The sequence below is a fragment of the Drosophila rhopaloa genome, unplaced genomic scaffold (assembly GCF_018152115.1).
Source record: "Drosophila rhopaloa isolate 14029-0021.01 unplaced genomic scaffold, ASM1815211v1 contig_167, whole genome shotgun sequence".
Taxonomy (NCBI): domain Eukaryota; kingdom Metazoa; phylum Arthropoda; class Insecta; order Diptera; family Drosophilidae; genus Drosophila; species Drosophila rhopaloa.
In genome coordinates, this window is record NW_025335047.1 from 336,096 (window position 1) to 612,203 (window position 276,108).

The 276,108-nt window shown below is 42.5% G+C and overlaps 34 protein-coding genes and 1 pseudogene across 62 annotated transcripts in view; 17 read left to right on the forward strand and 18 right to left on the reverse strand.

Moving 5' to 3' along the window:
• Positions 1–1,206: 1,206 nt before the first annotated feature.
• Positions 1,207–41,722, reverse strand: LOC108045110 (rho GTPase-activating protein 100F). 8 transcript variants are annotated; one of them, XM_017124320.2, is made up of 12 exons: positions 40,501–41,722; positions 35,241–35,562; positions 14,004–14,576; positions 13,672–13,945; positions 12,509–13,608; positions 11,331–12,441; positions 11,182–11,261; positions 10,816–11,125; positions 9,872–10,125; positions 7,909–8,038; positions 6,768–7,805; positions 1,207–1,614 (listed from the first exon to the last, which is right to left on the reverse strand). In XM_017124320.2, the coding sequence occupies exons 2-12, from the start codon at positions 35,325–35,327 to the stop codon at positions 1,607–1,609; spliced, it is 4,965 nt and encodes a 1,654-aa protein (XP_016979809.2). In that variant the 5' UTR covers positions 35,328–35,562; positions 40,501–41,722; the 3' UTR covers positions 1,207–1,606. The 8 variants fall into 8 exon arrangements, with proteins under 8 accessions (XP_016979809.2, XP_016979805.2, XP_016979804.2 ...); XM_017124316.2 differs by having other exon boundaries at positions 1,207–7,805; positions 13,678–13,945; XM_017124315.2 differs by having other exon boundaries at positions 1,207–7,805.
• Positions 41,723–42,176: 454 nt separating this feature from the next.
• Positions 42,177–44,344, forward strand: LOC108045092 (ferrochelatase, mitochondrial). The gene is made up of 5 exons (XM_017124282.1): positions 42,177–42,265; positions 42,327–42,705; positions 43,303–43,404; positions 43,463–43,784; positions 43,846–44,344. Exons 1-5 carry the CDS (start codon positions 42,229–42,231, stop codon positions 44,158–44,160), a joined length of 1,155 nt encoding a protein of 384 aa, XP_016979771.1. The 5' UTR covers positions 42,177–42,228; the 3' UTR covers positions 44,161–44,344.
• Positions 44,345–45,867: 1,523 nt separating this feature from the next.
• On the forward strand, positions 45,868–49,818 carry LOC108045130 (solute carrier family 52, riboflavin transporter, member 3-A). Its single transcript, XM_017124353.2, has 2 exons — positions 45,868–46,435; positions 48,203–49,818. Exons 1-2 carry the CDS (start codon positions 46,320–46,322, stop codon positions 49,548–49,550), a joined length of 1,464 nt encoding a protein of 487 aa, XP_016979842.1. The 5' UTR covers positions 45,868–46,319; the 3' UTR covers positions 49,551–49,818.
• A 120-nt stretch (positions 49,819–49,938) lies between these two features.
• Positions 49,939–51,258, reverse strand: LOC108045131. Its single transcript, XM_017124354.2, has 2 exons — positions 51,077–51,258; positions 49,939–50,993 (listed from the first exon to the last, which is right to left on the reverse strand). Exons 1-2 carry the CDS (start codon positions 51,120–51,122, stop codon positions 50,254–50,256), a joined length of 786 nt encoding a protein of 261 aa, XP_016979843.1. The 5' UTR covers positions 51,123–51,258; the 3' UTR covers positions 49,939–50,253.
• A 444-nt stretch (positions 51,259–51,702) lies between these two features.
• LOC108045119 (DDB1- and CUL4-associated factor 5) lies at positions 51,703–57,514 on the forward strand. The gene is made up of 7 exons (XM_017124337.2): positions 51,703–52,288; positions 52,378–52,561; positions 52,798–53,064; positions 53,121–53,395; positions 53,454–53,584; positions 53,638–54,319; positions 56,550–57,514. Exons 1-7 carry the CDS (start codon positions 52,072–52,074, stop codon positions 57,011–57,013), a joined length of 2,220 nt encoding a protein of 739 aa, XP_016979826.1. The 5' UTR covers positions 51,703–52,071; the 3' UTR covers positions 57,014–57,514.
• On the reverse strand, positions 54,377–56,540 carry LOC108045120. Its single transcript, XM_017124338.2, has one exon. The coding sequence runs from the start codon at positions 56,200–56,202 to the stop codon at positions 54,397–54,399; it is 1,806 nt and encodes a 601-aa protein (XP_016979827.2). The 5' UTR covers positions 56,203–56,540; the 3' UTR covers positions 54,377–54,396.
• LOC108045118 (bromodomain adjacent to zinc finger domain protein 1A) lies at positions 57,510–63,755 on the reverse strand. The gene is made up of 6 exons (XM_017124336.2): positions 63,285–63,755; positions 61,156–62,395; positions 58,702–61,088; positions 58,466–58,641; positions 57,957–58,401; positions 57,510–57,892 (listed from the first exon to the last, which is right to left on the reverse strand). The coding sequence occupies exons 1-6, from the start codon at positions 63,404–63,406 to the stop codon at positions 57,793–57,795; spliced, it is 4,470 nt and encodes a 1,489-aa protein (XP_016979825.1). The 5' UTR covers positions 63,407–63,755; the 3' UTR covers positions 57,510–57,792.
• A 423-nt stretch (positions 63,756–64,178) lies between these two features.
• Positions 64,179–67,005, forward strand: LOC108045106 (methylcrotonoyl-CoA carboxylase subunit alpha, mitochondrial). Its single transcript, XM_017124310.1, has 7 exons — positions 64,179–64,316; positions 64,426–65,191; positions 65,249–65,755; positions 65,816–66,107; positions 66,214–66,401; positions 66,466–66,637; positions 66,690–67,005. The coding sequence occupies exons 1-7, from the start codon at positions 64,276–64,278 to the stop codon at positions 66,818–66,820; spliced, it is 2,097 nt and encodes a 698-aa protein (XP_016979799.1). The 5' UTR covers positions 64,179–64,275; the 3' UTR covers positions 66,821–67,005.
• Positions 67,006–67,270: 265 nt separating this feature from the next.
• On the reverse strand, positions 67,271–81,193 carry LOC108045105 (probable ubiquitin carboxyl-terminal hydrolase FAF). 9 transcript variants are annotated; one of them, XR_001769328.2, is made up of 19 exons: positions 81,029–81,193; positions 79,508–80,075; positions 78,622–78,770; positions 77,350–78,563; positions 75,265–77,178; positions 73,832–75,197; positions 73,344–73,767; positions 72,966–73,281; positions 72,744–72,897; positions 72,500–72,650; positions 72,132–72,440; positions 71,955–72,066; positions 71,791–71,900; positions 71,382–71,733; positions 71,067–71,326; positions 70,374–70,965; positions 69,912–70,313; positions 67,908–68,414; positions 67,271–67,837 (listed from the first exon to the last, which is right to left on the reverse strand). XR_001769328.2 is itself a non-coding variant. In XM_017124308.2 (19 exons), the coding sequence occupies exons 2-18, from the start codon at positions 79,735–79,737 to the stop codon at positions 69,152–69,154; spliced, it is 8,229 nt and encodes a 2,742-aa protein (XP_016979797.2). In that variant the 5' UTR covers positions 79,738–80,075; positions 81,029–81,193; the 3' UTR covers positions 68,305–68,414; positions 69,141–69,151. The 9 variants fall into 9 exon arrangements, 8 of the variants coding, with proteins under 8 accessions (XP_016979795.1, XP_016979790.1, XP_016979794.1 ...); XM_017124308.2 differs by lacking the exon at positions 67,271–67,837 and adding an exon at positions 69,141–69,331 and having other exon boundaries at positions 68,305–68,414; positions 69,912–70,307; XM_017124307.2 differs by lacking the exon at positions 67,271–67,837 and adding an exon at positions 69,141–69,331 and having other exon boundaries at positions 68,305–68,414.
• A 278-nt stretch (positions 81,194–81,471) lies between these two features.
• Positions 81,472–83,145, forward strand: LOC108045129 (JNK1/MAPK8-associated membrane protein). Its single transcript, XM_017124352.2, has 6 exons — positions 81,472–81,640; positions 81,701–81,834; positions 81,894–82,106; positions 82,165–82,337; positions 82,399–82,533; positions 82,590–83,145. The coding sequence occupies exons 1-6, from the start codon at positions 81,533–81,535 to the stop codon at positions 82,739–82,741; spliced, it is 915 nt and encodes a 304-aa protein (XP_016979841.1). The 5' UTR covers positions 81,472–81,532; the 3' UTR covers positions 82,742–83,145.
• Positions 83,056–86,015, reverse strand: LOC108045128 (E3 ubiquitin-protein ligase HRD1). 2 transcript variants are annotated; one of them, XM_017124349.2, is made up of 7 exons: positions 85,962–86,015; positions 85,528–85,901; positions 85,414–85,470; positions 85,171–85,359; positions 84,265–85,114; positions 84,003–84,205; positions 83,056–83,943 (listed from the first exon to the last, which is right to left on the reverse strand). In XM_017124349.2, exons 2-7 carry the CDS (start codon positions 85,651–85,653, stop codon positions 83,497–83,499), a joined length of 1,872 nt encoding a protein of 623 aa, XP_016979838.1. In that variant the 5' UTR covers positions 85,654–85,901; positions 85,962–86,015; the 3' UTR covers positions 83,056–83,496. The 2 variants fall into 2 exon arrangements, with proteins under 2 accessions (XP_016979838.1, XP_016979840.1); XM_017124351.2 differs by having other exon boundaries at positions 85,528–85,880; positions 85,962–86,003.
• Positions 86,016–86,645: 630 nt separating this feature from the next.
• On the forward strand, positions 86,646–89,148 carry LOC108045132 (beta-glucuronidase). Its single transcript, XM_017124355.2, has 5 exons — positions 86,646–87,931; positions 87,986–88,302; positions 88,360–88,621; positions 88,681–88,819; positions 88,878–89,148. The coding sequence occupies exons 1-5, from the start codon at positions 86,768–86,770 to the stop codon at positions 89,051–89,053; spliced, it is 2,058 nt and encodes a 685-aa protein (XP_016979844.1). The 5' UTR covers positions 86,646–86,767; the 3' UTR covers positions 89,054–89,148.
• Positions 89,149–94,559: 5,411 nt separating this feature from the next.
• On the forward strand, positions 94,560–96,160 carry LOC108045096 (glycine-rich protein DOT1). The gene is made up of 2 exons (XM_017124287.2): positions 94,560–94,670; positions 95,211–96,160. The coding sequence occupies exons 1-2, from the start codon at positions 94,653–94,655 to the stop codon at positions 95,775–95,777; spliced, it is 585 nt and encodes a 194-aa protein (XP_016979776.2). The 5' UTR covers positions 94,560–94,652; the 3' UTR covers positions 95,778–96,160.
• Positions 96,161–99,397: 3,237 nt separating this feature from the next.
• LOC108045134 (sodium-coupled monocarboxylate transporter 2) lies at positions 99,398–101,932 on the forward strand. The gene is made up of 7 exons (XM_017124357.2): positions 99,398–99,866; positions 99,929–100,046; positions 100,107–100,174; positions 100,338–100,489; positions 100,543–100,683; positions 100,738–101,221; positions 101,277–101,932. Exons 1-7 carry the CDS (start codon positions 99,474–99,476, stop codon positions 101,697–101,699), a joined length of 1,779 nt encoding a protein of 592 aa, XP_016979846.1. The 5' UTR covers positions 99,398–99,473; the 3' UTR covers positions 101,700–101,932.
• A 1,814-nt stretch (positions 101,933–103,746) lies between these two features.
• Positions 103,747–106,825, forward strand: LOC108045093 (sodium-coupled monocarboxylate transporter 2). The gene is made up of 8 exons (XM_017124283.2): positions 103,747–104,053; positions 104,336–104,495; positions 104,621–104,738; positions 104,795–105,014; positions 105,069–105,209; positions 105,386–105,494; positions 105,721–106,253; positions 106,404–106,825. The coding sequence occupies exons 1-8, from the start codon at positions 103,833–103,835 to the stop codon at positions 106,747–106,749; spliced, it is 1,848 nt and encodes a 615-aa protein (XP_016979772.1). The 5' UTR covers positions 103,747–103,832; the 3' UTR covers positions 106,750–106,825.
• A 1,070-nt stretch (positions 106,826–107,895) lies between these two features.
• Positions 107,896–111,073, forward strand: LOC108045089 (sodium-coupled monocarboxylate transporter 2). Its single transcript, XM_044458783.1, has 7 exons — positions 107,896–108,211; positions 108,606–108,765; positions 109,165–109,282; positions 109,342–109,561; positions 109,681–109,930; positions 109,989–110,521; positions 110,580–111,073. The coding sequence occupies exons 1-7, from the start codon at positions 107,976–107,978 to the stop codon at positions 110,926–110,928; spliced, it is 1,866 nt and encodes a 621-aa protein (XP_044314718.1). The 5' UTR covers positions 107,896–107,975; the 3' UTR covers positions 110,929–111,073.
• A 342-nt stretch (positions 111,074–111,415) lies between these two features.
• LOC108045113 (fibrous sheath CABYR-binding protein) lies at positions 111,416–116,379 on the reverse strand. The gene is made up of 4 exons (XM_017124330.2): positions 115,931–116,379; positions 113,570–113,872; positions 112,563–113,511; positions 111,416–112,504 (listed from the first exon to the last, which is right to left on the reverse strand). Exons 1-4 carry the CDS (start codon positions 116,000–116,002, stop codon positions 112,437–112,439), a joined length of 1,392 nt encoding a protein of 463 aa, XP_016979819.1. The 5' UTR covers positions 116,003–116,379; the 3' UTR covers positions 111,416–112,436.
• Positions 116,380–116,849: 470 nt separating this feature from the next.
• Positions 116,850–118,156, forward strand: LOC108045114 (deoxyhypusine hydroxylase). The gene has a single exon (XM_017124331.1). The coding sequence runs from the start codon at positions 116,944–116,946 to the stop codon at positions 117,850–117,852; it is 909 nt and encodes a 302-aa protein (XP_016979820.1). The 5' UTR covers positions 116,850–116,943; the 3' UTR covers positions 117,853–118,156.
• Positions 118,157–118,528: 372 nt separating this feature from the next.
• LOC108045116 (nucleoside diphosphate kinase) lies at positions 118,529–119,304 on the forward strand. Its single transcript, XM_017124333.1, has 2 exons — positions 118,529–118,717; positions 118,882–119,304. Exons 1-2 carry the CDS (start codon positions 118,532–118,534, stop codon positions 119,212–119,214), a joined length of 519 nt encoding a protein of 172 aa, XP_016979822.1. The 5' UTR covers positions 118,529–118,531; the 3' UTR covers positions 119,215–119,304.
• A 25-nt stretch (positions 119,305–119,329) lies between these two features.
• LOC108045115 lies at positions 119,330–120,273 on the reverse strand. The gene is made up of 2 exons (XM_017124332.1): positions 119,625–120,273; positions 119,330–119,566 (listed from the first exon to the last, which is right to left on the reverse strand). Exons 1-2 carry the CDS (start codon positions 120,245–120,247, stop codon positions 119,449–119,451), a joined length of 741 nt encoding a protein of 246 aa, XP_016979821.1. The 5' UTR covers positions 120,248–120,273; the 3' UTR covers positions 119,330–119,448.
• Positions 120,274–120,424: 151 nt separating this feature from the next.
• LOC108045117 (tubulin-specific chaperone A) lies at positions 120,425–121,183 on the reverse strand. The gene is made up of 2 exons (XM_017124335.2): positions 120,798–121,183; positions 120,425–120,741 (listed from the first exon to the last, which is right to left on the reverse strand). Exons 1-2 carry the CDS (start codon positions 121,004–121,006, stop codon positions 120,618–120,620), a joined length of 333 nt encoding a protein of 110 aa, XP_016979824.1. The 5' UTR covers positions 121,007–121,183; the 3' UTR covers positions 120,425–120,617.
• A 321-nt stretch (positions 121,184–121,504) lies between these two features.
• On the reverse strand, positions 121,505–125,619 carry LOC108045107 (elongation factor 1-alpha 2). The gene is made up of 5 exons (XM_017124312.2): positions 125,599–125,619; positions 125,443–125,527; positions 124,052–124,903; positions 123,101–123,306; positions 121,505–122,918 (listed from the first exon to the last, which is right to left on the reverse strand). Exons 3-5 carry the CDS (start codon positions 124,872–124,874, stop codon positions 122,559–122,561), a joined length of 1,389 nt encoding a protein of 462 aa, XP_016979801.1. The 5' UTR covers positions 124,875–124,903; positions 125,443–125,527; positions 125,599–125,619; the 3' UTR covers positions 121,505–122,558.
• Positions 125,620–127,500: 1,881 nt separating this feature from the next.
• Positions 127,501–128,625, reverse strand: LOC108045109 (nucleolar protein 16). Its single transcript, XM_017124314.2, has 3 exons — positions 128,417–128,625; positions 127,913–128,197; positions 127,501–127,856 (listed from the first exon to the last, which is right to left on the reverse strand). Exons 1-3 carry the CDS (start codon positions 128,512–128,514, stop codon positions 127,616–127,618), a joined length of 624 nt encoding a protein of 207 aa, XP_016979803.1. The 5' UTR covers positions 128,515–128,625; the 3' UTR covers positions 127,501–127,615.
• Positions 128,626–128,687: 62 nt separating this feature from the next.
• On the forward strand, positions 128,688–130,233 carry LOC108045108 (cleavage stimulation factor subunit 1). Its single transcript, XM_017124313.1, has 3 exons — positions 128,688–128,862; positions 128,917–129,781; positions 129,840–130,233. The coding sequence occupies exons 1-3, from the start codon at positions 128,792–128,794 to the stop codon at positions 130,176–130,178; spliced, it is 1,275 nt and encodes a 424-aa protein (XP_016979802.1). The 5' UTR covers positions 128,688–128,791; the 3' UTR covers positions 130,179–130,233.
• Positions 130,234–130,574: 341 nt separating this feature from the next.
• LOC108045112 (protein tramtrack, beta isoform) lies at positions 130,575–154,749 on the reverse strand. 6 transcript variants are annotated; one of them, XM_017124326.2, is made up of 5 exons: positions 154,242–154,749; positions 138,995–139,324; positions 137,990–138,622; positions 137,820–137,907; positions 130,575–133,092 (listed from the first exon to the last, which is right to left on the reverse strand). In XM_017124326.2, exons 2-5 carry the CDS (start codon positions 139,136–139,138, stop codon positions 131,519–131,521), a joined length of 2,439 nt encoding a protein of 812 aa, XP_016979815.1. In that variant the 5' UTR covers positions 139,139–139,324; positions 154,242–154,749; the 3' UTR covers positions 130,575–131,518. The 6 variants fall into 6 exon arrangements, with proteins under 6 accessions (XP_016979815.1, XP_016979817.1, XP_016979812.1 ...); XM_017124328.2 differs by lacking the exon at positions 154,242–154,749 and adding an exon at positions 141,614–141,803; XM_017124323.2 differs by lacking the exon at positions 154,242–154,749 and adding an exon at positions 141,476–141,607.
• A 7,308-nt stretch (positions 154,750–162,057) lies between these two features.
• Positions 162,058–162,541, forward strand: LOC108045090. Its single transcript, XM_017124281.1, has 2 exons — positions 162,058–162,134; positions 162,197–162,541. The coding sequence occupies exons 1-2, from the start codon at positions 162,087–162,089 to the stop codon at positions 162,539–162,541; spliced, it is 393 nt and encodes a 130-aa protein (XP_016979770.1). The 5' UTR covers positions 162,058–162,086.
• A 17,496-nt stretch (positions 162,542–180,037) lies between these two features.
• Positions 180,038–195,042, forward strand: LOC108045094 (alpha-tocopherol transfer protein). 3 transcript variants are annotated; one of them, XM_017124286.2, is made up of 6 exons: positions 180,038–180,125; positions 180,518–181,110; positions 193,556–193,663; positions 194,339–194,483; positions 194,539–194,752; positions 194,817–195,042. In XM_017124286.2, the coding sequence occupies exons 3-6, from the start codon at positions 193,656–193,658 to the stop codon at positions 194,969–194,971; spliced, it is 522 nt and encodes a 173-aa protein (XP_016979775.1). In that variant the 5' UTR covers positions 180,038–180,125; positions 180,518–181,110; positions 193,556–193,655; the 3' UTR covers positions 194,972–195,042. The 3 variants fall into 3 exon arrangements, with proteins under 3 accessions (XP_016979775.1, XP_016979774.1, XP_016979773.1); XM_017124285.2 differs by lacking the exons at positions 180,038–180,125; positions 180,518–181,110 and adding an exon at positions 192,958–193,468; XM_017124284.1 differs by lacking the exons at positions 180,038–180,125; positions 180,518–181,110; positions 193,556–193,663 and adding an exon at positions 194,032–194,132.
• Positions 195,043–195,963: 921 nt separating this feature from the next.
• On the reverse strand, positions 195,964–205,087 carry LOC108045100 (protein kinase C-binding protein 1). Of its 2 annotated transcripts, none has more exons than XM_017124295.2 (8): positions 204,974–205,087; positions 203,181–204,249; positions 202,598–202,764; positions 202,453–202,534; positions 200,558–200,738; positions 197,729–200,250; positions 196,786–197,664; positions 195,964–196,725 (listed from the first exon to the last, which is right to left on the reverse strand). In XM_017124295.2, exons 2-8 carry the CDS (start codon positions 204,234–204,236, stop codon positions 196,522–196,524), a joined length of 5,091 nt encoding a protein of 1,696 aa, XP_016979784.2. In that variant the 5' UTR covers positions 204,237–204,249; positions 204,974–205,087; the 3' UTR covers positions 195,964–196,521. The 2 variants fall into 2 exon arrangements, with proteins under 2 accessions (XP_016979784.2, XP_016979785.2); XM_017124296.2 differs by having other exon boundaries at positions 203,181–204,239; positions 204,974–205,065.
• Positions 205,088–206,689: 1,602 nt separating this feature from the next.
• Positions 206,690–255,403, reverse strand: LOC108045101. Of its 2 annotated transcripts, XR_001769327.2 has the most exons (6): positions 255,295–255,403; positions 254,246–255,158; positions 242,806–242,849; positions 216,622–216,984; positions 213,557–216,309; positions 206,690–207,088 (listed from the first exon to the last, which is right to left on the reverse strand). XR_001769327.2 is itself a non-coding variant. In XM_017124297.2 (5 exons), exons 4-5 carry the CDS (start codon positions 216,671–216,673, stop codon positions 213,848–213,850), a joined length of 2,514 nt encoding a protein of 837 aa, XP_016979786.1. In that variant the 5' UTR covers positions 216,674–216,984; positions 242,806–242,849; positions 254,246–255,158; positions 255,295–255,403; the 3' UTR covers positions 210,801–213,847. The 2 variants fall into 2 exon arrangements, 1 of the variants encoding a protein (XP_016979786.1); XM_017124297.2 differs by lacking the exon at positions 206,690–207,088 and having other exon boundaries at positions 210,801–216,309.
• Positions 220,968–221,442, reverse strand: LOC108045091 (annotated as a pseudogene).
• A 4,569-nt stretch (positions 255,404–259,972) lies between the features above and the next one.
• LOC108045103 (microprocessor complex subunit DGCR8) lies at positions 259,973–263,872 on the reverse strand. Of its 2 annotated transcripts, XM_017124299.2 has the most exons (6): positions 263,596–263,872; positions 263,007–263,251; positions 262,085–262,288; positions 261,079–262,028; positions 260,708–260,962; positions 260,116–260,657 (listed from the first exon to the last, which is right to left on the reverse strand). In XM_017124299.2, the coding sequence occupies exons 2-6, from the start codon at positions 263,236–263,238 to the stop codon at positions 260,370–260,372; spliced, it is 1,929 nt and encodes a 642-aa protein (XP_016979788.1). In that variant the 5' UTR covers positions 263,239–263,251; positions 263,596–263,872; the 3' UTR covers positions 260,116–260,369. The 2 variants fall into 2 exon arrangements, with proteins under 2 accessions (XP_016979787.1, XP_016979788.1); XM_017124298.2 differs by having other exon boundaries at positions 259,973–260,657; positions 263,007–263,871.
• A 121-nt stretch (positions 263,873–263,993) lies between these two features.
• On the reverse strand, positions 263,994–265,815 carry LOC108045104 (transcription factor Ouib). The gene is made up of 4 exons (XM_017124300.2): positions 265,639–265,815; positions 264,794–265,527; positions 264,620–264,730; positions 263,994–264,561 (listed from the first exon to the last, which is right to left on the reverse strand). The coding sequence occupies exons 1-4, from the start codon at positions 265,756–265,758 to the stop codon at positions 264,411–264,413; spliced, it is 1,116 nt and encodes a 371-aa protein (XP_016979789.2). The 5' UTR covers positions 265,759–265,815; the 3' UTR covers positions 263,994–264,410.
• An 843-nt stretch (positions 265,816–266,658) lies between these two features.
• On the forward strand, positions 266,659–267,620 carry LOC108045099 (N-acetyltransferase 9-like protein). Its single transcript, XM_017124294.2, has one exon. It carries the CDS (start codon positions 266,721–266,723, stop codon positions 267,318–267,320), a length of 600 nt encoding a protein of 199 aa, XP_016979783.2. The 5' UTR covers positions 266,659–266,720; the 3' UTR covers positions 267,321–267,620.
• A 1-nt stretch (position 267,621) lies between these two features.
• On the reverse strand, positions 267,622–272,212 carry LOC108045097 (mothers against decapentaplegic homolog 4). The gene is given in 10 exon segments (XM_017124288.2): positions 267,622–268,301; positions 268,366–268,492; positions 268,553–268,721; positions 268,786–269,068; positions 269,125–269,724; positions 269,871–269,973; positions 269,975–270,084; positions 270,326–270,680; positions 270,916–271,187; positions 271,560–272,212. Coding segments are annotated over 10 exon segments (2,295 nt in total). The 5' UTR covers positions 271,624–272,212; the 3' UTR covers positions 267,622–268,089.
• A 52-nt stretch (positions 272,213–272,264) lies between these two features.
• The window catches only part of LOC108045098 (cyclin G), a 15,055-nt gene continuing 11,211 nt past the window's right edge, over positions 272,265–276,108 (forward strand). The window contains exon 1 of one of the 3 annotated variants that reach the window (XM_017124291.2): positions 272,265–272,385. The gene's annotated coding sequence lies outside the window, so the exon portion shown is untranslated. Of the gene's footprint in view, positions 272,386–273,487; positions 274,037–276,108 lie in introns of those variants that run through there. The other 2 variants (XM_017124293.2, XM_017124292.2) reach the window with 2 other exon arrangements.

A 276,108-nucleotide genomic window follows, 5' to 3' on the forward strand; every position in this document is an offset into this window, starting at 1 on the left:
CAGATACAATTTGGCCAGAAAACCAAAAAAGAAAATTTACATATACTAACCCGATCTGCTCCCACCACGACGGCAGCCACGTTTTTAGCCCGCAGCAAAGCAAAGGTGGCAGGGAATTTCTCGTGAACCAGTTCGTAGGCTGTGAGGCGTGCTCCCTGGTTATAAGGAGGCGTCTCCGTGCAGTAAACGTGCTCTAGGACCAGGACAAGTATCATTAGTAAGTATATATTCCAGTTTTCTTGATATTGAATAAAAAAGGTATAAAATGATCAGAAATCCAAAATCTCACCCAGCTTTCCCAGTTCGGCCAGTTGGCGTACCACGCCCAGCGCCTTCCCGTATCCTGCGGTGGCCAGGGAACTGGACCAAAATGAAATTTTTTAGCTGTGAATGCCAATCTATTGAAAATTTTATAACGAATTCAACGAGGTATGGCATTCCATCGTGCGACCATTATTTCCCAAGGTTTTGATCAAAAAACCGAAATAAAAGTTGATTTTTCCGGATCCTCCGGATTTTGCCATTTTTCATAAGGGGTTAGTTCATCTTTTTTGGCGAAAAATGGACCAAAATGAAATTTTTTAGCTGTGAATGCCAATCGATTGGAAATTTTATAACGAATTCAACGAGGTAAGGCATTCCATCGTGCGACCATTATTTCCCATGGTTTTGCTCAAAAAAACTCAATAAAAGTTGATTTTTCCGGATCCTCCGGATTTCGCTATTTTTCATAAGGGGTTAGATCATAATTTTTGTAGAAAACTCGACCAAAATGAAATTTTTTAGCTGTGAATGCCTACCGAATCCTAGGAAACCGGGTACCCTCTTGGAATCGTATGTTGACGACACAGCTTTCATTGGTAACTATCCAGGTCGTACTGTAACGTCTCAAATCACACAAAGTTTTTTAGATTTGTATAGCGAGTTGTCGATCACGTTAAATATATCCATAAACGGAAAAATCTCTGCAGTGCAACTTTCCCCTTAGAAGCCTAATTCTTCCAAGGGTCAGGATCAAGGACATCTTTTATCCCACAATCTCCGCAGGCTCAGTACTTGGAATGACATTCACATTACATTCAGTACGTAAAAAATTAGGCGGCACTATCTACTTACCATGTCAGTTTCTCTTTTTAATTGTTGCTAAGTTATCAGGTTGTAAATAATTCAGCCAAATCACTCCCGTAAAATAATTAATTCAACAAATATTGTATTTATATGTATATATTTTCATTAAATAATGTAACATCGCTTATTCTCACGCAAAGAACGATTTCGTTTTTAATTTTTTTTTTGTTTTTGCTTTCCATAATTATACGATAATTATTGTTGTTATTTGTTTGGAATAAATTATAATGTTAAGTTTACTTGAATAATTGCAATGAATTTTCGCCGTGTTCTTGCCAAATTAGTCATTTTTAAATATATAATTTTACGCTATATGCAAAATATCTCCTTTTTTTTTGTTTGTTTCCTTGTGGCAGTGGTAAATCAGAGTATTATCCGTTTTAACGAATCCTCGCTAATGTCGCCCCGCAATACTCGTTTGTGTCAGTTGGTTGGATTGGGTCTTGCTCCGTGGGTTAGCTTGTCCGCTGCATCTGCGTTATAGGTCTGGGGATCGCAATAATATATCGAGATATATACATATGCTTGTAATTCGTATGGAAAGGACCAAATAAAGAAGAAGGTTAAGCAAACGAAAACGGTTAGATTTACTTTAAGTATAATTTGTTCTTTTCGCTTCCGTTTATGGTGGGTTTGGAAAATGACTTCAAAGTTCTATATATCAGAATTAATTTTGGAAAACGCCCTGGGAAACGTGTGAGTCCTTTGCCGACAATCTATTTGGTAGTGTTTTCCTGCCTACTTGAAAACTCTCCGCCTTCTTTTCGATAAGTTTTGAACTATTTGTTAGACTATTTCTTATTGCTTTTAATTATTAAACTTGCATATTAAGTATGTAGCAAAATGCGGGTGGTAATATTATTATTATTTTCGCTAATATTTTACTATTACTTTAAGATTAATATGTTACTTCGTTAAAGTTCAACGCCGAGCTAGAAAAGGAATCAACTGAAACGTTTAAACTGATTGTAAACACAAGAAAACTCTGAGCCTTTTTATGACTGGGGATCTTCAAAATAGTCGTATATATTTCTGGTTTGATGTCGATTTCTATTAACACTCTTGGTGTCTCTTGTTGTGGGTTAAGTTTTGTTTCGTTCCCTTTTTTGTTTTTATGGTTTTCAGTCTTTTCAACAAATTGATTGCTTGGATTTTGTAAATTTGTTTGCTGGATTGTTCTTGTTGTGCCTGCTGTTGTTGTTGATGTTGGTGCTGCACCCGCCGCTACTGCTGCTGATGACAAGAGCTAAAGTTTAAACTTAAATGCATTGGCCTAACGTTTGATGGAGTATGCTCATGATGTGTTGCACTTAGTTCTTAGTTTGGGTTTTCCCTTGTTTTTGTTTTTTATATTACGCCTACTATAACACGCTAAAGCCCTGAGCATTTGGTCTCCATTTACTTGTTAAGGTTGACAGAAGAAATCTTAGCCTCAATTGCATTCTTTCAAGATCGTTTTAAAAACAAAATAAAATCCCCATAAAGCGTCAAAGGGTTTCAAAGTGGGCCGGAAATAAAAATAACAAGGGCGTGGGCGGAAGGTTTGTCGTGATTCAAAAGTAAACGAAAGTTTAGGCACATTTAATACATACATAAATTCACACTTTCGTTATATATACTTAGGCGTATGCAATATCCAAACTATCCAAACCGTAATACAACTGAGCTCCCTTCCAAACAATCGGAGATTTCCGCCGTGGAATCGGTCGCTTGCAGATCCGACTTCGAGATCGAGTTTTGAACATAACCTAAATGGAATCTGAATCTGCATTCTGCAACCTTCGCCTACGTATCCGATTCTATTTGTATGCGTGTTATTACAACAGGCTTAGTTACTTCGCTAATATTTATAAGTGTTCGATATTGTGCAATACATTTCGGTAAATTAGTTCGTTTCTGTTTCATTTACTGTTAACTAACTTTAACGCCTAATGTGTTAGCATAATTTTCAATTCATTTTCCGTCATCATTCGCCAGCTAACAGTTGGATTGGTTTTTGTATCAGTTATATAGTTATTCTAAATTAAATGCACAATTTGTAGTACTTGGTTGCCTGCCAATCGTGTTAAGGTTTAGTTTGTTATTTCACTATGTATATAATGTAGTTGCTCGTCCGCTATCAATTTAGGTTTGTATACATATTTCAATACGTCAATACTTGCGTTAACAATTTACCCTCTTCTGGCTTCTTCGCCCAGCTCCAGTTTGGTTGCTTTTTTGCTTTAAATGTACGATATGACACAGTGATATATATTCCATAGTGTATGCTTACGAATTCTAAGTACAAGTACAAATACATATCGAACAGGATCGGGCCCAGAAAAGCAGCCCCAAGCGGCAAAAGCCATAACACGCGCCCTCGCAGTCGCAGCCTCCAGTTACTCTAGCCACCACCAACTGACCACCTCCGATTCTTTACCAGCTCCCACATCTTAGGCTAAGCTAACTACGACTAAGAAGCCACAACAACTTGCAAATAAATCAACGTGTTGTCCTATTCATGATATCCTCCGTTTCTTCGCTACTTTTATTTGGTATTTGTAGAATATGTCTCGTATTTGTAACCTTCGGATCGTTCAACGATTAAAGCTTTTAGGGTGAACAAATTAAGAGAACTTTGTTTGAGAGTTACTAGGGGTATAAGAGTTATTCTTGTGTTTAAAAGAAGGCGACAACTGTAGTAACATTGAATATTCTTTGGTATGTACCACGTTAAAATCTTAAAACAGGTTGGGCAGCTAGGGCAGTTCGCGAGTCGCGACCACCACAAATGAAAACTCCTGTCTTGCTCACCTATTTGTGACTTTTATTAAAAACTACTCGCTATATGCAATAATTAACAATTCGCTATATAAAAATCAATTTGCCTCAACTATTTGGTTGCCTTAGTTGGGGTATATAACTCTTTGGTTTAAGAATTATGTTCAACACTTTAAATGCTCTTCATAAGTATTAAATAAATCTGACAAAATTAACTCAATAATTAGCTATTTAAAATCTCAACGCTCCATCGGACTCCTCAATTGATATTCCATATAAATGGCTCAAATCAATTAATACAAAATCTTGGATATAGTTACGCTTACGCTTGGGATTATACAGATTTGGTTAGTTATGAAAAATGTTATATAAACATGAACTTTATTTCAATTGATTTTGTTGAGTTGCTGAAGGAAGTTGTACTCGCATGAAGACGAATGATTTTGCGTTTTGTTTGGTACCTAACATAAATATTTTGGATTTAACTTGGTTTTTCCACTGTTTTTTGTTTTCTGACTAGCTGTTATTTATTTTTGTTTACTATGATTCTTGGCTGCCCCATTTAAATAATACTTTACCCTAGGCTATGTGTGTTTAACGGCGATGCCTATGACTAGTTGGTGTGACCTAGTTTCAACTGACGTTTTTTTGACCAGTAGTTTGATTAATTACTTTCTAGGTATTTACAGTTTCGTATTATTTGTGATTCATAGGGTTTTATGCAGCGTTGTTAATTATAGGCTCATTTAGATGTAATTTTCAATATGATTGGGGTTAAGCACAGTTGGTCGTACGTTATAAAAAGCTTTAAAAACATAACTGCTGTAAAGTTCTACTTAATCGCAAAGTGTTTAAATTGTTATTTTGCAGTATATATTTTTAGCATTCCTTTGTTTCCTTCTTTTTTTTAGTTTTTCATCGCATGTATAATTATGTTTAAATGTTTATAAATATTATACTGTACTGTTGTATATTAGTGTGTATATCAGACTTTGTTTCATACAAAAACTAAGCACATCGATTCGTCAATAAATTCATGTATTTGTATTTTGCATGTTAGTATCCGTGTGGTGTCTGTATATGTGAAATCCGAATCGAGAGTTTTATCTGAAATGATCAGTCGCTTGACCAAGCGAATATAAGATTACTTTTCAGCGCTTTTGTCCTGATCTGATTCTGTTTCTGATCACATAGACACGTGTATATAGAGATATATATAAGAGGCGTAGATAAACATTTTAGGCAAATATATTGCTTCAAAAGTCGTTAAATATTTCATATGGATAGTTTGTCATAGTCATGTATTATACTTTTTTAGATTAGAGAGTTGGTCACATTGAAACACACACATAACAGACGATGTGGATAGATTTAGGGCTAGAAAGTCGTGGAACAGATTCCACTGCGAAACGGGAGTATGCAAAAATATGTCATCGACGTAGTTGCATGTCTATTAGAGGCGCATAGTTTGTGTATAAGTTTTTTGTATGTAAAAATTAAATGCGCGATCAACCTTTTGTTAAACTTTATCTCTGTATGTTATTAATTGTAATTTTTTTGTATACGCTGCTGTTTTAAGTTTATGTTTTAGTTCATTCAAAAATACTGCTCGTAAATGTTATTGAATTCGGATTTATGGTACCCAAATAACTGCCCACTGTCAAGCGTTACAGAAGTGTTGAAGCTGCTATGGCTAAGCTTCCGTTGTTTATGACATAAATACACTGAGCTCAACTACTATATAGTTTCATAATCTGGTTGCTTAAGTGAATTGCTATTGGGGCTTTAGCTGGCTAGGGATTTCTTTTCTTTCGTGTGCTTTACTCGTAGCATATCATTCATTTTAACGGTTTATATTCGTTTTTCGATCGTATTTTGTAAATTTGTAAACTGTAAATACTTCAAAAGAACACGTTCAGCATTGTATGGCAATAATTTTCGTACTTTTTCGTTAAGTAACTACGCTTATACACAGGCACTCCAATAAACAATAAGGACAAAGTTATTTACAGAAAAAGATTATGTAACAAATTAATAGTTTTGGCGGATTCCGGTAGACATTTTTCATTTTAGGTAATGACCTTTTAAATTTATTCGAATTAATTAATAATACAAATTTAAAAAGTTTTAAAAGGGGTTAAGCTTTCGAAATACATTCAGAATTGAAAGTGACCTGCGTATAAACGTAGTTATAGTTTTATACCTTCTTCCTAACCGCATTTAACCCTTCCTCGCACCTCACTTGATATCGTCATACTCATCGCTACCGTTCTTCGAGTCTCCCGACGACTGGAAGGCCGCCATCACCGCCGCCCTATGGTGGCCCTTGTCCGCGCCCAGCTTCTCCTCCCCGTGACTATTGCTGCCTCCGCTGCCGCCCCCATTGCTGCCTGGCTTCTCGTCGAAGGCGTCGAGAAAGGGGTTGGTGGCTGCGTACTGCGCCCTATAGGTGCCTAGAGTGTGGTAGTTGTTGCCCCCGTTGGCGAAGGGCCTTCCACTGGAGCTGCTGCTCGTGTAGAAGTCGTAGCTATTAGTGGAGCCCGTCATGGAGCTCACCCCGCTGCTGCTGGCAGTGCCCGCCCCACTGCCACTTCCGCTGCCCGAGGAGTGGTAGGACGAGCTGTTGGCCGAGCCGCCGAATAGAGCGGCCCCCGTCGAGGTACCGTTCTTGGGCAGAGTGCCGTACAGATGCATGGTGTTGTGTTTGCCATTGCCGTTGGTGGTGGTGAAGGGACTTGGACTGGCGCCAGAGTGGTTGTGACTGCCATTCCCGTTGCCCAGACCGCTGCTCCCGAAAAGCGCGCTGCCGTAGCTTCTGTGCTCGGAGCCTGATCCCGAGCCCGATCCCAACCCAGATACCCCTCCCATTCCCGACTTACTGCTACTGCTGCTGGAGTTTCTAGTATCGTTGGTGTAGGTGGTGGTGTTGGTGGCCCCGCCGGCCGAAGTGGTGCCGCCTATGTAGGTCTTGGTTTCAGTTTCCGAGGATGATGAAGAGGCCAGGCTGTCGAACAGTCGGCGACCAGTGGAAACAAGCGAGGCAGAGGCAGTGGTGCTGCTCACGGCTGCAGTCCTGCTGTCCTTGCCGCTGGACAGGCGCGAGGGCGATGCCAGTTTCTGGCTGTTTGCGTTTGTATTCGAGTCCGCTGAGCTGGTGGTGTATTTGCTTATGGCTCCAGTAGTGGCACCTGGTTTGCTCGATGATCCCGAGGCGGGAGTGACAAGTTGGTAAGTGCCCTTTGGCAGGCCGTCGCCGCCACCCGGAGGCGAGGGCGAGTCAGGGGACTTGATGGGCGTAAACTGCACCCTTGGCTCCCGCTTTAGATACTTGGACATCAGCTGGCTAGTGGTCATGGCCTGCGATTGGGCCAGCAAAGCGTTCGTGGAGGCCGAAGACTTATAGGAGACCAGGTCATCCGAATCGTCCGATGAGGTGGTCGGGGCCGAGGTGGCCGTTGATCCAGCACTCAGTACCGTGGCCTGGGATGAACTCGAGCTGGATGTGGCACTCGACTTGTTCCGCATGGCCTTGTAGTCTTCGCCGGCGGAGATGGTACTCGCCTTGCTGGGCATGTAGCTGCTGCTTCCAAAGCAGCTTTTCTTCGCATCCAAACTGGCGTACTTAGAGCTGTAGCTGGATTCGTCATTCCCCGAACTCTTGGATTGCGCTTTCTGCGGTTCATAGAAGACCACATTTCCCCTACGAGTTGCTGTCCCATTGCTTTCCTTGTCTCTATTGTGGCTTCCCAGGGCTGAGGCTGCCTCCGTTTGGGTAGTGGGCGTAGTGATTTCTACGGGCGCATCCTTCTGCAGCGGCGGCTTCTTCATCACGATGGAGTAGGGGCTAGATGGCTGGTCGACGATCTTGACTTGCTTCACGGAAACAGGCGAAGCACCTCGCTTGATGGTATCCGTGCCTGCAAGAGATTACACGAGCATTAACCACGTAATCTTTTCTCTTTAATAGCATACACCAATGAATTGGCTTCACTGGCAGATAAGAGCATTTATTGTACTTACTTTTACCCGATCCGGATCCGGAGCCCGAGCCCGTTGATGCCGAACTACTGCCGGGGGAGGGTGTGCCTGGAAGTGGCAGTGGCGATTGGTCGGGAATTGCTGAGACCACTGAGCCCCCCAATTGATAGGGCTGCAAGAGATTAGAAAAACGAGAGAGGTGCAGGGAAGAACCCGCCAAGTTGGTCAAATGTTAATCGGCAAGGGCTTTAAGAATTTTTCAAGGGAGTTAAGGGCGCAATACGTGCTAATTCTTTGTTTTGGGTGGTGCGGAGACAATTTTAAATTTTGAATCGGCTTGGGGCTTAGTGTGAGAGTGTTAATGGGTGTTCTCATGTGGGTAAACGTGCGTAAACATACAACGGGCACATTTAGATTTATAGACAAAAGACAATTTCACTTCGTGCGCGATGCGATTCTCATATGGGTGACGGCCAATTCGTTAACCAATTTGATATTGTTATTGGAATTTGGATTGGGAATATAGATTTTGGAGGTGAATGGTGAGGCCAAGACGTGAGTTGGATGACATGCAAACAAGGTAAAACTATTAAAAGCTATTCGCCTTTAAATAAAAAAAATTGTTTGAGTTTAGGAATTAAATAAAATTAGTTTAACATATAACTTTAAGGGAAAACAATTGCGGGTCTATAGAAAACGTTTACTTAAAATCGAACTTTGAGAATAAACGGTGTGCAGGTGAAGTCAGCAGTGAATTAAGCTGCTGGTTAATATTGAAGGTTAATTCTAAAGCCAAAAGTAAAGTTGGAAAACGCACCCTGATGGATAATTGTCAACTAACTAAATAAGAGGACAGAAGAGTCCTCTCCAGACAATAGACTACACTACATCAGCTGTGCTTTCGGGTACTATGTAAATTAATGCGACAGGGTGTCGGGGTTTGGGTTGTGAACTTCAAAAAAGTGACCCAACTAAGATAAACCTATTCCTGGGAGGGGGTGTAACCAATCCAAATGGAACGAAAATATTAATGATTGATGAAGTTTTTACAATGGCACACGAGTTGAATGAAGCATTTACAATGTGTGTTTGTTATTTTGGCATTTCTTGGCATACAAAGCTGTATGGATTAGATATTGGATTGGAGAGGAATATATGTGGTAGAAAAGGTCGTTACGAGTATGATTATTTGTTACCAGTAGTGGGCCAATCATGCTTTATACGCCGTTCAACATTTATCTCATCGCTTAAATCATCATCATTAACGTCGCTTATATCGTACTGATGTTAGAATATATGGATATACATATGTCACAATTAAAACGTCTATCGATCAGGAATCACAGCAAAATATGATTTACTTTACTATATTTCTTTTGCGTTGATATTCTCAAAAAAGCACAAATCAAATTGACAACACATATTGGTTTATATATATATAAAAGTTCAGTGAGTAAATATGTTTGTAATTATCATCTTTTGCATGACGGTCAACAGGAAAAGTTAGAAGATGATGCTGAATTTGTGTACAGTTTTTGTATGGATTTGGTATGATTTGTGAGTTAGTTTAGGCATTATCCCTTAGAGTAAGCAATCAGAAAATAATACTAAAAAAAAAGAAAAAAGGTATTATAATTTTGTGTGCTTATAAGCTTTTATATTGGGCATTCGTATTTTTCAACAGACCAGACCCCTTGAAAACAAATTTCCTTCTTTAAAAATAAAATAATAATTAAAATTAATAAAGACTGTTTATCAATTTAAATAAAACCTTTGTCTTAGAACAAAATCAACAGGTACTTAAAAAAATGCCTTCAATGTCTTGCCCCATCCTAACTGAAGAAGGATGTTAGTAGGAGTGCGATATGTGTTTAATGTGGGTGAGTTAGTTGCATAGAAGTATATCTGGTTAGGTATTCTCTGCGGAAATCATTGTTTCTTATTGTTCGCGACCTCGACTCTGTTCTGTTATATTGACTGTGTGGTGTGGTTACTTTTTGTTTACCTGTTGCACCGCTTGTTGCAAGGCTCGATGCGATTGAGCTAACTGACCCACTACTGATTGATACAGATGACTGTTGGCTGTGGCTGAGAGCTGAGGATGGCCTTGGGAGAGTATGTTGGTTACCGAAGTGGACGAGCGCAGAAGATTGCCCGCCGCCATGAGCTGCGCCTGCTGCTGCAGTAGAAGTTGCTGTCTGTCCGCTGGCAACGCACTGACTTTGCTTCCACGCTGCCCTGTTGACTCGCCGCGCCGACCTGTCTACATAGGACTCTGTATTAATCAATATTAATGTGGACGCGGTTCGGTTCGAGGTGTTGTCGATGGCTGACTGGGTGAGGTGAGTGAGAATTACGGCTGCCACTTGAACGCGAACTGTTCTTCTATACTATAAACATAAAATATTATCGGTTGTACTAACGTTAATGGCTATCCTTATATTAATCGGGCCTGGATTTTAACTTTAAAACTACTGTGGACACATTAATATTTTTTATGAATCACGGAATCACATAGATAATGTGAACTATGTTTGATGTCTACAAAACCTTATTCAAATTGTTATGAGTTTTTTATTATTTGGGTACGTTTGGTGCATGATGATTGATATTGCCCCAAATTAAGCATAACATGGCACCGAAAGTGGCAACCGTTGTGGGTGTGTTTTTAGAGCTGTGTGTATCCATGTCTGAATGTGGGTTGCATAACAGCTAACAGTAAGAACGGTTTTCGTGCCGCACTTGAGGTTAAAAAAGAGGGCGAGCGGGTGGCAGAGATTTGGAATTGGAACTGCTGCTGATGCAGCGATGCATCCGAAGCAGAAACGAAAGAAAGAATCAAACTCTTGCAAGTGTGGTGCCTATATTCGGTGTGAGTCTTTCTGTGTCGGTGGCTTGGGGCTTTTGCGTTACTCTGAGGTGGGGGATCGGACACTGGGAGTACGTTACCTGAAGCAACGCCGGCCATATTGCTCATGCTCCCGGCGGTGGCAAGGCCGCCCATCATCGCCCCAGCAGCGTTGCCCATGTGCTGCGCCAGCTGCTGATGCTGCGCCTGCGGCTGCGGCCAGATCTGCAGCAGATATTTAAGCACCGCGATTGGCTGGGCGTGATCGATGTCAGCGCCCGGCTGCGCACTCGCCGAATGCAGCATCAGCGGTGGGCCCATCACTGTGGCCAGCGCCTGGGCGGACATCTTGTTCCGCTCCGAGTTGGAAACGACCAACGACAGATGGTCGAGCAGGAATACCAGCGTGGCCTATATCGTTATGCGGTAAGGGTCAACATTTTCTTTTATATGCCAGCTTTTCTTACCCTGTTCGCCCGCGGCAGGCAGTCGAGTATGCTTAGCATGAGTTTCGCATTGCCCTCCGGGTCATCCGGCAGGCAAACAGCTGTAAAAACAACAAAATATAATATTATTAAAAGTATACCCACAGAAATATCTGAAATGAAATAATCACCTAGGGCATCCACTGTCATCTGGAAGAGACAGCGCGTGAACAGCGGCTCGGGAAGCTCCCTGAGGTAATCCTTGAGCACGCCGGTAATGACGTTAATGTCAGGAACATGTTCTGGGCTCAATTCCACGGCACGACTATTGCGCTCGAAGGCTTCGCGCAGCAGTCGCTTCTTCGTGGCGGAGCCGCACAGTCGGTACAGCCCGATTATATCGAGCCCACGACGCTCCACCTCTTCCACACAGCGCCTCAAAACGATGGGAACCGGTGCACATCCGGGCGCGTTCTTAGACTCCCTGTTGACCACCGTTTCCAAGTCGGCGCCGAAGAGCGTGGGATAGCCAGCCCGCAAGCTAGGCAGACCCCTCCTCTTGTAGAGAGCCAGGGGATCCGTGTGCCGCATACGAATGTATATCGTGCCCCTGGGCTCAACCTTCAAAGCCAACTGGTGGAGCGGAGACTGTCGGAGGATTGACGATAACGAAATGGCGCCTCGATAGCACAGCTTGTGCCGGTGCTGTGGATCCCAGGAGTAGACCAGTACATCCAATTGCTTATTGCCCACCAAGTCCAACTCGAACGACTCATCCCAGTCGAACTGTAGGTCACCGGAACGCACCACTGTCCGGGCTTTATGCACGCGATCGCACTCGATGACGCAGTAAAGGTCCCTTGTTTGGGACGGTGGCGCTGCTCCTCCCGTTCCTTCAGGAGCCGTCCTTAGACCTCGACCTGCGAGCAAATGAATCCACAACATTCCGGAGATCCCTCCAATATCCACAATGGGCTTATCAAGCTTGTACTTCGCGAACTCCGCCGGATTAATGTCAATCTGGCGGTGGGGGCGGGGCAACGTGGCACTTGGCGTTGGTGCCGGACTCTGGTGACCTCCAGTGCTCAGGATGCTGCCGCTGGGACTGGCAGGACCAGCGGACAGCTCCAACAGCTGCCGCATGCGTCGAATGCTGGGCGATCGAATAGATCCTGCTCCCCCAATGTGCTGCGAGGACATGGAACGCACTGGTAATGCGGAGATGGGCCGGGTAAGGCCCATGTTCCGATCTAGAGTACCGGTACCGAGGATGTGGGTTCTGCTGGAGTAAATGCTCTCCGTCTGGGGGAAAAATAATATATTAATAGGAAAATCGTTACTTCTATTTAATTCTATAAAATATACTAACATTTCGCAGCGCGTCATGGATGTTCTCGGCGCTACAGGAGAATCGCTGGGCACGCGGCTGGGCAAACATGTCCCGAGTCATCCGCATCTGTTCCGCAATTGCAGAGCTGCTAGGAGCCCTTCTCAGCCAGGCGCGGTACTCGTCAGCCGTGAATATCGAGGGGCTGGCGGTAATTCGCTGCCGCAGGTCCCTGCCTCTCCGCGCATCGAACTCAGGTGCCGAAGTGTTGCCATCATTCTCGTCTGCCAAGCGATCTCCCATCCTGGAACGAATGCCCTGCAATCTTACTCCGGGTCGCTCCCTGGGTAGCGAATTGAACTTATTGAGATCAGCGGCTCCGGCCAGCAGGGCAGCTGCTGCAGCGGCACCCACTCCTCCACCGGCACCGCCCGCTCCCCTTGGCATGCTGCCGATGGCGGGTCTGTTGTAGTAGTAGTAACTCGGCCTGGGTCCAATGGTGGCCTCCGTATCGCTGGAGTAGTCCAGATTTGGTCTCGAGCGACGGGTCAGCGATTGAGCCCCGCCAGCTGGGGGGCCGTATTTGGATACACCTCTCTGTTGATCGTAGCGACCATAGCGGCCGAGAGTGCCACCCACTCCCACTGGCATTGGAGCTCCTCCAGCTGTTCCTGGCTTCAAACTCGATCGCAAGAGGGAGTGTCGTCCCAGTGAATTGGAATAGTCCGCATATTCAACGCGAGGTAAATGCTGATCCGAACCGGATCGCGGGAATCTAGCGTGTTGTTGAGCGAGGCTTATGTTTCCAGTGCCGGTGGACATTCTTCTTGAGGGACCCACAGGCGGACCACCCGGCTGTCCCGGATAGAAAGCATGCACCTTCTCCGCTAGACTCTCCAGGGTGCCGGCATTCTGATAGTAAGCATGCGACGGCGCGAAAGCGTGACCCTTCGTGGGCTGCTCCGTGATCACCGAAGACGGTGGCGGTGGAGGCTTGTAGCCCCAATTCGGCGGCTCACCCATTGCTCCTCCTCCACCGCCGCGGGTATTGTAGTACATATCCAGTTGCTCCGATTGCGGGCTGTAGTTGTTAAGGCCCAGACCCAAGCGAGATCGTGATTCCGTCATTTCGCGGCCATCTCCTGGAAGGCAAAGAAGAGAGACGCCCGATTAGCCTGGCGAACACGGCGCCCATTTCAAACTACCTGTACGTCTTTCACGTGATGAGCGCGGCCTCGGCATCCGGTCCGTCTCGTCTAGATCCTCGTCCCGCAGATCACGCTTAATCACAACAACCGGTGGCGGTTTTTGTTCCGGGCGGGACAGCGTCGGCGGTCCGGGGGATCCTGTGCCACGATTGCCACGGCGCTGACGTATCGCCAGCACCAGACGGCGTGGAATTGACATAATGATGACGACATCGTCCAGGGACATGTGGGTCACGTCCACCAGATTCACCGCAAGAATTTCATCGCCCACCTGAAACAGAAGAAAGCATAAAGGAAGAGTTCCAGTGGCAATTTATCAAGAAACTCACCCTCAAGCATCCGCTGTTGTATACTGCCGACTCCAGCGCAATCCGCGAGATGAACACGCCGTCGGTGCGATCCGCCCCGTTGCCCTCGCGGATATACAGGCCCAGCGTCTGGCCCGGCCGCTTGACGATCTCCACCAGCTGCACCGTGTGCCGCCCGTCCGCCTTGTTCATCAGCTTGTGGGCGGCATCCACAGCCTGCTTGCTGCCCATGCAGCGCGGCTCCAGGACGCGCACAATCATCTCCCCACGGCGTTCCACCGCCTCCAGGGCTGCCGCCGTGTTGGGGTCGTGATCATTCTCGACGGCCTCAATCTGGCGGAAGATGTCCGAGCTGATGCCGCTGACCTTGCGGAAGTCGCCTTGCAGCATCACCGGGTCCTTGACCCCCGCGGCGTTGGACAGACCGCTACTCTGGCCGCGGTGATTGCCGTGATGCTGCTGCTGGTTGCCATGATGCTGCTGATTGGTATGGTGCTGCTGGTTGCTCAGCGAGGACAGCTGGTTGGCGGGCAGCGGGCCGGGAGGCGCGCGTCCCGGGCTGGCAGTGACATCAGGAACTGATCTTCCATTCTCCTGCAACGACAAATGGGGAAATAGTTTCTCGTTAGTTTAATTTCCATCCTCGTTGGCTGGACTTAAATGCAAATCTGGAGTGCCACGCGCTGCTGCATAAATTAAACTAATTATTGCATCAGCTGCTGCAGCTTCTGCAGTTGCGGCTGTTCCTGCTCTTAGGCCATGCTAAAAGATTCAACTTTGCATTAATTAAGCTAATTTGGCACAGCTCAGTTTTATAAACGCTTCCTGGGGATATTACAATATCTCTTAGAAGACTGTGGGTCAGTGAAACATGTTTTCTGACTTTAACTGTATTTCAGCTAACTTTTAAAAGAAACATATAATCTTAATGTAAAAAAATTCGATATTCATTTTTTGAAGTTTTCAAGTGTTACAGAACCCCGACTTGTAAGCTCATTAGATGATTACTTTTCTACAGCTTAGCACTATTTCTAGTCACGTTTTAAATTTCCTGGGTAAAGTTTCCCTATGATTTGCCTATCAAAATGACCTCTTATCCCGGTGTCGCCCCAGAAAAAAGGCAATAATTATTTCGTCAGTCATTTTGCCGCGGACTCACGCCAACTGTAATTTCTGTCAGTGCCACAACCGTCGGGCGCAGCGTCATGCAAAGCTTCCAAGACAAAGTGTCCAGGACACTGGCGGGTCGACTATACCCAGCACGTGACGTTCGCCGATGATGTCACATGGTCAGAAGTTGATGAGGAAAACTATCCTCCCCTCCTCTTTCTCACCGGAAAAAGGGCCACAGCAACAATGTGCAACTTTGATTTTCCTGGGGTGTGTGTGGGACGCCCATGAAATTGGTTTTAAATGAAGTTGCCAGGCGCAAGCTAAGGGAAGTTTTTAATGGATTAATACTGGGCAAAGAGTGTGCGGGCGGACACACAAATTGTGGTCGGCAGCAAAGTTGCACTTGCTGGCCAGCGGAAACATACCCTCAAGTGGCCCAGTGCCCGGGTCTGCGGTTGCCAAAAATCATGTTCGCAACTGTCCGCAAAAAAAAAACCGAGGAAGAAGTAATCTTTAATATTGCGAAACTTTGACATGTGTCGGTGACTGTCGGCCCCCAGTTCCCCATTCCCGCGCTCTTCATTGTTGTTGATGCTGTGTAACTTTGACAAACTTGCAACAGCAGCAGCGACAAGAGCAGATGTCGTTGGGACGGAAGTTTTGGACCTCGCGCTTGCCTCATCCATTTGCTGTTAGTCAAATAGGCATTATTATATGCTATGCATATAAATATATTCTGCAAATATATGGGTTCACTGACAGAAGTTTTTCAGTTCTGATTCACTTTTTAGTTTTTGTTATGATTACACAATAAATTATTTAATTTGGAAAACTTAATTATTTAGGTTTTTATCTGGACGGACAGACGGACGGACAGACGGAGATGGCTAAATAGTCTATATACTTTATAGGGTCGGAAAGTTGGTAGTTTTTTCTCACAGTATATTGGCCTTCTAGAGTGGTACTGTAGCCTGTGTATACTTCCTTTGGGTATTTTTCCTTTTAATCTTATGGCCTTTGGAAATTGCTGGAAAAGTTTCTGGGCAACTGACATTAAACTATTAAAGTGTATTTACTGTAATGGTATTTGGTTGTTTGCTTGCAGCTCGCCAACTGCAAACTCATAACCAAATAAATAATTCAGGCGAAATGGCGAGGCATCATTAACACACAAACCGTAAGGCACAAAAAATGTCCATTTGGGGTGTTCTTTCTTGTTGAGAACGCCCACTTGCATGTGTGTGTTTGTGAAAAAACTGGGCGTGGTCTTCGCTGAACAACTGTATTCAATAAAAAGAACTTGCCAGCTGATTCAAAGGACTAGAAGGCGGCACATTGTTGACGGCTCCCTTTTGTTGTTGTTGTTTGCTAATGAGAACGGGCCGACTGCAGCAACAAAAACAATAAATATAAATGGTGTGCATCGCGTGTAGGTCTGCTTAGGCCAGCGGAGGTTGGGAAAATCGGGCGGACTCTAAATGGACACATGAAGTGCCGAAGCAACAGCAAACACCCTCCGTACGAGGCTGTCAGGGGAATATTTATGCACCCACATTTGGGCAGTCCGTGTGCTGCAATCGTCCCTTTCGGTCAGCGTCATGTTCTGTACACGGATTTCCAGATTTGCCACACTTTCTTTGACCCTTTAACATATTTAACCATACATTATTCTTCTGCGTTTTAGGCACATGCAAAGGGTTTTAGAAGCTTTTCGTTTTTAGACAGAACTTCTAAACAAAGGTTTCGAAATTTAGCCATAAAATAATTTATATTTGGAAACAGACAGTTTATTTGGCTACCCTGCAAACACCCGTTCTGCAATTTTTTTTTAACCATATGTCTACTTAACTGCCTTCTTTTCTTTTCTTTTCTTTTCTTTTCTGTAAATTTCATCAGCATAGCTGAAGGCGTTTTCCACTCACTTTGCGGCCATAAGTTATTTACATCGACTCGCGCACTTAATTAGTAAGTACATAGTTTATTAACCGGGAAATCCAATAAGTTAGGAAGAAGTGGGAAATTGCCTGCCAAAGCGGAGGAGTGCTGCTGCGGCAAATGCAAATTTCCAGGGCGGGTTTACATTAAGCGTCTTTAGTCAACGTCTGGCGCACATGTGACTCACGGACGACCGAAGGCTGAACCCCCACTTGGGGCTGCCTGTTTAAACTCATTTCAACTTCATTATGTTGTTGGTGCTGCTGACTAAGCAGCGAGCCTATATAAGCCATCCATTCGAGCCACCACCCACTCCTTTTATTCGCCACCCGGTGGGTGACGACAACTAATTGAAAATCCTCAAGGCATCACATATTGAGAACTGACTTTGGCAAGCTTTTTTAATTATGGATGATTCTTCTGACAGGCAGTTTCTGCTGGGAGGAAAACTAATTTGGAAAGGCCCCACGACTGGGCCACAAAGGGGGGGAGGAGCGAGAGAGAGGTGAACCCATTAGAGGAAGTTGCGTGACAACACAAATCAATAAAATCATTTTAGTCCTCTACAGCGAAATAAAAAATAAACACCCGAAAACAGAAATTGACTAAAATTGTAATTATGTCAGCGCAGACGCCATTAAGTTCCAGAAACTTGCGGCAGCCAATGTTTTTATAGCCAGTAGTTTTACTGAACTGAACAAAAAATAAATGCAAATTATTAAACGGCCAAATAAATATTTCAAGGGGGACAGAAAATACAATTTAATATTGAACATGATTAGGTTGGATTGTAAGGGCTACATTCTAGTTGGTCTAAAGGATTATGTATTTATTGGCAATATTTAAAATTAAGTAAGAGTTAAGAAAGGCACAATTGTAGGTTTTTCTGCAGTGTACCCAGTTTGGACTAATCATTTCAGAAGGTCCTGCTTCCCCGAATGCGGTGAAGAGTGCGTCAATGCCCTGGCCAGGTTAATAATTGACTAGCCATAATTGTAATGACGGAGCCCCAGTTCGTTTTCAAGCCATAACCTTCTTTGTTTTGGGGGGTTGACTTCCCATTCGGCAGTTCTTGTGCCTGCCAGTTGTACCCCAGCCCCCCATTTCCACTCGGGTGATTGATCGTCCGACGCATTGATTGATTGGCAGAGCGTGTGATTTAGCATGATGTGCTGGCCTGGCCCGATTCTTTACCTTTATCTAACTCACTCGGAGACTGCTTAGATTGGCTAAACAAAAATGAGAATAATTGCCTTGGCTTTGCAGTCATTTGAATTGATTAAATTGTTTGATTTTGTCTTGCCAACTTAGAGTAATTAATAACTTTGTACGAAAATGCCAGTCATGTTATTTGTCTAATGGCTCCTAAACTGATCGAATTACTAAGACTGCGAAAGGACAGTAAGAAATAGCTATTTTATTACGGCCAGTACCCTCAAAAAATTGGTGTGGCCCACTAACTTCTGATGGCCGTAACGTGCTCCCAACTTAACTACTAAAATGTTCCACCCAAAACGAATGTTTTATGTTCTATGGAATAATTTGCAAGATATTAACCAGCACTATTGTTAGCCACTCGTTGTTAAATTTGTTCTTGAAACAAATTGTATTCCGGTCGGCACGTGGATAAAGGATTTGTTGATCCCCTCTGGGGCTTTGGCTTTTATTTGGGCATTCATTTAGGTATTCATAACGTTAGCCACACAAAACAATTTCCTTGGGCCAAACTATTCCCGGAAATAATGGAACAATGCAAAGCGAACCGAACGAATGCCGAAACCATATCCGAATTCCATCTGAGCCGCAAACAAAGGTCGGATAATTATAAATTGAAATGCCCTGTTTAATTCCCCGGAGAGCGCTTGTATGCGAATTACCCGTCACTCGGCTCCTGTCCAAAATTCACCGAATCCACTGACAACAATTACAATTACAATTAAATGCCAAATGCACCACATTTCGCTCCCATGTTAATAGTAGTTGTCAGTTGCAGCTGCGCCAATGTCAAAATATGTGGCACCAGACCAGAGCATTCACATTCCCTGCCAGTGGCAGCAGAACAGGAACCGGAGCAGGAGCTGTGGCTTGACTCGACTCAGATTGGATTGCTTCGGATTTGACTGGGCGCAAGTCGAGATAACCGCAAATTAAGGCAAACAACAAGGCAACAAACACGACGACAACACAAGTGACAGAAGCCGCATTGTGGCGGTGACTCTGGCAGCCAAGGAGACGGAGGACGTGGGGCACGACAATCGGGAATGTGAATGAAAATGGGTTGTGTTGGGTGTGCTGCTCATACTTCTATGGACACAGCACACCCGGCGTATACATGATGTATTGATTAAATTCAAATTCGCTTGCCGGCAAGCAATGGGGCATGCCAAGATGGCTTCAAACGCATTCCAAGCATCGCATTATGCAATTAGATCCGGGCGGCTCCCACACATCCAACTTAAGATGTGCCAGGACATCAGGATATCACGGGATCAAAGGCCTTAAGCCTCCATCCAATCAAAGCTGTCGAGCGACAGAATGGAGCGTGAAGATATCCAGCCCAAAAGCTGAGTAGAGATGGAGTGCAAGACAAACCTTTCATTGGCTCCGGCCACTCACATCACTCAGAGCCAGAAGGACACCAACACGAGAGGGGTAAAAGGGTGTAGATATCAGGGACAGGGGGGCCAATAAGAATTCTGCAGCGCACAATGAAGTATGGACTTGAAAAATTTAAATTTCTTTCATATACTTTAAAGGTTACAAAGAGTTTTTTATATTCTAAGTCAAATAATTAATTTCAACTAAAAACGTTTTTATATAATAGTTGTAAGTTTTAGGTGATTATTAATATAAATTCCAAACCAGTTCTTAGAAAAATGTAAAAATGTTACAAAAAATATTTTAATTACCCAGCTGAATGGAAGAAATGCACAAACAATTTCATGACCGCCATTATCTATGCAAATATACCGCTGTGCTGCAATCCGAAACAGAGTTTTATTTCAATATTTTAAACCCCCCCGGCCGTCAGCCAAAGTAGTTAAAGAGTTGCAATCTGTGGCTGCCCGAATGTATCCGTGTGTAAATAAAGAAGTGGGTTCTCATCAGATGGTGGATGGCCTAGGTCGGATTGCTCTGTTCTATCAGCACCAGTTCAAAGTTTGCTTATTTATTTTAAAAGGTTTTTTGCCCCATAAAGTAGTTGATTCGGTTTGGTTCGTTGGCCTCTGCCGTGCGCATCCTTGAAATATCCTTTATTATTTGCTTTACGCATATTTATTTATTCATTCATCCGCATGAATATACGCACACAAATGAAAACTCGCTTTTTTACCAGCGAAAAAGGCAAGTTAAATTTTAAAAAGGTGGGGAAAAACAGAGCGAATGCAAATCGTTTACGGCAGAAGAAAAAATGAAAACAAAAAGGAGCGGAGGGGCTTAACCAGCTAATAGTCGCAACTCCGGAGCGTGCTAAAGGCAATATTTGCATACCGATCTATATACATAAACATTAAAGTGAAATACACAAAAGTATATACGAAAATGTCATGCAAATTCGCCCGGAGCTGCCAGAAGGCACTCTTCATCCCATGTGAAGTGGGTGGCAGTGGGCGGCGGTTGGACCTGCGTACTTCATGCAGACTTATGACATTTCGAGCGCTTTATAGAACGACGGTTATTATTGATGTGAGTGCAGTTGAGCCATACCCTTTGGCATTTTCCACCCAACAGCACAATAACTACAGCGTAATATTGCGGAATTATTTCCTTTGACGATACTCTAACTCAATATTCCCCCAGATGCTAAGAACCCAAATCACTTCAAGCACTCAAACACAATCTGTCCCCAACAGCACACTTCAACTTTTATGCACGTTTTATGTTAAGTATTCATAAGCTCCCTTAAGCAGACAAATATAGTTTGGAATTTTAATTTTTTGAGTTATATATTTTTTTTGGGCTGGAGAACAATCAATCAACCGTTACAGATACAATTATAAATAATTTTAATTTTCAGGATTATAAATACATTTCTTATCGGACTCAAACTTATTAATTCACCTTTTTATAACGTAAAGCCAAAAACTTTTTAAATAAATTTTTCCGAAACGTGATTTAATGCGTTTAATTGCATGGCATTTTTAATCCGCATTTCAAGATTAATTTGTTTATAGTAATATAAATTTTGTATAATATTTTGTTCATTTGTTTTATTAGTTGTTGATGAATATATTTGTTTGAAAAGCTTCTAAAGATTCAAATCTAATGGTTTGACAGATTCGCATTTAGATTATAATCCTAACTCCTAACACATAAAATGTGATCTCATTTTAGACATCGGATTTTCTTTCATGGATTTGCAACGGCAATCAATGTAAGCCCTGTTCCAGGGGGTATGTCAGCCTCAGCCAATATTACTTAATATGCTATTAATAAACAAGCCACACACGCATGGCACACACTCACCTTCCGATGGTTGCTTCTGGTCAGGAAACATCCTGTGGTGGCGCTATCACACATTAATTTTGTTGCAGCCAACTTGCTTGTTTTACGTAGAAGGGTAGACTTGAAAAATAGTTTGTCCACTATTATATGGACACTCAAAAGGATATGTTGAGTTCTTTTAATTTAAACGATAGTTTCTCCACCTCACGGCAATGAATTTTATTGTTTTCGATTCGAGTTGTGCTATTGGTATACCTAATTCGCTGTATGCTTCATCCTTGCTCGTGTTTCGGTGGTTTCGTAAATGCTACTAAGGCTATAATTTGATACGTATTTTGTTGCTGCCGAACACGTCCCAAGGCTTAGATCCAATTGTATCATTTCTTCGTTTTGTTTCGCTTGGTTATGGTCCTATCCGCTTTCCATTTCCTAAGAACACAAGAGCCGTGATAGCTGTATCTATAAGTGGGTCCGTACATCTTCCAGAAGCCCCCCTTGACCAAAGGCTCGTGTCCCAGTGTGTGTGTCTTCCGTTTTAGCCGCCTTTTGTTACCAGGCGAAATGTTTATGTTTGCCTTTCACGCTTCACTGCCAATGGCGAATTTCGAATGGGGGCCATATATATCCGCTCGCCGCTTCCCAAACCATTTTTAAATTTATACACAATTGATTTAAATGGCTGTTTAAGTGCGGCTGCCCCACCCCGCAGTAAATCCCAACAGTGCCAGCAAAAGATAAGGATGCGAAGAAAGGGGAGCCGCCGTGTGTTTCACTTTACGCCCTCGAGTCGGCGAAAATAATTTCGCCTGGCCGTGCAAAAATTTCATTAATTCCAGGCACACTAAATTAAAACGGGGCACATGCAGGCAGCACAACAACTGCTCAAACAATAGCGGGCTCCACTAATTTGTGAAGAACGAAGTAAGGAGTTGGCAAAGATAAACGTTTTTTACTTTTAAAGGGGAAAAAAGGACAGCTCCCCTCTGAGAGTGTTAAAAGCCAGACTATCAATAAAGAACACTAAATGCGAGCGAGATTATTCCGGTAAAATTGTGAAACCAACCAAAATTAAAGAAAGCCAAACTAAATTAGAAAGCAAACTTCGGCAAGCTCATGTTGGAAATTCGGAACTAATTTTTTTCAACTAGAATTTTAATTATCAGCCCTTTGCTTTAGCAACCTGGTAAAGTTTTATTTCCCTGCGAAATAATTGTACATAGAACCTGACCGATTTCCTGACCTTCTTTGTGATAATGCGCTAAAACTTGATGAAGCTGGGACAACACTAAGAAAAAGTTTGCGTGTTCTGTTTTTCAGTATACTTTTCAATCAATTTTTTAATAAATAGAAGGTCTAAATTTAACATTTCAGTTACAATTTAGAAACGATCTCGTAATAGAGGATTTCAAAACAAACCATGCTTGGAAATTTCCCCTAGAGTAGATAATCAAAATGCCGCCTGCTCTAGTTACATCCCCCGCGGCTGATTCGGCAATATGGGCGTTGGGCGGTGGGCAGTGGGTTTACTCTGCAGACGTGCCAAGACCGACAGCGGGAAGTAAATGCCAAAAATTACATTTTGCCACTTTCGCAGACAAAAGATGAAGCCCCGAAAATCCCAGAGAGTTTGGCAACGGGCAACGCGGCGTATACGCAACGCGGGCCAAGCTACGTGGGTTAGCGTTGTCGAAGATAATGGCTGTTTGGGGGGCGGCCCACGTTTCCACATTCTGTGCTGCTCCCTGCCTCCGCTCCCTGCGCCCTACCATGCTCACTGCTTCGTTCTCCTTGCCAGGCAATCGTCGGGCTGTTGAACCTTAAGTGTGTGCGTCTCCTCCATCGCCATGTGGCCCTTTGTCTCTCTGTGTGAGAGAGCAACAAAAATTTTGTCTGTATATGGGACAGTCCAAAAAAAAGAAAAAGCAGGCACACAAAAATGAATAAGTCGTTGAAGAAATTGTGTTGCGTATACGCAGCGTTGTCTGGCCCCAATAAATTACATTTTACTCCTAACACTTATACATATTTCACACAAGGACACGTGCACTGGGCTCCGCTATTTTTGTTGGTGCTTGTTTACCTAGTTAAAGATTTGCTTCTACCTTGAAAAAATAATATGTATGTATTCCCTAAGACCGTTTTAATTGACTGCTTTTCTCCTTCGCATGCTTTTTTTTGGTATTGATCGAGCGAGCGAGGCAATTTAACGCGACATTTAACTTTTATCGGCGCGCTTCGTTCGCTTTTGTGCAATAATTTTCAGAGTCCTTCCGCACCGATGACGAGGATGCCGTTCGACTCGGTTTTTGGGGACCTCTGTTGAGCGCGCGCGTTTTCCCGCTGCCTCCGCGTGTGGGAAATAGTATTGAATAAGTTGCGTTTTAATGAGTTTTACTACACGCCACGCGCTCTGCAGCCAAATGTGTATGTGTATGTATGTGGATGTGCTCGGGTACTAGTACGCACGCACGACGCTGCTGCTAGAACGGTATTCCGACGACGGACCACGAGTCGAACGTCCGGCGCGCTCAACTGAACCTTGCGTATTGAATTCGCTGGCGAGCTGGCACAGAGGTCGGAAAACGGGAAAGTGCGAACCGAAGTCGCAGCGAAACATCTCCATTCTCGAAATTGGAGTAAATACATTCACAAACAGGAAAAGCCGCTCACACACTTGCTCTCTGCAGCAGTTGGGAAAACTTTCTGGTGTAACGGGAGCGAAAGCTCTCGCTCGGAAAAGTTCGGCACTTGGACACTATAGTGTGCGTTTGCGTGCTGTCCGCCTTGCGCTCTGTATGTATTTGAATTATTTAACACAGAAAAATCGGCAGTCGGGATTTGGGGAATTGTGTTTGATACGCGCAAGGATGCCAGCAAATTCTGGCGTCGAGCGGAGTATAGGAGACGTCGGCTAGGGACGCTGGGCCGGCATTGCCAGATGTCATTTCGCAGAGCGCTCTTGAACTTGTCCAAAAGGCCCAGGACATTCGGTTCGCATAATTGATTGCACAAGCGAACTGTTAGCTGGTCGAATTAATAGTATTTAATTGTGCCTCTTTTTCGTATTGATTTTGTAAGCAACATTGAAGCGGAAATTTGTTGACAAGGAGTTGTCCTTTAACAATTAATGCATCAATCACAAAACTTATGTGTTCCAATTTCAGAAAGGAAAGTTTTCCTTTTTAGTCAAAAATTATCTAATTTAGTTTTCAACAAAATAAGTTTTGTAATGATTATCTGTTTATTGTTGAACCAGTTTCAAACTTAAGCTACAAGGGGATTTCACCATGCTACGGATACTTTAGGGCGGAATTAAATGATATTAACAAGTTTACTTTACTACTAATACTTACATCTTTAGTTAAACAAAGAAAATGTTATAGAAGTTAGCTGTAGGTTTGCTGTTTTTAAGAACGGGCGAATAAAACATATACGCGATCTACAGGTTAATAAATTTTACCAATTCAACAATTAATCTACTAAATACCTTAATTTCGATTATCTCACTCAAGCCCAAAATTGAATGCCCACCGACATTCAAAGCTTGTTTGGTCATCGATATAAGAGCTTTGCTCAATGAGCTTCGTTATGTTTTAAATGCCCGGATAGCCCTATCATCCCGTTAAGGGCTTCCCGGGGAGAACCCAAATACCACACACAGCAGCCGGGCCGTGAATCCTACTCAAATCATATCCACTGGACCACTTAAGCCTTCACTTGACTCTCTCGCACACTTACTCCTTCAGAAGTGTTCCTAATCCCGACATCGATAACAATTACAGGCACAGGACTATTTAGGGAAAGCGAGTGGCAAATGAAAAGAAATGCCACCAAAGTGCCAATCATGAGGAATCGCAGACGTGTGGACCCAACTCAAATGCGGTAGGGAACCGGCTGGAAGGACAGAGAAACATTATGAATGATAACGGTCCAACCAACACAATGGCCCTTGTGCAAATGTTTGTTTATCAAGCCGTTCGAATCAACGGAACGAAACAAAGCGGGTCGCATTATGAATATGTTTAATAGCCCAGTGCCGATGACACAAACAGATAAGGCTTTGCCATTAAAAACGCATTACAATTGATGGAAAAACGAGTGCAGAGATTGAGACTAACGAGTGTGTGAGTGTGTGGTGGCCACATCATTCACAAAAGCTGCAGCGCACCCGAACTCAGTGTGGGTCAGTTCGGTCCCCCAATCCGGCAGCCCACCGCTGACACGCAATCAACTGTCATGCCGGGCGACAAGCAAAATGAATATGCACTGCGAAAAGTGTTTTCCAAGAAGCCAGAAGGAACCCCAGCTAGGCAAACACACCACGTTACGTATACGTACCGTAGACGCCTGCGCGGATAAGATGCGCAAACAGTGGTGAGTTTAAAGTGGGCCGGTTTGGGTACACTCGGCACTCCGCTCGCCACCGTGCTGGGTCATCGAATCTATCCAGCGACTGTGGCAGCCGGAAGCGAGCGGCTAATAACAAACTTCCGGAGAGGAAAAATTCTTTGTCATTGGAATTTATCAAGCGCAGCAAATTGAGTTCGCAGCTACGCGCCGCTTGAAACGGAGTGGAATTCGAAAATGCGAAAGTCCTCAACGCAAACGAGAAAGTTTTGCGAGGTCCTTAACTTGCCGGAACTGAAGATTCATTTGATGCGACGGTCAGGCAATGTGAACCGCTCTAAGCCAGTTAAATAATAATAAAATCGTAATAAACTTGTATCATCCTTTGTAACCTTATATGCAATTGCAATATTTTCAACACCCGATGTGTGTATATATAAGAAAACATTTCATTAAAACCAAAACTTCCCTTTGCACAACTGTAGTCGCCTTTATGAAGTTTAACATTTACAATTAATTTAAAAATGAACCTAAAAACAATCTGAACCAAGTTTATATTTTACTCCAAAGTATATATAAACCCACTATCGCATCTCGTGTTTTCAAACATTAATCACATAAGTTGAATATGTAAACCAAACACTTCCCAACAACCCTGCCCTTTCAGAGGCTGGGTGCTCTTGGTTCATTTTTCGGTGACACATATATTCATCCTCCACTTCTTGTTATACCCGTTACTCGTAGAGTAAAAGGGTATATTGTATTCGTGCAAAAGTATGTAACAGCTAGAAGGAAGCGTTTCCGACCCTATAAAGTATATATATTCTTGATCAGGGTCACTAGCCGAGTCGATATAGCCATGTCCGTCTGTCTGTCCGTATGAACGCTGAGATCTCGGAAACTATAAAAGCTAGAAGATTGGCATTTTGCATGCAGATTCTAGGAGTTCCTACGCAGCGCAAGTTTGTTTCAAAAAGGTGCCACGCCCCCTTTAACGCCCACAATCGCTTATACACGATTTTAAAAATTTAAATATTTCGGAAAAGTAAAAATGCAGTTTTATTGTGTTTATCAATACCTATCGAAATGTAGAAGAACTTTTTCAAATCGGACCATTCGTTAAAAAGTTATGCGTGATCAAAGTTTCTATCTCCATCTCCCTCGCACTCCCTTTACCTGAGTAACGGGTATCTGATAGTCGGGGCACCCGACTATAGCGTTCTCTCTTGTTTTATCTTCCAATGGTCTGAAGTAAAAGTAAGCCTCTTCAGGACGAAGTTAGAGTGGTCAGGGCATGACGAAAAAAGGTAAACTGAGAGACCAAGTTTGACGCGGCTTTGATGCTGTTGCCATCCACTGAATTATGCAAAGTTTTGCGCTGCTCTTGCGTGAGGCGTAAGGAGCTTAGCGAGTGCGTTTGGGGATCAAAGGTAAGTCCCAGTTACCCGGTAGGGATGGACCCCCACGCTAAATTGCCCTTTAAGTGCATTCATTGGCAATTAATGCCGCCGGCGTTCGCCTTGGCACTAGACTAATTGCAGTCGGCTTTAACAACTAATCGCAATTGGCGTGAAAATGCTACATCAACTATGTAAGCGTTTCCTACCTCTTTACTGAGGCTATTTCACCCTTTCCCCATCAATCACGTTTGAAACGTAACTGACTGTGAAGCCTTGGCACAATTTCGGCCATGTCTTCGCCTTTGCTCGGCTGTTGCCATTTAATAGCCCAAGGCCCGGCTTGGTTCTCGCCTGGCTAATTGATGTCATTTGCTGACTTTCTGTCGTTCGGCTGTACAGAAAATTTCATACTTCTTGCCGATCGTTGTCACATAATTTAATGCTCTTATTGCAATGAAAACATTTCCAATAAACTTGTAAACTTGCGAATAATCAAATAATTAATTTGTACCGAACAGCAAATCTTTTATAAAAGCAATATTCTTATTTTTTAAGTATATCTTAATTATAGCATTTTTGTTAAGTAAAACAAGATTTTCAGGAAATGCACTATGCTCAAGCTCTCAAATATCTCAACATAGTCGTGAACATTAAATGTTGCATATTGGAAGCCTACAAGCCATTGTTTCTGCACACTTTGCTAAGCAACAAACTTTTGCTTAACTCTGGCCACTCTGAGGAAGCACAGCCAAGCCGCAAAAACCAAAGAATTACACAAAAAAAGAGAGAAATAGAGCCAAAATCAACAACAACGAAAACGTTTCGTATTTCTCTACTACAAAAGCTTTTCCAAACACCAGAGAGAAATGCATAGAGAGGGCCAGGGTGAAAGAGCGAACATCGCAGACCCACCCACCAACCTTAACCCAACAACCCCCTAGGATCTGTGCCAAGCTAATGCAAAACACGTTAAAGGTACGAAAAAGTAAAAAGTGGTAGTGGAAGTCATATAGAGAAGGAATTCCTCCGAAACGTAACGAAAATCCACAGCCGAGCAAACAGAAAATTTAAGCAACCCAATGGGAAAAGGGGGTTGATGAGTAGGGTGTTGGGTGGTTGGCTTGCAACTCGCGAAGCCACGACCTATCCACACAACAATCGTGTGTGGGTGTTGGACGCAGCCAAACACTTGGCAGGCAACTGGGTTTACATGTGAGTGGCATAAACCGCTTTTAGTGCTCACACAGATACGCTCAGATACACTATCCGATGATGTAGCAGTGTGCGTGGATGCTGCCTTCTGCAGGATTGCAGGTTGTGGGTTAACTTCGTTTTGGCACTGCAATTTCTGCAGCTGCCACCATTTCGCTCTCAACACGTCTATTTGGAAGAAAATTGCTCTTTTATAACAATTTGAGAATTTCAAAATGTCCATTTGTATCCTTGAAGAGGATATCCAACGCAGTGAAGGAGGCTGAATTATCCTATAAAGTATTTATATTCTTGATCACTAAATACTGATTATTGCAGATAATATACAAGTCGAAAACGTCGAGTAAATATATATAGCTGCCATGAGAACAATCATAAATATAATTGAAAAATATTATGGCTTTGTTGTTTTTAAAGATGTACTTTTTGGTTTGAAAATTTTTTTTTTAGTGCACCCATCATTTGCTTTGGCATCTGTGTTTGTTGGCAAAGGAGTGGCCTCAATTCGCGCATAGATTGCACTCCCCCGCATACGGAGGCCCCACACCCACTCTGCAAGATGCTGGGGTTTTCATGGTCCAAAAATAAAATGTGTCATACGCAGTGCTGCCATTTAAAAGCCAGTCTAAGCCCACAAAAGGCAAGAGCAGAAAGCAACAAGCAGAGCTCAGGCAGACCAACTCGGCTTAGCCGACAGGCAGCCCATTATCATTACTATGAGGCTGGGCTAATTCCCGCTCATCATTTTAATGGCCCTCCCTGCTGACGGAAATAATTAAAAATAAGTTAAGGGCGACGCAAAGGTAAGACCCCCGGGTCCTTGGTTCTTGGCCATAAGTCAACTGCCAAAATGCTGGAATTTCGCACGGCCCGCTGTAAAGTATAAACACGTTCGACAGTCTCCCGATGGAAAAAAGAGGACCAGTGACAGGGAAATATTTTACGTGCACGCAACAAACTCGACTGTCTCTTCGATGAATACGGAATCATTTCAATATATCGACTGTCGACTTACTACTGGTAACTGTCGCCCGTAGTTGCGTAAGACATTTGCAGTTAGTTCCGCAAATGAAGGGCACGTAGCGGGTAGTAAGTAGAGAAACAGAACTCTGAACTGGATTTCGAGGCACGTATGTATAAAGGTAAGCAAAGTGCCGGCACCCGAGCCGAGAAATCCGTCCTTGAGCCAGTTGGCAACATTGTTCGGCAGGTCGAAAGCGGAGATAAACTTGGCCCAAGATGAGAATTTTTATTGCTGACATATCTCGAATTTCGAATTGTCTGCTTACTCAATTAGTTAATTCATTATTTGGAATCGAATACCAGCATATGTGGCTAAGAACTTCCAGTTGAGTTGTCCCTAAAAGGTACTTAAATCAGGGTATGAAGCATTTAAACTCATCCCATTTATGATCTACTTATTTAAGGAGAGTCAGGACATCCAATCAAAAATATGTTGGAAGAAAAACAAAAAGCTTTTTTCCGATGACTTGTTTAACGTTGACCCAAAATTGGTCTTTGAGAGTCCACAACTTTACCAAACTTTATCCGATTCCAAAGTGGCATACCTCCAAAGACTTGTGGTTCGATTCTCTAAAAATCTGCATTCAAAATTTTTAATTTAACGTTGATCAAATTTTTGACCCATTTTCATGTTAGTTATTTCTAATTTTCCGATGACTTGTTTAACGTAGACCCAAAATTGGTCTTCGAGAGTCTACAATTTTACCAAACTTTATCCGATTCCAAAGTGGCATACCTCTAAAAGACTTGTGGTGCGATTCTCTAAAAATCTGCATTTAAAAGTTTCAATTTAACATTGATCAAATATTTGACCCATTTGCATGTTAGTTATTTCTAATTTTCCGATGACTTCTTTAACGTTGACCCAAAATTGGTCTTCGAGAGTCTACAACTTTACCAAACTTTATCCGATTCCAAAGTGGCATACCTCTAAAAGACTTGTGGTGCGATTCTCTAAAAATCTGCATTTAAAATTTTTAATTAAACGTTGATCAAATATTTGACCCATTTGCATGTTAGTTATTTCTAATTTTCCGATGACTTCTTTAACGTTGACCCAAAATTGGTCTTCGAGAGTCTACAACTTTACCAAACTTTATCCGATTCCAAAGTGGCATACCTCTAAAGACTTGTGGTTCGATTCTCTAAAAATCTGCACTCAAAATTTTTAATTTAACGTTGATCGAGTTTTTGACCCTTTTCATGTTAGTTATTTCTAATTTTCCAATGCCTTGTTTAAAGTTGACCCAAAATTGGACTTCGAGAGTCCACAACTTTACCAAAATTTATCCAATTCCAAAGTGGCATACCTCTAAAGACTTGTGATTCGATTCTCTAAAAATCTGCATTCAAAAGTTTCAATTTAACATTGATCAAATATTTGACCCATTTTCATGTTAGTTATTTCTAATTTTCCGATGACTTCTTTAACGTTGACCCAAAATTGGTCTTCGAGAGTCTACAACATTACCAAACTTTATCCGATTCCAAAGTGGCATACCTCCAAAGACTTGTGGTTCGATTCTCTAAAAATCCGCATTCAAAATTTTTAATTTAACGTTAATCAAATTTTTGACCCATTTTCATGTTAATTATTTCTAATTTTCCGCTGACTTGTTTAACGTAGACCCAAAATTGGTCTTCCAGAGTCTATAACTTTACCAAACTTTATCCGATTCCAAAGTTGCTTACCTCTAAAGACTTGTGGTGCGATTCTCTAAAAATCTGCATTCAAAATTTTTAATTTAACGTTGATCGAATTTTTGACCCTTTTCATGTCAGTTATTTCTAACTTTCCGATGACTTGTTTAACGTTGACCCAAAATTGGTCTTCCAGAGTCTATAACTTTACCAAACTTTATCCGATTCCAAAGTGGCGTACCTCTAAAGACTTGTGGTTCGATTCTCTAAAAATCTGCATTCAAAATTTTTAATTTAACGTTGATCAAATTTTTGACCCATTTTCATGTTAGTTATTTCTAATTTTCCGATGACTTGTTTAACGTTGACCCAAAATTGATCTTCGAGAGTCTACAACTTTATCCGATTCCAAAGTGGCATACCTCTAAAGACTTGTGGTTCGTTTTTCTAAAAATCTGCATTTTCATTTTCACATTGATTATTTTTTAAAGTTTGACTTCCAGAGTCCATAACTTTACCAAATTTAAGCAGATTTAAAAGTGTTAAAACTAACCGAGAATTAGTAATTAAGTTGTCAAAAGTTGATTGATCTGGCACTCTGGAAGACAGACAACCGAATTAATAGGTGAACAGTGAGTTATGATGCTTTAGGAGCCAAGCTACTGAAGTAGGTTGCCCTATCGCAGCTCTTTCCAAGTCAATGCACCCTAAATTAAGCTTATTAAGCAGCAAGGGGAGAAAAACTTTTTGCGCTGCGTTGGCAGCAATTAAAAAACCGCTACACCTGCGTTGCCAATTAATAGTTTTAGCTTGTTCCTTTTTCAAAATCATTTGGCAACTAAAACAATAGAAGGGGATGTGAGGTTTCAGGAAGTGCAGCAGGGCAGAAACGCTTTTTCTGGCGAGCGAACGAATTGCAAGGAAAAAGCAAAAGAAATCACAAGAAATATCGGGAGCAGAGCCAGTGTTTGTCTGTTGAAACTTTCTACCTCTGACTTGTATCTGTGAGGAAGCCTGCACTGAGAAAAATATTGTGGAAAATTTAAAAGATTAGGCAGACTATTTATCGATATTAAAAAAAGCTTAACAAAGGAAAAGGAAAATTGTAATTAATTTCCCGTAAGCTCTGCGGGGAACTTCTATGTAAATATGAATAATAATTATTTTTGGTAAAATATTTTTGTTTAAATGGGACATTTTCCACCATGTGTGTGTATAGAAGCAGCAACACCATCTCCATCCGCATCTTCAGCTGAGGCAATATCCTTATCTGCATTGAGGCAAAATTCTGTGCTAGTCCTGGCTCCCTGTTTCCTGGCTGCGTCTTCCAATTGTTGTTGGCAACTCGGGAGACAACTCAAACAGCCGAAGAAAGACTTCAGACTGCGGCTGCCTAAATGCCCGCCATTTATTTGTGAATGGCACTCGACAGACTCCAGGGCTAAGAAGACAAGAGGACGCCGTCATTCTGCGCCATTTCAAAGCACTAAACGTGCTGCTGTATGGCAAACAAGTTGGAAAAGTTTTCCACAAAGCCTCCAGCAAGCTCCCTATACATTAAGGGCTGCCGGCCACAGCCGCAAACTATTTTCATAAACTTCAACGAGTGGGCAACTAATAATGCAAACATTTAAAGGCTCTAGAGCAAGTACAGCATCAATCTATTACAGTCTTGTCAACTAACAAAATTACTTTATAATGAAGAGGATAGGATGCGCCCCTGTTTTATATTGGGTACTACATTAATTGAAAATTCATAAATCTACTTCAACGTTTGTGATAACTAAAAAAAATCATTGAAAACAGCAGTGTGTATAATACTAAAAGTATTATAATTTTATTGATGTTTGCAGCAAAGCTAACTTCTAAAAATTTTCGATTCAAAATTATTTAATTAAGGAAAATCAAACGCTCTATCATTGTTTATTAGTCAGATTTTCAATTTAATTTCAAAAACAGCAAATGCACATTTACTGCCACTTCACATCACTCTTTCATCGTTGCGCATAAATCAAAATAATTTACTGCCTCGCCGGCAGCCTGAATTTATTGAAATTATGCCAAAAAAAGTTCTGCAGATGCAACTGGATGCTGCTCGATTGCAGCGCGCAAACGATCCCATTTAATGGTTTCGATTTCAGCCAGGCCAGTCCTCCAATTTGTAATGCAATATGCTGATTTCTGCCACCAGCACGCCTGCAATTCCCTTGTTGCCTGTTTGGCTGCCAGTCAACACTCGTGTGCCAATAGAAATGCCAACGCGTCGACTCACTTGACCAACTTTGCAGCTGTTTGACGCTCTTCAAGTGCCAGAAATAGCGGAAGCCTGCCACTATTGGCAAAAAAGTTTGACATTCCGCCCGGCAGCGTCTTATTTCAATTAAAAATTCTTTAACAAATCAATTTACTGCGCCTAGCGCAAAACTGATTAAAGTAACGGCAGCCATAAAAGAAATGCAATTTTAAGAGTGGCGACCGGCTGCGGCGCACTCCGAATTCCCTTTTCAAGCCTCCGGGGGCTCAGAGGTTTGGCGGAAAATCTCTGCTTTCCCGGGCTTGATAAAGGCTTACGGCGCCACCAGAGGAAGTTGAATTCCTCGCCAGCCCCCCGGGGCGATTAAAATGGCAGCTTCGGTGCGTCGGTACAGCGGGTAAATTAATTTATTTGTTAAACTTTGAAATGTCAGGGAGTCAAAGTCAAAGTTTGCAGCGCGGGAAAAGAAAAATAATCAACTAAAACTAAAACAAACAGCCGGCAGAGTGTGTGAAGGGCGTGGCTGCGGTCCAAAGGCGTCGGCTACAGCATCTCCAAGGACTTTATCATAAAGTTTATCCTGGCTGGGAAAGTTCCTGCAAGATGGCTAGTGATGGCAAACATTCAAAATTATAAAGAGGGGAAACAGCCCTTTACAAAGTTGTTAGATATCTTGAGATGATATTGTTTTTATCCTGAATAGTATTTATAACACAAGGAAATCAGTATAGATTTTACAATTTAAAATTCGTTAAAGAAAACGCCTTTTCTAAACTTCTTCTAAAATGAACTTATTTATTTTATTAAATATAGTAAACTAAATAGCTTTCAATTTGAAAAAGTTACTTAGAATAGTCAGGAATAGTCCCTCGATTTTCTAAAATGAATCTTCTGTTTCTTTCCCCATGCTTATCCAGGCAATATGAACTGGACCACCTTGCACTGTTAGGTGCCTAATGAACGGGCAAGCCACGGAGGATTAAGGTGGCGGAATGGCCAGGTGGGAGTAGTCGAGCAAACACTCTTATCCATTCCACTGAGCACGAGTCGCAATCAAATTAAGTGCTGTCGGCCAGTAGATTAAACCCCTTTGTTCGGCCCAATTACTCGGTATTCAATCGGGAGTTCATTTCAAAAATTGCATTAAACAGTGCGGTAACTTTGATTAAAGTCCGATAGACGTCGCACGTGTGGCTTGTAATTGAATTTGTCTCCGAGTGTGTATCGCTTGCATTAAAGTGTGGGGCAACATATTTCGCACTTTGTGTGCAAACAGCGCCGCCTAAAAGGTGAGCCGCCCCCAAAAAAGTGTCATTCAACCCGCACGTCCTCACTTCGTCTGTGGCAACGGCAGCGGCATATAAATCAGATTTTGCAATTAAGCCTTCATTGAAATTCAAGCGGAAAATGTAAATTTATTATGGTAGCCGCGGAAATGATGAGGGAATGGCGGTGTTCCCCCAATTCACTAACTGATTAATCTGGTTTTTCCTACTAATAGCAGTTCAAAAGGCGAATTTGTCCCGAAAAGACAACGATAGAATATAGTATATGATCCCTCTTTTCAATTCTAGCCTAACGTTCAGCAGCTTAGATACTAACTTTTCAATATAAATAAAACTTAAAATAGGCATTGTCTGCGAGACATTATATATGTTTAAAGCACATTAATAAAATTATACTTGAGTGATGAAAAGTCAATCCTGAGAGATTGTGAATGCAAGCAAATCAGCAAGGCCATAAGTATTTGTAGTTTAAATCCACGCCCATTTAAATTTTGGTTAACTATATCCTTAAGAGAAAGTCTTTTATTAATGGAATTTATTTAATTGTAGAGGCTATCACTTGCTAACTCCCGCCCAAAATCGTTTCTAATCAATCACTTACCTTTCTACGTCCACAACAAAGCATTCTTCGCACACGCGAATTTCCAGTAGCTGCTTTCAATCGAGTAAACTTCTTCTTCCACTGCATTTATTAGTGGGGATCCGATTGGGAATATCTCCCGTCGTTCCTGTCCTGTCTTTTCCTCTCGCCTTGGGTGGGGTTTCGTTCGAAGGCAACTTCTGTTAATTGCCGTATTTGTTTGCTCGTCCAACTAAAGTTGGTGGCAATGGCATTTGGTCAATGCTGAACACGTTTGTTGGTTCCTTACAAAAATGCGATATAAAAATGCAAGTTCGGTTTATTCGTTGTGAGTTGTTAGTTCCTGCAAAATGTAGAGACAGTAATGAGTTATAAAATGAGCGCACGGCCATAAGCAAGTATTTACTGTCACAAGATTGTCAACAAGCTGGCACACATACTCGCCCGACACGACAAGGCACAGTGGGACGCATAAAATCCATAAATAAACTATTACAAATGTATATATGTGCATTTGTTTTGCATTTAATATAATTATAGATTTATACCTACTGTATTACTGAGAAATCAAATTAAAATTCATCTCCTAGGGGTTTAAATATATTTGTTATAGTGTTTTTAACATTAACATTAACAGTGCACTGTGCTTGGTTGTGTGTTTGAGAGTGTATCTGTTCGTGTGTAACTTAATGAAGCTTTACACTTCGAGGGCCTGGAGCCTGACATGTGTCATATGCATTTGCTTGACAAGGCATTCAAGCACTTGGACAGTTTTACCCCTACCACCCGACTTCTCCCCCTTCTCACACTCACACAGAGAGCACTTCTGTATTATGCATATATCGAGTAACTGTCTGCCTCTGATTTTATAGCGCTGATAATTCAATGTTTGCCCTTTTCCTTGGCTTTCGTCCTCTGACCATTGGCAAATAATATGTTGTTCGCTAAGCACAGATATAGGTAGAGATGGGAATACAGAAAGAAATTAAAAATTATGGAGAGCAAAGGCACCTAGAAAGTATGCTACAATTTCTAGCAGTTGTCGCTATAAGATTTTTATTTTAAACAGGACAAAGGTTTTTGTCACCTGTTTTTCAATCTTATTAATGTTTAAAAAAACAATTCTAACAATTAATATTAAACAAAATTATAAATTAGCTAATTATAAACCATTTATATAAGTTATTTTGTTACATCTTCTTCAGTTTTTGTTTATAAAACATTAGGAATTAATTGTAATGTGCATATATTATTATTTATTATTTTTAAATGCTCGCACACTGAAATCTTCTTTATTAATTAAAATATCACCAAGATTCGGCCATTTTTTGTAAAAATTTTAATGTTTAAAATGTGACTATCATTTAACCAAGGACACATTTCGCATATTAAGGATTTCTCAGCAGATGTGGGACACTACTAACTCTTTTTCCCCTTGGCAGCTTGACCAAACATGCAAACACTCGCAAAAGCTGTACTTTTATGGTAATAAAGAGGATTGGCAGCCAGCCTGACTGGTTTAAAGGCCAATTGTGTTGGCCTGGTTTTCGTAAGTAAGCTGAACTTGCTCTTTGCTAAGTTCTTGTAAAGAAAATTATTTCTTCAGAGTCGCGCAAGGCGTTGATAAATACTTTGAACCGATATGTATTAAATAATATTTATAAAAACATGTTTACACTTTTAAACTTATTCCTATTTAGTATACAAAAAAAGTATTTAAAGTGGCTTTCCTTGTTTCTGTAAATCAATAATAAATAAATGATAAAGGAGGAGTGTTAGTAGAGCACTGGAAGGCAAATCCATGTGCAGCCCTGATGCACAAGCATAACTATTAAGCCCACATACTATTTGGTATGTAAGTTATAAAAATTAAAAATCAAGACACAAAGGTTTAAGGAGAGTGGCCAGCACATGGACATCTCTCCGAACACCCTCAACAAAAACTGTTCGTCATTATCGTCGGGTTGATCATTGTCATCGCCATTAGAGGCACGTAGTGGCGCCTTGGTTGGCACTTTGCCCACAACTCCAACTGAGATTTTGTTGCCATAAAACAATTGTGACTGTCCTTTGCGGAGTTTCCTTGTACCGAACTCCCCTTGCATCCCTCAGTAATTGCAATGGAAAATGGAACAATCATGCATAGGGCATTCAAATGTACAAAGAATAAAATGGAACCATGTTCTTATAGATATGTGAGGGTCCAGCTGCATTACTAGCAACTGATTTCCTAGCTATCTTCTATGTTTGTTTCAGTGATGCCAGAATCCTTATTTAAAAAAAAATAATCTAACTTTTACAATCTTAGAAAAAAATGCATTGTAAAGAAGTGAAGGGATACAAGTATTTGACCCAAATGTGATCACTTATTAATAAGTTTATTTCGGTACTGAACAATATTGTCCTAATACTAGGATTTCAACTGCTTAAAAGGAGTGAAGTTGTCTTATCCAACTGATCGATATAAAATTAGACAACATCAGGAAAAGTTTATCAGAATGGGATATTTCTGAAAAAGTACTTACAAATATACATTTAAATAACAACTATAGTAAGCTATTGATAATCGACTTTTTAACTTCTTATTTTCAAATGTAATCAAACCTGCTTTTAAGTAAATAAAGGAACTCGTTATTGCCATCACAATGACAAGATTCAATTGCGGACCGCGAAATACATCGAACTGGTTAAAAAAAACCAAACTGGCATCCCTGCTGAGAGTTCTTGTGTGCAACAGAAAAATTTCTATTCATAATTCATTCGCAGCGGGTGCACTGCATCAGTCGTGTGAGGGATTTTGAAAAGCAGGAGGACCTGGAACATGCAGATACAAGATACTTTGTGTCACAACTGCAGCAGCGACAGAGTACAGCAATCAGCCAGAAGAAATGCTGGCAGGGTGTTCACTAGCAGCAGCAAAACCATTGCCAGCCGCCAGTCCTCTGGATTGTTGTCTAGGTACGCATAATATGTATTATAATGACATCATAAATTCAGCCCGCTTTGTGCTATGTGCATAAATGAGTGACAAAGATTTCCTTCCCGCCATTCAAGCTGCAAAAATGGCAAATCATTTATTTAATAATAAAAAACAGAGACTATTTGCAGTAAGCATGAAAAGCATTACAGAATCGGCACCGCTCAGCGAAGAGGTCTACCCTTATTTCTTGAGAACTCAGTCAACGGCCAATAACGTAGTAAATAGTAAATAAGTAAAAAGTAACATTATTACGAGATTTGATGTTATTTAAACAAATCAATATAGAATTTCGTTTGTTAATTGATGTGCTTTTCTTTTCCTAGTGCATACTGCTCGCCATTTGGGCAATGCAACAATGGGGATATCAATCCACTTTAAATGGCATGACAGTCGTCGATTGCGTTTTTTTAATCCTAATCCCAGCGCATAATTTGGTATTCCAATAGCTGCGTTCAAGTTTATCCACCACTCCCTCCTTTCCCCCTTTCATTCGCCAACACAAGTAAATGCATGTAGCACCAGTCTAAAGGAATATCCACCAAAACAGAGACCCACCACCAACGACTGTCGCACCCTCATCCTCACCTATCACACCCTCTGGACTTCTGCCGTACGTTCATGCGACTGCACACACACTGGGCTGAAAAACGTTTTCTCCATCCAGGAAAATTTTTTTAATTTAGCTTGACTAGTTCCTTTATATTTATAAATTGTGTATCGTTTTATTTGAACACCGTTTACATAAACAAGAACACGAAGTCTGATTTAATACCTTTACAGAAAATATTTATTTTCATATTAAGAAAACTTTATTTTCAGTGCAGTCGCCCCATAGTGCTACTATTGCCATTTTCCATCCAAGAGGTGGTGCTGCTTTGTCACCAGGCAACTGTGCAACATGCCACATGCAACACGAAACTAGCAGCTAGAAACTTTAAACTTGCAACTCACTTGGACGCTAGACAAAAACCCCGTTGAAATGCCAAAAAAATATGCTCGAAACCATAGAAACTGGCAAAGCTGTGGGAAAACCCAGGGTTTTATCTAATTAGTGAGTGCAGATTCAAAAGGATGGAATTATGGTTGCACAGCATGGGATGTTGCGGATGAAGCAACCACTGCACACATTGCATTAAAGCTTAGATACCTACCATATAGGCGGGTCAAAAAAAAAAAAATTAAAGAAATAAATCAAATATTTTATTATTTGAAAAACTCGGCTAAAACTGTTTAAAATACCATTTGCATTACCTGAATTGAGGCAACATTTTTAATCGTGAGCCAAATATTCTAAGTTGTCAATATAGAACAGAAACCATTATAAATGCTATATACTATAATTTTTTTCCGCACTCAATGTTTTTTAAAAATGCAATAAACGATAAATAAAGTCCCGAATGGCAGCTTAAATGGTTTCTATTGAAAATCACATTTATGGCCAACGTAAAGCTTCCACCAGCTATCTTTTGTGTGCAACGGACATTTTTACAATTCTGCATAAAATAATGATAGTTTTTATGGTTTTGTTTGAGTTTGTCTGAGTTTGCTTTTATTTTTCGTAATATTTTTATGTTTTGGGACTCCACACGAATATTTCTCTGTTTGCTTGCAAAATTGGAGCAAAGCTCTTAACTCTGAGGGTAGTTTGGTAGACTCCAGGGGCGGTTTGGCGGGGGAAAAGAAACAGCGGCTTTGAGTGAAATAAAAAACGAAGGAAAAACATTTATGATTGTTTATGTCGCGGTTAATGTTTTGCTTTCTGGACTTCTCCCCCTTTTCGGCTTTACTTTTGTTGTTTTCTGCTTGTTGGTTTCTTAGATGTTTCGACGAAGCTGTAACCGCAAGATATTAAATTTGTTGTGTTTTTATATTTTTTTGATGAATTGCATTTTTTGATTAGAGGGCTGGAATACCATTCTTGATTAAAAACAAAATTTAAGAAATAAACTTATTTTGAGGTAAAATATTTGGTATTTTAAGACTTTTGTTTTTTAATAAAAGACTGTTTCTTTTTTCAGTTAAGCAAACTTAAAATTTAACTTAAAACACTCTTGATACCTAATGAACCAAATTTTTTAAACTCAATAGTTTTGAACCTTAACCCATATTTTTTAATGGCAAAACATTTTGTGCCACATTCCCCATTAGACTGGAGTTGACAGCGACAAGGACATTTCTATCGATCGGCTGGCCGCTGTTCAATTAGCCAGTCAATTAACTGAAAACTGTCCTCTTTATCGTCGGCTGTCATTTCGATGAACACGGCACACTCAATGAATAGTTTTCCCTGGTTTTTCTCACCTGCACTTTGGAACTATGATGCCTCCTGACGCCTGACGCTTGACGTTTTCCTTCTAATCCGTGCCAACGGCTGCTGCCCAAGTTATGAGAACATGAGATCACAAATTGCAAAGGACAACCACGAGGACGAAGAGGGTGAGGAGCAGGGGGCGGCGAATGAGGAGGAGGGGGAGTGGGCCAGTTGCAGTCACCGGTCGTAAATGTGTGCCGTGTTGTAAAGAGGATGCACTTGCTCTCTCCCGTTCTCTCTGGTCTCTCCTTAAATAACTCTCTCTCACTGTCTCTCGATTGCTCTGCCTTTTATTTCAGCTTCGATTTGTTTTAATTTCCGCTGAAGCTGCTTTTACTTCCGGGGCAGTGGAATTGCAAAAATGCAAATTGCAAATAGCTACGTGGGTGTTTTTGTTGTTTGAGACAAATCGCCGATTCGGTGGTCATTGGATTGAAATTCGAAGTGGCAGTATATTCCTGCATCCTCTTCTTGCTACTTTATTCATAATCCTTTCGTTGCCTTTCGTTTCAAAGATTCTCCGCTTTCACCGCTTTTTCTGCTGTTTTTTTGCTGCGGCATTTTTTGCGTAACTTGTGAGTTAATTTCAGCATGTTTGATGTGTTCCCGGAAAAACTACAACTTATCTTTTTTGCCGTTTAATTGATTTCTGCGCGAGTGTGTGTGTAGGAGCGCGTGAGTGTAAGTGCGCGGCGGGCGGGTGTGTGTGGGTGTGCGGGGGAGCCAGCTGCGGAATGCGTCCGTGTGGCAGCGCGAAGCTTTCACAACTATGCGAATTTCCTGCGTACGAATTTCAGTATAATAAAATATCCTGTTCCGTTTTTAAAGAGACAGAGCGGGAGAGCGCAATTTATACAGCGCATGCGCCGCGAATTTGGAGCAACTCATTGCTGAAGGCGATAACACCGATACGCGTACAACACCAATACGAGCACCCACCACCGCGATGGCGCTCCCTCCCTCTCACTCACACTCACTCCGCAACTCCTTGTCACTTTTTTCACTTTGCTGCGGCGCTTTTCCTGGCTTTTTCCTGCTGTTTATTGGCACTTTCGGTTTTTTTTTCGTTGGCTTTCTTCTTTTGGACACCTAAAACACGAAGGTTTTTATGTTTTAGCACTGTATTTACTAGAATAACTGCCAAATGTTCGCTGATCGGAGGAAATAAAACACTAGCAGAAAGCGACGAGAGCTAAATGCAGCGTGCAAGAGCGAGATTGCACGACTGTCAGCTTTCACCATTGCACATAGAGGATGATTAGGTGGAGTTTGGAGAGAGGGGAAAGCAGAGCGCAAGCGCCGAAAACATCCCGTTACGTGGCTTTAAGACAGTATATACTGAATTTGGATTTAAATGTTTAAAAGATTCTTAACGGGTGAATTTTGTAACACTCTAAACTACAAAAATGCTGGGTTTGCCTTTTACATTCCTCCAGATGGGCTTTTTCGGCACAAACTAAATTAATGTATTTTAAAATTTTGTTTCGTAAACGGTTTCTTTTTTTTCTACAAAATTGAAAACTAATAAATATTTCTTAAATTTAACACAAAACAAATTCTTGTATGTATTATGGTACGGGTCTTCCGTTTTTTGAATTACCCGCCTATAAGAAAACCAGTTGGCATGTCTATTATCGATAGCAATAAGTATCGTATTATCATAATAAGTACTGAATGTGCGAGTGCAATATTTGGGTCAACTTAAAACTTAAAACACAATGTTTTTGCATAACACAAAACTGTGCAGACTGGCCGGTGAGTTCTGATGAGTGGATTTTAATTGTCCCAGATAACTGTCTTATTTCCCATTCAACAGGGAACATGGCGACCTGTGTACGCCACCTGAGCGGCCAGAAACCTAAGACTGCTATTTTAATGCTCAACATGGGTGGTCCTACTCATACGGACCAGGTGCACGACTACCTCCTCCGCATCATGACTGATCGGGACATGATCCAGCTGCCAGTGCAGAGTCGTCTGGGTCCGTGGATCGCTCAGCGCAGGACGCCCGAGGTGCAAAAGAAGTACAAGGAGATCGGCGGCGGATCCCCCATCCTCAAGTGGACCGAGCTCCAGGGCCAGCTCATGTGTGAGAAGCTGGACAGGATCTCTCCGGAGACGGGGCCGCACAAGCACTACGTGGGCTTCCGCTACGTCAATCCGCTCACTGAAAACACGCTAGCCGAGATCGAAAAGTGAGTCTGGAGCCCTCTTTTGATGATGTAAACATAGCAAAGGTCTTGAAATAGATTTGTATTAATATGATCCAAATAGGGATAGCTTAATGATAGGATAGCAGTCAGCGGAGATATCTTGTCTTGTATAAAAAAGTACAAGTTAGTTACCAATCCATAACTACCAGAGTGATATATAGATTATTATAGATTACATTATATTCGAATTAAATTATTGATAATAATAACCCTGCTTTAGAGTTAATTAACTTTTGCTCCTCTAAAGCAAGGTTATTGTTATTATTATTTTCTATCAAATCGAATATTTAGTTTATATAAAAAGTTCTTTAGGCGATTAAGCATGTTTTGGATATACTAGTTTTCGTATTGCGCGACTTCTAGTGAGTTTAAAATACCTTCTATGCACAACTGTTTTTATAGTAATATCATTAGATAGTTTCATTTTTTATAGTGCAAATATGAGGTTTATTCAATCGAACACAAGTTGCTATTTTAAAATTCAACCACCCCAAAATTTCATTGAATTCTTTAATTTTGTAACTCTTTTATTATGGTTTTTTTAATTTAAACTCTTGACAACCACCATACCAATTGCAGCGACAAGCCAGACCGCATCGTGCTTTTCTCGCAGTATCCACAGTACAGTTGCGCCACCTCGGGATCCAGTTTTAACTCCATCTTCACTCACTACCGCAGCAAGTGAGTAACAAATCCCTTTTGAAATAATCTACTGGTAATAGCGAGCTTCTGCCTACAGTAACCTGCCCTCGGACATCAAGTGGAGCATCATCGACCGGTGGGGCACCCATCCACTCCTGATCAAGACCTTCGCTCAGCGAATTCGCGATGAACTGGCCAAGTTTGTGGAGACAAAGCGTAACGATGTGGTTATCCTCTTCACTGCCCATTCCCTTCCACTGAAGGCCGTGAGCCGTGGCGACGCATATCCTTCGGAAATTGGAGCCAGTGTGCACATGGTGATGCAGGAACTGGGTCAGACAAATCCCTACAGTCTGGCCTGGCAATCGAAAGTGGGCCCGCTGCCTTGGCTGGCACCAGCCACCGACGATGCCATTAAAGTAGGGTTGCATTTCCGAAATTCGGTTTGGATCAAGCTATAATTTGAATCAATCTTCGCAGGGCTATGTTAAACAAGGCCTGAAGAACTTCATCCTGGTGCCCATCGCCTTTGTTAACGAGCATATCGAGACGCTACACGAGCTGGATATCGAGTACTGCGACGAGTTGGCGAAAGAGGTGGGCGTGGAGGAGATCCGCCGGGCGGCCGCCCCCAACGACCACCCGCTGTTCATTGATGCCCTGAGCAACATTGTTGCGGATCACCTAAAGTCCCAGCAATCAGTCAACCCCAAGTTCCTGATGCGTTGCCCCATGTGCACCAATCCAAAGTGCAGGGAAAGTAAGAGCTGGTACCGCCAGCTGTGTACAAACTAGGAAACCGAGGCACTTCGCGAGATCAGGATGCACTGCATGACGGGCATTCCAAGTGCTCCAGCTGGGAGCCAACATTTATGCATTCATCTGGGTTTATGGGGGATTGGATTTCAAACACTGGCTTTCATTACTATTCGCTGGCAATAAAGCAAATTAAAGACACTGCTAAACAGTTGAAATAACAGTTGTTGTTGCAGCTTTAGTTTAGTTTAAACGGAAAATCATCTAAGAACTCCATAGGTCAGAATATGATATTATTGTTAAATTTGTATAGCTTGTTGATGACATTATTCTTTTTCCCTAGGTCGCATGAAAATGTTAAAAAAAAATGGAAAGTCATTATACCCTTGCAGAGGGTATTATAATTTTGGTCAGAAGTTTGTAACGCAGTGAAGGAGACGTTTCCGACCCCATAAAGTATATATTCTTGATCAGGATCAATAGGGGAGTCGATATAGCCATGCCCGTCAGTCCGTCCGTCCGCCGTCTGTCCGTCTGTTTCAATACCGTTTGCGAGCTCAGTTTAAAATCTAGCTATCTGAAACTTTCCCAGTCGTCCTAAAACAAGTGTACGCAGATCAAGTTTGAAAACTTGCAAGAATGGAAGATATTTTGCACAGAGTAAAAGCTATTGACATAAATCTTTCCAAATCTTATTTTTTATCCATACCCTGATCAGGGTTAAAGCGCCTGGCGATCGGACGTCCATATTCTATAGCTCCCATAGGTACAATAGGGTGAAATCGGTTACAATTTAATGATTTTCAGGATATTTCGCGCAGTATATAAGCTATTGACATGAATCGTTCCAACTCATATTTTTTTACGCATACCTTGATCCAGGTAAAAGCGCGTACCGATCGGACGTCTATATCTTATAGCTCCCATAGAAACAATAGGGTGAAATCGGTCCAAATTTGATGACTATCAGAATATTTCGCGCAGTGTGTAAGCTACTGACATAAATTTTTCCAAGTCTTATTATCTTGATTAGGGTAAAAGCGCTTGCCGATCAGACGTCTATATCTTATAGCTTCCGTAGGAAAAATTGTTAAAGGCTGCGAAAGTATCCCTTTTTTTCTATTTTTATATGACATTTTTGCAGTATAAAAGCAATTAACATGAAACGATGCAAATCTAGTTTACTTATGTATACCTTATTCCTTTCGCTACTTTTTCAGTTTTGGCAATTTCGGCAAAGTCTGCAAGGGTATTAAAACTTCGGCTTGCCGAAGTTAACTTCCGTCCTCGTTATGACTTGAAATACATAGATTGATGGATGGGTAACAGGAAATTTAATTTATTTGAAAGTATTGCATTCTGTGTTTTATAGACTTGCATACCCTAGAGTATTAACGTATCACACATGACCTTATTTATATATTTTATATTTTTAGATATCTTTGGCTACCCGGAAATTTAAATTTTTGAGGAGTAGCCAATGGTTTTGTCATTTTAAAATAAAATTGTTAATACAAGAGAAACATAAAAATCCCACATTGTAATTTGCAATATTTTGTGTGAGGGCATAACAAATATACTTCGTTAAAAACGAGTAATGCATAAGTAATCAGTACGATAGCCATAACAAAACAGCAACGCTCTATTTTAAGAGAATTTATATTTTTGAACTTTCTCTTAGTTTGACTCTCTGTGTCGCACGTGCGGGATGTTTTGGTATTTTTTTTTATCGGTACAACAGCTGTTCGACTGTCAGTTTTATTCTCGTCTTCGATGCTTATTAAATGATTGAGTTTTGATTGTTCAAATGGCCCACGAAATTTGCCAAAGCTTGACGTGCTCAGCCGTCTCCGCCTCCTGGAAACTCCTGCATTTCGTATCCTGCGGCACAGTCGACAGAAATTCACAGAATATTGCATAAGAAACCTCATTTAATCAACGAAACTGAAACTTGTAGGGCCACCAAATTGGAACCTCGACTTTGTATTTATTCGCGGCTCTCACGGCAATTAACCGGCCAATCGCCGTCGATTCCCCACATTTCGCCAATTGAGCCATTGATTTTCAATAACTAACAAACCCGAAACCAAACGACTTTGCCTGCGCATCCCATCGTACAGCTACAGTGGCCTGGATCGAGGAATCTAATCGCCGCAGGGATCATAAATTAATTCGAAGAGTACACTCCGAGTCCGAATATGAGCAAGAACCATAAAACACGAGGAGCTGGTGGCCCCACGAATCCGGCGGGGCCAGTCTACGGCGTGATCTCGACGTTGGACGACGCCGCTCCGAATCCCGCGGATTTCGCTAGGTAAGCACTCCCAAACTCATTTTATGTTCAGTCTGCTTGTTTTGCTTCCCATTTTGTGAAATGAAGAGAGAAAACCAGTTTAGAACTGGGTTTAAAGGCTGCCGACGGGCTTTCTTTCCATCTCTTTCTCCAGTTTTGGCTGGCATTATGTTTAACGATCACATCGTGACGCTACAGCTTTAACCGCACTGTGTCATATCGATAATAATTTTAGGAAACTACCACAACCAATAAATCAATTAAACTTAAATTTTGGAACTTTTTACCGATAAACAACACAAAATCAAGTCATATATTTCATTTAAATTATAAACTAATGGAATTAATTAATTAATTTTGTACGTAGATTTTCAATATATTTATTTGTTACCTTGACGTAATTGCTCTGGTAAATTTCCAAAAGAAGCATCAAAGCTAGTACTATTACATCGTTAGGAAATCCAAGCTTCCAAAAATAGTAAAAACTATCAAAACAAATTAGTTTTGCCCTTATCTACTGAAAATTATTGCAATTCATACGTGCCATCTAAGAGTTATTAATGTTCCGATCTTCACTTTTCGCAAGAAGTTTTAGACGTAGTTTAAAGTTTACATAAATGCATTTATTTGTTATTATGATGAATTTCTTGTCTCTACTCAATATACGATGCGGGGTTAAGTGGATGCCAATTCCTATTGCGATCCTTATCGACTTTAGCCAGTTACGTGCAGACAACGGCACTCCATTCGGCTGGTCAAAAATTAATTGAATTAGCAGATTAGATGAGGATCGTATATGACCACCGGCATACCACTCAATATCACTTGAAAATGAGATAAGCACAGAGATATATCCAGTCAATTCTCACGTTTTCATAATAAGATATTAATGTGGGAAATTTTCAAAGTATTTTTTATCTATATTTAGATAAATATAGATAAAAAATACTTTGAAAAATATAGATAAAAAATACTTTGAAAATTTTTTTCTTATACTAATGGAACAAATTTTACTAATCAAATATAATTTCATTGAAACACAGCTGGGAAATAATTTGTCCATAAGGACATATCTATATTATTTCAAACTGTGAAAATTTAAATTTTTTCGAGTTCAAAGTTTTGAAAATATAGAGTAAGTGCTCTTCTAAGAGATTAACAATATTAAATTGATAATAAAAAAAAATGTATGTATGTAATTTTCCGAATATTTCTGAATTATAAATCTATATTCAGACATTAAACCCATGTTTATTTAAGGTAGCTCTCATTTTTCCGTGTGAAACCCAAGTGTTAAACCACAGAACCAATTTAATCGTATTTACCCAGTTATCTGTCCAAAAGACAACCCTAATGAACTGTAAATACCATATGCTTGATAATGAGTTTTTAAGGCTTATCTGAACCTATAGCGAAATTAACACTGAAAACGCGTCTGACTGGTGACCATAAACATAGGCAAATAATAGTCAACAATGTTGCAAGGCCAAAAAAGGTTTTTTATAAATTAGCGCCATATAAAAGAATTTAGATCGGATTTAAAATGCAAATTAGGTTTACTATTAAACAAAATATATTATTATTATAAGTTCAGATTTATTAGTAGAACTTATTGGTAGAAAAAAGGACATTAAAAAGTAATCGAATAATCTAATCTAACTTAGAAAAGGTAACTGATTTTTGAATTATGAAAAAATGATTATCAATTGAACATATTAGGACCTGCTTCGATTTAATGATTTACATATATTAATTATTATTTATCTAATCTTATCTATCTACCTACAGATTCCCTTCGCCTGAGGTCAAGAAAGGTGAACTGAGTTTGTTCCTTAGCTGGGACAGCCCCAAAAAGAATATGGAGATAAGCTCGAAACTGAGTAACCGCAGCTGGATCGTCGACATGCTGGCTGTTTTCTTCGGCATCGGTACCTGGCTTGGCGTCAATGGCACCTTCATCCAACTGCCTTTGCTGGTGAACGAGGCACCGGAAGGTTGGAGTCTGCCCTCCTATCTCAGCGTGATGGTGCAGATTGGCAATCTAGGCCCCCTGCTATACACGGCCATCCAGAAGTATTCCCCCAAGAAGCTAAACGACGGCTGGACTATCCACGGAGTGCTCCTGGTGGGTGCGATCTCTTGCCTGTTGACGGCTTTCTTCTACAACCGAACTGCTTTAGTCGCTGGCACGGATCACAGTCTGGCCCTTTTTGTGTTAACCTGTTTCACGGCACTAAATGCCTGCACCAGCTCAGTGCTCTTTATGCCCTACATGGGTCGCTTCAAGGAGCAGTACATGGTCACCTACTTCATTGGCGAAGGACTGAGCGGTCTGCTGCCCAGCGTGACCGCTTTGATCCAAGGAATCGGAGAGAGCGGCAACTGTGTCCTAGTCAATGTAACCGAAACTGGACAGGAGATCTACGAACTGCAGAAGACACCGCCTCGATTCGACACCCGTGTCTTCTTCCTCATCCTCTTCGCGCTCATGGTGTTTGCCTATGTGGGGTACGCTCTCCTGAACTCCCTTCCACTGGCCAGGAGGGAGTACGCCCAGGTGACTGTTAGCGAGGGCAACAAGTACGTTTACGGAGAGGCGGATAGTCAGCCAAAAACGGAAAAGATCACCAAGGGTCAGTACACCTACCTGCTCCTGCTGATTGGAGTCATCTCTCTGTTCAGCAACGGAATGTTTGGCAGCATCCAGTCCTACTCCAGTGCCCCCTACGGATCCCAGGCATATCACCTGGCGGCCACACTCAGTGTGATTGCCAATCCGGTGGCCTGTTTCATGGCCATGTTTCTGCATTTCACATCGCTGCGGATCATCACCGTGCTCTCTATCCTGGCGGGTCTGCTGACAAGCTACGTTTTTACAACGGCCGCCTTGAGCCCCTTGCCGCCACTTCACGATCAGACCACGGGAGCCGTGCTGGTGGTCACTGCCTGGACCTTGCTGGTGGGGATCGTAAGCTACACTAAGCTGGGAATCACCACCGTGATGCGAGCACAGGGCGGGCAGTCGCTGGTCTGGGTGGGGGCTATCACGCAGCTGGGGTCTGCAATCGGAGCGGTGGCCATCTTCTTCGCCATCAACTACTCGGATCTGTTCCAGGCCGCGGAGACAGGCTGCTGACCCGCTTGGGAGTTCAACAGAACCAGAATATTCAGGAATGCATCGCGATTTTGTAGATGATTTTACTGTAGTTTAGTGTGATATTTTCGTATTTGTATTTCCACCTCAATGGTCACAATGAAGACAATACCTAATTACCTGAACGGCGTTTCGATGTTTTAAACATTCAAAGGTAATATCAATAACACTCGAACGGAGTTCCTAATTTGTAGGACAATACGGAATGCTTATTGTTCCAAAATAATAAAGCCTTTATACAACTTTAAAACATTATCAGAGCTAAATTACAATTCATCCTCCTTTTATTTTACCTATTTTAATTTAAATTTAGTTATTTAAATATATAACAATGATTGAAATTGGTTACACATATATAAACAAAATTAAATTTTGCTTTAAATTATAAATGCTTTATTTAATGCATTTTAGTGTCGATAATTTATAACCAATTTGCGCCGTTTGATTTTGGCTACATTCATCTACACCATTCTTATACCAACTAAGCCTATACTTGGGGATGTAGTCCACGATGAATCTTGCTTTTATAAGTTTTCTTCCTAATCGTCCTTAATATCCATAAATCGTTATATAATTTGAATGTTAATGTAGTTATTGAATATGGTACTTCAAAACGATTACAATTTTGATCCCAGATTTTTCCCGTGCCTATTTTTTAGTTGGGTTCCTTTATCAGCCAAATCTTTTAAGGGACAACCTCCATTTCAAGTTCGGTGCTTGACTTATCCGCCTGTTCCACCTCGCTGTCAATGTCGCCCTCGTATCCTGAATTGGTTTTTGAGGCGACAGGAAGGGGTTTGTGTCCTCCAGCTTCAGCGGACTCGTCAAAACTGCAGCAGCTGCAGAAACAATCGGTAAAGTGGCGGCAGGTGTCGCCCAACTTTTCGGGTGTACCCTCCAAGACCTTGTTGAATGCCTCAATCTTTTCACGAAGACTGCGATTGGCACTAGGACACCTGATCAACTGGCTGGCTTGCGGAGAAGGTCGAGGAGATTCATTGCTAATCTTCTCCAGAAAGCCGAGCACCTTCTCCAGTGATTCGCGAGCACGTTTAAAGTTCAGTAGGCTGTCCCGCAATATTTGACTCTCATTGAGGTGCTCGAATTCAACTAAAAGACCATGAATCTCGGTCAGATTCGAGGGCAAACTTATACCCGCCACGGAAGAAATCTGCGAAGCGTTCGCCGCATTGACGCTCTCGAAACCCAAGATCAGGCGCCGGATTTTGGTGGCCTGGGCTTGGTGGCCACTCCTCGCTAACTGCATCATGTTGTTTACGTCGCCCACCTCCTTGAGCAGCTGCACCGACGACTGGACGACCTCCTGGTGCTGCCGGATGCCCTCTCTTAGGCGATCACGAAGGTTTTGAAGGTAGGCGCTGATTCGACGCACCTGCTCCTTCTCATCCACATTCTCTATAAAAACTAAATGTTGGCAAGTGAATATGTGAGATTGACTTATCATATACAGGAGCGAGTTTTGGTGGATTTCCATTCAAACAGCTTACCAGGCATCTCATTCTCGATCCCTGATTTGGCATTTTCGTTGGCCATTGCAATTCGCCTACAAAAATAGAGCAGCTGAAAAAAAAAAAATTTCAATAAAAATTTAAGAAAATCTGATGACAAATTTCTGATTCAAAACGACACTGTCTGGTGAATTTATAAAATTTTGATATTTAAACCTCTAAGGTAAAATGATTAAAACAAATTGTATTACATTGAAAGGTAACCCAAAAGTAAACATTTAGTGCCAAGAACTTGACTCATCCCCATTTAAATTTGTAATACCTAACCGTTTTTATTTAATTTTTCTAATATCTGCAAAACCTTTTTTATGTTGATGCCACATTTTTATGGTGATTGTTTTAAATTTAAAATTTAGGCTTATAATTTTGTGTCGTTTTTTTAAATGGTCGGTTATGGGGCACTTTGTAGGCACTCTAGTCATATCAAAAGTGACTGGAAAGAGAAAAAAATAAATCAGTTCTCTTGACTCCCTATTTCCCCCCGCCCCCTTCCCCACTTATGCACGGAGAAGCGTAGTTTTGGAGCACCTTGGTCCCACTGTAACTGGCTGGGCGAACAGCTGTTCGGTGGTTTCTCGGTTTGTATACTTTCTGTTTTAGTTTTGATTAGGGAGCGATGCGATGCGATGATTAAACCCGTTGAAACGAGTCGTCGCAGTTCTCTAAAAAAAACTTTTGTGTTCGCTTTCCCGGCTGTAATTTACCAACAGCAACTATATTTTTCAGTGAGCTTTTCTGGCCATTAAAAGAACGCAATTGAGTGATTGTTTTGATGTGAAAAATGTGTACTGCGGTTCCAGTCCGAAGCCACAATTTTCCCGACTAAAAAAAGAACGGCACCACCGGAGTGTGAGAGCGAAATGCGTGTACCGCTGGCCCACTGGGTCCACAACTGAATCCGAATCCGAGTCCCAGACGCTGTGACTACAATCTCTCGACTTCCGAGCTAATAATCCCTTTGGCAGGCCCGTAAAATGAGTCTGTGGCGGAACCTGCGCTCCTTGGAGACCCGTAATCTGGACCTGGCCCTCAGCCAGCGGGAGAACCAGTTGGTACACGGCAACCTTCCCTCGGCAATTTTCCGAGAGCGCCTTACTGCGGCTGAGAATCTCTACCAGCGCAATCTTACCGGCCACTACGGTTGTGTAAATGCCCTGGAGTTCAGTCAGGGTGGTCAGTTCCTGGCCTCAGGTGAGTGCAACTACCTGTTGATGGGTCGAGGGATGGGTTTAGGATTACGTTTCCGGCTAATTCTTTATCCCTATCCTTAAATCGCACAGGAGGCGACGACAAGAGAGTTTTGCTGTGGAATATTGACCGCGAGGTGGTGTCCCGACTGGGAAAACCCCGGTCCATGAACGAGACACATGCCAGCAACATCTTCTGTCTGGGATTCGACACCCACAACACCTGCATCTTTTCCGGAGGAAACGATGATTTGGTTATCCAACATGATCTGGAAACGTGAGTCAGGATTTGTAATATAATTTTTTTTTTAATTTCATAATTTGGCTTCTAGAATTTCCCAACAATTCAGATAAATGTTGTGTTAAAAATACGCTTTGTTGAATTCCTTATATAAATATAATTAAATTAGTCTTAATAAATAAATTAAACATTTTTCAAAACGTTAAATTTTTGGACAGTATATAGCCCCTTAAAATCTGACCGAAACCATAACTTTCTGATTTTTTTTTAAGTGGAAAAATCCTCAACTACTTTTCGCACGATGGTCCCGTCTATGGCTTGAGCTTGGACAAAACCAGTGGGCATCTCTTGAGCGTGGCCACGGAGCATGGCGAGATCCTAGTCTACGACCTGAGGGCAGGAAAGTCCGAACCGCTTGCCCTGGCCAAATTTAAGACGCCCTTCAACGCCGTGGAGTTTCATCCGCTGAACGGCAACTTCCTGGCCACCGCCAACGCCAAAAGGGGAGCCATGCTCTGGGATTTGAGGCACCACCAGCAGTGAGCTCAGAACAACAATTGCAAGGCGCTTAACTCAGCCATTTATCCCAACCCAGGGCCCTCTGCCAGTACAACTACATCCCGGAGTCGCCGAGCTGCATGAGCGTGCGCTTCAATTGCAATGGCACTCTGCTGCTCACCCTGCACCGCCGGCTGCCACCGATCCTTTACAGCCCTGGGTCCCCGGAGCCGGTGGCCACCTTCTACAACGAAGAGTACTTCAACTCGTGCACCATGAAGAGCTGCACGTTTGCAGGGCCGCAGGACGAGCTAGTGGTCTCCGGCTCGGACAACTTTAACATGTTCATCTGGCGGCTCGATGGAGTGGACTGTCAGTTACCTGGTGTGATTTTGCTAAATATTCCTACCTAACGTTGTCTTCTTATTAGTGGAGAAGAAGAACCAGTGGATGGAGACCCCCCCAGTGATCCTCACCGGACACCGTTCCATAGTCAACCAAGTGCGCTACAACCGGCAGCGCTGTTTGCTCGCCTCCTCCGGCGTGGAAAAGATCATTAAAGTAAGTGGAGAAGGCCTTTATGCTCCCAATAATCCTACGCATCCTCCCTTCAGCTGTGGAGCCCCTTTGCCCAGCAGGGCTGGGAGGGATCCCTGACCCAAGCCGAAGCCCTTCCCTATTGCACCCGCACGCTGCACCGCGAGTCCTCGGACCATGTGTCCCAATACTTCAGTGCCCGCAACACAGAAGAGGACCAGGTAATGCTGGCCTTCTTCGACACGCTGGTGCAGCGCGAGCTCGAGTCCTGGAGCACCGTGGAGAACCAGAGCAACTACAGCAGCAGCTCGGACACCTCCAGTAGCGAGGCCAGCTCAGTCACGGAGGAGCCGGGCGACGAGGAGCGCGACCACGAGCAGGACCAACAACTCGATCAGTCCCACGACGAGGACAATGAGCCTGACATTGACACGCCCAACGTCAGCGAACTGAGCTGGCAGACTCATCCAAACCGCATCTTCTACCTGATCGCCAAGAAGCGGCGTGCCCTGCTCCAGTTGGCGGTGCGGGGCACCACGGGACAGCCGCGGAGCGTTGACCAGTTGCTCCAGCGGCTTCTCGGCGAGCAAAAGCAGGTGGCCACGCAAGCGCGGATCAGCGACTGGCTGGAAGAGACGCACCGCCTGTTTGGGGACGACGAGCTGCCCACTACATCGGCGGAGGCAGCGGCCCGGGAACAGAGACGCCGCGCCTGCGATCAGCTCAGCAGGAGTCCTCGGCGGGCACAAGAATTAAAAAGTGAGTTTGGCTGTACGTAGGGTACACAGAAACTAAAGAAACAACAGAATCCTGTATTCAACACCTTTAAAAATAATTTAATACATTCGCTTGCGCTTTAAAAAGACCTCGGCCATGCACACAGCGGCCGATAGTAGACATCCGATAGTGAGGGCGTAGAACGCCAGTTGGACGTCGGAAATAGTGAGCACTTTCCACCGCCCGACGTCCAACTGGGCCAAGTACTCTGGAAACCGTTGGATGCTCCACTTGGCGCGCTCTTTCGCCTCGCCCGTCCACAAGCCCACGATTCCTCCGGCCACCAGGCGGAGTACGATCCGGTTCACCTCCTCCAAATACGGCGATGGGCGTGGCAGGACATAGGCGATGTGATAGTTTTTAGGGCACTCGGGGATCTTGTGCACTTTCTTGGTCATCACGTATCGAATGTCACTCAGCTGCAAACTGGCAAAACGGGTTACGCCCGCAAAACCTCCTCTCTTGGAAACCATCTCAATGAGTCGCTCCTCGCCCTCGGCTACCAGCATCATCTTGGCATCCAGCCGACGATAGACCTCCGAATCGTGGCCATAAAAGAGGTCGTCCTTGAAGGCAAGATGCTTAATGTAAATGGGACGGCCGGACTCATCCAGTTCCCTTAAGGTATTGACATCCCGATAGTAAAGAGGTCGTATGTAAACTGTGGCCAGGCTGGACTCCAGCAGCGCTCCGAAAATCACGCTCACCAGGCATAGGGAAGCCACAAAGATGCGTTCCGAGTGGAATGGGGGAAAGCTACCCACATTCACCCGCACCCAAACGACCCAAGTGTCGATAAAAATGCGACGAGCTGCTCCAAAATTACTGATCTCCGTAGTAAGTGACCCATCTGGTATGCGTTCGATGCGCAGTCCCAGATTTAGAGCCCTCAGAATAAGCCAGACAAGGGACCCAACGAGACCCACCATCAGGAAGCACAGCCACACATCTGTATGCACAGCAAAAAGGGGAAGGATAGACTGCGGAATCCTTTGCGCCTTTTGCACGTACAGGCAGAGTTCGTCCATGTAGACGGCTGCGCTAAACTGGATGTGGGTGGTCAGGTAGTCCTTCACGAAGAATCCCGCGAAGATTATGTCCACTTCGCCACGGTGGGCGCGACCCACACCACCACTATACGATCCATCCGCCAGGCGACCTCCAAAGAATTCATCATCCGGCCAGAGATATTGGGGCGTAAAGTTCAATTGCCTGGCCACGATTTTGGCCAACTTGGCATCGGCCCCAGCTACGTTCAGAACCTTGTTGTTTTCGCCATCCCCTCTTACACTGGAGTAAACCGAATCGAAGATGTATATTCTCAAAGGATAACCCTCAAGATTATTGTAGATTCGTCCATAAGCTTCGGGATCTTGAACCACTACTAAGCTCTGTTTGAAGGGATTGTAGAGGAGTATGCGATCTAAGCTCATCTGAACATAGTAAATTCGACTGTGTCCATGCTGGAGCCATGCTTTCGCCATGAAATCCACTAAAATTGCATCATCCTCAGGCTTATATTTCTCCAAAGCCAGTATGTAAAAGCCATCTGTGTTGTCCAAACTAATCAGGATATCCTGCATTTGCTGAACATTTCCAAACAGATAGAAATTATGTCGAGTAGTTTTTAGATCCGATGGAAATTCCTTCCGATTCAGACTAATTTTAAGCGCATTCTCTCTGAGCTTCATCAAAAACTGGACCAGATTGTTGTCTCCTTTCGCAGAATTTCTTAGATGAAGTTCAAGGCAACCCTCAAGCTGGCCTAAAATAGAGGCCAGAACCAGCTTGTAGTCCGTGTTATTGGCCTGACCAAAGGTGCCTCCCACTAGAGCCAGCATAATTAGCTGCAGCGTCGTCGCCATATCAGGAGTTACTGAACCTTTGACTGAGATTGTAGAGCTAACAATAGGACAAGTTCAAGATACGGGGTATGCCCGTTGCCCTAGTGTTTGCTAAGTGTCAGAACTACTGACACCTGAGGGCGGACTGCTACCAACAATTATTGGCAAGTGCCTGGGGTCTGTTGACACTACTTGGATTGACCCCATGACTTGCCCATTTATGCTTGAAAAGCTTATATGCTGTATTTACAAGTTACTAATTTGAATACTTTTTAATTCACACATCATCAAAAGAGAGCGATAAAAAACTTTTAATTACTTGATGTATCTACTTTGTCCTAAAACTAATCCCATCCAATATTTTCCAGTTGAAACTTTTCAATCCAGCATCGATCCAAGGGAACGCAAGCGAAAGGTAAAGCGTAAGCGATTTTTGGTCGCCAAGCACAGGAGAACGTCTCGTCGACTACGTCCCACTGAAATGGACAACCATAGTATCGGCTCAAATGATACCGAATATCTGGAGGGACACAACGACACCGACGAGGAGGAGTCGTCGCCAGGGGACAATCACAACAATAATGCCAATGCAAGTGAAGTTCAATCAGATGAGCACGAGGACAGCTCCTTCTCCACATCCATGACCTCCATGGAGGCGCAATTGTCCCAAGCTCCCAGTACCTCCAGTTCGTTTCCTTTTCTTCCCGAACTGGAGGCCAACAACAACAGCCAGCTGACATCCAATCACAATCACAAGACAGTCAATGTCAACGGTCTAGTTCCGGATATTTCTAATACGGAGTCAACAGCATCCACATCTTCATCCATATAAGTGGAACCCATATTGGAGCTAAAAGTCCAACTATTTAAAACATCCTCTTAGGCTTAAATTTGTTTTTATACAAAAAATCACCCATCCACGTTAATTTGGATCTCCGCTGAAACACAAATATTCGCTTTAGCATAACTTAAAGAAAGTATAAAACACTACGTGTCCATACTTTTTAAATTTGTTTGAACGAAACGGTGAATTTATGATGTTCATATAAAGCGAACTATTTTTTTTTTTTTTTGGCAAATATATAAAGTTAGCTAAAACTGGCATTTAGCAACTTAAAAATTAGTCAAAACTTAATTCTTCAAAGTTTAAAAGTAAAAACAGAAAAATCAATTCAAAACTAACAGTGCGATTTTTTCGGTCGCCATTTTTTCACAGCGAAATTGCTCAGAATTTCAGATGACTTTTTTTGTATGTAGTCTTTCTTCATTCCCAGGATGTTTTAAGTCATTTGTTTTTTTTGTTTTGAAAATAAAGTTTTTCCTATAAATTTGATTGTATTCTTTCAATTCATTTATTGATTGTGGAATTTTCGTAATGGCTTCAATAATTTATAAATACATTATGTTTCATAAACCAACAGATAAGAATTTTCTTGCTTGTGCGTTGAACTTTGAACTGGTATGCACGTAAATGCGAAGATTAAAAAAAGGGAACATCTTTAAGTATACTCAAGTCTGAGAATGGTTGAGCTTGAATCTAGATTGGTTTCAACTACGGCTAGGAGTAGGCTAATTAATTTACACGATAGCTGGCGGAGATCAGCGTTCGCCTCAGTAGGCTTCGATTTTTTCGTTCATGTCGCTTGGCCTGAACGGCAGCTCCATGTCCTTGCAGCGCTCAATCACGAATTGCTCTAGTTGACAGCCAGCGCTGGAAGAGGTTCAATATATAGGATATAATCAAGTCCAACCATTCGCTATCCTGATCTACTCACTCGTATATTTCGTTGCCCTCAACGTTGTACAAATCGCAGTTCCTGAACACCAACTGGATGTCGCTTAGCAGCTCCTCGTTCAGCTGATAAGCGCCCATGTTCAGTTTGGACTTGATCTTGGCCAGATCCATTGGTGACTTAATGATCTGATGATAGTCCGGCACCTCCGATGTCAGCACAGGTCGTAGAAACGGCCAAGAGGCCTTGTGCTTCATGATCTGTTCTAGCAGATCATACAAGGCAGAGCTGTTCAACGGCAGGTTCTCGTTCGTCCTTCGACCGCCCCTCCGATGGTTATTGTTATTGGTGCTGCTGTTGTTGTTGTTTTTGTTATTTCCGTTGCTCTGCGGGGCGGACTTATCGATGGGCAAGCGCAAAGAGTGGCGAGAGGAGCGGGAGCGCTTGGCTTGTGGTTCATCCTCATCGTGGTCGTCGTCCCCATTCACTGGGGCAAAAAGAAAAACAGGGAAAGTAAGTAAAGTAAATAGATATCTTATTTGTAAGCTCACTGTTGCTGTGTCGGCGCCTATGTCGCTGTGGCTCTGGCTTGCACTTTATGCACACAAATTCCGTGCGTGGCGGGCGCTTGAGATTGACGCACTCCAGATGATAGGTTAAAAGGCAGACTACGCATCTAATATCGCTGCCTTCGTAGAAACACTTGTTACAGACCTTCTCATCATGGCTGTGGAAAGAAAAATAATTTAATTTCCAATCTATCCACTTAAAGGTAGTTTTAACTTACGACTTCTCTTCGTCTGTTGAGGAAGCTTCATCGCTTTCGGTCTCTTTCTCGGCAGCCTCTTCAATCTTTTTAAATCTAAGTCGCTTGCCCGTGGGTCTTGGGCGCGGTCTTCTCGAAGGTCGCCCGTTGATCTTCACAGAGGAGCGGGTGGTGGACTCCGCGCTTTCGTCATCCGTCTGTGCTTCGTACTCGTTATCCTCATCCGACTTATCGTCATCCTCATCCTCATCTTCAACCTCATCCTCTTCCTCATCTTCATCCTCATCCGCTTCCTCCTCATCTTTCTCCTCCTCTTCTTCTTCTTCCGTAGGCTCATCCTCTGCTTCTACAATAAACTTGCGTTTCTTTTTTGAGGCCTGCTTTTTATCCTTTTCGTTTTGGGCGCTACTAAGACCCAGGCTCTTCACGCAGTCATTGCAATACCAGTTACCCTGAGGCACGGACCTCAGCTTGGGCTTCAGGCAAAACATGTGGGTGCCAGCGTTGCACTCGTCACACAGCAGCATCTTCTCCGGATCGCTGCCTCGCCGGCAGACCTTGCATAAGGACTTGTTGGTGGACCGCCTCCACTGGATGAGGTCGTGCAGGATGTTGAGGTGAAGAAACACCTGGGCAAAGCTCGTGCTCTCCATTAGCGACACCTCCCATTGGTGCAGACGCGAGTCGCAGGCGAGCCTCAGTGCCTCCTGCTTGGGGTCCCACTTCTTCATGCCGTAGGGTTCTTTAAGGAAGCGCTTTCCAATGGCCTGCTCCACTTGGAGGAGAGCCGAGGCCAGGTTGCGCACCGCGATTGGAATGGAGACGGCGTAAGTAGGTTGATCCTCCTCATCGTCACTGTCTGGGGAGGACTCTGTCTCCGTAGGAGCGGCCAAATACAAGCCGGGATCGCGGTATGGCTTCTTGGCAAATTTACCCCACAGAGCCACATCATCTTCCTCGTGAGTGCCAAGCGATTCGTTGTCAGAACCATTGGCTGCTTCTTCTTCTAGTTTGCCACCTGGACCCCACTGCAACTTGCCCTGCGCGTCGTACCTGCCTGCGAGCAGATCGTTACGCCACTTTTCCATATCCTTGACTTTTAGGCGGCCAAGATCGCCTGTGAAAATATCACTTTCGAATTGAATAATGCGCTCCACCAAATGTAATCGCATTACTTCGTTCAAATCAGACCCGTTTGGCAGTCCAAAGTTGGCGTCCCCGTACTTGCGTTGGGTTTCAGATTCCATCGTTGCCAGGAACTTTTTGCGCAATGATTCGTTTTCCAGGGTAAGCACCTCGACTGGGCAGGACTTTACGTGCTGTTCGATGAGGGGTCGCAGAACGGAAAGTTCTTGAAGTAAATTGTATTCACGAAGTCCATTGGGATTCAGTGCGCTAATTAGCTCCTCGATCTCCTCGGGTTTGTAAATGTAAGACCATCGTTGGCGTTGCCCGTTTCTGGGATCGTGCACAATACAATTTCGCTTATCACCGCTGCACATCATCAACTCGAACTGAGTGGGAGCCTCCGGAGGATCCGACTCCACTTCCATGGGTTCGGCACTGCCGTTGAGATGATGCTCTTGGTTCTCCTTGTTCTCAAGCGAATGCTTAACCCTTTTCCTGGTCTTCTTATCATCGTCTCCATAGAGTTTGAGAAGGTATAACCTCAAGTCCTTGCGAATCCTAGGCAACGTAGCTTGCTGGCGAATCTCCAGTTGCGACTTGTTTGCAGGCGGATGCTTCAAACAAGTGTCCTGGCTGTCCGGCGAGTGTTCAACAAATATTCCCGACATGGACTCCAAAACGTAGTACTTTCTATAGCATCTATCCATGCCGAGGTATACCAAGAAATTAAACAACTGCGAATGAAGCTTGAGCATCTGCCGCTCGTGCTTGCGATGTTGCTGATCCGATTGGGCGAGAAGCTCCGCAATGCTCTTGTTTAACTTCTCAGCCATTGCTTCCCTTTTTTCTGGCTCAGCGGCACTGACCTCGAGTTGGTGCGATTGGGTAAGTTTTTTCCTATTGATCTCCACGGCGGCCAGTCGTTTATTTTCCCCGATGACTAATGCTCGCAGTTCCTGTTTGGCCTTTGCTGTCTGCTCCATGCGTTCCTCAATCACATTAATGGTGCCAGAGTACGTGAGAATCTGAGACATCAGGCAGCGGATCAAGTGCATTATGTCCCTGAACTTAAGCTGATATACGGAATGGTTTTTAAGAGTGCGCAGAATGTCTGAGTGCTGTAGGCGCAGCTCCAAGCCGGGATCTTCTTTCGAGGAGTAGCCGTTCCGGTACATCACTCTCCATCGCTCCGTCTTCTCACTTACGATAGCTCCGGATCCGAGAAGATGCAGGCGCAGCACTTCACTTAGAGTCAGTGCATCCAGAGGCAATTGGTTAACCTAGTAGAAAGGGAAAATGTTGATTAGTTGTTGTAAATTAGGATATACAAATATCGGGATATTTTACCTTAAAGGAAAAGTGCCTCTTGGCGTACAAGTGGCTTTTGGCGGCCTGCGCCATACTCCAATAGGGCTCGTTTGTTTGGGCCGCCCGATCCAGGTAGGTCACCGCACACTCCTCCTCCTCCTCCTTCTGCAAATCGAAAACCGTACCAAGGAGCACGAGGAGAATATCTGACAGTGGACCCGCAATCTCACGGGCACTCAGCGCTCGGGTCATCTCGTAGAAGCTCAGGTTCTGGCGGAACACTTCGATGCCAGACAGCAGTCCTGCGTACGTGTGCATAAACTCGCGCAGCGTGAAGGCATCGCCCAGCATTCGCTCAGGCAGCAGGGTGACAACTTGTCTGTAGCGTGGCAGCACTTTCTGGTCGTTTCGCTCCAGATCGTCGGTCTTCTGGAGCAGCAAATTGCATTCGTTCTCAACTCGCTCTGTCAACTGGGCCTTCTTCTCCGCCTTTTGCCTCTCAAGTTCAATAATTTTGGCCTCCTTTTCCAGCCTTACACGCTCCATTTCCTCCGCCAGAGATTTGGCATCGGATTTGGCCTTCGCCTTGGACTTAGCAGCCGTAGCCTCATCAGCCACAATGTATTTGTTCAGGGTGGATTGCTTCTTGGCATCCTTGGTATCGGGTTTTCTGATCTTAGCGGGTGAGTAGCGCGGCATCTTGCCAATGAAAATGGTGGAAAAGCTCACGCCGTGGTCCGTCACGTATTGCTTGTAAGCCTCTGGTTTGGGTCGCAGGAGTCCATCCACGCGAGACACATTGCTCTTGATGAACATATTCAGGTTTTCCAGGTTGAACTCCAATCGCGAGCGACGCAGTAGCTTGAAGGGCAGCTCAACCTCCGCAGCGGGATTTCCCTTGTTCGGGCGGAGTCTGTAGACCAGGCTGTCGGTCTCCTCAAAGACGCCATTTCCTGGTTCCGGCATACTTTTGTCCAACGTGATGCCTACCACCGTGTAGGAGGTGTTCTTTTTGGCCTGCACCGTAACCTCCTCGCCAATGAAGAAGCGCTTGCGCAGGAATTTGGCCACCATCATGTTCAGAGTGTTGACCGACGACTGGCGGGCGTGCTCCACCACCAGGAGCACGGGTGCCCGGAGGCTCTGTTTGAATTGCTCCATCTTCTTGCGCGCCGCCCGTTCGCTCTTCACCGCCTCCTCGTAAGTGAGGTTCTCCTTGCCGGTGGCCTCGCACTGCCACACTGTAGAGTTGATAGCCATCACGTGTCGGAAGTAGTGTCTAAAGAAATATAAACAGTTTAAATATTTACAATCATCATTGCAATCACCGTGTATGAAATTTAGAATACGACCGACCTGCCCACAATTGACGTCTGCCTTCTTCGCCTTCTGATTTTTCACTGACACGATTCTTTTCTTTTTTTTTTTTAATTTTTTCGTGATTCTTCTTTTGTCCTATTTTTTTCTCTGCAAAACAGACACTTGTGTACACAAGGACACGTTTGATCTGATCTTTAACCGGGCATGTCCCGTATAAAATACCCGGAACACATTCACATTCCGTTCTTCTTAAAACAAGGAATAATGTCCCAAAGCAAGTATGTAATTGTTTAACTATTTATTTAGCTCGTTAGCTCATTAATAAAATCATAAACAAGAGGCCCGTCCCAATAGTTAACAAATTACTTAAAAGTTTACAAATTTAAGATGTATTAAAATAAAACAATTTATAAAAAGAGTAAGTATAATTATTGCATACTCATTCATTACTATTGCAATATGTTTGCACCAGTACTAAATTTTAGCTTTTTCCAAATGACATAACTAATTAGTGAACCTAGTTTTCGATATTCTGACTTGGCTAAGATACAAATAATAAGTCATACAATATAGGTCATACAATATTTTAAACTGTACAATCAAGCTATACAAGGCGATGCAATTTAAAATTATGGAAGGCGCGCTTTGTCTAACACCGGGTGGCAACGCCGCGGCCAGCAGCTGTGTCTTCCCGCCACCGAACAGCGTTTTTTGTGCCTAGGCCCACGAGACTCGCACACCAACATGAACTTACACACACACACACGCTTTCGTTGTATACTCTAGAGCAGCGTCCTCCGCAAAGGGGCAGGGGAGGGACAGTAACATAAATGAAATGATGCACTTACTCATAGTCACGGAAAATGCGCTTGGTAATGTAGCAGCAGAAAACCAGGTCGTTGTCGTGGAATGTTTCGTTTTTGCCCTCCTCCTGATTCAGGTCAAATCCCTCCCGCTTGCAAATTGGCATTTTGTTGATTTGCTTTCTTAACTCTTAAATTTTCAATGGCAATCCTTGTAAACACACGCTTGGCACTTCGAAACTATAAACTCGCGGCGGGGCTGATACGTTTCACAACGCAAGGCGCCAAATTTTCACGACCTCTTTCGGCTCTTCCTATGTTTTAGGCTCGGTTTTTCGGGGGTAAGCGCGTTGCGATCCGGCGCAATTTTACTCGCTGTTCGGGAGTGACACTGTCCCTGCGCTTTCCAATATCTTTGTGGCTGGCTTCAGCGGCATCAGCTCTTTAAATCCGCCGATTTTTCAGCGCACCGAATATTTTCACGCGCCTTTGCCAATTTTTTACAAATAATGTTACCGTATTTCGCGAGCGCAAAAATGGCAAAAGACGCGGACGAGGAAACCCGATAGACCGATAGCCCTGTAAAACGATTTTTTAAATAACGGAATTTCAAAAATAACGCACAAACATGTAATGTTTTAAAACAATTCATTGAAAAACTATATGTAGACTAAGATAAATGCAATGGGTGTAAAGATTCTGATTGCTGAAGGTCGCTCAAAAATAATTAAACTTAATAGAATTATAAGATGATTTTCTGAGATATAAAAATACATATTATAAAATTACAATCTGGAGACTTAAAAATTGAACAACATTCTTGCATTTTAGATTGTTTATTCTTTTTACCTCTTTATATGTGCAAATTCTTTTCACCTCACCTAGGTACAAAAACAAGTACCTTTTTCAACACTGACTATAGCAGTGGTGTGTGTGTGTGTGAGGTGTGTGTGTTTCCAGCCGTGATAAGACGATCACCCATTTGCTCCGCGTAAAACATATTCTTAATAGTTTTGTTTCTTTTAATATTGTTAAAATGTACGCGAGACTGATCTGCAGATTGGGCGCGAACGCCAGGTGAGAATAGAGATCGACGTTGCCTATAATGTTCCTTGAAATCAAGAGGTTCTACTTCACCCACCGGACGATTACATAAACCTTGCCCATTTGTTTTTGTTTTCAACAGGTGCTTGGCCACAGAAGCCAGTCCAAAAGTGCGTCCCATCAGCAAGATCCTCATTTCGAACCGCGGGGAGATCGCGTGCCGCGTGATCCGGACAGCCCGCAAACTGGGAGTCCGCACAGTAGCCATCTTCTCCGATCCGGATGAGAAGAGCCTGCACACGCAGCTGGCGGACGAGGCCTACCGCGTGGGCGAGGCCGCTTCCTCCGCCTCGTATCTGCGTGGGGAACACATTTTGGACATAGCCAAGAGGTCGGGCGCCCAGGCCATCCACCCGGGCTACGGCTTCCTCTCCGAGTCCGTGGAGTTCGCCGAGCTGTGCCAGCGCGAGGGCGTCATCTTCATGGGCCCTCCCAGCTCCGCCATCCGGGACATGGGTATCAAGAGCACCAGCAAGGCTATCATGGCTGCTGCTGGAGTTCCCATCATTAATGGCTACCACGGGGAAGATCAATCGAATGAGTGTCTGCAGAGGGAAGCCCAGGCTATCGGCTTTCCCTTGATGATCAAGGCGGTAAGGGGCGGCGGAGGCAAGGGCATGAGGATCGCCGAAAAACCGGAAGACTTTCTCACCGCCCTGAACTCGGCGCGCAATGAGTCCCAAAAGTCGTTTGGCGACAGTTCCGTGCTGCTGGAGCGCTATGTCCGTTCGCCCCGCCACGTGGAGGTTCAGGTCTTTGCGGATCAGTATGGCGAAGCCGTCTACCTATGGGAGCGGGATTGCTCTGTGCAGCGACGTCACCAGAAGATCATTGAAGAGGCGCCAGCTGTAAGTCAATATATCATCAATTAGATTCAGTAACTAACATCAATTTGTATTCCCAAGCCTGGTTTGTCAGAGGAACTGCGTCGTGAGCTGGGAGAGGCCGCTGTACGTGCCGCCAAGGCTGTGGGCTACGTTGGAGCTGGCACAGTGGAGTTCATCCTGGACAAGGAGGACCTTTCGTTCCACTTTATGGAGATGAACACCCGCTTGCAGGTCGAGCATCCCATCTCGGAGATGATCACTGGGACAGACCTTGTTGAGTGGCAGATTCGCGTTGCCGCAGGAGAGCCTCTGCCGCTGAAGCAGGCGCAGATCACTCGGCGAGGTCACGCCTTCGAAGCGCGCATCTATGCGGAGAATCCTCGCGGGGGCTTCCTGCCCGGAGCAGGACCACTGCGCTATCTGTCCACTCCCCAGCCAAGTGCCGATGTGCGCGTCGAGACGGGAGTGCGTGAGGGGGATGAAGTGTCTGTCCACTATGACCCTATGATTGCCAAACTAGTCGTTTGGGGAGAGAATCGGGCGCAGGCACTCAACTCCTTGGTTGCACGATTAGGCGAGTATCATGTGAGTAGATGAAAGGAGTAAATAGCTCCTGAGATCTCTCGAATAAAAAACCGGTTTCAGATCTCAGGCCTGGACACGAACATTAACTTCCTCATTGATCTGGCTTCGCACCCGGAGTTCCAGTTGGCCAACGTACACACAGGCTTTATCGATGAGCATTTCGACACGCTCTTCCCGCCAATTGTCATCAGTCCGCAGCAAGTGAGCCAAGCGGCACTGGCACTGGTATTTACTGAGTTGCAAGCAGCCTTTGGCAACGGCAACAGCGGACAAGATCCTTTCGCTGTCACACCCAATGCCCGTCTTAATTACACCTTAATCCGGACCTTCAACTTGAAAGCCAATGAGAAAGGTAAGAGAATATTTTTTAATATCTTACAGTTTACTCTGTGGCTGTCAAATTCGCTGGCGAGGATATATTTCAATCTTTCAGTATATTTCAAAATTTAATCTTACAGTTTACTCTGTGGCTGTCAAGTTCGATGGCGAGGGTGTGCAAATACAAGTGGACAATGGCGATTGGCAGGTGGCCAAAGCGGAAAGAGTGCAGGATGGCGGTCGTCTAAAAATCCGTGCCAATATCGATAGCAATATCACCACTTATAATGCTAATATTGATGACCCCAGTGTCAGTTTGTTTTTGGAGGTATGTTTGTGTTTCCTTAATTAATCACAAAACTATTCAAGTTTGAATTATTTTAATTTTGCAGAATGGCAAGCTTGACTTTGAGCTGGTGCAGCCGAAATTCTTGAGTGCTCAGGTGGATCAACTGGGAGGAGGTGGCTCCCGCGTGGTGGCACCCATACCCGGTGTTTTGGAGAAGGTCCTGGTGAAGCCAGGAGACCAGGTCAAGAGGGGCGACAGTTTGGCCGTGCTTATTGGTATGCAAAAATCGTCCAAATGATCTATTTTTTAAAACACTTATTTTTTCAGCCATGAAAATGGAGCATATCCTGAAGGCCCCCAAAGATGCCACTATCAAGTCGATTGGAGGAGCCGAGGGCGAAAACGTGGCCAAGGGAGCGGCCGTGATTACATTTGTCGATGAGGAGGTTGCCAAGTAAAGGGAATGCTCCCCCAACAACGTGCCAGAGATTTTGTTGCATTTATCTACACCAATTAATTATCTAAGTATTTATGTCCGTTTACTTCAGAGATAACCAATTGCATTTATTAGAGTTAACTATGTCCATTTAATGGAGTTTCGTGTTATGTTGTCCCTTGGCATTAAAAATGTTCCAACCATCTAGAAGATGTTGTTTTAGTAGGTGAGTCAGACAGCCAACAATGGTTTTAAAAAAATGTTTTATTCGATTTCATTTTTGTTGAATTTTAATGGATGTATAAGATTTATTCAGTTTGTCAAACACACATTTCCTATGTGATTTATCTTTATGAATACATAATTTAAAATTGAGTTCGGTACAAAAAGTTGCGACCTTTGAGTTTGACTTTGAGTTTCTTGCTGACGGTGAACTAAAACGGAAACTGAGAGAAAGCATGACATTGCACTGTTTGCTTACATTTCGCATTTATTTCGCAACTTAAAACATAATAATTTAATAAATGTTTAACAAATTTCACTTAATATAAAACACTAATCATTTAAAATATATATACTTAGTATAACCATAATCAAGTTTTCTTTATGCTCGTGTTGCAGTAGTCCATTCTGCTCTTGAGTTTATACTGTTTTGTTTTGTTTTGATTTAGCATCCCATTTACTTGGTATACGCGGTTGAAATATGATAATGGAAACAGTTTCAGAGGCGAGTACTGAGTACTGAACATGCAATTTGGTTTCTTGCCCTAATTCTTACATTCAGCCGATTCGTTTCGATTAGTTTTCCCTAGTGTCGTATCTATATTTCCATCGTTTTGATTTTTTGTTTTTTTTTATTCGGTTAGTATTAGTTAATGTTGCTCGGCTTCAATACGTAATACATCATTTATATACTATATAAATACAATTATATGGTACTTCAAACGTGCAACTTAACGCTTCTTAGTAATTATGAGTGTGTTTCTTTGTTTGCGTTCGTTTGTCGTGTTGTGTTTTGTGTGGTGTTTGTTTAAGGTGTCTGTATAATGTGTATTTGTTAAGGTAATTATAAAGTTCGATAACTACTAAACACCTTTTCTGGTACATACCATCCTCCTCTTTCTCATATAGACTCTCTTTCCTTGACTGGCATCGCTCCAAGCATGTACTTCGTTAGTTAATATCTATGGATTCTGCTCTACTTCGCATATTAACACATTAAGTCTCGTTTTCGACGGCGGGAGCCCCACTAGTAAAACACCTGCTGTCCACACCGTTCTCATTGTCAGGCTGCTTTTGGTTCACTTAACGCTATGGATGCTCATCATAAGTTGTTGCTCTCGTAAGGTTGCGATTACATTTTATTGCAAATAACTTTTCGTATGTAGTTTCCTCTCGGTTTAAATTAAGTTCTTCTCCATCCTCGTCGGGAGCTCTCCCGATCCTGTTCCCGATCCCGATCCCGTTGCTGTGGCTTCTGCAGTGGCAGGTGTTAAAGGGGCTGCCGTTGTCGCTGACGACGTTGCGACATCCGTGGTGGCCGCCGTGGTCTCGACCGTCGCGTCCTCCTCGTCCTTACTTTCCCCTAGCTTTCTTCTCACCACCCTGCGACACTTCTGCGAATGGCCAATGGAAAAAGTTTGATTAGTGGGGGGTTGGCTCACGATTGTCAGTGCTATAGGTGGCTAAGTCAGCGTCTGCGTGCCAGCTAAGCAGTATTAGCCATCTTTCTTAGAGTGTTTTCAAAAAAGTCGAATACGAAGCTCATCAAAGGTGTTGGCTTATTTGCACGCCAGCTTAGGCTAAAAACTATCAGTAATGCCAGTTTTAACTTATTTTGGTATGTAATAATATTTTTATTTTAATAATAATAAAGACAACGAATGCTATTATTAATTTTTTAAGGCCAGGAACATACTAAATAGTTGAATTAAATTCCTAAATTTTCATTCCGTGGTGCTACAGAAATCTCTGTTAACCGACGATTAGGTCTTTTTGAGGAATTTATAATTTTCCAATATTTCTGAATAAAGAACTGAGTCATATTATTGATTGAAAATAATGTTTACCTAATTTAAGGTCCAATATTTGACTGGCATGTCTGATCTATATGGGATCCCTTTAATCGAGTATCTGTGGCTTAGGTGTTGTGTGAGGTGGGTGTGTGGGTGAGTGGATAAAGCTTGCAGTGGAAACTAAAAGAAAAGCCAAAGGGTAGACAGATACGGGGATGGCGAGTGCATCTCGTTTGTGCCGAGCCGTGAGAACAGAAGTTATGAACACAACAAACGCAAAACAAGGCGGGCGCTCGGGGCTCAAATTAAACAACAACTCGAACTAACTTGGCGGCAAATCAATTCAAGCGGCTTGAGGAACTCTTGCTAATATCACCACGTAGTTGCTGCTGCTGCTGCTGTTGTTGTTGTTGTTGTTGTTGTTGCTGCTTTAGCTTTAGTTGCTGCTCCGGCGGTAACTGATGATGGTGGAACAGCACCGGCGGCAGCTTGCCTCCCTTGGAGCGACTTCGCAAGCCCTGCGCATGTGGTTATAATTCGAGGACAACAGAGGAATAAAAAATTAAACGCAGCAAAGGAAACCGCGAGGTTTTCGTGTAAGATGATACAAATATTTAGATAACAGATAGAAGAAAACAGTAAGGAGGGCTATCTTCGGTGACCGAAGCGGGTGTACCGTTGCTAACCGATTTTCCTGTGGAAACTTTGAAATCAACATGGAAGTATCACAAACATTAATATCTTTAGTGATAATATAAATATGAAATATTTCATTCAGAGGTACTATTCAGATTCAATAAAATTTTTCCGTGAAGACATACAGACTGTATCCTCTGGAGACTAAATTAAATTCTAATTCTAAGATTCTTTAGTAGTTTGTCAATAAATATTGTCCAAAACTGAGAGCTAATTTCAAATTTATAAATACCACGTATTTAAGGTGACAGAAAGATACAGATTGGAGTTGGAGTGTAAAATGTGTTTATTGTGTGTACTGTTTTGCTGGGGGTCTGCTTGGCAGGCGACTCGAAGGAACCTTCGGGTACGGACACACTCAACAGAGGGACAACTGTCCTAGACCTCGTCCGCCCTAGTTACCTTTTTGGCCGTTATCTCCATTTGGTCCAGGCTACTTGACAGCCCGTTAATAGTCGTTTCGCCGGTGGTCTCCTGGGCGCTGCTCTCTGTCTCACTGTTGGCTCCACTGCCCGCCGTCGCCGTCGTGGCGAGTGTAGGTGCGGTTGTTCCGCTGGTTGAGCCAACGCCAGTCGAAGTGTACGCCCCGAATAGTTGACGCGACAGCCGGGGAATTGCGTTGCTATCCACACGTGCCGGCCAGGCGCCCGTTGACGGACTGCTCGTTGTGGGTGTCTTGTTATCCGTCGGCTGTTCCGTGCCTCCGGTGGTGCTTTCCTGCGCGGCCCCCGGCTGTGCCGCCTGTTCCGTCTTGTTCTCGTCCAGATTCGACTCCAAATCAGACTCGTTGTTCTCGTCCTGTTTCTGACAAAAATTCTCATTAGAAAAATGTTTCCCTAGTTTTATTGTAAATTGTTTAAGTACCGTTTTCTCGCTGACCTCGTCCGGACAGAGCTCGTAAGCCATGGTCCAAGTGTTTTTGGCCGACTGCGACCTCTCTAGCATGTAGCCGTTCGTGTTGTCGTTGCTCTGCGCTGGTGGCGACCACGAGTACGAATTGTACTGGCAACCAATGCCACGCTGTCGTTCCAGCTCGTCCTGTAGCCACTCGACGGCAACGCTCCAGTGCCGGCTGATGCCCGGGTTTGTGTTGAGCATCTGCAGCGCAATTGGCGACTTGTGGAACAGTTGCGTCAGGCACTTGATAATCTGGTACGCCCGCTTCTGGTAGTGCGTCTTTGCCCGTTGTATCGTATCCAGTAGGCCCTCGCGCTCCTCCGCCACTCCATTGAGGGCGTTGTGTATGCGGTGGTGCTGCCACGAGTCGTCGATTAGCAGGATGTTTAGTAGCAGATCCGTGTGGTGCCGCATGTCGTGGCAGTAGGCGAACCCACACTGCCACAGCAGCTCTGTAAGCACTGCGCGTGAGAAGTGCGGGTTTTCCCAGCTGCAGTACTGCAGTATCTTCAGGCCTTCGTCGCCTACATTTGTGTCCTCGATCACCTTCTTGATGTAGCTATAAAGGACAATGCAAATAAGCATTCGTAGGCATTCACAAATTATCATTATCAATAATTTTACAATGATGTTATGGTTAAACTATTCAAAGCAACTTACCCCGTGCGATTGAAGAGTAAATCCATGCACTCAGTGGACAGCGGCGTCAGCTCCTCGTGCGCCACCGTTGCATCCTTGAATGGATTAGGCAGTGGACGGCCGTTCTGGTTGGAGCTCTGGCACTTTTCGCTTACATCACTGCAGCGCACCAGGTGTGAGACCACCTGGTGAAGCTTGCTGAACTCCGGATACTGGTACTTTATGGCGGGACCGGGGCCATCGTCCAACGCCACTTGGATAAACTGCATCGGCACATTGAGCTGCAAGCGACAATGCTTTAGTTTAGAAAACAAAATAAATGCAAATACTACTCACCCTCAGCAGCTGCTGCTTTTCGCGTGTGCCCAGTCCCACGTACATACTAAACAGGCTAAAGTAGTGGGGCAGGTGTTTGCCGTAATCGGCTGCTTCGGATTTCAACAGGCGCAGCACGCTGATGAGCACCTGCTCGCACAGATTAGCGCCGTCGTGGCCAGCCAACGGTTCATCGTTAATAGCAAAGTGGCAGAAGAAAACCACCAGCTTGACGAAGACGGTACGCACCTCTGGCGATGGAGCCATTAGGATGTACTCGCCTAGGCGTGACGGCGGGGAGAGAAGCGCATGATTGGCGAACCACTTTCGAACCAGTGCCGATGAGCGTATGTGATGTGAGAGCGCGTCGTACCTGTCAATAAAGAGCTGTATAATTGAGATCCATCTCAAAACGTCGCAAGAAACTCACCAATCAATAACGGGCCCTCGCAGAGACTTCTTCGTGCGGAAGCCAGTGTGAAAAAGGAACTGCGAAGCCAATTGGACGCCCAACAGCGAAAGCTCCTCGGCGGCGGGAGTCTGAAAAACCAATTGATTAGTGGAACTAATTATATTTCTCCAGCACAAACTCACGATCTTATCGCTCCGAGCAGAGGGGATATTGCAGCTGACCAGCTTTTTGATGAAGTTAAAGAACTCCACGGAGAAAATGCTACGAGAGTGGAGAAACCGAATGTTCTGGTGCCTATAATCGGGAAATGTTCACAGTATTAAGCACGTCAAGAGTGAATAAGAAATACTCCCACTCACCGCACGCTGCGCTCGATGGGCTTAGGCAAGGGCAAAACCATGTTGCGGCTCTCGGTGAGAGACAACTGCTCCACACTAGGCTCATACTTTACGGGACTCTGGTCGCACCGGGTGTAGAATAACATGTAGGCGTTCCACCAGCGCTTTTGACGGCGGTACTGCATGCGCTTTAGGTTGTTGTCGTAGATCTCGCCCATGTAGTCCCCGCCAAAGCACTGCGCCTTCATCTCCTCATCCTCGTGCATTTTGCACTCGGTGACCTCACCGTCGTCAAACTTGTACCACTGGCACTTGCCGTTTGCCGGGTTTCTTTAATGGATTAACTCGGATTAGGCTTTTCAGCTACGCTTAATTGTTTGGGCACTCACTTGGAGAGTATGTAACTGAAGTAGTGGCCACCAGAGGCTTGCCCGCTGTGCACAACAATGCCGGTCAGTTCGTACTTTGTCGTCTCAACGTTTGTTTGACAATTATCACCCACCTCCACCACCTCGCCCTCTAGTTTAGCTAAGCCAGACACTTATCGCAGAAAGGGGAAAACAAATAAAATAATTTAGAAAAGGGAGTAAGTAAATTTGTTAACACTAATAATCAAATCTTTTCTAAACTCACCTGTGTAGGGCTCCATATCCAGGATACGCGGAAATTCAAAATAATCATTAAATTTAATCGCACAGACGCGCTCGTAGTCGTATTCAAAGCGCTTCAGTTGTATGGCTAACACGGGTGGCAGCTTCTTCACGCATAGCCGCTTAACGGTAACTACCTGTTGGCCACAAAGAATTCAGATTATTTGAATCAGTTTACACATGGTTATCCCAGAGAATACTTTACTTTTTTATCACATTTATCACAATGGTATGCATCGGCTCCCTCGAGCAGCTCCCCCTTGACATACTGCTCCAGAGATTCGGTTAATGAGCTATGATTCCTAATATCGACACTAAATACACTAAATGGTTCCTCTTTGGAGTAGCGATGGGGGCACTCTTGGCAGATTTTCTGATCGCTGAACGAACCGCCCAGCGTGGCGTTCATCAGCTGCGGCTGGCCAAGTGCCTTCAGTCCCTCGTCAAGGCTCTCAAACAGGGACATGAAGAACTCCACGGCATCCTGTTGCTCGCGGAGATTAACAGGTTCTCCTTGCAGCCTGTTTGAGCAATAAAATCAAATCAAATATCAAATATATAATATAAATTATGCTTTACTCACTTGAAATGCGTCCAGAGCCCACGGGGCACATAGAACTGCAGAGCACTGTGCCCCAGGTGGGCGAATATTGCCTGCACGTGTTTCAGGATCACGACGTGATAGTTCTTTCGCACATCCTGCGATCCGTCCTCGACACCGCCCGACGATGAGGAAAAGGTGACTAGCGCAGAGGCGGGTCCCGAAAAGAGGGCCGGTCCAAGACCGCCGCCAGTCAAATCGGAGTCGCCGCTAAAGTCCTCGCCGTCGGTGGTGGCCGCACCGTGGGCTCGCAGGATACCCACGCGCACCGCCGGTACCATGTAGAGCTGCTGCAGCACCGAGTTCATGTAGCACGTGGCCCCGGCGTTTTTCAGTCCGCAAAAACCTTTGGTTGGTCTGGCGCCCACCGGCGGCAGGTAATCCCATTCGCGCAACGGATCCGTATCTGTTCACAGGGAGAGGATTTTTATGTCTACTCTATAAGCATAAGTATTATTTAGCCCACGCACCTGTGCAGACGAAGTCGATGAGTGTATTGGTGAGTAGCTTCATATTAGGAACACAGAGCTGGCACAAGGCAATGAGGAGATCGCAGGCAGCGGCAATAGTGTGCGGACTGCGGCAGACTGGTGGCGGGACGGTGTCCTGTCGAAGACTGCCGTGCCGCCGTAAATGCAGGAATTCGCGAGAGGCTGTGAAGAGGAAGTCGTCGATCAGCTCGTGGATCAGCTCGTTGAGCTGCGCCTTTGAGTCAGCAGCGAGAAAAAACATTAGCTCCTTGGCCAAGCAGAGGTGGCCCTCGAGAAGTTCCTCGTGCACCTGAGTGTCGCCAGTGGAGCGGACATTCTCCCGTATGCGCTGGAGCCACTTGATTTCGTCGCCCAGCAATCCCTCGCTGATCTGCAGCGGCCAGTTGTAGATGCATCCATATGAAAGAGTGCGGCACAGCACCGAAAAGAACTCGGCGCAAGTCGCCTCGTACTGGGGAACTAGCGTCTTCAGTGCGCCCACCAGCAGGTTGACCATGTAGACGAACGGACGCCGATCGCCGGCGCAATAGGTGGAGGCCAAGAACAACTGTTCTGAGGCCACCTGGCGCACATGTCGAAGCGGGTTCCTCAGCACAATGGAGGTGATGAACTTGGGCCAGTTGGCATCACTACTCAACGCTTCGTTAGCACTCGGGTTCAGAATGAACGAGATGGTGAGCACTTCAAGGGCCTCCTTGCACATGCTAAAGTCCTGCCCATCCGGCACGATCACTTCGTCCTCAAAGTCGCCGTTGCTACTCCCCAGAGCCTGAAGGTTGCCGCAGGACGAAGCCCAAGCCAGCTGCACTACGGCCTTTATGGTGGAAATGTCAGGGCAGGACCACTGCAGCGTAGAGCTAAAGAGGGTGCGGCAGCGGTCGCCCTCCTGGCTGGCGGAGAGCATCTCGCGGGCCAGCATCACGGCCAGCTTCGCGGAGATTGCCCGCAGTGTGCCCTGCGAGCTGTTCGGCATCGTCGAAAAGTTCTGCTTCAGGATGTCTACCTGGGAGCGGGATCCGTTATCAAGATCGCAGATCATGGGCTCGTCGCCCACGCGAGACAGTACACTGCCCACAATGTAAAGGAACAGCTTTGCCAGTCTCAGCACGCACTGGAAGGACGCACGCTTCGTGTGCATATCAGCGCTGGGCAGGAAATTGTTTTTTGTCAACAGCTCCAGAACGAAGTGGGCGCAACCCGAGTGCATCCATGCAGACTGCACGAGCAGGGCTCCTTCGCCTAATGGATCCAACGCAGGAATCAGCAATCCGTGTAGCACGCTCAGGTTGTACAGTACCTGGGCGGGTGTCGGGTGCAAAAACATCTGCTCGGGCGTACAGTTTTCCTGAGAACAAGAGTTTACAAAGTGATTTATTAAGATTATTTTTTATAATATAACTTTTTCGTCCTACCTCATCAGATTCACTCGCCGGCTGCTCGGTGGAGTTCAGTTTCTCCTCTTCATCCTTCGCGCATTTTTCGGCCGTCAGAGGGACCGTAACGGCCGCCTTTGGGACCTTGCACATCATTTGAAGTTGGCGCATTGTCTGGCGGTCGCAGGGAAGCAGGTGCAGCAGTACCTTAGCGCTGTCCCGCAAACGACCGTGCTGCAGATCACTTCCCAACTGATAGAGCTTTAAAAAAAACTCGGTGTACTGGTAGTTTTGCGAGATGATCACGCCGGGCAGCGTGCTTTCCGATTCCACACGCTGCATATCGGGGCATGGACGAGGGGGAGAGCCGGTGCTCGAGTCGCTGGAGGAATCCGGACTGCTGGCCAGACCAGTGCCCACCGGCGTCAGCTTTGCTGTGAGGATCATCTTGTCGCGGATGGTGTACTGATAGAGCGGGTTTATCTCATCGGAGATTTCGATCATCTCGCCATTAGTGTAGAAGAGATCCACCTTAATGTTGGTCGTTGAAGTGCCTTTGATCCGCTTTAGAAGGCTGCGCTTAAAGGCGGCCATCGTTTCGTTGCTGTGTGTAACGATCTCCAGGTCGTCAATGGGTCTGCCTGGATTCTGGAACCGGATATACAGGCTGGTGTTCTTGCCGCGCGTAACTCGGCTGAGTGGCAGGTGGACGCGATCGCCGCTGAAGGAGCGGTCGCACTCTTTCACATATTCCTGCAGTACCTTGAGAATGCGGCACATCTTCTCCGCCTCGATAAATCGCATTTTCGAATCCTTAGACTCGTCGTTGGCATTGTCCGACTGATCAGGTGCATCCAACTCCTCTTGAAGCTGTGTCTTGCCCAGGATCACGATGTTTCCGTAGTGGGTGCGCAGGCGGGAACAGCACTCGCCGATAAACATTTCGTGGAACTCGGCAATGTTCTCCTGCAGTCGTGGGCCCAATGCCGTGGACACTTCCTTGAGCAGATCAATAGCCTTGCTGGCAATCTCCTCGCCACCTGTGGTGATCACCCGCCACAAGTAGTCCTTGCCTATTAGGTCCTCGTTGTCAAGTATGTAACCTCTGTGTATCGCCTTTAGCTTGTCCTCCTTGGAGTTGACCGCTTTGAAGAAGCGCTCGAAGCACTTGATTCCGCTCTCTGTAAGCAGGTGGGGATCTAGTTGCAGAATGTTGTTCTCGAAGAAGTCCTTGTTGATGCCGGGATCCAAGTCAGGCTCCTCGCCCATCAGCTTTCCAAACCACCGGAAGCACTCTTCACGATCAGCAGGAAAGACGGCGCTCACTGCCAAGCAGTGCCAGATCTGCTTTGCCTGATCTGCGCACAGCCACAGCTGACCGTCTTTAAGCAGGAACTTGAGGAACTCCAGTCGCTCTGCGATTTGCGCATGGTGCGGGAACCTTCCGTCAATTAGGATGGTGGCCGCTTCTAGGCCCGGTGTGTCGGTCACCATTTGGCGCACCTTTTCCATGTATGCAGTCAAGCTGTTTGTGACTAGAATGACTAAGGAATAATCATTCTGGAGCCGCTCAATCACCTGCTGTCGATTTGTGCCCGTTTGGGTGCGGGGTGCATGATTGGGCGTGGTGTCATATAGACAACAAATATCCCGTATTAAACGCAAGGCGGGCAGCACCCATCCATCGCCTGATTTCAGCTCGCCAACGCATTTGTCCAACCAAATGGTCTTTTGCGCGTCTCGCTCCTGAGAGCAGCTATAATCCAAGATTTTGACGTGTGCACCTAGCGCCTGGTCGAGCACTTCAGGCGGGACCTCTTGGCTGTGGGCCAGCGTCCAGAAAAGCTTTAGCACCTTTTGGGCCATCACACCATTCTTGTCGTCTTCAGCCAAACGGCGAATCAGCTCCAGAAGCCTCTCCCGCTGCCTCTTATTGGCCGTGGTCATGCTGGCCTGAAAGTAAAATAGATTAAATCAATATTGGTCAATCGAAAAAAAGGGTCACTACTAAAACAATTAATGTTTGATAATTAAAATACTACCCTAAGGAAGTCTTTAAAAAATGTATAACATTTAATATAGACTGATTGGACTATAAATACATTTAAACAAAAGCAGACTCACTTGAAATGCCTCGAAGAGGTGGTCCAGTTGCTCCGGCGTGAAATCCCAGGCCAGTTTGGCTAGCAAATCATGCACGTTTTTTACGATCGCCTCGTGCTTACCGGCCTGCGCTCTCCAAACCGCATCTAAATCGTCCAAAGTCAGCGCTTGCTCCTTAATAAGGAAACGGATGATCTTTTCCAGCTTTTCCACATACTGCGGTTGATGCAGCGAGTCCTTAAGCACAATGCCCAGGACGTCCGACGACTTGATCCACTGCGCCATGCGCTCCGCCGTCAGCCAGTCCATTTCGTCCTCGGGCATACAGTGGGGCAGGGGTTGGGATCGATGGGAATAATAGGCCACCGAGGAAAGCACCTTGTTGATTTCGTTGAGGGCGTTCATTTTACCATTGAAACTGGAGACCTGCAGCAGACGCAGGATCATCTTCAAACGAAACATCTCTAAGTCGCGGATCAGCTCCTCTTGTCCAGATAAACGACTGGCCAGGAAGCGGGCCGACTTCACAATTCCATTGATGTAATCATTGCGTCCCTCGGGCTTCACCTCCCGCTTTAGCTCCTCGTCCGTGAAGCTGTCCAAAAGGTCCAGCACCACGTTCCAGGTGGGCATAAAGTACTTGGCGATGGTGGCGGGCGTCAGCAACTCATAGCATTGACCAAATGGTCGCAGGAGACTGTGGATGAGGGCCAGGGTGAGGCGATTATCCTGGATACTTCCTTCCCCGCTGCCCTCGCCACCGACTCCTTTGCCGGTGGCCTTGTTTTGGTTGCGCTTCAGTAGCTCCAGTCCACTGTTAAACCTCTCCAGCAGATTGTCAAAACCTCCCAGTTGGCCGAAGCGGTTAATGAGATCCACCAGCCAACCGCGAGGATTCTTGGGCTCCGCTGGCGGCCGGGCGTACATCTTGTTGCTGTCCAACTGACCCCAAATGCAGTCCGGTGTGGCAAAGCACTCGGGCTGGCGTGCAGCGTTGAATGTGTTAAACTTGTTCTCTGGATCGAAGACGATGGCCAGCAAGTCCAGTAGATAGGGATTGTCGCGCTGCATGTGAATTGCGATCAGGTGCAGCAGTTTGCCGCACGAGACCAGGATGCAGTGGTGGATGTTGAACTTCCACGAGTTCACTGCCTCGTCGGTAAGGATCTTGGCGAACGAAGTGCTTAGCCCATTGCGATAAAACTCCACACATGGCTCGCAGTCGTGATCCACACCTTTAAATTAATTAAAGGTTAAGAATGGTAGTTCTGGGTAGCATTTTGACGCACTTACCGGCCTGGGTCAGCTCGATGGCAGCATTTAGAAGCACCTCCAGCTCCTGTTCAGGCAGCACGGGCACCACCCAGCGTGGATTCGATATCTTCTGGGAAAGCGATCTCAGTTTCGTGGTGGGAAACGAGGAAATAAGCTTCTCTGGAGGCCTGCAGAAAAAGAGGATAATTAGTTTAAATATAATTTAAAAGAAATAAAAAAAAAACAATTGTAATTTGTTTTACTATTTTAAAAATGATTTCCGGGTAGGTAAATTAATGCAAGTGCAATGAAATTATAGAAAACCACAGTACGTTCAGGATTCGCAGTACCATACGCAGACCGTAGATATTTGAATTTTTTGGTGCTTTTTCAGTGTCAGCTAATCATGATGGGCAAGGCGATAAGATAAGCCCTGCGCGGGTATTCTAAATGAGACAATAAAAGTCGCATACAGCAAATACATTAATACGAATGTAGATTCACTGCATCTACATGGGGAAAGGGAAGATAACATATATGGCCTTATTCTTAGCCACTATCACTTTTCTGCACACAAGCAAACTGGATATTTGCTGTCCGCTTGTAATGGAACTGTTTGTTCTGTTGAACTCCAACACCTTTGAATTAGAATAGCCAAATTCAGATTGAGCATATTTTAACAAATCTATTGCGGGTCTTGTTCAGGCCAAACCCTGGGCAAACAAAGAATGCAGGTGGAGAAGGAAACTGCGCAAAAGTAAACACACGAATGTCGAAGGTAGGGGTTTTTTTTGGGGTGGCGGTGTTTCTGGTGCTACTGGTGCTACACACGCCCCGAAAACAGCAGCCAGGTCTAATTAACTGCAATAAACTACGCACTAAAACCGGCTAATTGGGCGGAGTCATGGGTGCCACGCCCACTTACACTAGTGTGACGGTGCTGTCCACGCTGCCCGCCGTAGAGGAGCCGGCTACGTCATCGGAGTTTTGGCTGGCGACCACTGGCTGTTGCTCCTGGCTGCTATCCAGACTGCTGGATCCTCCTCCTGGCAGGCTAGAGGTGGTGACTGTTCCGGTGACTGATCCTGTGCCCGTTCCCGCACTCTGCGCCGGACTCGTTGTGGTGGTTGCTGTGGTGCGCGTGTCGAACGTCATGGTGGTGGTGGATCTGTCCAGCTAAGTCGTCCTGCGGAGCACCTGAAGCGGTCGAAGGTGCAGGAGCTCTGCTTCTCTGGGTGTCTGGCTAATCCTACTGCAGTCTGCACTGGGCGGCGTTTTTGGTTGATGACCTATGGCAGTTGTGAGTTATCCGGAGTGCTCCTTGTCTAGTTTGGGAGTTTCCTGCTTTCCGCTTTTTGTTTTTGAGGCACTGTTGGTCGGCGACTCCTGGCTTTGGGCTCCCTCTTATTGTCCTTTTTCCCAATAAGAACTGGCGTCCTGCGTTGCGTTTACATATTCCTGGTCAGCGGCCACAGTTTGCAAAAATCTATAAACTGCAACGAAGCGAAAGAGGCAGAAAGAGGCGAATAAATACATGGGCTAAAAGAGAGACCGAAAAGGCACACATACATGAACAGGGGCCTTAAGTGTATGAGTGGGCCTGCGTGTGTGTGAGAGAGCACTGGGTTGGAATATGAAAAATCAATATTATTTAATAGACGAGGCAGCAAGCGCCAAATAATGCTCCAAAAGCACACAAATTACGCTCTCACCCACACACACACGCACACTCTTTTAGCGGCCCAATCGTGTATGTGAATTTAATTTAATGTTGTTTTTGTTTTACGCTGCGCTCTTTATTCTTATTTATTTATTGTTATTTTTTTGGGCAAACAAAGAACATTTTTCTGCCGAAAATTACATCACGTACGGATTTTCCACTCCCTCTCTCTCTTTCTCTGCGCCCGGCAACATCCTTAAGCGGAATGTCGGTCGGTGGGTGGAGCAAGTGGGAGGGGAAGGGGCGTAGGGTGGGAGCAGGGTGGTGAAAATAACTACGCATAAAGACTTGAAGCTGCAGGACCGAAAATATGCAAAAATTGACTATATAGAGGGTGGGGCGCGGGCAGGGATTCTCCCAAATTCTTTCTTTCACTTTGGAGTTTCGAGAGAGTAACGGAAGTCACTCAAGGACGGCAGAAAGTGCGGCTTTTCAATATTTTCCCCTTTTTTCACTGGTCACTCACACACATGTACAAGTATTTTTTGCAAGTCGATTTGATCAAATGAACACTTTCTTGAAGACCCAAAAAGGCGATTTGTTTCCTTCTCACTTTTCTTATTGCAAATTAGGGAGCTGCAAACTTAGGTGCTCATTCTAAAAAAGTCGCGGAAACTAATTCGCGAATATTGAGCTTACAAATCAGCCGGCCAATAGACAAAATGGCGTCTGCCTTTGCTGTTGTTCTGCGGCCAATTCCAATTCCGATCCCTATTGGACTTTTACCTGCCTGACCGAGGGCAAAGTCCTGCGTATCCTGCGGGAGCGACGGGTGCGGCTGCCACGGCGTATTTTTATCCGCTCGGCGTGCAATTCGCGTTAAATTAATGATATTTTAGTTATTTCTTTTGCTAGGGTTGTGCAGTTCGGGCGAACTAGTTTTGAACTGAACCGGTTCTTCTGGTGCTTTTAGCCAGGGCTGCCAGGTTACTAAAAATTATGCTTATCGAGCTGGTGATGGCACTAGTTCATTTGGGGATGGGGTGAGAAGTATTTTTTGTTGAAGTGGGTTTATTTAGTAATGAGCATAATAGCATAAAATTAATGTCTATCGGTGGAAAATAGTTCTGTCTTGCCCTTTAAGGACGCCTGCAATTCGTCAAATTAGCTGTCAAATGTGTTGATGCACAAATTTAATTGCGCTTAGCACTATCGTTTACTAGCGAAATATTTAATATATCGATACCATCGTTAGAAGTCAACTCAGCTCTACTGTATAATGGTAGTTGAATGAAAATGTACGACGCGTTGGAACGCTGTCCTGGAGCATATTGTGGACGATCTCCGCTTGGAAATGACACCTGGAGCAACTGCGGGGTCTGTCCCCGAGGATCCCGGGTGTGTGTCCTCTGCCCAATGACACCTGCCTCTAATTAATCCTACTGCAATCGTCCTCAGGTGAACCAGAGCTACGCCTGCTCTCCTTGCCGCGACGAATTAACCACTTACTCCTGGCTTTATCTGGGATTTATGACCCTCCTGCCACTCATGATGCACTGCTTCTTCATTGACATGGACGCTAAGGATCGCAAGTCTGCGGGAATAGTCCTTACCCATTGCAAATAAGAACTTATTGATTGCCTTTTCACAGATTTTCCCGCAAGCAGCTGATACTGACGGCCAGTGCCTTCGTTGAGGTGGCTCTGTCTGCCATCCTGGCCACCTTGTTCATGGAGCCCATGTGGGAACTGCGCCTGTACGCCTGCGATGTCCGGAAACTCACCGACTGGTACACCCTGTTCTACAACCCGAGTCCCAATTACGAGGAGCGCGTATACTGCACACAGGAGGCCGTCTATCCACTGTAAGGCTGATCACTAAAATAAATATTGACTAAACTAACTTGTATCTTAATTATCTAGGCAAACCATCGTGCTAGTGTTTTACTTTCTTTGCCTCGTCAACATGTTTCTCATCCGCCCGCTGGTCAGCAAACTGATGGATGTGGGTGGCAGGAGCAAAGCGCCTATTTACTCCGCCCTCTACTTCCTGCCCTTGCTAACATTTATCCATGCCTTGGGATGTGGGTTGATCTGTAAGTAATGCATTAGGTATCTGTTAGCTAGACGTCTTTATTCCACGGTTAACCTTTTCAGATTACTCCTTTCCGTACCTGAGTGTGGCCATTTCCATGGTAGCCAATGCCATTCACTATTCTCTGAAGTTGGACCAAACCCTGAAGGCTCTGGTTCACTCCTCGGTGTGGGAGCTGAAAAATGTGGTTATTATAGGTGAGCACTTTGGGCTTTTACATTAAATACACTTTACCATCATTTTGTTCTCACAGCCGTCCACTGGATGCTGTTGGCCTATGGCATTACATCGCTGAACTACCATTATGGCTTTATGTGTCTCGTTCCCTTCCCCACACTCTTCTACATCCTGACCGTGCGCTTCACGGATCCGGGCGAGTTCCGGGAGTTGGAGTCGAGAATTTGATGCGGCGACGTCCAGATGCAAATCTTCCATGCTCGGGGCACCAGACGATCGACTGTTGTTATCTATGTGTAGTGTATGCGTCGCTTAATTTATTTATATTTAGTGCGTAGCTTATATTAACCTGTTCCATTTTTCACTAATTTAAGGCGATTTGGAAGAATAATTATCTTTTATTTCGTTGATAATGAAGGTTACTTTGGTTATTGACCAACCGATAAATCAGTAGCCAAGAAATAAAAAAAATTCTGTGAGGGTGAAAATTGGAACAGGAGATCTAGTATATTTGTCGTATCATATATGTAGCCTTAAACCAATCATCGTTCTTTTCGTTTTAATTATATTTCACATTAATTATACACATATAGTAATATTAAATACAAATCATCAGTTTCCCATCTCTAAAATAGTTTTTACACAATACATATTGCTACATATTGAATTTGGATGCCGCTCTTGGTTCAGATCCTTCGTTCCACTCGCCGCTTTTCTAGAGGTCGTGCTTCAGTGTGTGAACCTTGGGCGCATCGTAGTCGTCTTTGTCGTCATCATCATAATATTCCCCATATCGCAAGCCGTAGAAAAGAACATAAGTCAAGGACAGGGTGCAGCGGATGAGGAGCGGAGTATAAACAAAATCAATACCAGCCAAGAGAATAGAAAATGTGATAAACGCAAGTACGTTCAGTTTATGGTTTTTGTGGGATGAGGGAATTCTCTGCCGTTATATGGAGTGGAGTCTTCAGTTTTCAGGGCGTCTATTCCGCTTGCGTGTGTTCATTTGCGAACCTGTTGCGTTCCTCCAGGAACTTCAAGCGGCGTTTCCTCAGCTCGCCCAACTCCGAGGAGTTCTCTTCGAAGTCGGCATCAGAGTTGGGCAGACTGACCGCCTCCGTGGCCGTAGAAGGCACGTCGTCTTCGTCTGCATCCGCGCCCAGATCCTCAATGGTTACCTTCTCTGCAGGCAGTGGAGGAGCCACTGGGGCTGTTGCCGTGGGAGTCACTTGGTGAGCTTCCAGCTGCGCCATAGCCGTGGCCGAGGTACTGGGCTTGTCGTACACGCCTGATCCTGCAGCTCCTTCAACGCTTGGAGCTGCCGCGGATGCTGGCGGCACTGCAGTGAGCTGCAAGCGCGAGGCCAAAGTCTGGTACTGGGACATCATTATCCCCGCCGAGTCCAGCATAAGGTTTATGTTTTGCAGCAACTGTAAAAGTAATTCAAGTTAGTCGTTACAAGTTATGCTATTTCAAATTTAAGTTCCACCTTCAGACGTTGCTCAATCTGCTCCCGCTGGTGTCCCTCCATGGCACGTAGCTCCTCGTCGGTGAACTTGGTCAGGTCCAGCGGAATAGGTGGCGGCGGCATGGGCGAGAAGTAACCAAACTGCGGCGGCATCATAAAAGGCGACAGCATGGGCATGACCGGCGGTGGAGGCACCGAAAGTCTAGCCAGATTTGGCAATCCGTCTGAAAAGGAGTTTGGAGGGTTAGGGATCCTCATTTAGTATAACCAGCTATGAACTCACTAGCATCGCCAAAAAGATCTGCAAAGCTAGGCGGCAGAGCTTGACCTGCGAGCAGCGGGCCGTTAGCGCGAGCCTGGTTGCCATCGACTCCGGCAGCTGGAGCTGGAACAGGTAGACCTCCGGCTGGTTGGGCACCAGCTGCATCCGGGGCGGCATTCCCAGCAGCAGCGGCGGCAGCCTCATCGCCTGCTCTCGGCATCGCTGTGGATATCACGGCAGGGGTCCGCAGAATGTTCAGGCGGCAGGTAGGACAGGTCTGCTGGCGTTGGAACCACGAGCGCAGGCACGTGGTGTGGAAGATGTGGCCGCAAGGCAGCTTCTTCGAGTGGTTGATCATGTCCTCGCGGCAGATAATGCAGATATTGTCTGATTGGCGCAGCTCCTCAGGCGTGGCGTCCGGATACAGGGTGTTCATGTTACGGATGGCCCGCCTGGACATGATCACGTCGTTCAGTGCCTTGCGGAAGTTTCGTATGGTGAAGAACATGGGCCGGAAAACGAACATGGGCAGCGCGTAGATTTTGGCCATGATAACCACGAACAAGATGTAGAGCACCACCTTGATGAGCCCGATAACCAGCTCAGTGTAGAGGAGGAACACCGCCTTGTTCTCCCAAGGCGTGTCTGTGCGCATCTCGGCAGCGTGCAGCACGTACTTGATAGCTGTGCTGGCGATTACAGTCAGAAGGATGGCGTACTCGAAGCCGAAGACCAGCTGCACGGTGGGTCCACGCACCAGGGTCGAGTTGTAGGCGTGGATCAGCAATACGTAGTCCAGGATGCCCAGCAAGGTAAGCAAACTGCCCACGCGAATGTGGAACAGCCAGCCGAGCACGGGCGAACGCTCCATCTGGGTGTGGATAAAAATATAGTATAGATCTGGTATATACAAGGGATACTCCTTACAAAGTCCACCCGCTCCTCGGCCAGCCAATGGAATGATTTCAGGAATAACAGCACTGTGAACAGGGCCACGAAGCGCGGATTGAAGTCGTCCCGGAAAACCGTAAAGGCCAAGCAGGTCTCCGTGAGTGCGTACCAGAAGCGCTCCAGTAGATGCTCGAACTCGGCGGCGCGCAGCGTGCCCAGGAAGATCTGAGGGATAAACTATATTAGTGGGAGCTACGAGGGGTCTTTAATACCAATCACCTTGCGGAGCAGCTTGCCAAACATGAAGACAATTACGAAAAACTGTATGTAAATGACCTGGAACAAAGGGAAAGCTTAGATTGGGCACGGGCGATGTTTATGAGATATACCCACCGCCATGGAGGCATTCGACTTGGTTATGTAGACCACCGCCGGATAAAACTGCTGCTTTTGGTAGTAGGCATTCCCGATCACCGCGCTGGTCAGCGCCATGCAAATGGACGATAGCAGCAGCTGCATGATGCCGCTTGTGGTCGCCAGGGCCGCCAGCTGGCTGATGGACTCCAGGAATATGTTAATTGTGGCCGGGGTCTTTGCCTGTCCCCACTCGCAGCTTTCGGAATCGGTACCACTCGGGTTCACTCTGATGTCCGAAAAATGTCGACTTTGCTCTCGTTCACGCTCGAATTTAGCCGGGTTTTGTTAGCCGAACGAAGTTGTTTGCCTTGCCATCGAGATTTCCTACTCTGGAATTGGGAGTGGTGGCTCTATTGGGGCTTATTAATATTTTTATTTTTAACTTTTTTTTAATTACACGTAGTACGTACCTACGGTTCAGTGTGCCCCTTTTGCTTTGGCCAGGTTAGCCGGAAATAAATACCAAAATAAACAGATCAGAATATGGAATAAATAAGAAAAATACTAAAACTCAAAACACTGACATACTAATTAAATAATGATATACGCAGTTGGAACAGCAGGGAATTATAGCTTCACAGCCGTGTTTAAATTCAAAAAGCTAAGGTATTGTTGGTAGCCCCTTGCGATTTGGATGAAAATGTCACTAACAAAACTACGCCAATATTTACTATAAATAAACTGAACAGATTTTTATTTTATTTATTTAAAGCTAGCTTAAGTTTTAAAACCTATGAACTAACTAAAATAAGAGCATTAGCAGCTGAGGCCTTCGGTTCGTCTGGGATGACAGTAATAATTTAATTTAAAGGAATGAGAATAATTTTAGATTTTTATGAATGGAACAGATTTTTATAAACATAATCGTACATTACAATATTAACTTTTTTCATTTATCGCCGTCGAAAACATTTTTTTTTTAATTTTCCCTCATGCCGTAATCACAAATTATAGTATGAAGAATTTTTGTCATATCATTTAGAGTGGTATATACTATTAAAAAAAAAAAATAATAATTTAATTAATTAATATAAGCGAACAATTCCTAAACATTTGTTTATTGTTATTGTAATGAAGATGGTCACACTTTAGCCGCTCTTATCAGAAGCCGGGCGAAGAAGAAGAGGAACGGTTCCAATTGGATGATAAATAGTCGTTGAATTGTAATTAGTCAGCACAAGCAAACTGTTTTAGCCGGTAAGACCTCCAATTTGCGATGCGGTGGCTTTGGATTCCTGCCACCTGTCTGCTGTTTACGATTTTCAATCTAAATGCATCCGCCGTCGAAGATGAAATTCCTCTGAACCCTGATAAATCCAAAGAATACCCTTTGTTTGAGTATGGAGAGGTGAAAATACCCACACCTACCAGGGGATTACTGTATCCCAGGGATTCGGAGACCCGCGAGGTGCGCAGATTGGATGGAATGTGGCGCCTGGTCAGGAGCGACCCATCAGATCCCCTCGAGGGAATCAGGGAAAAGTGGTTTTCGAATAACCTGAGAAAGACTGGAAGGCAAATCATTCCCATGCCAGTGCCCGCCTCCTACAACGACATAACCACGGATAACTTGCGGGATCACGTGGGAACCGTGTGGTACGAACGAACCTTTTTTGTGCCCCGCTCCTGGAAGGTGAACCAACGCACCTGGCTGCGCTTCAGCAGCGTTCACTATTCGGCAGTAGTTTGGATCAATGGCAGGAACGCCACAAGTCACTCGATTGGCCACCTGCCCTTCGAAGCGGACATCTCGGGATTGGTCAGCTTTGGAGCGGAAAACCGGATCACGGTGATGTGCGATAATCGCCTGGGCAGCCGCACCATTCCCCAGGGTTTGGTTTATGAGGCAAACACGGATCACGGATCCGAACCCGTCCAGAGTTACACCTTCGACTTCTTTAACTACGCGGGAATCCACAGGAGTGTTCACCTGTACACCACCCCACTGCTCCACATCAGCGATGTGAAGGTCACTACCCAACTCACAGCTGAGGGATTGGGCCGCATAGACTATCGCATTTGGGTGGATGGCAGCCAGGAGGGTCGCCGCATCCAGCCCACTCATCTCCTGGTGCAATTGAGGGACAGAGATGGACAAGTGGCCGTCCATCAGATCAACAAAGCGGTCTACCATGGTACTCTTCTGGTGCCTAATGCCAATCCCTGGTGGCCATATCTAATGCATCCTGATCCTGGCTACCTGTACGACCTCCAGTTTGAACTCTATGTGGCCAGCAATGAGGAGGAGGAGGCGGATGCCCTGCAAGATGCCTACCGCCTGCCAGTGGGCATTCGCAGTCTTAGTTGGAGCAACGACAGCCTACTGCTTAATGGTAAACCTCTCTATCTGCGAGGATTTGGGCGTCACGAGGATTCCGATGTGGGTCTTGGTAAGGAGAAACTCTTGTACTCGACTAATTTCGGTTTTGCTTAGATCCGCGGCAAGGGACTGGACAACGCGCTCCTGGCTCGCGACTTTAACCTGCTCAAGTGGATTGGAGCCAATGCCTATCGCACCTCGCATTATCCTTACTCCGAGGAGTCCATGCAGTTTGCCGATAAGCACGGCATCATGATTATTGACGAGTGTCCTGCTGTGAACATTGACATCTTCGAGCCGCAGCTCCTGGAGCAGCACATGTCCTCGCTGGAGCAACTTATCCACAGGGACAGAAACCATCCCAGCGTAGTGGCCTGGTCGGTGGCCAATGAGCCACGATCCCATAAGCAGGGAGCCCTTAAATATTTCAAGTGGGTGGAGGGTAAGCCAGATATATATTGCAGCTAATCAGGATGTTCTTCCTATAGATCTCTGGTGAACTTTACGAGAAGCATTGCTGATGGACGTCCTCTAACGGCGGCCATCAATGCCAATTCCTCCACCTGCCATTTGGCGCAGTTTTTGGACATCGTGGGCTTCAATCGCTACAACTCTTGGTACCAAAACTCGGGACGCACTGACATGATTGTTAACCTGCTCACGAATGAGGCCCAGAGTTGGCGGGATAAGTTCGGCAAGCCAGTCATCCAGTTTGAGTATGGGGGGGACACCATGGAGGGCATGCACTCGGTGAGGGAATAGGACCCTGTTTTTGTATGATTTCTAATAATTCCTCGGACTCCTTAAAGTTACCCGCCTTTATTTGGTCAGAAGAATATCAGGTGGAGCTCTTTTCCCGGCACTTCAAGGCCTTTGATGAACTTCGTGAAAAGAAGTGGTTTATTGGAGAGTTCGTGTGGAACTTTGCCGATTTCCGAACTGCGCAGAGTGGGTTATCCCTACCTACTGTTTTATGATAACTATAAGTTTAATATATCTGTTTCAGCCATTACCAGAGTAGGCGGCAACAAGAAAGGCGTCTTTACTAGGAACCGGCAGCCCAAAGAGGTGGCCCACCTCCTGAGATTGCGCTACTTTGCGTTGGCCAAGGAGTTGGATCAATGCATGCTTCCTCGGGACCTAACTGTGTATATTTCCAAGCATATCCATAACGAACTTTAGATCAGGGATTTCTATATTTAGGTAGAAACGCATAAAGTAAGCTTTAAATATTCAATATTTCTGAATAGTAATTACAATAAACTTTATATCAACAAGCCATGGACCTTCTTTAGCAGTGCTTTATAGTGACCCAAAATGTTCCTCTTAAACTTTGACACATTTAGATGGGATTCTGAAGGATAACTATTCTTTTATTCTGAAAGAATAAATCCATTTAAAACATCTATGACCGAGATTAACACAAATTCAGTAGGTTAACTTATAAACATGTTTCATGCTGTATTAAATGTATCCCCACACCCACATATTACCCCCTTCCTGACATCTTCATTGGCTTTGCTTTGCCATGGCCAACTCGTGTTGGTTAAGACCTCTCGACAGCAAACCTAATTAACTCATTTAGACCCTCTCGTAAAACCATTTATATTTTCTGCTTTGCCACTTTACGCGTTTTGGCAAGCGAAAAACGAAATAGCAAAATGAGGCGGCGCACAATGGGGCATTTCCATGGCCAGAAAGCAGATGAGTTGACCGTGCGAAAAGGTGGCATAATTAAGTTGGTTAAATGAAACAGCAGCTCCACAGCGATCTTCGATCTGTGATTGCTAGTCCTCCCCCGCTGACTACCCATTTGAACTTTTACTTTTACCCCTAGCTCGAGAATGGATCGCGATGACCACATGGCGAGTGGAACAACTGGTCATATTGCACAAGGCACTCTTCGTCGTGGAACAGTTGAGGATGTGGCTTTTTGCATAAGCCACCCGAATGGTTAGCACCCAAAGGCTAAAGTTAGCTGCAGAATGACCAGTGTGGATGCGTCTTTTTTTGCGGAAAACAAACGTGGGCCCAGACATAGACACACAGTCATCGACACCAGGCCACCGCCGAGGTAGACCGGTCACAGATCCCATCCCAGCGGACCCAGGCGAAAACGTGTCGCAGCAATTTCCCATTCCACGGTGGCTTTTCCATGCCCGTCGTGGCACTTTAAAAAATTGAATATGAACACCAAGTCACAAAGAAATAATCCAACAAAATTAATGTAATAATGAATCCTAAGGCAAATCCCTCAATTTCTGTCATAAAATGCCCCAAAACATTTGCATTTATTGCATCAATTGCTAAGAGAGAAAACATTTTTAGAATTGAACATTTTCCAGGTACTCAATCAACCTTACTTATAAATCAGTGCTCACTTTAAAAATGTTGGTGCTAACAATTTTCTTTAAGTGTTTACTTCAATGCTGTTGTTGCCCATATTGTCGGCTCGCATTGCATATGCATTGCATTTGCTCCGCCACCTCCCACCGCCTCCCCCAACCTCCGGCGACTTTTCTACTCATCTGCCATGTTCCAAGTTCCCTGCTCCACGCTCCAACTCCATGACTGCGTCGTTGGGCTCCATGCCTCGGTCTCCGCGCTTGACTTACATAAAGCGAGGAGCACCTCGCACGCCAAAAACAAAACCCGTTTTACCGCGACGAGGAAACGACAGAAGCGACGTCACTTCGCCCAGGTGGATGTGGTGCGGAAGAGGAGTGGGGGAGTGGAGGAGTGGAGGAGACCTCTCTCGATGGTCGTCGGCGGGATTGGGTTGACGTTTGGCCATACTATAACTGCACGGTTAATCTAAAATCAGATATGAACATAGATTATATTTTCATTATTTACTCCAAAAATTTGCTCAGAAAAATTATTTTGATACAATACAAATTATATTTATTTATACAAACTAATGTTTTTTAAAAAAAAAATTTTAAATATTAATATTAAGAACTGCAAATAGAAAGAAAAGCTTTCACATATTTTATAATAGCTATATAGCTTTTAGATATACAACCAGTATAAAAAATATTTATGTATTTTTATTTAAACTTGGTTATATATTTGAATATTAAAATAAGAAAATATTTTTCCTCTGTAACGGTTGGCTACCGCTACTGGGGTCTCGCTGACTTATGTAACCTGTGTAGCCTACCCGGCAATCCGCCAGCTTCGACGGACCTGCATGCAGAGAATGAGCGTCCCAACATCAATGGTCAAATACACATTTTGCTAACTCATCTTCACCAGCGCCGCAATTACAGCTTTGTCGCACCGGGCATTCTCCCCTTGTCATCAATAGGCCGGAATAATGAGTTTTTTGTCGCTCCATCAGCCTCATCTGCGACTGTGAAAAATTACCCATCTTTATCATTAACCATCTAGGCAGTTTTTGTGCGTTAGTCGATTGGCATGCTTGAAGCCCAAATGCACCTGAACTGATCAGCAGGTGAGGTAGAATCAGAGAAATCATCAAGACGCAAAAAAAAGTAAAGAATGATTATCTTTCATGGTATTTTCTAGCTCCTATTTTCTGTCGCTCACTTAGCATGTTTAAGAAAAAATTAAAAGGCAACAGTGCTAATGTGCGTATAAGCCTTGATTGTAATTACTGCAAATTGAAATGTTTTATAGACATAAAGATTTTAAGTTGTTTACTTCTAGAAAGAGTCTGTGAGTAAGAGGAATGCATGTGATTATACCAAGTCCCTTACCACGTGCAATTCTTAAAACTCCTCCAATGAAATAGGCTGTGAAATCTTAAAATAAAATCAAACAAACTTAAAATTCAAATATAGCACTGGCTTGCAATTTCAATTGAGTTTTTGGGCGGGGGCGTTGTACCCTATGCAAAAGACGAGTTGCAAAAGAAATCTCAAATTCGATTTAAAAATTTACGTGCGTCTGTCAGTTGGCAGCTTTTTCGTTTCCAGGGATTTTATTTTTGTTTCGGCTTGCCTTGTTTTGCTATTGTTGGCCCAATTATAGTGTCATAACAATTACGCACGCACACAAAGAGGCATAATGAGTTTCAGTTCGGGCCATGCAAAAAAACTAAGAAAAAACTAAGAAAAAGACTGGGACAGAGAGCGAATGGCGAAAACCAAGAGCCAAAGCCATCGCCATCACTGTCCAAAGTTGACCTACTGGAAGACGTGTTAATGATGGATGTTCAGATAGGCCACGATGTATAATAAAGCGGCCATTAAGGTTGCAAATCGCGAATAAAAATAAGCAGCGCCAGAGATAAACCAATACAAACTCATTGTAATGAATTATAAGTTATTAATAAACTCCTACGATTATCTCGTGCAACTATATGTACTTATATTCAGTGGTCAGAAATCAAAGGTGATTTTAAGCCAAGACAAACGAAAGGTCACCAATCCATCCCATATTAATTGAGCAAAAACTACACGCCTCTAAAATTTGAAAGTGTCAATATTATGATGACATTTGTTTCCTTAGAACATATTATAAATTAATTGTATTAACGTTCCTAACCCAATTAAAAGATAATAGTAAAAAATATTATTACAAAAGTAAAATCACGTTGTAAAAACAAATGGCTTTAATAGCATACTTTTGTTGATTAAATAAAAGGTTAATACACGACTGTGTCGAACCAATTCCAGTCTTGCAAGTGACCTTTTCCCATTACTCCAATTACACGGCCGAAAGTGAAGCCCGACAAAAACTGAATTACGACATCGATGGGTGAGAGACCTTCGCCGGAATCTCTCGACCACAATAAACCGAATTAACATTAACGACAGTGGCAGCCACAGCTGATCAAAACAGTTCCGAGACACGAAAATGATTTAGCGCACTGTCATTGGGTCTGCTGCCTCCGCTATCTAGTGTGAAGTGTTGACTTTCATCTCATTGTTGCCCCCGAACCCGAACCCAAGCCCAAACCCAAACCCAAAACCGAACCCGATCCCCAGTTGAAGACCCAAACTTCAATTGCAGATCGTGCCCCAACGCACGCATATACGCAATGCAGCAAGTCCTTCACTTTGGAGCGTGAAGGTTTCTAAAGAGTCAAGGCGCCCTTGGTACACTCAAAGAAAACGTTTTTTACTATGAATTAAAAAAGAAGATATATATCAATTTTCCTACTTGTTACCTTTTTATTCTATGTCTGACGGGTATTAAAACATATGTATTTGGAAATAATTTTTTGATAATGGGGATGGAAAAATATTTCCGCAAATAATTGGTTTAAACTTCAAACCCATTTAGTATAACAAAAAAAGTATAGTTTTATTTATATTAAAAAAAAAGCTTTGGTGCAATTACAATTTATTGAAAATTACGCAAAATTACTTACTTGCCTTTGGTGAAAAGTTTTCTCTGTATGGAGTCAAAGTCATTGCCGGTTTTGCGTCTTCGCGAAAGTGTGTGTCGAGATGTAAATAAACCTCATTTACTCCAATTTACTGCCAGTTTCATTTCCAGTCGAATGCAGTCGTCTTCCCTTTCATTGTGATTTTAATCGCACCTTTTCGGCCGCCATCTGCGACTCCACAAGTGCTCATCCACCGGCATGACATAATGGGCACAATGGGCAATCCAGCTCCATCGGGGGCTTCTTTCACTTCTGCCAGAATCAGGGCAGATTTCTTGTTTCAGAGCTTCTTTCGAGGTCAGATGAGTGTCTTAACCGCAATCCCGATTCCCCAGAGGCACCTTCATTTGGCAGTTCGTTCGTTTTTGATTTTTTTAACATTAAACTTTTAACATTAAGCTGGGAAATTTAAATGACATTGTCATACATATATAAAGATTAGTAAGATAATGCCTCATGTAATAATATTGTAGGAAACTGAACCATCAAAGAGTTTTTTTATTTATCAAGAAAAGTTATCCAAAATATAAGAATCTACGAGGAATAAACTGTTTCAAAAGTTTTTTAGATAATATTATTATAATATTTAGCGAACATAAACACGTCTTAGGGAAATTTTGGAAATTTGCTGTTGCTCCACTCTTGTGCAAATATAATTTTAATTTGGCTCCTTGTGAAACGTTAATTATACGCCCCGTGGTGCCAGAGCCCTACTGCTCCACATTGCGACTATACGTATTGTATAGGGGCCTCTGCCCCCTGACTTCCCCCGATTCGCATTTCCCAGCCCATTTCGTAATCTTCGTGCCCATGTGACGCTGATGCTGATGGATGACGAGCCCAGGTTGCGACTAGCAATTGAAATGCAACTGCAACGGGAAATGCGAACTGAAGTTTCGTCGGTGGAGCCATCCCTCATGGCCGAAAATATATTTTTTGGGCCTCCATGATCCTCCTGGGCTGGCTTCAAATTTTTGTGGCTGGGTTGTTTACCTTTGGTATCAATCGCGGTGGTGGGAAAAATCACTTCCTGGTCCGCCGCGAATCGAAGGAAAGTGCCAAAGAAAATTTCAAATACCAAAATCGTTAGCGACATTTTATTTTTTTCGGCCTTTTCTTTTTCTTCTGTCTTTACGTTGTTTTCCATTTGGAAATTTTGTTTTATTGTGAGAAGCGCACAGCAGCAGCAAAAACAAGTTGTGGACGAAGTTTGGCGATAATGACGTTGCCGAATGGACGACTTGGCCCGAAGAGCTGAAGACTGAAGACAGAAGACTGAAGACCGGCGGGTATAAAGAGTAGCTCTGCTGGCTAGGGAGATGCATTCAGTCGCTGGTTCCCCACTCGAAAGCAACCAAATTTACTCCACTCTACTCTACTCAACTCTTCCCCCCAACAAACACACTCACCCAACTCGTCGCTATGAACTCCTTCTCAGTGGTAAGTGATAGAGGATCCTGAAGATCGCAGGACTCAAGGCAGCCGACCAAAACATTGGACCTAAACGGATAACGGGCCTAAAACGGATTTTAAAGAGTACCATTCTACATTAGCGTAAAAAAAGACAACAAACCGCTCACAATATCTTCGAAAAGAAACTTTTTTAAAATTTCTTTGCTTAGAAAACTCCACATTCGCTTTTACAAAAGACCTTCCGATAAAGAAGATACGAACATATTCAGGGATTTCAAAAATATCATCAATTTTGTATTGGAGATTATAAAATCAACAGAACAGTAGCTTTTCATAATCACCTTCTGTAAACTGCAACAATCAAGTTGGGTACACTAATTGCACAGTTTCTTCAGCATAATTTACTTAATAGAAATTGTAGGACCAAACAATGAAAATAATTACAAATACTGTCTAACGAACGACATTTTTAAAAAATTATGTTTAGGCCTGACATTAACTGCACTTTGGTTGGCTCGGACATGGCCAATGTTGACCACACACTAATCCCTCGTCACCTCTTTGCAGTTCTTAGTGTTCGCGCTGGCGGCTTTGGCCGCGGCGGAGCCACCATCCGGATATAACTATCCCCGCGGCGGAGGCGGTGGTGGTGGCGGTGGACACGGCGGCGGATTCGGAGGCGGCGGCGGATTCGGAGGCGGCGGTGGATTCGGAGGCGGTGGCGGCGGTGGCTTCCAGGCTGTGAGCGGCGGCTTCCAGACCTCCGAAGGACAGAACGTCGATCCCCAGCTGCTGGAGCAAGTGCGTCAGATCCTGCTGAACGAGGAGAGCAAGCAGGGCGGCGGCGGCGGCGGCGGCGGTGGAGGTGGCGGTGGCGGCGGTGGCTATCCCAGTGGCCCGTCCACCAGCTATGGTCCTCCGTCCTCGAGCTACGGAGCTCCGGGAATCGGCGGCGGTGGCCGTGTAGTGGGCATCGATCTGGAAGGCGTCCGCCAGGCTATCCAGGTGGCCCAGTTCGCCCAGCAGAGCTCGCAGCAGGGAGGCGGTGGCGGTGGCGGTGGATACCCCAGCGCCCCATCTGGATCTTATGGAGCCCCCTCGAGGCCCAGCGGCAGCTACGGAGCGCCCTTTTAATCGTTCCCCATCTCAAGACCCCTTCCAAAACTCAGCGACTGTACCTCTCAGTTCCCCGACACACTCCAACACACCCCGTTCCCCCGGAACCCCAGAACACCAAACTCAATCTCGAATTTCGTCTCGTACCCTCAACGAATCTCGAATCCGGGGCTTCGTTTTGGCCTTTTTTGTAACCCTTGTAAATAGTTTTCTCACTCTACACGAATACAAGAAAAACTGAAAATGAAAGCCACACAACAACAACACCCACAACACCAAGATGGTAAACACCCCAGACAGTGTTATAACGCATTATTAGCTCGTAAGTGTTTTTATTTTATATGAAACAAACAAAGAAACAACAAAAAAAATATGAAAACAATAAAAAAAATAGTAAATTTTGTCACCGTTAAATCATTGCAATGTTTTTATTTCAACTTCGATGGAAAGTGTCTGAAATAAGATGCCCTCGTTAAATTCATCATTAACAACATCTGACCCCGTTTCTTGTTGTTTACCTCCAAGGCACTCGATGATCTCGTAATGACAGTCCATTCACATAGACCAATTCCAATTCAACGACTTCGAAGCTCTCCATGAACCGAGTTGTCACTGGTCTTATGTGAGTTTATTAAATACCAAGCCAAACATCTTTAAAAATCCTTTCACTTTTCAACTCGATGATGAGGTAGCTGTAACCCCTGGCCTATCCTCAAATACACTGTGCAAAGCGTTTTAAAATCAGATATGTACATAGATTTCGTTGAGGCAGATACATGTATTTCCTTTCAGGAAATACTGTTTAAAAAACATCGGGAGTGTTGTCCGTATAATAAATCTGTAGAGACTGAAAATTAAACTGTGAAACGCAAAGCTAACAAAAATGTTAAATACTCGTGACATGGGTATATAATCACAAAACTATTGGTTTTAAATTACTTGAGACTTATTTGAAAACCCTAAAATGCTATATTTCTTGTTTAATTGTTTCCTTAACAAGGCTTTTAAAGAATGTGAGACGTTAACCATTTTTCACCTACCTTCTTTAAAGATTGAATAAAAATGTATTTCGAATTTCAAATATTTTGCTGTGCATGGAGTACTCTCAGCTTCAATGGCTGTCGTGCAAGTGCTCAAAATGGAAGATATAGATGAAGATAAGGATGGGGACGTGGTGGCAGATGGCAAGTGGCAGATGGGACCGGAGGGGCGCTCATTACGCGGATGTTGCGACAGATGCAGCCGAGACTCTGGGAAGGAAGAGGGGAGTCGATGGACATCAATTATTACCACAACTGAAGTTGGAGTTGTGGCTCAGAGCTATAAATGAAGTGGAAGCCGGCGCTGAAGCTGCAGCCACTTAACCAACATTCGGCATCATTAAGATTGCCCAATTGAATGCGTGCCGAGGTGGCCATCCACATATATGGAGGTGCAGCCAAAACGGTGCACTGGCAGATGAGCCGCCAAGTGGAGTGGAAGTCGTGAGGTCCACCGATTACGGCATTGCGGCTACCGCAAACAAAAAAACTGCAGATGCTGAATAGCCTTATCTATTCAATTATTCATGTGTCTCACCGACCAAACAGAAAAGTGTGTTTTGCAATAATAACTCAACTCATATGTGGGATTAAAAGATGAAACGAATCCTTAACTTAACGTCAAATTTGATCTGAAATCGCATTTTTTCTATCATAATTATATTTAAATTTTGTCTAACTATAACTTTTTGAAAAAGTCCCGATTGTGTTTATAGGAGCTTTATATTGTAGGCCAACATGGCTAGATCGACTCGCGTGGTAGTGATGATCACGAATACATATACATTAAAGGGTCGGAAATGTGACTTTACAGCGTTGCAAACTTTAAACTAAAATTACAATTTACTTGACAAATTGGAATATAGATATTTAGAGAATCAAGCCACAAGTCTTAAAAAGTATGTCTTTATGAAATGCCCTAAATTTATAAAAGGTATAGACTCCAGAAGTCCAACTGTGGGTCTCCTTGTTACAAGTCATCAAAACTTATAAAAAAAACTTACATCAAACTTACATCGAACCACAAGTCTTTAGAGGTATGCCACTTTGGAATCGGATAAAGTTTGGTAAAGTTATGGGCTCTCAAAGACCAATTTTGGGTCAACGTTAAACAAGTCATCGGAAAATTCAAAATAACTAACATGAAAATGGGTCAAAAATTCGATCAACGTTAAATTAAAAATTTTGAATGCAGATTTTTAGAGAATCGAACCAAAACTCTTTAGAGGTATGCCACTTTGGAATCGGATAAAGTTTGGTAAAGTTGTGGACTTTCAAAGACCAATTTTGGGTCAACGTTTAACAAGTCATCGGAAAATTAGAAATAACTAACATGAAAATGGGTCAAAATTTCGATCAACGTTAAATTAAACATTTTGAATGCAGATTTTTAGAGAATCGAACCACAAGTCTTTAGAGGTATGCCACTTTGGAATCGGATAAAGCTTGGAAAAGTTATGGGCTCTCAAGGACCAATTTTGGGTCATCTTTAAACAAGTCATCGGAAAATTAGAAATAACTAACATGAAAATGGGTCAAAAATTCGATCAACGTTAAATTAAAAATTTTGAATGCAGATTTTTAGAGAATCGAACCACAAGTCTTTAGAGGTATGCCACTTTGGAATCGGATAAAGTTTGGTAAAGTTGTGGACTTTCAAAGACCAATTTTGGGTCAACGTTAAACAAGTCATCGGAAAATTAGAAATAACTTACATGAAAATGGGTCAAAAATTCGATCAACGGTAAATTAAAAATTTTGAATGCAGATTTTTAGAGCATCGAATTACAAGTCTTTAGAGGTAGGTTAAAAGGTTTAAATTTGGTATAGGTACGTACATTCAAAGTCCAATCGTATGTCACATTTTAACTCTTTTTTACTATGAGAAATCTGAAGCTTAAAACTAGTTTACAATGTTATAATAGTTATATGAAGCGAACGCTAAAAATTGTAATAGATTCGGATCTTTAAAACTGTGATAAAAAAACGTGGTTAATGCCCTAAATAAAACATTTGATAAAGCACTATCTCTTGGCTCTATACAATAATAACAGTTATCTTTGATACTTTTGAAGACTCACTATAAGTTTATCAAAGTATTACCCCTAAGCTCTCGATAAGCATCAGCAATTAAAGTGGCCTTGTCTGGACCAAATCCGGAACACGATCAACGAGAGAGTTATCCTCACGTGAACAACTCCTCTCCGCCGATGACTGGCAAAATGCAGATGACTGGCGGGTTCTCAGCAGGATTGTGTTGCTGATATCAGGGTAAACAGATTCGCGAGTTGGATGACAGGGAAAACAATGATTAACCCGCTGGGGATCCATCGCAGATTACGTAATCTCAGCTAAGCCAGGAGTTCTTATCGCAGTCCACTGTGAGTTCAGATAGGCTGCCAGGCAGACGGGGAATTGACTCAGGGGTCTTAAGATCCTATGAGATAATACAATCATCTGGATAAGGTCCGTACGTGAGAGCGCCGTCGATAGATAATATTTAGAGCGGGCAATTCCGAAGATAATTTGGGGTGGCCAAAGAACCTTATATAAAGACAGGGCGGGCGCCGTGTTGCTTTTAATCGTGATTCTGCGGCGTCGGAGCCAGAAGGTGAACAGTAATTAGTGCGGCAGTGATTCGTTAAACGTGCACCCTCGAGGAGATTCTTTCGAAATGTCGTCCCTTTTGAATGCCACCGTTTTGGCAACGGCCGCCACCGCGGTTCCCGATTCCCAGTTCGTTTTTAATCCCACGGATTACGCCGTCTTTGCTTTCATGCTGGGCATATCCGCCGCAATCGGAGTCTATTTCGGATTCTTCGCCAAGGGTGCGGACACCACCGAGGAGTATCTGATGGGGGGCAAGCGCATGAAGACCATTCCGATTGCCATTTCCCTGGTGGCCAGCCAATTGTCGGCCATCTCCATAATGACCATTCCGGCGGAGATGTACGCTTACGGGATTAATTGGTTTTTCAATGTGGTTTGCATGGTGGCTGTGGTGCCGCTACTCAATTACGTGGTCATCCCGGTCTTTTATAACAACAACATCACAAACTGCTACGAGGTGATCTATTTGTGTTGCGTATTTTCCAAGGAAATGTTTTATTCTATTCACTCCATTCCCAGTACTTGGAGATGCGTTTTTGCCGAGAGGTGCGAGTGCTTCAGACCTTCCTCTTCATAATGACGATGTTCTTCATGCTGCCAATTTTTATTTTCCTGCCGTCGCTGGCTTTTGCACAGGGTAAGTGTTACTTATATTGGGTAATCCCTCCTCCAGTTAGCAATTTTCTTCATTTATTAGTGACTGGCTTCAATGTGCACATTATCAACACCGTTGTCTGCAGCATCTGCATCTTTTACACCATGTTTGTAAGTAGAAACTACAGTGTTTTAATGTAATTAAGAAAAACAAGAAATTGTTTAAACTTTCCGAAAGTCTCCGAAAGTTCACTAAAAAGGGCTTTTGAAAAACGCGAACGATTACGGTTCATTGGACTACATCTTTTTCTACCCTTCCTAACAAATATTTTAGGGAGGCATTAAGGCTGTGGTCTGGACCGATGTTATCCAAGCCGCAATTATGGTTGTGTCGGTCGTTCTGGTGGGCATAATGGGCGCCAGTCGAGTGGGAGGGTTCTCCGAAGTTTTCCGCATTGCCGGCGAGGGAGGACGTCTGGATATCAAGTGAGTTACATCTGACTCACCATCCCTTTGATGCTAATTCCTTGCCTTTTCAGCTACAATTTTGATCTGACCACACGCTCCACAATATGGAATGTTTTCTCTTCGGCGACACTGATGTGGTCGGGATATGTGGGCTTGAACCAGAGCTGCGTCCAGAGAATTGTTTCACTGCCATCACTGGCTCACGCCAGAAGGTAAGAATTTTTAAGCACATTTCTTAAAACCTAGTTAACCTTTTTCCCACATAGAGCCCTAGTCCTCTTTGGCCTTGGCTTCATCCTGATCATGTTCTTCAACTGCTTCACGGGCATTGTGATCTTCGCCCGCTTCCACGACTGCGATCCCATCGAATCGGGCCACGTCACCAAAGCGGACAAAATAGTTCCGTATTTCGTGCAGGACACAGTGGGGCATTTGTGGGGCATGCCGGGTGTGTTCATATCGTGTGTGTTCAGCGCTGCCCTTAGCACACTCTCCGCCAGCATCAACTCGTTGGGAGGAGTGGTCTACTTCGACTACATAAAACCCCACATCCGGCACACGGAGCACAGGGCCAACGTGATCATGAAGCTGTTCGTGTTCTTCGCAGGAATCTATTGCATCTTTGGTGGAATGGTGGTGGAGAACTTCAACTCCATTTTGCAGGTTATCTATTCGATTGGAGGCGTTAGCTTTGGCTCCACGACCGCAGTGTTCTTGCTGGGAATGCTGGTACCTAAAGCCCACGGAAGGGTAAGTTGGTGAGTTTCAGAATTATCATCAGGTCTAACCACTTCAATGTTTTCAGGCTGCCTTGATTGGAGTGCTCTCGAGCATTGCCTGCATGGCCAGCATTGTGATTCTGAGTTGGGGACGCAACCACTACGAATCTCTGCCCACCAGCACCTCCGCTTGTCCAGCTCTCCCTTTGAACGGAACCATCGGCACTTCCAGCACAGTTTCATCCCTGCTCATCAGTTCCACGACGGAAGCCCCGGAGAAAGACGGGGGATTTAGCATCCTGGATCTCTCCTTCAACTTGTACATAATCTTTGGCTTCGCCATCACCTGGCTGGTGGCTATTCCTCTGAGCTACATCCTGAAGCCCAGGGTTGATTACAAACTGGACCCAAAGCTCCTGTCTCCGGTATTGCAGCCCTTCGTAGAATACAAATTGACACCAGTAGAGGAACCCCACCAACTGCAGCTGGAAAAGCCCGAAAAGGTCTGAGGATAGGGATGTGGCTCTTAACCATAAAATATGCTTCATAAGTATACTTATATTATAAGATACTCTTAAAAACATCTATCAAGTTAGATTATAAAGCCTTAAACGTTTTTTTAATTTTCTATTAAATGTAAGCTGTAATGCCCAGTTCTTAAATGTTTCATTAAATGTTAACTTAACTTGTCTTAGTTTGTAGACACTAAATAAAATAAAGCTAATTGGGAAAAACTTGAAAACTATTTGTTTAACAAACAAATCTGGTCGTGACGATACGATATCCAGTTTCGTAATTATTGTTTTTAATGATGGTTCTTCCATTTTTTTTATTAAAAGTTTTTCTAGAAAAGTTTAACTTAGATAATAGCAGTTTTATCAAGCAGAGACTAGACAGGTTGGAAATATCTGCATAACTGCCTATCACTATAACCACAATCTTTTCACAACAACTGCCTTAGCCTCGGGAAGTCAACCGAGCGAATGACATGATCTAAATATAGCCATTAAGTTACCTCAAACTTCAACGCCTGATCCCAAGAATCCAAAGACACCACGGTGATCAGCCTAATCAGTTGTGCAAAAGGTTCCAACCAAAGTCGTAATTCTTAACGGTGACATTGGCAAATATTTGGGCCGTAATCGGTGGGCCAGCGGTGTTAAGCTCTACACACTCCGGCAAAAGGTCGTAAAACAGGAGCCACGCCCCCTGCAAACCCAGCCCCTAGTATTTACCCTTGTCAAAAACTGAAATTATACAAAGACAAACAATGAAATGGAAAGTTTCACCAGACGTGTGAAGAGTAAATAAACTAAAAAAAGTTAATTTGTTAGATGTTTTGACTTGTGGACAGGATTGTTCTATTATTTTGTAATTATTAGCTTGTAATTATTAGTTTGCTTATATTATTTTATAACAAATATGTCGACGACACAATGACGTCTAAAGTTGAACAACATCTTAAAAAGTCATGGAACATGATTAAAAAGTTATGAATTTATATTCCTCTTAATAACTTGAATTAAATTACAGAAGACGTCTTGGATAAGTGAACAAGCTTCCAGCATAATAAAAGCCAATTTTCTTTGACATTTTAAACTTAAGATTTAGTTGTACTCCCAAAGAAAGCAATGGGTATAGAAGTTTGTAAACCGGCACATTGCATGCTGATAATTACAGCTACAAGCAAGTAAGTTATAGATAACTGAAGCACACCAAAACCCATTTGTAAGTAAATATTAAATGACTTTGTTGCTTTAAAATGCTTTTAAATTAAAGCGAAAGTGGTTTATCATCATTAACTTAGTTGAGTGTTTAGAGCATAATTTTATATTTATACTATCTAGTTTATACCAACGCATTTAAAGCTTATAACACATTTAAAAATCACGTTAGTTTTTGGACTGAAACCCAAAGAATAGGATTATAAAAAATACAAAAATATTATTTGTTTCCAAAACCAAATAACCGGTCCTGAGGCGGTACCCTCGAGTGCACTAGGTTTTATGATCCACTTTGTAACTGTAATAAGGACGGCCTTTCTTGGTTTTCGCGAGTACGCGGATTCAATGCAAATGTGAAATGTGATGTATAGAACGTGGTAAAGGTAACACCCAGTTTGGCCATTTGGTCTAAACTCTTTCTTAAACAAAGGTATTTCTTAAAGTTGCTATTTGATAGGGTATTCAGAGTTCCAGCTCTGGCAGATAACCCCACATCATGTTTTCATTTTAGCAAACATTTGGCGCAAACAGTCCATATAGCAGAGGCGGACCCAGAAAATGATGCTTTCCGATTCTCCAGTTCAGGTGCTACTCCAACTCTAACACTCGTACATTTCCACCTCCCCGGCCATGTAGGAACGTCGAGATGGAACCGGAGGCCAGGCACAACAATAACACAATATAAGAGCGGCATGTCCGACAGATAAGTGGAGCGCTAAGCCCCGGATGATTTACGGGGGCATCGTCAAGTTCAGATAAGGAGACGCCCCATGCGGGAGCTATATTTAAGTACAATCCAGGCCAGGGCCTGCAAGTTTGCCTTTAGCATCCGTGCACTGTGCACGGGTTAGGTCGGTCTAAAACCCTTATCAACAGCATAAGATCAGGATCTGCAAGATCAACATAGTTTCAAACAGGATGTCCACTGCTACCACCATGGCTAGTGCCGTTTCCGGCGCTTCGCAGGATCTGAGATTCGGACTTACGGACTATGTGGTCTTCGTCATCATGCTGGGCGCCTCGGCGGGAATCGGAGTCTACTTCGGCTTCTTTTCGAAGACCAAGAACACCACGGAGGAGTATCTGCGCGGCGGGAAAAAGATGCAGACCCTGCCCATCGCCATATCTCTGGTGGCCAGGTGAGAGAATAGCGGTGTCCGGCGGTCCCAGCCGGATTCCTTCCGATTCCGTCACAATTTATCTTTCTCTATTGGGGGTCATATAACCGCGTTGCGTCAATTGCTGAAAGTGTTATAAGTGCGCTGTGTTCCCAGTACTACTGGGGATTTAACAAATCCCACCATAATGATTGTAAAAAACTTCTCGGAACTAGGGAAACCTGTTTCGGGAATTATTATAAACCATAATAAAGTAATTGATCACTAGAATTCACTTATTAATTCTTGTCATATGATTTCCAGTCAGTTATCTGGGATTGCCATAATGTCCATTCCGGCGGAAAGTTATACCTACGGATTCAACTATATATTCGTAGTTCTGGCCATGATTGTGGTGATACCAATTTTAATCTACATCATTGTGCCTGTCTTCTACGAGAACAATGTCTCAAATTGCTATGAGGTGAGTGAGGAGTAAAATATTAAGAATCGTAAAAATCCTTAATCAAATTTAAATACTTATTTTAATACACACAAAATTTAACAACCATAATATTAATGCAAAAACTTACAATAATGACACCCTAGTATCTGGAGATGAGGTTCAACAAACGCACCCGGCAGTTGGTGACCGCCACCTTCGTGATGAACTCGTTTCTTATGCTGCCCGTTTATATGTTTATTCCATCTTTAGCCTTTGCGCAGGGTGAGTAATCGAAGCCCCTTGATCAGTGTCCATGTCGCTAAGCTCTTACTTTGCAGTGACCGGCATGAATATCCATGTGATCAACGTAATGGTCTCCTCCATCTGCATTTTCTATACGATGCTGGGTGGGATCAAGGCGGTGGTTTGGACCGATGTCGTTCAGGGAGGAATCATGCTTTTATCCGTAGTCGCCGTTGGTGTTTTAGGCACCACCCGATCGGGAGGCATTTCCACTGTTATAGAGCATGCCTCTGAAGGCGGACGCTTTAACTTTGAGTGAGTTTATATGCTCTATATTTAAAGGAGGATCTAAAACCGTTAATATTGCAGCTTTGGTTTGGATCCTCGCATCCGCATGACTTTCTGGGGCGCCACAATGGGAGGAATTTTTATGTGGACGGGTCACATTGGCCTGAACCAAAGCTGCGTGCAGCGCATCGTCTCCCTGCCATCGTATTCCCATGCTAAAAAGTAAGATAACAGTATTGTGCAAGGAAAGCGTTAGGAAATCAAAATCGTTATTATTACTTGTTTGCTAAAATATGCGAATTGTTTGTAATCGGATCCCTTTTTTTAATAGGGTTTAAAACCAAGATTAGTTTTTCGTATTCCAATTTAAATGGTATCCTTTTCGAATTCCTTCACAGATCTCTGATCATTGCTGGATTGGGTTTCCTAATCATCAGTTTCTTCAACACTATCTCGGGTATTATTATGTTTGCCCGCTACTATGGATGTGATCCAATGATAGCTGGTGTAAGTTCATTCTTTATAAGATCTTGTCACAAATTAAGAAAACTATATTTTTGTACGTCCTTCCACTTTAGTCATTTACTGAGAAAATTATGGTTTCATCCATTCATTTGAAAAATAGCTTCTTTCATATTAATCAGGCTAACCAACTTACACATACATCATTAACTTAATGACTTACTACAAAATGTTGGAAGAATATCTACTTACTGTGTGTTTAACTTTTTAGCTGGTCAGCAAGCCGGACAAAATGATGCCGTTCTTTGTGCAGGACATCATGGGTCATCTGCCCGGAATGCCGGGTGTGTTCATCTCCTGCGTGTTTAGTGCCGCCCTCAGTTCGCTCTCGGCCACATTAAACTCCCTGGCCGGAGTGGTGTACTTCGACTACATAAAGCCCCGAATCCGGCACACGGAGGCCCGAGCCAACTGGGCCATGAAGCTGATCGTGGTGGTGATGGGCGGCTACTGCATCCTGGGGGGCTTCATGGTGCAGAACTTCAATTCCATCCTGCAGACGGTGGTTACCATCACGGGTATCAACACGGGAGCCGTGGTGGGGGTCTTCCTCCTGGGAATGTTTGTGCCACGCTGCAATGCCAAGACGGCTGTAACCAGCATTATCTTCAGTGTGGTCGCCATGGTGTGGATCATTGCCAATGGGCAGATTAATTTCAAGTCCGGCCTGATTAAGTACGATGTGCTGCCGAATTCGCTGGATCAGTGTGAAGCCCGGGGTCTGCACATGATTGCGGATGTGATGTGAGTAACCTGCCACAGTGCTGTGTTGTAAGCGGTGCAGTATCAGTTTTCGCATAGATAATACCGACACTGACCGAAGCTTTTACCCGCTGCACCGTTTCTAGCCAAAGATATAAAGTATATTTTCTTATAAATTTCCTCCATCTCTAGCAACAAGACTGACTTCACTCCCGTCACAGCAAAACCACCTTCTGGAGCACCAGTGACCACCGCCTTCCACAGCGATCGTGATTTCTCCCTCTACGACATCTCGTTTTATTGGTACAAGGTTCTGGGTACCGCCCTGATCTTCCTGTGGGCTGTGCCCATGAGTTACGTCTGGCGACCGGATAAAAACGAAAAGCAAAATCCGAAGCTGTACTCGCCCTTTGTGAGAAAGTTCCTAACTCTGCCTGAGGCGGATCAAGAACTGGAGGAGGTGCCACTGCGAGGTGAGATTCCCCATCTCCGGATAGATCCTGGCGAAAAGGAAATCAAAGCTGGTCTCGAAAACTGATTCATTTTAGTTATTTTAAGGCTGAAATATGAACAAGACGGTTAAGTAAAATAAAATAAACAAAATTGAACGAAAACATTTTTTGAAAACGAGCATCTAATTTTAGGGAAATATGGGATTAAAGTCTATAGCGACGTTACTCGAACGATCGACTTTTTAATTAAACATTTCAACAGCTAACAACTATTCATCACCCAAGTTGCATTGGCAGTTGATGAGTTCAAAATAAGGAGTCAAAGAAAGCCAGAGAAAAATGATACATCACACAGTATGCTCTCTAAGCGCTTTTTAATTAAATAACAACAAACTTAAATATTTTAAAGACGACGACAGATCTAGTTTTTACTAGTTGCTTAGCTTAATTTAAGCAGTGTTAGGACGTACATGACCAGGAAGAGAGAATTTCACTTTAAGAATGTACAACAGGAAACATTAATTAGTAAATAAAATACTTTATCTCATAGTGTACAAATTTGTTTTTGTAGTAATTTATCATTTTGCAATTTGAATCAATTTGTTGTCATCACATGGGAGATAAAATCGGCGAGATATATACGACACAAATTTGTTGTCATTCAAAAGACTTTAACACTTGATATGTACATTTATCAAAAAACACCATATAATATTATACATTGGATCTTATATAATAAAGCCAAACTAGTTAGGCTTCGTAAATTAAAGAAAATTTCTCATTTTTTTAAACTATCATAATTTTTATCACAATAGTAAATAATCTAGCTGACTTGGGGACAACTGAAGGTCGCACTTTAATTTTCTTTATATTAGACCCGCAGATGCGTGCGACAAGCTTCTCGCATTGATGATTCATTTTCAGAGCCAGGAACGACAATCAATGTTGTCCTCCGCATAGCGATCGAAAGTACCTTTTACTTTAGCTTGTGATGCGCCACTTCGATGGATGGATGAGTTGGCACTCTAAGGAGGGTTCATAATCTCTGGGATTCCGGATCCGACTAGTTAAGTCAGCCTGGGCACTCTAAGGTAGTTTAACACCGCTCCTGATTTACGATGTGGCTGCTCCGATTACGACGCACCTAGACAGATATCTCGCCAAGATAAGCTCACTGGAAACGCTACTTAAGATGGGTCCACGATCCGATTTCCACAAGTGTTCTGCAAGCATCCAGACCCAAAGCTCCGAGGCTTTTCCGATTCGTTTTTCCCCCATTCGCGATCCCAGGGATAAATCAAGCACCACAAGGATGACGGACAGTGCCAGCGTTTTAGCCAGCACAGTGGCAACTGCCACGACGGCCGCCTTACAGGAACTTCGATTCAGCCTCACGGACTACGTAGTCTTCTCCTTGTTGCTATGTGCCTCGGCAGGAATCGGAGTGTACTTCGGATTTTTCTCCAAAGCCAAGAACACCACGGAGGAGTATCTGCAAGGCGGCAAGAAGATGCCCACACTGCCGGTGGCCATTTCCCTGGTCTCGAGGTGACTGTCCCGCACGCTTTTTCAATAAATTTCCATGTCGTCACTCCGCACAGGCTGTAAAGATACTCCAGATACACCTCGGGGCATAAAGATAGCGCCGTAGTACCGGGCCCCTCTCATCATCAGCCATCTATTCTGTCTATCTTATTTAAATGCGCATGCCAGATATAACACCCATAAAAAGGCTAAGGTGAATAGCAATGTTACCGCAAACCTTGTGAAATTAGTAAGATCAAACTCGAGCCCCTTTTTCACGGTCATCATTAGCTAAGTGCAGATTCACTGATCTTGGTTTTAGTTTAGGTTAAGATGGGTGAACGTGTCGATGACTTTATGTGGGATCATATTAAAATCACCTGTATAGCTTTTAATGAATTTTTTTTATCCCTTTCAGCCAGCTTTCCGGGGTAGCAATGATGTCCGTTCCGGCGGAGACTTACTCGTTTGGATTCAACATGATGTTCGTAAACTGGGCCATGGTTCTGGCAGTTCCTGTTCTCATATATGTCATTGTTCCCGTCTTTTACGATAATAATGTCTCTAACTGCTACGAGGTAATGTAAAACATTCCTAATGAGTCAGCTCTTTTAACAAAGCAAAAATATTAGATAACAAAATTTGCTTTAAATTAGATAATATTATAAAGAAAGCTTCTTATAATCCTTTTTTCATTTGTTTTCAATATTTTAGTAACATTATGAACAGGATTATTTGTTCTTTAGATAGTATTAGGGAGCAAACATAAATTTCACTCTCTATTTAGTTCAACATTACGATTTCATCATAATGAAAACCTGGATTAAAATAGGCTAATAATATATTCAGCAGAAAAAGTGATAACGTGTTTTATTAGGCCAATTAACAGGTTACGTTTCTATAGTTATGCTGTTGTATATTACAAAAGACTAAAACGTTCATTATATAACATTTAATCTTTTAACAATCTTGTTTAGTACCTGGAGATGCGATTCAGCAAGAAGACCCGCCAACTCGTGACCATTACGTTCATCTTCAATCAATTCCTGATGCTACCAGTATATATGTTTGTCCCATCGCTAGCTTTTTCCCAAGGTATAGATTTTAATCGTCGGCGCATTAGTGGATGAGTTAAAATTTATTTCTGCTTGCAGTAACCGGCTACAACATTCACCTGATCAACACAGTGGTTTCGTCCATCTGCGTCTTCTACACGATGCTGGGCGGGATTAAGGCAGTGGTCTGGACGGATGTGGTTCAGGGAGCTGTCATGCTGATCTCAGTTGTCCTGGTAGCCATATTGGGCACCTACAACACAGGTGGATTGGCCAATGTTCTTGAGAACGCTTCCGAGGGTGGCCGATTGGACATGAAGTAGGTACATTTAGGAATATAAACAGACTTCAATCATAACTGTTTGTTAAATAACAACAGCCTTTTATAACATTATTAGCAAATTATCTGGCATACATCTTTTAACGAACTTCTGTTAGTTTTGGCTTAGATCCCCGCCTGCGTCTCACCTTCCTTACTGCAATGGGCAGCGGCCTTTTGATGTGGACGGGTAAAGTTGGCCTAGACCAGAGCTGCGTTCAGAGAATTGTGTCCATGCCCTCTTATGGACATGCCAAAAGGTGCCTTCTAATGGCTGGCTTCGGTTTTGTGCTCGTCATGTCGTTCACCTGCTTTGCTGGCATCATAATGTTTGCCTACTACTACGGATGTGATCCTATTAAAGCTGGGGTAAGAGTGTTGACCTACTGCAATACATGAACACATATTAAATTCCCTACTCCTTTAGCTGGTCAGCAAACCTGACAAACTGATGCCCTTCTTCATCCAGGACATTATGGGCCATTTGATGGGCATGCCAGGCGTGTTTATCTCTTGCGTGTTCAGTGCCTCACTGAGTTCTCTTTCCGCCAGTCTTAATTCCTTCGCCGGAGTGGTGTACTTCGATTATATTAAGCCGCGCATCAACCACACGGAAGCCAAAGCCAACGCGACCATGAAACTGGTCATCGTGGCTATGGGAGCCTACTGCATCCTGGGCGGCCTAGTCGTGGAGAACTTCAACTCTATTATCCAGACCATGTGGACGATTACGGGCATTAATATGGGCGCTGTGGTAGGAGTCTTTTGTCTGGGCATGTTCATGCCCCGGTGTAATGCCAAGGTGGCGGTGACCGGAATCGGGTTCAGTGTTATTGTCATGTTGTGGATCATCATCAACGGCCAGATGAACTTCAAGTCCGGCCTGATCAAGTACGAACCCCTGCCGAATGGGCTGGATAAGTGCGAGGCAAAGAACTTCGAGGTCATCTTGAATGCAATGTAAGTAGACCATCTGAAAGTAATATGCACAACAGACGCATTGAACCACCCTTTCCAGAAACAATAACATCAGCAGGGTCGCCACCACTCCGATTCCCTCTCTGGAAGCACCCAAGCAAGTGACCACCGCCTTCGACAGCAACCGCGACTTCTCCATCTACGACATATCCTTTTACTGGTACAAGGTGATGGGTGCCCTATTGGTGTTTTTGTGGGCCATTCCAATGAGCTATGTGTGGCCCTTGGACAAGAACGAGAAGCAGAACCCCAAGCTCTTCTCGCCCTTTATTCGGAAATGGTTATACCAGCCAGGTCCTGCCCTGGAATTGGAGGAGTTGCCTTTAAAGACGTCACTATCCGAGGAGCAAATCAAGGCAAAGGAGAACGGCATTGCACCAGAAGCTTAATACAGCATATCATCACATCTGTATAGTTGCAATAGAATAACAATAGCAACAATAAGTTTTGTATTACAAAAGTATTCCATAGGAACCAAATTAACAGTGATCTCAAAAGTGAACTGTTTAGAAAATATCATTACGCAAAAAATTATTATATGTGTTTTAGTAGTCATAAAAGATCATGTTCTCTTATAAGATCATCAAAGGCATCTTGTGTGAACAGTTTGGGGCTCTGGGATGTCGCATGCCAATATTTTCGGCAACATCTTTTTTTTGTTCTTATTCCCCATTATCTTAATTTTCCTTACATGTTTTTACAAACTATTGTTATTATTGGCTTGTACTATCGAGTGTTTTTATATTTTTGGTAAAGGAAAGAGTACTTTTTTTACCATGATCTGGTGTAAAGCCATAACTTTTGTGTTAATTCCAATCGTGAACTGGTCACCAATCCTCTTTTGGAACTCACCCGAAATGTTGTCAAACAAGTTTATTTTCTCTTGTATTTTTTAAGATTTATTTACAAAAGAATATTCAAATGAAGAATGCCTTATACAGAAGATAAGCTACATACAAAAACGGTCTGACTTATCATTTCAGTTGCAACGGCTTCCAAAACTAATTTACGCTTTTGCTGTAATTATATGTTATATTATCATTATTATTATTATTAGAATTTGTGTTTTTCGTTTTTTCATTGAAAAAGTTAAATCTTTACTCTATCATGTATTTACGAATTCGGTTAGGAGTGATCGCGTGGAAGGGACCTTTACCTAGCACAACAGTTCCCAATGAGCTCATCCGTAGTCACCGATTGCAAATCGGCTCTTTAAAAATCAGAGACTAAATGCTTAAAAAAACGTGAAAAATATTGAAAATGTGTGAAAGTCATGCATAGGCGTATCTTAAAGCCGCAGATCATTTGTATTGCGTTACAATGGTTAAAATCTTTCCGCGTTTTAGTCGCTTATGTTTTGAGTTTTGTCCAATTGGTTTTAGAATTAAGGATATTATGTCTTAAAATTTAAAAACATCTATTTTACATACATTTCCGTCAATGTATAATTTGTTTGATTCCAATTTGATTAATTATCCACATACATATTATATTAAGATGAATTTTACAATCTGGCTGTGTATTTGTGGGGAAGAGGGTGTGGGTGGGTTGGTGGTTTGGGGATTGGAACTACTGCCTACATGTTTTGCTTGTCTGTCTAGCTGACGCACACAGTGCAACATTGAAAGTCCAGCATCGATTGCAACCTATGGCGTCCCTCGCGTCAACCAATTACTGGAAGACACGAAACTATCATCAAAATGAAGGTATTTTTTGTGTACGAAATCAAGTGATCAATTAAAAAAGAAAATCGTAGCTGTGTGATTTGGGGGAACTCTTAAATGTTTGCATGTAGTTGGCAACATCCAGACCAACTCGGCGGGCGAGTTGAAGATGCTTTTTGTACACATCCGCAACGCATTGAAGTTGTTGATTGTCCATCGGTGGTGTAATAGGTCTAGTTACAGACCTTTGGCGTTACATTCTCGCCCACTTCGGCGGAACTGTTGACGATCTTGGGCTCACCTTTGAAAAAAATATGTTAATGACTGAAGACTAGATGAATAAGGTAATTTTAACTCACCATTAACATTGATTTCGGCCTTTTTGACCTCGCTAACGACCTGTGGCTCCTTAGCAGGACTCTCCGCGGCCTTCCCCACTGTGGCATCTGTTCCGACGGGCTTGCTGACATCATTAGTGGTGGGGGTGGCGGCATCCTCGGCGACAACGGGCGTGGCACTCTCATCCGTAGTGCTATGCACGTCCTTGGGTTCCGCAGAACTCAAGATCTCCTTGGTCTCTTTGCTGCTGTCGGCTTCCTTGGGCTCGGTCACCGGTATGCTAGACTCCTTGGGCTCTTCCGCAGATTCTTCTTCCTTGGTTTCGGAAGCAGGGACTTCAGGTACCGTTTCCTTAACCTCTGTGGCCACTTCCTCCACATCATTGCTTGATTCTGCTACTTCTGGCTCAGGAGCGGAAACCTCCTCGGTGGCTGGTGTCTCTACTTGAGCTGTGTCCGAACTGCTCTTCGAACTCGCATCCACCTCCATGGGCTCTGGTGAGGCTTCCTTGACCGGCTCGGCTTGCACCTTTGGTTCCTCCACAACTGATGCTGTAGGTTCCTCGGCCTTTTCTGATTTCTTTTCATCCACTTTTTTAGATTCCTTAGCAGCTAAAGGGGTGCTTTCAACAGCCGGCTCCTCTTCGTCCACATCCATGGCGGAAACAGGCGCTTCGGGGGCAGCGGGGGTGTCTGTGGCGGCACCGTTTTCAGAGGCATCCTCGCTGGTGGGCTCTTCGAGTTTTGGCACCTCTACGGCTGACTTCTCGGGCTGTTCAGTGCTTGGTTTGACTTCATCGACATGGTTCTGCTTTTCCTCCGCCAGTGCAGGCACAGCATCCGGCTGGTCTTCGGTCTCGGCTGGCTTGGCGACCTCCTCCTTTGGCTCAGTGACCTCTTTCTCCGTCTCCTCTAGTTCATCCGCCTTTTCCTCCTTCTTTGCTTCCTTCTTCTCCTTCTTGGTAGCGGCCTGAAAAGTGGTTTCTTCGTTAGTTTGTGGTCGCTTGAAAACCAGGTAATTTGTTTACCTTTCCTTTGACCGGTGTCTGTACCTTTTCCGGCTCTTGTTCGGGATCATCACCGCCCACATCCAGCTTGCGTGCTCCGCGTCCCTTTCCAGCGCTGGCCTTGGTGGCCGAGGCTGGCGATGTGCGCGCCTTCTTGCTGGGCGGCGGCGTCACCGTCTCCGTGGTCCTTGTCGGTGTTCCTCGGGTGCTGGACCGCGTCCGCCGTCCTCCAGCCAACTCCAGACTGCCTCCCATCGTCCGCACCAGCTCCTCGCTTTCCTGCTGCGCCCGCTCAATGAACGAGCGGCGTTTGGGAGTGCGCTTCTGAAATATAAAAAAAGAGCTTGGTGAGAACACATGACATGGTGTGGTGAAAGGTGTTTCAGATAATACACCTAAGTACGTAGGGCTGGTATTAAATATTGGTAGGAACTTCTTGATTTAAATTGGTTTATTATTACTTATATTATTGTTATAGCTCACAAGCTCTTCTGATTTTCATCCAAAACTTTTTTTCCTCTTTAAAGGAATATCGGACCTCTCAAAAACTTTTGTTACCGTTATTCTAGATCAAAAGCTCTGCCCCTGAATTTCCACTAAAAGCCCAGGCTCTCTCAGTTTTTCTAACGCGAGCGGAAGGGACCGACGCATCCGCATTAAAATTGGCAAATAATTATGTTTCGGGTTCGAAAAGTATTCAAAATAAATTATACACAAAGCTAATATCTGATCGTGGCTTTTTTGGTTCAGCGATCTGCGTTAAATCGGGTAATCGCAGTATATTTCAGCAAATGTATTTTTTTTTTTTTTTTGGTGCAAGTGCAAAATGTATATGTGTGTGTATGTGTGTGCAAGTAAGTGCGTTCAACAGGCTCTGGAAATACAAATGATTGTATGACTTAAGCGAGTTAAATCTTCAACTTCGTTCTTTTCTATGGTTTATTCTTACGAGTTTTGCTTATTGTCTAAGAGAATTTTGGAAAATCTGCATAAGGAGGGAAATCGGACCAAAGAAGGAGCTTTTGTTACCGTATTCCTAGCTCGGAAGCTCTGCCACAGACTTCCCGCCAAAAATCAGGATCTCTCTTAGTTTTCCGCTTGCGTCCGGGAGGGACCGACGCATCCGCATTAGAATTGGGAAATATTTATTTTCCTGCATATTTCGGTTTCAAAAAGGATTTAAAATAAATTATACACAAGGATGATAACTAATTGTGGTCCAATCGGTTGAGCAGTCTGCGTTAAATCGGGTAATCACAGTATATTTCGGCAAATGTTGCTCTTTTGGGGCAAGTGAAAAAGTATGTGTGTGCGAGTAAGAGCGCTGGAAATTGAATCCGTTATATTTTTTTTATTTTTGTTTCGTTTTTTATTATTTTTTGTATGTTATATTTAACAAATGAATTAAATAATAACCACCCCAAAACACCAGCACGCGCACATATCACAGGTGAGTGGAACATAAAAAAACAATTGGTTTCTTGAAATTTATAAATTGATAATAGCCGTACATTTTAATTTGTGCTATGTATGATGATCACTAAAAGTTTGCGCCTTACAAATACATTTTGTATGGAATTAGTATTCCGCAGTTTAATGTTTATTCATTATTTAAGCCAAGATGTGACAAATATATGTTGTTCTCATATAAGCAAGTGTCCACTCTGCAAAGCGCGCACTGTACTATTATTCCCGCTGCAATTCGCCCACATAATCCCGTTTACAGCTGAATTCACACAACAGACTCCCAAATGAGACCATATTCATATACATACGTAAATGTATTTATTGCTGTCGATCGGGGGAGTTAATTTAAACATCTATATCTAATAGCATGGCCGCCTCTAAAAAAAATGGTACCTAATCTAGAGCGCAACGTATACATATGCAGGCACGCCAACATGCAAGTGTTCAAGCCGCTGTATATGACAAAGTACAGCAAACAACAAAAAGTCGAAAAGGGAACCAGAAAAAATAAAAACAAACGAGACGCGGCAGCAGCGGCAAAACGTGAGTTCAAAGAGGAACGACGATTGCTTTGGCCTCTCTCGTCCTCTCTTATTCTTTTGCCGCCTCTTCTTTAGCGAGTAGCTGCCACACGTATACACACACGCACATGGTTCCATTGAATAGCAAGAGGGAGGGGGAAGTTGGAAAGTGGAAGGGAAAAAGCGCGCGCACACGAGGGTAGACGTTGGAAAAAAGAAACGTAAATAGAAAACGGACGCACAAAGAGAAATGTGGAAAATGCACAAAATATACACACATTGTTATTTTGGAAAAATACTGCAGATAATTCGGGCAATGCAAATCCCATGTTTGTGTGCGTTATCGCCGCGCTATGTTAATTGTCGCTAAATTTGTGTGTGTTCGGCTACTTACGGGTGTCTTCTTGTCGTCCCCCTCTTCTATTTCCACCACCTCTGGCTTTTGGGCCACTGTTGCCTCCGACATTGTTTAGTAGATGATGTAGTAGTATCTTCAAGTATTTCGCAATTGCTGTATCTTTCCAAACTGCAGACTTTGCTGGCGAGTTTACTCCAATCTCTCACAGGCGCACACAACTACAATTACAGGTAACTCGACACAGCCACGCTTCGCATACCGTGAACAAGCAAGTTTACAAATGCCGATTTTGCGAGCTAGAGAACGAAAAAAACCGCCTATTTTCTCACTAATTATGCGAAATAATTTAAGCCAAGATTTACAAGTATTTTAAGTGCCTGAAACGCTCGCTTTTTGCCTTTTTAATACAATTTTAACGCGCCTGCACGGAGTAAACGTAACTAAACTGCTTCTTGCTAGTGCTGCACAATTTGTGGCGGCGCGGCCTTTCGGGCCAGTGTTGGGAAGGGTAGCGGGAGTTGGGGGTGAATGGCAGTGTCAGCAGCAGGGTTGTCTGATGTTTGAAAAAGAGCTCATTTCCTTTTTTGAATATTTTAGAATATTGAATTTTATGCGTCTCTTTAAACGTCTGTTGAAACATTTAAGGTTGTTTCTTATGTCATTTTCTCTGGAAAAAAGTTATCAAATATAGATAACTACATCTATATTTTATTTTGTTGCTGAACCCCATACATATATACAGAGATTTCAAGTAATAACGGGTATAAGAAGTACAACTTAGTGTTCACTTTTTCTATATTTAGTACTTTTAAAATACCGATATCGGATTGCTAAAGAAAAATTCAGATATTATAAGTACCCATAAAACAGTTACTTTTTTTGGAGTAAACAGTTCCATACCAAAATCTGTAATACACAAATTTAAATTCCTACTGATACTTTAATTTGTGGCAACCCTGACCACAACAAGTTGTGTTGGTAAACGCCCAGAAGCCCGTTCCCACGCGGCATCTAAAGAATTTTTTATTAAAAAACCGCACTACATCGAAATGGTCTCCCAGCAGCAGATCGAAGCCATCGGAGGAGTCCTGAACAACAAAGATCGCCCGCTGAAAGAGCGTTTTCGGGCTTTGTTCACCCTGAAAAATATTGGAGGAGGAACGGCAATTGAGGCGATCAGCAAAGCTTTCGACGATGATTCAGCGCTGCTAAAACACGAACTGGCCTATTGTTTGGGCCAGATGCAGGACGCCAAGGCACTAGACATCCTGACCAAGGTCCTGAAGGACACCGCGCAGGAGCCGATGGTGCGCCACGAGGCAGCGGAGGCCATGGGAGCCATAGGGCACCCCGATGTGTTGCCCATTTTGGAGGAGTACAAAACGGATCCGGTAGTGGAGGTGGCCGAAACGTGTGCCATCGCCTTGGACCGAGTCCGCTGGATGCAGAGTGGTCAGAAGGTCGACGACAACAATCCCTACGCCTCCGTGGATCCTTCACCACCAACGGCGGGCGATAAAAGTGTGGCCGAACTTAAGACCATCTACCTGGATGCCCAGCAGAGTCTGTTCGATCGATATAGGGCCATGTTCAGCCTTCGTAATCTGCGCACCGAGGATAGTGTCCTGGCCATCGCCGAGGGACTGAAGGACTCCTCCGCCCTGTTCCGCCACGAGGTGGCCTTCGTCCTGGGACAGCTGCAGGAGCCCTGCAGCATTCCCTACCTGCAGGATAACCTGGAGGATCGCCTGGAGAACGAAATGGTGCGCCACGAATGTGCCGAGGCCCTAGGCGCCATTGCCACAGAGGATTGCATCCAGATTCTGAAACGCTATGCGGAGGACGACAAACGCGTCGTAAAGGAGAGCTGCGTCATCGCATTGGACATGTGCGAGTACGAGAACAGCCCTGAGTTTCAGTACGCTGACGGCCTGACCAAACTGGACGGGACGAAGTGATTTACCCAGCCCAATTGCATCTACCAACTGTATATATTATTTGTTAACTTGTATTGTTTTATCACGTACTGTGATTACACGGATCTAATCTTATCGAAACGTGACATACTGGGGGTTTAACTTCGCCTCCAAGTAGTATGATTTAACGATTGCGGTTTTAGAAGATGAAATTTGATAACTTCAAGGGCAAATTTTTTTGGGGATTTCATCTTTTTAAAGGGCTCTGCTTATTGGCAAAGAACACCGAGTTGATAATTTTTTTAGAAATTCAAAAACGAAACTCAATAAACAACATACAATTTTATAGCTTCTGATTTATTTGCAACAATGATGTAGCCGCCATGATTTAAACTAAATATTTACCACGATCTTAAAATACCCAAAAAGTTTGACAAACCAGCGACGTGGCAAACCAGCGACGTGGCAACGCTACGAAAGTGGATACAAATTTAAATATCTCAGCGATTCCCGGGGACTTGATCCAAGTTTCAAATGGAAAGTTAAGGAATAAATAATATAAGAATTTTGACCAAGATCGAAAAGACTTACTGCCCTTAAAAATCGCAAGTAACCCGAGAAAAGCTCATAAAAGCGGCGCTACAGTGTGACCACTACGCGATACCCACAAATTCACTTTGCCGGCGTATTATTGGCAAGATTTTTCTGCGACGACGTACCCATGAAGCTACCGATGCTTGGAACCATCTTGGCATTCTTTTCCGTATTTTTGGCGACAATGGCGGCTAACAAGGAGCGTACCTTTATCATGGTCAAGCCTGATGGCGTCCAGCGAGGACTCGTCGGCAAGATCATTGAGCGCTTCGAGCAGAAGGGCTTCAAACTGGTCGCCCTGAAGCACACCTGGGTGAGCAGATAATTAAATTAGGAAGAAATCAATATACATAGGTAGCCCCCACGCGGGGTTATCTTCGGCCCTAACCTCAAAGGTTGGGTGCAGGCGTCAACGGAATTACATGTGTTTTAGAGGTCAAAACTGCAATTACTGATAACGAACCGTTTTGTAACCAGGCCTCCAAGGAGCTGCTGGAGAAGCACTACGCCGATCTGTCCGCCCGTCCCTTCTTCCCCGGACTCGTGAACTACATGAACTCCGGCCCCGTGGTGCCCATGGTGTGGGAGGGTCTGAATGTGGTCAAGACTGGTCGTCAGATGCTCGGCGCCACCAACCCCGCCGACTCGCTGCCCGGCACCATCCGCGGTGACTTCTGCATCCAGGTGGGTCGCAACATCATCCACGGCTCTGATGCCGTCGAGTCCGCCGAGAAGGAGATCGCTCTGTGGTTCAACGAGAAGGAGCTGGTCACCTGGACCCCGGCTGCCAACGACTGGATCTACGAATAGGTCGGTGTCTCAATCGCTTGTCGCTCATCTAAGCTGAATACAGAAAGATTCTTTTAAAGAAATAAAATTCCACAATAATTAGTAAAGAAATTTTGTTGTTTAGAAAAAGTTTTACAATTCGGTTTGTGGGAGTCGCAATTCATACATGGGGGTAGAGAAAACCTATTTTCAAGGCTTATATAATTATTTAGAATTGTCATTGTCGTTCGATTTTATTTATAAGTAATAAGTATGTTAAAATTCAGTTCTGTAGGCTGCCCATTGAGCTATTGGGTTTTTCGAAGGTAACACCCATCCTTTGGGTATATAGGAACCTCTTCCGCCATGACTTATGTAAGAGTCCCAGGTTGATCTACATACAATAGGGTTATTTATTTAAAGAAGAGTCAAAGGATATATGTATGTCTTACCGAATTTCTAGGAACCTCCCCTTGGTCTTCCGAAACCAATTTGCAGATTGGCCAAAGAAAACTGCATCCCATTGGGATTCTGTTGAGGCAGCCTTCTTGGACTCTTTGACAAGGTCGCCTTTACTCTCCTCCTGGACCCGTCGCCAAACACGTCGCATTTGGGCTAGTTTTTGGCTTAGTGCCGCCTTGTCTCCTCCACGAGACTCGCATAGTTTCTCCAGAAGATCAAGGGATTCCAAAATGGAGGCCGCATCGTGTTGCTTTCGTAGGGAGATGTGCTCCGCTTGTTTCTTTTTGGGATTTCGCGGGGGATCTATGGAATACTTCCTCTCTGTGAACAATAGTTTTCCTGATATCTTGTTTTCCCATTTTGCCCGCTTATTTTTTTGTTTATCTAAGAGTCGGCGACGTTTTCTTTGTTTTTGTATGCCGGCTACTTTTTGGCCCGGCACTTGGTCAAGTTCATACAGCAGGGTTGTAGTGCTGCGCTGCAGTTCCTCCGCCTGTTCCACATTGAAGTATTGTTCTCGTTCACTACTTAGGTACTCCAGTTGTCTTAAATTTTCTATGACATGCCGAATATTTGCTTTAATTTCGCTTAATTTTAGATTTTTGTGCGGCATTTTGGTAAAACTGTGTTGGTAAACGTCTAAAAAGAGTAAGGCTAGTTATAGGGTAGTTTTAAAAGATTTTAATAAAATTTATTGTTACAAATTTATTAATAAAACCGTCATAAGCGTTTTAAAATAGCAAAGAAAATATGTGGCTTAAAGACTAACCCGTGTAGAAATAATAAGTAATTGCAAGCCAACAGCTGATTTTTCAGTTGTTAGATTAGTTTTATTTATTTTGTATCAAAACAAGATTATTGGGTATTAAATTCATTAATACTTAGGAGGTTAAGGCCGCTGCAGCTCAGAAATTTCTGTTTTGCTTTTGCCTTCAGGAATTTTCAGTTATTGCGAATATAAAATAGAGAAAAAATGGAATCATTTAGACATCCAGTTCCACTTTGGCGGCTTTCAAGATCTCTGCGCCCTTGGTATATGCCTCCGTCTCCTTGAGATCCTGCTCATCATTGAGGTACTTTTCCAAAACCTCATACTCTTTTTGCAATCTGCGAAGAATATGATTCATTATCCAATTAAAATAGGAAACTGTAACGCCCTTTACCTCCTCTTGGAGTCAGGCACCATCATTATGCACTCCTGAATGACCTCCTCCTGCTTGCGCAGTACATGGTCATCGGCTCCCTCGCCCCTGAATTTTTCCATCCTGGACTGCTCTATTAGCACGTCTTTTTGGTAGCATGACTTCTCTTTGGTCAGCCGCTTAACGACTCCAGTTTTAATAACCAGCTGTCTGATGCGTGGATCTGCCATTTTTCTGTTGCTTCCGCTGTGTTTAACTTTGTACTAAAGTTAGTCAAGCTCGGCGGGGGAGCACTTGGTCTGAGTCACAGTTATTTCACCTAAACTTCGAACAGCCGGCTGAGATTCGGTCCAATTTGCGGTGCCTTGTTGTTTTTATACAGGGCGCCTAGTGAGTCAGAACCAGGGCTGTCAAGCCAAATAATGGAACTAGACTAAATGAACCAAATATATTGTGAACTGGTAGAATTTGAATTTACATTAAAACTTCCTACAATAATAGGAATAACCCTTTTATTTGTAGTTCCGTTTATTGAACTTTAGAAATGGTTCCTCTTGTTTCTAAATTATTAAACATGTTAATAAGTAAGAACAAGTTAGTAAGTAAGTGCTCAGTAATGCATGTGAAATTCAAAGTTAATAACTCCAGCCGAAAAGCCTACAAATTTAAACTACGCTATATAAAGTTATTATAAACCATTCAAGTGTACCTTAAGGCCAAAGTCATTGTTTTGTGGTATTTACGGTTAAGCTTCCTTTATTTTTCTCATCATTTAAAAGATCTTGTATCAAGCAACATGTTCTGAATCCAAGAGTTCTGGTGTCGGTTACAATTGTTTTCGATTTGTATAAATTCAGAGTGTGAGAGAGTAACGTGTATTATATGCTGGTTATGGGTAATGCAATGACATGTGGTTAACGTATATAATGTAGTATGCAAATTCAAATGAGGCTCGATCAAACATTTATAATGTTTTCAAAAAACCGCATGATTATGTGTGTTATGTTGATTCCTTTTTTTGTAATACTTCTTAAGCATTTGTCTTTTGGTTTCAAGAGAAATTTTAAATTCATTACGAATGTAGTCTTCTTTTTGGGTTTTTTTTTTGTTTTAAGGGTTTTTGTTTTGGAGTGTAGGCGTGGTTTAAAACTAAATCCGGAAATTACATTTTATAATAGATTTTAAATCGAATGCCTCCGACTTGACTTATCAAAAGTATAAAAAGTGTTTAAAATCCATTCGAAACAGGTGGATGATGCACGACCGGATGTGTGACTGCTAATCAAATGTAAGGTTAGTTTGTAGATGAGTATATATCGAAGAGGCAGGCTACAGCAGGCCTCCGAAGGACCCTGCCCACTCCCAGTCGTAGGTGGTGCTGGGTTTCCTGCGGAAGGACTTGCGATGACGATACAAGTTCAGATAGCTGCAGTAGACCAGTAGGGTAAAGAGGACCAAAACCGACCCGAGGAGCTGGAAAGAATCCTTCTTCGCACCTTTGCTGCAGCTCTTCTCGCTAATCGTACTTGTGGTTAATTTATAGGGTAGTATCTGCTCGATTTCATATAATATCTGCCTCTGGCGGCAGCTGCTAATAGTAGTAATTGGTGTCTTGGTTGCCACGGAGCTATGGTTTGCTTTTGATCGTCGAGTGGATATTATAATTTTGACATGTGTGTTGTTATGTGTTATTGTTGCTGTTGCTCTAGCCGTCTGCTTTTGTTGTTCTTGATGTTGTTGTTGTTGGGTTCGAGTAATGTCGTAGTTCTGCTGGCACCCTAGTTATTTCTTCTTCTGTGCCTTCTCAGCGGCTTTTGTCACCTTGCCCGAGGTCGTCTCTTTAAAGTTGACCGACTTAATGACGCCGACGGCGACAGTTTGGCGCATGTCGCGCACTGCGAACCGTCCCAGCGGTGGGAACTCCTGGAAGCTCTCGACGCACAGCGGCTTGCTGGGCACCAGCACTATAATGGCCGCATCTCCAGACTTGATGGCCTTCGGCTCCGTCTCGGTGGTCTTGCCCGTGCGGCGGTCACACTTCTCCTTAATCTCGGCAAACTTGCAGGCAATGTGGGCCGTGTGGCAATCCAATACGGGAGTGTAGCCATTGGCTATCTGGCCTGGATGGTTCAGCACTATTACCTGCGGGGGAAGACAACAAAAAAACAAGGAGTCAATAAATCAACTATCGGCAGTCGGCATAAATTAAATCCTTAAAAAGTAGGGGATCTAAATCCCCAACGATCCAAATTAATCAACTACCTCATTTAGGAAAGGGTTTACAAATTCACATTATCAGTCTTAAAAAAACTTGGTTGACCTACCTGAGCGGTGAAGTCTGCAGCTCCCCTGGGAGGATTGTTCTTGGAATCGCCAGCCACATACCCACGACGCAACTCCTTTACGGACACGTTCTTCACGTTGAAGCCGACGTTGTCGCCGGGCATCGCCTCGGTAAGCGCTTCGTGGTGCATCTCCACCGACTTAACCTCGGTGACCAGGTTGACTGGAGCGAAGTTGACAACCATGCCTGCAATGAGACCGGAAACATCCGAGTTATACATATATGAATGGACTGTCTCATTTTCACTGAAAGAAATCTCAGTCAAAGGCAAACTAAGACTCTTGAATTCATTTTGATACAAATTGTTCTGCAGTATTCTCAATTTTTTGAATTTTTATCTAGAAAAATTTTAATTGTTATATTTCCGTTTTTTACTTTGAAGTTGAATATTAAAAGCTCTTAAATAAGAAACTAGATGATGGGCCCATTTTCCCTAACTTCTATTGTAAGAAATAAAAAAAATGTTGATCTAAGATATGTGAATCATTGTTTAATTTTTATTGGATTTAATTTAATAGTATATTGGGACCAAACGACTCTTACAAAACAAACTGAATTCATTGTTTTGACTTTTTGCAATAGTTGGATACAAGGTATTAATGCCGGCTACCATATTCACATATTTTTATTATTTTAAAAGGATTTCACTTTCAATTTGAAAATGGAAGTTCTTTTCAAGGAGGATAACCAGTTTCCACAAGTGCATGGGGGTGACGCGCCTCGCTCTTGACGGAGAATTCTCTCAACAATGCATACATGCGCAAGACTATCTCCAAGGTGGTGGCAGTGGGAGTTGCAGCCCACTGCCGACCCAAATTTCGCAGAGAACATGAATGAAATAATCAGAGAGGGTGGGAGGACCTTACTTCCACCACTTAACCCGGAAGACAAGGGAACCAATCAAGACGGGGTACTGCAACAGCAGATTTACCTGGCTTAAGGAGACCAGTCTCCACGCGACCCACTGGTACGGTGCCGATGCCTCCGATCTTGTAGACGTCCTGAAGTGGCAGCCGGAGCGGCTTGTCGGTGGGACGCTGGGGCGGCAGGATCGCGTCCAGCGCGTCGATCAAACACTTTCCCTCCGCCTTGCCCTCCTTGCGTTCCACGGACCATCCCTTGAACCACGGCATCTTCTCGGAGGGCTCCAGCATATTATCGCCGTGCCATCCAGAGATGGGCACAAAGGCCACAGAGGCCGGATTATAGCCTATCTTTTTGATGTACGAGGACACCTCCTTCTTTATCTCCTCATAACGAGCCTCGCTATATGGCGGTTCAGTAGAATCCATCTTGTTGACGCCCACGATCAACTGCTTCACGCCCAGCGTGAATGCCAAAAGGGCGTGCTCACGAGTCTGGCCGTTCTTGGAGATCCCGGCCTCGAACTCTCCGGTTCCGGCGGCCACAATCAGAACCGCACAATCGGCCTGCGAGGTACCGGTGATCATGTTCTTAATGAAATCGCGATGTCCGGGGGCATCGATGATGGTCACGTAGTACTTGGCCGTCTCGAACTTCCACAGAGCAATGTCGATGGTAATGCCACGCTCCCGCTCCGCCTTCAGCTTGTCCAGCACCCATGCGTACTTAAAGGAGCCCTTGCCCATCTCTTGGGCCTCCTTCTCGAACTTCTCGATAGTACGCTTGTCGATTCCGCCGCATTTGTAAATCAGATGGCCGGTGGTAGTCGACTTGCCGGAGTCCACATGGCCAATCACCACAATGTTAATATGGATCTTCTCTTTGCCCATCTTCACAGATTAAGCCTTTTCCTATAAAGCTGTAAGGGAGACATGAAATGTTGGAGAGATGCTTGGATCAACTATGTCGGTGGATAAAATCCAGTAGGATGTGAATGTGGGCCTTAATTTAATGGGTGGTGCAGACGAGTGACGTATGTATGCTGTGGGTGTGGGTCGTGTCATCGTGGTGTAGACACCAAAAGCACATTGCATACACACATGCATAGATGCACACCGAGGAAAAGATAGGACAATTTCCTTTGTATTTGTAAGTCTTATCGTTAAAATGCATCTTATAAAAAACAATTATTTTTTATAAAAAAAACAATTATGACATAAATAATTATTAAAAGAAATAAATCAGAATAATAATAATAATTACATTTAAAAAGCATGAAACTCGGAAGACATTTAAGAAAAGTTAATTGAATAATATAAAAAGAATAAACTGTTTTTTTTTTTTTTTTAATTCTTGTAAAATGTTGGCGAGCAAAATATAAATTTTCAAGCAGCTATTATTTATGGGGTGCACGAATATCTGCAGAATTTCCGTTTGATTAAAGAAAAAAAAACTCACCTGTTTTAACTCGATTTTTAGAGCTGGTCACTGGCGATGCTGAGCTTTCAAAAACTGAATACAAAAATCCACTCGACGCTGTATCCTTGAAATTAAAAAAATTAAGTAAGAATAATGTTATAGGTAGGTTATAGCTTTTTTGATAGTTTTCCGTACTCTGCTGCCGGTCAAACGACCAAGCCAAGTGTCCGTCGGTTAAAGACTGCCGTATATATCTCTCCGCCGATTTGCACCGGGTGAAAAATCAATAACGAGCCACAGACATAAACGATTCGAGCCGAAGTCTACGAACCCTGAGGAAAATGCACTCTCCAGCAGACGACGTTTTAACCGGAGAGAAGCCCCCACCCAAAAAGTCTGACGACCCGGGGAAATGCGGAAAACATTGCGACAGTCTGGGGAAAAGAACCGGCCGGTTTTTTTTTTGTGGGAAAACCAATAGGAATAAGATTCTATCAGCTTTTCTTAAATCAAAATGACGAAGTTACAAAATTTCGCAACATGCTGAAAAAGAAAATCAATGAGAAATGGCCAGAAGCATCGGCATTCGGCGACATTCGTGCGGCTGAAAATTCGCGATTCCAAAGGGTGAAAAACTGCAGAAAAAGAGACGGGCAAGAAAGAGATGGCGAATGGCCGCGGATTGCACTTGCTGTTCCTGCAGAAAGAGACGGAGAGATCGAGAGAGCTGCAGGGCGTTGTGATTTATTTTCTACCCCAGTGACAATTTTACTTGCCGATTTTCCCGCATGTTATTTTTAAATCTCTGTATTTGCATCGAAGTGCAAATTGCAAGAAAGAAAAGGAAAAGAGGGAAAAAAGAGAAATATGTAAAAATACTTTGGCAGACATGCAGGGCAGGAAAAATAATCTGCCAAGCATGTGTCATGCCGGAATTTCCATATTCTTGCAGCTAATTCCAATAGAAACTGGGGAACAAACATCGTGGGAACGGGAATATTATAATATAAAACGGGAATAATCCAGGCGAAATCGAACACGCACACACATGCACCAAGCCGCCATGTTGGAATTTTTTAAGTCTACGAAATTTGTTTAATTTACTTGCGATTTGAGGCACTGAGAACTCGAATTTCCAAACCGTATCGATTTACGCAGACCGGCCACCGTTATTTCCATGCGGCTATTATGCAAAACGTCATGGGAAACCGGTCGGAAATGCACAACACGCTCACTTTTGGCCAAACACTCAATTAAATGCTTGGAAAATCTAAGAAATTCCTTTTCAATATGCAGAAATTGTCACTTGCAAAACCAATCGATGCCTATTAGTATTGGCAAATTTAAAGGATTTTACGGGAGCTCCGCGTGCACTTACCTCGAAATCACAAAACGGAAAGACCGAGAAAGCGCTCGACTCCGAGCAGAACGGAGCCGAACCGATTCCGATTTAGAGATGGACCAGGATCTTGTGTTTAATTGGGAAATTGGGATGGTCTCAATATTTTATTGGGCTTTGGTCCCTATATTTAAGGATGTGTTTTTGATAAAGAAACTATAAATTTAATTGTCAAGAGGTAAATTTTTGAATATTTCAAATTGAACTTAAACATGAAAAAATACAATATGTTAGACAATTTTTTAAGAGGTGAAAGACTTCAAAAATCATTTAGCTTACTCGGTAAACTCACTGCCTTCTTTTTATTAAATTGCACTTTGTAAAAAATCGTCAAAATTTATCTCTGTATTAATGATTTTAAATATTTGAATTGTCAATTAAATCGGATACGCGTGGGGCCCGTCTCTAATATACATGCAAAATTGCAACTCAGTGCAGCTTATTTTCGATTTCGTTGGAGTGAGACGACAGGCTGCCCTTATTTTTATTTTCTTTCTTTCGTACGACATTAAAAAAAAAAGGATTGCCACTGGCTAGGCTTTGTAAAAGTAGTTATAAAATATTAATAAAATTGTTTCATATCCTTAAAATGAACTCTTGTACTGACGTTGGTAAAAAAAATTTAATTTGGTACAAGATTTTTTCCTGTAATCAAAAAATTCTAAACTTTACTATTTACGAGGAAAAATCTATTCGACTTTACTTGCTTTTTTCTGTGTATTTAAAGAAATATGATACATCTAGTCATTACAAATAATAGGGTATGAACCCGAAAACTGTTATATTTTAGATTATATTACAGTTCAGAAGCACTTATTTCCATTCACTGTCCGATTCGTACTCCTCCCAATCCGGTTTTACGCCGCTGGGAAGCTTCTTCTGTTCCAGGTACACGTTGAACTGCTCCGGAATGGACATGAATCTGCGTATCTTTAAGCGGAACTGCCTCCAGGTCCATTGACCAAAGTTCTTTCGATCGGTGACCATGGCCTTGTAATTAAACTTGTGCTTGTTAAGGAAGTAGGACAGTTCCTTGACCACACCCTTGGGTAATCTGTAGATATTTTACCAATTAGGAGACAGTTTTTAATCGGAGAATCTCCATATAACCTGAATTCCGGATCGGCACGTTCGCTGGCCAGTTGCTCTAGTTCCTGGACCACATGTTCTCGTTTTGGACCCTCCTTCACGGCTGGTTTTTTGATCCCCAATGCCCGGCGCTCATCGTCGTCAAGTTCTTCCTCCAGAAATCCATTTACCACTCTCGCCGCCAGAAGACGATCCTTCTTGTAGCTAGGAATCGCAATGGTCTTGTTGACATCCTTGGCCAATCCCATTTCACTGAAGTTGGTGCCCACGCGTTGGTCCTCCATCCACATCTTCTTCATCCTGGGACTGGAAAATATAAAATTGAACTTAAGTAAAAGAAAAAACAAAACTTTTGTCCGATTTAAAATACACTACAAATGCGCGTCAATTAATCGATCGTTGCTTTGGCGGTATAAGGATACAGTTATTAAATTTAATATGTTTGGAAAATCTCATTCAACTGGTTTCCAAACTCCCTACCTAAACTGCAGAACTCTCTAAAAGAGCCTCAAAGACCCTACTTACTCCTTAATTTTTCCCGTCGAACTGCGTGTTTTGTTCATCGTCTTGCGGTTCACATTATAGCGGTAACGCTTTCGGGCGTGATTCTTGCGGATTTTCATTGTTAAATTGCTTAATTAGTAATTTCTAACGCTGCTTAAATGAAATGTGCCAAACCAAAACAATTTTAAACCGCACGTGTTGCAGCTGATTAGAGTGACATAGGCAGGAAAATACCAAAAACCACTCAAAACTTCAGGCTAGTATTTAAATACCATCCCAGCTAGAGATGGCATACCGGCAAGGCAAATAAAAACGATAACAATAGCTTCGACTCCTACTAAATCTTGGTTTTTTGTTTATATTCGTGTTGAAAAATAATTGTAATAAATAACCACGATGCGCGATGAGATTTTGGACCCCAGCAACCTGGTCAAGAACAGGGAGATCTTGTACCGCCTGATGATCAGGTAGGTGAAGCCCTAAAAGGGAATATTACTACAAATCTCTGGCATTTCTGACAGCCAACTGATGTACGATGGCTTGGAGAAGTTCGCCATGGAGCTGTCCATGCTTGTAAAGGCGGACCAGTGTGCTCCGAGTGAACGACTGTTGCACGTAATGATTGCCGGAATGCAGACACTAAGCGATAAGGACAAGAACCATTCGGATGACGTCCTGCCCGGGATAGACCTGGAATTTGAGCCGGAGGCCTCTGCCTTGGCCCCGGAACCCCACTCCTACGAAACGGCCTACGTGACCTCGCATAAACAGGCCTGTCGCGCCGGGGCCTTCAGTTGCGATGGATCTTTGGTGGCCACCGGAAGTGTGGATGCCAGCATCAAGATTTTGGATGTGGAGCGAATGCTGGCCAAGTCGGCACCCGAGGACATAGAGCCGGGTAGGGAGCAGCAGGGTCACCCGGTCATTCGCACGCTTTATGATCACACTGACGAGGTGTCATATCTCGAGTTCCACCCCAAGGAACACATCCTGGCCTCCGCCTCGCGCGATGGCACTGTCAAGCTGTTTGACATCGCCAAGCCCTCGGTGAAGAAGGCCCACAAGGTTTTCACCGACTGCGAGCCCGTTTTGTGCCTCTCCTTCCATCCCACGGGTGACTACGTGGCAATCGGCACGGAGCACAATGTCCTGAGGGTTTATGATGTGCACACCACTCAGTGCTTTGTGAGTGCCATACCCTCCCAGCAGCACAAGGCGGGAGTGACCTGTGTGAAGTATTCACCCACTGGAAAACTGTACGCCACTGGCAGTTACGATGGAGATATAAAGATTTGGGATGGGATCAGCGGGCGGTGCATCAACACCATTGCCGAGGCGCACGGAGGAGCGGCCATTTGCTCGCTGGAGTTCACAAGAAATGGGAAGGTAAGGAACATCTATACTGGTATCTTGACGAGGCCGAATTAAAACGAATTCCTGTTAGTACCTCCTTTCTTCCGGTATGGATTCCCTGGTGTACCTTTGGGAGCTGTGCACGAGTCGTCCCATCCAGACATACACTGGTGCAGGAACCACCGGCAAGCAGGAACACCAAACGGAGGCCGTGTTTAACCACACCGAGGACTACGTGCTCTTCCCCGACGAGGCCACCACGTCGCTGTGTTCCTGGAACTCACGTAATGGCTGCCGACTGACTCTCAATTCGCTGGGACACAACGGACCTGTGCGCTACATTACCCACTCACCGAATGCACCTGCATTCCTCACCTGCTCCGATGACTTTCGGGCACGTTTCTGGTACCGAAGGGCCAATAATCAGTAAATTGACAAAGCTGGCAAATTTAATAAAAATACAATATAATATTTAAGAAACAAAATTTTAATCTTTTTTATCTGCATTATTCAACTGTGTATTTTGAGAGAGCTTTTGAAATCTGAGATGCCGAGATCCTAGGAAATGGAATGGACATCCCTTCCTTGGTTCAATTTATTGGTCCCCCCACCACTTTTTAGAGGATTTTTGAACGTATGTTTTAGTTATCCATTATTCTGCATACAATTTTATATTATCTTTCTGATCAATTGTTGGTGACTTTTAATATTTCAACGTTGGTTAATTGTCTTAAATGCGAAGTGTTATACATACCTCTAAAAGCTTGTCGTTTGGTTCATTTCATTATGCTTTTGTTAATATAAATTCAGGAACCTTTAGAGTATCTTTCAGTAAACTTCACTTTATTTAATGAAATCGCTTATGGTTTCTCCATGAACATAAGCTTAAATTCGCAACTATAATATTTAGGGATTGAGCGCAAAAGTTTAAGTCGTAGTTGTTGCGTTAAGTAACCGGTTAAAATTGTAATACTTAATACCAGATTTTGATTTCGTATAAATATCAGTTAATTTCTTCACTGGAAGTCCGTTGCGCATTTTGTTGTACGTTGGAACATGCATAGAGTAGAGTGCCTTAAGACTACGCCTAGATGCTAGTTAAGTGGTCTTAAGTTAGTAATTAAGTTTACAACATTTTGTGGGGCCGCAGAACCGCATTATCGGATTTGTTAACGGCCGCCAACTTGTTTTAAAGATTGCACAAATAGCCAATACATTTGATTCCAGCTTGTTGCCAAGGAAATGAACAAAATTATACTACGGACTCTGAGTATTAAACAAATCTATATATATAATATAGGCATAGCTATTATATACAACAAAAATAAAAAAAACAAAGTACTTCATAAAAAGGTTCAACAAAATCACAAAAAGAAATGAAAAGTAATCAAAGTTGTTGCTGTACGGATCCTTTCATGATCCAGTAGGTTGCCAGTCAAATTGTTTATAATTAAAGCCAAAAGTCATTAAAGTTCACTGAACTGTGTGCGTTGCTTAATGCGAGAAAACTTATGTCCTAGATCAAATTAAATACTATATTTGCTTAAAATAGGCTTTCTGGACGGAGCAGGTGCTAGAATTAATATTGCTTACGGATTTACATTAACTAGGTTACTGAATTTAACTAAAAAATCGTTTGGAGTCTGATGTTTTTGAGTGCCACGATTGCTTATGTTGATAAAAAGTATTCTACAGTTCAGCTCGCTTCTTATGGTAAAACGTGGCTGTGCGTTTGTAGCCCTCTAGTTACTCTAGTATCCTGCCAAGTCTTTACGTTGCGGTTTGTGCGGTGGTGGCCAGCGCCAAGGACTTGCCCTCCGCCACCGCACAGGAGGTGGGCGGAGTGGGTGAGGACGACGGCGAGATCTGTATCTCATTCTTGATGATGACATCCTGCTGCAGGCTCAGCATGGCGGCCGCAGCTGCCGCTGGATTCGAGGCCTCATAGCCGGCATCGCTGAGGTCCGCCTCCTGATCCTCATCGTGATCTTCGCTTTCCAGCTTTACATCGGGCAGCAGTAGCGAACTATCCTGGCTGTCAAAGGAGGCGTTCTGCTGCTCCAGCTGCTCTGCCAACTGTCTCTGGTAATGGGCCTGCTCCTGTTGCTGCTGATAAATCGTAGCATGCATATCTCCAGCAGCTGCGGCACTGATCAAGTACTTCAGAGGACTAAAGGCCCCTATGTCCTTGGGCGGCGTGAAGTTCTCATGCGTCATCTTCAGGTGGTTTTTCATCTTGTCTGGTCGCGAGAACTCCTTGGAGCACACGGGACACGGGAAAACTTTGCGATGCTTGCCCTCGTGATAGAGAAAAGCGTGCCGCTGGAAACTGTACTTGTTCTTAAAGGTCTTCTGCATGTTTTCTTTGGCGCATTCGGTGCAGCGATACACGCCTTCCACCACACTGGCATATCGAAAGAGATCCAATCCCCGCACGGACATCTCCGTCAGATGCTCCGCCTGGTCATCCAGTGTAGACTGGGCCTTGCGGCGTACTCTCCTTCGTTGAATGGGTCGCTTGGCGCCCTTTTTACCACTTCTAGGTGTCGGTGGGGGTGCCGTTGGTGTCTCTGGAGCGGGGGCTTCTTCCTGCGATGGTGTGGCATCCGTTTCATTACTCTGATAATCAGGTAGACCTGCATTTTCATCAGCCAGGGTAAGCATTTCGTGATCGGGTTCTTCGCTTTTATCTTGCTGTTCATTTATACACATCAGATCCATGTCATCATCCAAAAATTGGCCAGCACTTGAAGGAGATTCATGCTGTTGGTAGTAATCGGGTTTAAGCATGGAGTTGTTGGCCGCCATGTGGAGCAGCAGTTGGTGGTGAAGGTTGCCACTGCTGTTGGCCACCTGGGCCGCCTGCTGTTCGGCGGCATTGGCCAGGGATTGCAGTCCAATGCAGGCGTTGACCTCGTCCTGGTTTTTCTTCGGCATTTCCTTGGCCAGTTCATCGACATTTATGTTGGTGTTGGGAGCCACTGGCACGGTTATCCTGGTGGTTGGGGGAACTTCGGGATCCTTGGCCCCGCCACGAAGCTGTTGTTTAAGCAGGGAGTTGCTATTATTGTTTCCTGCCACCTGCTTTGTCTTGGGCTTCGATTTTGTGGGCGTTTGAGGTGTAGACGGCTTGGTGGTAGTTGTGGTGTTGATGGCGCGAATCTTCAGACCTAAAATAGTCGGCAGGTGGACTGTAGTTGAGTCCCGATTTTCGCTGATCTCCAGCAGAGAAATAGGTTCTGTGAGAGTGGTGGTGCCGCCGCCAGTTGCCGTTGCAGAGATTGTGGTCGAAGAGGAGCCAAAGAGCCGTTGAGAGAGCTCCGAAGTGGCATGAATAGGAGTCACTGCAAACAGAGATATAATGCATAAGGAACTATATTTACAATTTTATTAAATACTTATAAATATATATGTATATGTAGTTTTTTTCCAATTGATTTGATTTGAACAAATGTTTAGACAGTTTGGAGTTCTAAAAAATAGAGGCTAGTTTGTATGTTTGAATGCAAACATTACACTTTTTTATAAAAAAAAAATAGTTAATATTTTTATTATTAAAATTGAAATTTTTAAGCCAATAATTTTTATTTTAAGTTCCCAAAATTAACCAAAAAACCCACAAATATAAATATAAATAAAAACAATCAATTTTGTGTTTCAGAACTGAATTTCTATTGAGTGTTTTTTGCATTGTGTATTTTATTTTTCTTCTGTTGGTCAGTTTTAAACGATAATATATAAATGTTCTGCTTGATTAATATTGCGTGTGATTCACTATTTAGTAATTATGTTTAACGTATCATACGATATTTCGTAAAGTGTGTGTCTCGTAATTAGCTAATTTAAACGGAAACCATGTTTACCAACAATTCCAGACAATTTTCTCATTCTCACATGGAAGTTTTGCCTTGTATTACGATTCTTATTCTTCATTTTCTTTGGGCATCAAAGCATGACTCTCTATTATGTAGCTATTTTCCTCGTTCAGGTTTCGAGTTTGGACATTTTTGTTTGAAAGCGAGAAAATTGCTGAAGGTGTATAGTTGTTGAATGCAAAAATATATATAAATATATTCATATAAAAAAGTAGTTTAAAAATAAAGTAAAATATAGTACAAACAGCATACACACAAATAAATATGCATGGTGTGTTTGATTGATTGTTTAAAATTAACGCCAAAAGAGAAGATTAGATCGATTGGGTGGAAATATATATTTGCGATGGTCATTAGTCGGTGTTTGGGAGACGGCGGCTTACTGACTAAATTGCACTAGCTACCACTAAATAAAGAATTAAAAACAAAAATTATTTAATAAGTTAGCGTACGCAGCTTGTTTATTATTTGATTGCGCTTAATTTTGTTTCATTTTTTTCTGTCAGTTTTGTAATGCAGTTTTGGGTATTTGAATATTTTTATATCTCTTAGTTCTCGAATTGCAACAAATTTGAACGTTTCACATGACTTGAGGAATTACTTGTCTACTTTTCAAGAGCTTTATTTTGTTTGGAGATCGTTTCGCATTGACAACAATATTTTGCCATTTTACACTGTTTTTTTTACTACGGGCGCTGCTGCTGCTCTGTTTTTACTGTTGAATTTCAACTGCATATTGTTTATCATTTCTTTTGTTTTTCATTTTCTTTGGCGATAATTTAAGCCTCCGATATACAACATAAATCGTTTATAGATGATAAATTAGGTTTACGTTATGCTCACTAATATTAGCTTTATCATTACAACTATTGTTGCTGTTACTATTTGTAGTTACACTTTATCGACGATTCCGACGAAACATTTTAAATCTTTCGCCGGATTTCGGATGTTACGGGGGAAGTGTGTGGGTGAGCGGGTGCTGGGGGTCAAACGACCTTGGCCCAGACCCGGTTTTAACTTTTAACTAGCTTCATTTGAAGGCAACAAGGTAGATCTGCGCTCCCTCTCGCATGATTAATATTACATAGATTCTCCTCTTTTCGTTTTCTGATTTCGGCTTGCAATATTTGTATAGCATTAACATTAGCGTATCGAACATAGTGATAATGATAAATTAATTAATAGAACTACAGCTAGACATACCATTCAATGTTTTTATATATTATGTATATAATTATTAATAACATATCTGTGTGTATATATAGTTAAATTATCTAAAAGTGCAGGTTTAGTTTCGGTTTTTAGTGTAACTCTTGCCGGGATACACTTCGCATATAAGGCCGCTCTGGTGTCCAATAAAAAGGCAACCTAATGGATGGGTTTGTAAAGTTTAAGCCACAAAAATTATTTGATTTTGGGTCTTGTACTACGCGCTAATGAAGAACGATCGACACGCAGTCATCGGTCGGGGATAAATAATAATCGTAAATCTTAGGGGTAGTTGGTAGGATTAGATAAGCATTGCGTTCAGATCGGGTCTTTAAAAAGGGGTCCAAAAAATTATTGTAATTGTAACTGAAGAAGTAAATTGCACAACATAAAAACGTCTGCTGGCTCCGGAGATTTCCGTCATCCATCGAAGCCAAGTAAAAAACTAAAAACAAAATCAACAAAAAATCTACTTTAACTTCTAATGCTCCCCTTCCCAACAACAAATTAATCCCGAAGAGCGCCTGGCGCTGCAGTATGCTTCCTCTAATTGTTAGCGACTGCCTCAATCTCCACTTTTTCTTTGAGTTAGTGCTTTTTTGGGCTTAAAGTGAGGTGTCCGGAGATTACTGCGCCGCAGCTGCTGGAGCTGGCGGGGCTGTGGACGTCGTCAGCGGTCCCAGGGATCCGCTAGACGAGGACGTCGACGAGGAGGAGGAGGTGGAGAGCGCATTGCTGGTGGCGGGCAGCGACTGATTTGAGTTCTGGCCACTCAGATCCGGCGGCGGAGGCGTCGAAGCCCCAGAAACGCCCAGCGGCTGACCGGCCAAATTCGCTGCCGCCACTGTGGCCAACGCCGTCGACGGATTCTCGATCTTATGGATGATCTTCACGTGCGCCGTCATGTTGTCCTTGCGCGTGAACTCCTTGAAGCAGAAGGGACACGGGTACACCTTCACGTTGCGCTTATGAGAGGTCACATAGTGCCGGCAGAAGTTGCTGATGTGCGTGTAGACGCGGGAACAGACCTTGCAGCGGTATGTGTGCTCTCCTTCTTTGGTGCAGTAGTCCCTCACAGAGCCCTCCGCTTCGCCCTCGCCCACGTTGCTGCTCAAATTCAGCTTGGTTTTCACCGACGGCGTTCCCATTCCGGCACTAAGGTTCGGCGTGCTACCGCTCAGGCCGGCGGCCTTAAACTTAAAGCCGTCGTTGCTGTTGTAAATGTCGAGGTATTCCTGGCTGGTAAACACGGCCGGCTTGACATCGCCGTTCTGTTTGGCTAGTTTGGGCCTTTTCTGAACGCGTGGTTTGACCGACGCCATGGAGGAGGACCCGGCCGGCGATACCAGTGGCGTAGAGGCGGCGTTGACCTTACCAATGGGCGTCAACTTGGGTATGCTGACCATGCTCTTCACCTGCGCCCCTCCTGCCGCCATCCCGATAATGTTAAGCTTGAGACCGCCACCCGCCGCTGCCGCTGCAGCTGTGTCCGCTTGATGCTTCCTTTGGGCGGCGATGAGGAAGGCCTGTTGACGCGCCTGCTCGTTGATGTGGCTGCCATCCGTGTGGTCCTGCGTGGGCGAGCTGTTTTCGGTGAGCGGGTTGTACTTAAACTCAACGGGCTCATCGTATTCGTCCAGCATGAGTTGAGGTTCCATATAAGAAGTGTCCAGACCTTCGCCGTCGCTGTCGTTGCCATCTAAAAATGTTGTTTACATAAATAGGTTAATTGGGTCCATCTAGTATTCCAATACTATGTTTATTCGCCACAGCTATTTGTATGTTTTGTAAAAAATTTCAGTATAAAAAATGACTTTAAATTTATGGGATTCATTCATAAGTATGGCTTAAAGGTTTTGAAAAAAAAACTGTTTTTTTTAATACGTTTTACAAATAAACATTTTCAATTTCTCTTAAAACAGGTTTTTGACTTCCATTGAAAATTGAATTGTTTTTTTTTATAATTTCTCGTTTAAGCACAAATTTACATTTTTGTAAATCTTATATTTTGATTTATTAAAACTATTTAATTTTACAAATATCAGGCGAATAAATCTAGTATGAGAGTTATGATATAGTATTAAATATGTGTGTGCAGGATGTATGCAAGAGAAAGGCAAAACACATGACGCGAGCAAGTGAGAGAGAAAGAGTTTCAAATCGGATCGGAAAAGCTATAGGGATTTCAAGCCATTTTCAACGCGTTACGAATTCGAAAGTATTTCTGTTTGTTTAGTGACAGTTTTCAGTTGATCATTTTCCTGTTGTTTGTTGGTTAATTTTTGCATAGTTTCGAGAAGGAGATGATTGGAAATGGACAACAGCATTTCATTGTGGGTGATGGTCATGAGAGGTGGCGATTTTCTTTCAGTTTTTGGAGTTATTATCTTGCTACATTTAAATTTTTGAGGCGCGGTAAATTTGGACAATTTTGTTAGCTATATTTTTCTTGATCATTCTTATCACGTCGGCCATGAATCCCTGTGAGCTCAACCCGATTCTCAACTTCACAATAATCTCTTCGTCAGCTGGTGGATTTGCATTTCTTAGGCATCAACTGCATTAGCTGGTTGTTGGGGACACTCACCTGCCGACGGACGGAAGATGCCTTGAACGTTGCGAATTCACTTAACAATTTTCGTATAACTTTCTCACATTTTCTTTTTTTTTCACTAAGCGGAAGAGGAACCGACGCGAGTTTGTTTTCAGATTTCTACTAATTGAAATGCGTAAAATCCCTTTTAGCTTTTCCGATATTCGCAGATGAGATTGGTCGAATGTGGATATGTGACTTCAGCCTGGCACTGTATTGGATTGATTTGGTTTTCGATATATGTCTTTAGCTGGGTGCACATGAGTGTCGACTTAAGAATGAGGTTTCGATATTGGTTGATGGTGCATTTTGTCTTAGGTCTAGGCAAATGATCTTAGGACTATGTAATGGTTTGCTATGGCTATGCAGAAATATACTGGTATTGAGGACTCACCGGAAGTGCTGTTGTCCTCGTGCTGGCTTACAGTGCGGTGATCCTTGGCGTTCTTTGATCGTTTCGGTGGTAGAGAATCGCGACTTTCCTGTGGATAAGAAGATAAACGAATTGATTAGTTACATGAAAATGTTAAGGAATGAACCCAAAAAATCAGTCTTTAAACTCACATTCAGATCATCGGCGTGGCCTACATTCTGCTGATTGTCATCGGAGCCATCATCATTTCCGGAGAAGGATTCATTGCCCAATTTGCCGTTGCCCAGATCGGAGGAGTCGTTCATGAGGTTCTCGCGATCAAAGTCGTCATAGTCGTTCCCCGTGCCATTCGAACTGCCTGATAGTTTGCGGGGCCTGCCCCTCTTTCGCTTGGGCATTAGAGCCGAGCTGAGCAGCGACGGCTGCACCGGCAGGGTGGGGGTGTTTCCGGCATTGGCGGCACTAGCCAACAGTCCGCCAGCCTGCGATCGGTTCCGTTGGGGCACCAAGTACGGCTGGATGCGCTGCAGCTGGGGTGGAGTGGGCGTGTTCTCGGAAGCCGTCGCCCCCGCTCCTGCTGCGGCCGCCACCGGGGAGGGCTTGTCGTCGTTGACCTCTGTGAGGCCCTTGATGCGCAGGCTCTCGGCCACGCGCAGGAATGCGGTAAGTCGCTCCTGGTCCACTGAGACCTCGCCCCTGTACATAAAGTCCAACAGTGATTTCATGTCCGAGTAGGGTACGTCCTTTAGTATGACAATCGGATGCTTTTCCGGGTGATTTACGAACAGTGCATTGAAGTAAGGACTGCAGGCGGATAGCACCATCTGTGGGAGGGGTTAAGATTTATTAGTTTACTTAAACTTGTGGGATTGTAAACAATTAATAGGAAAGCGTTGCTTAAATGTAGATGCGGCATTTCAAAATTATATATTTATCTTATCTTATATCGTTTAAGTATCTATTATTTTATAAAGATAATCCAGCGAATAATAAAAATTTATCTTGTGAAAATGAAAATATTCAAAGTTTAGAAAAACATTAACAAGTGTAATTTATTAAAGTTTAAAATATTATTAGTGATATTATTAAAATGATTACAAGATTATTTTATTATAATTTTAATATTTGTGATAAAAAAATGTTTGAGTAAGGATAAATGAAAATAATACGGTTTATAAAACCATTAGATCACGCACCTTGTGTGCCTTTAGGTATTGACCCTCGACGGCCAGCGTCACATCTGTAAAAGTTTCTGCGTGGAGCAGCTGGTCGAAGACGGACAGCAGGTTGCTCTGATGGTTGTTCCACCGAAGGCAGAAGCGTTGAGATGCCATCTTCATTTGAAGGCCGTGGCTGCGTCACTAAGAGGTGTGCGAGTGTGTGTGTGATCGCGATTTATGTCCTCATGTAAGTGGGGCTGTCTGTGTGCCCTGGGAACATCTAAGGTCCTTTGGTTGTCCTGGGCTGGGATTCTCCTTGAAGCCTGACAGCTGTTCGGGCCGTTAAAACATATATTCCAGAGCGTGCTGCAATCGAAGGAAATCCAAAGATTAGTACATGTACAGCCTTAAGATAAAAGTTACTTTAAATAGTTACGTAGAAAACTCAGTATTAAAAATAGTGGATAATTAATTTTTCAGTTTGTTCTTTCTGGTTTAATTATCGAATACAGTATAGGTTGGCACATGACATGCATTTTCAGGGCGCATAGCTCTTATGAAGTTAAAAAAATAGTTTCTTCCACATTTTTTTACGTTTATATCACAATCATTTTATCAAACAAAATTATGTGTTTAAAAAAATGGAGAAACTAAAACCAAAACTCCATTTTAAGAAAATAAAATAATTCAAGTTATTTTATATAAATTAATTTTAAAGATTTATCATCAAAAACCTATATACACGTTTCTATGAAATTTAATAATGAGCTACAAAACTATTAAAAAAACATGACCAGTTCTCAACTAGACAAGTCCTACTGTATGTTTTCTTCAAAAAAAAGAGTCCTGGACCTCGAAACTGCGCTGCTGCCATGCTGCCGGCGTTCAATTGACTTTAATTTAAAAGTCGACCCCAAAGGGTCAGAGACGAACATATTATGCAGGCCAGTTGAGGAAAAGTAAATGAGGAAATCCAAATGGAAATTTCAAATGTGTTTCAAATGGGCAGGCAGCCAGCAACAACAACAAGGCACGCACACGCACTGCAGCAATAATGTTGTGTGTGTTTGAGAGGGAGAAAGAGAGAGAGACAGGAGAGAGAGAGTGACTGGAATGACAGCGACTGTTGCTTTGTGTGTGTGTGCGACTTGAAAACTTGCCAAAGGGTGTGGAAATAGGAGAGCAACAAATAAACAAGACTTTAAATCTTTAGAGGCCTCTACCAACTGGAAACTGAAACGCACACAGGCACACACGCACTAGCCTTGATTCCAGTAGACAATCGCTGTGGAAAGTCATGGAATATTCGTGGCACGTTTTTTTCTTGTCCCCGTTATCTCACTTTCGACGATCGTAATTCCAACAAAAAAATCCTTGTCTTGAAACCACGCTTCCTCTTGCTTCCTCCACTTGCTAAATATTTGCTGCTGCCGCTCTTATCTTATCGCCACGCCAGTTTCAGTTGCTTTGTACACTTAATTGAAAATCATTCCCATTCGCCCACGGAATTCCCATTCCCGTCTTCCTGGCACACACACAAGCATAGTCTGCACTCTTAGTTTGCTTTCTGTTTTTCCACGCTTCTATTTTGTTGTCGAAGCTTTACACTTTTCGTTTGTTTGCAATTGTTATTGTTTTTATGCACTTGTTCAAATCAATTGAGAAACCATTCAATTGAGAGAGAGCGTGAAAGGAAGAGATCAGCATACCCACACAAACACACACTGGCAATGCCAAACAGTTATTAGAAAAGCTTAGTGGCGAAAGCTTTTTTCGCCGCCCGATCGCACAAATACGTGTATTTTCATTTATGGCTGGCTTTTAAATGGAATTGTATTGTTTTTCAGCCATTAGTTTTTTTATTTTTTACCGTTTTCTGTTTTTTTTGTAAAGAGAGAGCGAGTGCAGGCAAGAGGATCACTATTTGACACGTCCTCACTTGGGAAAGACTCGCGAGAGAATGAGTAAGTCAGAGTCCTCGACGCAGAAAGCCAACTGCGCTGCCGACGTCGCTGCTCACTCACTGACACTCAAACCCCCCCTACACACACACACACACTGCCTGATAAGAGCGGATGTTTTTAGGGGTGGGCGCTTGCCTGCGGAGAGGAGATCACTTTACAGCACACACACACTCGCTCAGTTTTACACCCCCTTTAAATACATGTGTCTGAAAAGGGAGAAGGGGATACTGAGCAAGTGAGACAAGGCGGTTTCTTCGAATTATTTCGTAAGTCCTAAAAGGAGACACCCTTTTCTTTTCTCTTCTTGACACTCATTTTATAGAATTTTTAATTGATTGAAAGTTCTAAGGAACTACATACACAGAATGGAGACCATTTCACTGTTCTTTAACAACATTGTAAGTCTGTGTCTTTTTTTCGAACATACTTTCTTTTTAATCACTTTTTTAAATTATACCGGGATCTTAATTAAGTAAGTTCAAATATTTAACAGATTGAAAGTTAAACATACATAAGTGATACACACTTTGAATAATAAAAACATCAGAAGCACCTTTTTGAGACTTTTTTCCTTTAAAGTTGTGAGTAAAATGTTTTATTATTTTCTGAAACCCTTCATTAGTTTCACTGTAAACTTTTCAAATTAAATTGGATACTAATGCACTGCCCGCAATTGTTAAACAGAAATTACTTTTCGCTATTTCGCCTGATTCCTTTGCACTTTTTTTTTCATTTAAATTTAACTTGTGGAAATTTTCACAACTCGGCGCGAAAGAGAGACGGAAAGAGGGGGGCGCGCTCTCGCGTCGTCGGCAAATTCTCGTCCGTCTTGCTTGACACGAATCCGTTGAGTGAGCGAGTGAGCGACGATCCTATCCTCTGGCGATCGACGACGGAGCAACTGGGCTCCAAAAGTTCCCGACGTCGACGTCGCTGCTGCTAGCACTGCTTCTTCTTCACACTCACATACGCTCTAAAAATCCTCCTCTCTCAAAAGGAACGCTCTTGCTCACTCACACTCGAACACAAACAGGCAATAGGGCTGCGGTTTGTGTAGACTTTTCGCTTGGTCCCCAAAGTCTCCAAAAAAGAGAGAGCACCAGAGCGAGGGAGCCAGTGTGTTGCTCTCTTGCTTGCGCCTTTGACTTTTTGAATGTTTAATTTCCTTTGCACGCGATGGGCACGGGGCGCGGAGGGGTGGGGTAGCGAAACGGGGTTAAAAAGAAAAACGCGCTGGAAAAAAGCTAGGAAACCGCCAGTAACAGCAAAAACAACCTTTTGGGTGTGCAACAGTTGATGATTTGTTTCCCTCGCTTTTTCCGTCGTCGTTGTTGCCGTTGTTGTTGTAAGGGCAACTTTTTGGGTTGGGCCTCTATTGAAACTGTTTTGGGGTTGGGGTTTTCCAGGCCACCGAAATATGGGAAAACCATGTGGAAACGCGAGAGCTCAGCAACGCAGGCGTGGTGGGATATACAGTGGATACTCGAATAGATGAGATGAGCTATGGAAAAAATAAGGAGTTATAGGGTAACTTAATATTCTAAACCCAAAAACTTTAACGGATTCTACTAAGATTAGGAATGTCATTTAAAGAATTGCCAACAATTGATTACATTTTAAAAACTTAAATTACAAAGTTTTAAAACGAAATTGTTGTACATTTTGAAGCAATGGGTTATAAATCCCTAAATTTCTACCAAGGGTATTATTACTACTACTCGCTATATCCCAGTGTTATACATTGTATATACAACATAGGAAAGTTATACTGTATGCATATATTTGTGTTGGTGTGCAGGAGCGTTGTTCAACTGGTGTTTTTTTAGGCGAGGGATTACGTAAGCCTGCTGTAAATTCTACAAGTGAAGTGGCAGTTTGGCTTAAAGCGATTGGATTGGAGATCCTAAGCAGCGAGCTTTGGGCAAAGTTCCCTCGCACTTTTTATAATTTGTTCATGTGTTTTTTTATCCTACACACCTTGGCGGGCATTTTTGTTGTTGTTGTTGTTGTCTATTATTAACTGTCTGAAGGCGTAACGGCAGCAACAACAACAGAAACAGCCCTCCCCACCCCTTTTGCCCCTTGCAACGGAAACGATCGTTTCGCCTAATAGGCTCTCACACACAAGTACAGAGCTCCCCAACCCAGGTGAAAAAGCAACAAATGCACACATACACAGGCTAGACAACTACAACAACAATAAGGTAGTCACTGAATCGTAAATTCCTGTTGCTGTAGCTCTGCCGACGTCGCTGCCGCTGTTGTTGTTTGCCTTGCCCTATTGCGTGTTGTTGGTGGTGTGTTTTTATTTTTTTTCAGTCTGGTTAATTTTTTCCACTTTTGAGTGGCTTTTGTGGAGCTTTGCCTGGGATCGGAACTCTGACTCCGACTCTCGGGCTGTGGCCCGGTCTATGGATCTATGTTTCTGTCTATGGGTATAAAGCTATGGCTCTGGCTGCACCGAGAAAAATAGGATCAAGGCTTTGAGGAAGTTTCGATCCCATATAATATAATTGTATTCCAACAGTTATTCCGAAGAAAATATATTTTATTTGTATTTTTAATGATATCATAATATGATAACATGTTGAATCTTTATCCAAGTGGTTAAGAGCAAAATTTTTTAATATTTTTGGATGAAATATCAAATCATTAAGTTTCCTTGCTTATAAAATATAATAGGGTACACGAACCTGAAAAAAATTAGGTTCAAAGATCCTCATTTTACCATTCGAAAGAATTTTAATGTTTGTAAAGTACACTTTATAAAACGCGGCAAACTTTTGACTAAAATTATAATATCCTCTGCAAGGGTATAATAATAATATGTATCCAATGCAACATTTCTTCCTGTGTAGCGGTGCTGCTAGTGTGGGTAGTGGTGCTAGAGCCGTTGCCATTGTTGTTGCCGTTCTACTTAGTCGCTGATCTAATACGTATAAACCGCTCTATCTATACTCCATGACTTCCTCTCCATACTTCCCAAAAAGGGGCGGAAACGGGGGCTGCCCTCCTGCTTGAATTTTATCAGCAAAGAGTTACAACAATAGTTCCATCAGAGCGGTATGTGTTCGCGAGAGCGGAGGTTGGAAGTATAATCTGTGACCGGGCTCACAAATTAACGATGCTTCTTCTCCCACAGACCAAGATGATGATGTTGAAATTTCAGTTTCGGCTGGGAGTGAAAACGGAATTTGTACATTTGACGGATAAAGACCCGTTTGAAGAGTGGTAGACAAACAGTGGGGATGGGCAATTATAATGAATGATTTTTCCAGTGTGGGTTTTCCACAACAAGGGAGAGTTTGAGATCTCTTACCTTGTCTTATCCTATCATAAGGTTCAAGGACTTTGTTTTTGAAATATCATTTAAGAATAAATTGGTATTTACCATCTCCATTCCTTGATACGTCTTAACATTCATCTGTCTATTTCCAAAGGCAGAAAAATATAAATTCTATTAGGATATTCTATGTATTATTAATGTATTTACTATTTATTGTTCACAAAAAACTAAGTCCTTAAGATATTAACATTGAGCTTCGCATTGATTCCTTTCATTATAGAATGCGATTGTATATCTTCTACTGATCATGTTTATTTATAGGCTATTTTTTGGGCCTCAATGGTTGCCAATTGTTATCCAATATCTTTGACTTAAAGTGGGTTTCTGGCTCTAGCTGACTTGTTGGTCGTTGTTGTGGTTGAAGTCTTGTCGGTGGACACACTATATATTATATATATGTATTACTGAGTGTGCGTGACACTTGGTACATGTGGCCCACACACAATCACAATCGTCGCCCCCTCAATATATTGAAATATGTGCAAATCCAGCGAACTGAGCCATCGAGTCAACCAAAAACCACCAGAGCCTGTGATTTCTACATGCGTGTGCGCCCCCCCTCCTCCCCCTCTGATGTGCGTGAGAGCGAGGGGGATGCAAGATCGAAGGGGGCTTTTGTTTTTTTTTTGATTTCCTCTAGCGCTATTTGTGCCGTGTAAACAGCAAAAGCCACTGGTTGGCCCAGAGAGAAAAAGATATATACGTTAGTTCTCCTAACGTTGGCTAGTGTAGGTAGTAGTAGTACTACCTTCATCGGTGTGCGTGAGTATCTGTGTTGATGACTGACTAACTGAGTAACTGCTGCTAGCTGCTGGCTATGTGGCCGGATTCTGGTGTTCCGTCGACGCCAACGGCGGAACAGGTATCGCAGGTTGGCACCAAACACATGTGCCGACCGCTTGGTGTTCCCCCTGCCCCGCCTTTTTCCCTCCTGCTCCTCTGAGCGTCGCGTCTAAAAACTAAAACCTTTCAAGTCCCTCCTTCTACGCTGGAAAAAATCGAGATGGCTTGTTAGTTTATACATTATCGTTTAAAATATTATTTTAACATTTGAAATCAAATGTATTTAAAATTATAATTCATCTTGGGGGCAGTATTTCCTTGTGTATATATTCTTCTAATGCCGCCTCACCCTCTCTTCCCCAACCCTGCTCTTCCCATTTTGCGGCCTCTCCTTGGCTCACAAATTGTCGCAGCTGGAAGCTCGGCTCTTTGTACTTTGGTTACATGCATAACTCTCCTGCTCCCTTGGCCCCACTCACTACAGTCTTGGGTCTTTGGGAGCCCGCTCTTGGCGCTCTCCCCAGCGATTCTCCCCACTTCGATTTCTAGCGACGACGCTTGACTGTCATAAAGTCCCGTTGTTGTTTTTGTTTCTCCGGCTGTTTCTAGCTCTTTCTGCGCCTTTGTTCGCCAAGTGTAAAATTCCTTTGCACGTAGGCACCAAAAGAAAAAGCTTGGCTTAAAGCATAACAAAAACAGAAACGGAAAAAATGAAAACGCAAACGGAAAAAAAGGTTAGCAGCCAAGCACGTAAGCCCCCAAAGAGAAGGGGTTTTTCGAGGGGTGCCGTTGTCAATGCCACACCAACACTTACGTTGTAGGACTCTGGTTTTTGGACCAAGTCCCCCATAAGTTTCGAAATTGTCATTCAAGTGTAACCGAGGTTTTTACACACATACACAAACACCCACCCACCAATATGCTGCGGTGCATGTGTATGTAAATATGTGAATAATTTCATTCATAGAGAAATTTAATAATAGACACGCCATAGAGGAATCCCCGCGTAGCACCATGGAGATCATTCGAGATTTTCGATCACAATTAGACATAAAATGACAAACTAAGCTAGAAATAATAATTGGGCAAGTATGTTGACAATAGTTCTCCGTAAGCTATAATTCGAAACCTGAAATATCTATGCAAAATCATTTAATTTATTAAATCCGCAATTTTTTTTTTATTAAGTAATACTTATATTCAGTTTTATGTTGGATAACTAAAAAGGCCTTAGAAGTAATCATAAATTTATAGGGGTTCAAACATTTGGGAAAAGCTAAATATCGTTTTCAGGTATCTGATATAAGACTTGAATATGTTTTTATGTTTCTACTGTTTATTAAACAATGTTTTAAGCATATAAAAAAACATTGAAAAATTGTCACTTCATTATCAATTGTTTGTTTAGATATCCATTTTGTGTTATCTTTCACTAAAGTATCAATAAATCGATAGCTAAGTAAACTTATTTATTGACATTTCGAAAAGACATTTGCTTGTCGTTAAACCTGATTTCGAATGTTGATTGGGTTTTTTATTGGTTATTTGCAATTGGATTATTAAAATAAATTATTGTATATGAAGTTTAAATAAAAAATTCCTTCCTATTATTGCGGAATTAAACATTTGATTATATTATCATTATTTAATCGAAGAAGATCGTGAGATCATGAAATTAAATTTGTATGATTACGATCCCCTCAACTTCGTTAGAAATCGAGAAGCAGAAGACTTGTGTTTTTGCCCCATTGTGCGTGTAATAGCAAAAACAACAGCATGTCCCCACAGATACATAACCACATGTCTGTAACACATCCGATATACGTATGTATATCTGTACTGGTTCCAATCATAAAAGGCAAACATTTGCGGAGGAGTGAACGCCAACAAAAGCAGCAAAGAATTGCTCTGCTCTTCGGCTAGTCAACGATGAAATCAGTTAGGGGAGGTGCATGAAGAGAAGCAAGGGAGGGGTGGGGCTGTTTTTTGGGGAGGACGGGGAAAACTAGTTGCCCTCGGCTGAGTGAGCTCACACAGGCGATCGGCGGGATCTGGGCGTAGGAAAACTGCGACTTTCAATGACTGATCTGTGACCATCGTTTAAGGCACAAATTATTGTTTTCATTAGATTGTCGATATTTTGTTTTGATATAAAAAAATTGGTCTGGTGATTATTTATTTTGAGGTTGAAATTTATCAACCTAAAAAACTTCTCAAAATAAAATGAAAATTTCTTAGCATTCTTATGCGTGCTAACAAATTAAATTTTCTTGCAGCTCAATATTTGTCTCTGTACTTCATGTTTCTTTTTTAAGGCCTTTTAAATCAACTGGGGTCCCAAATACTTGACGACTTGTTTGGGCCGTTGATTACCAAATCGTTTTTCGGCTGGCATTTGTCAGGCAAAAATGCAGCCACTCATAGCTGCGCCATAGAAGGGCGTCTCCTCGACAGTCTTGCAACACTCCTCCCCCGCCTTGAAAAACCCCTCCCTTGCGCCACTGGCTGTCACCATTATTGATCTGTGCCTGGTTTTTTGTAGCTGCGACCGCTTCACGCCTCGACCCACACAAGCGGCCCCTTAGTCATTTGCCCTCGCGTTCGCAGAGCTTTTTATGGCGGTGTCCTTAATTTAGACATTCGAAATGCGTGTCACCGGCGGACGGGGAAAGTTCCGCAGCACTTGAACTGACACACTTGGTTGACTACTCGACGATCGGCCACCGCTCTCCACATGGTCACTACACAACCACCAAGAAACTCTCAAAAGTGTCAAAAATTGCAAAATATTATTCAATAAATATATTTCACTTCAGGCAGGGAGAAACGATCGCAATAATGAAACGTTTTTATTTTTAGAAAATGGTAGGATGTGCGATTAAGGTCCGATTTCGGGAAATTTTGTGGATAATTATTTTTTTGATCCGAGTGCTTTCCTGTCCATGTATGTTTGTAGTTCTCTTAACCGCATTTCGCTGATAAGACGGACGAAGGAAGTACCTCCACGATAGCAGTGTGTACATATGAATGTACTTTGCTCATTGGGACATGCCAGATAAAGGCACCAGCTCCAGAGGCACTGCTACTCATGATTCATGTCCGATTGCCCTTTTTCTAGGAGCTGCGAGAATTTCGGATTCTTACGCAGCCCGAAAAAGCTTTCATCGCTCTTCTGCGATAACAATGAAGAAGAGAGCGAATCGAAATTAGAATGCCGGCAATCTGCAAGAGCAGCGAGTCATCCAACCACATGTGTTTGCTAAGGCTCTCCAACACATTAAATACATTTTTTCTGAAAATAAAAACATGTTTCCAAAATCGAGAACTTTATGTTTTGAAAGTCACAACAGGGAAATAATTTATATTTTCGGGTTTCAGTTATTCACACTTAATAAAGGCTGAATAAATATAAATAAATTATGATTTAATTATTAATTTTATAATATTTAATTAAGTATAATATTAAAAATGCCTTTCTTTTTGGGAATTTATTTTCTTTCATGTGCTCCTCTCCCTTTTTCTTTTTAATTTATTCCCTGAAATTTGGTGGATGGGCGCGTTCTTCCTGGCGCCATTAATGGAAGCTAGAAAATTTGGTGCGGATATTTATAAACTGACCTAATTGCGGGATTCAGCCAGCGATCCTCCGACGGAACTTTTCGAAAACAGCTGCGCCCGGCCATATCCCCACGAAGTTTTATCAAACAAATGAAAGCATGTGGGAGCTATCCGAAAGAGAGGGAAGTTGGGGGTTAGAAAGAGAGGGAATCCTGGGGATCGTACGTTTTAAATCGCCTTGACTGGGCAACACGAACAAAAAAAGGAAAAGATAGTCAAAGGCCAATAATTGTGAAATACATTAATTCACGGGGAATCATCGGGGTAATACTCATTATTTATAGGATTAAATAAGGATTGAAATAAATATATATCCTAATTTTTCATTTATTTACCTTTTTTATTATTTCTTATCCCTAAACTATAAACTCAGTTTGGTATGTGCATTTTTTTTTGCTAGCCTTGACATTCCTTTTTGGTACCCAATATACCCTAGCTAGGATGTTAAATAAGGGGTATACGTATACTATTCCCAAAAAAAAACACGCAGTGTGTGCTGCTTTCTCTTCGTGCGTTTTGCGGGTCTCTGCCCCAAGACGTCGTCTCTGCCGGCGTTGCTGTCGGCGTCGCAACTGCGTGCTTATTTCACTTTTTATTTTTTCAGCCTTCTCCTTGCTCTCCTGGCAAGTGTGTGTGTGTGAGTGTGCGTTGATAGTGCTGTGTGTGTGTCATCCCCAGTGGCCTCCACCTTCTGTTCTCCCTTCCCCTTTTGGGGCCCGCCTCCTTCTGCCACCCTCCCCCGACCGCTGCACACTCAATTAAGCTTATCGCGCACTGTTCGTCCGTGTGCGTGAGTATCTGTGTGTGGCTTGTATCTGTGTGTGCTTTGTATCTGTGTGCTTTAGTATCGCTGTGTTTGTGTGGGGATACCAGAGTGCTTGCTTCTTTAGAGGTGACTTTCCTCGGCTGCGCTCCTTGGAGGCTACGAGGAAAACATCTCTGCTCACTTCTCGCTTTCTGCCTTTGCATTCGCCTGTTCCCCGTCCACCCACACACCCCTTTTTCCGCCCTCCCCCTCACAAGCGTGTTGTTGGTGTCGTGTGCAAATGGCCCCAACAGAGGCGGCCGCAATCGAAAAATCCTCTTTGAGAGGATTAAAATATACACACAGCTTTTTCTTATTGTCATGTGCTCTTTGCCTGCCTGCCAGAGGTACAGTGAGGCCAAAGCAATAATTATGGGCCATAAGGATTGTAAGGGTAGCACAACAAATAGATTACCTTATTTATTTATTAGCATCTTTTCTGTTCTCTAAAGCTTTACGATTGCCCTCAAGATTCCTTTGTTTGAATGAAGTTTTAATTGAAATGAACTTATACATTTTGTTATTTAATATCAATCATTCCGAGCTTAAAGCTATTATTTTCGACGTTGGAGTTAAGTGACACGAATTTATCTTTCTTCCTGGTTTTCCCTGATAACGTTTCCTAAAGAGGGAAATCCATGTTATGTTAGTAAGGGAGGAAAACCCAGACCTTGGCTCTTTTTATGAAGTTAACAAAATGGAAGGACAGTAAGTCATGACTTAGGGCATAGTTTTTTATCTAAATTTTAAATTTCAAAGCTGTTTTTTTATTCTAGGGAGCACCACTGTGCCTGTTTGTTGTCCCCCATCGGCAATCCACAATCCCCAATCGCCGTCCCACAAACGGACAAACGGACAATGTCCCCTGGCAAAGCTTAAGGGTAGCAGAGACGTCGGCAGCGCCGCTTTCAATTACATTTCATTTGCATTTCGTACTTGCTTATTTCTGTGTGTTTATTTCTTTTCGCCGATGTTGCCTTTTCCCGCACAAACACAACCACACAACGGTATACTATAATATCGCAGCCTTAAGTCGGATGCCTGGCCATCCGCTCTCCTTTTTGTTTTTTCGCTGTCCGTTCGTTGAAGAATGCAAAATAGGAAACGGCTGGCAGATGATGTATGTATGCATGGCCGATTGTGTGGGTGAGTGATTTTTCAGTTTTTCAGGCACCACAGGGCGTATACTTGATGCGGACATTGAGCTGCGTCGGCAGCGACGTCGACTTCTTTAATTGAATTAAAGTGCATGCGTATGTATGTTTGTAAGGCAAGCAAAAAGGCTTAAAAACGGCACGAAAAAAATATCAACTGCAGCCAGCAGGCCGATATTGTGAAATGGACATAGCCACGTGTTTAAGACCGAAAAGTCTCCAGCAATCCTTAGGCCTGCTATAATTAATTTCTCTGCAGTCAGATAGTTTATTAACTGATATTTTAATTTAAAGGGATAACAATTATATTCAGTTAAAATGTTGTCTATTTTAACGATTCAAACGAATTGTTTAACCGCTGTCTGAAAAAGATTATGAATTCCAAAAAATTTGACCAAAATTATTCCCAATATTCACACTATGACGTTGTCTATTAAAGCAAAAACAAGATACAACCTTAAAGGTAGATACATTGGACAACGGTAACTATATCCGGAGTCCAAAGGGTTAGCTCTGCCTTCTGGCTTCTGTTTTTTGCCCAGTTTTTGGCCCATTCTCTTTTCGCAAAGATTTCTGCCTGAGTTACAAAACATATTTTGGTCACTGACCTTTTCTGTTTTTTTGTATTTTTCGTTGATTCCTCATTTTTTTTTTACTTTTGAGCTGTTTTTGTTTGTGTTCCACTTTTGAATTTAGGTTTTTGCAGTAGTCGGAGTTTTTGCGCAGATTGCTAATTAAAAAAGGAGATATATGGGGTACACGCGCGACTTGTGCACTATCAGGATGGACAATCGGGGCAGCAGATACCCGAAAGCGAAATACCTGGCATTCTTCGGGGAGGTGATACGAATCAGAAAATCATTCAACCGAAATTTCATAAAACGCCATTTGCCCCAAAATATTAAAAGGAGTATCCGGTGGAGCTAAAGAAATAAGAACCACAGATGTATATATGCACGGGGAAACAGCAGACAAAAGACATTTATTTAGCCAGGCAGCTGGTACTTGCAAATGAAATAAATAAATATGAAATCATTTTAAATAACAATAATCAAGGAATGTATTGTGCGATATTGGTTTTGAGGAATCTGTGAATACAAAAAAGGGGCAGGAAATCGGCGCGAAAAAGTAGATATGTTGTGTTTGTAAAAAAAGCAAGAAACAGATGCACAAAAAAAAAATTATATATTTTGTACCTTAAAAGCTATTTATTTATCATTGAATTTTTCAATTATTATTTATTTATTTAAATATAGTTTTTATATTAATTATTCTGTCTTAAAATAATGTTATTTAATGGTCTTTAAAGAAGAAGCATTTCTGTTCGTTAAGTAATGTAAAATATTTACTCAAATTAATCATTTCAATTCAAGTATGTGCAATCCAATTTTTATTGTTTAATGGTATTTTTCTTTGTATTTCTTAGCTTATAAAATATAAATATATTTTTCTCCGTGTATTCAACAAAGAGTGAGAGAGGGATACATCATATTAGTGAGAGGGCCGTGGTGAGAGTTCTCCCTCACTCTTTCGCTCCCCTCTGATATTGCGTATACGCCGCGTGGACTTTTACTGTTTCGATTTTGTTTTGGGTTTTTACCAACAACAACAATGCAAATGCTTCGATCTTTTTGGCATTTGTTAGTCATGTTATCTTCTTTCTCTTTTTCCTCTTTATTTGCTGCTTTAACTGTTTCGATCGCCGGCTGAATAACAGTTATAATTTGAGCATAATTTCAATTGAGCGCAAGGTGTTCACAAGTGTGTGTTTGTGTGTCGGCAAACAAACAGAAAAAGCTTTTGCAGAGAGCGGGAAATATATAGTAAAGAGAGCAATAGCTGTTGCTCTTGTCGTTTCATTAACAAAACAACCGCAAAATTTATGTGTGATCAGAGACTTGGCATTCGTTTCCTTTTTGCGCCAATGCAAAATAATAATTCATGATTTTTGTTGTTGCTACCACTGTGTGAAGTGGGTTAGCGAATAAAAAAAAAGCAAAGTAACAAATAATGAACCCAAAATAAAAACAAATGCAGATTAAAGACGGAGATTAGGTTTTTGGGCTGTGATCTCAAATGGGTTTTGAATTTGCATAATTGAATTTGTTGCTTTTCGCACAGGTGCATTGGTTGAGTTGCTGCTCGGCCAGGGTAATCAAGGTTGCTCTCACTTCCCAAGGAACTTGGTCAACAAAGAACGTTGCAGCGCAATATACACATGAAATAAATATCTGCTTTAGGTGAGTTTTTAATATCCTATTTAAGGTTTAAACATTAAGATCGAAAATCATAAAAACACATCTGCTTTAACTTGTTTTTTAATTACCTTTTACCGATTTAATTATTAGAATCAAAAATCAGAAAAATAATGAATAAAGGGTCAAAATTTAATGGATTTCATCCTTCATCTAACCAATATTTAATATAGAATAATTTTAAAAATAAGCTTCATATGGCCAAGAAGTAGTGTGTTAAAATATGTAAACATAAGTGGTTTGGTTTTGTTTATTTATTTGAATGCGAATATATTGAAGAGGTCATCGAAATAATATTTGAATTAAAAAAAAATATGTAGTCTTTAACTTAAAATTAGTTTTTACAGAGAGTCTTAAACAAATAAAATATTAAATACATAGTTTTTGAAGTAAGACTATTTTTCTTAGTGCAAATATGTTGCGTACAATGGATTTCCCATTCATTCACTCACTCATTCACTTGCTCACTATTCTCTCGGTTCATTCACAAAATAGTTGGGGGATCTTATGTGTTTCAGTCACTGGAAGCCACTGGAAGCTTATGAAACTATAAGGCTGATCGAAAGGGGTGCGGCCGGCGACTGGATGTGGAAGTGGGGGATAAAAAAGGAAATGGGCGACTGCAAATGACAGAGATCACTGAAGCACGACCGACAAATAAGCGGCGGACGTACGTATGTGTATCTAGTATCTGGTATCTAGTGCGGTGGCATTACTCCCCATGTACCGTATACGGTGTACATGTGTTTGTATCTGTATCCGTACCAGTAAGGCTATATTAGTCTGATACAATCAGTACCTTTCCAATAGGCACAGCATTTGTGTGTGTTGGTGTAGATACTGAGCTTGTGTGCGGGAGATTGTTAGTGAAAAATGTATCTGCGGGACTTTATAGATTATAGTAGATCCCTACCACGACCCTAGGGCAATTTTATTGAAGCTCAGCTGACATTAAATCTTAATCTAAATGTTGTAGGCTGTCGTCGGCTTGCTCATTAAAATCCTCAATAAAATCCTTATCGAATTTCTTTGGAATAAATGTTGAAGAATATTTCTGAGTATTTCCTGGTGTGGTAAAATTAAAGTTTAAGAATTCTTTAAAACATTTATGGAAATCCTTATCTGAATCGAAAAGCTTTAATTTCCCTTCTGAGATTAATTTTTAATGAACAATAATTTTAGTACCAGTGTTATAAAAATTCTGCAATGTTAAGCTTCAATCTAACATTTAAGTGAAATCTTAGAAAATAAATTTTTAAACCTGTTGTAAAAGAGTTAAAACTTGATACTTTGACATTTCTCGAAATCAAAACCATAACAATCCCCAACCGAATTCCGAGGAAAATCTCACCACTTACCAACTCTACGAAGATTCTTGGTAATCCGTTTTGCGGTTTATTCGGCAGAAGAAGGCTTGCAACACTCGAGAGCACTTGTTGTTGTATCTGTTTCCTCTTTTGTTGTTGGTTACACGTAATTGGCAAACAAGGCGAATACGGAGCCGAAAGCAAAAGGCAAATCAAACAGGCTAAAAGGCAACACGAAAACAGCTGAGGAAACGCCGCGCACGAACCTCCAATCAGAACTGAAACGGCAGGGATGTCGACGTCGACGCAGAAGCCATTTTACCGCATCTGTTGTCCCTGAGCTCCGCTCCCGAGAAAACTTGAGAGAGACGCTGAGGAGAGCTTTAAAGGTGGATACCCGAAGCCGAGCTGAAGCCTTACCGAAAGCTTTGATCAAACGACACGAACTGAGCTGGGAATCATGGAGTATGGAATATGGGGATTGTTAGTGGTAGTGGTAGTGGGCGGTTATTTTGCTTTTTGCTCCCGTTAAAAAAACCCAAGTGGATGTGGACGGATGAGCGGATGAAATGGCAAGAAGCGAACGTTCGAATGGGGCTCCAAGTGCTTAAGAGCGCAGCGCAGTCACAGCCGGCAGAGAACTAGAGAGAGAGCAGCCCCAACTTGACATTTTGCCGCTGCGTTGGCGCTCTGGCCTAACGCTCTCTCTTTCTCATTCTTCCACTCTCCCACTGATAAGCTTGTGTTGAAATCAATTCTCCTGCGCGCTCGCTCTTTCCCACTGCTGCTCCCCCTCCCCCCTTTCCCCTATCACTGCTGCATCAGCGTATTACGAAATATGACAACAATGCAGTTTGGTCGTCCTCGTTTTCATTCTGCCGACGCAGCGGCTTCTTCCACTTCTTCTTTAGCCCCATCTTCTGCTCTTTCAGCATTAATGCTCTCTATCCACCTCCGACATCCCAAAAGAGAGATACTGTGAGAGAGAGTGGGTGGCTTCTGTTTGTTGCTTTTCTACCCGCTGCACTTGCAAATTGATTGCATTTTAATGAAGTTCTGCCGAACGCTAAAAATAGTTAACTCTCCATTCTGGTGGGCGGTACGAAGACAGGGGGCGTGGCGCGGGAATTTTCAGCTGGGCGCATTCCAAGTGCAGCAATACATCGGCGGTAACTAATTCCAAATGCCAGCTATTACAGAAAACTGGTTTGATCGAAAAAGCGTGCCGGGTATGGTCGACTCTTGATCACTCACCTCCTCCCAACCGCCCCCTTACCACCCAAGCACCACCCAACCCCCACCCTCTTTGGAGACCGATCGCGCGCGCGCTTCTAACTGAAACCGAAATGATTCGATATTTCCCCACTGCACTTACTTAAGTTGAATAATTGTTGCTGGGGTTACCCTGCACTGATCAAATATTAAGCTACGATTCCTTAAAAATTTTTGTAATAAAATTATATTGTACATTTTATTTTTATATCCTTTGATCATTAAGATATGCATGTTCCAAACATGCTTGAATGTAACTTTCCAATTTTCAAATTATTTAAATTAATTTCGGTGTGCTTGTTTTTCTTCGTGTGCCGTGGCACACGTAACCCAATGGTCAAATGCCTGGGTAACCCCCAAGCGGAGGGCGTTTCCCGATTCCAAAGGGGGCTGGCTTGGTTATTAGTGCCCATTTTAAGGATCATTAGGCATGCATGGGAAAGATCGTCAATCAAAGTGCGTATTTGGGAAACGGGAACATTTCCCTGCGCCCAAGATTATCTTTCTGGCACATATCTAGCCTAACGAGTTTTTTGACTTTGCAGCAGCTGATAGTGGGAAAGGATTGAGAGACAAGACTTCGGGCGGCAGATAAGACGCCATTACCTCCAGTTTTCTGATTATGTGTTGATAAAGATAGTGCCAAGTTAAAGCAGTTGGTCCCTAAGAAGTTTTTGTTAAAATTGATTTGCATGACCCTTAATATTTTACCCTAATCTTTCCTTGCACAAATATTATTGCTTCGCAAGCGACCTTTAAATTATTAACTAATTTCGCTAGAAACCAGGGACAATTGCGTTTATTCTCGGCATGAATCACCGCCGAAATGATTCAGCAGGGCGATCCAAATGCATCCCTCGGTTGCCTAGTACCCCCACCCCTTTTTGTTAAACCCTGGACTGTAACCAGATAATTTGCATTGCCTTGTGAAACACGGCAGGTCCAAGGGGGCTAACGAGCGTATACGAGTATCTGGTATGCAATACTCGCTTGGCTCAGCCCTCTCTCTCTAAGGGGAACTGCCCGGAGTTCTGGGGCCGCGATTCAACAGGTTTGATCCGATCTGGCCGCCTGCCAGGCCATTTACTACTTGGCTTGGATTTTTTCCCGCTATTCAAAGTGCCACACAGCTGAAATAAATTAATTGCTTAATTGTTGTTGCTGCCTTAGCGGCATTATTTGAGATGAAATTTGCTTTTAATTAAAAACTCTCCACAGCGAGGGCGATTTTGTTTGTCGCTCTTAGGCACGGAGCAAAAAACATTGTTTGAATAAAAATTTATAAATATCCTATGTTAGCTTAATTAGTGAGAACATTTAAATTCCTTAAGCCTTATGAATCGGATGTGGTTAGGGTAGTATTCGGGGTGTAGTATAGGTATACTACATTCAATTCAATTAAATAATCAATATCAAATATTCCCTTAAATTATTATTTTGAATATTTAAGCCAAAAATGGCTTATTAGTTTTTCCTAAAAATGCGGTCATTTTAAATGAGGATCGACGTAAAAAAAACAGAGCATCAACATTCGTGATTTTTCTCTGTGTATTCTCTGGGCTTTTCAACCTTCGGAGATGCCTGTGCGTGGGGGTTTTCCTCTGGCCATGTGTGCTTCTCTATAGACGTGTGTGTTTTTGTTTTATTAGACCAAAGTCGTGCACTACGTTAGCCAAAGTTGAGTGAGTGAAACGCGTTCTGCGTGGGATTCTCTAATGCGATGGTGGTGGCTGCTATTTGGGTTTTGGCCGATTCTAAAACTGGTTTTCCACTTGGCCAACTTGCCCATCAAGGAGTAGCCACGAAATAAAATCGAATGGCAGTTGAATAATACGGACAAAAACAAAAACATAAACCACACCAACAAAAGTTAAATTGCGCATAACATTTGAATAATCAAGCGCTGCCTTTCTCGCCTGTTTAGAGTGGTAGAACTTATATATATATTCTGGGACTCTGGGGATTCTCCCCAGATTCTTCATAGAAATTCCTAAGCTCGCCTGACCTAAATTCGTCGCCAGTCTTCCCAGGGAAATCTACAGAGCAAAGAAGGAAACCTTTTCTTCTGCCCACTCTTTCGGTTTTGATTTCATAATCGAAACGAAAGCTGAGCTGGCGTTGTTTCGAAATCCATTACTCAAGTTTCCAGCTTTCCTCTAGGGATACTCACTCCGTCAATACAAAGATGTGAGCTTGGCGTGCCCTTTTTTAGCTCTGGCGGGACCCGGACACAGACGGAACCACTTACTAAGCGGGACAGCGAGAGAGTTCCATCTCTGTCTGGATCTGAGTATCTATGCATCTGTAGCTGCCTTGATTTTCTCATTTTCTCACACTCCAGAGCCGCCAAACGAGGAACGCCAGTGGGCTTGGGACCACAAAGAAAAGCTGACTCGAAAAAGGGTGCTGTGTAGTGGGGTGAAGGTGGGGAAATATGGCAAGGAGGCGGGGAATAAAGCTGAAATTGGAAATGAAGAAAGGCAGAAAAAGATTTCTCTACGGCATCATCTTAATTTTTTCGAGCTGTTATATTTTCCTAATTTTTATTTTCGATTTTCTTTACGCGGCCGACTTCTAGTAGTAGATCTTCTCCAATCTACATTCCAAATTTTAGTCTTATGAATAAACCTTAGAAACTAAATCTATAAACAGTTTATCAACTTACTGCTAAGTTATTTTATTGAAAGACGGTGCATAGATGTTTGTTTTCTTCAAAATAAAATTTCGAACAACATTCTTAAATGTATTTCCGAAAATTTGAAGCTTCTGGTCATACAAATTTTTAAAACCTGAGTACTTTAATAAAAGACAACTTTGACGTGATGGGTATAAATACCTACCATATATGTATCTTTCTACCTCTTTTCAACTCCGATTGCGGGAACGGACGAGAACAAAACTGAAGAAAACGCAAGACACCAGCAGCTACAATCATAATTACGAGGTTAACCTTAAGAGTTGACACAAATCCGGGCCAGAGCTAAAAGCGAGGTACGGCGGCCTCTGCCGCTCGTTCCCAGCAATTAACTTCGAATGACACCAAATGCCACCGAGGCACGCCAACAGTCCACCAGTCCACCAAGTCGCCATCAAAATCCACCATCCACCATCTGAGATCCGGAGGAGCCGCACCACGCCGCCCACCAGCGGATCGCAATTGCAAGTGAACGGCAACTTTGAAGCCGCCCACAAAGCGACAAAGTTGCCATACCCTCGCCGAAGGGTATCATTATTCTCCTCCAGAAAATAGTAATTATATCAATCACTGCTTAGGACGACTTCAATAAAAATTATAAAAAATAAGACTCCAATAGATTCATAGAAACATATAAATGTGTTGAATATAAAAGATATGTGATATGATATGGATAATACCATTTATATAGGTACACTCATAGCAAAATTAACCCTAAATTTTAGAAATTCGCCCTAAAACTTTATTTTTTCTAAATCCAAGAAAAGATTTCTATTTTCAAGAAATTTTTTTCTCAAAACAAGAAAACTTTTCTTAAATCAAGAAAGTGTTTCTCAAATGTAGAAATTGTCGCCATAAACTGAACTCACCCTAAATCCAAGAAAGAATTTCTATATTTTAGTAAAAATGGTACTTATTTTTATACATTTTTTTCTTCAAATTAGAAATTCTGCCCTAAAAAATTATTTACCCTAAAAAATAGAAAAATTTTCTCAAATTAACCTTAAAAATTCGATAACCCTAAAAAATAGAAACGCTTTCTTAAATAAAGAAATATTTTCTTAAATATAGAAATATTTTCTAAAAAATAGAAATGAATCCCAAAATATAGAAATATTTTCTATAACATAGGAAACATTTTCTAAAATGACCATAAAATTGTTCTAACCCTGTCTGAGTAGCCTAGGGGTTAGAACGTCTGTCCAGAAATCTAAGCACCGCAAGTTCAATTTCAGCTGCCGACATCTTTCTTTTTTTCTTTTTTTACTTGTGTTATAATCACAGATGAGAAGTAATGCTTAGAACGACTAAAGGTTTTACCCTTTATGGAAAAGTAATTAAAATATTTTTTGTCATATGAAATATCATCTTAGAAAATTTGTTTTAAATATTTCGACTTTCACAGTTGCGACTTAACGAGTTCTAAAAACTTTTTTAACCTAATATTCTTCGCAAACGCCCCATCATATACACTTTGGTTTGCCATGCGCTCTTCGCGCGCGACCCTGGCTCCATTCAATGTCTTTGAACTCACGCGCGGGAGACCTGGGTTCGAATCCCACCGACGGACGAATAAAATTAAAAGTTTTTTCGGATAAGATACTTATCGGATTTTATGTGTAAGAACTGAAATAAATCATAATTGTACTAATTTCTCTCTCTCTTCCCCATAGAATTACAGTTAAAATCGATATTGGCAATTCATTCATTAGTGCAATACTAATACAAAATTGGTGACTTTTCTGAATGAAAAACGAAGTGCTTAAAAATCATATATGTACATATAATCCTGAATGAAAAATCACATACATCATGATGAATGTAGGCACATTTTTTCTAATTTTTAGAAAAAATACCCTACATTTAAGAAATATTTTTCTATTTTTTAGAAAAGTTTTTCCTGTTTTTAGGGCTCTTTGCCTTAGATTTTAGAAAGGAACGCCCTTAATTTTAGAAAAATTTACCCTAAAATTTAAGGTGCGATGCCATTGAAGTCAAAAATAAGGCGAATTTCTTGTTTTTAGGGTTAATTTTGGTATGAGTGTATATTTAGATTGATTTGATTTTGTGGTTGTTGTTTTCTTATAAAGTTATAGTGTACAAATTTTTCACAGTACTTCAATTCAAGTAAGGCTTTCAGGTTTGTTTGTTTGCAATGCTCGTAAAATATTACAAAAGTTTTTATTTTAATATAGAAAATATGCCGGGTATTCGAAAAGGGCATTTTAAGTTCTGATATTAAAATTCGGTTTCGGCTGCTGATTTACCCGCTGCTGATGATGTTGATGTTGTTGATGATGCTGTTGATGCCTGTTGATGATCTTGGCTGGCTTTGGGCATGGGCAGTTTTGCGGTTTATTTGATCAGTGTTCAACTAGCATTCCATCGATTTGTTATAGGACCAGCCGGGAAAAGGGAGGGAGACGGATAGACAGGGAGAACGAGATGGGAAGTCTTACAATTTTGTAACGATCGAGAGATGTGCCTAGCAGATACACAGAGGTTCCCTTGTGAAGTGCAATGGAAACACTGTGTGAATTTTTGTAGCGCCAAGCTTTTGCTGTCTATGTGGGCCTGTTTCTGTTTATAAGTGTGAGAGTGCTTGTTGCTTTGTAACTCCAACTAATGCAGAGAGAAAAAAGAATAAAATTGTTACCGAAATAATAGGATTCTATCAAATCAGTTTCAGAAATTAGCAAGGAATCGTTTTCTGCTTTCAGGAATATATTATATTTATCGTATCGATATCAACAATTAACATAATATGGGATCTTATTGATAAATCATCAACTATAATATTTATATTAACTAATATGTTACTAATATAAGTTATCGCTATGTAAAGATCAAAAGTTATGACCAATTTCTGAGATATTTCTTCTCCGTGTATGAGCCTTGCTTTGGGCACCACTCCCTACTTCGTAACCTCCCCTGAGAAACCCACGAACTGCTTGGCTCATTCAATTCAAATGGCTCGTGATTTCGTAAGCCCGCTTTTGTTGTTGCCCCGCTGGGAGCTGATGTTGCTGTTGAGTTTGTTGGGTTGTTGGTGTAGCTGCTGCTGCAGCGGATTCGCGATTCGAGATTCGAGGCCATCGAGCGACGACTGCAAGTGCGACTTTGGCTGCAGTTAGACGTCAAGAGATTTGCAGCATTTTTCTCCGTCTCCGTCTGCGTTTTTTCTTTTTGTGTGGCGTGATGACCTTGAGCCGCTCATTTTAGCCAAGTGGCTCTGTGTGTTGGCCAAGTGACTTACGAGTGTGTGCGAGTGAGTCGGTTACCCAGTTCCAGTTACTTTTGGAAGCTCTCGCTCGACCATTTTATCTTTCTTCGCAACGCCGGCCATTTTAAGCATTGCTAAAAAATACTATATCTCGGATATAGTTATGTTAAGAATCAACGAAGTTATAATATAATTTTTTTTTTCCCTATAGTTCCTATGGAATCTATTTGATATAGTAGGCCCTTTCCGACTTAACCATATTGAATGCAGATTTATAAAGAATCAAACCATAAGTCCCAAGAGGTATGTCACATAAATTTGGTAATGTTATGGACTCTAGTTCATTTGTGAACACGTATTTACTCGTCATCGAAAACTTGAAAATAACTAACATGAAAATGGGTAACGATAAAATGACAAATTTGAATGCAGATTTTTTAAAAATCAAGTCACAAGTCTTAAGAGATATGCCATAATGAAATCGTCTTTAACTTGGTAAAGTTATGAACTCTCGAAGTCCTATTTAGAAAGCATCGGAATCTTAGAAATAACTAACATGTGAATGGGTCATATATCCAAGTCCTTGAAATAAAAAGTTATTAAGGAACTATATATTTATTATATTATTTATACGAATCAACCAAATTGTATTTAAATGTCAACCATTTGTCAGTGTAAAAAAACTATCGTTTAAAATTTAAAGTCAATGGGAATAAATTATGCTGTCCGGGTTTTCATAATTTTCTTTTACATTGTAAGTTAATTCTACGTTCGATAAATTCCCCTGGACTAGCCAATGTCTCTTCGATTGTTCAGGTTCTGGCTTTAGTTGTTGTCCAAGCGGTTCCTTTGCCTGCTCTCCATCAGGTATCCTTTAATGACCCTTCAGATTTGATGATGAGCAGGTATGGCGAACCGCTGGTGCAGGATCCTTTTCGCAGTTTCGAAAACTCCAAAGAGAGGATTGTTCTGCAAGCCAAACAAGAAGACGGATTTGATGACAATCAGGGTGGTAAAGTCGTTTTGGAGGGCTTTGACGAGGGCAGTGGAGAAGATTGCGATAAACTCCCTTACGGACCGACAACAAAGGCAGGACAAGACCCGCTTACCGCCAGCTTTTGTGACCCAATTGCTCTGATCATTATCCTGTTTCTATTGTAAAAGATTCAGATAAAATAATTATTAACAAGAAAGGAAAGCTAACTTCGGGCGGAGCCGAAGTTGAAATACCCTTGCAGAATATTCTGTAAATTATATTCTTCTAAATTATTCATATGATGCATTCTTAATACTCATAAAAAATCCCAACTTCCTAACTTTAAAAACAACAAAGTTATGGCATTTCCAATCGTTCAGTTATATGACCGCTATAGGATATAGTCGGCCGATCCCTATGAAATTTGGTGGATTGATTGGCCAAAAATAAAACCCATAGAAAATCCCAACTTCCTAACCTTACAAACACCCAAGTTATGGCATTTCCGATCAATCAGTTATATGGCGGCTATAGGATATAGTCGTCCGATCCTTATGAAATTTGGTAGGTCGGATTAATTGGCCAAAAATAAAACTTATAGAAAATCCCAACTTCCTAACTTTAAAAACACCAACGTTATGGCTTTTCCGATCGTTCAGTTATATGGCAGCTATATGATATAGTCGCCCGATCCGGCTCGTTCCGACTTATATACTACCTGCAATAGAAAGACAACTTTTGGGAAAGTTTCAAGCAGATAGCTTTAAAACTGAGAGACTAGTTTGCGTAGAAACGGACGGACGGACAGACGGACAGACGGACAGACGGACAGACGGACATGGGTATATCAACTCAGGAGGTGATCCTGATCAAGAATATATATACTTTATAGGGTCGGAAATGTCTCCTTCACTGCGTTGCAAACTTTTGACTGAAATTATAATACCCTCTGCAAGGGTATAAAAACTAAAGAAATTGGGTGTACTTTGTGGCTAGATGCTAGAATATTCATTTAGCGCAAACAAAGAACTGAACCGATAATTGGGCTTTGGTTTTTTAATTGACTTTTTTACCCAATGAAGAAGGGAAGGAGAAAGTGCATATTCCAAAACATGACATTTTCGGCGCATTGCCATTTTTCGTTCAACTTCTGCTGTCGTGGTTCGTTTCTTATGCGTTTCGCGAAATTGTGACAGCCACAACCGATGACCTAATTACTTCGGGGGTTCTTGGGCACACAGCCAAGATACGGGGGTATTCTTGGGGGCCTGTTCTTGGCTTCGCCGTTTCACGTTTACTGAGTTAGCAAGAAATGCCTCGAATGTTGCAACAGCAGCGCTTCAAGCGCACTCATGAGACATACATTTTGGCCATCCGAAATCGAGCGAAGCGAATTTCGCAAATAATTGGAGCAGTTTGCCAAAGCTCACGTTTGGACAAGGTAACACTTGGCCAAGGTAAAGTCAGTTCTGATAGTGCCATATGTGGAAAAAACACAGTGCCACGCCGAGCCGAAGGGAAAACTCCGAAATCGATACGTGGTATTGATATTGCCTCCTTATCGGTGGAGAAGGAGGGAGGATGGAAATGAGTCCTGTTGGCTACTAATCGGAGCTGCCTCGTCGATAAGGCAAATCAACACTCGATAAGCGTCCTGGGACATGGCCATACTTATTCTTATCGCAGCCAGGAGCTACGTATATGTATGAGTGTATCCGTTGTAGGTTTATCTGCAGTGGAAAAACAATGTGTTTTTTTTTAAAGGGAAAGGAGCTGCAGCCTTAGATCGGAAATTATGATTTTAATGTTATAGGGTTAACCTGATGATAGTGCTAGTTTTAAATGTTATAATAATAATAAACATTTAATATTATTTAAGGATTCAATTTAAATATTGATAAAAACATAAATTAGAGCACTATTATCATTTGTATTCTATAACATAAATAAATATTGAATAATATTAAAAGTTAATTTAGAGCAAAGTAGTAAGAAACTTAAAAAGGGATTTCTTACAATAAATTCTATAATTCATCTTTAAATAATAAGTCTATTTTCCACAGTGTTCAAGGCCACAAGATTTCTGTATCTGCACATCCTGGCATAACTCGATCCACTATCAGTCATACGATAAAATCATAAAAAAATAAATAAATATTGGACATTATCGTTAAATATTTGAATTGATAAATGGACGTAGGTCCTAAAAAGGAACGTCGGTATTACTGTCCCACTATCAGTTTGTTTTTCTGGGGGCGTTGACCAGGGCTCCGTGGCCGAGGTCTCTTATCAGCGGCGGGGAGGCGAAAATCGAGAGCCGCCAGTCTGGGACATTGTCCGGCGATGACTTTAAAATCCTCCCGGACCGTCGAGGGGCGGAAGACCCGCAGAGGCTTATCACAAGACCAGGCGGCAAGCGTAAATAATACAATGCAGAAGAGGGCAGAGCCAGAGGGGAATGCCGGTGAAGAGGAGAGGGCGGGAGAAGGAGGCAGAGTTTTCCTCGGCCACGGGAAAAGCAGGAGAGCAACGTGCGATAGGCCAAGGGGCAAATGAGCTGAAGGAAATCACAAAAGAAAAACAAGAAAGGAAAGCTAACTTCGGGCGGAGCCGAAGTTGAAATACCCTTGCAGAATATTCTGCAAATTATATTCTCCAAAATCATTCATAATGCATTCTTAATACTCATAAAAAATCCCAACTTCCTAACTTTAAAAGCACCAAAGTTATATCATTTCCAATCGTTCAGTTATATGGCAGCTATAGAATATAGTCGGCCAATCCTTATGAAATTTGATATGTCGGATTGATTAGGCAAAAATAAAACCCATAGAAAATCCCAACTTCCTAACTTAACAAACACCAAAGTTATGGCATTTCCGATCAATCAGTTATATGGCAGCTATAAGATATAGTCGGCCGATCCTTATGAAATTTGGTAGGTCGGATTAATTGGCCAAATATAAAACCCATAGAAAATCCCAACTTCCTAACTTTACAAACACCAAAGTTATGGCATTTCCGATCAATCAGTTATATGGCAGCTATAAGATATAGTCGGCCGATCCTTATGAAATTTGGTACGTCGGATTGATTGGCCAAATATAAAACCCATAGAAAGTCCCAACTTCCTAACTTAACAAACAGCAGAGTTATGGCATTTCCGATCAATCAGTTATATGGCAGCTATAGGATATAGTCGGCCGATCCCGGCCGTTCCGACTTATATACTGCGTGCAAAGGAAAGAAGGGTGTGTGCAAAGTTTCAATTCGATATCTTTAAAACTGAGAGACTAGTTCGCGTAGAAACAGACAGACGGACAGACAGACGGACAGACGGACAGACGGACAGACGGACAGACGGACATGGCTATATCAACTCAGGAGGTGATCCTGATCAAGAATATATATACTTTATAGGGTCGGAGATGTCTCCTTCACTGCGTTGCACACTTTTGACCAAAATTATAATACCCTCTGCAAGGGTATAACAAGCATTTGCGGCTGGCAAAGTCAATTCGCCTTGCCACGGAATGTCAGTACCAGGAGTATTTGAAGAAATTGTCTAACTTTAAAATTAAAATTATAATATTTATTTCGGGTTTTAAGAAATAAACCTAAATATTTTTTCTGATCAATTGAATTCCACTTTAAAAATACAATACCTTTTTATACCCTTGCAGAGGGTATTATAATTTCAGTCAAAAGTTTGCAACGCAGTGAAGGAGACATTTCCGACCCTATAAAGTATATATATTCTTGATCACTATCACCAGGAGAGTCGATCTAGCCATGTCCGTCTGTCCGTCTGTCCGTCCGTCTGTCCGTCCGTCTGTCCGTCTGTCCGTCTGTCAGTCTGTCCGTCTGTCCGTCCGTTTCTACGCAAACTAGTCCCTCAGTTTTCAAGCTATCTGCTCGAAACTTTCCCCAAAGTTGTCTTTCTATTGCAGGTAGTATATAAGTCGGAACGAGCCGGATCGGGCGACTATATCATATAGCTGCCATATAACTGAACGATCGGAAAAGCCATAACTTTGGTGTTTTTAAAGATAAGAAGTTGGGACTTTCTATGGGTTTTATTTTTGGCCAATCAATCCGACATACCGAATTTCATAAGGATCGGCCGACTATATCTTATAGCTGCCATATAACTGATTGATCGGAAGTGCCATAACTTTGGTGTTTGTAAAGTTAAGAAGTTGGGATTTTCTATGGGTTTTATTTTTGGCCAATCAATCCGACATACCAAATTTCATAAGGATCGGCCGACTATATCTTATAGCTGCCATATAACTGAACGATTGGAAATGCCATAACTTTGGTGTTTTTAAAGTTAGGAAGTTGGGATTTTTTATGAGTATTAAGAATGCATCATATGAATAATTTTGGAGAATATAATTTACAGAGTATTCTGCAAGGGTATATCAACTTCGGCTCCGCCCGAAGTTAGCTTTCCTTTCTTGTTGTATTTAATATTGAAAGAAAAGATTGAAATTGATTGAATTTTCTTAAGTTCTGACCAACCAAAAGTATTCGTTTACTTTAATACATCAAATTTTAAATCATTGCGAACAGGATCATTTTTTCTGCGAGTGTACAGTGGTGCTGGTTGTCTAGGAAAATAGTACTGCTGAAGTGGACAAGTGATAAAGCAAGGAGAAGGTAGAAGAGCGCCGCGTAGAATCCATTAGCAGTCGCTCGGAACGGAATGGAGGGAAACTCCCGATGGGCGGGGAAATGGGGAAATAGGAAAATGTGTAAATGAGGGAAGGGGGGGAGGGGATTGCCGGAGAAGGCGGCAAAAAGTGCATGTGAATGGGAATGGAAATGGGTGCATGAGGAGTCCGCCAAGTGGCAACCAAGTGCATCCCGACTCCTCATTCTCGTCTCTTTCTCTCGCTTTCCTCGCATTTTCTTCTGGGGGAAAGGGTTCAATGCTCGATTTCCTCTATCTGCAGTAGTTGCCATGGGAAAGCCGCTCTTCGAGAAATCTCTCAATGAATGCCTCTCAGCAGGATCAACCCCCAATTACGTTTGATTAAAAACTTGAGCAAGCTGTTGTTTGTTAATTCTGCGGGTAAAAGGATCCCTCGGCTTGATTGCCTTAATTGAGGTCGATGGCAAATTTAATTCAAGTAGTTCCGCCACCGAAAAATAAATGTAATCACAGGGTAACACGCGTCCGGCCGCATGTCGGAATCTGGAAATTATGCAGGATCGCGGATGCTACCGGTTCGGGAGTCGACTCCTCCATGAGGGCAGGATCAATAGGCTTGTGAGAAAAGGGAGTGACAATAAATTACATTAAAGTCTTCGCTACACTTTAATGTCAGGACTTGGAAACTAAAATGGTGTGATATAATAATATTTATTAATAAGGTCAATAAATAAATACAATATTACAATATTAAAATTTTTAGAACGGTATATGCTAAGTTTGGGAATTTTAGCATTGCGATTCGCCCACAGTGAACAACAAAAATGAACTTTCATGTTTATTTTGGTTGACCTATTTGGTTTCGAATGCCACTCTAACCGCTCTCTTACCCAATGAACTACCCCGAATAACCCGAAAAATGGCTCATCAATTTGTTCATCTAATTATAAACAGTCATCGAGTTGAAGCGATCCTCGACCGGAGTTCAATGATCCCATGCAAGAAAAAACCTGAAGGAAAAAGGGAAAAGAACAAAGAAAACGGCAAACAATGACTCGGTAGACAAAGGAAAAGAAGATGGGAAAAAGGCCTGAGATAGGGTACATAATGCCACATTGAGTGAAAGGGCAGAAAGTCAATGAATAGCAAAGACAGTGAGGCTGATGAGGCCAAAAAGGACGCTCGCCACTCACGTGGACCGAATGCTGATCCTCGAGATGTGCGTGCTGCGATATACGCGTGTGTTCCAGGAATAGCAAACAGGACACGCCCACGCCTACGCCCTTTTTAAGGAATATGATCCCGCAGGAATCTCAATCTGGCCTCTAGTTGGTGTTGAGTAATTTGTGCGCTGCTGAGATAAAAATCTGTTAAGCGGTTACCAAACATAAACAAAGTTCAGGGGTTGAAAAGATTATTTTGGCACTTAGAGAAAAAGGGAGGTGTGTGAAGGAGAATTTTGTAAAAGTCATAAAGTAATGATAAATGTACGGGTTTTTTGAAAAGTTGGGAAATAATTTTTCGAATAATCTACTCAAAAAACAAAATAATACAAAATAATAATTCATTAATGAGGTATTCAATTTACAAAAATTTAAAAAAAAATAATTTTCAAAGGGTTCTTGTGACAGGGCACGATCGATATCAATACCTTTTCCAAAAAGGAGTAGCTTCATATATTTTTGCCACATAAAATAGATTTTTTTGAGTGTCGACTTTGCTTAGCGCGGGGGTGTGTTATCGGTAGCTCCTTCTGGTCGAATGCAGGCGGTCTATTTTTGGTCACAGAATCGGGGCACTTAAGGCTTCATGTGGGTCCTTCCCGGGGGTGGCGATTGCTGGGTGAACTGCCCCTGTTTTGGGGGTAAGTTCGTTTTGGCTATTTGTGTACTCCTGCATTGCGTTGCAGGGGCTTGTCAATCTTCATTACGAGTTCCTTACATCGCCCGCAGATTGCAGGCAGCTCCTTGTTCCAAGGACAATTGATTGAAAGTTCCCACATGAGCAGCAAAAAATCAATTAAGCGATCCCCGGCCATCACTTAACTTTTGATGCTCAGGAACTTTGTGTGCGCCTAATGAAGCGTAAGTGATAAATTGATTGTTCGGGATTTAAGGAGGGATCGAGCATTTTTCCCTTATTTTCAATTAATTTACCATTAGGATGCCAATCACACAATCTTGCCTTAAAATAGAAATAGACTCCGATATTTTCCGCCTCTATTTTTATGCAAAACAGTCAGGTAAGGAGTCTGCTCTTTAGGAGCGAATTCCTGTTCCTTTGTCTATCCACAAATTGCCGACAGATACAGATACAAATACAGATACACACACATGCAGCACATACAGCCAGGCAAATTGCATTTTTATCTGTTTTCTATTTTTACTTGGAAAATGCCAGCATCGCGGCCAATGCAGCTGAGCGCGCGGAGGATTATAAGACCCATCATCGACGACGCCGCTTCCTTCCTGCCGCTGCCGCCCAAATAGCTGTAATAATAAAGCCGATCCCTCTCCAGTCCCTGCTTGCAGTAGGATGCGACAAGAAAAGCAGGAAAAACTCCTTGGCCGCTCACACAGATACACACCGCAGGCAGGCGCACAGTTGTCGTTGTCCTATCCCAAGAGTGGAGATCGTCTCCCCAGACTTCCCAACACAGTGCTGTTGGGTTGGACGTTTTCCCGCCGTCTGTCCTTTTTGGATCCAAAATGAACACTTCCATGGGCAAAGACACGATTTTCCCTTAATAAACAAATAATTTTATTGATTCAAATGCGATACAAATGTAAACAAATCAAATCTTATCGGTTTTAATAAGTGTGTTATTTAAATCAATGTCGGATCTGCATAACTGATATATACTTTTAATTTCTGGTATATTTTTAATTCACTTTTCTATTTATCCTTTCAGGAAACGGGCTGCTGGCATCTCTAGCGCCTGCTCCTCTGTTTGAGGAGTTGCCTGGTCGAGTTCAATGAACCACCGTCACCTCTTGGGGCAGAGCATTGCCTATGCCTCCGCCTCTGCCCATGTCGACTGCGACTGCAGCTGCGACGGAGGCAGCGCCACACAATCCTTTTTCTTTGGACTTTTCTCGTTGCACCCTTCACTTGATCTCGGGTGATCTCTGCGCCTGCCTCTCCGCCTAGTTGGATGTGGAATGTGGTCGTGGTTGCCTCATGTTGCAGTTGCAGTTGCCTGCGCCCAAAGGAGCCGCGCAGGAGTTCTCAAGGGTTTCAGTGCGATTCGGATCGCCTTTAGCTGGGGGCTTGGGATTTCACTTCGTGTGGGGAAATGTAAACACCGCCGTCATCATAATCGCTGTCAGCCTCCCAAGGCTGCTTGTCTTGGTTCCATTTGGGGCAGGGGTATGTATCCCTTTCGCTCCTCTTTTTTTTTCGTCGGAATGCTCCGCTTGTTTACTCAAATGTATATTTGATCTTCAGCTGGGGTAATTTTTTCTTCTCTGCCCCTTTTGACTTTCCGCTGGATTTCGAATATGAAGTGCACTTGTGTTTATCTATAAAGGATTTTTCAAGGAATCACCCAGGGGCAGCCAGCATTTTTTGCTGATCCCATGGCATTTCATGGCACTGGGGGATCATATTTTCATGCGGTACAGTTGCGTACCGAGTACCGAGAAGGCGAACGGGTTTGAGATTTCATGACCTTGTATTATTGTTGTTATTATTATTATATTGCACTTATTTCTTATTATATAAGTTTTTTTTTCTAATATATCTAATTATTCATTCCGGAATCAGTTCTTGATGAGATAAATATGAAGTAATAACCTACATTGCTTAAAAGAAAAGTCGTATTTGTAAAATGAAACGAACGGCTTTGCAGAATGTACATTTTTATTATCTGTTTGTATGCTTACATTAATGGCTAAATTATTATATCATTATCAAATAAGTTTTTTTGATTTTATATAACGGATACCATCCTAGGTATTTGAAGACATTGTGTGTTCGTTTAATTAAAAACTATTAAAATTCCTGTACCCAAATTTCAATAAATCAATCACAGAGTTCTCTTTAAAGTAACACCCTTTCTGTGAAGGAGCCAAACCACCCCAAGTACAGTCACCACAAAGTGTGGCTCGAAAGGATCGGCCAGGGTCCACTCCACACATACGAACAAGAGTCAACGGATGGAAGGAGAACAAACAAATCACCAAACCGAGGGGAATAGCGGGGCTGGAGATATTCTGGGGACTCGAGTCCTCCATCCTACACACACGTACGATTGGCGATTATTCATGACTTTATGGACTGGGTAGCAGGACATTAAAATTGCTTTTACGCCAACTCATCGGGCCAGAGGATCAAACTGGTTCTCGGGCGCTTTGTATGCCACTCACAGTCGTCGGATTCAGATTCAGTTTGGGATTCAGTCCTCACTGAAAAGTCAACAGTCCTCAGTCCTCAGCCGCTCCTTGGAAGTTGGAATCTGGTGAAACCAGTTTGCTCCGCTGCGGCCTCGCACTCCTCTACCTGTTGAACCTCGCGGATCCCACGAAAAAAGGGATACATCGCATCTGAGAGATATGTTTATCCAGTCCGCCTTTGTATGAGTATTTGTGTATCTTGCCTTTTGACGCAATCGCAATCCTTTCGTCCTCGCCACCATCGCTTCCTCGCTTCTTTCAGCTCGTTACTTGTGTCGTTTTGAAATGGGGGTTCCATTTTCGATTCTTCGTTTTTTTTCGTGTTTTGGTTTGTTTTCCTTGGGATTTTTGTGTTGTGTTTACTTTCAGTCTTGCGTACAGTTCCGAAAGTTGGCAGGGAGTGGAAGCCTGGAGGCTCCGAATCGGCCTGAAATTGGAGCAATGATGTCGACTAACTGACTGACGGAGAGTTATTTCTTAAGCCAGTGGCAGTAGCACTGTGGAAAAACATTGTGTATGAAAAACATTAAAAATCGACGAAACTATACAAAAATCAACAGTCTATAACCATAACATAAAAAACTTTATCTGAAAATTAAATTATAGAAACTGACTTAAAATTGTGGTCAAATTTTAAAAGCGTTCTACATGCTTTAAGTGATCTGCACTTTTCCCAACGTGTGGTTTCCAAGGGTTTGCAGAGATCCCTAACTTTTCCCATCTTAAGTTCTGCAATCTGCATGATAGTTGCCCTCCCGTTCTCATAACGAAGGAATTTGTCAACTCTCTTTGTTGATGGCGACTCCGTGCTGCGAATAATAAGTTAAATGAGACTTCTTCACTTCATAACGCGCATAAAAAGTTCCTCTTTTTGTGAAGTAGGTCTGGGGATGGGAAGGGGTCTTGGTTTTTGGTCTGGGTCTTGTGCTGCAACTGGGACTGGAGCTTGGTCCATTCTTGACTGGCCCATCTCAACCTCCCAAGTGACGACGGAGAAAGGCACTTGAACTGCACTCTTCTTTCTTTCCTCATTTTTTGCAGGCCTGTGTCTTCGTTGGCCTTTGTATTGTTACGGGAAAATTGTGTGCATGCGCAAATGAGATCAAGAGCAAGAAGTGGCGGGCAGGGAAAATGCCCGCAACCACAGCAGGAAAAACAGAGCAAAAGGTTGCGCGGAAATGTAGAAAAATATTGTGTGAAAAGTCGGTCCGGATGGGTGGATAGGTGGATGGCTGGTGGTCGGCCCAAGAGTTGAATGCCCGACTCGTTCCAGAGGAGGTGACGTTCGGTTAATGAAGGGTTTGGCGCGGTCGTCGTATTCCCTGCCCTTGCATTTTCCAGCTCCTCTGTTTTTGGTAAGTGGGAAGCTGAAGCCGAAGCCAAAGCCTCACCTGTCGGCGGGCCAAGTTCTCAGGATCGCCGCCTGGGAAAGCACTTAAATGGCTATTCATGCCCGGCTTAGCTTTTCCTCTGGCCAAGGAAATTGTCTCTGCCGCCCGATCTGTCCATTGCGGTTACCGCGGGCCTCTCAGTTTGGCTGCAGGAAGCTGTGGCAACCGCAATCTTGGCCTGGCCCGTATACGTAATTCGCCCGACCAAGAAGGAACTCGCGCTCAAACCACATTTGCGAGTGGGTCTAGGCAATGAATGTCAGGCATCTGTTGCTGTTGCAAATTGCTGAAGGAAACGCACGAGTGCCGCAGGAGAGAGTTGGCAGCAGATCCCACAGAGAAAAAAACATAAACCCAAATTAATAACAAATTCTTCAGGGCGATAGAATTTCAAAACAAGAGTATTTTCACATTGAAATCAATTCACAGAATATTGCACAGAATAGAACAACTAATTAGTTTTAGTAATAAGGCAAAAGAAATGGTTGCTCGTAGGTAGATTTGCTAAGGAAAGCTATGAAATTTTAAATTAGGTCTAAGGCCTGCAATCCAAGTTCAATGAGGGTCTTACTGCAAAAACACGTAACTTAAGATCCACTATGGGGGTATTTTCTCTCTGTGCAGCGACAGTTGCTCTCTTTTGGTTCATTCAACCCGACAGACACGAGAGCCTTCCAGCTGGGGATAGCTTTGGCTAGCGCTGCATAGATGGATGAATGGCTGAATGGCTGGATGGCTGGATGTGTAGATGGACGGATGGTTCTGTTTAGTGGCTCGGTTTCTAGCTGCTTGGCTGCCTGCAGTGGGCAGAGCAGTCACTACTGAAAGTGCAGCCAAACTGCAACTGCAACTGGGAGGTAGAGTACGATATGACCACACCACATGCAAGCAGAACCAGAGAGGACTTGGGTATACCAGTGGCCCCCTGTTTTGGCCTCGAATTGCAAAAGCCGAAAGCATGTTTTACAAATGGATTTCATGTTCAGTGCGTTATGTTTCTCGGAAAGGATTTCTTGTCATGGCCATGTCTGGTGGTCGTCGATCGGTCGACTTGACTGGCTGCTTGCGAAATTAACTAAAATGAAATGAAATGCGACAAAGGCCGTACACATGGGGCATTCAAATGGCCAAAGAGTCGTTGACACGCCGCTTAAAGAGCAGTTCATCTGCGGGCGGAAAAGGGCCGGAGATCTCTGGTCTTCTTCGGAGAAAACAAGCACACTTTCTGATCCTGCCAGTCCGCCCTGGTGGTCAGTCTGTAATCTGCGCCATATCCAGGTCAAATGCATGTCAAAGTCATTAAAATGAAACGCAGCCGAGTATCTCGACTCCTGAATCTCAAGGCGATCTTTCTGGCTTTCGGGAAAGGGCCGCGGGAACGGAACACAAGGAGTGCGTAATAAAATGCAATCAAAAATGAAAGAAACAATCGTTTTATGGCTTTCCCACAAAAAATTCGTCCAGAAAATGTTTTATGTATCAGGAAACTGCGAAGGGTTAATGACTAAAGGTCTTTTACGGAGTCGCTGCTGGTCGAATATTTCAAAGGAAATGTTATAAGAAGTGATCTGAAGATAAACGAATTGGGCGAGGGAGTGAGACCAAAATGTACCGCACGAAAAAGTAAAACAAACTCCATCACATTTATTCCACGATTAAAACTACTCTTTCTGATTGTAAGTACACGAAATTATATTTTTCGAAGGTGCTGAGATATTGTAACCCCCTAACCGCCTTAGGGCTTCGAAACGCACTGTATGCTAATTAAAGAGAGCGGCAATCGAAAATTCAACTCCCGTTCCGAAGGATTGATCGCTTCAGCCAGTCGGATGACATATTATTTAGCAAATTGAAAACATTTTTCCGTTGGCCATTCGCACGTTACAATTACCTCTTTCACCGCGTATCCCCGATCCGCCCCTGTCTTTTTTGCACCCTCTAAGCCCCCGAAGCGGAGCGAAAGGGATCGCGTTTTTTGCTTTTTTCATCTTGAGTCGCTTTTTTCTGGGTTGGGCCCACTGCACACACATTGGAATGCAAATCACAAGGGGGAATGGGGAAGGCTATAAAAGTATCCTCTGATACACACACTCACTCGCAGCGAGAGAACCGCCAGAGAATAAATAACTTCGTTGAGATCCCCCTTCGCGGCATTCGCCAGTGGATACACACGGCTGACTCTGACAGCGATCCTCGAGGTCTGCACTCCGATTCCATCCCATCCCATCCCATCTCATCCCAGTCGAAGGCAGTACCCTGCACCCTGTGGCGGACCAATTGTGCCAAGGCGGCACGTCCTCGCCTGGGTAGATGTATACAGTGTGCTCCCTGCTGAACTCTTTGTACGCCCGGTTCCCGATCCCTTCGTGCAAGTGCTTGAGATTTCATATATGCATGCTACGGTCTTTTGCACTGTGCAAGAATATGACCAAAAATGTATCATATCATCAGTTCTTAAAATAGTTTATATCATTTCTACATTTGTAATGCATATATTGATAACTTTATATAACTTAAATTCTGATTCAATATAATATTATTATATATATTTTAATATATTTCGATTAACAGTTTATGGTTTTGTTACTATTTCCATTCAAATTATTTTCGATTGTTACATATGTTAATCCAAATAATATTTCGGGAAGTTTTCCTTCTTCTCTCCTTGAATTTCATTCTGAACTGCCAATATATTTATTAATCCTTTATATTTTGTATTATATCCACATTACTTTTTCTCGGGCTTAGGGAACATATTTTTCGCAGTGCACCTACACCCACCCCACTCCTTGAAGCTCCCCCATGTCGGCGAATCCCCGGCTGAGTGGCTTAAAGTGGCGCAACAGATAATGAAAGTCAACGTCTGTGCAAGGGTACAGGATACGCTGTTTGCTCGTCTCCCCGCCTCCTTCTCCCTAGTGCTCGGATCTTCGGGTTTCTTTTTGCTCTCTGCGTTTTCTTTGCCGCTGGTAAATATCGGAGTTTCGGGGGGCAGAGATACGAGTACCGGACAAAGAGCTGGCTTTGTGCTCGGTGCCCCGAGGGGTGGCGGGGCGGTGCGGGGATGGTGGACTCATCTTCGTGCCTCGCTGTAATTTCCTACAATCTCCTCTGTTTTCCCATTGGCTCGTAATTACATACAAGTCCTGCCAGAGTACAGTCGCTGCTCAAACATTACCCCGCCGTTCGACTTGAGTTATTTGCTTGTAGTCCCCAGTCCGACGGCCAGGTGTTTGTGTCAACGTCCACGTCTATTTGAAGAGGATCGAGGATTTTTGAGGACGGAGCGGCAAACCTCGAGATCTCGAAAAAAATCAAATTGTATCTAAATACGTCTGCGATTGATCCTGGCTGCAGGGCAAAGGATCGAATCGGAACGTGGGAAGAATGGAGAACCAAAAAGTGGTTCCCCCTTAACAAGGGAATGATTTGACTTTATGTACAGGCCCGTGTGAAAGAGTTACGTTCCGCAGGATAACGAAGAATCGAAGTCAAGGGCTATTAAGTCGGGAGCCAGGCGAAGAAATCAAAATACAAATTTAATTTCGAATCGGTTCCCCTTGTGGAACCCTTATTGTCTTCAACTTCGAGCCACAGATCATGGGAAATATTTCTCGATTGCCCCGAAACCAGTTGAACGAGCCCTGTGATTGCAGGCTGAGTTTTCGAGGGAGGGTGAAAGTGGCTCGCTTGGTCGGCCAACTTGTTGGTTGTCCTCGATTAGGGTCAGGATAATAGCCAGGATCCTGGGCAGCCAACAGCCACAGGTGCAAGGTCCTGCGAGACGGGGGTTGCGGCCAAGGAGCGTGAAAGTTATGCAACTTTCTGTGGGAAGCAGCTAACCAGGGCAACCGATTCGGCGTTTCATGGTAATTTTACGGATCTCATGGTCCTGGCTACCGGGGACACGCAACCTACTTGGTTCACACGGGGGTCAGCGCTTGTCCAAAGTGCCCTGTCACATCCGATCCCAAAGGCACTGCGATGGAGAGGGGCGCAGAGCGGGATGGCGACATTTCCGGATTTGAGGGCCCAAAAAGGGCCAGCTCCACAGCAGCAAGAGTGTCATTAGGCAAGATACACTCCGAGAAAAAATAGACGGGACTAACTTAAAATAACAAGTTTTCAAAATACTCAAATATGTTTGGTTGATACTGTTTCTTAATATGAACACTACTTATCATTGTTATCACGAGGATAATAAAAAACAATATTTGGGTTTCGGAATGTCAAACGTTATTTTTCCAAGTGCAATTGAATGGCATTAGAAGCTGTCGACGGTTGCTGTTGATTGTTGATTGTGTGCGGAAGTTCCCACCAGTCGGTGATTATGACGCAACACAATTTTTGGGACAGTTGCAGGTGATTGGAGCTGGAAGTTGGTCCGCAGATTTGTACGTTTCTGAGCTTGGGATGACGTTCGCATGGGACGCTAATTAAAAAGGAATTTCTTGGCTTCTTGTCTCGGTTTTTTTTTTGGCTTACAAGCCAGCAACGGCAATTAGAAATGGGGGGAAGGGGCAGACAATCAGGAGAGTGCTAATTTAGTAGTCACAAGTCAGTCGGCAGCGAAGACAGCCTAGAAAGTATCTTATGGAACCGGTTGCCAGGGGTCCTCAGAGACAAGCTAAGATTGGGATGTACAAGCATATATTTGCTGCCACACCCTTTTTCTCCCCTCTCTAACGGTGCAAAGGTGTGAAATTGTTGTTGCTCTTGATTGGATATCTGTGTTGGATCAGGTGGCACTGCGGCGATCGCAGCTTGACGTCGTGAGATCACAATTGATCCTCCCCAAGCTAGCTGAGAGGAAATCAACGGTCACAAACTCAGAGTAGATCCCTAGCTAGCACTCGGGCTATGTCGATAATCTAGAAATCTTTTGTCCGCCAGCTGAATTGACTGGATTTTCCTGGGGAAAAGCTATTTGAACGCTGTGATCCCTTCTATCCAGTCATCATCAGGTGGTAGCTGCCTTTTTATATTTTTCAGACATTCTTTTATGTTTGCTTTTCTCATGTGTAAAAAGTCATTTTTCCTGTACATCAGTTAATGGGGGAAAACATTGTATGCTCGCGTAAAGGGATCCTCGGGGATTTTATCTTTATAATAGAAATATTATCACCAAAACCCTATGCTCAGAGGATTAGAACTTAAATCATTTAATACATGTTTCCCATTAAAAGTTATCGTTTTACATAGATAATTATTGAGTTAGTTTCATCTTCTGAGAGGTGCTATTCCATCTTTAACATAAATGTGAGTAGAGTAGTAGTAGGAATCCCACCCTAATCCATCGCTTATTTCCAGGGACTTTTTTATAAACCTCACATGCTGAAGAGCTGACAAACTTTGGGCTGGCAAACAAGCATTAATATTCCTCAAAATGGGACAAGGGAATCCTAAACTAATTTACAACACGTGTAATCGCCCGGAGGTCGCTGACCGAGCGAGTTCTCATTCTCTGGCCATTCTCGTTCCTGTTCCAGGCCAAAGGCAAACATCTTTTCTAACCGCCTAGATTGACAATCGAGATTGAAACGCACACATCTCCAGATGCGGAGACACACAGATACGAAACGTATCTGTGGATACAAAAAGCAGCGGAGCGTAAAAGGTAAGGAATCGCTGCCTAACAGCCAAGAGCCGAAGAGAATGAGAGGAGGAAAGGAGCCTACGGACAAATAGAAGCACGAAACCCAGTAAAACGAAGACCAGAGAATGGAATTGTAAACAGCAATAAGTACAGAAAACCGGACGGGGGTTCGCGGGGGTTTCGGCTAGGGATCGGAATAGGGTAGCGTCATAAAGAATATTGTTTACACAAATGGTTCACGGCGATGAGCAGCGACTCCTGTGCGATGGCCGAAACGAAGTCCCCATCCCGCCACGTCTTTTGGGTCTTTATTTTGGGTCAACGGATCCGTTTCGATATGATCCTAAGCACCCCAGCTAAAAATAGACGCGATGGGCTTTAAATGTGCTAAACACAAAAATATGAACCTAAACTCCAGCTAATGGACTGTAAAAAATTATCCACTTTTTTTGCATACATTAACTATTAAAACTTAAAATAATAAATAATAACAAATCCACTTTTTGACCAAAAAATATATGATTTGACTCACCGAAATAGGTTTAGAATATTTTCTTTTATATTTTTTAACATAAAGTCATGGTTTTTATGATAGCTGCATGGTTTCAATATAATAGATTTTAGTAATAAGTAGAAATATCTAACATATATTACTGTGATCTTAAAAATGTCTAATGTTACTGTACACGATAAACCAATACAAAAAATAAATATTTAGTTCACTTTAACTTACAATTTTTTTTGTTTCTGGTCAGGAAAGCTGCACTTTATTTTGTATTGCAACAGGTGGTGATTTCATGTTGTTCCTAAATACAAATATACTCAAAAATATATGAATACCGATTTTGTAGACTGTAGGCATGAGGCGAGTGCGTGCCTTTAAGGGGTGCTGGGAAGAAGGGGAAAAAGGGGGGCAGGCGCTGTGAAGGGGAGCAGGCTTAAAGCCAAAACAACAACAGGTAGAAATCAAATAGAAAACGGAATAGACAAAGAGACAAGGCGAACGAAGGAAATAGCGGAGCAGCGCAGCAACAGCCCGTCGGCAGCATAACGACCAGCAGGCACTCACACAGATACACACATACTCGAGCCTAGACAGGCGCTCACAGATACAGATACAGGCACACATGAACACTTGGAGAGCTCGGTTTGTCTATGTGCCAAGGCATTTCGAGTTTCATTTTATGTTTTGACCCCTTTTAAGTTCAAGAACCCTTTTCCTCACAACATCACAACCACACATGCGCAGGGCCCTCTTTTTCTCTTGCTCTCCAGCGCCAACTGAGAGATCATTGGAGAGTTGGGGCTCGGCTCCACTCTCACCAATACCAGGAAACACCCCTGAGAGAGCCAGAGAGCAATTCTCCAAGCGAAAAGCTTAGCTCAGTGGAGACTTGGAGAGCAGGGATTGTTATTGTTTTGAGGTGGGATTTCTGTTTTTTTGTTTGTCTTGGGCGCAACAAGTGTATTTCGACTTTTGATTTATGCCTGCGGATTCGAATTCCGCTCTCAAAACCGAGCGGTCTGCTCTGCACTGAACGGAATTATTAATTGATTGATGAACACTAATTATGTTAATTGGTTAATGAAATGCAATGTGTCAAGCGCTGAGCTCGTGGCTTAATTGTGACGAGCGAATCGGAGCTCTTCCGTCCTTTCCTCACCAGAAAAAAGCTTTACACCACAGGCTAACTCCGCTAAAAAAATTTGTTTTTTCTACAAATTTTTAAGGTGATTTAAATTAAATTTATACTTAAAGTTATAAAAAAATATTTATATTTAAAGTTGCATTACAATGTATTTGGTAACTAAGAAATGGGTATTATATTTAACAATTAATTAATTAATATTATTTGAGGTCGTCAAGTTGCAAATAACTCATTATTCTGACCGCAACAGAATAAATTTTGTTAAATAATTATATTTGAGGAAAATAGATAAACCTTTCTTTTTTAATTAAGGTCTTTTAAAACTGTTTACGAACTGATAAGAAAGTGGTATGGAGAGTGTCGCCATAAAAATTGTAAAATATTAAATATTAAATTGTACATTCATCACACAGGAGTATCTTCATGTTAGGTATATCGAAGCTTGACTGTACTCCCCTTTTTTCCTCTTTGCAGGTATTGCAGTTAGTCGTGAGTCACTAAGGAGAAAAAGCTGTTTCGAGCAAGTGCTTTCGGGGAAAGCGATCGCACTGGGCGTTGTCTTTGCCTGCTGATGTCATTGCAATCGGGATATCTAGAGGCCCATCTCCGAGTATCGCTATTTTTGTATCTATTACAAATGAACAGTTACATCCTCCGCGCTCAAACCGAAAGATACCAGACACCAACAGCTGTCGAAAAAGCCGTTCATGGTCATTGTGCCATAAATGGCAAACGAAACGAAATTGAAATTAAGCAAATGAGTGGGAAACCAGACGCTGAAGCGACCAAGGAGAAGAACACCGGGGCAGCAGCAACATCAATAGCACAGCAGCAATAGCCACTTCGGAAAACAAGTTGGTAGAGTCGAGGTCCAAAAGCCGAATCAAAATCCGAATATACCAGACGAAGGCGGATGCGCACCTAGAAGCCAAATGAGGAACTCTAGCGGATGCTGTGCCTCTTCAACTGGGACAAAATCAAAGCAACTTCAACGGCAACGTTGATAAGCAGTTCACACTGGAAACAAATATTTTCATGCAATTTGGACTTTAAATTAAAATTTACAGGTAATTCTACAAGCAAACTTTCATTTCCCCTGGCGTCTCCCAGTAAAATTTTAAATAATATTTATGAATACAACTTTTGTTGGTTGACAATTAGCTATTGCAGGATTTTCTGATTTCAATTTTGAAAGAGTTAGTTAGCTCAGAAATTAGATTTTGTTTTGCAGTGCAGAGGCCGCAATAACCATGACTTAACCACATTGGTTTGGCAGTTAGTGTTGGCCCACATGTCCCACGCTTCCATTTCCATACTCACACAGACACACGTATTAAAATCCAAGCGGCTAACGGTAACTTTACGCAATCCCAAGACAAGAATGCAGCGGAAAGGAGAGAAATCCGAGAGATACGAAGTAAGAGCGGCGGAGAAAGGGTTTTCTTTCAAATCAGCGGGTATCATAAAAATAAATAAAAATGCGCGACGCTTTTAACATAAAGAGAAAGAAACAGAATAAAAGGGGGAGTGCAAAGAAGGGGTTTCCGAGGGAGGAGAAACTTGGGAGCGGGACAAGGCGACGCATGTAAATTGCTGGCCATGTAAAGTTTACTTTCCACTTTTGGACGGAGCGTCAGGTGCGACGCCTGCCAAACGGACAACGCTTTCGGGTTTTGGGCGTGTGCCCATTTGTCGGAACCCCCATACCACCCATCCACCTCGCTACATAGCGCTGTATATGTACATAAAGCCCATCGCCTTGCCTGCAACAGGTTCGTAAATAACCATCAAGTTGCGGGCGTAGCTCTGGGCCAAAGTCCTAAACGCGTCTCAGGTTTCAGGGCACCGATCCACACGCCCACACTGGGAGAAAATAACAGGATTTTTTATCAAATTAAACATTTTTTAAAATTGAATTTTGATTGCATTTTTCTATATTTTGACTTGCCCTTAAATTTTTGTGGAAAATAGGATTAAATATAAAATATATTCACGAAGGTAATAATACAATAATGTTAACAGGAATCTTTTTAATCTGAATACAATTTTTGTAGTTGATTCGATCCGAAGAAATATACAGGCAATTCATAAATTTCTATTGACTTATAAGGTCGCAGATCCAGCTTTTCTTAGCCATGCATTATTTCTTATTTCCTAGATTAGAACATTTTGGTCAGTGTTTTAACAGGTTATGGCCTTAAAAAGAAAATAAAACAACAGCCGCCACAATAACCCAAGAAAGCCGATCGTCCAAGTCGGGCTCAAAAATCCAGACTCGTTGCTTCACCGCCAGTCGTACGCATTTGAAGCGTTTTTACTGTTTACTGTTACGACTCTCGAAAGCGAAGATCGCTGCTCCTCACTTCCCACTTCCCACTGCCGAATGCCCACCACTCTCCTCTTCTCTGCTCCCAGTTCAACGACCGAAAAACGGACGGACCCTCCGTACCCCCACCTACCCATTTCGGGGGCCCCTTCTTCGGCGCGGTTCTTCCTGACTGCCTTGCCTTTTCTTCTGGTTCGCCTGCTGGCTCGTCTAGCTTTCTATTGTCTGATGATTGCCCAAAAAGAAAGAAAGACAAAAACTGCTCGTGGGTTTTAACCCTACGAAATGCTGGGAATGGGAATGGTTAGACCGTCTCTCTCATGCTTCAGCATTCCATAACCAAGATATCTACGATGGTCTCTTCTGCTGCTGAGGATTAATAATGAGTCGATCCCTTGCCGAAAATGTCCAGAGAGCGTTGCGCCGGAGATTCTCGGAGCTAGGGTCCGCCGGTCATTGACTTTCTAATTATGGCCAAGGGATAGACGCACTGTGCGGGATTCCTATTTTATGATTAATGGTTTTCCTCGCTCCTAACTTTTAGCCATGAATTCACATTGAAAGTCCTCAACACTAAGGAGATCAATTATAAGGTGATCAAGAAAGACCTCTCAAAAATCAGAACCAGCCTCCAATGCTTAATTTGTTTTTATTAAATAATATTAAACAGTATTTATAAATCCCTTTTATATAGAAGACAAGTTTTTAATGTTTTTTTCTGAAACCCTGTAAGAGCTGTCTTACCCAAATTGCCTACACTTACCCTTTATATGTAAATGTGTATTTCATATATTACTAATTTTATGGGAACACCGTAATACATAGGAGATCACTAAGTCACTCACTTTAAATCAATCATTTTATGATCCGAAAAACCATTCTCTGAAAATCATACTTAACTTTCAGGCAGCTCATTACCATGCATGCAGTACAGTCTGCCATTAAAATCGTCGACCCGGCCAATAAAATCACTTGACAAATTATGCAACAGGTTCGAAAAGCACAACCACCTGGGTGACGAATCATGGGAAAATGTCAACTGCACGAGAGGAATCAAAGGGGCTGAGTTGTGGGTTTCACTGTAACAGGTTCACGCATAGTGCACCACACAAATCCAGCCGGGGATCGTAAATAAGCCACCGTAACGCCCTTGCCTAGGAGAGCTAATTAAAATTCCATGTGAAAATTGCCATAAAATCTATTTGATTTTTATTTCACCTGAATTACACAGTGCGAAAAGAAAAGTTGTCATGCCTGCAAGAACTATAAATCCTTCTTATCATTTCGTTTTAAAGATATTATAATTTGTAGGTCTAACAATTATTAAATAATTTTGTTTATTTTTCTATTTTATTATATCTGAAGAGAATACAAATTAATCAAAAACGAGGACGGAAGCTAACTTCGGCAAGCCGAAGTTTTAATACCCTTGCAGACTTTGACGAAATTGCTAAAAGTGAAAAAGTAGCGAAAGGAATAAGGTATACATAAGTAAACTAGATTAGCATCGTTTCAAGTCAATTGCTTTTATACTGCAAAAATGTCATATACAAATAGAAAAAAAGGGATACTTTCGCAGCCTTTAACAATTTTTCCTATCTCCTTTAAGATGTAGACTTCCGAGCGGCAAGCGCTTTTACCCTAATCAAGATATGCGTAAATAAATAAGAATTGGAAAATTTTATGTTAGTAGCTTACACACTGCGCGAAATATTCTGATAATCATCAAATTTGGGCCGATTTCACCCTATTGTTCCTATGGGAGCTATAGGATATAGACGTCCGATCGGCACGCGCTTTCACCTTGATCAAGGTATGCGTAAATAAATAAGACTTGGAAAAATGTATGTCAATAGCTTATACACTGCGCGAAATATTCTAAAAAACATGAAATTTTGACCGATTTCACCGTATTGTTCCTATGGGAGCTATAGGATATAGACGTCCGATCAGCACGCGCTTTTACCTTGATGAAGGAATGCATAAAAAAATACGATTTGAAAAAATGTACAGCAATAGCTTTTACACATCGCGAAATATTCTGAAAAACATCAAATTTGGACCGATTTTACCCTATTGTTCCTATGGGAGCTATAGGATATAGACGTCCGATCGTCACGCGCTTTTACCCTGATCAAGGTACGCATAAAAAAATAAGATTTGGAAAGATTTATGTCAATAGCTTTTACACTGCGCGAAATATCCTAAAAATCATTAAATTTTAACCGATTTTACCCTATTGTTCCTATGGGAGCTATAGGATATAGACGTCCGATCGCCACGCGCTTTTACCCTGATCAAGGTATGCATAAAATAATACGATTTGTAAAGATTAATGTCAATAGCTTTTACACTGCGCGAAATATCATAAAGTCTTGCAAGATATATCCAATTGTTCCTATGGGAGCTATAGGATATAGACGTCCGATCGGGGCGATTTTCAAACTTGATCTGCGTACACATGTTTTAGGACGATTGTGAAAGTTTCAGATCGCTAGCTTTTAAACTGAGCTCGCAAACGGTATTGAAACAGACGGACAGACGGACAGACGGACAGACGGACAGACGGACAGACGGACATGGCTATATCGACTCCCCTATTGATCCTGATCAAGAATATATATACTTTATGGGGTCGGAAACGTCTCCTTCACTGCGTTACAAACTTCTGACCAAAATTATAATACCCTCTGCAAGGGTATAACAAAATCTTGTATTAAGTTTACATTTACGGATCAAGTTTTTAAAATTAGGCACACATCCCTAGTGTTCCCCTTACAAAGGGGTGTCCAAAGCTTTCCGTGCGAGATTTTCAATGGGTCAATAGAAATGCCATGGGGATCTTTGGGTCTGAAATAGTGAGAGCCCCGCGACTAGAAAACATTGTTGTAATTATTCACCCCGCGCAGTAGTAGTCATGTGAAGGCATTTCCGCTCGGCTTTGTTCCTTTTGCACTTCCGAGTCCCGCACCCAAAAGGCAATTGTCAAACACTCACCCTCGCCGCTGAGGATTGGACCGCTGACCCTTGCGTCCAAGTGCCCGGAAATGAGATGCAAATGTTATGTGGGACTCGGCTCGGATCGGATCGGAAGCGATCCTTCGGAGACCACCCCCTCACAGTTGAGTGGGCATGTTCAAGGAGGTGCGCCCATGAGGGTTGCTCATCTGCTTGATATATAGTAAAATAACATATATATGCACGAAGATCCCCAGCAGGAGGGTAAGAAAATTGTCTTGGCCTTCTCCGCGTCCGTTTTCCCCAGCAACGAAGAGGGAACGTAATGAAAATAATGAAAATCGCACTGCTTGAGTGCGCTTGAAGCGCGTAATTTGGAACCCCAGTTCATGCTTATCGCGTCTTAAATATCTAGGCTGCCATTTAGTGGAAACTATGCAAAGCTGGGATGGTCTAGGTGTCTATACAAAAAATAGGTTTTTCTTATTCACAGGTGCCTTTGTTCCTTTTTCCTGGGAACAACTTTCTCGCAGATGCACTAAAAGTATGTTTCATAGTTTGGCATTATGGAAAAACGCACCATAAAATTAGGAGGTTATAAAAAAAGCTCATCAAATGATTTCCTTTTAAAAAAACCGGAGGTTGCCGAATAAAAAACTCCTAGCCTTTTTTTCTCTGTAGACTTCGTCGTAGATTGGAAACTTTGACGGATGTAGGTCAACTGAATCGTAATTGCAAGCACATGTCTTTCTAAGCTCGCAGCTCCCGACTCTCGACCCTATTTCATGTCCGGCTGGATGTCTTGGAATTATGTGATTAAGAGATTTTTAAACAAAACGCAACAGAAGTTGGAGAGTGCAAGACTCACCATTTATCATCCTCGCTGCCGGTCGGAGTGTGGATGCAAATGTAACCCCCTGATCCGAGCGATCGTCCGCTAGCTAGGCGCGAATCGTCAAAGGCCGGGTTCAGTGAACCATCGGGGAATCGGGAAACTGATTGAATTTCCCATCTCCCTCTCTGCGTCCCTCTCTCTCGTTTTTAGGGGGACGAAGACGAAGGCAAGGCGAAAGCGTAGAATGCCGCAATGTTAATGGCAGCTGGAGGGGAAGAGCTCCCGAGGAGATACAATAAAATGAGCTTGCGACGCGTGTGTCTCGGGAAAAGATCAAAGGGGTTTCCACTTTCGCCAGCAGGCTACTCCGTGGATTTCTCAGTCCTCCTTTCCAGATTGCCAAGTAAAGACCAAGCCTGATCAATAAGAATTTCTGGTTGTTGTCTATAAAGAACATAACTATAGTGATATCTAAATGGTTTCTATTATTTCCCGACTTTAAATGTTTTGGTTTTCTTAAAAAACTTAATTTATATATGATCCCAAAATAATCCTGGTATAGACTGAATGTTTTACTAATGTCACTCTTTTCCAAATTTCATTAGAGCCAAGTCCCCTTAAGAACTTCCTTTCGGGTGCTTTCTCTTGTGTCTTATTTGATCACCATCCGGCCGTTGGGTTCACCTCCCCTTTCATTCCCTAATATCTGCGGTCCTTGAAGTCAAGTGCTTGTTTCCTTTCCTTTCCCTCTGCTGAGTTTCTTTCTTCTTCGGCTGCAAGACTTCAAGAGGAGACGAAACTGGGACGGAAGAACGGGCAGGAAATATTGAATTAATAATTATGCAGATAGCAGTTCTTGATATGCGCATATTTTTACGATACACTGTTTGCTCCAGGCTTCCACTAATTAGGGCGCGGCACATTTCCTCAAGCGAGTCCAGCAGGGGAGAAATGTCTTGGAGGTACTCATTCTGCTTCCGAATATCCTAGCAGGCTGCTTTTCACCGTTTTTCCAACCACCCCTGGATGACAACATTTATACAGTCAAACGATCACTTCGCACTAGGCGAACACGTGAAGGAAGAGGAGCCAAAGAAGAGCCGATGCACTGAGATTGCAATGGTGGTGCCATTACCTGGGCGATCGTAACGTCTGTCTGGCGGAGGGTTGCTAGACCATCTAATTATCATTTTTCAACGTTCAGGTGTCGCAGTCAGAGTCGGAGTCAGAGTCATCATCAGGTGTTCGGCCGTTGATGAATACGAGAATTCCTTGTTCGTTTTTTGCGGCTTAAGGATTTTTGAGACGCACGACTGATCTTCCTTTGTGTTCCGGGCTTCGGGGTTCGGTGTCCCTGCTCCTTATAGTTTTTTTTTGACGGCCCAAATGCATTGTGTTGCCAGTTCTTTTGTGCGATCCCTGAGTGGATGGATGACTGGAATGGATCGCTGGTGTTGGATGGACGGGCTTTGTTTGGTATTCACTTGTAACTTTGCTTGGCTTTTCGAGGGCCATTTAGGGCAGCGCACACTGACAAAAAGTGGATATTAATTGCAAAGTAAACCCCTGTGGATGTTATTTATTAGAGCCACTTTAAGAGATCAACTAATAGGGAATTATTAAGGAATCATGTAAAATCAGAACTTTAGAGTTTAACAGAAAAATCAAAAAGAGAGCTTACCATTTCGTGGAAGAGGAAAGGCTATTTTTCTAAGTGTCTAGCAAAGCAACCCTCCGATTTCGGAGTGTTTGTGCGGCATCCTGTTGCTTGCTGTTGCATGAAACAGGATGCCAACGAGCGTGTAATGCACAGTTACCCCCGATTTCCCACCCCAAGGCCGACCCCTCCACCCCCGCGAACTGCCAACCATTGAGTGCATTCAACTGTTGCTATTTGATTTCCAATTTGAATGCTCCGAAGGAAGTGATAATTGGATGGATATTGCTGTTGATTCCTCTTCCTGTTCGGCTGGGAACTAAAGCAATTTAATGAATTTCAAACAGTCATTTCCCTGGGCGAAAACTTGAATCCAAGGTTGCCAAGCCCCTAACAAAAACTTCCAATTGCCGGGTTGCATATGCAGCGAACAAAAAAAAAAAACAAAACAGAAAACTCGAAAAAGACCAAACAAATCAAAATCAATTTGTCAAGCGACACTTGCCACCGTAAACAAGAGTGACCAACAGCAACACAAAAAGCAACTACAGCCGCAACCGCAACAGCAAATACGGGCTAAAAAAAGACATTCGAACGGCAATCAGAAATCAAAACAAAAACCGCTAAAATAACATAAAAAAGAGCAACATCGAATAAAATACAAATGAAAAAAGACAAAAAGGCGCGCATGCGCAAAACGGGTTTTCGGCTGAGAGAACAATTGAAGCTTTTTCAGCCGGCGAGCGAGGAACGTGTGGATGGATAGGAGGCCCCTACCCACCCGATCCCAGTCGCCAACCCAATTACTACGGCAGATTTAAGACCACGAGGTGCCAGGGAAGCCCATGCACTGTGAAAGCAAACCTTTTATATTCACAGCTTTATTAAAAACAATGCTATAACATTCAAAATATATTGTCAAACTTCTTTACTTCAAAACTCTATAACTGAAAATCAAACCTGCTTAATTATAAATAGAGAGCATTGAACAAATTCAAAGTCTCCATACCCCTTTCCAAATTTTCGAAAAATGGCTTTGCAGAAAAGTGGCCTAAAACCTGCACTTCTAAGCCCATAACTTTTCCTACAGACATTCAATTTCGAAGTGGCATACTTCTAAATGATTGTGGTTTGATTCCCAAAAAATCTGCATTTTCAAATTCGTGTGTATTTGTTACCCCTTTCCAAATTTTCGAAAAATGGCTTTGCAGAAAAGTGGCCTAAAACCTGCACTTATATGCCCATAACTTTTCTTACAGACATTCAATTTCAAAGTAGCATACTTCTAAATGATTGTGGTTTGATTCCCAAAAAATCTGCGTTTTCAAATTCGTTTGTATTTTTGGGTCGATTTTTCATCATTTTTATAGTGTTACCCCTTTCCAAATTTTCGAAAAATGGCTTTGCAGAAAAGTGGCCTAGAACCTGCACTTCTAAGCCCATAACTTTTCTTACAGACATCCGATTTCAAAGTTACATACTTATAAATGATTGTGGTTTGATTCCCCAAAAATCTGCGTTTCAATTTCGTTTGTATATTTGGATCGATTTTTCATCGAAATTTTCGAAAAATGGCTTTGCAGAAAAGTGGCCTAGAACCTGCACTCCTAAGCCCATAACTTTTCTTACAGACATCCGATTTCAAAGTGGCATACTTCTAAATGATTGTGGTTTGATTCCCAAAAAATCTGCGTTTTCAACTTCGTTTGTATTTTTGGGTCGATTTTTCATCATTTTTATAGTGTTACCCCTTTCCAAATTTTCGAAAAATGGTTTTGCAGAAAAGTGGCCTTAGAAATGCACTTCTAAGCCCATAACTTTTCTTACAGACATCCGATTTCAAAGTGGCATACTTCTCAATAATTGTGGTTTGATTCCCCAAAAATCTGCGTTTTCAACTTCGTTTGTATTTTTGGGTCGAATTTTTTTCATTTTTATAGTGTTACTTACCCCTTTCCAATTTTTCAAAATATTGGCTCTGCAGAAAAGTGGCTCAAAACCTGCACTTCTATTCCCATAACTTTTCTTACAGACATTCAATTTTAAATTGGCATACTTCTAACTTTTCTGCAAAGCCATTTTTCGAAAATTTGGAAAGGGGTAACATCATTAAAATGACGGAAAATCGACCCCAAAATACAAAACAAACTGAAAACACAGATTTTTAGAGAATTAAACCACAATCATTTGGAATGATGTCTGTTAGAAAAGTTATGGGCTTAGAAGTGCCGGTTTTATGTGGCTTTTCAACAAAGCCATTTTTCGAAAATTTGGAAATGGGTAACACTATAAAAATGATGAAAAATCGACCCAAAAATACAAATGAAGTTGAAAACGCAGATTTTTGGGGAATTAAACCACAATCATTTAGAAGTATGCCACTTTGAAATCGGATGTCTGCAAAAAAAGTTGTGGGCTTTAAAGGCCTTTTTTCTGCCCCAAAATACAAACCAAGTTTAAACAATTTGAATTTGTCAGTGTAAAAATGAGTCAGGGTGAGCGATCGATCGACAATTGAAATGGACTACCGGAGCTGGACAGGATCCGCTCTCCCCGAAAGGGGAACCAGGTGGCAGGGGGAGTATGTAAATTGGTGGCAGCCGACGCGACAACTTTATTTGTTCAACGGAGCTCTGGTGGCCAACGGAAACGCAACCGTTGGTCTCAAAGCGGAGTAACGAGTGGTTGGGGAGTGGTACACTGTCGGGAATGGGAGTGTGGCAAGTTGATGCACGTCGTCGGCCAAATTGAGGTTAAGTAATGCAGTCAAATGCATGAAAAATGGACAGGGCACAAATAAAAACCACAGCTTGAGGAGAAGCAGAAGAAACGGTCGAAGAAACTGGGCGGTGTTCCAAGGAGGTAGGAGAGGTCGACCTCAAAAAGGCGACTTACTCGTAGGACTCGATGCATGGCGGCAACATAAAACGAACGCACGTCGCCAAACGATGTTGTCACCACCATGTGACCATCATTATCATCATCGGTGCGGACAGAGACCTGATCCGCGATTAGCATGCAAGCATTCCTGCGATTGAATTTTTTGGGTCACCATTGCAAAAAATGATGTCTGTCTGTTGTTCAGTCGGTGGTGCGTGCTAGCACATAGCAAATATTGTGTTGGCTACAAATGAAGGATAGTTTCTGCCAGAAATTCCACAGTTGTGGAAATACTGTGTAATACCTTTCGTAATATTTGTAATTTTGGATTTAAATTATAAGAAATGCTACAAATTATCTACAGCTTAGACTTTTACTCGAGAGCTTCATCCCAAAGTATTTTAATAAGAAAACCATTTGATCTTGTATTATTTAAATAACATATGTATGAGCACAGTCGCAGTTCCAAATTGAACTCTTTGATGACATTTCTCTTGCCACAGGTGCAACTGACCCCCAAGAGCAAGTCGAACTTCGATTCAAGCTCGGACTTTGGGGTATATGTATAATTAATTTCGGATTGGCACCTAGTTTGACACTTGCGGCGGACACCATGACACCTGCCCCCAGTGGGCCAAAATAAAGCAGTAGTCCACACCTCCTCCCGTAGATCCCCTTTGGAACACCGGGGCTGAACTCCTCGGGCTCACAAACTGGTTGCCATTGGCAGCGCAAACATTTGCAGTTTGCCGTTTGCTATTTGCGCGCGGCTAATCCGTTTGGAATTTCAAACACGCCAAAGTGGTGGACCGGCTGTTTCAACTGAGCGAAACATGCCACGGACACTGGAAAAAATTGTGATTTACGAATTTGTATGCACAGATTAAGATATTTGTATATCTTTGCAGAGGGTTAATAATTATAATTGCAGTAAAAAGTTCGCAACACAGCGAAGGAGGTCAGCACCACAAGCATCTATATTAGCGTTTTACGCAAACTAGTCCATCAGTTTTAAAGCTATTTGGATGATACTATCGAAAAAGGGCCTTTTATTAATGAAGATTTATAGAATATTTAATTTTTCTAACAGCTGCAGGTATTAAACTTCAACTTGCCGTACAGTGATTTAACAGAGATTTCTTTGTCTCTGATTGGATGTAGGTCGAATGTTAACTAAGTTACACATTTCACTAAGAATCAATTTCCAGGAATTAATTAAAACCAAACTTATACATAAAAAATTGTATATTTTTTATTTCTGAGTTGATTTTGCATAAAGATAAAAGGTTAATTTTGATTGGATGTGAACAATAGTTTTCGAAGTGTTTGGTTAAAGCTGCAGCCACAGGCTGCCTAGCCAGGTTGCACACTTGGCCTGGCCTGGCTTTGATTTCTGCCCAGCTGAGTGGCTGAATGGCTGGCTGGTGTCTGCTGTTGGCAAAATGTCAAGTGTGTGCTGCCGCGGAAATGAGGCCGGTTGTGGTAACTAGACTTCGCGGATAGTCGAAGACGAAGTTGCTTCAAGTGCTTGCATGAATTGTGACATCTTATTTGGCAGAAGGATTCTTTTAATTTCGTAAATTATTGTGCAACTAGTTTTGTTCGTTTATTTCTTATCTTAACACCTTAAATTTCGCCATTTTATAACTGAAATTCATGAATATTATGTATACGCCACGTAAGCCGCAGCACTTATCAAATCTTTCCCTATCTTTAATCTTCATTTAGCTGTTTATATACAAACATAATTTCCTTTCGCCAGTCAAGCGTTATAGTTTGGATTTGATGAAGGAGCAGAAATCTTTCGATCTCCCGAGCACACGCCAAGCGAAATAATAATAACAGGCCCCTCGTCATGGATCGGTCGCCCAATCACTTGATCACATGTTATGCAATCCCGAAGAGAGAGAAAAAAAATTAATAATAGCCGTACGCCACTTACGGGCGGGTAAAAAAATGAATTTTCACGCAGCCTGATGGAAGTGAAATAAACCGATGACAAATGCACAGAAAACAAACTTGAATATGAAATCGCGCCTATGAAATTTAATAATACAAGAAATGAAAAGTATTAACAAATAATATTTGATCAAGTTTTAATTGCAGGTTGCCCCTTTTTAACTCCAAATTGTTATTTAATAATTGTATTTTATCATGCAAAATCACTGCTATTTCTTTCTGTGTGACCGACGAGTGCCAGTTGCTAGTTTTTCCTGAACAATGAAGGAGATGATGGGCGGGTCGGGTACTGTCTGCGATTCGGCCAGCCAACACATGCCAGTTCCCCGCCGAAAAACCTCCATTCCCGATCCCGATCCCGAGCACTTGCAATTGCATGCCGAATTCGCCAAGTCAGCGGGCCAACGCCAACCAGTTTTACTTGCGAAAGCAAACAGCTTCCATTTCCATTTCATTCGAGAGTAGACCGCGCTGAAAGTCGTTTCGGGCCAAGCAGCGCAATAATCAAAAGTAAATCCCAGTGCAGCCACGCGAAATGAAGGAGGCCGCTTTGGACGATCAGTATGACAACTTTCCGGAGATCAAGAGATCGGAGGTTCTGAAGTTTGTCGACTGGATCCACGCTCAACCGCACATCTCGGATAGATTTTCGGAGGGCGAGGCCCTGCACTTCTTTCACGCCTGCCGCTACAGTATGGAGGTGGCCAAGCAGGTCCTGGACACCAATCTCACGGCCCGTACCCACCTAGATGAGTTCTTCGTCAATCTCGACTGCGAGCGGCCCGAGATCAGGCGCGCCATGAGAACCGTGTGGGTTGCACCCTGACCTCGATTCATTTTTGAATTAACCTTTTTTAGTTGACAGCTGTTTTAATACATCACTTTACTTATTTTCAGATCTATTGTTCCTCTACCAGGTGCCACTCCCGAAGGATATCGAGTGATTCTAGCAAAGCTGGATGACTTGAACACGTCTAACTATAACTTTGCAGATGTTATGAAACTGTGAGTACATGCGAAAATTAGGACAAACAATGAATCGATATTATAGGCATATTAACAATAAAAAAAAAAACAGGAGAATTAAGAACGTTCATTAACTTTCTTTTGTTAACATTGTTAGTTACAAAAGAGCGGAATATTACGATAGGCCGATCAGACTAAAAAGCTTGCTTCATAAACATGCGCAAAGAGAAATAGTTATATAAAACTTGACATTACATGTTTACCTAAACTTTTATTTATTATTGTCAGTTGAGCGCAATTTTCACGTCATTAGTGGCGTGATTATGACAAGGCACACAGAGCACGAAGAGATTGAAGGGCCAAATTGTTTTAAGTGAACAGTGTGCTAGCCCGAACTGAAACCTCAAACTTAATGTGAAAGCATGCACGGCACATTTTGCCATTCCGAATACATATATACTCAGATACTTTGCCTTAATTTTCAGGCACTCACAGATCATCAACCACTGTATGTTTATAACGATCATTATTATCTGCTGTATAATGGCAGACAATTAAGAGATTACAATTAAGCACATTGACAGACAAGGGTGCAGTTCAGGGGGATGCACTCAGGAAAAAATAGGATATTTTCTTTTAGTTCTCAGGTTTTCATCAAGTTTTGTGACTTCTATTGGAAATAAGATTATATATATATAATATTTTTACTTTCAGATATTGCATGGTATTCGATTTTTGGATGTATGAAGATGGCATTCAGCCGGGGCATTTGATCGTGATCGATCTGAAAGGTACTTCCTTAGGTCACGTTGCTCGCATAGGCCTTCTGCAAATGAAGAAGTTTCTATTTTATCTGCAGGTAAATAAACAAAATTTTAATTTAATGAAGGATTGTCCCTATCTGATTTTTTTAGGAAGCGGCTGCCATCAGGCTGATAGGCTTTCACTTCATTAATATTGTACCTTTCATGGACAAGATTTTGGCGCTAATGACTCCGTTTATGAAAAAAGAGCTGTCCACTGTACTGCACATGCACAGCGACTTGAACGAATTCTACAAGTTTGTGCCAAAGGATATGCTTCCAAAGGAATACGACGGTCAAGTGGAGGAGACAAGCTTGGCCAAAGGTGGGTTAAAAGCCTCAATTTATAATAAATCATAATAAATAAAAAAGATCTTTTATTTTCGCAGAAATTTACTACAAAAAGTTGCTCGATAATCGAGAGGAATTTTTAGAGTTTGAGACGCGTCATCAGGTCAACGAAAAACTGCGACCCGGCAAGGCCAAAAATGCCTCAGACCTTTTCGGCATTGAGGGAAACTTTAAGAAGTTGGACATTGATTGAGCCAATCAGTATATATAAATTGTTGTTGTTTCACAGGTGGTTGATTGCCTAATAAAAGTTTAAAGTTACATTTATAATCATGATTTTATCATAGGGGAAAGAGTTACCAAATTCATATCCAAATTACGAATTCGGATGCAGCAACTTTCGTTTCACTTTAAAAGTGTTTCATATTTTTGGGCAACCGGTCATAATAAGGACTAAATCTAAACTTTACGTAGCATGCTTTTCGGCTGTAGCTACTTTCGTTACACTTTAAACGTGTTGCATACTTTTGGGCAGCCGATCCTAACGCATATAAATATTCCCACCAGGTGTCGCCTCCGGCATTAGCATTTAATATTGCCTACATTTCGGGGCTGCTGGTTCTTGCAGCAACTTACTGTAACTTCTGTTTGCCTGGTGTTTCAACTCGAGAAATCTCCCAATTTGACCGACAAAATGTGCCACAACTCAAACCCAAGCTGATCAAAAAGCCGATTTTTGACACCAGGCGACCAAAATTCCTAGAATGTGAATGCTGCCGTTTAAAAATTTATTTCACCGAAAGTCCTACTAGCGATTATGTTCGCTTGGTGCTTTAAATGGGAAAATATACATTTGGCCCGTCTAAACGGAATCAACAAATCAAGTATTTCCCATAGAAATTGTCAATTCCTGATTTTGAAGTACCAGGCGAACAGAAACCTCAAAAAGTGACCAGCAATATGAGCAAGTGTCGACCGATCAGCTGTTCTTTTCATAATGGCCGCCACACAGCGGACTTCCATTGGAAGGCTACCGTTAGTTTCCAACTTAGCTGAAACTAGAGGTGGGCAAACCCATTGTTTTTTTGTTCGTGTCACGAATTAGGCACGTCAGGCACGAAAGTCAATTATGTTTGCATGGGGCGAGCCAAAAAAGGATGACACGCGCACATCTCCAATCAAGTGCCGTTCAGACGGCATCAACGTTTCTGGTCGTCTGGAGTATAGAATACAGAAATCTCTAAATTTATCTAGGGAAAAGTGTGTTCGGCCTAATGGCGTTGCCTCAAGCAGAGAACTTTGCCACTGGCCAAAAATGTAATTTATTGTTTATTCTTAATTCACTTTGTAGCTTTGCTTTAAATATACATAAAATGTATGGAAAATATATGATAGAAACAATTTACAGTATGCTTTAAATGAAAAGTGGGATGATCTTATGGACTACTAGTCGCTAAGTTCGTGCAAAAGTCCATCTCATGGCTTCACAATCGTTCTTACTTACTAGATGGTTAAGTTACAGTAAAACCAGCGGGACTACAATAACATACATCAAAATCTATATCCTTAACCTAATTAGTAAATGGTAATATTTCTTTACACTTTCGTCTTTTAGCGGTGTTCAATTTGGGGTCTCTTAATCTAAAAACAAATTACCGTCCATAGCTGCGCGTGAGGGAATTAAGTTAAATATGTATGTAAAGTTCAAGTTGATGTTTGGTGATCGTTCAATTTAATGAATCTGTTTCTGAGTTTCTTCGGAATATCAAAGAAATTGTTTCCTGAATTACAGGCAGTCTCTCTTTATGGGTGGAACAATTGACTCATTTGATTCTGGCGCATAACCTGCGGATTGCTGTGGCTGGTACTACTGCTGGTATTGCTGCTGTAAATTTGGCGCATTCGGCTGTTGTTTTTTGAAGAGTTGCGACCAGTTGCTTTTGGTAACTGCTTCTGATGCTGCTCGGCCATTAGAAAGGCCGCATTCGTGCTCACGGTGATGGGTAACTAATAAACAAACAAAAAGTGAATTAGCTTGTTCGCAGTACTTGTTTACAAATAACTTACGGGTATATTAAAGCGCTGCACAGGCATCGTCTGGCTGGCGGGTTTGGGGTTAAAGTGGGGGAGATTCCGCTGAGCGGGCAAGAGATTGGCCATGTGATTTCCCGTCGATGGTGAGGGTGTCATAATTACGTTATTGCTGCTGCTGTTGTTATTAACAGGTGGTGAAGTCGTCACCGTAGCTGACATCGGCGTCGTGACAACTTGCCGCAGATATGTAGTGGCGGGCAGCTTTAGCACGGCATCCGAATTCGGCTGGTTAATTAACGTCATCATGGGCGGCCACTTCTTAGAGCTCGGTACGCTGGCAACAGGAGCAGCAGGTGTACAGACGGTCGCTGTTCGAGTTATTTGGGAGCTGGGACTGGGACTGGCTGATGGTGGTGTCGCTGTGGGCATTGCTGCTTTGGATTTGGATCGGCCAGGTTCGATTACGGGAGCGGAGGCTGCAGGTGGAACTGGAGTTGCGAGTGGCACCTGGACCGCTTGACCACAGGAGGCCGAGTGTCTGGGCCAGTGCATCTGCTGGCAGGGATAATCGCAGTAAGAGGTGTTCCAGCAACAGTACAGTTGTGCCTCCCGCATGCAATTTGCGCACCACTGCTTCTTCTTCGCCTCGTCGACCGCCCGTATCCGCTCGAGGGCGTTTTGCTGGCGCAGATCGCTGATCACGCGCTTGTGCTCCTGCTCCAATGTCTTACGCATTTCGGCGATCATAAGTTCGCTAGTGCGCTGCAAGTCGCTCATCTGGCGGTCGTAGTGCTGCTTCAGGCGCTCGTTCTCCAGTGACAGGCCGGCGATTCGGGCCTGTAGGACGCTTTGATCTCCTGTGGCCATGTCGCTGAGCGTGTCCTCTATGACAGAGATGAAGTAGTCCGTGATCTGCGGGTGCCAATAGCGGAAATATAAAAAACCTTAACAAAATAATGTTTACAAACAAACATACCTTGTGCGCATTCTCCTTAAGTTTTTGCGAGACGGGCCCAGCTTGAGAGGGGTAGATCTGGGAGCCATCCGACCGGAGTGGCCCGCAAGGACGAGCCACCAGCTTTGGTGCACCGGAGCGCAGGAGCAACTCACTCCAAGCCGTGGCCAGGCCCGATGTTATGGGCTCATTAGGGATAGGCTCACTAGGGACAGATTCGCTTGCTAGTCCGTTCAAAGCGCTAGCCAGCAGTCCAACCTGCTCTCCACTGTTTACCGTGGGCTCTTGTGTTGTGGGGATGGCTATTTGAGGAATACTCAAGCCGGCTAATGGCGGCGGCATTGATACAGAGCTAATGGGTTGGCAAGTCGACGGAACGGGAGAGTGCGTTGGAAGCGTTGAAGTATTTTGGAGCGTGCTTTTGGAAACTGCTCTCAACGGTGGAATCGGGATCGTCATGGGACTGTGCGGATTGCAGATGCCCGCCTGCTCAACAGGAATCACCACCATGTTGGATCGGAGCAAAGACGACGTGGTGGTGGCAGGTGCCGTTCCTGGTGGGGAAGACGGATTCGGTGCACGGTCTGTTTTAACCCGGGATTGCTGTTGTGACGGTGACTTCCCCTTGAATGAATTTCCCTGTGGTGCTGGCTTGCTGCCCACAAACGGGGTAATTGGCTTTGGGGAGGCCGAAGGAGATGGTGCGGATGCTTGGACTGGCGAGTGAGCCGGAGAGGATACCTGGGGAACAGCTGGCAGGACATTATGTTGCGCGCCCTTTCGTTTTGCGGCTGTGTCCGTTGTTTTAACTCCCTGCTTGTGGGTCACCCTCTGGATGGTGGTATCGCCTACAAATCGAACCAGGTCATTTGTGGCGGGAGTCTCTTCTCGTGGCGGCAAGGGAGGAGGCGGGGGCATAGGCAGTGGCATGGGTGGCATTGTTTCAAACCGTTGACTAATATTGTTCTGATCTATTTCCATTTCATCCTCACTGAGAATCTCCTCCTTGATTTTGACTACCTCAAGAATTGGATGTTCAATTGGTTCGGGTTGGGGAGCCGGCACAGGGACAGGTTCTTGCTGCACCCTGATCCTCTGACTCGGCTCCTGCTGCATGGGAAGTTGCTCAGTTAAAGGCTGTGTAGCCGATGGCCTAGTTTCTATTTCATCTTCTTCTGCTTCCGACATGACTTCCGTTTTAATTTCAATAAATGGAATAACTTTCTTGATAAGTTGCTGCTGCTGTTTCTCAACCTCAGATTGTTTTGGGTTCGTTGTATCAACTCGTTTTGAAGAAATCTGCTTGGTTACCGAAGTCGGAGGAGGAGGTGTAGCTGTGGACGGGGGAGCGCTTGGAGGAAGAGCTGTAACGGCTGCCAGGTCTTCTGAGACCGCCCCCTGCTGCTGTTCGCGTGGGATCTTGGTGATGGTGACGCCCTGGCGACGCTGTACCAACTCCATCACAGAAACAACAGTGGCAGATGAAGTTCCTGTTGAAGTGTTAATATTTTCTTTTACAGAAGAGTCTTTGGCCGACTCTGGATCTCGTGATTTATTTTCCTGTGCCAAACTGTTCGGAGCCTCGGAGGGTTCGGTTGCTTTTCCTTGCCCTCCAACTTGCTTATCTTGATCTTGTTGTTTCCTGGCATGCTTTGACTTCCGTTTATGGTCGCTGGATTCGCTGGTAAAGCTGGCATCGCTCAGAGAATGCTTTCGTTTGGTGGCAATGGCTTCCGGAGCTTCCACAGTCTCCGAATTTGTCTTGGCAGCCAGAGATTTTCTTTTGAGCAGCACTTTGCATCGAGAGTCAGTCAGAGATTCACCAGATCTGGATATAACCTCATAGTTGTTGCTCTTGAGCTTGGAATGCTCGCTGGATCCCGGCCCTAATAACGGAACACTGTCAACCTCCGGAAGCTTTTTCGAGGGGCTGGGCGACTGATCTGATTCGTTGCCCGACTCCGTGGTCTTGGTTTTCTTCACTATCGACAGCTTATCGCCCGCCGTCTTGCGGATGAGGAACTGCAGGGGCGTTTTATTGGCCGGCTCAAGTTCCCGATCGATGGCCGCATACACGCCGGGCATCATCTGCTCCAGCTGCTGTTGCTCTTCCAGCGGATCGTACGCGGTGCGATAAGCTGCGTAATTGAAGGCGCCAATCTTGCGCTTGATGTGGTCGATGTGCACCTCAACCTCCCGAATACATTCCGCCAAATCCCTTGCTGATCTCCTGCTGGTTTGTGTGTTCGGATTCTGAGCCGAGTACAGGAAGCAGTCCTTTACAGGCACAAAAGCTCGATCGTGTTTGCCAAAGAAGCGAACATTGACCAGCGCTGAGGTCGATGAGCCCATCGCCTTGGCGGGCCAGTAGGGAAATCCCTTCAGCTTGGCCCAGAGCAAGAGATGCGGATGCCGGCACACCTTCACAAACCACTCGTCGCTGGAGTTGGCGTTCAAGTAGCACTCTGGACAGGTGTCGATTTCATTGGCCTCCTGCCGGCACACCTTTACTACGGCCTTTGAAGCCTGTTCCACTTTGGCATCTGCAACAAATGAGTCATTAATCAGAATATGTTTGAGTGAATAATTCAATTATAGATTTCAGGGTTGGAATTAATTAGCCAGTATAGATAATTAAATCGGAATAATAACTTTAACTCAAATTTTCAATTGTTAAAAAACAAAATTGTTTGGATGATAGAGGCAAAAATATACGTAAGTAAATAAATTATTTCCCTTTAATAAGCTAACTTTTAACGAGTTTTTTATTTTGCCGCAACAAGCAAAAGCTTTTCAGGCAATTAGAAAAAGCATCCACCCAAATCAATTCATTAATGATCATAAACTCACCGCCGGCGTCCAGGATGAGAGCGTTGTGCTGGATCCACTTGACCTCGCAGAGAAACTCCTCGGTGCTCTGATAAGCCCCCCTACGGATGCACTGCGCCAGACTGTCGAAACTCACCGGGTTCACAAAGTACTTCTTGTACGTCAGCGGGAAGACCTCTTGCGGCGAACGGAGCTTGTGGGCCTGCGGATGAAGATGAATTCGAAAGGGGAGAGGGGTGCATAAGTGACGGTGGCGAATTCATCTCGCGCGGCGAAGAGAGCGTTCGTTCCACGAGTTTCTATCGGCTGAAAACAAGTTCTCGCTTGTCCCCCAAATATATACGTGGGCAATGCATATGTATGCCCAGGCCTTAACGCGAGGGATGGAGAAAGAGGTCAGGCGGCAAGGCAGGAAATGAGAATGAGAACGAGCCGAGCAAATATAAATTATTGCTATTTGCTGTTGCTCCTTTCTCGTCTTCCTGCTTCTGGAGTTTACATATACGCCAAACTCGGTATCAATAGAAACCAGAGATTATGTATAGTCAACAATCAAGAAGGAACGTTATGGTCGACTGGCACGATTATCCAATACCTGCTACTCTGTAAGCCAATTAAAAAAAATTCCATTCCATTCCGTGTAAATATTTCCAAAATCATGATTATACATCATATTATTAAAAATATTTTAAGGAACTGCAGAATGTATGTTGTTGTCTAGATTTTTTTGCTTTTCTTGTACTTCAATTATGTCTGCCTTCTTGTAGATGAAATCAAAAAACAAAACATGGTACATGGTACGACTGTAAGCGGGAGCTATTTTGTTTAGCTATTCAGCTTGGTCTGGTTGGTTACTGGCCAAGCGCCAATAATAATAAACTTATTAATTAATTTATTTTATCATTCGCAAGCATATTTCTTTATAGACAGGAAAACAAAATTTGACTCATGTCCGCACATAAAATGGGTATAATAAAAATCTTAATTAAACGAAGCAGAGCCACTATTACATCATGGATTAATACATGAAACCATGTCAACTGCTAAGTTATTTTGTGTTATTAAGCTTTGCAGAATAATAGTTAAAGTCTATTCGTTATATTTATATATTTTATTCTCATTCTCTTGGAAATAAATAATAAGTAAAATATCAGTTTTTGAAGAACATTCATAATTCTACGATGTAATTATTTGTAAATTAACCTTCAATGTAGCCCCATCTCAGAATTGAACAAACCATTTGCGTAGCTCAAACCATTAAACCTCATTATCATGTACACGAGGCCCTCACAAACACAAGCCCAGTCATCCATTAGCCACACAAGCAGGCCTTTGACCATCGCAGTCGACTGGCAGATAAGTAAACGCAGAGAAATAAACCACGTGAGCCGTTAAACAGCTCCGATGAAGTGGAGCTAGTGGCGGATGGCGAGATGTGGAGCTGTAGCCGAAGGGTCAAGGGACCGCAAAGTGAACTTGGAACCCAATAACCCAGCGAGTCAGCGAGACATTTCAGGTGTCTATCTGCTGGGAATACTGAGCAAGAGAAAAAACTGGGTCTGCAGTGGAAGCGAGTGGAGGCGGCAAAGAGCGCAAAAGCACAGACCCGCAATCCATATCAATTTCAGCTGCGGGCACAAAAATGGCACCCTTAAATGCAATAACGATGCCTCTAATTAATTAGGAAAGCTTTTATGCTTGATTTTGGGGGTAACATTTTGAGTTTGCATCCATGATTAATCAATATGATATTGATGATAAATCGCTATTGTGCTATTACTTTGACCGCACAATACTTTCGCGTGACTTTTTGAACAGTGAGCGACGTGTGAGAAGCTAATGAAATCTCGACAAGGGGCAGTACATACAAAACTGATGGGATATTAATGGCCCCCAAAATTAGTATAATCACTCACCCCGCGCACATGCTTCATGCGGTCCAGGGCGAAGGAGAGCAGCTGGCTGAGAAGATCCACGGAAACACCATTACGCCGCAACCTGGAATATACAAAAATCGTTTTACCAACGAGTTCTGCTTATACGGGAATGTTAGAAGGTCACCTCTTGGGCGCTGCCTCGATCACCTGACATTCGGGGCACTTCCATGAGGAGTCGAACTTAGTGGTGGCGGGTCGCACGCAGTATGTGTGGAAGGACCGCAGGCACTTGGAGCAGGGCATCAGCTTGCCGCACTCCCGGCACTTCCAGCAGAAAGGGTCCCAGCCAGTCTATAATGGAGAATTGCAAAACATTAGTAGGGCTTTAAAATGACGAAAAATGTATTTTATAATTTATTTGGCCGGAAAGGGCACTCAAATCTTAAACAAATCATCACCATTGATTTATAAATAGACATACAAACGACTCTATATATACATGTTCATCTCAACCTAAGAGGGGTTTGATAATATACGAATCGCTATGACTAATACAAATAGGTAAATTTGTATACAAATAAATAAATGTATAAACGTTATATATGTTCTTATTTGTTGATCAAATTATGTGAAATCTTTATGAAAAGGTACTGAAATTCAAAGGTATACATTCTAAGTGATACAATTTATGAAGATTACGCTGTTTAAAATTCTAGGATATTTGGGATGCTGAACTGAACTTCAAAGATTTTATTGGAAACACTCACCATGGGAGGCTCCTGCCAGATGAGACGCAGTCGCTCGGCCGCCTCCTCCTCCTGGGTTTTGGCTGAGAAGAGCGAGCTGTTGGCCTCCAGCTCGCCGCTGGGCCATCCCATGTCGACGTCGCCATCGGCATCGCCCTCGTCTTCACCAGTGATATTCAGCATCAGCTCCGATCCCTGGTCATCGTGCAAGACGAGATCAAGAAAAGCACTGTTCTTTTTGGCGAACTCATCGTTCTCGTTGCGTAAGTTTTTTCGCCTCGGTGCTTTCTCGTCGTTGCTCCAGCTGTTGCTCAGGGAGAGGGTTTTGCTGCGGGATCGGCAGCGAGTGAGGATTGGTTCCAGAGGACTGCTGTTGCTGTCTTCCACATTCAGCTCAGCCAACCGCTCGCCATTATCAAAGGCCATTGAGCGTCCTCGTGGCCTGCAGTTTTTTATGCCGCTCTCGATATCGTCATCCTGCCAGTCGTCGTCCGAGTCTAGAAAAGGAGCGGGAATGCTCTTGCTGCGCTTGAGCGCCACCTTGCGAGATTTTTGTTCGTGTTTTGAGGGGGCGTTTAAGCTGCGCGACAGCTCTCCGCCTGATGCCTGAGTTGCAAGATTCCCGGGCGCATAGCGCGACTTCCGGCGCTTCAGCTTTGCGACCTCGGTTACAAAGTTGCTTAGAACCTCGGATTCGATGTGAGACCGCTGTAGGGCGAGCATCTCCTTGGCCACTTTGGCCTTGTTGTTGGGCATGGAACCCCGCGCTGCTGCTTGTTGTTGCGGCTGGACTTTGGTCAGCTTCATAGTGAGTGAGGTGCCCACGTTGACGTTCGAGGGACTCGAGCTCGAGGATGGGCTGCTGCCGTTGGCCGATCCCGGAGGGGCACTGACCACGTACTTTTGGCGCTTGCTGGGCACGGTAACCGACTCCATCTCGATGTGCTCATCCAGCGAGGAGCTCTGGAACTGCAACTGCGGTTGGGGGCTGTCGATGGCGGATAAGGCCTCGAAGTCCGGTCGGGGAATGGATTTTAAACTGTCCCCACTGCTGTCACTACTATCCGTGCTTTCCATGCTCTGCGAAAGACTGAAAAGGAGTTACTTTATAAGCCAAATTGGTTTAGAACTGGCTAGCCACAAGTACATTTTGGAAAAAATAAAATTTTAAATAAATGCCCATTTTAAATTTATATTCAGATATGTTTTGTTGCTCTATTAACTTTAGATTGACTTACTTATTTTTAATACTTTTTGAGCTATTGCAGATTCAAAACTATAAAAAAAAATTTCGGAAGTAAACTACGCTGTATCCTTGTGTTATATTTTAAGTACTTAAAAATAACAAGAACATGCAAAGATTAAGCAGATTATATGAAAAATTGAAAATGCCATAACTCACGTAAGCTGTGTTTAAATAAAACATGATTCGTTGAAAAAAATAACTGAAAAGGAGAGATTCTGTTGATGAAGTGTTGAAGCTTACTTAAATAATACAATTAATAAACTATAAAGAGATTTAGAAACTAAAGAGTTTGAGAGGCAGAGTTGTTTGTACATAAAATCAGGTGGGTGGATTCAAAAACCGCAATATGATGATATACCATAGCAACCATACTCGCTGAAGTGTGCGAAATGTGACGAATTCGCCAAATGGCAAGTCTATGTATAAATGCAAAGTGTCACGATATCGTGCGTGTTTTTGTTTGCCGTTTTTTTTGCGTCACTTGCACAACTTCAGCGAGTGTTTGCAGCGTGTTTATCTTCTCACTTCCTGGCCATTTACATTTCCATGTCCATTTAATATTACCCACCTGCGAAATACACGCTAGGGAGGCCTTACTGTGGCCACTCTTCCGCTGTCATTTTCCAAGCCGGAACAGGAACTAATACGATTTATTTCGGGACGATCGTTTTCTGGGCGAGATTCTTTTGCCGGGGTATCTGCAAAAAATGTGCAGTCGATAAATTCTGTGTTTCTGTGTTATTTATTCTGCATGCTCAATTTGTGAGCGAGAAGGGGGAAGTGGGGAAAGGCCAAGAGAATTCCCTTGTGCTCACCAATTTCTCTCGGTTGCAAGCGGAAAATCTCCGCCACCAAGTCCTGGGTGACACCAAGTCCGCCGCCTCCAGAAACCGGATCTCGAGACTTCCGGGTTTAGTGCATCCCGCTTTCGTCTTTCTGAATTGATGTAACACAGCGCTTTCCTAGTTTAATTAACGGTTTCCTTGTAGTTTATTTTTCCCAATGTACGCTCTTCTACGGCCAAGTGTGCCTGCATCTTTATGCAAAAAAATACCGAAATTCCTTGTTCGCTCTCAATCTACAGTTGGCAACGCTGTCTGGGAGTGTAACTTGGGTAAGCAAAAAAGTTGGCCATATTGGTTGGAAGATTACTTTGCTATTTAAAACTGGATTTGAATTAATTAAAGAAACTCTCTATGAAACTCGTCGTACTTGGTACCCACAACGTTACCACAAACCTCTACAAGTTTGTGTTTTGCTTCTCTTATTGTCTTTGTTTACGTGGCTATTTTTAAATGTTCATTGTCCCAAAACAGCACCTAAATTTAAAGTTAGTGTCCCTCCAAAAATTCGTGACTCAGTTTTAATTAAAATGTACAATTCAAACGTAGAATAAATTATAAAGTTATTATATTGGCCAAGTGAACAAATGTTTCGCATTAATCATTCTTTAATAAAAACTTATTAAGTTTTAATTAATGATTATCTTGTAATGCAATAAAGAGCTCTAAATCTACTACTAGTAAGGGATTAATGTGGAAAACACTAGAGGCCATAAAAATAAATCAGGCGGATAGTGGGACTAGGCATGCATCATAATTTCAGGTAATTAAGTTCGGTTTTATGCGATGATCTGCTCTAATTTGGCTTTGGAAAATAATGAGCTAAATTATGACCAAAAATTCAGAAGCATTTACATGAATTTATAATGGAGCGAGTAACCTTGAAACTGCCATAAATCATTGGGCAGCTTCACGAAAAATCTTTTATGGCAATTCGAGGAGTTTAATTAAAATTAAAAGGCTGCGCCGACGAGACCTGGACCTGGACTTTCTCTGGCAACTGGCAACAGTCCCCGTCTAGATATAACCCTGCTGGCAGGTAAACAAGTTATGAATCCCATTACATAAACCATTTCCCAGGCTGACAATCCCCGGCGAAGTGGGTGGTGGGCTGTGACTGTGACCCAAGGACCCCACAACGGTTGAACTTCTACAAACGGTTTTCATATATTCATGGCAAATTATAATGCTGCGAGGGTATAAAATGCGACGAAGAAAGACAAAAGTTGGCCCATTCATAAGGGTCACACTCGGGCAGACATGGCCTGAAACCCCCTCCCCCTGAGCAACCTATTCGGCTCCCACCTATAATACACCCCATTCCCGGATCCCAAAACAGCGACATTGTCGAGCTGCTGCTGGCCACGTGTAAACATGCATCTCCATATATCAATAAATTGAGATTACTTACATAATTTGTATTCCAAAATCCAAAAAACTGTTAAAAAAGTTGCCTTGGCCCCTTTTTCATATGATTGCCCGTTTGTGTGTGAGCAGTACACGAGTACATTGTGGAAAAAGTTTTTCTTTTTTTCGAGTGAGAGTGGCTGGGGAGTTTTCCTCGGGGAGCAATTCTGTTAATATTCCGAACATAAATTTGCAAAGGAACCACTTTAATCAATGGCCAGGTAGGGGCACCTGTACAAGGGGTCGGGATATGGACAGGGCGCAGTGATCAAAGGGCACGCCCACCCTTTCGCCTCTCCGAGGTGCAATGTACCATTAAGCGGCGGTATTGATTTGCCTGAGAAGAGCAGAACAATGGGCGTGTGGCTGCGATTTTTCCGGCTCATTCGCAGCTGATTTGGCAGGCAGAGATGCAAATACCTGGTTAGTTTTACCTACAAGATTTTAATAAAGTTGGTTATTTTAGATTTTAGATTGTTCATAAAAGTAAATATTTCTTTTATAGGATTGCCAGCTTTCACTGTGCATATGATTTGTTTATCGACATTATACATTTCAACTAAAGGCAGGCATCCACTATTCGAAAGAATAGAAATTCAGAATGGCTTAAAACTGCTTTACCTTGAACATCGTAGTATTTAATTTTAATAAAAATATGCTAGTCTAAAGTATTTTGTTGTACCCCATCTATTCATTTAAAGCAATACGTTTAGCATCGTCGTTGGCAGTCATAAATAGGGAAGCACTTCGGCTAGCCATAGGGGTTAGGATCCGGGACTTCAGTCCGGACATTGTTTGTTTTTCTGGCGGAAAGGAAGATGGAAATAGAAATGGAACAGAGGCAGGGGTCCAGGAAACTAGCGATGCGTCCCATTTATAACCCATATTCAATTTCGTTTTGCAGATCTCGCGCCGCAGGCGGCAGTTCTGGGATTCCAGGACTTCTAGAATCGAGAGCATCGAGTGCATCCTCATGGCCGCCGGCTTAGCCAACTTGCATAATCACTGCCATGGACTTTGAATTTATAGAAAGCTTTGCGGGCACCTGAGTCACAAGCCCATAACCCTCATCCTTAACCCCGGGCCCGCCCACTCCCACACCCACCCACTTGAACGCCCACTCCCAATCTACTGACCAATTATTGAGCCGTTGCCAAATGCAAGGGCATAAAATGAGCGCACATATTGCCGGGTCGAGCTGCGTGGGGGATCGGATTGCAAGGAGCCGGAACGGAACGGAAAGGTGCGGAGTGGAGTGCAGAGCCGAAGTTGGCATTAGTTTTGGAGGAGGAGCGCAGTGAGGAGCACCAGGAGGAGGTGCTTGTGGCAGCGGCGCAAAAACAAGAGCAATAACTGTTTGGCAAACAGATTTATTTTTGTTCCTAAGGCAGGAGCGGAGTTAGTATTTAGGGGTTTCCTGGACTCGAGTTAATTTATTTCCAATTGAATACAACTTTTGTAGACTTTCTTATTTTTTATCGAATATTATAGAACTAAATTGAATACAATTTTACATAAGATATAAATAGGTCGTACCAACACCGAAATTTATTTAATCGGCTAAAAAAGTTTATGCTTGTTTTTTGAAAATTTTAATTTGCATCCCAAATGTAAACTGTTATAAAACACCTTTTAAGATTTCTAATTTTTGTACATATAAACCATTAAAACTAATAAAAATAATAAAATATTATGGCATGTTAAGATGCCTTACTGAAATCCATAGATTTTTAAATATATGTGATTTAAGTGATTTTCAAAGGAGTTGTGTTTTAAAAGGCTTTAAAGTATAAATAATTAATTAAGGTGGCACAACGTTGATACTAATCATTTGGCTTTCAAATCTAATTTTCCTCAATCGTCCTTGCCCCAATAGCCTCAAAATAATGCAGTAATAGTGGACGTTCTTTTTCATCTCCTCCCCCGAGCATTCCAATTCCTAAATGTTCACAGATTCAAACGAGCCAAACTCGATTTCCCATTTAGGGACAGAACAAACAAGGACCGCTCCTGGCCTTCCCTCTGGGTTTTCGCCCACGGCCCGCACAAATATTGGTTTCCAACTTTCATTGCCACTGCGGTGTGGCGTCTGCGGAGCCCGGTCAAAAGTAGAAAAGGCCTTCTGCCTCCTGGCTACGGCCTCCTGGCTCCTGCTGATGCTACATTAAGTGCATGTTTTGACTGCGCTGCATGCTCCCAACCCCAACTCGACTCTGACCACAGACACGCAGGCCCACACACATCCTCAGTCGCCCAGCCACCCAGCCACCCAAAGAAGGTGGCAAACGTGGGCCGCGTGGGTGCAGTGCATCATTTTTGCATTAGAAAAGTGCAGGGCCATGAAAACTGTAAATAACCTGGAACACATAAGACTGAGAGCCGGGCCAAAGTCCCAATGGCTGCGCTGCTGGGCCAGCCGCAAATTATGCTTGTCAAAAATGAATGTTGCATACGTAACGCAAGGCAAGGAAAGCTGCACTGCAAAAAATATTGTTCTTTAAACTGATTTGCTAAACGTCAAGCAAATTGGTGATTAAAATTCAAAATCCCTTTCCAACCAAATAGTTAAGCAACCAACTAAATTGTTTTAAACCTTATTGGATTAGCAAGAGAAATATGATATAGTAATAGTATACAATAAATACTTGCGTTTTGGGGTCTGCGCATTAAAATTCAGGATTATGACTCATACGCAATGTTGCCTTTTATCAACACATGTATTCCAACTGACTGTACATGTTGTATTAGTATTTTTTACGGAAACTTGAACCACATTCAACGGTGATAATAAGTTTTTTTTACCCCCATAAGGTACACCCATATTTTCTGTCTGTGTATGTTCCGAGTGGGCGGGCGCCTTGCCAGGAAAAGCCACAAAGTGCGAGGGGCGGGGCTAGGGAAAGCGAGGTCGCTGCTAGAAATCGCAGTAGTTTGCGGCTGTCGACATCGGCGTACGTGCTCGATGCGTGGCAATCGGATTCCCTCGAGGGTCCGCACATGGCCCACGTATCCGCACGTCAGGCAAGCCAAAGCCGAAGTCGGTGCCAACGGGCCCCGAATCGAGGCCCGCTCCTTGGTCTCGGTCTGATTCTGGGTCTTGGTGGTTTTGGCCAGGATGTGCTGCCACCGATGGAGCTCAGCTGAGCTGCAGATGACGCTGACGTGGCTGCTGACGCAGACGCAAGGGCAACTTTTGACTAAATGGGCTCCGAGTGCATTAAGATGAAAATGCTATTACAGCCAGAGGTGCTTCTTTTTGGCACGGAGAGAAAAAAGTAGCCTTCTTCAATTAATTTTTAAGGAAGTTTCAGTAGATCCTTATGTTTCAACTAATTGTTTTTTTACAATTTCAGAACATTAGATCCCAATTCTAAATTTCTTTACTAATATTTAAAGCATGTCTTTGTTATGCAATTTGTATGTACTCCGAAAAATTCAAAAACCAAGTAAATTCAGTTTTATTTTAATATCCATTCAAGTGGAAAAGCCTCTTCCATTGCATTTGATTGGCATACAATTTTAATTTTCTTCTGTCACTTGAAGTTATATTTTCCAGTTGAACGGTAAACGGTACTTCGGGCATTAAGGCCCTCTTATAGACGCCGATTTTTCTGAGTGTACTTCCTCCGCAGTCATTATTGAAGCATTTGTAAGGTGGCTGATGGCTGGTGGCACTGGGAAGCGGAGATTAGGCGCGGAAATGCTCCGAATGTTCGTTTGGTTATCGCCAGCAAACATTTCAAAATGGCAATGGCAAAAGTCGGAAATTTGATATGCCAAAAACCGTTTACGATCAACAAGTGATAGAAGCGGGGGCCCATGGCAAATTATGCAGATTGGCTGGGAGGGGAGTGCGGGAGATATATGCAGGGAGCAGGGCCTAGGATATTGAGGAAGTTGGCTGCAGTGTTTGGCGACAACTTTCCATCAAGTGCGCAGGAAGAGACATTGATTTGACTGCAGCGAAGTTTTCCATTATGGAAATGTCATCAAATCGATTTTCCTTTTTTCCCCATTTGCGTGTGTTTGGCCTTGTTTGTGTGTTCTTGTGCGGCTATAATGACGGTATGCTAAATGGTAAATGGCATTGGCAAGAGGCGATTGCAGCTGGAAAAACAGGCATATATGGAAAGGCTTTGTTTTTGGTTTTATTAAATTTATTCATATTTCTCTTTGTGTTCGCCTGTTACTCGTATTATTACTGTAATAATAATAATTATTATTATTCCATCTATGTTAATATAGTGTGTAATAAAGCTTGACAATCTATTAATGCTATTACAATGTATTCTCGGTTATATTGTTTGTTAAATGTTCGTTTATTCCGGTCTGTCATGTCCGAGTCCGTATCCGTGTTTCCTGTCGACGACTGTAGTCGTGTCCTGTCGGGATGTTTTGTATTTATAAATGCGTATACGAGTATACAAGTGTGCACGTTCATGATGGATTCTGTGTGGCTGGTAGGATTTGACTAATTTCAGTTTTCGAATGGAATTCAAGTTAAAATGCAATATTCAATGCGTTTTTTATGGTATTGTACAAAATTTGTTACTACTATTCATCATTCGAATTTAATTATTTTAGCAGCACATCGCAGCGCTCATAAAAAGTTAATTTAACCGCTTTTTTGGCCCTTCAATGGATGCCACATGCTCCGACCAGAGATGCAGATACTCGGATGCAGATACATTTCGCATCTAGGTATCTGCATCTGTGTGTGCCTCCCATTTGCGTTTGAGCAGAGTAATTAAAATCATAGTTACGTTTTCCATCTCCGTGCGGAAAAAACGCGTGGCGGTCGTGGGAAATGGGAATCGTAGTTAAAAGCATAGTTTAAATTTCCTCTAGTCGGGGCTCTCATTACCCATTACTCTATTTGCGTGTTTACACTTGTCTTTTGCTCTCGCTCTGTTGGCGGTTTCCATTTGGTTTTAATTAGTTAAAACGATTTAAAATGAATAAAATATTGCCTCTGTCCGCGCGAGTATGATGTAATTAAAATGGCCTATGTACAGGGTCCTCCCGTCAGATTCAGATTCGGATTCAGATTCAGATCCCGTCCATTAGAGCGGACAAATAATGCTTTGATTGAATCATTCATTCTGCGCTGTCAAAAATGAGGTACGCAGGGAAAACGGGGGAATTCAGTTTAAACTAGAATGTTCTGTTTGCCGTGTTTTGTGTGCGCCGTGCAAATTTGCTCTGGTTCAGTTCATAATACCAAAATACAAAAATCCCTTCGCTCGGCACTCAACACACATTAAACAGCAACAGCGATAAAACAAATAAAAGGGGTAACTACGGGGTGAAGGGGTAAAAATCTCATGGAAGTTGTGCAAATATTTGCCAGCATACTTTCCCATAATTATTATAGTAATTCATTGCATTCATGTGTTTAATTATTACGCACACACACACACACACACATTCATCAGGCGGAGGGGGCGGTGAGTGGGCGTGGTCATGTAAGTAGAATTTATTGTGTACTTATATTGACTTCTATAGCTTACATTTTACATTACCAAGCTCGAATTTGAAACTTTCTACAGACACAAAAAATCCATTTAATGCGGCCTCTGTTCTTGTGTGCTCTCTCCTCTATATAGATATCGATAAATGTTTGAACATATATACTATATATAAGATATACACATCGATATAGCCTCACTTAGGTCGTATTTGTATTTCATTTCTTTCTACATTCAGATTACACACAAGTACAAACATATGCAGATATTTATAAAGATAGTGTACTAGATTTAGCTTACAGGATTTCGAGTGGGAAACTGGGAGGAGAAACTGAAAGTGTTGTATTCTGTATGTTCGGAAGATGTGGTCTAAATTTAAGATTGACTAAATCAAAGGTACTAAGTGTTCAGCAAATCCTACGGTTTCATAATCGAAAATAGCTCTAACAGGTCTAAAAAATCGCATGAGGCTAACAGGTTAAAACAGACTTTAAAAACATTTGGCATGACGTTCACCTTTTTAGTTAGTTAGCATTAAATTATTTTGATTTAAAAGTCCCTAAGCAGTTGGGAAAACATTTACATATGTACAAGAAAGGAACTATTTTACGGGGCTAAAAACTAGATAAAGTATTTATATATCCACTGCACATCGAATATGGTTATATGGGCATATATGTATATGGGTCATAAAGATCTGGCTAACATTTTATATAGATGCATATCTAGAGATATCATAGTTTATGCTTCTCATCCCTTCCAAAATTAATTTTAATCCTATTCAGTGTCTGATCTCTAAAACGTTAATGGATACTCCCACGAAAACTCTAGCACCCCAGAAGCAATATGTCTAAGACTCGACCAGCTATGGATCCAATAATATGCGATTAATCATACTTATACACCTTATGAAGATCAGTTTTGGTCGCTATACCTTCTAGAATACATCGCTATCGATCTCTATAAATTTACAGACTTCAAGTGGACTACTATCGAATGCTAACTAGGATTGGGACAGTATGGAGATCTCTAATGGAGTACACTATAAATATCAGAAGTATTGACTTTAACGGTATCTAGTCTGAGAGTGCGATCCGAATGGAAAATATTTGTAATCTTTGCTTGCCTCGCTGTTAACTTAACATTCTTAAATTCTCTGATTTTGATTGGAGTTTTCTGTCAGTAATAATTGGGTTTTCAATTTTACAAATTTTGATTTAAATAAATAACCGAAAAATATGAGGGATCCATTTTTATCTTAGATTAAAGCAAACCTAATTTAAAAGAAGATATTAGGAGCGAAAATAATATGTTGGTTTCTTTTGGATGACACTTAAAAAAGATGAAGGATAATAATATAAATCATAAATAATATAAAACCATAAATAATTTCAAATATATACCAAATAATAATAATAAATAAACAATACATACGTGAAAAGAATTTTGAGGGATCGGCAATTAAAATTTGAAAAATCCTTCAAAATGAAAACCCAAACAGTCCTGTCCATATACCCTTTTGATTTGGCGTGAATTGCTCATTGGTTTTTAGTGTTTCAGGATGCTGTGATGCAGTCCATAGATTGTGTGGGGTTCTACATATACATATTTTCGTTTTGGGCACTCGCTTCTCAAACTGATATGAACAAAACGATTGCCAAGGATTTCCCAGAGGTTGTGGGGAACACGAATCTATTGACCTATTTACACCTGGGTACCGTAATACTAGAGCGACACGAACTCGCCAGGACCGCCACCCTTGTCCTGGCCTTGAGTCGCCTCCTGCGGCTGGTGGAGATCCTGCGACTGCTCGGGCATTCCCTTGGATGGACCCTCCGCCTGGCCGAAGAGCGTCTCGTTCTCGTACCGCTCCTCATCGGGCAGGGAGAGGGTGGAGCCACCCAGTCCGCCGCTTGCCGTGATCCTGCGTCCCATGTTGTCGTACTTGGGGTAGGCGGAACTGTCCAGCGGCCGCATGGGCGTGACCTCGATGGGCGGCGTTTGGCAGGCGGAGGGCTGCGGCGACGCGCTGCTGATGCAGGTGGCACAGTTGCTGGGACTCGGGTGGTGGCACTGCACCACCGCTGTGACGGCGGGCGGCGGCGGCGGTGGTGGCAGCTCCAGAGCATTGGTGTGGTACGCGGACTGGTGGGGGTCATAGCCACTGGCCTCCAGGTTGTAGGTCACGATTTCGTCATGAGTATAGAGTCCGGATTGCTGATGTTGCTGTTGCAGTTGCTGGTGTTGCTGTTGGAGCTGCTGCTGCTGTTGCAGTTGCTGCTGCTGCTGGAGTTGCTGCTGCTGATGTTGCTGCTGCTGATGCTGCAAAGAGGTGTCCTTTTTCAGTATACCCCTCCTGGCTGCGTGCCTGGGTAACGTAGCAAACTGACCCTCTGGAACGGCCACTGTACCAGCACCCGTCTCCTGCACATCCTGCATTCTTTTGGGAATATTCAGCAGATCCGGATACATGTTTAAGTCCGCACCGTCCAGCATGTCCTGGGTAACGGATACTCTTATGAATATGTTCCCCCCGAAGGCCGGATTCGGTACTATGTTCGAGCAGAACTCTGGTGGCGGTGGAAAAACGCCTACGTTTAGGGGAAACTCTTCGGAAATCTGGGCGGGATGCGAGTGGGCATGGCCAGCCATCGATGTGGGCACACTCATCATGCCGCAGGTGGGATCCTTGACCTGCATCAGCTGTTGCCGCATGCCAGGACCTCCTGCAACCTGCTGCTGTTGCGGCTGCTGCTGCACCAACATACTCCCATGGCGATGACTCTCCACCGCATGGATCTCTATCTGGTTGAAGCCCATTCCGGCCGAGTCCGCCTTGTTCAGACCAATGGATGTGGGCTGGTTGTCGATGCCATAGCTGTCACCTCGATCATTGGTGGTGGTGGTGACACTCGAGTCCAGCAGCTTCTTTTCCTGGTCATTGAAACTCACGCTGGACTTCACACCCGCCTTGTTGGCATGGCGATGCTGCCGGGTGGTGCGTTTGCACAGACAGACCACAAACGAGATGGAGATCAGCAGGAAGACGGTTCCGAAGATGCCCATGATAAGGCCGAAGTACCAGAACGTCTCAGGTGTCTTCTCCAGGACATGCTGAACGATTTCGCTCAGGTAAATGCTGATGTTCTGCGTCATACTGCCGATGGAATTTGAACCCGTGCAGGCGTAGGTTCCAGCATCCAGGCTAGTCACATTGAGTACGGTGAGATTGCTCCACAACTTGTCCGAGGAGATACTCTCCGAGTCGAAGAGCACGTTGTCATTGTCCAAGATCTTTCCGTTCAGTTCCCAGGCGACCTCCGGCAAGGGATCCCCATAAACCAGGCAACTGAAGGTGGTGTTACTTCCGACATCAATATTCTGCACCTCTTCGTTGTTGAAGATCTCCACTCTCGGTGGACAGCCAAAGAGCTCATCATCCACACTGTCCCAGGAACGATCCTTCTGTGCCGGAGGACCCTTGCACACCAGACTCACGGAACTCAGGCGACTGTTAACATACCAGCCCCTAAACTTTCGCAACTTGCAGTTGCACTGCCAGGGATTCTCCTCCAAGGAGAGCGTCTTTAAGTTGGCCATGTGCTGGAAGACGTACTCGCTCAGGCTCTCCAGGAGGTTGTTCTTCAAATTGAGGAACTCCAGCAGATTGAGATTGGCCAAGGACATGGGATCAATGTAGGAGATCAGGCAGTCGTGCATGTCTAAGGTGCGCAGGTGGGGCAAAATAGGGAACTGGTAGGCAGCTAGGCGCTTGAGGGGATTCCCATTCAGATACAGTATCCTCAGACGATCGTTTCCCATGAAGGTGTCCTTGTCGAGCATCTCCAGCTTGTTGTCCGACAAGTCGATCTCCACCAGGATCTTCAGATTCCGAAACGACTCCTTGTGTATGTACTGCACCTCGGACTTCTTGAGGTAAATGCGCTGCAGGTTCAACAGACCCAGGGTGAAGAATTCCTCCCGGTTGAGATATGGTATGTGGTTGTCATTTAGCACCAGCACTTGGAGCTCCGTGCTTAGGGTGTTCGGAATGGTGGTCAGCTGCAGGGAACTGCAGATGGCCGACTTCTTGCCGTTGGTCCACTTGCAGGTGCAGTTGGAGGCGCAGCTCAGCGACCAGTCATCTGCCAAAGTCCAGGCCACCAGGCACAGCAGCATCCAGCAGACTGAAATAGGGGTAAAATTAAGGAATCTTAATTAGGTATTTATAAGAGATGTTACGTTTTTATATATTGGTGATAATTGGTGATCTGAACCGGAACTAAGCCATTGTGTTAAAATTAGAATCAAAACTTTAAAAGGTGCTTCTATTTGGTCAGTTTACGAGCTAACAATTAGATAGTTTTTAACTAAACTATTTAAAGGATCATAGTCACCAATAACAAAAAAAATACAAATCGAACTTGGCTGAATTTATTTCAGCTTTGTATTGGCCACCTTTGCGGCGCGGCAGGTGCTGCCTGGGAATGACAACTCACCTGGCAGAGCCTTCGGGGTCCTGGTCCTCCTGCACTCCATGCTGCGATGCATATGGCTTCGTTCGGAGCTCCTGCTGCCGATTTTCCACGACCCTGGCAATTGATGACCCTAAATGGCTTTGGCTGATTCGATTGCCATGTTTCACATCATGTTGCCGCCGCCAGCAAAAAGGTCTCCATTACTCCACATTACTCAGCACTTTGGCCACACTTCTTGGGCACTATTGATTTTGCCGTTTTGTGTGCTCCTCCTCCAGTTGGGCTGAGTTCTTTTCTTTTAATTCGCTTCGAGTGGAAAGTTGGTCCTTCTCGACGCTTCTGCTCCTGCTCCTGCTGCTGGTATCCTTTTAAGAATTCTTAAATCTGCAAAATGTAAAAGAGAATCCGGTATTAGCGTGAGCGGCCCAACAATGCCCATTGTACTTGTGTAGTTCTAGTTGTTCTCACTGCGCCCACACTTCACCCATTTGTAATCTCTGTTTACCGAGTTTGGCTTGGGCCCCTGAATAGAGTGGGCGGTCTGTGTGGGTGGTGCCAAGTGGCCGGGGCTTTAAAATCGCCTTTCAACAACATTTTGTAATTTGTTGTACGTCCAGCTGGACGGCACAACAAAGCAGCAACCAAAACCCGCAGGGGCACAGGCTCAAACTCAGGGCATGCCCAACCCAGTTTAATTCTCATTTTCATTGGCATCGACTCCGGCATTGGCATCGGCATCGGCATCTTTACAAAATCAGCATCAATAGCCTGTCGAATGCTTTTTACTTCTGTACTCCCCCCTCGGGTTATTTGTTTGTACTTCTTTTGAATGAAAAGGAGCGGGACTGAACTGGAAAAAAGCCAACCAGGAGCAGTTTTAAGGTGGGGGCAAGTTCATCTCAGCGGGATTCATTGAAGGAAAAATAATGCCCTTCAAGCTAGGAAGTAATTTTGAAATCAGACATCTAGACTAAATATGGCTTTGGAGTCACACTTTTCTTTATCAAATAAATGACTTATACACAAGATAAAATTATAATTCATATTGTTGATATTTATATTTTAAACATTTGTTACCATTTACTAACAAGTGTCAATAGTGTGATGTTCAAAAGAAACTCTCCTAAACAGATCCTTGAATATTGATAAGCTTATGGGCTTTTTCGCATTATTTATACCATTGTAGCTTAAATTGTCTATTTTTCAAAACATTCAGTAAACTTTTATAGACTTTACTCTAGGTGCAATACTCCTTTCTAGCATAAAAGTAATTTAGCTCAACGGAAAATGCCTAATTTCTACACCGCACTTACTGTAGCCAACCACATTTGGGCCAGATTCGCTTTGCCCTAAGGTTTCCTGGATGGCTCAAAGCCCCCAACCACCCCACAAGAATGGATCCGTTCCGCTGGCAAACTAAGAGATACAGTCAGACAATGAAAACGTAAAAAGCTCAAAAGGTTCATTTGTCAATTTGCCATTTGAATTTGTATTTGAAAATTCACTTGGCCGCTTTTGCGCTTTGTCCTCATGCCGCCCAACCGCCCACCACCCAATCACCCAACCACCCAGCCCCAGGACCCCAGGAACCCCTCCCCGAAAAGGACGACCAACAAAGCCAGGCCAAAACCTTGGCAGCCTCAATTTCTGCTCATCGCTCGATGCTGGCAATGCGGATAATATTTCCTGTGTCAGTGCAGCAGCAGTTGGCAGTTGCAATTGCTGGTTTTTCCTCAGCCTCAGACCACTTTTCCTCGCCCCCAGTATTTTCCACTTTCCCCCAATCGTCGACAGTTTTATTTTTGCTGCTTTATGAGCACACAGATAGAAAATGGTTTATCGTTTTATACTTTTTTATTCCCAAATGAGAATTTAAGACATAACTAATTGGGTATGCCAGAATTCGATTCTAACTCTGCCTCTGATAAGTTGAATTGAATTTTATTTAACTTAAAGGGATGTGTTTGAATGCTGCTTTCCACATAAAAGCAATCAAAGACACTCTTTTAGTTTAAATTGTAAAAAGTGTGTCATAATAAGGTGGAAGAAGTTCCACGTAAAACTCTAAATACATTTAATTACAATTAAAAAATTTATGATCGTCATTTGACCCCTCATTAAATCCGAATTCAGTTCCGAATGATTTTCTCTCAGTGAAAAGTGGGGATAGAGGCACTTAGAGGGCACTCTGGGCTGGAACCGCATCGGCACTCACAGGTTCGTTGATATTCATAAATGTGGCACAGTGGACCAAAAAAGCAAAGCTAATTTGATGGCCAATTGCCAAAAGGAGGCCAGCCAAAGCGCGCACCAATATTAAAAATATTATGTTGGAATATGTTGCAAAAGGACTGACTGCAACCGCAAGTCGTAAAGCAAATCAATTAACTGATGCCCCACAGACATGGGTTCCTAACATGTAGGAGATGGCCCAGAAAGATTAGGGCTCCCCGAAGCTCGTATTTTCCCTCTGCCAAAGGCAGGCATACGAAAATGACGACTCGGAGATCTGGTATCTGGCTAATCTGCCGGAATGGACAGTAATTGTTAACCTGTAAACGAAGGACTTGGCAATTGCCAATTTGATTTCCAATCCAATTCAAGATAATATGCGGCAGTTTAGCTGCAAATTGATTTTGGGTTTCAACTCCAACCAGATGCAATTGCGCGTATCAACAATTATATAGATGTAAAACAAATTGACTAAGAACTTAAAGAATGTTAGTCGCTGACTCAAAATTGAGAAGGTTAATGTTAATTTAATTATTTTAAGAAGGTTTTTATGTGAGTTAATAAAGTAAAAAACATTTTATTGGTTTCTCTTTACTCATTTTCTCCGAGGGACTTTTATATCAGAGATTTTTAAATCGAAAAACATTAATATTGAAATTAAATAATAACAAATGGGATTACATGAATGCTAAGTTGATTCAATTATTCTTAATTCCGACGATAGAATTAATGTATCACTCAAATTGTGTCAAGTATGTCAATAAATAAGCTGAAAAGTCTCATCAGAGTACGATTAAAACTCCAAGAGAAATTGAGCGGCAAAAATTAATATTTCTCGCAAACATAAATGAACAAACATTTATTATATCTTGTTGACTGAAATGCCACTTTGAAATCGGCTTACATATGGTAAAGTTATGCACTCTAGTAGTTCAATTTCAGTGGTCGGAAACTATAAAATAACTAAAATAAAAATGGGTAAAAAATATATCAACGTTAAAATGACAAAAAAGACGGATATGGCTATGTTATATCGGCTCGCCTGGTGATGCTGATCAGGAATATATATATACTTTATAGGGTCGGAAATATGACCTTCACTGCGTTGCTAACTTTTTTCTGAAATTATAATACACTCTGCAAGGATTTAAAAAGCCTTAACACTCCAGGGCACTCAAATTAATTATGTATAATAAGTATATAAGCGTATTTCATTATTCCCTCCAATCCCGCTGGACTTTAAAATGCACATTCCTGCCTTAATCTCTGAGAGACAATCCATTATCTTTTACCTCATCTTTTTTTGTCGAAAAATAAATTGCCATTTTTGGAGCGCCACGTTTTTTGGTACTCCTCCTTTTTTGTTGGTCATATACAATTCCATTTGACAATTGGAATTCAATTTCAATTTTTAGCTGGCCGAAAGTTAACTAAATGTCCGCCCCCGCAGCTTGACCACGCCTCGCTCATTTGTAAAACTTCATCAAATGTAATTGTCGGAAAACAGCAAAAAGTCCTTGTCCAGGACTAACAATTGGAGGCCATGCTCCGTGCTGCATTACCAAATTAAAAACAAAAACTAAACTAACTTTTCTGTTTTTTTTCTTTCATTCCGGTTTTTTGCTTAACATTTTTTCATTCGCATTCCTGGAGCGCAGACAGGGGCGTAGGTCATCGACTAGGGGTCACTTTAGCGATTTATATTATGCAAATGCGACGGTGTTATCTATTTATTTATGTAACTGCGGCCGCTTTGCTAGTTGTAGTGCTTTGCTATGTTTTAATAATGGCTTTGCATATGTCAGATAAAGATTTGCTTTCACATGTAACCTGTCAATCAGAAATTTTAAATTCACACCCTTTACATTTTTAAAAATTTGTAAATCTAAATAGTATATAACATTTTCCTTTACGATACTAGTTTTACTCTAATGCGTATTGAAATAGGTTTACACACATACAATTTTGTGTAATTTGCTCATGGGATAACTAAGAAACAAATTTTTTCCAATCTAAAGAAGAATCCACTATCAATTTAAATATTTAAAAAAGTAAAAATGATCAAGTGACTTTTTGACTTGTAGTACAATTTCCCTTAGCCTCCCCCGAGGATCTTCGTTGGAATACCCTTAAGACTAAGCCGCTGTGCGTATGCAAATGGTTTCTTTGCCGCCTGGCTGAGCACTTTCTCCGCCCCAAAACCCACCTACAGCCCATGCTCCGCCCACCTCCCACCCAGCCTGCTTTCTCCAATTGTTTTGCTGTTGCATAAGCACGTGCGAATGTGCGTGCAAATGCAAATGGCGATAGAAAACTTTTTAAATTGAGCAAACATTAACAAAAAGGCAAATCCAGAAGTGGGTGGAACTTTTCCGGCCAGAAAGGGGGGGGCGTGGAGGCGTGGCACTTGCATGGTATATACGAAATACATATACAAAAACAGGAGCAGGTTGCTCTTATCGCCTGTCATCGGGTGGCCTATTTGTTTTTCCTTGTTAAGACCAAGACTCGCCAATCTTTCAAGGACAGCCGCCACCAAAGTGTAAATTGCAAACTTTTCCTTGGATCCAAAGTGGATCGGGGCGTCCGTCGTGCCACAAATCCGCACATAATCGGAAAATGTCACAGAAAAAAACAAGCAAAATTAATGGCACTCGAAGCGCCGCCAGGCCAAGATTAGATGCCGCTGACGTTGACCGTGTTGAGTTTTATTGCCGCCCGGAAATGGTTTTCATAAATACACAAAACTCCGCAAACAGCAAGGACGAAGGACCAAGATGGCGGCAACAGACACTTATGGACGGGGGCAATGCAATTATCTGGGGGCAGAGTGCAAGTGCTGCACATTGTACGTGCGAAAACGAGAAACAGGACATTCGCCTGAGCCAAGCAGGCCCGGGGATTCCACGGCGGGGGTTCCGGGGATTCCGGGAGTTACGGGGATTCCAGGGGCACAAGATGTACGGCGGAGAAGGACATAAACATGTGCCTTGCTCCTGCGTCGACGGAGTGCCAGCAAATGCAATTGTTATTGTTTGCCGTGGCCTTCGCAACGCGAAGCATTGTAAATTTATCATGAGCTCTGCTAGGATTACACAGGAAAAAAATTATCGTGAATAGAGCAGAAAAGTTATCAAAAAAAAAGAAAGGAAAATGCTATTATGTTTCCAAAAATTGAGCATATACTCTTAACAAGCTTTTACAAGATATAACTCAATTAGACATCCCCGAAAATAATAGGAACTTTGTTGGATCCAGATAATAGTCAATATTCTTCTTACTTCTTCACTATATTAAGTACAAATAAAAAAATTGTATAGATTTTTGTAATCTTAAACCATTTTATAACAAGAATTTTTAAAGGTTCTTTTTTTCCACATGATGGATTAACTTGCTTCTATCTCACATTTTCAGTTATCTTGCCTATTATTGAATGCAAAACAATACATTTTCCCCTGGCGAATCATTAAAATCGGTCCGTAATCAGCCACCTGCAAGTCTTCGTTTAATGCGAGGCTATGAGTTTCAACGAAACCCATTGAATTGGAGATACCTCCATTGTAACGCCGGATAAATAATACCCGAGTAACAGGCTCTGATGGAACTATTGTCTTTCCTGGCAGGCTTTTAATTTCTCTGAAAACTTCTAATCAATACGAGCCTGCAATTGAAATGAGCCGTAACTAGCCTTCGCATCACCAGCACCAGGGCCTTTCAGCAGTCGCTACCCATTTATTATATTTTCATTTCGTTTCAGTTTCAAATCAACTCGAATGCAACAGTGCGTGCAAACAGTTATTTAACAGTAAGTCAACAATAACGAGTAGCCGCCCTGTTGATTTCATTGGAAATTTACCATTTACCATTTCTGTGTTAATAGGAAAGGCGGTATTGATTGAATTCGCTTACTGTCAGCTTATAAATAGCAATGTTTTTTACACCCCTCCTTGGAGTTTGTCCCCTACTTGATTTAATTGGAAAATTTAATGAGTGAATAAGTAAAATAACATATGTATGTCTATACAAATGCTCTCAAAGATTTATGTTCTATTTTACTATTTCTCTGCATATCGATACTTTAGCTTCCAGTTTAATTGTAATAGAGAAATGGTTTTTTGAGTAACGGAAAAACATAACATAAAAATATGTGAAATTTAATTTGCATGCTATTAACCTGTATACAAAACAATTTATGTCAACATCTGAGAGCATGTGTTCCTGATTCATGATACTGTACCCGGTCTATATAGCCCATAATATGAGCTGTGTCAATTTGATTGATGGACTTAATTGATTGAAACCCACTTAAAGCCAAACTGCATGCGGCGGGGGCTACCCCAAATAACACCCATTATTATTTGTTCCCTTTTGCGAAGAGAGTATCTCAATTTCGGCCTAGACCGCAGATCAACATTTCGCAAATGTCGTGTTGCTGGTGGCATTGTTGTTGCCACTGTTGTTTGGCTGTCAGAGCTTACAATTGTTTGCCATCCTTGTCATCGTCGTCCTGGTGGTTTTGCTGCAATTCCGTTTCATGCAGCAGCTGTACCTATAACTCGAGTTGTTGCCGCTGGATGCTGCATGTGGCTGTTGTTGCTGGATGCTGGATGCTGCATGCTGCATGCTGCTCGTGTTGCTGCTGCAGCTGCGCATGCCGGTCTGCTCTTGGCAGCTTTACAACTGCCAAACCATTCGAGTTGATGCCGCCCAGCCGAGTGAGAAGAGTGGAGCCTCGCCAGACATCATAGTCGTCAGTTGCTGCCCCATTGTTGCATTGTTGTTGCTCTTGCAACTGGCGACGCCAGCGACATGACCTCAGCACACAATTTTCGGGGGCAGGCGGCGGGTAAGGGTATTCCCCGGATTTGTATGCGTATGCCATGTCCTGTATGTTGTGCACACTGAGCACTCTGCGAGCCATCAGTATATTTGTGTAGAACCGCAACGGCACACACAAACGGGCCGAAGGATGCCAGAACGCCAGAATTCCAGGATGCCAGGATGGTGATGGTGGTGACGAGCGGCGGCGGTGCTCATATTTTGCCCAGCACCACAATCAGGAGCACGACCAATAGGAGCAGCGGCAGGGACAATTACAATGCAAACAATACAGAAGAGGCAAGGAAAAAGTGCCGGAAATGGGCTGAAGAAATTGGGAAGATGCAACAGCAAACGGCAGCAGTGCTGCCAGATATTTATAATAAAATTCTGGTTTATTATAAATTTAAAACTATTTTATAGATTTCAATAAAATTAGGATATTGTCATTCAACTGCAACGTACTTTCTCGTATTTAGATTTTAAATTAGATCACTTTTTATATGAGAGTAAAATAAGTTTTTAATTATTTCTCCCAAGCTTAAAACTTTAAGAGACTGCCCCTTGGCACATTTTAAGGAATAAAGCTGTATTCAGTATGATTTCCTTAAATCCCTTTAAATATAAAGTATCCTTTGGAAAATAAATCCGAAGACAGGCAATCAATCAAGGACAGGCATATTGTGCGATGCCTCGCTTATAAATATTCTCAGGATATAAAAAGCTGATGTGCCGGCAGCACTGGGCAGCACGAAGAATATCCAAAAGATGGGGGAGCGCAGGAGAAGGTGGAGCGACAAATGTTGTGTCCCGGCAGATAAGAAAGGACGAGGCCGGCGATCTATTACCACAGCTGCACAGCAGCCACTTCCTGCTGCGTTGCGTCCATTGAGCGAAGTGTGTTAAGCAAACAAAATGCTCCTGTGGCTCCTGCTTCTGCTCCTGCTCCTGAATATACGGTTCCTGCAACTGCAACAACAATGCCTTGAATAACCAAAAAGGATGTTGACTTGCCGTTTGCTAAAAGGAACTGCAGCTATTCCGTTCGCATATACTCATATATTCATTTACTGGGATGCCGCCAGATGCTGCCGTTCAGTGGGATGTGAATGTGGGTCCTGTGTGTCCTGGCCAGCCCGTAAATTAGTTGCACCCATCAGCCCGCTCCCAACTATTTCACCCAGCCGGTCTGAAACTCAGGCCCTCCGCAACCGCAGCCTCTGAATGCGGCCAAAGCAATGCGGAAGAATATTAAGCGGTTTTTAAGCGCCTGCATATTAAAAAGGATACAGAAAGGATACCCCGAGACAGAGACAGCAGCTGAACCAGTGATGCTTACTTGGTCCACGCCGGAAAACTCTGCTCTTAATGAGTGCATGGCTAATTAAAAACTGAACATTGCACATTATTTAATCCCGACTTTTATTAAATAAACTTTGGTCTCCCCATTTACGAAACCCAATCTCTTCGACTAGAATTTTGAAAAACTAACTAAACATCAATTAATCAATATTCAAATAATATAACTTTAAGTTCGTTGTTATTTATATACATTTTTAAACATTCGTCGTTGGAGTAATCAAAAGTTTTAGTGGCTTTGAGAAATGAAAACTTAAATCGAAATACAAAAGTGCGATTAGTTTGTCTTTTCAAATATTTCCTAAATTCTTTTAGAATAAAAGAAGCATCTCTGATGAACTAAACTCCGGGATAAAAACAACAGAAGCAAAGCGAAAGACATTCGGCGGCAGCATTCGCATTCCCTTGGCGGCTGGCAGTTAAGGTTCCTTGGATCATTTGGCGATTTGCAAATTACCAACAAAATGCTCCGGTCCAAAGGACGAGGGGGAGTTGGGCGGCTCGAATCCGACTGGCGATTGTGTGAAAAGTTTTGCTCCGACATTTTTATTTAACTTTTATTTCTCTTTTTATTCCGTTGGCCAACTGGTCTAATACGTCCGTTGGGTGCTCGATTTGCCACTTGGACTTGGAATGGAAGGAGAATGCCATCCACTTGGCCTCCACTTTGGTAACCGAACCCTTTTCCATTCAATCGACCGTCACCTTTGTTTTCCGTATGTCCTTTCTGTGCATCTGTGTGTGTTTGTGTGTGTGAGTGTTGTGTAATTAACTCACATTTGCCACGCCCACAATGGGCGACATTGCCGGCTTTAATGAGTCACAAAACGGTTTTATGTGTCAAACGTTTGAAAATCCATTCGTCCGATTGAGAGTGCAAATGAAAATAAAAGAAATCGGAGCAGACTGGGGAAAAACCTGGCCCAGATGATGATGATACTCGATGATGACGTCGGCCGGGGCCGTCAAAGGGTTCATTTAACAGCTAATTAAATGTTTAATCGGATATCTCCCTTATGGCGAATAAAAGGACATTTCTGCTCTTCACACAAAATTCGAGCGCGTTAATCTATTGGCGACATCTCCTTTTGAATAGGAAGGGTATTATAAATGTATACAATTGAAGTTCTCGAAAGCAAGCTATTAAATTTAATGTCAATAGTGACATGATTGTATTAAATAACTTATAAATCGTCTATAGATCGAATAATGCACACCAAACTTATGATATTGGAAATATTGTATGCGAACTCTTAAATTGACAAACTCAAAATGGAATATTTCACTTGACCTCTGGGGAATTTAGTAGAATTAAGGTGATAAAAGCAGCAATCACTTAACCACACATTTATGGTTACTTTGCATTTATCTATGATACAAACCCCATTCACAGTTGCTCGACTTGGTAGGATAGCAATCATAATCACGAGTCCGTCAGATATGCAATCCCGAGGGCCCTGTAATTACTCAATGTCCAATTTCAATGATTGCACTTCTTTTTGGCTTCTTTAAGCATCGACAACTTGTGTTAATTACTTGCCAGCAAAGTGCAAACCAACTAACCCAATTAGGATTGGAAAAGGCCAGACACTGACACACAGCGAGATTGAGTGGGGAAATGTGGAAAACTGCGGGAAAGCGGGAAAAGGCGGGAAAGAAAGCAATAAACATCAACTTTGCGCTTTGATCGTATCCGCGAAAAGGCCAACCAGCCGGTGAAAAGGAGGTTGAGTAACCAGGAGTAGTAAGCAAATTACTGGAGCTGCAAAATGTCCTGGATATTGGACTTCTTTGGCTTCTTCATTTGGAATTCAGTTTTGTTACTAAAATCGCTGAATTCATTTTCGTTAGCGAGGAATCCAGCTTTTTGAATTGCCAACTCTGCATTCAAGCCCGGCCGACCTCCACCTGCACACACATTTCGCAGGCTTTCGTAGTCTAACAATTAGACTCCGGGTTACATTCACAAATTTTGAATGGCCCCCGAAAGTTGGCTAAGTTTCAACTTCTGGGAGGGCGAAAGGTATTTGTAAGACGCTTGGAAATTAGCTTATAAATACGCAATCTCAGACGGGCAGTCTTGGTCTTGGTCTCTGAAAATCTGAAAAGGAAACCCGGTTGACGGCGAAGGACATCAGAACGACACTGACGCAGTTGCTGCATTTTTCATGGGCTGTGCAAAATAAATTAGTGAAAGCTGTAAATATGATGAACTGCTGCTGCTGAAGCTGATGCTGATGCTGATGCTTCAGCCTCTGCTCCCCCTTTTCTTTCCCAATCCTTTGCAAGTCATCCATGTCCTGGACCCAGTTTCGCTCGAGCGACAAACTTGCAAAAGTTTTGTTGGTCGCCAGCGGCGCGCATTTTCAACAGCTGAAGCTGCAGCCGAAAAGCTGAAGTGGAAAGCTGCACTGAGAAAAATGATGAAGCAAAAAAAGAAAACGATCCATCTATAAAATACTTGTTCTGGTTCCCTTTAATGCAATTTGAATCAAATATCGCTTTACAGGAATTTTCAATTCCGAAATGAGATTTTTAGGAGAATATAAATTAGTGCAAATCAGATCTCTTATTTCAAAGTGATTTTTTTCCTGTGTGATGGAGATTGGTGGTGGCACCTTTCTGGCGGAGCATCCTCTGCAACCCAAGCATTTGTAGCCGCTTTAGTTTAGTTTGATTCAGTTAGTAGTTTTAAGAGTTAAGTAGTTTTCAAAAGTTTTATGAATTATTAAGAGGATTTTCGAGTTTTACGCTAGCCTTTCATTTTCGCTTTCAGTTTACTGCCAGTCCCCGGTCGCTTTCGCCCCCTACCGCCCCCTATCCCACCAAAAGCCCCCGGAAAGTCCGCTTTTAAGCGCTCGTCAGCCGTTTCCGTTGGTGTCCGTCGTTTGCCATTTTGGCGTCGCCCGAAAAGATGTCGAAATATTTTGCAGATTTTTTAATTTTTCATGCCGCATTTCCACACTGCTGTTGGTGCCTTTATTGTTGTTCTCCCCGCTGAAGTTGATGCTGATGATGATGAGGATGCTGGCATAGTCGTGCAAACATTGACTTGAATGGCAGCAGGGAGCAGCCCTTTTCCTCCCATCGGTCGCCCGAAAATTAAATACATTTTACTGTCAATAAAATTATAAATGCAAATTATAATTTTCTACTGCCTTTTCGGACACTGGACGCACAACAATTAGCCAGTCCTCCCCCCACACCCACAATTTCCCCGCAGCATGCTGCTTTGCGAGTGGAGCACTGGAGATAATACTCCCAAATTTCTCTGCCATGGCCGAACACTGATTGTGACGTCAATGGCCAAATTAAAACTTTAACGTGTCGCACAGGCGAGTGGTTAGTGGGGATTCCACATGGCAGGCGATGGAATGGGTGGCTTTCACGGACAGAGCTGGCAGTTCGTCATTGTTTCCCGTCAACTCTGGCTTTGGCTGGGGAAAGCATTTATCTTGTCACCTTTTTGACTTTAATTGATTTTTCTAAGAACCGGTTTTCTAGAGCTTTTAATGGACTTTGTTGAACCAAATGTTATTACCGTTCGTTCCCAAATAGATTGTTTATCCAACATAACAGGGATCACTCAGCTTATAAAGTTACTGGATAAGAGTTTTCAACATAGGACTTCTGTTCTATCCCAATTTTAAAAAAATTTTAAAAGTATATTATTTTTTAAAGAACTTACTAATAAAATTTAATGTTTCATACTCATATTACAAAAACTGTTTTAAAATATTTTTTTTTCAGACTAGTGAAGATTTGGCTTTTATTTATCGCCTGGTGAAAAACTCGACAGCACTGCGATGGGTTAGAGTGGAGTTCGCTTGGTTAGTTGGCTGTCGCTTGGCTGCTAAGGATGTTGGCATGTTAATTCACTTTGCAAATTGTTGCGATGCCTGGTTGTCGGTGTGTATATTTTCCCTTTTTTCCGAGCTGTGTGTGCGTGGAGCGCTAATTTGGTTCGGCTAGGAGGTGTAAGCGGTACGTGCAAACTTCGTTGATTCGCTAAGTGAAACTTCGATTACACAGACACAGCTCTTAGTGGGTTCATTTGCTCCATTTTGGTGGGCCTTCGAAATTTTCGCAATTTTCGGCGGTCGTTTTCCCATTTTGCCCGGCTGCCGGAATTGCCGGAGGAGTATAAAATTTCGCCACGTAACATTTGTTATGCTCTATTTCTTTGCAAAGCAATTACCGACCCACATATCCAGACAAATAAACAGAAACCAACAACGCACAGCAAAAACGGCCGGGCAAACATGCCTTCCGTGGAACGTCCTATGCCTATGAAAAGTGGGAAGTGGGTGGAAAATCTGGGTGGAAAAAAGGGGGCGGCGAGGTGCTTCATAGACGTGCATAAATGGATTCTGGAGCACAAAAAAGGGGGCGGACGGGTCCGCAGGGGCGGGGTTAAAGCTGTGGAAAGTGAGTGTGCTTCTAAATGAATCGCACTTATCACGTAGTGGCGTCGGCCTCGAGTACAGTGATGCCTGGCGTGGCGCGATAATGAATGCAAGTTAAGGCAAAATAAAATTAAATTTAGTTGCCAATTAATTAGTGAGGTCAAAGGCTGGAAGGCGAATGAAACTGTTGGCGATGAGTTAATGCCGAAGTGGTTTCATACGAACAGGAAGTTGTCATTTCTCGACATGAAAAACTTCGTAATGAAGTTGAAAGTGAGGAGAGTGTAGTGAAAGGTGGTTAGAGTGACAGATAAGCCATTGAAACCACCTCCGCTAGTTGCAAAAGGTTGATTATGTCTGAAAGTTTTTAAAATGAATGCTCAAAGAAAGTTTTAATACGAGTTCCTGGGCTCTGAGGACATTAAATAATATATGTTGCAATTAACATTGTATCATTATTTAATTACTACATCTTGAAAACAAAATGATAAAACTAATATATATTTTTCAATACCGTAAGAAATTTGCGTAACCCGAGATTATTTGAAGAACACTACAATAATATAATTTACCATATAACTGAGTACCACGTTAAATTTGTTCGATTGGCCAAAGTAACCAATAACTTTTGTGAAATGACAGGTTTACAAATTTTTGGAATAAAAGCACAAATAATATAGTTAAAGGACCCATTAACTTTTACTGTTAACACTGTACAAGAGACATACTAACAGCCCCGAAAATTATTACCACGTAAAATTTGACCAAGTTTTGTTGCATTTGTTGCGTTTCTGAATAAATAATCGATAACTTTTACGCAACAGCACCAAAACAAGCCCCCATTCGACAGCCAGAGGGGGATTGAGGACAATGGGGACTGAAAGTGGGGTCTGAAATGGGTGATATAGAATAGAAGGGGTACTGGCTGATGGTGATTTGCACAGGCGGAGGCCAAGTAAATTTGCAGAGCGAAAACAAATTTATAAGCGCATTAAACGGGCGCGTGTAGTTCTCGTGATTTGTGTTCCGAAACGGGGAACGACCGAAAAGGAGGGGTCTTCAAAACGGGGAAGGCTTCCAAAGCCAGGGAATTCGACGAACAAGGGAGGTCAGAGTACAAAGTGCTTACCAAGCGCTTAGCGATTAATCAGTTTGCCAACAACGAAAGGCGATAGTGCACTTGAAAAATACATTGCACCTAGGTTACTACCAAAAATATTCTATTCGTGCTAGGAAAATTTGTATAATGGTGGCCGTCGTGAAGTCCAAATTTAGATTAGGATGTAAGCAGAGACCTTAGACAATAAAATAAGTAACTACTTCTATCTGTAGTTAAATTTTGGTCTATCTATAAACGGTTAACAACTGTTAAGCGACAAATTTCCTTGGAGTCGTAAAGTTTTGATGCGAACGATAAAATGCATAGGTCTCTGAATCAGAGTGCAATCTTTTTGCGAGTGTTAGACCTTTGGCTGAGGGTTTGGCTCGTGTGCCGAGGGATTACAGCGGTACTCGGAACTTTGGAGTCCTTGAGCCTTGCGCCTAGAACCTCCAAGGAGCATCGACCACACAAACTGCGAACTGTACCTCGGCGGCTGGCTGCTGCTTCTAGTTCTGCTGCTGCTGCACTAACGCCGTTTTGGTGGCTAATTAAGTCAATTATGCACTTAGGGCTTCAAGTGGCGTGCGGCACCAATGGAGGCCGTGCCCCACAGACATCGTTGCACCACCGCAGCCACAGCCACAGCCGTTGCAGTCATTTAAACATCAAAGCTCGTCACGCTCAAGTCCAGGCCACGCCCACCGCCAGCGCGGGTTTCCTGGCTGCTCTGCCGCCTTTTTTTTAATATTAAAAACGGAGCTCGACTGTGGAAATAACTCATACGCACCGTATGCCGCGCTCGCCGCACATCAGTTGCTGGGTTGGGTTTGCTGTTGGTGCTGGTGTTGGTGTTGGTGTGCTGGTCTTGGAGCCATCGCCATTGTTGTTGTCGGCATAAGGACGTGTTACTTACACTTTGCCTTATGTACTTTGGGGGCTGATACATACATATGTAATATGTAACAAGCTGTATATACCGAGTATGTAAGTACAAGGCTGCCGGTTTATGTGTTGGTGCGGCAGGCACGAGAAACGATTTATCTCAATTTACATACTAAATGACAGGCAGAGCGGCTCATGCATTCCTTTTCGTGACTGTCGAAGGATCCCCGACAGCCCGACAGCCCGACATCCCGACATCCAACATCCAACATCCCAACATCCGACGACCACGTCCTTGTACTCGCAGAACTCCCCTCCGCTGTTCTTGGACGTACAATGGGAAGAAGATTGGTAAATGAGGCATAAACATTGATTTTCAGTTTAAGTAAACACTTAATTGAGTATAAGTTGAGTGGATATATACTCCAGGCACGCGGTGAAGGCGCAAAAATCGCTTAATTATTCAGGGCAAACAAAGTGACTGACCGATGGAATCATTCATTTTTTAATCAATCGAATCGATAGGCTTACGCGTTGAAACACGGAATTAAAAATATCTCGAAACGAGCCTTTCGTGAAGCATGGTTCTTTTTCCCGATTTTTTATATAGGCATTTATTTCTTTGGCTATCACTCAGATATATTTTACATATATCCACAAAGGTAATCACACCTCTTTATAGTTCCTTATTATTCGTGTTTATGTTTTGTATATACCGAAAAAAAAGTCAAACGGATTTATCTTCCATACATTTTTTTTAGCTTCTAAATTGTAACTTAAAGATTTTTTTAAAAATGTAAGAAATTGTTCACCGATTTTACACAGAAATTAACAAACGAATATTCTTAAAATCTTGAGTTTCAAAATTTACGGAACTTAATATAAAGAAAACTAAATAAGTTCAACCAAACAAAACTGATTTAACTGATCAAAAATGTATTCAACCCAAACATTGTTAATTTATTGCGTTTTTCATTGTGATTTAATTAACCCTGCACCAAGTGAATTAAATCATGTTCGGCTATTTAATCTTTAAATTGAAATCTACAATACTTATTAATTTATTATTGTTATTTCTATATAATTGATCAGTGATTGTAGCGAATTATCTACTAAATTACATTAATTTAATTAATTAGTGTAATTTATGGCACCACAACTAATAGCGTTGTGAAGCCGCACACCCCCCATTCTTTATTGGCCCCACTGTGCAGCGCCAACGCTCAATTCCGCATCACTTGTCAGTCCTATATAATGTAATGAAGGCGTTCGATGAAACAAATGCAAAATTTCAAAGACGTAAAAACGAAATTACAGGCGACCGGATGAGACAGACGGGCTGTGAAAGTGGGCTTTTGCGAGGTGACGGTGGAGTTGGGAGTGCGAGTGCCTGTCAACAGCTGTTTTCGGGCTCCTGACAAGGGAAGTAAAAGAAAGTACTTTATACCGCAACCACACACATATATTATACACACACTGGCACAGCTACGGTGGCTTTTTCTCGGCAATAATTTAGATAAATTACTTTTAACTATAAATTCTTGAAGGTACAAAATTTTTTTGGTTAATGATGATTTAATTTGTTATTATCAAAATTTTTAATTTAACAATATTTTTTGTTTAGGAGTACAATTAATATGCCACTAAGATGGGAATATTATATTTCAAAAGCTCGTCGGTATATTAAAGCCATTTACCAAGGCAGCTTAACATATTCAATTCATTGCTAAAATCGCTTCATTACTTCATGTTTAAACGCAATCTTTTTGCGAGTTTCCAATCATAACCGTAGAACGCAATCGCGGTCCACCCCAAAGGACACACACGCCCACTCAGAGCCGTAGATTGAGCCCCAATCCCAGCTAAGCGGCTTCGGCCCGTCCATTTGTCGCCACCAGGGGGAAGTATTGTAATTCCCCGGCGATGCAGCGTACGCACATGACTTTTTAATAAATATTAAACAGTGCGTCGAAAAAGAAAGCGCCGGCAGGACAAAAGGGACGGCGACGGCAGTGTTGACATGACGCCTGGCGAAATATTAAATTACGATAATAAAATATTGAACAAAGATTGTTTTGTTCCACTTTGAAAAGCCAGAGTCCTGCGGTTCGTTTTGGTTTTCAGTTCTGTTCGGTTTTCGCTCTCGGTTCCGTTCGCTCTGGTATTTTTGACAAATGTTTTTCGTTTTCGACAGTAGGGTTTTTGTTTTGCCAGCCAGTCCTTGGGAATTCGCCATCCCCCTTCCTTATGTGGTAATATAACGCTCTTTTACTACGAAATTTGCCCCAATGTCTGGGGTTATGTTCGCCGTTCCCCTGCGGCGCTTTGGTAAGTTATATATATTTATTTTTACAAAAGAGGAGCAAAGTTGCGTAAATTATTGTTAACGGAGGCGTGAGAGGGCGGCTCCACCCACCTCCCTAACTTTGTTGGATCGTTTTTTTTTTTCCGGGCCGCCTTTTGTGTATTTGAACTTGGCAGTGCGTTAAATTGTAAAGGCCCTGCCAACACAAGCACACAACACTCGTATTGTTGGCATTTAGTAAGCTAATCCCTTGAAGTCTTCAGGAGATTTCGCCAGATTACAGGCAAATGCGAATCGAAGTGACTTTCCCGGGCTTTTTGGGGTGAGAGGGCGGTGGCTAAAAATAAACACACAGCTCTAGATCATTTTAATTTGGCATTTGATTAGGCACGTGTCCGCATCGGAAGCAGCTTAAGGACATGTGTGCGCACAAGGACACGGGCACACAGACACTATATCTATCCTCATTGTCTGCACCTATTTGCAATGTCAACGCAGAGGTAAGGCCCCCGGCTCCACAAAACTCAAAGACAAAGAGAAAGTGGACGGGCGAAAGAGGAAGCAAGCAGCCAAAGCAATTGCAAATACTCCCCTGCTATATGAATATTTATGAGCGTGTTTGCGACTGCTTAAGACACTCAACTAGCTGCCAAAGTAGGCGGGGGATCGGAAAAGCGGCAACGTTGCAGCTCAGATACACTCAAAAAGAAGCCCGGATATCTAAGCAAAATGACCAAAGCTGTGAGGAAGGTAGAAAAAGAGAAACTTTGGGAATTACATTCGAGGAAACTTTTTGCTTATTAATTATTTAAAAAGGAAGTGACTCAAGATCCTTCTGGATTAATTTATCTTTTAATCTGCATCTACATTAAATTGTTTAATTGTCAGAAATTAGTACATTATTGGCCAGTTTAAATATGTTACATGAACAAACCCCTGAAAACGGTACTATAAATTTCTACATATTACAAACATTGCTTTAACCAGAACCAATGATTTCTTTTGCATTGTGCATTTGTAAGCACTACATGGGGATCCTTGAGCTTATATGACTTCTCCATGCCCGGGTCTAAGGATTAGCGGACAAGAAGTGCACACAAATGCTGCCCACAAATACCCACACTCTATTTCTGCCACTTGAGTGGGTGGGTGAGCAAATGGCCGAAACCATTTGGAAAAGCTACTTGGGATCCTGGCTAAATTGCGGGCTATGAAAATGAAACTTCATTGTTTTGCCATTTCCATTGTTTGTTTATTATTATTACAATGCGTGTGTATTTGGAATATATGCCCAAAATCTTACTGGCCAGTGGAAGGACGAATTCGTCTGACCACTTGATTGTCCCTGCCTAACAATTAGAAACTATCAACACGTTTGGCCAATCTGCCGGCTCTTCATTGTCATCTCTATCTCCGCAGCTAGCCGTAATTAGTTGACTTCCTCGAATTAGTTTTAAGGTGATTAAATTTAATGGCCTCCACCGGCGCCTCGAATATTTACCACACGAATGCAATTACCCGAATGGCTACGCAGCCAAGACAACAAATCAGCAATTAAGCCACATCGCACCGCCCGTTCTGCAACCTGTCACCACATCCGCACTTCGCCACCCACGCAGGGCCAGGAACCAGGGACCAGGACGAAAGGCAACCCACTATCCACCCCGTTCGGGGACTCTTGATGCTGACGTTAATGACCGCCAATAAAATGCGTGCTCAAGTGGCAGGAAACTGCCTCGAGGCACTGCGACTCCAAGGATCTGGCTGGGCCAGCAATTAATGTCAAAGTCAATATGCCTTATCGCGCCGTTAAATGTAAAGGGTATTATAATAAAATAAATAACGCAAAAATCAGCAAGGGCTGAAATTAAATCGAACATCAACAATCTGTGGCGAAACAACAAGGCAAACAATCAGTGGGCAAGGAGGGTGCCCTGCCTCGCTCCGCCCGGAATCAACGAGCCATCCGGCAACTTGGTTATCCATTCCATCGACATCGCCATCGCCATCGACTTTGGCCGGGAGCGCTATTCCGCGATGCTTTTGGAGTGCAGCTCGTTAGGCACGAACGAGCAGAGCAGCAGAAAGCCCGGAGAAAAGCAAGGAAAACCAAGGAAAACCCAGACAGATAGACAGACAGCAGGCAAGGACATAAACAGCCAGCTTTCCATTGAGTGGGACGAGGAGGAGTAGAAGGAGGAGTAGTGGGTGGTGGGTGGTGGTGAGGACCGACACCCATCTTAAATGCCAATTTCAGGCGCTGCATTTCCCTCACTCAAAGAATGTCTGCACTGTTTGAATACTAATTGGTAACGGGGGATTTCGTTATGTCTGAATTTATTTCCAAGTAATTACAATTACCAGGCCATGCAAGTTCTCAGCGGAGCGACATAAATTCGGTTTAAATATGGCCAAAATTAAAAGCACTTGAAGGCTATCCTCCGTCATCTATATGTAAGAAGTTTTCTTTAACCTTTACATTTTCTGCGCATCTTGAACGCCAATTTTGAGAGGCTGCATTTAAGTCACTGCGCGAAAGCCCTCGGAATTATTTTACAATTGCAATTTAGGGGCCATAATAATAATAATAATAGTTATAATAGTTATAAAAACAGTCAAAACTTTGCTAGATAGTGAAGAAGAGATTTCAGACCCTATAAAGTAAATGAATATGATTATATATATGATCGTCAGATCAGTGTCACCATCGAATATCCGATCTAGCAATGTCCACCTGTCGATTATGCAAACTAGTCTCCCAGCTATATATCAAGTCATCCCTTTTTGTTTCGGGTAATATAACCAAAAAAAACTTTTCTTTTTTTTTAATTCACAAGACTCCCGTAAAATTGTTACAGTGCCACATTCATCCGGGACTCCGGCAGGGCTGTCCGTCGAAAAGCCAATCTGCTCAACACTTTGTTTGCCACCGCCATTGTCGATGCTGTCGACCCCAATTTGCAGAGCTCCTTGTCGCGCTCACATTGATATACATAGCTGCGTCTTTGGAGCATCCCCCATTTTACCACGCTTATCCCCCGAACCCCTGCACCGCATCTTCGGTGGTTTTTTAATACATAGCAAATCTTTATGCAAACAAGGCGGCCAAAAGGACGGGAATCAGGGGCGGTCTGTCAGCTGGTAACAGGTAATCTCCTGCCAGGATGGAGGGCGCGAATAATTCAAGGCAGCTCACGTAAATTTTAAGTTTCGTCATTAAGATTATTGGACTAAGAAAAATTTGGTCAATGCATGCACGGAATTTTTCATGAAGGGACGCCGGAGCAATCAACTGCGAATAAAGCCAAGGGGCCAGGTGATGAATCGAGGGGTACGCTAAGTAGGTTAGATCGATGGGGTATACAGGACTCTGTTGCGGTGTCCTCGATTTCGAGGCATTTCACCGAATTAGATTACAATTTAACTTAGGTTTCTGAAGAACAGTACAATTTCATGTGTTCGATTTGTATCCCATTCACTCTTGTTAACATAAAGCTAAAAAATATTCAGAACATTTAATAATGGGAAGCTCACATTGGTAAGTAAAAATCTACAAGAACTTCTGTGAAGACTACTGGGTTTCAAATGCCTAGAGATTTCTGAAACATTTTCGAATTGTTATGTTACAAAACGAAAGCTGCATCAGTTTTAAGACTGCCAAACCAAGGTACCATTTTAATTTATTCCCAAAATAATTTTAAATATTAAGTAGCTTTTGTTGGCCAATATTTTTGTGCCAGCAGTAAAGGAATATAAATGACAACTGTTTGGATACCACTTATTTCTAAGAAAAGTAAATCTAAAACGACAGCTAAAATAGACAAGAACGGCCGTCTGATTGATTCCCTGGCTAATTTATAAATATTATTCTTAATTAATTTTGTTGATAAATAACAACATCCTTTTGGGTTGACCCATAGAGTGTGAAAATGAAAAACCCGGCTTATCCTTAGCCGTATCCTTATCCCTTGGCATTGTGCATTCAGTAGAGGGCCAGGACACGTGTCCCGTTAACCTTTCATGGCCATTCCATCAAGCCCGAAAAGGTCTTCCAGCCAACTCACTCTCGGAAAACTTTCTCTAAATTCTTTCATACATTTGCTGCTTTTTTCTGTTCTTTTCTGCGCGTTTTCTTACTTTGTGTGTAAGCAAATTGCCCAATTTTGTTCCCTTTGGCTGCCTTTTTCTGGGGATTTTCCTTTGGCGGGGTTATCAACGCATTATCTTCGTGAAAAGGAGTGCAGTTAGAACTTGTTGGGGGCAGCAGGAGCTGGTGAAACAGCAGCCAAATGGAGAGGGAAACAGCCGCGACGCCAACAATAACACACAAAGAGCGGATGGGCACAAAGTGGAAAAGGAAGATTGCGGAAAGGAGGGGGAAAATAGGAAAAACGAGGAGTATTCTCGTGGCTGGCCAAGAGCACTAGTCGCCGGCTGGGTGAAAAGCAATAATCTAACATTTCAGCACATTTTACAGTTCACTGAATTAAATAAAGAAACTTTGAGCTCACAAACGCACGCACAGTGGCATACTCACACACACACAGATTAAAACCTATGAGCATAAAGCTGCCGCTGTCTACGTGGCGTATGCGTATTTTCACATGTTTGAATGTTCTCTTCCTTACACTTCATACCCTGAACGGGACAAGAGTATTACTGGTCCCAAAAGCAGGGCTAATCCCTGATCCTTTGGGATGTTAATGGACAAAATATATTGTTATATACATATATGATAATATTATGAATTGATCAAAACGTATATCAAAATACGAAAAAGGCTCAATTATAATATGAATTTTAATTATCTAAATCCAGTAATTACATTTTTTGAAATGTATCTAAACCCATTGAAATGCCTCAGCTTAAATTTTTAATCACCAAATTAGAGTTTGAAAAGTTTTTTTATTTGGTATTGAATGAAACTAATGCCCAATTAGATCGATTTTATTATCAATTGGGAACATTCTAAAAGGGCATGTAGTGAGGCTTGACGTTTTTCCAGATATCCAGATTGTGTGTCTATACGAATATATAGAGCTGCTCCCTCGAATGTTTCCACAGAACTCAAACGGGACGAGAGACAGACAGGACAGGACTCATCCTATGCAGCATCTTCTGGCTGAAAGCAAGGACTTCCAGGGTCGAACTGAGTGACTGAACTGAGGAGCAAGCAAAGCAATTTTTATGGAAGCACAATTCTACAGGAGGAGCGCAAAATAAATGCCGCGTTATGGGACCCAAGTTTCCGAGCTGCGAGTTTTCCTAGCCACTGGGACAAGGGCACGGACGCATGCTGGAGGAGCGAGGAAAAAATGAAAAGCACAAAAAAAGGAAACACCAAAAGGGAAAAACTGCTGAGCTAACGATGTGTGATTTTTCTGTATGGCTGGCTGACGGAGAATGGGGAATGGATGGGGGCGACAATTGGGCCGGGGTTAGGACTCTTTTTTAGGTTTCTGGTTCGGGTTCGAGCTGGGGCGTAAAAAATAATAATAAATGAAAGTGTTGGCGCGCTGGCTCGTGGTACGTGTAATAACATTCAAGTGCGCCAAGTTTAATCTTTCAAAATGCTTATGCACAAAAAATAAGCTATAGCTATATAGCGCCAAGTCAGAGAGACTGGGCGATGGAGTGTCAGCGGGCGAAAAGTAATGGGGAAAAAAATAATAAGCCAGGGCAACGGCGAAAAAATAATGCGAGGGTAATTTACGTTTAGAGCCTGCAAAATTATTCAAATTAAAATTGTAAGTATTCTAACGCGTCGCAGGCATCTGTGGCCCACCAGCTGCGGTGCGCTGCAGGAGCAAAAAGCAGGCAAACACACTGAGAGAAAGTTGTTATTTAGCCCTTGATTGATGTATTTGGAGAACTTTAAAATCAACTATGCCCTAGAAAGAGTAAGAAAGTAAACAACAAAAGAATCGAATTGAAAATATATGCTTATACATATTTATGAACATGATTTAAATATTAATTGTAAAATAATTCTTCTAATTGCCTACAGAACAGTTTACTTTAAGTAATTTTTTCTTTCTGTGTGGGGCGTAAAGAAAGAGGGAAAAGGAAAGAGACAAGCGAGGAAGCGAGAGCGCTGACCCAGCGCTGTGTTAAATTAGCTGGGACACTTAATTTCTGTTGACGCGCACATTTTTCTATGGAAATTAACGCTAAATAATTTTTGGATTCGCCAGCGAATCGTTCAGGCAGCAGACCGAGGCGAAGGACCACCTCCTTCCTCCTCGAAGGACTCTCCATTTGCTTTCGGCTTAGGCTGGAGTTGGCAATTAGGCCCGGGGTGTTTGAATTAGTTTCGTGTTTTAATGAGTTTCATAACTTTTTGGTAAATTTTGCTGCAGCAACCAAACACACATAAAAGATGCGTGCAACGGTTAAAACGGTGGGCGGCTGACGGTGGATTGTGGGTGGTGCGGGAAAACCAAAAGGAAAACGAGCAAATTTCCATGTTACTACTGAGGGAAGTCCTCGGGTGGATTTATGTATGTATTTGTTAGCCATACCCAGTTGACATAAGCGAAAGCAAAGTGGCAAAAGGCAACATGAAAAATGCTTTAAATCTTGTCAAGCGGGGGGGTTTTTTAGGGGCTGGAGGTCGGAGGTCAGGTCTCAGATGTGCGTCTGTGTGTATGCTAATGATATTTTAAGAGAGCTTTCACTGGGCCTGCACATGTGTAAGTGGGCAAAGTGAAAAATTATTTATGTTGCCTACTTATTGGGGCATGCAAATGCGCATTGTTATGCAAAACGTTTCTAAATTCCGTCCATAAATTGAATTATCCTGCAAATCAAACTATCCAGCAATTTGCCATGTAATATTTAAGAGCTCTATAATTAATTAAACATCACAGTGTTCGACACAGTACACTCCAACCAAAAAAAATACAGCGAAAAGCTTGACAGGAATTTCCGAAAAAAAGGAGCGAGAATTCCAATGACAAATGGGGCTCGCTGTTAAATATTTGCATGAGAACCCTTTTTCAAGCATAAAAACGGAAAAACACCAAACGTTTCTATCTCCTTTGCACACACCATTTATTTTTCCTCATTCCCAGTTCCCTCCCTTTCCCCTTTGTTTGTAGCCACCATTCAACTGTAATTACTTAGGTAGACCCGATCCGAAGCGATACGGGATATAAGCCTCTTTTGCAGAGAAAGAAAAACTTTGAATTTTCTTTTAATTTTTCATTGTTAAATTGCCATTTCGGGGGGAGGAAAAAATGTGGCATGTGCAGGGATGCGCCAAAACAGAAACGGAAAGCAAACCAAAGCAAAACAGAAAACTGAAACTGGAAAAGGGACAAACAAATTGAAACTTTATACAGTTGGCAAAAGTTGAACGGAGCAAATCAAAGGCAGCAAGCCCGAAAGGGTTAACAAATTTGCAACATTTTGCGGGGCATGAAATGGGGACCGATTTTGATGTAGGTCAGGTCGGGCGAATATGGAAAGACTTAAACAAATTTAATAAAGCCAAGGCAACCAGTAAGTTTGGATCTTAAAGAAATTAAGAGAACTAATGAATGTTCATATATGAATATAGTATAATGCCGTTCACTTATTATATCAACTTATTAATTATTAATTAATTTTTAAAGCTCATAAATGAAAGCTATATAAACAAATTTGGCCAAGCAAATAATAATAAACAACTCCTTTAAAAAAAAAAAAACTCGTTCAAGCTTTGCCAAACAAAAGTTGATGAAAATAAATAAAATGTAGAGAAAACCAACGAAAACTTGAGAATTGATATTTGTTTGAACCAGTTCAGGTTTATTGGCAAAGGTCTAACCGAACTTAATAAACCTAATAAAGGACAGAAGCCAGCGAACCAAATTGAAATTCTACACAAAACAAATTAAGAGCAACTGCAAGATATCAAATAAATTCCTGCCAAAGAAAAAAAAACCTAGAAATAGATAAAAGTCCAAAAAAAAATAAATAAAAATAGTTAGCAATAGCCAGTTCCTGAAATTTAAGCAAAATCTTGAACTGGAACTGATTGTTGTGCAGTAAATTTAATAAAGCTAAAAAAAGAACTTCAGCCGGTCAGTTGAAATTGTACGCAAAACCCATTAAAAGCAGGCAGGAAAGCATTCGTATCTAGACAAAATCTTTTGCAAAATAAATGCGGAGGGAAATAAATAAATATCAAACCATAAATAAATAAAAGTTGTGAACAAGCAAATGCACTGTCCACCAGTTGGCAAACATTTACAACTCCAGAAAAACGAGTAAAAGCAGAAAAAGCAGCAAAAGATACAAGATACACACGTCAGAATCGGCTTTGTGTTCTCGTATCTCGTGGGTAGTTGCGGTCGTGGGCGGCGACACGCCCCTTTTCGCACAAAAATCAATATGTTGATTTGAACTTTCTTCTCGCTTCTTGCTTCTCCCCTTTTTTCTCTTTGGCCACAGAGTTTTGCGCCAAGGAATTATCAATTTCTTTCTTTCTTGTCTTGTTTTGGCCGACTCCAAGAAAGAAACGGAGGCCAAATACTGACATTATCTGCTTACACATTCATGTGTATGTACCATTAAATTTCCGTATGTATTTCTATATATAAGCGGATATTTTTGACACTTCAAAAATTGGAATATCTCAAGAGCCGAGGCGACAGGCGAACAAAATGCGCTGTGTAATTTTTCATGACTGCGTCCCATCTGGGACCCACTGGGTACCAGTTCCATTCAAAATCGTAGCAGATTGAGCTGTTGAGCTCGTGGGCGAATGGGAACGGGCATCCCCCATATATACATAAATACGGGGGAACCAGCATGACAACTGAGCCTGTTCCTTTATCGCTCCTCCGTACTTCGGTTGTTTGTGGCCTGCCACTTTTTTTATTATTTCGCAAATATCGATAAGGGGAGATAGGCGAGCATCGCCAAAGAGAACCCAATGCCATCTCCGTGTCACTTCGTCTGTCTTTCCCACTTCGCCTTCGCAATATTTGGCGACAGTAAATGTTTGCTAAATATCCTCAGTAAATACTTGGCAGCTTATGGGGATGCTGCACACACACAATCATTCGCAAATAAATAAATAAGTATGTTCTACAGTAAAATCATGGCTTACTTACAGTGCTTAACGGCAGTGATGACTCAAAGGAAGTGCCCAAAAAAACTGCAAGAAAAAGACAAACAAGAAATTAAATTATTAATATACCAATATGAGCTATTTGACAAATGTGTTTTAAGTTTGATTTTAAATTGCTTTAAAAACCGGTCTGCGGGAAGGGTCATGATATCCCTTAGACTTGATTACAAAACCCTGTTACACTTTATAAATTACGAAAAATCGACCCCAAAATACAAAAAATAATTGAAAACACAGATTTTTAGAGAATTAAACCACAATCATTTAGAAGTATGCCACTTTGACATTTAATGTCTTTAAAAAAAGTTATGGGCTTAAAAGTGAATGTTTTGGGCCATTTTCTGCAAAGTCATTTTTCGAAAATTTGGAAAGGGGTAACACTATAAAAATGATGAAAAATCGACCCAAAAATACAAACGAAGTTAAACCACAATCATTTAGAAGTAAGGCAGATGTGCAGGTTTTCGGTCACTTTTACTTACATTTTTTATATGTTTGCTTATGCAAAGAGATAAATCAAAAAGTTTTTTTAAATCAAAACCACTTAAAAATACTATTTCTGACCTGATACAGGACAAAGTGACATCTCTGTTCAACAGTTCGGCTCAATGATTCGATTCCTCAGTCCTTTGAGGCTGTCAGAAGTACTTACTGTACTCCGCTGAGCCCGGCTTTCTTTGGCAGGATGTCTGACAGCAGTGAGTACTGGGATATAACGCACTTTAAAGCTCGACTGGGACCAAAAGCGTAATGTGCCAGAGCATTATTAATGAATTTATGTATTCGTAATCGCATCCAATACCCGCCCAATCAATGCTGCGGATACAAGACCTCTGGAAGTTGAAATTGACGACAAGACTTACCCAAGGAATTGGTTTTATTTTACATACGTTTGGGTTTCCCAAGTCTCGGGCGATTCATTAGTTTCTATTTCAGTGGCTGGCAATTCAATCAGGTTGATCAGTTTTCAATATTGGAGCTATGCATATTGCCTCAGTCTATCCCGCTTTGCTTGGGCCTCGTTGCCTTTCTCTCTATTTCCCGGGTGTTTGGGCGGCAGTAAAGTAAATTTAGTTAACCAACCATAAAAAATTGTGTGCGCAAATGTGGGTGAGTGCTTGGCCACTGCCACAACTTTTCCTTTCCCCCGCCCCCTTACCCCACCCACTGCACTTGTTATTCGCCCTGTTTTGCTATTCACACATATTACGTATACGACACATAGTTGGGGGAAAAGTTGATGATGTGGTTATAGTTGCTGCTACTGCTGCTTCTGCTTCTGCTCATTAGAACCGCGTTCGCGCCGAAAATCTGTAACACATAAAAGTATGCAACATGAAATGTGCTAACGACACCCACACAGTAAAAAACTTAAGAATTCGTTGTGGTTCCTCAAATCTATACAAAAAAAATTATTTTAGTTCACACATTTCAAATTGGTTGATTTTTGAAGTCGTCTTTAGATTTCGATACAAATAATATTTACCTATGAAATTGTATTTAAAAAGTTTAAAAAATTATACAACATTTTCATATTTTCACTAACTTTCACTAGTCATGTGAAATGTGACTTGATCGCTGACCCAAATTTCGATATTTTCTAGCGGTGCAGAATCGAAAGAGAAAGCAATGGATGGGCATAAAGAGCGAGTGCTGCCGGGTGACTCCCAGATATTATCAGGAAAGTTATTGGCGGACTGGGTGGTCAGTAGGTGGCTTGAAGGGGGTGGTGAACTGCTGCTAAGCATTAAATTTATGAATCCGCTGCGAAGTGTCTTGCCTCACTTGGTGGCTCATAACTTGAAGTCAGCTTAGAGCCAGGATCCAGGATCCACTAACCAGTAACCAAGGCGACTTTGGCGCCGACAGGAAGTTACGTGACTCGTGGGCATAAGTCCGAGCTGCATTTCACCTTATTTGCTTCGACTTCATCTGCCTGCTCCTCTTCTACTGCTGCTAATGGCTAAGTCGGGCCAAGCAGTAAAGTGATAAATTCCGGGCCAAATAGAAACGAAGTGGACGAGAAATTTACATTATCACGCGAGCCATTCGGCTGCTGAGCTCTGGACAATATATAGTTATGCAAATAGCGTCACGAATTATATGAATTGCGTATACGCAGCGTGGCCCAGACACATTGATATAAATTCATATTCAAATGACCAAAAATGGAACTTGGGGAAAAAGGAAAACATTTGCACACCATTTGAGATACACTCGCATATCTCTAACTTTTCTGTGTGTTGGGGGCCCGTGTCTCCGGCAAATTAAGGCGGGCGCAAAGGAAAAAGGACAAAGGGCCTGTAAAGAGCGGAAAATGTTAAACGACCGACCGTCTACCATCGACGTCGGAGGTACGCAAATTGATATTTTTCTACAACATGCAAATAACACGAGTAATGCGAGTGCAGAGGGGAGGAAAATGGGGAAATGGAGGGGTGAAGAGGCCTTGCCCTGCGCAAATAAATGATCTGATAAGACAACAACAAACGTAAAAATTTATGCACGCCAACTAAAGCACACACACGCACACCCACCGGATGTGGGTGGTAAATGGGTGGGTGGCCACGTGTAGGATGCTGTGGAAAAATGAAATAAAGTTAAACAGGATATTTCAACATTCTCACAACAGAAGCAACAGCAAGCCAAACAACTGAAAGTAAAAGCTAACGAGAGGCGGAGGCAGGGGGCGTGGCAAGGACGTTGCCAGGACACATTCCGATTCGGTGTGTTAAAATGTAATAGCAACGTTAATGAACACGAACGCAGTCGCAGTCGCAATGGAAATGGTCACATAAAAAAGGCAACGATTTCGCCCGGCCTCTGCTCCTTTTATTCTTTCCTTTTTTTGCGTGTGCCTCCCCCTTTTTTTTCCGCCCACCCCACAGGTTGTGGTTGTAAAACACGCACACACACACACACTTGCCCGCAGAAGGACTAAGGACTCACACCCCTACAAAGACAGGACATTAGCAGGGAGAGCAAAAAGTTAGCAAAGCGCAGGAAGTGCGCGGATGAAACAAATCTCAGCCTCGCACGTCTTTGGCAGCCTCGTGTAAGCCCCCGTCCCAGTAAGCTTTCTCCACTTTCCCCCAACTCCACCCAATCGTGGTTCGCTTTCTGTGTTGTCTTCCAAAAAACCAATTGCGTTGTCGTCGTCGTCATCGTACGCCACAGATGCACTGCAGGAAAAGCCTCTAACTCTGCTACGCGAAAAAAGGAACTCATGTAGTTCTGCAGTTATACAAATCATGTAACACCCTCACATTTAATAATTTATAAATATATCTTTAAATTTATCCTAAATCTTCGTTTTATATTTCCCCTTTTTCATTAAGTTACACAAAATATACATCTTTGTTTTCAGTGTTTCAGATGTCTGCCTTGTCTGCTGGTTTCGCGGTTGCCGAGGCCAACTGCCTCAGTCGCCTTCTCCTTCTCCGGATCCGAGTCCGACTCCCACCCCGGACTCCCGATTCCAGATCCCTTGCCCGGGTACGCACCCAGTGCTCGGGGAACGTCACCACTCTGGTGATGCGTAAACAGTCGCAGACAGTGATTCAATCACTGGTATCTACCGACCTGATAGTATGCGAAATGAAGTATGCGAAATGAAGAAGCAATATTTTGTAGGACATGCGACTGTTAATGATTTATTTATACAGATTGCATTAGTTTTGAAAGAAAATTAAATATTCTTTCATTTTTCATTGAATATGTGTTCATTTTAAAATGAAATTTGTTTTAAATTTATGTATCGAATATAATTAAGGACCATTGAAGAGAATGTTTTAATTAATTGATATATTTGTTATTTGCTGACATGCAAGCAAAGACGAATTTGTTATTTTATTTTGTGCCATGATAAATGTAGTTTTTAAAAGCATTTAATTTGTGTGCATTAATTTGACCTTATTCTTTTACGTTGCTTACTATTTTGTTTGAAAAATTACTTAAACAACTAACGAAGTAAAGACTTTTTTTTACATTTTTCAGAAGCCATTTATATTTTAGAGCCCCAACTTCGGTTTACAAAACCCTCATTTCCGATTAGTTTTCCTTAGCCCCCGGTTTCACTCTCCACAGTTATCCCCAGCGTGTAAGAAAAGCGCTTGTGAGCTTGTGAGATTATAACTCCCTGTACTTCGATTCCTTCGCTCCAGTGGCAGGGGAACCCCCCTAACTAAGCCGGAGCTTAATGGTAGTTGGATTGGATCCCTGAGCACACAAGGGCACCAATTAACCACAAGGGCGAAATGCGAGTTCTGCTCCAGCAATTATAAACTAATTCCTGTTGGGCTCAATCACAGTTTTGGCCCATCACTGTTATCCTGTTTTTCCCCGGAAAAGAGTGGAAGTTTCTATGGCAGGTGAGTGGGTTTTCGGAGCTGTCTGTTTCAATGAGGCAGTTTACACCGTTTGGCTGGTATTTGATGAGCATCTCGTGCGCGACACTTGGGCTCCATAATGATGCGTGTGTCTCTCCAAAAGCCTCCCCTAAGCAATCCCCCACCAAATTCAGGGCCCAATTTGCGGATCTTGGCTTGCTGCTCTGCTCATAAACATTGCAGCTTACTTCCTCGCGAGACATTTTTATGTCATCCGATCCGTTAACGAATTTTCCAATAGGCCTTTTGCCCTTCGCCATTCGCCTTTCATCGGCTGCTTAATTTTCAGACCCTGAATTACCAAATTGGATGTCCAATATTTGCCGGGGTTAAGCAGCAGGCAATTTATGAATACCTTAATACGGTTTATGGTCGAAGTATTTACCTACCAAAAACACAGGCCGATATGCACAACCATCCTGGCAAAATAATAATAAAAAGACGACTCGACCACCCTGACAACGCGCGATGAAGATGTCGATGTCCCGACCGAGGGGGGTAATGAAAATAACTGACATTAAGCAGATGAAGCGGTCCTGGACATCGTGGCCAACAGAGGGGTGGAACATGTGGGAAAAGGGGCGAATCAGCAGGCAGAAGCAAAGAGCTGCGGGCAGAGCATAAAATATTAAACAGAAAACCTTCGTCATTAAAGTGAAATAAATTTAAGTACGCAAATTGAACGCTGAGGAAGTCAGGAGGCGGGACTCATGTCCTCGCATCCCCGTGATCATGATGTGAGTACTGAAAAAAAAATATAGAAGAGCTTAGCCATAGTTTTAAACATTAATTTTGCAAACCAATTTATTGTATATTGCTATACAGCTATAGCAGCAACAGGCCACATGCTCGCCTCGGATGCTTTTTAATTATTGCTTATCTTATCTTTTAAATATTAATCAAATTGAAAATTAAATATAAATATGGAAATCCAAGCCAGAGAACATGTTAGTGCATACTACTAATGACTTTCATTTGTATAAAGTCTTCTTATTATAGATAAAGGGCGTTTTTGTCGAAAAATAGATTAGTTCACATACAAATTTAATTTAACATAAGAAAAGAACAATTTTTTTCCTGTGTATTCGTTTGGTTATGAAAAGGGTAGAAAAATGAAAAGGAATGGCATACGAGTATACATATAATTAAGTGGTCACCAAGCCCCGGCGTACGGAAAGCCACTTGAATTGACCAATATGAGCTTTGACTTTGAAGTGAGTTTGGCCTTAAAATATGTACGCACACTTTAAGAATATATATGTGTGCTTTTATATACACAGCGCGCCATATATATTGCTTTTTCCCGGACTAATTAAAATGCAGTAAAGTATTTATTTTCCTATAATTGAGGTGGCCGAACGGAAAAAATCAAGTTGTTTAGTGAACCACTGCCGCAAAAGGCGAACAGCTGGCCAATTAATTTCAAGTACACATTAGTTGCCGAGATGATTGTGAAAAGGAGTGGGATTGAGCCATCAAAAGGAAAGGGAAATACTAGAGTTAAAAGCCGAGTGAATGGGTTTTCTAATTGGCGCACAAGCGCTGGAAAATGCTAATAAATTGATGAGAATGAGGTATTAAGAATTGCAGTTTAATGGGAATTAAAGATAAAGATAAATTGTTGTACGCAAAATCTGCAAAAAGAAAACCAAATCCAAAAACTTAAATTTAATAATGAAATTTCATTCACGTTTTTACTACAGTTTAATAGGCACCAAGGTAAAATTCCAAATAACCATAAAATATAGGCTAAATACATTATCTGATTTTAATCATTTCTTTATTTGCCTAGTCCTCTGCGACTACGAATACTTTGACATTAAGTTCCAATACAATTTCGTCAACAATTCGCTTAATTGTATGAAAAAGAATCATCAATTAACCGGTTCGTAGCCAGTCAAGCATCGATTCATCTGCGAAATTGGAGAATGACTCGACCCCACTTAAAGGGCTTTTTCCCAAGATTACATTTCCCCGAGAAGCCCCAAATCCAATTGAGTTAATTTGGCGACCTGGAAATAGGACCTGCGAGTAACCCTTTTAGCGTGACTATCAGACAACAAAGCACATACGGTTTAGTCCTATTCCCCGAAAACGACTGGGAAAACTTATCGCTGCCATTGGCAAATTGTCGCCATCATTTTCTGAGGAGATACAAAACTGTAACTGCGGGTAACTTGAGTAGCCATTTCCACTCATTCGCATTCGCATTCGCATTGCCAGTGACATCCTCTTCCCTGCTCCCGTCTGGGTCCCCATTCTGACCCCCTTTTTAGCCCCTTTCAGCCACTTCAACTGCGGTTTCATTAGCCGCGGTCTCTGTCAACTGTTGTTGTTCCTCCTCCTCTTGCTGCCACTGGTTGGCTTCCTCTAATTTCGTTAAGTTTCGTTGCCACAACAGGAAACCGAGTGTGTGCCACCATTTTTTTGCTATCCGCAGTTAATGCCTCCCCAGCCGGAGAGCCAAGTTTTTGCGAGCCCATGCACTCAGCACAAAAATTGGGTTTATTGTGCGGCCAAATAATAGGATAGCCATTGTGACAAAGATTTGCAATACATAAAATAACTTGTGCCAGCATGCTAGCAAAATCGCCTGCGCATTTCTTAAAGTTTGAATGAATAGGTATTTCTAGGCCGAGAGGTGATTACTAAACTTTCTTTAATATTTTTCCTCAAGTGTGAATAGAGCCTTCTACCCCTCTCTGTCTACTTCTTCATCTGCGTCTCGCTCTGCCGCCAAATGCAATTAACAAAACACGCTCCTAGCATAAAGTCATTAGTTATTCCATTTCATGAATATCCCTCTCTCGATTCGAACGCTTCGTTGGATATGTTTATGTGTGTGTAGGCCAGCTTGGAGCATATGGAGTTGTAGTGGGTATGTGTCTGTGTGGAAAGGGGGAGATGGGGAGGGGGTGGGTCTTAAAGTATGACCATTGACCAAAAACCAAGGTCCACAACAAATGTACATAACATTATTATTTCGGTGGATTTTTGCAAAACGGCCGCCAGCATCGATGCTGGGCATGCTTAAACTACAGCACCACTCAGTGGAGCGCCCCACCCACTGCCCAACCACCCACTGGAACAGGCGGCGGAACCCCTGCAAACATTTGGAGTCCTGGCTAAATTGCCATTCAGTGTTGTACGCCGTCATTGGTGTTCGTTGTCCGGCGTCACGTTGTTTGCTTTCACCTCAAGCCAAGTTTGCGAATGTTTCCCGTTTTCCGTTTCCACAATCGGCAACCCCAAGCCATACCCGATACCATCCAATCCACCACCCCCTATCCATACACCCTTCAGCCGGAAAGCGTGTACGCCGGATAAACTTTTCGGCATGAGTTCTTATAGGCAAAAATGGTTTTTCAATACTGAAAGATTTATGAGTCTATGAATCTTGTACACATCCACAAGCATGTGAGTGAGTTTGTCGGGGTGTGCACAGAGAAAAAAATAAAAGAGCTGTGCGTTTTAAATTTGACGTAAAAAAAGGAATAAGAAATAGTTCTAAAAAATATGATTTGTATTTTTTTAATTCTCTCAACATATGTGATGAATGTCCCAAAAACAAATTTGAATTTCAGTGAGATGTCTAATAAAAACTGCCCACTTGGTTATAGTTTTTTTCTCTGTAAGGCCATAAGAAACTGAGATGGGGGTCGAGCCCATTTTCAACACCCCACCCTAACCACTTTGCTTAATCCTAGGAGAGGGATCCCGGCCAGAGCCGAAACAGAACCACTGGAGCAGCAGAAGAGTCAGAAGAGGCCAAAAGCAAAGACCACAAATTAGTCGGCATATAACACGAACCGGTAAATGGCTAAGAAGTGAACTGAAGAAGGGGTGAAGGAAAAAGCCAGAAGAACAACAAATAGAAATCAAGTGAAATTCCTTGGCCATCCTGGCTGGCAAAGTTTTCTATTTCATTTTTTGGATTTTGCACATCTATTTTTTTGGATTCCCGGGCAAACTTGGGGCAGCTGCCACATGGAACATGAATCAACACAGAAAGTCCTCAAAAGTTCTCGGGGATGATTTAATTAGAATTCTCGAAGATGTCACCCAGGGCTATGCCCCCAGTATGGTCTGAGTTTTGCTTGGTCTAAGCCAGCGTTGGGCATCGTTTAATTATGAAATTTTCAAGGTGGCAAGTTGGTAAGTTGGCAAGGTGACAGGGAAAGGCAAAAAGGGGCTTCCCCACCTCGAGGTATTTTGCGGTAGATTAGCCGGGCGTTCAATGTGTTGATGCGGCGAAGGCGTGGAATCCTGACTGGTGTCGGGTTTCGGGTGTCGGATGCTGGCAACGATGTGATAAGTTAATTGAAATTAAATTTTAATTTCATGGGATAAAGTTGCCTTCGATGAGATTGCTTTTTGCGGGGAAAGAGGAGCCTTCTCCACGAAATCAATATGGAAATGAAAACTTGGAAGGGGGCTTTCGGTTAAACTCCAATCAAAAAGAAATCCCCCGGGTCTATTAGCAGAATCATTTCATTTCCCTTTTAATGGCCAACTCACATGTCAAGCGGCCTCTAAGAAAACTCATTTATACATTATGTATACGCCATGTTGAACACACGAGATTCAATCTACGTCGCAGTCGAGTCCTTGAGGTCTGCTCGAGGATGTTAATTGGAGTCTTTCCTGCCACCCAGAAACACCTTGGGTTTTCCCAGGAAACCAAACACTCGCACAATCGGAAATACGCCTCGGGGGCCCCAGAGTTCTACATCAGTTTTAATTATACAAATGCAAATGCAAACGAATCCGTTCGAATTTCCAGTTAAGTAAACAAGAGGAGCTTACGATTTTCACCAGAAATCGATTCCCCAAATCATAACTACAAGTGAGCATAATCAGCTCAGCCGGCGGGCAATTATTTTAAAAACAATTGGCCATCCACTCGACTTAAATCCATCGGTTGTTGGTTAAGTGGCCAACGGCACCAGTAGTCCTAGCCATTAACTATGCAAATAATGTGCGGGATATAGACAAAATCGCCACAAGATTAATGTTTATTGATTTGCCGGGCAGTGATAATTTGTTACCACATCAAATTGAACGCCACTGAGTGAATTCGATTTTTCTGGCTTACTTTTCTATTTCTGAGCAAAGCCATTCTAAGAATTTGATAAGCCCCTTTTGGAATTTTCTGATGCCCCCTCCCAAAAAAAGTTTTTGTGGGTATTGGCATTATTAAGTACTCGCACCACTTCCCTCGCTTTTCCGATTTCTTTGTGGTTTTTGATGGGAAATGGAAAATGGGAAAGGAAAATGGGAACGCGTCGGTCATCCATTGAGCCGAAGGTGTCACATTGCCGGGATTTGCTTATCAGACATCAAAGGACACCTTGCGGTGCCATCTTTCCCAGATCGTTGCCATTGCAACCCGCAGTCAAAAATTCTGGAATGCCGGGGGCAAAAGGGAAAACCCCCTTTCAAGTTTCCCCGTCCCTTGGATTTTTGGCTGGAGCCTGGTAACTAACTTTCAGGTTTATATAAATATTTTCGTTGGCTTGTTTGTCTGGTTTCGTCTGTTTAGCATTTTGGAATATTAATTAAAACAAACTTTCGGAGAATGTGAGCATTATTAAAAACAAAGCTTAGGTGCGCTGCTTTCTCTGAAACTTTTTTTTGGATACACGAATAAGTTTCACAAATGGTACAGGAAAAACATTTGAGTTGTGTTTGTTATGGAAAAATTCTTGCCGAATAAACAAGAACATACTCTACTGGCAATGGTAGAAGTTTAATATTTGTAAAATTTAAAGGCAGTTTTCAGTTTAAATTTTATTTTTAGTGATTCTTGGCGTTCTAATTGTTTATTTAATATCATTACTTTTGAGCTACGTAATAAAGCTTATTATTTGCACTATTTGGTGAACAAGTATTTTAAGAATTCCCAAACCCTTAAATAAAAATGAGAAACCTTTTCTTGGACCCAAGTTTCCTGTCACTAATAGACGCGGATGTCGTCAACCGCAATCGAACCAAGCTCAAATGAAAAAAAAATGTATTTAAATATTGATGAATGAAAGGGGAGCAGGCGAACTTCAGGGAAGCCAACAGGAAAGAAAATGTATTAAGAAGGGTCCATAATACGGGTGATTCGTAGAAATCTCTTTGTTTCGGAAAAAGGGAGAATGCCTTAAATGGATGCCCTTGGGTCCTGGGACGGAGCATTACCTGGATTTACTTTTCAAAACTTCAAAGGACACTGGTCCCGCAGGAAGCTGGTCCACTGGTCCAAGTAAACATTATTTCTCTTTATTTCCCCAAAATTAGCTGAAACGAAAACGAAACCGAAACAGCAAGAGAAACTGAAACTAAATGAATATCGAGCGGCAATAGGCAACAAAGCGGAGCAATAAAAGCCCTCGCAAAACGCAAAACAGAGCAGACTCAATCCCAAAAACCCAACCAGACCGAAGTCAACCTACTTTTGGACGCAACAGACTACGACAGAGTCGAGCACATATTCTATTTGTACCATCTAACTGCACATTGCGAAAAATATAGCTCTTCTATGTTGTAGATTATATTATGCTTTAAAACTTATATATTTTATTGAAATACTTTATTTTTCAAATTATTTTTAGTCTGCTGTTTCACATAAAGAGACCCTGGCTGTCATATTCAACGATCTCAAGAGAATTTTAGAAGGAACTCATTAAAAAAAATAAAAACTTTTTAAGTAACAAAAAAAATTACAAGATTACGTTGCGAAATGTTGGAATTGGCAACCCATTAAATCTATAATATCCAATGAGCTCAATAAAATATAATGCAAAAAGATGTGGTGTCCAAGCCACTGCGTTAATATTGACAGCCTAGTTAATAGCATAAACAACATTTCTGTCTGTGTATGTTTCCATTCGGTATGCGCCCAGATGAGAAGCATGGAGTGGGTTTTTTTTTGAGGAGGCGGGGCGGGGTGGACCGTGTGTATGGGGGACAATTGGGCGCCCTGCGGCGGATTATTGAATTTTCCAGCATTCTCCGCTGACACTTGGCGCCTAATGCGCTACCGCTTACCTCCTTTTTTGTTGTTGCTGCTGCTGCTGTTGCTCCTGTCCTTATTGCCGTTGGTTTAGACCTGCGTCCTGCGTCCCGCTCTTCCTCCTCGTCGAGCGGCTGCTGTTTACCAATTCACTGGCGTTGACAAAAATTCCAATAGAATTTGGCATAATTTACATATCACCGAATAGCTTGGGCCAACGGGCCAAATGCATTAAACACAATACGTAAGTGCGTGTGTGTGTACCCGATTTTCCGTATATTTTCCCGTAAATTCTTTATTTCAAACGATTTTCCGTCCTTTTTAGCGAGACCCAATTTCTGTGCCGTTGAGCGAAAAATCAAAAATAACGCGCGTGTCGTACCGCTTGATATATCCAGTGATTTGATGGGAGACCCACGCACTTGCAACACGCGACACACGAGCACCGGGAATTGGGGAACTCAGGGTTTTAAAGTGGGTTTTGGGGTGTACCGAGGGATAAAGCGACAGTGACAGACGACGGGCGACAGCAACTAAGATGAATGTCAATAAAAATGATTTGGCTCTCCACTGCAGTTGGTGTTTTCTTTTTTAACTCCCCGAATTCTTTTTTTTTTTCTTTCGGTTTTTTCTCTCCGTTTTTTCGGTCTGTCCCGAGTTGCTGTGATTTAATTATAAATCGCAAACGAAAGTCCTGAAGACACAAGAGCCGGGAAGAGGTTTTCTCGCCACGCGAAGAATCCGTACTAAAGATACAGATACGGGTTGCGAATTGGCAAGTCAAATTTCGCTACAATTCATCTCACAGCAGGGCTGCTGCGCAAAATCCGGGTATCTGCGCATGCGCCGCTCTCTCTCCGCTTTCTCTCCCGACTTTCTGGACGCTCTCTTTATCTCTCTCTGCTTTCTCCCTTATAAATATGTCTGTGTGCCATGCTCGTTGGAATGCTATAAAAAAGGAAACGTTAGAATGAAATGAAAATGTAGCATAATTTATGACTGCATCGTCTTTTAAATAATTGCACGCACACACACCTACGAACCAACACACTGCCCTGCGTTTTAAATATTTACATCCACTCACCTGACGACCATTACCCCAAAAACACCCACTCCCTAATGGCCATGTAAATATTCCATTTTTTAATTTTATTCGACTTTTTAAACATTCTGCCAAATTGGTTAAGGGTCAATGACATTTCGTCTTTTTAAAAAAATTAACCGACACAAGATTTACGGGGAAATTAAATAAAAAACAAAGAATCAAACTTTGGCAAGCCAAAGTTTATATACCCTTTAATATTGTACTTGGACGATTTTCAGACTAATTTTTCGATCGTTCCTAGCTTCTTTAGGATTATAATATAAATTTGATCAACGTTAAATTTAATATTTTGAATGCAGATTTTTAGAGAATCGAATCACAACTCTTTATAGGTATGCCGCTTTGGAATCGGATAAAGTTTGGTAAAGTTATGGACTCTCGAAGACCAATTTAAAGTCACTCTATTACAAGACATCGGAAACTTGGAAATAACTAACATGAAAATGGGTCAAATATTTGATCAACGTTAAATTAAAAATTTTGAATGCATATTTTTAAAGAATCGAATCACAAGTCTTTAGAGGTATGCCACTTTGGAATCGGATAAATTTTGGTAAAGTTATGGACTCTCGAAGATCAATTTTGAGTCACTCTATTACAAGACATCGGAAACTTGGAAATAACTAACATGAAAATGGGTCAAATATTTGATCAACGTTAAATTGAAAATTTTTAATGCAGATTTTTAAAGAATCGAATCACAAGTCTTTAGAGGTATGCCACTTTGGAATCGAATAAATTTTGGTAAAGTTATGGACTCTCGAAGACCAATTTTGAGTCAATCTATTACAACCATCGGAAACTTGGAAATAACTAACATGAAAATGGGTCAAATATTTGATCAACGATAAATTGAAAATTTTGAATGCAGATTTTTAAAGAATCGAATCACAAGTCTTTAGAGGTATTCCACTTTGGAATCGGATTAATTTTAGTAAAGTTATGGACTCTCGAAGACCAATTTTGAGTCAATCTATAACAAGACATCGGAAACTGGAAAATAACTAGCATGAAAATGGGTCAAATATTTGATCAACGTTAAATTAAAAATTTTGAATGCAGATTTTTAAAGAATCGAATCACAAGTCTTTAGAGGTATGCCACTTTGGAATCGGATAAATTTTGGTAAAGTTATGGACTCTCGAAGACCAATTTTGAGTCAATCTATAACAAGACATCGGAAACTTGGAAATAACTAACATGAAAATGGGTCAAATATTTGATCAACGTTAAATTGAAAATTTTGAATGCAGATTTTTAAAGAATCGAATCACAAGTCTTTAGAGGTATGCCACTTTGGAATCGGATAAATTTTTGTAAAGTTATGGACTCTCGAAGACCAATTTTGAGTCACTCTATTACGAGACATAGGAAACTGGGAAATAACTAACATGAAAATGGGTCAAATATTTGATCAACGTTAAATTGAAAATTTTGAATGCAGATTTTTAAAGAATCGAATCACAAGTCTTTAGAGGTATGCCACTTTGGAATCGGATAAATTTTGGTAAAGTTATGGACTCTCGAAGACCAATTTTGAGTCAATCTATAACAAGACATCGGAAACTGGGAAATAACTAACATGAAAATGGGTCAAATATTTTATCAACGTTAAATTGAAAATTTTGAATGCATATTTTTAAAGAATCGAATCACAAGTCTTTAGAGGTATGCCACTTTGGAATCGGATAAATTTTAGTAAAGTTATGGACTCTCGAAGACCAATTTTGAGTCAATCTATAACAAGACATCGGAAACTGGAAAATAACTAGCATGAAAATGGGTCAAATATTTGATCAACGTTAAATTAAAAATTTTGAATGCAGATTTTTAAAGAATCGAATCACAAGTCTTTAGAGGTATGCCACTTTGGAATCGGATAAATTTTGGTAAAGTTATGGACTCTCGAAGACCAATTTTGAGTCAATCTATAACAAGACATCGGAAACTTGGAAATAACTAACATGAAAATGGGTCAAATATTTGATCAACGTTAAATTGAAAATTTTGAATGCAGATTTTTAAAGAATCGAATCACAAGTCTTTAGAGGTATGCCACTTTGGAATCGGATAAATTTTTGTAAAGTTATGGACTCTCGAAGACCAATTTTGAGTCACTCTATTACGAGACATCGGAAACTGGGAAATAACTAACATGAAAATGGGTCAAATATTTGATCAACGTTAAATTGAAAATTTTGAATGCAGATTTTTAAAGAATCGAATCACAAGTCTTTAGAGGTATGCCACTTTGGAATCGGATAAATTTTGGTAAAGTTATGGACTCTCGAAGACCAATTTTGAGTCAATCTATAACAAGACATCGGAAACTGGGAAATAACTAACATGAAAATGGGTCAAATATTTGATCATCGTTAAATTGAAAATTTTGTATGCATATTTTTAAAGAATCGAATCACAAGTCTTTAGAGGTATGCCACTTTGGAATCGGATAAATTTTGGCAAAGTTATGGACTCTCGAAGATCAATTTTGAGTCACTCTATTACAAGACATCGGAAACTTGGAAATAACTAACATGAAAATGGGTCAAATATTTGATCAACGTTAAATTGAAAATTTTGAATGCAGATTTTTATAGAATCGAATCACAAGTCTTTAGAGGTATGCCACTTTGGAATCAGATAAATTTGTTTGTAAAGTTATGGACTCTCGAAGACCAATTTTGAGTCAATCTATAACAAGACATCGGAAACTGGAAAATAACTAACATGAAAATGGGTCTAATATTTGATCAACGTTAAATTGAAAATTTTGAATGCAGATTTTTAAAGAATCGAATCACAAGTCTTTAGAGGTATGCCACTTTGGAATCGGATAAATTTTGGTAAAGTTATGGACTCTCGAAGACCAATTTTGAGTCAATCTATAACAAGACATCGGAAACTGGAAAATAACTAACATGAAAATGGGTCAAATATTTGATCAACGATAAATTGAAAATTTTGAATGCAGATTTTTAAAGAATCGAATCACAAGTCTTTAGAGGTATTCCACTTTGGAATCGGATAAATTTTGGTAAAGTTATGGACTCTCGAAGACCAATTTTGAGTCACTCTATTACAAGCATCGGAAACTTGGAAATAACTAACATGAAAATGGGTCAAATATTTGATCAACGATAAATTGAAAATTTTGAATTCAGATTTTTAAAGAATCGAATCACAAGTCTTTAGAGGTATTCCACTTTGGAATCGGATAAATTTTGGTAAAGTTATGGACGCTCGAAGACCAATTTTGAGTCACTCTATTACAAGACATCGGAAACTTGGAAATAACTAACATGAAAATGGGTCAAATATTTGATCAACGTTAAATTGAAAATTTTTAATGCAGATTTTTAAAGAATCGAATCACAAGTCTTTAGAGGTATGACACTTTGGAATCGGATACATTTTGGTAAAGTTATGGACTCTCGAAGACCAATTTTGAGTCAATCTATAACAAGACATCGGAAACTGGAAAATAACTAACATGAAAATGGGTCAAATATTTGATCAACGATAAATTGAAAATTTTGAATGCAGATTTTTAAAGAATCGAATCACAAGTCTTTAGAGGTATGACACTTTGGAATCGGATACATTTTGGTAAAGTTATGGACTCTCGAAGACCAATTTTGAGTCAATCTATAACAAGACATCGGAAACTGGAAAATAACTAACATGAAAATGGGTCAAATATTTGATCAACGTTAAATTAAAAATTTTGAATGCAGATTTTTAAAGAATCGAATCACAAGTCTTTAGAGGTATGCCACTTTGGAATCAGATAAATTTTTTTGTAAAGTTATGGACTCTCGAAGACCAATTTTGAGTCAATCTATAACAAGACATCGGAAACTGGGAAATAACTAACATGAAAAAGGGTCAAATATTTGATCAACGTTAAATTGAAAATTTTGAATGCAGATTTTTAAAGAATCGAATCACAAGTCTTTAGAGGTATGCCACTTTGGAATCGGATAAATTTTGGTAAAGTTATGGACTCTCGAAGACCAATTTTGAATGAATGAATAACATGAAAATGGGTCAAATATTTGATCAACGTTAAATTGAAAATTTTGAATGCAGATTTTTAAAGAATCGAATCACAAGTCTTTAGAGGTATGACACTTTGGAATCGGATACATTTTGGTAAAGTTATGGACTCTCGAAGACCAATTTTAAGTCACTCTATTACAAGACATCGGAACTTGGAAATAACTAACATGAAAATAGGTCAAATATTTGATCAACGTTAAATTAAAAATGTTGAATGCAGATTTTTAGAGAATCGAATCACTTTGGAATCGGATAAAGTTTGATAACGGTTTGGACTCTTGACGTCCAATTTTGAGTCACTCTATTACAGCACATCGGAAACTTCGCAAAAGCAAACTTAAGTTTATTTTCCCTTGCAAACTCTTACAAAAATTAAATATTATATATTTATATTTCTATGCTTAAAAACAATGAAGCGAGGTCGATTTTCCGATCAATTTTTCGATCGTTCCAATGGGTCAACATAAAAATAAAAAAATAAAGAATTAATCTTAAAGTGCTCTAGGTAATAAAACCTTAGTATTATAATATCAATAACTAATTAAGTAGAGTAAGAGCCACCTAAGACATTGGGCGGTATTTAAATTCATATCAATAGATTTTTTAAATATATTTTATTTAAGCTTATATCTGTATAATATGAAATTTTAACCCTCATCTTAACTATTGCAAACATGAATAATTAATATTTGGCAAATTTTATTATGAATTTACCTCAACGTGAAGCCACTTGATAAGTAATTGTTCTTAATTTTTGGCCGCTTGTTAAAGCCACTTGATGAGTAATTGTTCATTATTGGCCAGTTCAGATTGGCTCTCTACTATTGCTTTGATGATGAAGGCTGTATTCAAATCAGTTCATGGGCCTCTAGAGAACGCGGCGTTGTTGTCATAAGCATTTGAAAAAATGAATCTGGGTAACTAAGAGACTGGAACATTGTCATGCTTTACTAAAAAATCGAAGTTGGTAAGAGAGAATTTATGTGCCCCAATCAGAGTTCGACGTTGTTTAGATTAGAACCTGAGGAAGTGGGCAGATCGACATCGCTAGGCGGCACAAAGGTGCCCATGGTAAGGACACTTTCCTGCTTAGCGCACAGCTTAAGCATCTCGGATTTGAGTTTGTCTAGGATGGCATAGTTGGGCTGGTTCACAGCCGCTTTGCTTTGCAGCACTGTTATCTCCTGTTCCTCTAGCTTCTTCTCTTTGAAGGTCTTTATCGAATTGTTGCCATAGAGGCGGAGCAAAGAACCCCAGGTCTGGATGTGCGGATGCAGGATCTGCAATAAAGGGTGTTTAAACAGAGATTATAGAGATAATCATTTCCTACCTGGAGGATAGCCTGTGAAGCCAATTGCTTGCCTTCCCTCTTGTTTTTACAAACTACTTTGGCAGTGTGCTTGCCCACGGTCATGGTAAACTCGTTCTTGTTGTTCGCAGTGCGATTGATCTCCTGGTTAATCTGCACATCGCTGCCGTAGTTGCGCTGTAAACAAGTCAGCAGAATGGCGTTGGGAGAAGGTTCCGTAGTCTTATTGCAAAATTCGGTGACTCGTGGATCCTCAATGCGGATGTCATCGAAAACCTAAAAGGAATTGCATTAAAATTTACCTTAAGAAACATTTGAATAAAATATGTGATAAAGGATAATAATCATGATGATGAAAGAAATCAAGCTATAAAGTTAATTATCTCGCTTACAGACAGATCGCTCTGGGCTTTCTTAGCGGTGCCACTCTTTTGGTCCTTGTTGTTGCCCGTTATCTTGTCCTTGACATCGGGAATGAGTATTTCCAGCGTCTCCCGGGCCGCCTCCGACTTGGCCTGCTTTTTGCTGGTACCATAACCCGTTCCGTACTTAAGATTATTCACCGACACGGTGGCCGAGTAAGGCGTTGCTGCATTCTGTAGCTCCTTGAACTCATAGGTAGGCTGCGTTTTCAGAGCATGCTGCACATACTCGTGTAGAATGCAGACGAAGCTCTTGCCGTTGGGGTTCATGATCCACTCCTTCCGACCACGCGAATTGGTTGATCCTTCGCCGGCCGCAGCCAAAATGGGAAATTTAATGAGTTTAGTGCCATCAGGCAGTGTGGGGCGTTGAATATTCTTGATGTGCTTGCGGTTTTTGGTGAACTTGCGGCGGGCATTCCAACTCCTAAAGCGCAGCACACGGATTACCTTGAATTTGAACAGTTTTTGACAGTAGGTGTTTAGTTGTTCCGGTGTTATGGACTCCTTTTGGGTATTTTCGTTAACCGTGACGATTTTGGCAGCTGGCATTATAGCAGTTAAGCTCTCTGGCTGGGATTTGGGGTCACAACTGCCTTCGTTGTTCTCTTTTCCCTCCACATCCATGGGCTCTGCCAGTGAAGCTGTAGCACCTGTTATGGGACACACAGTTGCTGGAGGAGTCCCATCTGGTTTCTGCAGCTCCACCTCCGACTCCTCGTCCAAGGCCCGCCTGTAGTTGAGGCAGGGAATTGCTCCCAAGGGCACGGCATGCTTGCGGGCACTTCCCGTTCCCAGGAAATAAGGTCGGGAGGCACAACACACGCGGGTTTTACGGTGCAGGAAGAGCGGCATGCCACTGTTGTGGGTCACCTGCACCCAGCCCTCCGGCAGCACTTCAAAGTGGTTCAGACGCTTTTCTAAGAAAGAAATGAGTTGGTCATCTTGTATCCTTGGATAGGTAAAGAACAATAACCTTCGAGCACAGTCTTAAACCGCTGCTCGTACTTTGGCTGCTTGGACTCGCGCAACTCGTCGGGCAGCTTCTCATCCAGCAGATTCTCGATCTCCTCGTCATCAAATTCCGAGGAATCGTATTCGTCACCGTCGCCATCCGCCGCCTCCTCCTCTTCGTCACCTCCTTCGCCGTACCTCCCACCCTGCTGCTCGCTGGTGTCGTCTGGTTGTCATGTAAAGAGATACAATCACTGTTTAGATAAGCCTTCTGTTTGTCTGGGAAATGCGAAACCCATTAAGTAAATCTTTCCTTACTTTAATTCTTCAAGTGCAATTTAAATTCGGAAAACATTAAAGATCTAGATATGAAGTTCGATTGCCACACAATCAATAGATTTTATTTAATCCAGACATAAGAAAGAAATTAATACTTTCTCCGCTTAAATAGCATTTTTAAGTCATATAAAGCGGCTAGTTTAGATTGCTTTTAAGTTTGAAAGTTGTACTTTTTTCACCGGTTATACCTGAATTAGCTGGGCAAGCCAGTCGGATAATCGGTATCATGCGCATGGAGATGACCACAAAGATCTGCTTCCACCTGCCTTACAAGAATCTAAAGGGAAACTGAAGCTGGTATTTCTTGGTTTACCTGACGGCTGCCACCTTTATCAGCCTCCCGTATTTGCACAATGATAGACCTTAAAGATCTCGAGATAAGGAATATGCCTGCACAGGCAGAACATAGGAAACATTGTTTTAACTATTATAATAATATTGTTATCGTTTTAAAACTTTTTCGTAATTGCGGAAAAGACAATTGTTTTGGAAATTCTAATGTATTATAATATATAAAATGGTTGTATATTTATTAAAATTAAATTAGACTAAAAAACAAAGGTTTTTGTATCCCACCTCGCAATGAATACAAATTCCCCACTCACCTGACTCCTCATCCTCATCGCTATTAGAGCCGACTTCATCGAGGACTTGGAACTGACGGAGTTGCTGGTCCATTGGTTCGTTCTGGAGCTCGTTGTCCCGGGTCTGTCGCATTTCCTCGATGGCGCTTAGAGAAAAGCCGGCCACCTTCAGCTCCTGCTCCTCGTCCTCCAGCCGGGGCCTCTTGCGATCCTGTCCAGAAACGGGACAATCGGCCTTCACCTTCTCCGCCATTGTGTGGTTAAGTCTAAATCGGAAGGGGTTTAATTCGGACTGATCGGAACTATGGGTACCAGTGCCTAATATTGCTGCCTAGGGGCCTATCTCGCCAATAACCAATACTGAGAGCATCCAACGCCTTGCAATTGATTTCTCATTGGAAGTGCCACATTGGTTAAGCCAGAAGCCCCCGCCGGAAAAGTCTGCGACTGCGACCGCGTCCCCAAGCACTTTCTCGATTTACAAACGTTGCTACTTGCTGCGTCTTTCGCGATGGATTCTGCCTGGTCTGTTGGACAAAATGCCAAAGCAAAAGCTGCGCAATTATACTATAACTTCAAGTTCTTAAATAACGAGTTATTTTAGCAATACCAAACAAACAGAACAAGCACCACATGCAGCTTTGCCAGAACAGGGGCTACAGATAAGCACTTTTTCAGGTTGGATTTCAATGTATTTTCGGGTATTATTTTCTTCCGAAGGAGTGCGGTAAATCATATAATGTATATTTAAGCCGCTTTAAACACTTCTTGTACGTTTCTTTTCGCAAGGAATGTTGCGAATAAGGACGCATCTAATTTATTTACTGTAAAACAGTGTGACCAGGTTGGAAGCGGTGAAAAATATTTATTTTACTTTAAAAAGTTAACTTGATTTTTTAAATTATTAAAAGTAATGAAATCTAATTTTGTGCTTTTTAATTTAACATTACTCTCCAACGAGCTTTTTGAAAATTAAAAATTAAGATGACATATAAACGGGAAAGTACGTAAAATCTGTATCAAAGAAATTTATAGCTTCTATAAATTATTAACATAGCAAAATCAAAAATGTGTTTAAAATTACATTATTTATAACATTTTAAAAGACTTTCGATCTCTGCAATTAATGTTAGTTGAACTTATCAAAAAAGTAAATTATTGATGGTCCAATTATTCATTTTTTTACAGTTTGTTAACTTTTTAATACTTTTTCCATATTCTCCAGATCGAGATCCAGACTGTAAATTCTTGTGTGGACAGTAAATGGAAGGCCGAATTAATTAGCCAGCTTGTGTCCACGAAACTAATACGTCTTTCTGATTATAAAACCATTAATCGATCCACATTAAATTCTCGAAAAGTTTACAACTAATCCAAATTTAAAACTACATAAAGCTAGGGTTCCCATGGGAAAATTAGAGTTGTTTAGCTACCGCTTTCTAGCACCGTGTCCACGTCAAGTTCCAGAACCTTGTCCACGTCCTCCTGGGCGCTCGTGGTGTGGGCGTGGCCCTTAGAACGGAAGTGGGCTAGCAGATGAGATCGCCGGACAAAGGAGACTTTGCAGGGCTCGCAGCTGAAAATGTAATTTAATACTAGTAATCTGTCGGACATTCAAATAATAATGATCTCACTGAAAGGCTCGTACTCCAGTGTGACTGAGCATGTGGGTGCGGAGTTTGCCGCTCATGGCGAAGCTTTTATCACATTCGTTGCACTTGAATGGCTTAATGTTCGTATGACGGCTGAAAATATTACAAGAAATTTTAAGATAAAATATAAATAAAATAAGGAATTTATCCCCTTACATTCGCTCGTGCTGGATGCGTCCGGTGGAGTTGTTGAAGGACGCCTCGCAGTAGCGGCACGGATATGGAGCAGCGCCCGCGTGCAGTTCCTGATGGCGCCTTAGCAAAGTGGCGGTGTAGAACTTTTGCGGACACTGGTCGCAAGCGAATCCCTTGACGCCAGTGTGGCGCAGCAGGTGCAGCTTGAAATTGCTGGGACAGGGGAAATGCCGGCCGCATTGCTCGCAGATGCACTCCCTTTTGCGGCGCTCCCGTTTCAGGGCCACCACCTCATCCTCTGTGAGCCTGTCCCATTGGGTGCGCGGCATGTGGCGATTGGTGTCCGCAAACTTTACGGACGTGCAGACAGTGGATCTGGTCTTAGATGGCCTTCTATGAAGTTTCTCCTGCTCCTCGTTCTTTTCCTGAAGCTGTCCCTTCTTCTGGAACACTTTCAGGGGCCGTTCCTCCTCCTCCAGCGGAGGTTCTTCCAGCGGAGGTTCTTCCAGCAAAGGTTCTTCCAGCAATTCGTCTATAATCTCGATTTCCGGGACTTCTTCAACAATCTCTATGTCTTCCTTTTGAACAGCCCCAAAAGACTCGTTCAAATCTATGACATCCATATTGCTGTGACTGCTTTGCAGCTGTTTTTGGGTGAGAATCACGCGCTCCCGGAAGGAAACTGCTTCCCGCAAGTCCATTTCGCAGGGTGCGCACATAAAGGCGGGTAACTCGTCCTCCGATCCCTCCAGCAACTATGGATAATCCACATTTCAGTTGGGGAAAAGATCAAAAATGCTGCAGACCCAAAACCATCAAAATTTTCTGAACGTTCTGTGGTCGCCGGAAATGAAAGCCCCACTCACAAACAAACCCGTTAGAACCTCTATCTGGTGCAGCGTTACAGAATCGGGCTCCTGAAAGAGATTCTTGGGTGTCGAACAGAAGATAAATTTGCCGCAGGTGCGGCAATTACGAGCCGACATTTTAAAAACATTAAATTGTCTACAATTTCGCGATTTGCATTTTAGTGGTAACTTGGAGTTGCCAAATCTTTTTATTTTGTATGGCAACACCACCATCTGTTTTGTCTGCATTATGGGAGTTCCCAAAAACAGATTTAGTTTTAACATAACAAAAATGAACCAAGAACCAGTTTTGATAACATCTAATGTTAATTAAGCAGGAAAAATAAAATATATATACCTTTTAAAATCAATATAACTTCCATATATTTATTTACGTGTGACTGGTTAATTCTGAGAATTATCTTGATTTTAATGTTATTTCTAAGGAAAACAGAATTTCCATTTAAATAATATTTTAAAATGTTTGTTAGTTTTTATAACAATCTAAGCGAATTTTCCCCATTTTCTTAATGTGATGTAGTGATGTAAAATGAAGAATATTGTTTTTGTCCGATTTTTCTGACAGTTGTTTAGAAATTGTCTAAATGGCTATAACAAGATAACAAAATTCAGACAAACATTTTTACAGATTATGGGACATTAAATTTTAATCGGGATAATAATAATAGGCGTGCCTGTAATATTGTTAAAAGTTCTCCTGATATATTTTTAGCCATGATATATATAATTCATTAATAACTAAAATGTTTATACGCTTATAATAATTGAATATTGATATAATTGAATTTGGAAAAAAAACATTAGAAATATGATCAACAAACAAAAATCTATTCAGTATTAGATTGAATTCTTTCTGTAAGTAACATGAAAAGATAGGTAAAATTTTCCTTTTAAGAAACTTTTAAGTGATTAGCAATAATTATCTCGTTTTTAATTCTGTGGTGTGATTCGTCACTACGTGCACTGCCGTCCACAGTGATGAATCCCCCTATTAAAAGCCTTATTGACGTAAACAAACCCCAAACGTAACAAATTTTCCCACATTGTTGAAGTTTTTCCCAATTCGCATATCTCACAGTATGCACCTGAACGAGAAGATTAAAATACTAGGTCATAGGATTATCCTGGTGCCCTACGAACCCCGCCACGTAAAAAAATACCACAATTGGATAAGCAACGAGACGCTGAGGCAGTTGACCGCCTCCGAGGAACTGACATTGGACGAGGAGTACCAAATGCAGAGAAGTTGGCGTGAGGACAGCGATAAGCTCACCTTTATTATCCTGGATGCTGATATCTATTCCCGCGATCAGGACGAAATAGCCGCCATGGTGGGAGACACGAATCTCTTCCTGCGCGCAGATCCGGATACTGATCGCCAGGTGGCAGAGGCGGAGATTATGATAGCCGAGCCCGAGGCAAGGGGCAAGGGACTCGGACGGGAAGCCATGCTCGTCATGCTCAAGTACGCTCAATCCCAGTCCCAGCTGAAACTGGATGCATTCGAAGTCAAGATCGACATGGACAATACCATCTCCCTGCATTTATTCGAGACTTTTAGATTTGTGGAGACGGGTCGAGTGGAAGTTTTTCATGAGGTCACCTTGGAACGCCAAATTACTCCAGATTGGATCAGCTGGCTGGAGCAACAGGTTAAACTTCAGATCGAAAGCTATTAGAGGAACAAGCCCAGTTTTGTTCAACTTCCTTTGTCTATAAAATAATTACTTTTAATTATAAGTTGTAGTTATAGAAGCTTCTATGCATCATTATTGTGAGATAGGATTGGGAAGTAAGTCATCATCATTTCAAAACCCTACAAATTGAAGTCTTCTGGGTTTAACATATTTAATGGATCCAATCGGGCTTTCACAATTTCATAGGGTATATTTTTAGCACTGATCATAAAAAAATGATTAACCAATAATCACTGATAACAGATAGTTACCGAATAATAATTTTCAAAAATCTGAAGGACACTTTCATATTATTTTTTCTCTGTTTATTACACTTATGATAAAACGACTTGTTTCGCTTGCCTTATTTATGTTGCATTTTACATCATATGTATGTATTTATGGGTGCATCAATGTTTATTTTGTTTCGCCGTGTGGCTTGGATGATTGTAATGCTGTGTATGCTTCTTGTCGTGATTTGTGTGGCAGGAAATGGGCAACGAAGACTTCCCGCTTGTCAATTATCTCCGGAGTTGCGAGTGGATATATCTAAATACAGTACATAAAACTAGATGCTTAGTGCTTTACAGCTGCATACTTAAGACTGCTAACTTGTTTCAATTTTTTATAAAAATCATTATTGAATAATCAAAGGCAAACATAATCGTAAACAGAATTGCAAATGAAAAACCGAAAACCTGCCAATAGCTGCCGGATAGCTGCTGTTTTAATTGAGTCCTTAACATAGATGTGGGCCGAAAATAAATACGGATTAGGCCGAGGCACGTGGACCATCGATGGGCATGGCGTGGAGCACTTCGTCCAGAAGCTGAAGAGCGCGATGCAGATGCACCTCAATCCAGCAGGGCGTCTCCTTGATCGACTGGCGTGGGTAGTCAGGTCCCCAGCCCTTGACGAAGCTCAGTCGCAGGATGCACAGTCGGCGCAAATCGTCTACGCCAATGCCAGCCGCTGCAGTCATGCCTGAAAACGGCAATTTAAGTGATTAGTTGACTTTGTTCCATAAGTTAAGACCCGAAAAACTCACTCCTGCCGCCTCCGCCCATCTGCTGATTGGCTACTCCGGCCACGGCTGCCGCCTGAGCTGCTGCAGCTGCCTGAGCATTGGTGGCCAGCGAGTGCATCTGCTGGTGGCACTGGCGCAAGTCAAACACCTGTGACGAACACACAATTATTATTGAATTGATCACATTAATCACATTCCATAACCCCACCTTAATACACGCCGCCGGGTAGATCTTGTGCACTGCATCGCCAGGTGTGCGTCCCGCCTCGCGATCCAGGTAATAGCTTTGTACGAACACAGAGTTGTCGCTGAGGCAGCGTAGCCATACGTCGCCCTCACCACGCAGATCCAACTGCACGCCCTTGCCGATGTGCAGCCTACAACAACGAGTCCTCAAATTAATCCCCGCTGCACGAGTTGCACCCAAAGTTATCCACTCACCTGGCACGTTCCGACTGCTCGGTGCGATGAACATTGCTGAGTGCGCCCAGGCAGAATCGATTGCCTCCCGAGGGATCCACATAGCCATCGATAATGACATTCGGTTTGGCCGAGGGCACCTTGAACGTCTCGCCCACCTGGGTATCCAGCTCGAAGTAGGCGATGGAGCACCAGTATTCCGGAGGTGGTTGGCGCGACAGGAGTCGTGGCTGTTGCTGCTGTTGTTGCTGCTGCGGAGGCGTCTGTTGCGGGGAGCCAAGGTCACCCGGCAGCGATGAGTTCCCTAAATGCATACAATTAAAATCCAGACAGTCATATATATGCATAGACTTGACTTACAGAATCCTCCCGGTAAAGAACGCGGATCGGGGGGCTGCATGGACTGGGTGTATGTGAGGGTGTTAGGTCCTGTCCAGGTGCCAGCCGCACCGCCTCCTCCGCCGGCCTGACTCCCAGCAGATCCAGCATTGGCCTGCACTCCGGTTGGAGGCTGCTGTTGCTGTTGCGCGGTGGGCTGAGCTGCACCAAAGACTCCGCCCCCTCCAACGGGGGCTGTGACCGCGGATCCCGCCTGTGATACATAGCCATTCTGCTGGGCATGGACGGGCGTACTATTCGATATACCTGCACCGGAACCTTGCATCTGACTTCCAGGTGGCTGTCCATAGTACTGACCTCCAGTAGCGGTGCCACCGCCGGCACTGACTGCTCCATTGGGTACTCCACCCGCCTGCTGTTGCTGTTGTTGTTGCTGCTGCTGCTGTTGTTGCTGCTGCTGTTGCATGGCCAGAGCGGAGGAGGGATCAGTGGGAGAATTCGCCTGCGTATGGTGTACCCCATTGCCCTGGGGATTCTGAGCCTGCTGCGGCGGCGGTGGAGGAGCCATCACGGGACCAGGATTCATGGGGCCAGGCATGCCCGACATTCCATGAGGTACGGCTGAAAGTAAGGTGATAGAGAAAAGAGAAATTAAGTTAGGGAAAAAGTGTAATTCAATGAAATTAATATTTTCCCACTGATCAAATCAAGGCACTTGGTCCCTGGAAGATGGAATTGTATAGAAATGATCCGGAAACAATCCTTACAAAGCGGATGAGCAGCTGCCTGTGATTGGGGCTGCTGCTGCGGGGGCTGAGGGGGTGGTTGTGGCTGCGGCTGGTGTTGTGGGGGCTGACCGAGCCGCGGGGGGAGGTGGCACCATCCAGGAGCTGCGAGACCCAGCTACACCATCCTGCGGCTCAATTTTAGGTATTGTGCGGCCGCTGGGAAACATTGCACTCATGGGATTGGCTTCGCCAACTAAACAAAGTCAACAGAATAAGAACAAAAAGAAACAAATGTAAACAAATCATAAAATTATGAATATAAATATTACAATTAAGGCAAGTTATGATATTCCATAACTTGGCTTTCGTAACTGAGTTTAGAAAATATAAACTAATATAACAAAATTAAAGAAAATGAAAGAAGAGAATTGTGCGTCACTCTACGAAGCTGTTGGTCCCCTAATAAGAAATTCCTAAACAAAGTTCATCCCTACCATATTCAGCCGGTCCCTGTGGATATCCGTAGCCGCCAGGACCCACCATTTGCGTGGGGTGGTGTTGTATAGTGCCGATGTCGTTGCCATCTATGTCCATGCCGCCCACCAGCGGACCCGCTGAGTATTCGTCCTTCACAAGGCGACTGGGACCTGACTGCAAGCTCAAACCGGACAGGTCGATGCCCGGGGACACGACTCGCTCGTAGTGGTAGGGATTCACGCACACCGAGTCACACTTGAGATCGAAGGCGAAGGCGCAGTACTTAACGTGCTTGAGCTCGTTTTTGTGCAGGTCCGGCCAGCGCCAAATCCGGGCATATATCACGTGCGGAAAGCCCTTGCGACCGGCGACCTAGAGTGAAAAATGGAAAAGTGGGTGGAATTAAAATTGGCCTTTAAAAGGACTATTTGGTTTAAAGGGAACCTAGCATTTATTTTCCCTACTTCCTCCCATAATCTACCCAATATCTGTATCAAAAAAAAGGAAAATAGGGGAACAAATAACACCGGCACTTATCTCCGATAAGAGGAGTTCCCACTATCGACTACCTGAGTAACTTATCCGCACTTCCGGGAATCCATCTCACCTGCAGTCGACCGTCGAGGGTGCGCTGAATGGTCACGCACTTGCTGGGATGGGCTCCATTTGTGGTGATGGCCGTGATCAGGGAGTCCAGTTCGTCGCGCTTCTCCTTGAGCTTCTTGACCAGCGACTCGATGGCCCGCTTGGCGAATCCCTCACTCTCTCCGCCCTGTCGGTGGCACATCAACGAGTGGACGATGCTCAGGCAAGCGTCTGCCGATGTGGGGGCGTTTGAGGGAGGCGGAGGCGGCATTTGCACCATGTCCCGGACAATTACTGCGAATAAGGGGTGCAATTAGTTGTGTAAGGGAAGGAGATTATGGGCTCTATGTACCACTCACAATATTAAAAAAAAATTATTATTTAATTGGCTCCCGAAAGAACTTTGATAATAGCTAAAGAAATTGTTTTTTAACTAAGAAGTTATAATATTTATAATTTTCATAATGGATTAAATATGGAACTCCATTAAGTGATTCTTATTGGCTAAACACATTGTTGTTTGTATGCCAAAATTAAAGGAACCGTATGGTCGGTATAAAATTAAGTGGTGTTGCACATGAGTGATACGCACTGTAAATTAAAGTGACTGTATGGTGGACACATGTCTTAGGACACAAAGAGGGATGATAGAGATCGATGACTTACTGTCCTGTGGGGCTACGGCGCCGTACATGTGGGCGGACGGACCCGCCCCTGGGCCGCCGCCCATTCCGAATTCCTGGGCGAGGCCCAGAGAACGTGCATGGGCATCCACGGCGGCGTTGTTGCTGGATCCGGATTCGGATATGGATGCGGATCCGGAACGGGGATCGGGATGAGAGTGCCTTTGGGAGCAGGCGTAATCGTAATCAAAGCCGGCGGAGTAAAACACGGGACGAAAGGGAGGGAAGAGAAACCCAAACAAAGGCGGCACGCGAATGTGAGCACAAAACAAACGGCGGTTGGCTGGCTATGTGTGCGTGGGCTTGGGGGGTGTTGCACATACACACACACACACCACACTAACAGACTTGAACTCCCACAAAGTTGCCGTAATTTCCCTGCGAAAAACTCTGCTCTCCTCCTCCTTCACACACAACCACACTCACTGGACACACACACCGAGCAAGTTTCCTTTTTAAATCCTTTTTAAAGACTTCTTTTCACTGTTTATTCAGAAATTTCATGATTCTAAATTTATTAGCGGCTTTAGAAACACAAAAGTAGAACTTTATGCCCCACAAAATCCAGTTTTCCACCCAATTCGCCTTTTTTCCTCCTTTATTTTGTTGCGGCTGAGAAGTCTGACCGTTTTGCAAATATACCAAAGTACGACGTTGCCAGATCACCATGGCCCCAAAAACGCAGCTAGGTATTTTAAAAATACAAAGATTTGGTCAGTTCTCGAAAATTTAATTTGAGAATAAGTTTATATTTTTGGAAAAAAGGAGGAAAGAAAAGCAGATACTGATTAAAACGCAGAGGCATCCGGGTAAGTGCCTTGAGATATTCTACACAGACCTACATTCATTTCGGGGACTGTTCCATGCGTTTAACAAACTTTTTAAATGGCTAAAAATCAATCGCCACGCGTTTTTTTCTATAGATGTATAAGTGTGTGTGACGAAATTCCGGAAACTTTCTTATCTTTAAAATTGGGCAAAATCAATGTGTTATAGCTTGTGCAACAAGTTAAATTGAAGTACCCACCATCCCTATTGAAAATATTTCTCTTCCTAATTTCAATAGTAAAAATTCATTCATTCATAAAAATTCAATTCGAGTGGCAGGTTGTTTCTAGAAGTGCGATTGTGTGGGTAGAGGCCCTGAAATAGACCACCCCTCCCCCTCTCGTCATCCCTGCACACAGTATAGAAATTTCACTTAGCAACAGTAGTACAATTTCCTTTCGTCGGGAAATGCATTTTCCGAGTTACTTTCGTAGCTCTGCCCCAAAAACCACTGACTGCGTAGTTTCTATGGGCGAAAAGGGGTTATCATGATTTCTACGCTTATCAAACTGCGTCTTTGAATCTTTAATTTTATCGGAAAGTAAATGTTTATGTATTTATAGTGCACACATACTTATGTATGTTGGAGTGTTTTTATCATTAACACTGATTGTGAAATATTTAGGAAGTTTTGATATTCCTATTAAAAAAAACCTTTGAATAATAAAACAACTTTAAAACAATAATAGCTTAACTTTATTACTTTAGAAATCGGTTGTAAAACAATCTAATAGTAAACTAAAATGCATTCAAGATATTTACACATACAATATATAAAAAAAAACTATAAAAATGTTAACATATTTTTCCTCTAATCATTTAATGGGATTATTAAATGTTCAATAATTAGTGTTCTGGTATCAAGAAAATAATATTTTTTTTCCGTTTTACTTCTTCCATAATTACATTATTATTTATTGTTAGTAAATTCAAAACAAAATTTGAAATTTAAATTTTCATCCGTACTATCGTGATAGTCTGAAAATAATCGTAGGTGCTGGTTGCAGTCCACCCATTGATACTATCGATAGTCTTATCGATTTTTACGCTGGCGAGTATTAAGCGAAAAAGACATCTGGTAACACTGTAAAATTGACTGTCGAAAACAGTCATTCGAAAAAAAACAACAAAGCCAAGAAGTACCGTTTTTAGCAAGCGCGAGTGTTTGAATGTGTGTGTGTTTGCCTAAAATTAGAAAATTTAAGTTTTTTAAGGACTAAGTGCAAAAATCAATGCTTTTTGAAAGTACAAAGCTTTGCTAAAGCGGAATATAGAACAAAGAAGAAAAGAGGCTACGATGCACAGCTGATGGAAAAGAGTCCCAAGCACTTTTAGCCTGGTGTGTGTGGGAAAAATCGATCCGCAAACGGGAAAAACCGAGGAGAAAATGTCAGCCTAAGAAAAACAGAGTTCAAATTGTGATAAAAACGCAGTACAAATTAGTTAACAACTAGCTTAAATGGCAAACGAAAAGGTTTTATAGCGAACTATCTGCCGCAAAAACCAAAATAAGCCCGAAAAAGCTGCCAATATATTCACTTATTTTCGAGTGTAACAAAGCCAAAATTTTTAACTAACAATTCATCTTAACATTCCTGCGCAACACAAAAACAACAAAATGGCTGTAAAAACGTAAGCAAAAGTCAATATATTTTATACGAAAAGTCGATTAATTGCAAAAAGAAAATCAAGGTTTTAATCATTTCTGTTTTTTCGTCATCCATCAGATGATTTTGTTTGTAGAAAAGAGAATAATATATTGAGGCATACATACACAATTTTTTAATTTACGTGTTTGTTCCACTTCCAGTTCGTTTCACAGCTGTTTGGCTGGTGTTTGTGTGTGTGTGTGTGAGCGAGATAGTGGTTTTTGTGGTCCGCTATTCATAGGTCGCTGCTTAGGGAGCAAGCGAGAGAGATATAAAGAGAGGGAGGGTGGGGAAATTATGCTGCGTACACCAGTCCGTGTGTCTGTGGGGCTGTGCTTTTTATGCAAGCTGTACAACATACATTTGTATAAGTTTGCCTTTGTTTAGTTACTTGCTTTTAAACGCCCTTTTCGCATAGAAAACATATCCCAATTACCTCCCCCTATTGGCATATCTGCAGCAGCTTAATTTAAATCAATTGTTATAATTTACAACCCCACTTTTTTGTTGTTCTCCCCACAATCAATGTGTTTCACTTCCAAAGTTCCTTCACAAACACACGCATGCACGGGCTGCAAACAAAGGCTTTGAGTGTGTGTGCTGTGTTCCCATTTGGATTTTTGCTTCATATACAAGCGCACACCAATGCACCAACTTGATTTGTTTGCAAGTGTACGTGCGCGGACTTAAAATTGCGTCAGCCAAAAAATAAAATATGTACGACGAAAAAACTACATCTTGTTGTTAAAAAAAACTATCAGAAGAAGCAAGTTGTTATTGAAACACACAGTTAACAACTGTTATTGCATTCCGTCCTATCCTCCGTTTCTCCTTTGGTAGATGGCTGATTTCACCTTCAGCGTTTATATTTTGTTTTTCTGGGTCATATTTGTTGATTTCAATTTGTTGCGCAGCCGCAAACACAGAATTGCTTAATATGTTGATTTTCATATTTTCCATAGCCTCCAAAAAATACAAAATAAATACATCACATAAAACGACCCCCACTCACGCATACTAATGAATTAGAAGGTGAGGGTGTGTGGGTGTTGCTACTGTACCGTTGTTTTATTTATTCCTCTTCACACTTGTTTACATGTAAATATCTCTTCTTTGTGGAATAAAAGAAAAACGAAAAAGAGAAGAGAATTTACCTTAAACTCTTAGGTGGCCAAAATTCAAAATTCAAACCAAAATTCGAAGGCTTTTGTTCAAAAGAAGTTCTAAAAAAACTTAATTTTCTGATGGTATTTTTTCTTATTGGAAATTGTTAAATACTTTTAAAATCAATTGTCGAAAATGGAAAAAATTGAAGGCCAAATAACGAGAATTCAAGCTGTCTATTGGGCTTGCTCTTGCGGTTAGGAAAAGTCGCCTTTTTACCAGAAGCCGTCTGCTTTCTACCTGTTTCTTTAGATTTCAGACTGCCATGAAATTCGTGTGTCTGCAAAAAGACGGCCGCCTAAAGTGAAATTTAATGCCCAGACTTACTCGAACGACAGCTGACTATCCCAAAAAAATGTTATACCATTCAGATTCACGGAGATTTGAAGCCTAAAAAGGCACTTCACTGAACCGAATTCAGTCCCCTTCCCCTTCCCTATATTTTCAGCCCGTGCCAGGCGACTTTTCGAGTCCCACCCTTTTCCTAATTCAATTTTATGAAAGGTGACGAAACAATTCCAATATTCCCGCTTGCAGCTGTCCTCTGCTTATTTCGCACTGCAGCTGTTTTTTCTCTGGTGGCATTTGTATGGATTTTGTGGGTCTCTAACCATGGCGATAAGATCGAATCGCTTTATCGAACCTCGCCATTACGTCATGGAATGTTACGAAATGTCCGCAAGTTTTCTGATAAGCGAGTCTCCGCATCCCCCGCCATTACTCACTATTAGGATTGAAATGTATCAGGTAGTTATCTAAATGTCAGTTAAGAACCTTGGATATTACAGTGTTTGTATGTCGGAGTTGGAAGTAATTGAGCCAATGCGATTACCCAAGGCTAGTCATTACGATGGTAAATACAATAGCTCTCTTTATCAAGGGAATTTCTCC

Coding starts and splice junctions, on each gene's coding strand:
- LOC108045110 (XM_017124315.2), bottom strand. CDS start 35,327: ATGCAGTGGAAGAAGAAGTTTACTCGATTGAAAGCAGCTACTGGAAAT. Junction 11,262..11,330: donor GATGACAGTGGATGCCCTAG/GTGATTATTTCA, acceptor TTGTTTTTACAG/CTGTTTGCCTGCCGGATGAC. Junction 10,126..10,815: donor TATGGCCGGCGTTGCTTCAG/GTAACGTACTCC, acceptor CTATGTAGACAG/GTCGGCGCGGCGAGTCAACA.
- LOC108045092 (XM_017124282.1), top strand. CDS start 42,229: ATGTTTTTGCATAACACAAAACTGTGCAGACTGGCCG. Junction 42,706..43,302: donor ACGCTAGCCGAGATCGAAAA/GTGAGTCTGGAG, acceptor TACCAATTGCAG/CGACAAGCCAGACCGCATCG. Junction 43,785..43,845: donor CCACCGACGATGCCATTAAA/GTAGGGTTGCAT, acceptor CAATCTTCGCAG/GGCTATGTTAAACAAGGCCT.
- LOC108045130 (XM_017124353.2), top strand. CDS start 46,320: ATGAGCAAGAACCATAAAACACGAGGAGCTGGTGGCCCCACGAATCCG. Junction 46,436..48,202: donor AATCCCGCGGATTTCGCTAG/GTAAGCACTCCC, acceptor ATCTACCTACAG/ATTCCCTTCGCCTGAGGTCA.
- LOC108045131 (XM_017124354.2), bottom strand. CDS start 51,122: ATGGCCAACGAAAATGCCAAATCAGGGATCGAGAATGAGATGCCTG. Junction 50,994..51,076: donor GATCGAGAATGAGATGCCTG/GTAAGCTGTTTG, acceptor GCCAACATTTAG/TTTTTATAGAGAATGTGGAT.
- LOC108045119 (XM_017124337.2), top strand. CDS start 52,072: ATGAGTCTGTGGCGGAACCTGCGCTCCTTGGAGACCCGTAATCTGGAC. Junction 53,396..53,453: donor GCGGCTCGATGGAGTGGACT/GTCAGTTACCTG, acceptor TCTTCTTATTAG/TGGAGAAGAAGAACCAGTGG. Junction 53,585..53,637: donor GCGTGGAAAAGATCATTAAA/GTAAGTGGAGAA, acceptor TCCTCCCTTCAG/CTGTGGAGCCCCTTTGCCCA.
- LOC108045120 (XM_017124338.2), bottom strand. CDS start 56,202: ATGGCGACGACGCTGCAGCTAATTATGCTGGCTCTAGTGGGAGGCACC.
- LOC108045118 (XM_017124336.2), bottom strand. CDS start 63,406: ATGCCAATTTGCAAGCGGGAGGGATTTGACCTGAATCAGGAGGAGGGC. Junction 61,089..61,155: donor AGAGGCACTTTTCCTTTAAG/GTAAAATATCCC, acceptor CCTTTCTACTAG/GTTAACCAATTGCCTCTGGA. Junction 58,642..58,701: donor TCAACAGACGAAGAGAAGTC/GTAAGTTAAAAC, acceptor TTCTTTCCACAG/CCATGATGAGAAGGTCTGTA.
- LOC108045106 (XM_017124310.1), top strand. CDS start 64,276: ATGTACGCGAGACTGATCTGCAGATTGGGCGCGAACGCCAG. Junction 64,317..64,425: donor AGATTGGGCGCGAACGCCAG/GTGAGAATAGAG, acceptor TGTTTTCAACAG/GTGCTTGGCCACAGAAGCCA. Junction 65,756..65,815: donor CACGATTAGGCGAGTATCAT/GTGAGTAGATGA, acceptor AACCGGTTTCAG/ATCTCAGGCCTGGACACGAA.
- LOC108045105 (XM_017124301.2), bottom strand. CDS start 79,737: ATGACGTTCGACACGCGCACCACAGCAACCACCACAACGAGTCCGGCG. Junction 73,768..73,831: donor CATCGACTTCGTCTGCACAG/GTGCGTGGGCTA, acceptor CCCTGTGAACAG/ATACGGATCCGTTGCGCGAA. Junction 71,327..71,381: donor AAAAGCAGCAGCTGCTGAGG/GTGAGTAGTATT, acceptor TGTCGCTTGCAG/CTCAATGTGCCGATGCAGTT.
- LOC108045129 (XM_017124352.2), top strand. CDS start 81,533: ATGAAAATGTACGACGCGTTGGAACGCTGTCCTGGAGCATATTGTGGA. Junction 81,835..81,893: donor ATGGACGCTAAGGATCGCAA/GTCTGCGGGAAT, acceptor GCCTTTTCACAG/ATTTTCCCGCAAGCAGCTGA. Junction 82,534..82,589: donor GAAAAATGTGGTTATTATAG/GTGAGCACTTTG, acceptor TTGTTCTCACAG/CCGTCCACTGGATGCTGTTG.
- LOC108045128 (XM_017124349.2), bottom strand. CDS start 85,653: ATGCAGCTGCTGCTATCGTCCATTTGCATGGCGCTGACCAGCGCGGTG. Junction 85,360..85,413: donor TTGGCAAGCTGCTCCGCAAG/GTGATTGGTATT, acceptor TTTATCCCTCAG/ATCTTCCTGGGCACGCTGCG. Junction 85,115..85,170: donor CCGAGGAGCGGGTGGACTTT/GTAAGGAGTATC, acceptor ATCCACACCCAG/ATGGAGCGTTCGCCCGTGCT.
- LOC108045132 (XM_017124355.2), top strand. CDS start 86,768: ATGCGGTGGCTTTGGATTCCTGCCACCTGTCTGCTGTTTACGATTTTC. Junction 88,622..88,680: donor CCATGGAGGGCATGCACTCG/GTGAGGGAATAG, acceptor GACTCCTTAAAG/TTACCCGCCTTTATTTGGTC. Junction 88,820..88,877: donor CGATTTCCGAACTGCGCAGA/GTGGGTTATCCC, acceptor TATCTGTTTCAG/CCATTACCAGAGTAGGCGGC.
- LOC108045134 (XM_017124357.2), top strand. CDS start 99,474: ATGTCGTCCCTTTTGAATGCCACCGTTTTGGCAACGGCCGCCACCGCG. Junction 99,867..99,928: donor ACATCACAAACTGCTACGAG/GTGATCTATTTG, acceptor CTCCATTCCCAG/TACTTGGAGATGCGTTTTTG. Junction 100,175..100,337: donor GCATCTTTTACACCATGTTT/GTAAGTAGAAAC, acceptor CAAATATTTTAG/GGAGGCATTAAGGCTGTGGT.
- LOC108045093 (XM_017124283.2), top strand. CDS start 103,833: ATGTCCACTGCTACCACCATGGCTAGTGCCGTTTCCGGCGCTTCGCAG. Junction 104,054..104,335: donor GCCATATCTCTGGTGGCCAG/GTGAGAGAATAG, acceptor TATGATTTCCAG/TCAGTTATCTGGGATTGCCA. Junction 105,210..105,385: donor TCGTATTCCCATGCTAAAAA/GTAAGATAACAG, acceptor ATTCCTTCACAG/ATCTCTGATCATTGCTGGAT.
- LOC108045089 (XM_044458783.1), top strand. CDS start 107,976: ATGACGGACAGTGCCAGCGTTTTAGCCAGCACAGTGGCAACTGCCACG. Junction 108,766..109,164: donor ATGTCTCTAACTGCTACGAG/GTAATGTAAAAC, acceptor AATCTTGTTTAG/TACCTGGAGATGCGATTCAG. Junction 109,283..109,341: donor ATCGCTAGCTTTTTCCCAAG/GTATAGATTTTA, acceptor TTCTGCTTGCAG/TAACCGGCTACAACATTCAC.
- LOC108045113 (XM_017124330.2), bottom strand. CDS start 116,002: ATGTCGGAGGCAACAGTGGCCCAAAAGCCAGAGGTGGTGGAAATAGAA. Junction 113,873..115,930: donor GGGACGACAAGAAGACACCC/GTAAGTAGCCGA, acceptor TTTATATTTCAG/AAGCGCACTCCCAAACGCCG. Junction 112,505..112,562: donor GGCCGAAATCAATGTTAATG/GTGAGTTAAAAT, acceptor TTTTTTTCAAAG/GTGAGCCCAAGATCGTCAAC.
- LOC108045114 (XM_017124331.1), top strand. CDS start 116,944: ATGGTCTCCCAGCAGCAGATCGAAGCCATCGGAGGAGTCCTGAACAAC.
- LOC108045116 (XM_017124333.1), top strand. CDS start 118,532: ATGAAGCTACCGATGCTTGGAACCATCTTGGCATTCTTTTCCGTATTT. Junction 118,718..118,881: donor TCGCCCTGAAGCACACCTGG/GTGAGCAGATAA, acceptor TTTTGTAACCAG/GCCTCCAAGGAGCTGCTGGA.
- LOC108045115 (XM_017124332.1), bottom strand. CDS start 120,247: ATGCCGCACAAAAATCTAAAATTAAGCGAAATTAAAGCAAATATTCGG. Junction 119,567..119,624: donor GGGAGGTTCCTAGAAATTCG/GTAAGACATACA, acceptor TATTGTATGTAG/ATCAACCTGGGACTCTTACA.
- LOC108045117 (XM_017124335.2), bottom strand. CDS start 121,006: ATGGCAGATCCACGCATCAGACAGCTGGTTATTAAAACTGGAGTCGTT. Junction 120,742..120,797: donor GTGCCTGACTCCAAGAGGAG/GTAAAGGGCGTT, acceptor TATTCTTCGCAG/ATTGCAAAAAGAGTATGAGG.
- LOC108045107 (XM_017124312.2), bottom strand. CDS start 124,874: ATGGGCAAAGAGAAGATCCATATTAACATTGTGGTGATTGGCCATGTG. Junction 123,307..124,051: donor GACTGGTCTCCTTAAGCCAG/GTAAATCTGCTG, acceptor GTCTCATTGCAG/GCATGGTTGTCAACTTCGCT. Junction 122,919..123,100: donor CTGCAGACTTCACCGCTCAG/GTAGGTCAACCA, acceptor CTTCCCCCGCAG/GTAATAGTGCTGAACCATCC.
- LOC108045109 (XM_017124314.2), bottom strand. CDS start 128,514: ATGAAAATCCGCAAGAATCACGCCCGAAAGCGTTACCGCTATAATGTG. Junction 128,198..128,416: donor TCGACGGGAAAAATTAAGGA/GTAAGTAGGGTC, acceptor TATATTTTCCAG/TCCCAGGATGAAGAAGATGT. Junction 127,857..127,912: donor CGTGCCGATCCGGAATTCAG/GTTATATGGAGA, acceptor AAATATCTACAG/ATTACCCAAGGGTGTGGTCA.
- LOC108045108 (XM_017124313.1), top strand. CDS start 128,792: ATGCGCGATGAGATTTTGGACCCCAGCAACCTGGTCAAGAACAGGGAG. Junction 128,863..128,916: donor TTGTACCGCCTGATGATCAG/GTAGGTGAAGCC, acceptor CATTTCTGACAG/CCAACTGATGTACGATGGCT. Junction 129,782..129,839: donor AGTTCACAAGAAATGGGAAG/GTAAGGAACATC, acceptor AATTCCTGTTAG/TACCTCCTTTCTTCCGGTAT.
- LOC108045112 (XM_017124326.2), bottom strand. CDS start 139,138: ATGAAGATGGCATCTCAACGCTTCTGCCTTCGGTGGAACAACCATCAG. Junction 137,908..137,989: donor GCCACGCCGATGATCTGAAT/GTGAGTTTAAAG, acceptor TCTTATCCACAG/GAAAGTCGCGATTCTCTACC. Junction 133,093..137,819: donor CGAGGACAACAGCACTTCCG/GTGAGTCCTCAA, acceptor CTCTGTTTGCAG/TGACTCCTATTCATGCCACT.
- LOC108045090 (XM_017124281.1), top strand. CDS start 162,087: ATGGGAATAAATTATGCTGTCCGGGTTTTCATAATTTTCTTTTACATT. Junction 162,135..162,196: donor TCATAATTTTCTTTTACATT/GTAAGTTAATTC, acceptor TCGATTGTTCAG/GTTCTGGCTTTAGTTGTTGT.
- LOC108045094 (XM_017124285.2), top strand. CDS start 193,194: ATGAAGGAGGCCGCTTTGGACGATCAGTATGACAACTTTCCGGAGATC. Junction 193,664..194,338: donor TTTGCAGATGTTATGAAACT/GTGAGTACATGC, acceptor TTTTACTTTCAG/ATATTGCATGGTATTCGATT. Junction 194,753..194,816: donor GGAGACAAGCTTGGCCAAAG/GTGGGTTAAAAG, acceptor TTATTTTCGCAG/AAATTTACTACAAAAAGTTG.
- LOC108045100 (XM_017124295.2), bottom strand. CDS start 204,236: ATGGAAAGCACGGATAGTAGTGACAGCAGTGGGGACAGTTTAAAATCC. Junction 202,765..203,180: donor TCTGGCAGGAGCCTCCCATG/GTGAGTGTTTCC, acceptor TCTCCATTATAG/ACTGGCTGGGACCCTTTCTG. Junction 196,726..196,785: donor TGCAGCGCTTTAATATACCC/GTAAGTTATTTG, acceptor TTTGTTTATTAG/TTACCCATCACCGTGAGCAC.
- LOC108045101 (XM_017124297.2), bottom strand. CDS start 216,673: ATGCATCGCAGCATGGAGTGCAGGAGGACCAGGACCCCGAAGGCTCTG. Junction 216,310..216,621: donor GACCCCGAAGGCTCTGCCAG/GTGAGTTGTCAT, acceptor CCCCTATTTCAG/TCTGCTGGATGCTGCTGTGC.
- LOC108045103 (XM_017124298.2), bottom strand. CDS start 263,238: ATGGCGGAGAAGGTGAAGGCCGATTGTCCCGTTTCTGGACAGGATCGC. Junction 260,963..261,078: donor AAGCCCAGAGCGATCTGTCT/GTAAGCGAGATA, acceptor AATTCCTTTTAG/GTTTTCGATGACATCCGCAT. Junction 260,658..260,707: donor CTTCACAGGCTATCCTCCAG/GTAGGAAATGAT, acceptor CCTTTATTGCAG/ATCCTGCATCCGCACATCCA.
- LOC108045104 (XM_017124300.2), bottom strand. CDS start 265,758: ATGTCGGCTCGTAATTGCCGCACCTGCGGCAAATTTATCTTCTGTTCG. Junction 265,528..265,638: donor AGGTTCTAACGGGTTTGTTT/GTGAGTGGGGCT, acceptor GATTATCCATAG/TTGCTGGAGGGATCGGAGGA. Junction 264,731..264,793: donor CGCATCCAGCACGAGCGAAT/GTAAGGGGATAA, acceptor TAATATTTTCAG/CCGTCATACGAACATTAAGC.
- LOC108045099 (XM_017124294.2), top strand. CDS start 266,721: ATGCACCTGAACGAGAAGATTAAAATACTAGGTCATAGGATTATCCTG.